The sequence below is a fragment of the Drosophila bipectinata genome, chromosome 3R (genome assembly GCF_030179905.1).
Source record: "Drosophila bipectinata strain 14024-0381.07 chromosome 3R, DbipHiC1v2, whole genome shotgun sequence".
Taxonomy (NCBI): Eukaryota; Metazoa; Arthropoda; class Insecta; order Diptera; family Drosophilidae; genus Drosophila; species Drosophila bipectinata.
In genome coordinates this window covers 20004801-20240235 of record NC_091739.1, presented here as the reverse complement: position 1 = coordinate 20240235, position 235435 = coordinate 20004801, and the positions used below count along the sequence as shown (strand labels likewise).

The following is a 235435-nucleotide window of genomic DNA, read 5'->3' as shown; positions in this document are numbered from 1 at the left end:
TGGCCAAAACAACCAGCCCACCAAAAAAACCACAACAACCAACACGACTCGCAATAAAAGTAACAATAACAAGTACGCGCAATTTCGACGCATTGCGCAACATAATTGAATCGAATTGGAATTAAACTGAACAACAACGGGCAACAATTTGCGAAATCGACATTTAAATGTGCATTAAGCCGCCTTGACGATCTTGGCTCTTTGGCCCGCCCATCAGACGGTTATTACCCACAATACTAAACTAACACTGCGAAAGGAGCCTTCAATTCAGAGGATCAAAGGCTAAATATGGTACAATAAAATGTGGCTTTCAAATATTAGAAGTCCATTTGGCTTCAGACGGACGAATGCGCTCAGCAATCGACCAACTTTTTCTGACTGTGCAGTGGCGGCTCTAAAAGTGAGAGTCATGTAGACGCACTCGAGACCTGGGCCAAGTACTTTCGCAGACTTTGCTAACAACCCGGCCAGAGCCGGGCCAGGACCAGCCCTTTTCATGACTTAATCTTATCAGACAAGCACTGGCATTAAAAATGCACTTCAAGGTTCTGCAGCTCTGGGGTTCTGCCGTGATTATGGCCCTGTCCCAGAGCGCTCTGCTCATTTCGTTAAATGGTTTCTGCCGGACCGGACAGAGCGCATAATTCATGCTTGTGGTCGGCAGGATTACGGGAGGCTGGCCGGTCGAGGGGGGCGGCCATTGTGGAAAATCAGCAACGCTTGTTTGCTGCCAGAAATTAAGTTGTTGGGATCCGACATCAAGGTCGCGTTGAAAGGAAAAGGTCCGACTGGCCGGGGCAGCAGAAGGGGAGAGTCATTCGCCTTGACCCCCCCAAAGTTCCTGCATTGTGGCGGATCGGTTGACATTAACTTTTCATTTCCCAGCTGCCCACATAGTGTCCGATAATGCCCGAGTTTATGGCAGCTGCCACTGCGTTTCGCGCTTCGAAATAGGAAAGCTATTCAGACGGCTACTGTGCCTGATTTAAGCCGCTTTGGTTCTGGGGCCAGCAAATGCGATTTGGGCCATAAACTTTTGAATTACTGGCTGTGGCCGGGTCGGCAGCTCCCCAACGAGTCAATCGGCCTTAGTCGGCACTCGCTATTTGCCGAAATCCCGCACAAATCACATAAATCGCCGCTCAAGTCTGCCACCATATTTGGCTAAAATGCCAAACTCACGGCTAATGCCGCGCGAGAGCTCCAAAGCCTCAAAGCCAGATCCGTCGGATTGACAGGCATGAGAATATTTGCGGTCGACAGCGAATCCATCGGATTGTATCGGATCGCAGCCATTAGCGACATGTGGTTTCTATAATTTTTCGTAATTACACAAATTGCTAAATGGCGATGGGAAGTTCTTTGTAGCGAAATACAATCTGCGGGCTAAAAGTTTTGCAATTGTCTGGCTAAGCACTTGGAGAAATCGCTTATAAATGTAGTCATTAGCTGCGCACCTATTGGTTTTCTTCGCAGAATCATATTCCACAACCACCTCAAGGCTCCTGGCAGTGTAGGTACTTTTAAAAACTGTTAAATATTTATGCCAGTGAATGTGAATGTCTATCGAGTCATAGAATTACTCAGCCATCTGGTCTTTCTCCACAGCGATGACAATCCAAACGGGGACTCGGAGAACTCACAACTTAATGAAAGTGGGAATGCAACAATTTATTAACATATTACCAACAATTGTTGCAGTTTGATTTGCTTTATGGCCGCGACGTGCCCAAGACGCGCCGCCAGATACCACCGCAGAATCCGAATCCGAATCTTAATCTTGAGATGCATCAGCCTAGCATCAAAAGGCAGGGACGGGCGGAGGAGGCATATCTGGAGGGCCCTGCTGCCCACGATCGAAAACAAGAAATTTCGCGTTAACTCGACCAGTGTCTGGTACTGTTTTTGTGGCCCGGGATGCTGGAGAGCACTCCAGCCAGGGCGCAGCGAAAAAGGTTACACAATTCATTTCATTTGGTGCAAGGCATAAATCAAACAACAACAAGCGGCAAACCGGCTGGAGGCATCTGCAACTTATATCTTATATCTTCCTGCTGCCGCTGCCGCTGCCACTGCTGATGCTGCTTGCTGGGAGGTCGCCGCCCTGACCGATCGCCCTGTGATATATGATTTTGTTAATTTAGTCCATTGAGGCGCGCTGTGGCTCTGGCCTGGCTTGGCGAGGCCTTATTGCCGGCAGCAGAAACGAGTTCGTTGCCTAAGTCCTTTGTTTTGCTTTGCATGTCTGCTTGCGTGCAGAACTGTGCTTTTTCCCGATTCCGATCCCCGACCCGATTTCCATGCCAATCGGAGTCTTGCGTAATCGAACTTGAAATGAAATCACTCACACTGACCGGCGTATAAATGCGGTTAATTGAACGATGTCCAGTATGCTGACAGATCTGCGCTGAGCTCTCAAGGTTGCAGTGAAAGTGTTTTTACTTTTGTTTGTCCACTCTGCCTTGTTTTATGACCTTTTTTCGGGGATCTGCAGTTCGCAGGCTTCCAGCTCCAGCCTGGCAGCCTCGTAGCCTCGCAGCCTCGCAGCCTGACGGATTGCAGCTATAAAAAGTGGACAGCGCCAGTTGCCGCAACAGCAAATAAAACGGAAAACAGTCTGGGCCAACTCAATAATGGAAAGCATTAGTTAGCCACAACTTGGGCCACAAGCTCCTACCAGATTGCCCGCTACTGTACTATATGAGTGCATATGTGTGGCCAATTAATGGGCGTGAAAGTTTATTATCATTTGCCCAAGTTTGCCGCAGCCACTACTGGGTCCGTGTTTCGTTTCCTTCCAGGCGAGGGTTATCTCACCTGGGAGGGAGACTCGCGAATCGATATGCGAGTATTTATCACTTTCTGTTTGCTCTCCGTGGCAGCTGCGATAATCGTTGAAATGTGCTGAAAAATTGCCGCCTTTTAATTGTTTAAACTCCGGAGCGACGGGACGACGGGGAGACAACATTGTTGCGCGCTGCCTGCCGCTGCTAGCTGCAACTTTCGACGTTGCACAATTCACTGGTGCAAAACGCATCATCTATGGCCAATTATAAGTTCATTTACCCAACAGCCGCATGCAAACACCCCGAAAGCGGGAAGAAACGTGTGCAGGCGTGCAAAAATATCGCCACCGCATGATTATAAGATTTTTAACACTTTCCATTCGGTCGCGGCAGTTTGTTGTTCGTTTGCCGCTACTATTACATTACAGACAACGGCGTTGCATTTGATTTGATTAAAAACCGCAGCTGCCTGCCCCCCTCGCTATTATTTTCACAACAATGTAAGCTCTGCCGGCCATGCGAGGCTGTGTGATCCGCAATCTGGCCGCATTATGCGACACTTGCATGTGTTTTGGCGGCAAGGTCGGCAGGAATTGTTAATGGCCCGCTCGGGCTTTAATTAGCATCTCAATACCGGCCTCGGACCTATCTCTTAATCCGAACCATTCGGAAAATTACTGTTGCGATTAGCGACATTGGGAGCGCATGGTCCCGGCTGGCAGTTCACAGTTCACAGCGGCTTAAAGCCAAATTGCCCGGCCGAGAGCCGAGAGCCCGGTCGTGAGTCAGGCGGCAATTTATTTTCGCCGAATTAAATGCAAATTGACAGTTCCAATTGCATTCTGTGGGAGAGACACAAAGCAGCAAGATCGAAAATCCAAAATCGACATCCGAATGCAAATCGTGTTTCGTTGTTGTTTTGCAATTAATCAATTATGCGCAGACTCGAGCCTGAGCTCGGGCTTAGAGCCTCAGCTGAAGCTTTCAAGTCCACACTGCAAACAACAAATACCTAGTTACAAGGAAGTCTTAATGGAGTGCAAGTGGGAGAACTCCTGACATTTTTCAAGTGTAGATTCCGCTCCTAGTCAGTGTCAGTGTGTCAGGCATCAATGCCCGCGGAGTCGCCTCTGACGAGTCGCAGTCGAGTCGGATTCAAATTCGTTGTCACCTCGAGGGAAGCGGGCCGAAAGCCACAGAACCCGGGCACTCCCAGAGTCTTGGGCCGGAGAGCGTTGTATGCAAATTCAGGCCCGTTTTTGTGCAATTTTTGAGCAATTGCGGCTGTTCTGGCGATATGACGCCGCATGCATAATGAGCGCGAGTCGGTATTCAAATGAGGGCTTTGCGTTTGCGTTTACGTTTCGTTTTATTGGCCTTAAATTGCATTTAGCGTCAAATGTGGCGCGCAGCGAGCGTAAATAACGCAAAGAAATCCAAACGGCGAATATAAATCTTCAAACGAGCAATCACTCAGCGACCGCGGCTGACGGGAACTTTGCCAAAGGTGTGTGACTCACCTCGCCTGAAGGGAGCTCCCAACCTCCCATCCTACCGTCAGATCTTCATTATGATCGACCGTCTAGAAGCCAAAAATACGTCTGCGGGGCCTTATTTTTGGGTCTCAAAATGACAATTCTGGGGCATGTCTGTTTTGATTCGGCTCGGGGCTCCTAACCTCCCAGCTCCCAACATTGGATGCAATCGCGGAATTGCACAATTTTGCATCCACTCGATAGATCAGCACTTCGCACCCGGCTGCCAGAAGTAAGAGTTCGCACAGTTTGCCTTTCCCATGGCATAATCCCGCGGCGGAACGATTATTATTTATGCAAACAGCCAATAAAATAGAAAATATCCATCTGGCGGCGAAGGAGAGGGAATCACGGTTCATTTGTGTTCAGCGGGCGCGTTAATTGGATTACAAAGTAACGCCTCCTCGGCGGAGCAGAAAGCTGAAAGCTACGTGCACGAGATGCAGATACGCCGGAGATGCCAATGCCGATGCTGATGCCGATGCTGATGCTGATGCAGATACGGGCAATGTAAACAGATACAGATACATTAGCTGCCACTGCCGCCGAGTGTTGAATCATGCAATTCAAATAGACACGAACGAAAAACGAGAAATCATCATTAATATATCAACAAAGTGAGCCCGAGTATCTCGCAGATACAGAGCTACACCACTCGCTACACGAGCGTGCAGCTGAAAGGCTCATGAATGACTTTGATGATTGGGAAAGTGTTTGGCGAGTGCGTCTCGCAGCCGAGTGCCTAGTGCCACCAGCAAATTGCCGTTTTTCGCACATGGCCCGTTTTGCTTCCAATGACTCATGCCGGCTCCATCTTAATCGATATTTTATTAAATTAATGGTTTAATTAATAGCTTAAGCCCATCTGCGGGCGTGCCTGCGTTTTGTATCTCTCGACTGTGATCGCTCAGCTCCATTAACTTTTTTTAATGGTTTTTAAAGGGCTTTAAAAGGTATGTGGTGTACTGCTGAAATATGATATCCGAAAAGTGCATGGCCGAGAGGCGAGGACCAACCCGTTAATCCCTGGGTCTCGACCTGTAGTCCTGCTGTTGTGTAACCCGTGAGAGGGGAATTCCCCCATTTACCCGAGAATGTTGTTGATTAAACGGCTTCGTATTGAGTTACACTGCAAATATGTCAAAGGAATGCCAATTTTGGGTAAGAACTCGCCATGAATCGATAAGGAGGATCAGCTTTCCTCGGCATCTCCAAAAAATTGATTTTAGAACTCGTTGTGGGCATCCCTTTGATTTATGGACTGATTGCTGAGGGCTCTTCCTGCTCCTCCTGGTGAAAAAAACCAATTTATTTCATGCCGGCCCACAGATCGAGACCCTGGCTGACTTTCATCTTAATATATATGTATCTCGGACTGCTGCATGCAGCATCATAATTAAAAACGCTGCCCCAACGACACCCCAAACTCTATCAGCCACATCGGTGCACCAATAAGTGACGTGCCGCCGCAGCATTATTTGCCTTTCTTTTGGCAACAGCAGCCGGGCCATGTCGTTAATATTATTCGGCTGATAAACTTCTGCCACCAGACAATCGAAATTACTCAATCACGTGCAGGCGCCCGGAGCCAGTGCACTCGGAGAAACCGGAGCCCTATTTGCCTCCCAATGCCTACAGTTATGGTCTATGTCTTCCAGTTTGGTGGAGTGCAGCTCGTTGGCGGAATTGGGAGTTGTCTCGACTTGCGTCAAATGCGGCCCAGAAAGCTGTCAAAGCCGCACCTCTTTCTGGGATCGGGGAGCTATATAGCGGAGCCCATGGGCAGCTGCCGTCGCGTCCCAGGGAACGGCTCCGGGAGCAGCCCGGAGCATAATTGATGTCAATAGTGGGCGCCCACCGCTCCGTTCTCCCTTCTCCGCTATCCGCTCCCAGCTCGGCTAAATGCCAAATATAATTTAATAGGAAGTGAAAACAAGCAAGGTTCCCGTCCCAGGCGAGTATAATGATTGATTTGTATCGGCTCCGAACGAGCTGAAAAATGGCAGCCACAACAATATCGCTAAATTTGCCATTAAGCATACTATGTGCTCAGGCCTATCTCCTATCCGAGGGGCCGAGTGAGTGGCCAGATTGGTGGCTGCCAATTTTCTGCGCCGAATTTCGTAAGCGCCTTTTTCTCCCCGCCCCGGCTTTGGTCGCCTGGCTGCAACTCGACGGTTTTTCGGGCATTTCCGCGTAATAACAATAATTTGGCCGACTGTTTGCCCAAATCGAGTTAACATAATAGAGGGGCCCATTTCCAATCTTTATTGTGTGGCGGTGGCAGGACACTGGCCGCCTGGCCGGCTTTCGGCCGCACGATCGCCGTTGCAGTTGGCCGTTTGCAGTGTTTCTGCAACTGCCGTTGCATCATCGCGGGCATCTCGGCCATCATCATTTGGCCCTGGCCAAATTTGCATCATTATGCCGCAGAAAGCAGAAACTCTCTTTGAAAAATCCACATGGGCCTGCTTATTAGCCCAGGACAGCCTCGCTGTTTGCTTTTCCCTTGGTTGGAAAGTCGTTGCAACTTGGCAAGCTGGCTAGTTGCCAGTTGTAAGTTGCAGCTTCGTGGCCGATATGGCTGACTAACCTGCAGTAATGTGGCGATAGCGAAAGGCGGGAAAGGTGCCGATTGGGATTAGTTTTCGACTGTGGGGATATTGGATTCGCAATCGGCATGGATCGGTGGCTGTAGGAAAGTTGTTTGAAGGTTGTTGGGTCATCGGGGAAGTTCGCTGACCTCTTCGGCGTGCCACTCCCCTTCTTGGGCCTCCCATGATTAGCTCAAAGGCCTCTCAAGTTGAAACTGCACGCACTCCGCTCGTTTACTTTAAATTGAGCTCGATTGCCCAAGCACTGAAACAAACTTAAACGAGCTTAGTATGGCGGATGTCATTACTTTGCAACTGCCTTTTGAAACGCTTTAGTGTTTCCCTCTGTGTAGCTGTATCTGCATCTGCTAGTGGCCTGCCCGCGTCTACGATAGCAAAGTGTATCTAAGCTGCAAGACGGGGCCCTCATGGGTTTCTAATTGAAATAAATTGCCTCAAACTCCAGCAGCCAGCATGCCCTTGAAGCAGCGTTTACTAACTCCCATTCGAATTCGTTTCAATTGGCCAGGCTTGGCGGCAGGCCAGAGGCATGGAGAAAAGGTGCGCGTCATGACAGTTGGCGGAGTGGAATTAATGAGCCAGCAGCAGCGCCACTGACCTTGAATCCGAGGGCGGAAGCCTCCTCTCCCGCCCCCAATCAACGGATCCGCCGCAATCCCATCTCGCTCTGCAGCCGCGGCAGTGCCTATTCGAATGTGTGTCAAATGCAACATGCAGCCTGCCACAGACGTGACTAACCGACTTTCATGTCATAACTTTTGGTGGCGAGCGCTTTGAAGTTCAAGTTGCTGCACCACCGCCCCCCCTCCCCCCACAGCCACCCTGTCCGGAGCCCCCTCAATTAAGGCGCATAAATTATGTGCCGCTCGGGCTGCGGCCGCCAAATTGAAACCGTAAATTAACATTTGCCAGACGTTCCAGTTTGGAGTTGCGGTTGCAGTTGCAGTTTCGGTCGCAATAACTTTTACATTTTGACCAAATATTTTTGCCAATTTTCACTAAGCCAGCGGCCCACGCAGCCGACGCCCGATGGGTGAATGTTGGCCGAAACATTCGGCTCAGGCGAAGGAAAATTGTCAACGCCGAAAACGAAATGAAAATGGTAGCAATCGCCGCGGACATTAAACCTGGCCAAAAGTGACAGTTTGCAGTCAGTCAGTTTGCAGCGTACTGCATTCCTGCCCCAACCCCGCCGCCGTCTCGTGTGGAAAGCTAGTTTGATAGTTTTATGTGTGACAGTTGCTTTATGTTACCATTTCCAGCGTTACTTTTTATTTCAAGTGCACAATTTATTGCCGCTCGCCAAGGTGCTAGCGTCAGCAGCAGCTACAGTGACTGCGACAGCAGCAACATGCAACAGGATTCCTGCTACTGGCTAATCAGTGGCAGTGTCTGTCGTTGTTGTAGCAGCCTTGCAGTTGTCTCCTCAGTCTTCTTGGCTTTCACTGGCAAAAAGCCTAAAAGCAGTTTGTGCCTTTGGCTTGGAATAACTATTCAGCCCAGCCTGGAAGGCATTATGAGAAGCTAAAGAAATCCAATAGGAAGTTAGAATTTTTAGACTTCCTTTAAAAAACACACTCAGTAGTTGCCAGCAATATAGTTTCCAAAGACCTGTTGCACTGTGGAACCCCCAGCTAGAGCGCCCATCTATTAATTGCCGGATGGGACGACCGGCTGGCGCTCTGCGATTTCTCCCTCGCCCACAGCGAAGGAGGAAAGCTGAAATTAGCCCAAAAACTACGACATTGCATAATGCATAAATTGCCTAGGCCACGATACTGGTACTCCTCCATCCCTGGGCATTGGCCCAAGCCAGGCTCTGGCCGTAACGAGCCGCCAAACTGCAGTCGGTAATATGAGCTCTGGGGTTTTGCCGTTTTGTCGTTTGGACCGCTAGACTGCCGGCCGTTGTTGCTGGCTGGCGGGGGTAATAATGACAGTATGTGTCACATTGCAACCCACACGCATTCAGCTAACTGCCGCGGAAGAGCCTGGGAGCGCGCCTGGGAGCGCGCCTGGGCCTGGACTGGATCGGACCGGGATTGGGATTCAGCTCTTACTGAGTGCGGCTTTGGCGCAAATTTGATCCAATTGTGCACTCATTTAATCGTGATCTTTATGCGACTGTACAGTTGGATGTGCTTAGCCTTTTGTGTCCATCGCTGGCCGGGCTCCGCTGCGGTTTGTGACCCACATAGTTTGCAGTTTCGGATCCAGCTCGCCTTCATTGTCTCTCTCCCAGGTCGATGAGCGGAGCTCGCAATAATTATGTAAAAACATGTTAAGCATTTAAGGAAGTTAATTAAATGGAAAATATATGTTTATTAAACGAGCCGAGACAGCCTTAATTGCTAGTGCTTGAGCCTCGTACGCCAGGGGGGTCGGCCAAGGAAAACAGGACCAGGACTGCCAGAGCCTTTGTCTGACGTGCTGGCTGGCAGCCTTGCTTTTGCGATAAAGAGCTTTCCGGGTTCGAGACCAGATGCCTGAGGAATGACTCGTGAAAGGAAGGCCCTGAATGGCCAAGAGAATATGTAAATGGTTTCTCTCTAAAGGAGGTTCCTCACTACATACTTATAGCCTTCCTTGCTCAGAGTTCCCATAATTATTTATAAATTAAAGATTATATAGTTTTTTATTTTTGCACATTAGTTTTTTTCATTTTTCTCATTCCCACAATTTGTAAATTATTGTTTGGCCAAGATTGTCTTGCAAATAGGCTTAATTATATACCTCAATTTCGGGTCTGCCCCCCGCATTATAGTTGTGAAATTAAGGTACTAGACTGTACTTAACATCATCCAGAGAGGCTAAGGTTTCGTAATCTGTAATTACCATTTCCGGAGATGCCACCATAAGTGGGAGTTGGAATGGGTCTCCTGAGCAGGGTCAAGGACGTGGATCTGCCGCCTCTATAATCCTTACAATCCTTGCTGCAGGTATACTCAAAAGCCCCTTTTCCAAATTATTTTTTGGGAAAGCAAAACACACTCTGGATGCCTGTGCATTTCGCTTCGGCTGGGCTTTCGCAATGAATAATACATTACGAAGGCGGTGCTTCGGACCGGCAGAAACAATAACTGAAGGCGTTGCTGCTACTTTGAGTACCCGGCTCCCTGGCCGCTCCAGAGCCAAAGCGGTAATACGTCAATAACCGTTTAGCGTACAAATTGAAATTTTTATTAGCCACGGACGCCGTCCAGGCCGGCCCAGGCTGGGGAAATAAAAAACGAAGCCAGCGCGGAAAAAAAGCAAACTAAGCCATGGACCCGCCGGCGGTGCAACGGAAAACTATGGAAAAAATAATAAAAAAGCAGCAGCTACTTAAACAGTCAGCCAGGGGAGGGGGTGGAGCTGGGGTTTTGGCCAGGGAAGCTCCACGAATGCCGCGGCAGAGATATCGCCAGAGATTATGTTTTGTGGCGGCGGTAGCAGCTGCCACCATTGTTTTTGTTTTTGCTTCTGCTGCCGATGCCGATGCCGATGCTGATGCTGTCTGGTTGTTGCTGCTGCTGGCCTTTTGGCTTTGTATCGCGGCGCTGGCATCTGCGCGATGTGCAACGTGCAATGTGCAACACTTGCAGACAACTTGGCGCGCGTTTTATTATTCCCTTCATTTCCCATTTTCCCCATCTTTTTCCAACTGTACATCGAGATGGGGGGCTATGAAATTTGTGTTTAGAAATTAGCCAGGCGGCACTTCGCCACGCCCGAATCATCTGTCCCACCCCCGGCACTCCCCTCCGCTCCTGTCAGTCCGTCTGCCCGCAGGTGATGAAGCCGTTGTCGCTGTTTCTGTTGCATCTGCAACTGCAACTGCATTTGAATAAGCCTGTGCTGGAACTCAGAGGCGGGGGCTTCCTGTGTGGCTACCGACTGTCAAGCCCCCACATCCTGCTATCATGTTGGCTACCGCGTGTGCGAACTATGGGGGCTACAGCTTGATAAAAAAAGACCGTCTCACCTGTGAACTATTTCCAATTGAAGGCTCCCATCCGAACTCGGACACAAATCCACATTAATTAGCGAATTGCGTGAGTGCACCCATAAACGCGCCCTGCACTTGTCACCTGGTTGGCACCCGAGTGCGGGCTTCTGGGGAGGGCAGGCTGTCGGGCTGGCGAAGAGCTCCGCTGCACCTTTGTTTGTCTAGTCAACGGATCTCAAACGGCGCAATCAATGGACCCGCAACATGCAACGCGGCAGTTGTTAAATGGTAAATGCTGGATAGTAGATGGTAAATGGCAGCCCGGTCGGCAGTGGTCGGCTAACTGGGTTAAGTGCAGCCTCCGCCGAAGCTCTCGACTCGCAATTTATGCATTTCGTGTTTACAGTTTTATGATTATGTTTTGCCCAACACCAACAAATAAACAAAACAATCAGCAGAACAAACGTTGCAACAGAGCTTCGGGCCAGATCTTAGGAACTCGGCCAGGTTTCGCTTCGGTCTCTGTCTCGCTCCGGTCCGCTGCCGGCGATCAAGGCCGCATCCAAGTACTATAAATTACATGTTTCTCTCATTGTGTGCTGGCCTTCTTTTGCGATTTTGCAAACGGAAACGGTCATATGCAAAGGCCCCTCAGATAGCGAGCGTTGGCGTCTAATGAGCTGCGACTTCGACTGCTCCCAGATCTCGGGGTGTTTCGGCATTGGGCTTGGATTTGGGCTTGGGCTCGGGTTTAGACCTCCTTTCACAAGCCAGTGTCCGCCGGCAAAATCTAATTAAATGCTATCGTGCTAATAATCAGTGAGCTCGCGAAAGAAATACAAAACTACCTGCACAGAAACTTTCTAAAGCCCGTGAGAGTGACGCCTTTTCCTATACTATAAGAAATCGCTCAGCCTGGCTAATTATGAACGCCTAATTACAAAGACGGATGCCACAAGACGACGCTTCCATTCGAGCCACTCGAGGCGTGCGAAAAGTTCAGCTCCAAACGCCAAACACCAAAAAGCCAAAACACAAAGCCAAGACTCGAAACTGGCTGAGCTGCCAAGCTAGTCAGGGGGCTTGAGTTATGAATCCAGAAAAATAAGTCGCGCGTGGCAAGTGCACTTGAAAAAACTAGAACTCACTAGAAACATTGAATAGTGTTGTTTGAAGTCGGATAAATAAATATATGTTTCCATTACTATTAAAATAATCTAGTTATAGGTTAAAAAATAAATATTGAAGCACTGTGGTTAAGCTTTTTTATTTAAAAAATCAAATAATTGTAAGCTTGTGTAAGTGCAGCAGCAACTGGGTCCGGCTGGCTGACTTTTCCGTCAGTAGTTTGATTTATGTGGCAACTGCGACACGGCGGTCGCGGCGAACGTTCTCTATAATTACGGAGCCAGTTGATCCGACGCCCCAGACTTTGTGGCGGCGGCAGCCCCACAAAAATGGAAAGAAAGAAGAAATCGAGTGGGGATCTATTCTCCCTTTCCTCTTTTGTGGCAAACATTTCGCCACATGCTGTCAGAGTCTTTTTTCGCCATTCAAACCGCGAAAATGTTCAAAACAATCACGAAAAAATTGACAAAAACTTAAATAAAAATATTTTGTCTCAGGATTCTCAGGATGCAGAATGGTGGAGAATCGATCTAGAAATCGTTTGAGGTACTCCGCTTGAGAATTGGATGAGAATTGGGGAAGATATAGCCATCGCAGTGGGTCCCATAGGGAAAAAACGCCATTTTCAATGGATTCGTAAGAAAAAATGGACATAAAATGTGAAAAATATTTTGTCTCAGGATTTTGATGCAGAATGGTGGAGAATCGATGTAGAAATCGTTTGAGATACTCCGCTTGAGAATCGGGTGAGAATTGGGGAAGATAGAGCCATTGCAGTGGGCCCTATAGGGAAAAACCTCATTTTCAGGGGATTCGTAAGGAAAAATGGACAAAAAATCTGAAAAATATTTGGTCTCAGGATTTTGATGCAGAATGGCGGAGAATCGATGTAGAAATCGTTTGAGGTACCCCGCTTGAGAATCGGATGAGAATTGGGGAAGATATAGCCATCACTGTGGGCCATACAGGGGTAAACCCCATTTTCAGGGGATCCCCTCACGAAAAATGGACAAAAAATCTGAAAAATATTTTGTGTCAGGATTTTGATGCAGATTGGTGGAGAATCGATCCAGAAATCATTAAAGGTACTCCGCTTGAGAATTGGATAAGAATATTTAGGGAATAACCCCATTTTTATAATAATCCATCACGAAAAACGGAATAAAAATCTAAAAGATAATTTCAAGAGAAAAGCTGAAAATAGTCTTATACGTATACGTAATAGTCGTATAGTCGTAGTGCAATACGTATCCCTGCTAAGTCTGTTTTATATAACAAATTAAATCAGGTGAATATCCTTACGAGGAACACATGTGTTATAAGCCTTGTAATCCCCAAAGCTCTCCTTCGTAAAGTAAATTAAAAAAAACCCTGGCCGGGGCGGGCGTTAAAAGTTCACAAAGAAGAACACAAAGCACCGCCGGCAGCAGCTGCCTGATGATCGCCGCTGACTGCTGACCCATTTATGCAGATTCGTTGCCGCAACAATGGCTTGTACAACTAAACCAGAAACAGCAGAAACAAAACCAAGCCAAAACCAACAACGCCTGCCACCGGGCACTGCAGCAAGTACAACGTAACAGTCTTGTTGTCCGTGTTGTTTGTGGTGTTACTTTAAAGGCTGCGCGTTGTCGTCGCCAAGAATTTTCGGTCATTTGTCATGTTGATTTATATTTGCTCATTGGCTTTAAATGCTCGACAAGATTTTCACGCCGGCAGTTGGGTCAAAGTCAGAGCAGAAGGTGACCTCCACTACGGGGCAACAGAAACTTGCCCTGTCCAGGCATGTTGGTAAGCTGTTCCTTTGTTTGGCTCTAAAACATTACAGATCTATCAAGGGGAGAGCGTACGGAGATCTAAGGATCTGGACTCTGAGGCACTTATCTTTTTTACCTTTCCCAAGCAGCCTTCAGTGTATTTTCTGACTTCCCGGTCAAAACAAACAGCACTTAAATGAGTTTTCTTGTTTGCCCGCCATGTAACACGTGGCTGGCAGGCGGAAGTGGAATCAGAAATAGTGAAATGCAAAGGACCCTGCAGGCAAACAGCAAACACTCAGGGACGTGACTACCTGTGGCCCATGAATAGAGCCATTAATACGCTTGTTTGTCATAGGATAGAGGCGAAGCTACTCTGGGATTCTGGCCATTAATCATTCATTGTGGCTGCAGCCGAATCCGGCAGCAAAATTCGCGGCGAGGCTCATCAATAAATAATTTGCAGCAATTGAAATGCAGTGCGTGGGGTGGCGCTTAGATTAATGAAGGCGTCGCGATTAGAATCCATTTGAATTAATGAACATTTAAGGCGGCTTTGGGTTGTGTTGGCCTCAAACACGCGCAGCGGGACACTGGGATCAAATTTGCGCAGAAAACCAAATCAAAACAAAAGACTTAGGCAACGAACTTGGCGGCGGCTAGCAACCGGCGGGACTTGGCCCGGTCTGGCCTGGCCGGGCCCGGCAGGCTTATTAATTTCACATGCCTCGGCCATAATGAAAAGCGATTTTATATGGCCCGGCCGCCTGCCGTCGTTTATAATCAAGTTAAATGCGCGCGCGTCCATAAAAACTTGACTTATCAGCCAAGCGGCAAGGCCAACAAATGGCGCAAATGCACTATTTGATGGGAGGGGGATGGGTGCGGATCTAGCGGGAATATGGCTATATAGCCTGCATGGCAATCTGCATATCGCAACGTTTGGAGACAGTGCGACCATTAACAGAACGATGTCGCTGAGTGAGTGCAAGCGCGGCGAGCATTGCCTTTTTTATGGCACTTTTCACTCGGACTGCCTCGATTCGGTTTGGGGTTTGGGGTTTCGGGCCCGGCATTAGGGGTCCGGGGTTACGGTGGAAAATCCCATACAACTTTATTGGCCAGCTTCCCGCTGTGCGCAAATATATAGCTCTGTTTATCGCATTTCATTCGGCATTATTTATGCCAAAGAGAAAAGTACACTCGCAAACGCAAGATACATCCCAAAGATTGATTTTTAATATTTATTTAAGAAAGTTTTAATGGGGCCTAAGAAGGGGTGCGAATAGCTTTCTTTCAGTGCACAATCTAAGCCAATCTTGGCACTGCCATTGGCATTGAAAACTATTTTAAAAATGCCCGAAAATATGTATCTGCGTGGCATCTTTTGTCTTTGTTTTGTTTTTTCGCCTTTGTTTACCTTTCGCTGGAAATCAAGGAGCCCAGACACCATCGATCAGCATGCAGCACGTCACTCGGAATGGGATGGGATTTGGGACTCCGATCTCGGGACTTTGGGGAGCCCTCGCACGCTTGCTTAGATTTCAACACAATGCCCGTGCGCTCTTCTGCCGGGTTTCGATTTCAAAGGCCACGTAGATCGGCCGGAGAATGGATATGGATAAGTTTGTTATGGTATGGGGCAGGGAACCTCTGTGACGTTGATGCGCACCTTCGATAAGGATGAGGAGACCGGCAAACACACCTCAAAACATTATGAAAGGCAGGGACAGAAATGTGGTGGAAGGAGAGTTTCAGAACAGGAAAGAGTTGACAAGGCTAATCCTGACGAATTGTTGTTAGATGGCCTAACAAGCCGGCTTGGGATACTATTTGCTCTAACTTCTAAAATAGTGGTAATGACATTAGATAGAAATGCTAATAATGCTTGGAATAGATGCTAATAAATAGATGAAGAGACAGTCGAATTGAAACATTGAAAGTGTCAACTCGCCTTCCTGGAACTGGAATGGCTTGGGAGTCCATTAAATTCCAGCTGGGCCGTAAATCCGCAGATAAGACAATGCCCTGCCGATAAGGGCCTAGATTTAGGAGACGATAAGAGGCTGCACAGAGATGGGAGCGAGCCATAAAACCAGAGACCAAACACACTAAGTAAGCCATAGGGAAGACTCTAACACGGGTTTTATCGCCGCTTGTTAGCGGCGGAAAGTGTGTAAATTTACACGCACACCCAGACACCAGACACAGCCACACAGATACAGCCACAGAGGCAGACACAGCAGGAGGTGGAGTCTTCCCCCCGGCGGAGGGAGTCTTCCCAAGGTTTTTCACTTTCAATGCTGTATGAGGAAAAGTTCTGGGTGCTCGCGGCCCCAAGATGTTCGAGGTCGCTCCGATCGACGCTGTTAGCTGCTCAAAACGAGCTGTTAACGCACTTTGAGCGCAACCTGTTGGCTTCGAACATTTCAGATTTTTCAAAAATAAAAGAGAGTGAAAAATATGAAGAGAAAAATAAGAGAAGAGAAAAAATATTATAATTAGTATAATTAATAATAATTAAATTATTATGAAAAATTAGTATAATTAGGTAGTATAAAAGTAGTAGTAGTAGTAGAAAAGTACTACAAAAGTAGTATAAAAGTAGTAGGATTCAACAATATATACAAAAAAACTTCGGGTTCCGAACCCGAACTTCGTGACTCGGGGCTGGTTCGAACTGTTTGAACGATCACGTTGCACTCAGTCGGCAAAAACACATACGCGCGTTCGGATGTATCTGGCGGATACGGTGAGTGCGCGCTGCCAGTATCTTTGGGATACACACTCGGACACTCGGTTTTATGAATGAGCTCGGACTCTGAACGGTTGTGAACGAATTTTGGAGAAAAACAGTGACCCGGGAGGAGCCCCGCGATAAACAGAGGCACACCCGCACACACGCACGAAGCGCGGTCTTCGAAAAAAATAAAGAAATCGTCTGTTTTTGGAAAACAAATAGAAAAGCAGCCAGTGCGGAAATTGCAGCTGAAACCCAAACAAACGCAGCGTTTGTCAGCCTTCGCGGACATTTCTTCTTGAATTTCGCACGGTCTCCCCCCCATCCAGCCCCCTTTCCAGACCCCCGAAAAGCCCCCATCACGAAAATCACACACGACTTATATAAAAATACACAGAAAGCTAAATAGTGCATAAAAATCAGTTCCTTTGCGGTTCGCTGCGTGCCAGTGTGAGTGTGAGTGTGTTTCTGTGCCCCGCCGTATCTCCCCCGCCCCTTTCTCCCCATCGACCGCCCCCTCGGGAGGGAGCGAGAACGCGAGTGCCTTTGTTTCGATTACGCTTACTAAATTTTTTTACGCCCCATAGAAGTAAAAAATAAAAAAACATGACGAAACGTTGTTGTTGACAACGAGTGCCCGAAACAACAACAGCGAGAATAAATAAAAGTGAATCAACGCTTCGAGAGCAAAAGATATATTCAAAATACGTATATAGATCGGATCTATCCGAGAAGTGCCCGCCAGCAGAATAGTATTTGGTGTATACGGAATCCGATTCGGTGTTGTGAAACAGAGATCAGATACAGATACAGCTATCAGATACTCGCCTCTCCGGAGCAGCTGCAAACGCATCTAAAAGGTAAATAGAGCTTCGACACTAGCTTATCACTCGCGGTGGGCAAACAGAACTAAAACAAAGCTAAAGCAAAAACTCTGAAATCACTGGCTTATCTCCGGCCATAAAGATCTGCGGATCTGTGTTGTGGGTCTTGGGTCTTGGGGGTTCCTAGAACGAAACGTCAGCGACTAGATACTTTCGGTGATTGCGACTAGATACTTTCACTCCCAAAAAGGTGGCTGCCTGAGTTGAGTTGCTCAGTTTCGGTTTTCGACTTTATCTTGTCGCCTCTCAAGCTGAAAATGATAGTGATAACCTATATAATACATGTTTACAGTTAGTTAGTCTGGCTAGCAGGCATTATCTGGCCAACGAGGCGCTCTTTCATCACTCGACTCGACTTCTGGGGTTATCACATATCGGAGATCGGTTCTCGGTTCTCGATTCTCGGTTACCGCTTCCGTTGGCGACTTCGATTCATAAATCATATTCGCCGTTGCAGTTTGTTTACTTTTCGGTTGGGTGGCCGCTTTTTCCACTGTAATTCATGGGAAAAAGCGCTGTTTTCTTTGATTTGCATTTTTATTGAGAAGCGAGTGGAGAATGTCGAAATTTCCGGTTCTATCGTGCGTCACCGGCGTCGATCGCCTAACCCCAACTCCCCAACAGGGGACCCGTTTTGTCTGCCACAACAGGCACACTCTCGATATGGTTAGCCCTTTTATATAGTAAATGAACAGCATAGACTGTTCGATATGTGCGGCCATATGTAAACTTGTTTTGTTTTAGCCGTTTTGCCGTTGCTGCTTTTGTGTTTGCCCTCCACATACGTATTTAAAAATGTACCTACATTTATGTAAATAAGTTCGAAACGAAACACTTGCGCTGGGTGGTTGGTAAAACAGAGAATTTCGGGTAAATAAAACTGAAACAATACGGCGGTTCCCTTTTTCGGCTCAGAGTGGTGTGGGAGTTGGAAAGACCCGAAAAATGTTAATTACAATGAGAAGACCATCTAGTCAGGAGCTTAGAAGTCTGTCATCTTAATTCATTGACTTTCGCTTGTCTTCCCCCGAAGGCATTTATCAGGCGGGCAGGTTCATCAATTTCCGATGTGATAAATGTCGTACAAGAATCTACACAAATATGCATGTCCCAGTCACAACTATCCAGCTGCCGAGTCGCAGCAGTGATTTGTTGGGGCGCCCCTGATGTTTTCTGTGTTGACGCCGGGGAATCTCCACGATCAGAGATCGCTGAGCGCCACCCAGATCTTGGAGAGCCATAAGAACGATCCTCAACCCGGGCCCCGAAAACACCAACTAATTCCAAACAATGTAAGGCATTATTTATTTTTAACCGAGGTCATCGGCGTAGACACTCTTCCCATTTGAATTTCTTCGACTCTGCGTTCTCCTACTCTCCAGCTCCCCGGCCCGCCGCTCCTAGTTCTCGGGTTCTACGCTGTTGTTCTTATTTCAGAGTTAATGTGCCTGGTTCTTGTTCAGCTGTTGAACTCGAACTCTCACCAAATTATGCCCCAAACACACTCACCCGAACAGTGCACTCCGAGAAACGGTCTATCGCGTTCTGGGCCCTTGTCCGGACAGAGATACATTCCGATTTTGCCCAAGAGCTGGTGCTTAGGAGGTATTTGCTTTTTTCCGTGTCTGCGAGTTCCGAGATCCAATGCCAGCGGGGCCAGCAAACATTATTTGAAATATTTATGCCTGACTTTTGCGCCTCAATGACTTTTGAATTGCCTTGCCTTTGGCTGCCAGTTTCACAAACACACACCCAGGGCCCTCACACGCTCGCACGTGGACCGTCGTCTGTGGGTATCTGTGAGTCGGTTCTGAGAGATACGCCAGTATTTTGTGTATTTTCGTAGCCGGCACACATATGGTGCATCAATGGACGTCCAGCAACGAAAGAGAACTAGGAGAAGGCACATTAAAGACACATTAACCTGCATTTAATTTGTCAATATTGGCTCGGAAAGCTGCTCGGAAAGGGAGAAATGCCTTTCTCGGCCTGTTCTCAGGCGCACTTTTCATTTCTTTCGAGCTATGGGCCCTGGGCCGGGGAAAAGTGAGGCAACAATGGGAGACAAAGGCAATAGCTCGGCGCGGAGCGACCCAGCATGTCTTGGTCGTCTGCATGTTGACCTTTTCACAGCTGGAACCATCTTTCAAACTGGCCGAGAAGCCGTGAGGCTGTGGAGCAGTTCTTTCGGTCTTGGCCTGTCAGTTTCTGTCAGTTGCTTGTCAAAAAATTTGTTTGGCTGTAAAATACAGCGAAAACGTTTAGCGGCCAAAGAAAACAATCCCGACACGATTTTCGATTTTCTTGCAAGCATGTAAGCCGTCCAGAAAATGATTGACGAACTGACTCTGTCGGGAAAAACTCTGTACTCCTCATGGGCCCTGTACTGGCTGCATAATTAACCTTTTGGCTCGACTTTCGAGCAGTGTGTGTCATGCAATTGTTGATAAATAAATCAATCGTGTATGTGAAAATGCAAACAAATCGGCGGAGCTACACCGTGCTACGCAATCCCTTCCTGTCCCTCTCTAGTTGGGCACCTCTTCTAGTGGGCCCTTTTGGGCTTCGGACACGTAGACCTATTGGCCGAATTCGGGTATTCCCTTTGCTGCGTAACGCTCCCAGCTTTTGGCAATTTGTCAGCAAGTGACACGTCTGCTGCGTGGGTGGGGAGAATTTTTTTGTCACCCTCCGAGCGGTTACGTAGGAAGGGCGAGGTGGCTATCTCACCTGGCCGGACACCAGGTTTCACAGCCGACGCGTCGGACGAAGGGCGCCATCAAAGTATGCCAAATTAGCATTTTTTAACGAACCGAGCCAGCGGTTATTAATTTCGCCTTATTATTAGCTGTCGCGTCTGTTTTTGGCGAAAATCGCATTAATTCATTCACGCTCGGCGGCGCGGCAGGTGATCTGAATCGGAATCTGCGACTGTGTCTGTAGCTGTGTCAGATCTGCGATGATCTAACCAGCTCCCCTGAATGGCCGTAATTAGGCCCAATTAATTTGGCATAAAAGCGGAAGTGGAAAAGTGCTGGCCCGGGCGGATGCGGCCAGCAGAAATGCTGAAAAGCGCCAAGAAAAAGCTCCATGGAACAAATTGTCTTAATGATAGACATTCATTTTTTATGGACGCGCGAGGTGTGTGTCTTAATGGAGTGAAATTTCTGGTAATTGAGCGCGACGAGCTGCGACTCTTGGGTGCGCATTTGATGAATTTTGAGAGACTCTATATATATGGAGATTTCTGCAACAATTTAGCTTTAGCTGGCTTTGTTTTTGGCACGGCTCGCTGCCCCGGCTTCTACCCCGGCTTGCTTCTTTGCTTTTGCTTTTGCTTTTGGCTTGACTCTGCCTTTGTTTTTTCCTTTGCTGTCGCGGGGACAGGGGCTGGGGGCTGCATTTGTTATGCAAATCAAGTGCCGCCATATGTATGAGGCACAGAAACGTGTATATATACGAGCCAAGAAACTGAAACGCTGCTCCAGGCACACGGTAGTACACAGAGGAAAAAATTAGTCCCTGACTTTAACATTTTCAGAGAATATTTCACAGGGGGGTGTATACTTCAGCCCCAAACCTGTGCCTACAAGATTATTGAAATCACACAAAAAGACTCTTGATATCAGCCCTTGTGTCTGAGTGCTACTCTGTCGGAGCTGGCTTTTGGGTTTGGGCCAGCTCAGGCCAAGACCGGCACAACAGCCGCGAACTGGTTGTGTAGCCTGCCCACGTACAAGGTCTTCAAATATGGCTCTTTATTCAGCTACTAAGCTAAATACATTTTTCTTCTATTCCTCGTGTGTGTTGGGCATAGACCACAGCGGCTATAATGGCATTAATTTACCATACAATTTCGTATTTATGGCCATTGTACGCTGAAGTGCAATTCGTTTTTATAAATATTTTTCCTTTCGTGCTTTTCTGTTTGCTTCTGCTGGGCTGTTGCTTTTCTCGATTTTCAATTTGTGCAGACTGCACTGTTTGTGACTGGCTCTGAGTGGGCGGTTTGTTTACTCTGCGCCCCTTTTTTGGCTTTCGGATTTAATTAAGTTCCCTGTTCGACTCGTACATCCGCCCTTTCGATTGCCCGCTGCAGTAATTGATTATTTTAGCTAATTTTTATTCGAGAGCTTTTATTCAGTCGCGATTAGTCTCTCCGTGAATCATGCCTACGTGATTGGCTCACGATTGTTAGCCCCAGCAGTGGTGTGTGTGAAGGTTCCGACACAAACACTTCCATTCTGTGCCTTCCCCATGATACCCCTGATACATGTCCCGGGTCGGTCATTATTCTAGCTGTGCTTTTTATTCGCTTTGAAATCTGTGGCGCCATCATAAAAATAATTTTTGCCGACCTTAGTGATCAAGTGCGATGATCTCATAGTTGATAGCGATGTCGGACCTAGCTGGGTGGACCTACTACTACTGGCTGATTTCCGTCCCCGACGACCCGATTCCCTTAGGAATCTGTTTGGGGGACTAATTTGTAAGGCTTGCAACTAGAACACCTATTTCCTACTAATCGCAGGTGAGCAGCTCTCCAATGTCAGAATCGTTAGCTGCCGAGACCCGGTTTCCAAGCTCCCAGTGCCAAGTTCCCAAGCGAAATATTTTCGTAGACGTGCATTTTCGCTGAGACGGCTATCTCCCAGTGCCGTAGCCAATAAATAGCGCCACATGCGATCGACGGACTCCACTGACTGACTCAAAGACACACATATGTATGTAAGCTATACTATATATACATATCGACCGTCTGACGAATGCAATAAGAAAGTGGGTCCAACTTCGAGTTGTACAATTTTGACAAGCTGACAGTTCGAGACGATCGCTTCTTCGCTTCCCCGGTGACGTAATGGCCGGGTAAAAGCTGCAATTGCTTTTTAAATCAGCGGACCAGCAGAGCAGAGCGTGTGCAAATTTGCTCTGCGAAGTTTATCGCCAAACAGAGCGAATTAGTCATACGATCGAACGTATACCTGGGCTTTTCGGTTTTTAACTCATTCTGTGGCTGCTGCACTTCCTTCCCCAGACAGCCCATTAGTTGTGGCTAAAAGTTCTCTCGGCGGCATGGCTGTCTGTTTTGGCCAAGAGCCGCTGCATGAATGAATGAGTTCATCGCTTTCGGCGTCAGCACTTGCGGTCTCCCCAAATAAAAGAACAGCCCAGACGTGCGTGGGCGGGGAACTTAGTCACCACCGTCGTCTTCGTCTCGGTCTTCGACGAGGAAATGCATCCAAGAGTTGACTGCACTTTGTCAGCTTGAGGTCTGAACTGCGAGCTCCGGCTGATAAGGCAGACTATTTAGTTTGCAGCAGAAGATTCCCTCCGCAGACCGCGATAAGGGGCAGGCTGCGAGATCATCAAGGAAAACACATTTCCCATTTGATTTATGGCATGTAAATTTATGGAAATTTACTGCTGCCGGAGCATGATTCTCGGTAAGTCGAACCAGGCTCGATAATGTGTGGAAACCCAGCAGATAGCAGATACTTTTCCAGTGCACAGTGTGCTCTCTGTGTATAGTGTGTGTAGTGTGTGTGTGCGAGGCGCATTCCAATTATATTATATCATGTGCTCGCAGCATTATCGCATATGGTAGTATATGGGGCTGGCTCGCGATTCTAGTCGATATGTAAAGAGCTAAACAAGTTGTCGAACAAGTTTTGGAACGCCTTTGGGCAGCGGCTGCACAGCGAGAAAAAGAGCTATTCTTTCGGGGCATTTTTGTCTCCAGTGCCATACACAGTACTACAAAGTACGCAAGACAAGTCTTAATTACCCAACATTTATTTGTATTTTTCATTAAAAGCTGTACCCGTTCGCTCGATGCCCGCGGCGCTAATGAACTCGCCGTCCTCTTGTTAATAATTATTGAAATTTTCGGTGGTCCCACCAGCCACCAGTCCCCGACCCTGCCAGATACCCTCCTCGGCTTGTTTACTCGCTGCCCCTGTGTGGCTGCTTTTAACGCGTTCAACTGGCTTTTGAATTGATTTCGGCAATTAAGGCCCCAGTGCTGTGCGCGAAAAAGCGTTTTAAAGTTATAGTATTTATTGAGCGGCACTCGAGCTGCCGTGATTGATGGCCGACGGAGCTGAGCGGAAATATTGGGTTCCAATATTTTGTTTTGTTTTGCACACGTGTGGGGTGGCGGAAGGGAGCCCCTTCCTTATCGGTGGCGTTCATTAGCCGCTGATAAGAAGGCAGTTTGGTCGAAGTTTGGCTGGTAATCTCTTCTGGTGGTTTCACTCTATTTTGGTTCCCATTTTCCCCGTGTTCCTAGCGTTTCTCTTTGTACCTTTTATCTCGTCTGATAAACGCTGGCGTTATGTATTTGTGACTTAATAAGTTTGCTGCGCGATACACGCATGTGGGCAGCCAGACCGGACCGTCGAAGACGTCAGAGCGGCCCCCAAACTTCGGGTCGGAGGAGAAAAAATTAATTAGAGACGCCGTCTTGCCGCTGATAAGCAGATACAAACAGAGTAGAAGACGGGTCGACTCCGGGGTCTGGTCTAAGGCAGAACTTTCTTCTCGATCGGTGATTAGTGACCAGTGGGAGGGGCTCTAATTATACGCAAATGTGACAGGTCCGGTCGGCGGAGAGGCCCGTGTTTTGGCCGCAATTTGTCCCACGCCTCGTCCACGTCAGCCTTGAACGCTTGCCAAAAAAGTGCCACAGAATTAGTGGTGTTTTCAATTCGGCTGACGCCACGAGAGATTTATAATTCCGTGCTCTGCCGAGATGCTAGCCCCTCGCCGCTGATCCCGGGCAATAAAAGCCAAATCCCCAGCAATCAGCGCCCCTCCGGCCGACTGTCCGAATTGATTTCGTTTTCGCGTTTTTCATGAGGCCACGGATCGTAAAAAGTGTATATGGCGGTTGGGCGGCAAAGGCTACAAATGTCGCCATTTATAAATACCCCAATAAATTGGTTAAGGTCGAAACGGGCATAAATCTGTGGGCCAGCCTAAGCCGGTTGCTCTCGATTTGAACGACTATCCCGACTTTTATGAATGAAAATCGAGAATGGTTCGGGGGTCGAACCCTCCGTGACGTCACCCTGCCACGCAACGTTGTTTTTCGCATTGACGGCCATAAATTACCTAGAATTATGATTTACCGCCGCCGCGACAAGGCAAGTATGCAGAGAGGAGCCTATTTGCATGCCGACAAGTCAATCACCAGCCCGACGTTGATAAAGTTAATCGCCAGTGGCTGAATGCCCGGCTCTCATTATGGAGTTTATAATTAAACACAATTATTTACAACTATGCGGCCCATGTGGCCGCGGAGGAGCACTAACCAGACCGCAGATCGCCAGCGGAATAAAAATATATAACATGATAATGAAGAGCGCCGTCCACCGCATCTGTAATTATTTTACAAAACGCTCTCGCCGCTGCCCGCCACGCTCTGTTTGAGGCGAACAACGAAAACAAGTGATTAGATGCCGGCCAATTCAGTACAGTTCGTTTTTGTTCTCCATGGCCTGCCACTGCCTCTGCTCCAGTCCCTGCTCCAGCCCGTGCCCCATCGCGCCCAGATGCATCCACATTCCCGTCCAGTTGTATCTGCATCCGCGACTCCGCCGAGCGGACAGTCGAACAAACGCGTTTGCTGATAGACGAGCCACTGCCCGCCTGACTGACCATTACAAATGTTCACTTAGTCGGGCCTCAGATATGGATACCGTCCAGGGAGCGACTTAGAAAGGGGGGGGCCGTTGGTGTTTTTAATTTCGCATTTATTTTGTTGCCTTTTTGTCGTCGTTGATTATTTCTACAAAAGCCACTAATGGATTTTGATATGCACAACACAGCAGCGCCGCCACTCGCCGCACACACGCATATTTCTATTGGAGGACTCCGCGGCCACTCCGCGGCGTGCACTGGCCAAAACGGGGGATCCAGCTCCTCTCGTTTGGCCGCAAGCTCCCTCAAACCCAGCCACACTTTCTCCCAGTGAAGCCACTCCTTCGGGGCCCGCAGAGGCTACTTTATTTTCTCAACTCGCGGCATGCCAGATAAAGTTCTTGCGCATTTCGGGAAAAGTGGACGCAGGGGACGCGATCTTTAATTTTAGGGGCGAGGTCAAGCGGACAACTGTCGTCGAGTGATCTAATGGGCTATTCAGGAAGCACGGAGCCTTGGCAGATGTTTGCCAAAAACACAAACGCGGCAGCCGCATGAGGGCCACAAACCAAACACAAACACACTTAGGGCCAGGGCTCGGAGGCGGTGGCATTAAAATGCCTGCCACAAAGCCAGGAGAGGGGAGGAGGTGTGGGCGGACAAGGGACGTCGTGCCCGGAATCGGTTGCGGGTTCGGGGGAAGCGGAAGAAGTGCAACAGTAGAGTAATGGCTGTGGAAGCCACGCCGGCGTAGCACGGTTCAATGAATTACTTCATTAGTGCAGGCGTGTTCGGTGTGGCATGCGTTGTATCTTGTAGATACTCTAGCTGAGTCTCTGCGGCAGAACTGCAGACAGTCTCGCTGTGCAAACGTCAGCCCGTCAGCTGGGACAGCACTCAGAGAAACAGAATCTACCTGAGCGGGAAGGTCTTCTCGAATCTCCCAACAACTTCAAAGGCGTTTCGTCGAGTGTGGCAGTGGCAGGGTTCTGGGCTGTGGCACGGTGAAGTACCACTCACAACTCCCATTTCGCCAGTCAACTGTGCGTGGAAATTAGCTGCCGCGCCTGCTGAAGGAGTACTGCCAGTGGAAGGAGCGGAGGAGGACTCCTGGCCGCCTTAATTGCGGAAGTTATGAGCATGGAATTTTAATTATTTCACTCGCCAGGAAACCTTCTTGATGGCCAACACTGTTTACAGTTAACTCAGCTTGTTTTTCGGGGTCTGCCAACAAACAGCCAAACGCCAAACATCCGGCAAGCGACAATAAGCCCTCCGCTGTTTGCATTCTTCGGCAGCCGTCGAGAAAGTGTCAGCGGAGAGTGTCCCTCCTCCGGGCCGTGTTTGCCGAGCCAGCCGTGTTCCCGATTTTCCCCGTATTTAGTTCTGAACGTGACACTTTCGAATGCCTTTTATTTTCCGCAAAGCTTTCCCGGGGATCTTTGTCAGTTGATCGTTCTTGTCCGACTCTTAGCTGGCTTATTTGTTGGCCGCCTCTGAATGCCAGCTTGTGCGACAGATGCGTTGGAGTTGGCCCCTGAGTTACTTAAGGCCTGGCCGGTCGGTGCTCTCGTCAATTCGTCATTGGCCCCGTCGTTGCATTCTGCCTGGCTGGACTTCCTTGCTTGTTTTCAAATGCAGGTAAACAAAAGCCAGAAACAACACAGCACCGAGTACAAAGCAGCCAGCACAAAGCAGCAAGCACACACAAGAGCCTCTAAGAGCAGCTGATGCTGGGGCTGCCTTTGGAGATGGATGGAGACGTCGTTTAAGATTAAGACGACTTCTTTTTACAGCTGTGTGTGAGTTGTAGTTGCTGCGGTAAGTGCGTGTTGCTGCTGTTCCTGTGGAGCTGCGATGTTGCTGCTGGCGAGGTGAGTGATGATGATGAATGTGTTACAACGAAGGTTAACGACTTTCAGCTTTATAAACAGATACACAGGCAGCCTTAGCCTCAGCATCAGCATCAGCATCAGCCTCAGCCGAAGAGACTCGAGTTTCAGCTGATAAAGCTGGCAAAGCTCTCTTCTATTGTGGCAAGAACTGGATATTGGCCCACTGGAACGCGCCAGCTAATTAAGCCGCCAACAAGCTAATTATAAGTCGCGTCTGGCACTCTAATTGCAATTTAAATAAATGTGGCAGGCGGTCGGGCCGCCTCGGCCAACCAGTTTGGCATTTGGCCGAAAAGGAGCGTTTTAAGTTTCAATTTGTACAAGTCAGCGCGTTGTCACTGGCCGAGAACTCTCTCTGGCCATCTCTCTGTACCAACAACTAAATTACACTTGTCCGCGTGTTTACAATCCCCACTATATGCGAATGTGGCCAACAAATGTTGTGCCGATATCCGACCAAACCGGCAGCTGAACAGCAACCGAAGTTAGTCACTCCGAGCCAGTCTTTTTGTCTGAGAGAGCCGAGATTGCAATGAGGTTAGCGGCGCAATCTGCTCAAATATAGATAGCTAGTTAGATGCAGGCAAACAAACGGACAAACGGACGGGTGGACAAGCGGACAGGCGGACAGACAGACTGGCGGACTGACGGATAAATCCAAGCAGTCGACCAACTATTCCGCCAGCAACATGTGTAGCCATGTAGCAACATCGCAACATCGCAGCAGCAGCAGCAGCAGCAACAACAACCGTGCGGCAGAAACAACCGGCTTTCGGGTATTCTAATTGCGCACAAGCTTAGCAACTTTTAGTTACTTTGTAGGCTTTTAGTTGCCATCGATGGAGCATTCTCTCCCCAGCCGGCCCAGACTCTTAATTTATGCAGCGGCCCAAGCTCCAAGCTCCAACAAATGGCTGGCAAAGTGTGGCAAATAAATGTTCTATTGATTTCTGCAACACCTTGTCTTCAAAGGCCAATGCTGACTAACTGTTCTGTCAAAATGTTTCGCCTGCCCACGTTGGTCGGCGGCCTGGGTCTGGGCTGCATTGCATGTGGCATGCATTCAGTTGAAGTAATGACACACCCTTTCCGATGCCCGCTCCAGCGAGTGTGTGAGATACAGATACAGATACAGCTGCGGCCCACAGATACACATCTCTCCAGCTCATAGACTTTTTCACTCGAAACTGAAATGAAAATTACCGAACTGTGACCATGTGTGGCTGCGGCTTCATGCTGCTTTATGCCTAGTGCTCTATGTCGAGGTTCTATCCGGGGGCCGCCCATTAAAATTTATTTAATTGGGCCCATAAAACCAGAGACGAGCGATTAATTTGGCGAATAAGTGAACCCAATTGTTTGCGCATTAAAATCGATGGCTCCGCTTTCCAGGGGTTATCATTTTCGCTCTTCTCGGCTCCACAATCGAATATCAATCAGAGGGGTTTCGTCTATTTACATATTCGGTTACGTGAGATCTCCGGCGGAGGACCGCCCACCCAATGTCAGAAAGGTTAATTACAATTTATTGCCAGCGTTATTTCGAAAAGCTATCAAACGCTGTCGTTACGCTCACTTGATCCCAATTCTCCAACTCTTTGTTGCCGAAGCGGAATAGTAATAGTCCGTGTTCTGTGATCGCCCTGTTTGGGGCAAGCAGCAACGGCAGCAACAATTTAATTGCACATTTGCATTAGAGGGGAAAGTCCGGGCTGGCTGACTCCCTGACTCCCCGACTCGTGGCCTGTCATCAGGGATTGCTACTGTTGCTGTTACTGTTGCCACGGTGCTGCTCCTGGTGAGCGGTTTCATTGCAATTGCCCAGCTCAGGCCACGTTTGATTTCTTAATTGTCGCTAAATGCGGGACTCGCCAACATTGTCTTGCTCTGACAACGTTGTCGTTTGTTTCGATTTTCGATTTTTTCGGTTGTTTCGACTGCCATTGTTTTGTCTCTGGCTCTGGCTCTGGCTCTGGCTCTAGCTCTGGCTGCAGCTGGCTGAGCATTATCGTCGATCATTTTGTTGCAATGAGTTTTGTGGTTGCCGAGCACACGAAATGAATGTTTGGCTAGCATGGTGGTAATTTCCTAGCGGCATGCGGCATGCGGCATGCTGGTGGCTCCTCCGACCGAGGGTTTATATTTTAATTGCTGCAGATCCAATTTATTTTTATTTGCTTAGCTTCGAGCAACCCCAGTTGAGAACCGAACCCTTAGAAGAGGATACCTGCATATGTTTAGCACAGACCCTGATAAGTCTGGAATCCGGACCTCGCTCTAGAAGCCAGGTCTTGCGTAAGACCACTCCCACTCCCTTTCCCAGCACTTTCACTCCCTGAAACACTAAAATAACTTATATTTAGTAATTTCAGTCGCGCTTGATTTACATTTAAATATAATTTTCGATTGCCCCTTTTAATATTTCGGCTCGCTGGGTTTCTAATCTCTTTCGCTGACACCGAGGCGCAGTCTGAATGGATCGGCCCCTCCCTCCGCCTTTTAATCGCCAAACTGTCCCATAAACCAGGCATTTTATTTGACAAGCGCGTTTGGCATACGAAAGCGGGCAGACTAGTCCCAGGCCAAACGCATTTCTTTTCGGCCGCGGAGGCCAGTCGCTCGCGTGGCACATTAGTGGAAATTATGACGATTTTCCCCAATACAATAACTCAAAGTTATGCTGACAGCTATGGAGCTGCTTATTATTGATTCAATTTGCTTTCGATTATCGGCATTCAAGTCAACATAATCCCCGGCCCGGGGTTAGCCGATCTGGTCGGTTTGTGATGTTAATGCGCTCCAGCGGTGAGCTAATCTGCCACCGATCGCTCTTCTTTATGGGGGCCATGGGGTTATGGGGGCTTCCACACAAACTTCAAATCGAATTTGCGTAAGCTCCGGTTCAAGGACGGCTTTAATTAAAGTTGGAACAGGAAGTGGACTGGGCTTAGACTCTAGAGCCCATCTCGGGGCAATTTGGCCGCCGGATGCCAGCCCCATAACTCATGTGGCGGCGAATACAGTTTTATATCAAAGACGGCGCTGTCTGGGGATCGAATAAATTATAAACTGCAGCGGGAGAGGTGTTAGAATGCCGCTTCATATTCTTTTCCTGTTGGGATTTATGGCTGTTTAAACAGACAGATAAAGTCGGTGTCATTAGTGATTTATGGTGGGATAGCATTCCCGATCCGATCTCCCTCTCTTTCTCTGTGTCTGCCTGACTCTAAAGTTAACCTTTTGGCTGACATTGAACAAAAAACTAAAAAAGCGTCAAAACAGATCGAAAAAAGCCAAGCGCCGCTGAAAATGGTCTGTCTGGCGGGTCTTCCTCGGCGGCGTGTGAATTCTGACTTCGTTGCAACTTTCAAAGTAAAAAGAGACGCCCCAAATGAAGTCAAGGTATTTGCACTACTGCATTACTCATAGAGTGCTCACCGTATTGAGTTACTTTTCGGCGGTGGGTGAGTAGAGTGGAGGGTAGTGCTCTGTATAGGATTTCCAGTTCGGATCCCAAGGCGAACGGCCATCGGGAGGTCTAGATAAGAGAACTTTCCATGGAACCCGTGTGGAATTCGTTGACTGAATGCGATTATTCGAAATAAGCGGGCACATTCGATAAGATTGTTTTCAGCCCGAACTAACTTTGGGCCATATCATTGAATTCCCATTATAAATATTGAAATTGGAGAGTGAATTGGCAGGAAGCCATACTCTGCTGATAACACCACTCTCATAATACTTTCATGCTGTTTAATGCACATCTTTTCTGCTTCTGATGCAACAAAATATGGCGTAAATTAAAATTTTAATAGGCCCCTTGTTTTAGCTGGATTGTCCATTTGAAGCGGCTTTCTCAAGTCCCCGCCCCACCGCCGACTCTAATACGCTGGAATATTACGGCGGCGGAGTTTTATTTCTGGCGGTGTTCCCCGCCTGGCAACTCGTTAATGTTAACAGCTACAAAAACAGCCAACAGAAAAGGCAGCAACAGGCATCAGGCATCGGACTTGACCAAAAAAAGTAGTCGAAAAAATGAAAATAATTTTCAGTTTTTGCCCATTTCAAGATGCCGCTGTTGCCGTTGCCGTTGCCTTAGCCGCTGTTGGGTAAACAAACTTAGAAGCTTCCAGCTGTGCGCGTTGATTGCCATACGACACGATGCGTTTTCAAATAGAAAAGCAACAAAACCAGGCAGGGGCAGGAGCTCCGTGTGTTGCGCATACGCCGTGTATGCAGTCGCCGGATTGTTGTTTTGAACAAAAATAGCAATAGTGCTGTAAACACATTTTCGAGGTACGCAATCAAGGCGTAGAAACTCGTACATAAAACACACTCACTGCCGCTGCTCTTGTTGTTTTGGTTTTTTACTATTTCATTACGGATTCCGTCCGTTTTTCCACGGTATAAGGTGAATTCCACATTACTGACAGTCGGTGCATTGTTCATTAATTTCTCCATTGCTCGGGCTGGGGCGTCACTCATACGCACTGTGGCGCGCCAGCAGAAATGGCTTCCTCCCGAACTGGATGAATGAAAAGTGAAAAGCGCACTTTGAACCACCAGTGACAGTCTGTAGTGTCTCCAGCTACCCTCTCGGCCGCCTTTTAATTAGCCACTTTTATCGCCCCGTCGATTCGGCTAAAAATAAATGATTACTGCCTCTAGTATACACAATATGATATCATGCCGCTTCGTTTTTGCCAATTAAAAACACAAAACCGCGCGACTGCCATAAGTTATGACTGGCGATAATCGCACGACGTGGCAGCTCATTTTCAGAACACAGTTTGGTCTAGTAATTAGCCAACTTCAGGCTTTCTGGACTCAGTTCTGAGTTCTGTTTGTGTTTCTGTTGGTGTTTGTGTTGTGGTCGTTGCATGCGTAGCTCAAATTTCAAAACTACATGCACTTTGCGCAGATACAAAGCCTGTTTCTGTGGCGATCATCTCCTCCGCCGCGCTGGGTGTGAAAAGATTTATGTGCTAGGCGAGAGAGCCACCGCATCTCCGATGGCCCGTTCGCCCGATCCCAGATGGTGGTTATCAATGCTAGCCAGCACCAGCACCAGCAGCAGCAGCCATTCACCCGGTCTATAGCGATTCCAATTCCAGTTTCCTCGGCTGCATCTTGGGACATTTCATTGTGGACGGCCTCTTGTTTATGGTCTGCCCAGCTTTTTACAACTCTTTGATTTTCGATTTTTATATTGATTTGTAATTCACATAAAACAGCAACAGAAACGACAACGGCCCGGTTGACCTTGTCTGTGGCCAGGATCGCTCCCAGATCGAGCTCGAATTATCATAGTTACAAAATACTGAAGGTCGCTGAGATACGAAAGCTAGGCTGCCAGCTGGCCAGTGACTCCAATTACACCCAGAGCAGTGTAGCAGTGCAGCAAGTGTTGCATGCCGCGAGTTGTCAGGTGACATAACAGATTTCTCCGGCCACCACCTACAAGAGCTCACATCTGGCTCTGGCTCTGGCTCTGGCTCTGGCTCTCGAAGCTGTCCGAAACAAAAACACTTGCACATGCAAATATTTCACGAATTCGCTGGCAGAATTTGTTAGAAAAGTGCAACACACTGCACCGACAGCGGACAGTTGGGCAGATAAAGGCGAAAACATGCTAACAAAAATAATATCCCACAAAAGACCCGCGCACATGACAATGTGAAAATTTATGGCCGTCGTTGTTGCTGCTCGGCGGTGCACTCGAATTGCATAAGTCCGGGCTTTAATGCACACAGCGGGCAAACAACAAAATATTTGTATTTGCTTTATTAATTAAGCCTCGGCTTTGGCTCTGGCACTGGCTCTGGCTCTGGCCAGCAGTATTTGCGTGTGCGCTTTGGATTTCCAATAATATTTGGCAATGCATTTGATGCCCCAGTGGATGTCAACATGAATTAAACAAGCAACCAAGAGGGGGAGATGGATCCAAATCTATCGGGGTTAGGAAAACAATAGCAGCTTGTTAGCTTACAACGGTCTGTTTACAGAAGCACTGCACGTTCAACAATAACATCTATTACTATCTCCGCCACGAAGCATCCACAATCATTCACATTCTGCACCCAATCCGGAGATAAGCGACATAAGTAACCAGATCATCGGATTCGGTTTCTCCGCTGCCATCAACGAAATTCCAATTAAAATACCGCTGGTATCCACCGCTGGATGTGGGGGCGTACTGGGGGATCGGCTGTTTGTCTTATAAATGGGCCACGCCGAGCCTCGGCAGCAGTCGCAGTTAGTTAATAGCATTTGGGGCGGCCTTTGGGCCATGACGGGGCACTTTGCCGCGTTTTCCGTGGAAAATCAAGGCAAATCCCGCGTCGCTGATTAAAGAGGCTTTCACCGCATATGGGTCAGCACCGCCACCTTTCGCCAGCAGCAGGAATTCGGATATAGGGCAGACATACACTTTCCACGGGCTCCATTCGGATCTGCTCTAATGAACCTCGTGCTGGGGCAGAGTTAACTAGTTTTCTTGTGTAGGTGTTTGACCCTCAGCCGAACCCCAACCTCATCCGCTTGTTGTTTGTTTATGTAAATTATTTGGCGGCTTTTCGGAATATTCTTCCACAATTAGGTGGCTTGGTGGGCTTTTTCTCCGATTCTTCGTCGCTATAGTCTCCGATTCGCCTCGCTCAATCAATTCGAATACATTAATCAATTTCCGTGGCGGGCTTTTCGGTTTTGTTCCGAGCATTTCTTCTCCGGCAGGGTGCGCTCAACAGACCAAAAGAGCCACAGAAAAACAACAATTTAATTATAACAACAAACAGCAGAGCGACAAACACATCGGCTATATCTGAAATTGATATCGTGACTCTGTGTAATTTGTAATTTACGATGAGATCACTTCCTCCAACAATGTATCAAGTCAGTCAGGCCATTCCCGAAAGCCATCGCCGCGTCCGTCGAATTGTGCTATTTTCCTTTATTTTTTTGTCCCCTCTAGAGATCTACACTGCCAGAAATAGCTATATTATTAAGATATTCGAAAAATGTTGCATCCACGAGATTTTCAATAGATCATGAAGATTCATAAAACATACATAATACATAGATTTGCAATCAAAACAGAGACTAAATGGAAAGAAATGTCTAGAATGGAAATTAAAATGAAACAGCCACTTAAAAACCAAACAATTTGGGTTGGATGGAAAGCTTTTAATGAGGATTTAGATACTATCTGCTTCCAGCCAAAAACCTTTGTTCAAAGGCCGACCCACTTCCGTTTCTCTGGACGGGAAGTCCACTTCCCAAGTCCTTGACCTTAGCCGCTCATTAAGCCAGCTTTTTGTGTAACCACCATCGCCGGTTGTAAAATGTATCTTTCTTATGATTTCCAGCCAGCAAACTGTGCTTTGAGGTCTTTGTATTTTACGGTGGGTCTTTGAACTCATCAAAACTTGGAGCATTACAAAACGCTTGTCGTTGTCTCGTATTTTTCTCGTTTTCAGTTGTTTTTCTCCAGTATTGTATCTCTGGCCAGGCATTTAGCTTGCACCAAGAGTTTCGCAACTGATTCTTCCTTGAACTACTAATGTTTTACCATTTCCTAATAACTATTAGGATAGGGTATTCAGACGTCGGTCCCACTTGTTATTCTTTCTCTTCGAGAGGACCCATTGCATTCAAGCAGCTTAATTAGCTGGCAGAGCTGCAAAGCCCCAAACCCACAAAGCCCACGCCCCAGTAGAGATTCTCGATCATGTCGCAATATCAGCTGCCAGCCAGTTGGGCAGCGAGAAAGATATGGTTTATTGCTGATTACCGGCGCTGTCTCCTCGGAAGACTTCGAAGTGTCAGCAGCATATTTAATGCCTACACTTGGTGGCACTGCGCTCCTGCTCCTGCTCCTGCTCCCGATCCTGAGATTGTGCCTACGTTCTGGCTATTGATTTGTCACCCAACTGGCAGCAAGGCGGCAGCCACTCTGCCTCCTTAAACCGCTCCGACAGCCGCCAGTGGAGCATGTGGGCAACGCCTGACAGCTCCGGCCTGGACAGTCTGAGTCTCAGTCTCAGCCTCAGCCTCAGCCTCAGAGTTCTGCAGTCTGACAGGCCAGAAATGCCAGAATGCATAATTCAGAAAATGTCGCGCGTAGGTTGCTAATCAGATTCTGCCAAGCGATGTTCTGCGATTGCGGAGCGATTCCGATTTTAATTACCAATCTGGAGTGGCCATGAAAAGAGCTGGGTGGCCACCGGAGCACTGGAAGAAGAGGTCTCAGTTCGGGGTGCCCTGCCCCGCTAGTAAGAATCTATAGACCTTTTGTCTCAGTGTGGAGAATAATGCCGTCATAAAACTTCAATTGAACGAGAACCGAGCGGGAGAGTCTCAGACTCGCTTTTCAAATGTGCCGCCATGACTGTGGCAGTTGCATAATGCCCCACAGACACACACTCACACTGACACAGACCTGCCGCAGACACGCACACTTATGAGAGAGTTAATTTCAGCAAGCCAAGCAAACCCAAGCCCAAAAGCCGGGCCCAAGCCCACAGACTTGGATGTGTGGTCCCAGACCAGACCATACCAGACCAGACCGAAAAACCAAGCCCCTGAGAAGGAAATCTGCGGGGAGACAACACTACTTCAAATTACCGCCGCCAATTTAATAGTCACACTTGTGGCACCAGGCAGCACATTCAGAGCTGAAATTACGTGGGGCTCCCTGCAGCAGCATCTGCATCTGAATCGCTGCATTTGTGTCCGTATCTGCAGCCCAGACTGCTGCATGCAACGCTCGCCGGGGCATGAAATGCTTCTTAGAAACGTAAGGCACAAAGAGTTGTTTCTCTATTCGATTCGGAGGGGGGCCGGAATCAGCTGGCTGGGGGAGGCAGCCCCATCACACACCAGCGGGCGCAACATTAGTCAAAAATTAATAGAGGTTTTAAGCCAAAATTTTCCACCAACTTTGCTACTTTACTGGCTGCCAGTGTCCGGGTTTAGATTGTTTAATTTGTGTAGTTGTAGTCGCCGTAATAGTTCTCGAGAAAATGTGCTGCCTCATCGCAATGATGTTGGTAAATACTCGTAACACAACTTCGAGTGCCTCAGCAGGGCGACCGGGCGAAGGTCCCTCCACAGCGTTTTGGAGCAGGCGTTAATGGGTTTTTGATTGTTTATAGTGCGGTTTCAAGGTTGTTGGTGCAGCGACTGCACGGCCAGAGGTAAAGGTTAAGGGTTAGGGCTGGGTCGGAGGCTATTAGCTGGGCCATTAGGCTCTGCCATCCACCAGCAGTCCCCTTTCCGATTTCCACAATGCAGAGCTGGTAATTGAGACTTTTGCTCGGCTGGCTTGGTTTCCCTAAAAGGCCCGCCGGCCGAATTATGTTTTCAGCAGCGATCGATCAAACGGATTCGAGTGCCAGACAAACAAAAACACAGAAACGCAGATGCAGGCCACCGTAGCTCCGTCCCAGCCCCAGTGCCAGTCCCAGTCCCAGAGTATCGTGTGTCAACTGAGGCATTCGCACAGACAAATCGAATGCACTGGGAGAAAAGTAATCTAGCAAGGGGTAGCAGGGAGAGGGTAGCTGGCACGTCTGGCAAACAGAAAAACAGACAACCAGGCAAACAGACAGACGGCGGTTAGACAAACAAACCAGACGAATCGAATGAGTCGAGTCGAAACAGAAGACCAGCGCCATATGTGCGTGATACATAATGAAAAAGATCCAACTCCCTATCCAGCTGAAACTCAAACGCAGCAGCAGCAGCAGCGGCTGCAACAGCAACACAAAACTACCGTTTGATCGATCGTTTTGATTAAAAATGCAACACATTTCTATATGATCTGTCACACAGGCCGCAAAAGTCTGCTTTGGCATTTGCGGTCTCCGCGGCGGCAGACAAGCGAAATGTTTGTTAAAGTGAAATTAATGTCGCCAGCCGACTGACTGAAGCCACCAATCAACAGTGCGGCTCCACTGCACCACACAAGCCTCGCAACGCGCCTCCACGCCACTACGCACCACCATGCCACAAGGCTCTCCACTCGAAAAAATCTAAGTCACAACAGAACAAGGGTCTTGAAAGTCCAACAGAGAATTTGTCCAACAGAGGATACATAGACCGATGACTTTATCTAATTATTTATTGCAGTTAGAGAGTTGTGATTTATTTTTCTCGGTGTAGACATTATCCCAGCCTGGGATACTGAGTATCTGGCTTTGTATGTGTATCTCTATCTGTGGCATCTGCAGCTTTCCTTGGCATCCAGTTGTCGCCATCGCAGGCGGTGTCACCTTGTCGGATATTTTCCGCGTGGTTTTATTACTGGTTCGTCCCACTAACAAAGAAGGGAAAGCTAATTTCTGGCGATGCCATAGCTTAAATACCCTTTCTACTATGTGATGGCTTGTAGCGTTCTAAACATATCAGGTCGACTTGGTCTTGTACCTTCCTTGAAGTATACTTGGTCAAACATTCTAAAATAAAAGGTCTCTTCTAGATTTTGATGCCAATTGATTGATTGTTTGGAATCAATCCACAACTCATTATAGGTTTCCTCAATAGAATCGGATTTCAGTTGACAAAGATATAGTCTTCGCAGTATCCGATATACAAATTCCTGCCATTTTTATGCAGATTTATGAAGAATCTATCAGCAAGTCTTCCTCCTGAAGGCATTCTTCTATCGGAAGGCATTCCGCTGTAGAATCGGGTTCCAATGGTCCTTTCTATGCATTTCCGGAGGGACATTTATGAGGACATTTACATTTCTCTTTTTTATGTTTTTTGATTCTCAAAAATTTTAAAAAAACGTATTCTTAAAAATTTTATGAATTCCGCTTTAGAATCTGTCAGAATCGAAACTGCAAGCCCACTGGGGCGATGATCACTCCCTTACTTCGCTGTCCCTCCACCTCTCTCTGTCACTCAATCTAGCTCTGCCTCTTTCCTTTGTGCCTCTCGGATTTCGGGCCTTATTTCAATCAACAATTAATGAAATTCAATCGATTTATTAACTGCACACTCTGCATTATTGGTGTCCCCGCGCTGGCTTTGGTTTCCACGATTTCCAGTCAGCTGTCCATTAACCTTTTTGGGTTTTGGGGCTATTGGCACACCCTCCCCCACCCAGGCCTTGGGCAACTGCGCCTCGAGTGCACTGCCGGGTGACAATTTGTATCATCTGTTGCACAATTAAGCTCCATTATTTGTTTTCTTCGCTAATGAACTGTGTGAACCGTCTTTGAGACTCGGTGCCGGGCCAAAACAATTGCCACAAAGTGCAGCACTCACCTACCCGCAACGCAGCCCCAAACTCGCCACGCAACTTGTCTCAATTCGGATTTTGGTCAGTTTTTTGCTTTTTTGGCTCTTTCTGCTCAACTGACCGGACTGCTCGCGCATTTTTGTGCAGCGCAAATTGTTATTGCAACACCGCCATATGGTGGGGTGGTGGGGGGAGTTCAATGCAGCACATGCAGCACAAAAAAGCACAATGCGCCACAAAATGCGCCTAATTGTCACTCTTTCGGGCTCTGCGGCACATAACACTTTGTTTTTGCTAATTTTTCGACACCTGCAGTGTCCACCACTCTTATTCAGAGACAATAGAAGAGGCGGAGCAGTCATAGGGGGCGGGCAGAGTCACGTGCTGCTGTTTTATGAGGAACTGTCTCCGAGTGACTCACCTGACACAGTTGCAGTGCCAGTCGTTGCCCTTTATTTCGGCTACCGGGAGATGGTTCTCCGGAGATTCTCGGAGAGTGACTCTGCTTCCTCCGCCTGCCCCCAAAAGCGGCAACCGTTAAAATTGCATGCCTCGCTCGGCCATTATCAAACTAAGGCATCAATCTGCCACAAACAGAAACAGAACAGAGCCGCCACAATTGCAAATTGCCGGGGCAATTACCACGGGGCGGTGGACAGGAGCGGGGGCAGCCGGGGCTAAAATGGAGCAGCCGACTGGAACACGTTTCAGCCTCGAATAGATAAAGAATAGCCACCTCTGCTAGTCCGCAGAGCAGCTGGGTGATTATGCAATTTGCGAGATACGACTGCGACTGCATCTCCGAGTGAGTCCGAGTCCGGACCAGGAGGGGATCAAGACCCCGCGTCCGAGTCCGGGGAGGGGCTTCAATTGTTATGGCTGCTAAATCATTTTTAAAACCCAACTTAAGGAGAAATAATCATAAATAAGTGGGTTAATTTGTAACGCTTCCACGCGTGGTTAATGAACCGTTCAGCCCGATTAGATTTCGGTTCTTTGGGGCTCTCCGAGGGCCTCTGTTCAAAAATTTTGATGAAAATGAAATCTAATTAGCGCCGTCCTCCCAATGAGAGTCAGACACGACTGACGGAAAACCTTAGCCCACACTCTGAAATATAACAGAATCTAATACTCCGATTATACCCCAGTTCGGAACAGTTTTCAGTCACCGATATAGTCAGGGGCTGTCAAGTTCAAAGTTATAAATGTGCCAGCGATCGTGCGGAGTTTATTTTATTTCCATGATTTCGTTCAGATCGCAGCCAGCATACGAAATCAGTTAGCTTCGATGTTGTCCAATTTCGGTTTCTGTTTCTGTATCTGTATCTGTATCTGAGGGATTTGTGTTTCCTGCGCCGCATTTGAAAGTCGCGGAGAATTATTCTGTCATTGACTGGGGAGCTGGGGCCTGGGCCTGTGGCCTGGGGATCAATTACCTTTCAAATCCAATTTGCATTTGAAATGCATAACGAAGTCGTGTGCACACAGAGCCAATATTTTGGCAGTGGCACGCTGGGCTGGCAGCTCATTGTCCGCGGCTGATTGGCAGGCTTTCAAATTGCGAGTTGCGGATCAAGCCGCATCACAAATAGAGAATGCAGGTGGCTGGTGGATTGTGGCACCCACACAGTGGATGCAGCCGATCCAGCGAGCTCTTGCCACAGTCTTAGGCAGGCTGAAGCTGCCGGTGGGTCGGTAGCTGCTACCTCGACTCGGTCTTCACGCAAGCCCCACTTGAGCGCCCGAAGGGGCTGAGCCCGCAGAGCATTGGGGCGAATATGGGTTAATTCGGACCCGACTCCGTTTGTCTTATTTTCGTTGCTGATGAGCAGTTTCTTCGACTCTTACTTTTGATTAGGCCATGAGTCTGCAGTAATGGCAACGATTGCGGATTAGTTCTTGAAAAGTAAATCTGGCGATGATTTGTCACCGGCCCCTCGAGTGGAGGGCTTTGTGTCTAGCCCCGATCTGTTTGTGGGTTAAAAAAACACAGACTTTCGTTTTCAGATGGCCAGGGGCGGTTTCGTAACCTTCCAGTCCCTCCACTCCCATTTCTTGCGTGCAGCTTGCCACTTGCAACTGGCACTGCTGCAAATTAAGAGCCGTAAATTATGACGGCCTGTCTATAATTAATCAAAGCACTAGGGCCGCCGTCGTCTCGGGCATTTCTGGCCGCTGTGGCTGTTCTGGCTGTCATTTAGTTTCAATTAACACACGCCAAGTGGACAGGCATTTGAAAGTAAAACTGCCCGCACCTACTGGAATTTGTTATACATTCAGAGTACATTTTTCCGCTCTCGAGATGCATTGTTAGCCTCAGTCTTGGCCTTTTGGGGCGCTCGCAACCAGTTTGGAAATTCTACTGTTTCGCGGCCGTGGCGAAACCTGATGTGCCACATCGGGCTATTTGTATTCCGAATGACGTCTGGTTCCGTTTCGATGGACAAGACTCCAGGCTGATTGAATTGCAAAGGAAATACGGGGAAAATGGGAAACTCGCGGGCTGTTCTGCAAGTTATATGAGCCGTTTCGCAACCACTCGTCATCTGTCAACCGACCCGGCCTTGGTCTTCCTGGGCTGTTCTCCCGCCCCAGCTGGGAGCTCATCACCCGCTAATTTATGCCGCATTGCCTTATCGATTGGCGTTTGGTTTACGGCCCGGGCTGCCCCTCGGGCTTGGATCGAGTCTGGCCTAGCCAATACCCGCTTTCGGCGGCCAAATTTATGCATTTGGTCAGAGGCGTTTATCATGCGAAAGACACGGCGCGTAATTAGCATATAAGGCCTGCGTGCCAATATCTTCCCATCTCCCAAGGGGCCGAGACAAAGCCCCGAATCTCGTCTGCCTTGATTAGTTGACAAATAACTAAGCGGTCCCATTTTGCTTTCTCTTTGCAGCTTGGGTTTGGACACATCTCTGGCCACTTTGCATGAAAATCGCAACCGAAAAAGGTATGTAGCAGTTTCTTAATTAACTTTCGAATAAAGTCGCAGTCGCGGACAAATATGCCAATTAAGTCAATAAATATTTGCGGCTTTTATTGGCGTTTTGACACCAACAAGCAGTAGGATTCCCGAAAATGTTGCCCAAGTCTACGAATGGCAGACGAACAGGCTTTCCAGAGCCGCGCAAAATCATTTATGTTAATCAACACATGTTTTTCGGAGTCATTGGCTCGAAGATTCTTTTTTTTTCGGCCTGGCTCTGCTTTTTCCCCACTAACGCGTAAAAAATCCCCAAAATCCAAAACAAAACGTGTTTGCGCCTCGCACAAAAACCAAAATTCAAATTCCAATTGTGCCCCGTTGAAATCTGCGCTAATGTTGCCATTTGTGTTGCTGGAGCTGCTGATGTTGCTGCTGGGCCAGTTTGGAGTCGCCCGAGAGTTGCTGCCGACGATGGTGCCGTACGCGGAGTTATTTTTGGTATGCCCCGACTTATATGGTCGCCCCATGCCGAACAAGATTTCTGCGCCCAAGTCAGATGTTAGACCCCGGCACGGCGCGGCTTTCTTGTTTCTAATTCTCATGCAAATATGCAACGCGCCGTGGCAGGGGCTTCTGTGGCTCTGCTCTCCAACTGTTTGCATTTCAATAAGCGTCGATCGAATACATTATTCTGGGTGTACGAGGTTCTCGCGAAATCCGCCTGTGACTCAGGGCAAAGTCAAACATTTCAAAATCGAATTCGCATTAATTCCTAAGCGGCTGCGCCAAAAACAGGCGAGAAAACAAACTCGCTGGCTTGATAACAACCGAGTTTGGAAGAGCCATAAACGTCGGGGAGATAAGATGATATACATGTCGTGTTTTCACCCAGGTAGTGGGACTGTGTGGAGGTACGGAATGTGGCGGGAGAACTGCAAAGCTCCGTTCAATAACATTACGCATACGTGCCGTGGGTGAGTCACCCAACCAGTCAGTGAGCGGCTCTCGGAACTCGGAGCCCAGTCAGCGCAGAACCAGAATTAAAATCGCATCATTTTGATGTCAGAGACCCCCTTGAGTTAACAACCTGATTATAACTAAATTGCAACTCCGAGGGTCCTTAGCAAGGCAGTATCTTCTCGCCCTTTCCCGGCCATAAACCAATCCAAACAAGCCCTTCTTCTCGCTGGCCTAATCCACAATAATCCACTGATATGCCTTTTGGAACTGCATTACCAATCGCAGCACGACTCCTTGTTCCCAGTTCCGCGTTAATTACGGAGTTGACATGCGGACCAAATCCCACGGCCGCCCTTTTGTCCGCAGCATAAACTCACACTTAGAATCAATAAACGTAAACTGGCCGCCCAAGCAAATTGCATTCGACATGTGCTTGGGCGATAAAACTATAAAATAGCACAAACTTATGCCTGCAATAAACATAAACAATGCACCCCACCCTGCCAGCCGATAGCCCAGGGCCCAAGGATCCAAACGATCTGCCAAAAAACCGCAAAGACCGCAGATAATAACAGAATCTGGGATAGCCCCAGCAGACTACCCTGGTCTGGACTATCCCCTTTTCGAGGTATAGAGTTGTTGGGACATGCGTAAACAAGTATTTTTATGGCCGCGGCCACGGGACATAAAAGGATGCCCCACAGCTCTGGAGCAGGAAGATGGGACACGGCCATAAAGGCACTTAATTGCCATTTTATTACCAGAGCTATTAGGCCCAGTCTAGTCTAGTCACTATGCAGCCAGTCAGCTGGTCTTTCATTTGAAGATGGAAATGGAAATGGAAGCGACTCCCGCAGGAGATTCACTTTCGCAGCTTATTGCACTATTTTTGCATCGATGCACTGGGGATAAAATACTCTAGGTTCTAGGGGCGAGTAAGTGAAATAATAATCCTAGAACCTCGATTTCTTGCAGTGGTACTCCCTTCAGTGAGCGGCGCAATGCCATCCGGCTGTATCTTTAATGAAATCTGCATGTTGTGCGCTTTAACAAGCATTCTTGTTGTCTACTCATGTCGCCCTCCCCCGTATCTTGTGTCCATCTCCGGGCTCCGTGGCAGTGCCATTGTGCGGGAATCCGAGATTCAGATCCCGAGAATCTTCGCTCCAGCGAAGAAAGAGGAGAGCTATGGGAGCTGGGGATTGAGCCTTTGGCCAGATCACCAACTTGGTTGTGGGCCGGCAGAGCTTGTTAGCGTAAATATTAACTTGTAAATATGATGATGCCCCCTGAAACGGCTTGAATGGCTGATAAATATCATTAGGTCTCGTAACTCTTCCCCATTCTATCTGTATTTGTGCCTGTGTATCTGTATCTGTGCCTGTATGTTGGCATTGCATTTCGCCTTGCAATTCTATTAAGATTTCTATCTAGAGTGCTTGCCCAGCCTATTTGTTGTGGGGGTCTGAAGCTACAGAGCCCGATTATTGTTATTGTTCGACTGATTACACAGAAGTAACTGACAATTTGGCGTCGAGCTTAGTGGCTTTTCATATCATAGTTCTGAGCCACGCCCCTACTTACTTACTAACTGGCCACAAACAAACAAAGCCGGGCCTAATACTTTTTGTGAAACGGAATACATTAACGCTCCTATTCGTAACCCGTACTTGCCTCTTGCCACTTTCCTGGCCATCAGAATGCGAGGCAGACACTGCACGCTCTGGGCTCGTAAATAAAGTTTCCTGGGAAGAGCCATACAGGCAGCCCAGAATAGGGCCGGGAGATATGGTCAGAACGAACTTCGGTTTCCTAGAGGAAAGCGACTGTTCAAAGTGGCAAACAAAGACGTGACAAATGCCCCAAACGAGCTACTTTAGAGCGTGGGAGTTGCATTCACTCCCCAGAGCCCAATGGCGCCAGAGAGGTCGGTTCTTCTCTCGAGTTCCTCAAGCTCCGTTCAGTTCTTCAGTTCTGTTATGTTTGAGGCCACCTCTGTGATAGAGTCACCCAGCTACTCATATTTCAACGAAACGTGCACATCAGTTTCCATTCCCCAGCATAATACACCTAAGAAGGTAACAACTAAGAGTATCTGCATAGCCCCTGAGTTATCTATTTGAAAGCGTACCTTGCCACCTAATAGAACTCCCAGTGCCCGGCGAGGGACCCCTTCCAGCTCTCGTAATTCCAAGCTCTCATCGCCGCCAGCGGGGCAGCGAGCGGCGCAGTGGGACGCTGCCTGCTCCAGTTTACCGAAAAATCGGAGCGCGGCACACGCTGCGTATGCGTATTATGTGCGCCCCAGTCCGAAGTCTGAGTTCAATAAACGATTAGACCGCTCGTGGAGTTCTAAAGTTGTCGCCGTCATGGTGCTCTTGTTGCCCCACAGTGCCCGTCTCTGTTGTTGTTGCTTGTGGTGGTTCTTCGTGTTGTTGCCGATTGCGTGTGCGTTTGCGTTTGCGTCTGCCAAAGTTATCTCGGCTTTTTACACTAAGGCGAAGGCTAATATGTCATTTGGTCATTGATACGAGCGCCGACGAGCGACCGCCAAGAGGTGCAATGGGGCGGGCGGGTGGCAGGGGGAGGGGGAGCTGGAGCTGGAGCGGCAAGACAGCGCCTCCGAAGCCAAACGCTTACTGTCAGTGCGAGGCGCGCATAATTAATTGCGCCTATCAATGCGGCTGCTCTTGCCTCCAAGCCTTTATTTTGATACGCTTTCCGAGGAAAGTCTCTTGACTTTGGAAGTTTGGGGAAGACAATCCCCTTAGAAGAAGCCAGAAAGGGTACGTAGGATTCGGCTTCCTCCAAAGATAGCCTCTTCCCCGCATCTTTCTTTCCTGTTTTGTTGCACGCATGTGGCCAAAAGTGGCTCCTCAGTTGGCCTCCATTGGATATTGGCAGCAGCAGCTCGTTGAGATAAGCCTGTCCGCTTATGCGATTTTTGCTTGGACTTAACATAAATCATTTGCGACGAGGTGTTATGTCAGAGTCCTTTGTGCGAAGACAGGCCAGGGGACAGGGCGCGACTCTCCCAGTTCTAATCTAAAGTGTAGCTGGCAGTTGTGAGTCACGGTGGGTAGCTATATCCGCCACTCTTGCAGCGAAAGTGCAGTATCTCAAGAAGTACAATGGACTTCGGGGAAGCACTTTTACTCCCATGAAGTTCGCCAGACCACGAAGATGGCCCTCTCGGTGGCAAGAGATGGCTGCAGTGCAACATTTAAACCTAACACAAAGCCGCTGGCTAATTTATGCCTCACTTTTGCCGTTCCCAGTGCTGTGGCTTTGCTTGGCCGGGCTACTGTCTGGGGCATGCAAATGCGGAATGATTGATACTGCCTCGGCTGGGCTTGTTGTTGCGAAGAATTCTCTTTGTGCCAAACGCTGGCATTTTGAAGTGCGAGTAATTGCAGCTGCAACAGTTTTCCATGTTGCTGCCGTTCGGCCCAGTCGCTCGCTATTTTGGCAATGCAATGTTTCCATTCCCTTCACAAGGCGGCCGCCGAGAAAAATGGGTCTGCCAGTCCGAGTCCGGTGATGGGCACTTGAATGTTTGAAAATTATAGACCGCAGATGTCCAACTACAACTTAAATGCCAAGCCACGAGAATTACTGATGCCTGAGAGCAGCCGTGGCGATAAAGCTGAACTGGGAAGTGTCTCAAAATGTCAAATAGCTTTTGATTTTTTGGGTTTCGGGGGATTTGATCGAACTAATTCTGTTCTGCCCTGAGCTCGACATACCCAAGGTCCGAATCGTGATGGTCGAAAAACCAGATCTCCTAGCCACACATCTCGGCGATTATGCAAAACAAAAATACCTAGGTCCGAGGGGCTTTATTTAAAGAAAAGAAAAAATACGAGAAACGCGGCTAATTACCAGAGCCCGTCTTAGCCACCAACACACAGAGGGCCCGAGAGGTCTGAGCGGTAATTACAGTCGGGCACATGCCACATTATTCTTTTGTGCAACGAGCACGACGACTGCTCTGCCTTCTGAACCGTTCCTGAACCCTTGCCCCCGCCTAGCGGTTGTTGTCGTCCTCCAGCTGTGCCGCTTGGGCCTCCAACTGAAAACTGAAAACACAAAGCCCACTTGTGCGCATGAGCGACCGCGCACACTGCGCGAAATACTCGTCAGAAAGCCACACAGACGTCAGTCAGGATCGCCGAAACCGGTTGGGTTATGAAAAATTATGATTGTCACCGGTCCGGCTTGGCAGGCGGCAGGCAGCTCGGGGCCACAGCGTCAATACCGCAAAACAACAGCAGCAAATGTGTAACGATTTTCAGTTAACCCATTGATGGAGGTTGACAAATGTGTACATGTAATAGCTGCCAGTGCTTTGCATGTCGATCTTGAGTAAGTCACTCTGATTGGCAATGTTTTGATTGGGCCAGCATGGGTTAAGCCCGAGCGGCGGCAGGTAGCGCTCTTGGCTCTCAGCTCTGCATTTGCGCTAAAAGCCAACACCAAATAGACAACAATTATAGTGGCAAGGCGGAGAAGGCAGCTCGCAGGTCGGTGCTCGGGTACTCATGTTCGTATAATTATTTGCCCACGTCTCGCATGTCTTACCAGACTGACTGTCGTCGTCGTCAGCGTAGCTATAGCCCCCGGTCCACCTCTCCTGCTCCAGCATCTGCATACATAGGTGTGTGCCCACAAATTGCTGGCATTTTTGCATTTTCCCAGCAGAGTCATAAGTTGGGCTGCTGCTAGTGCCAGAGTACACAACGTTCTCTTTCTGGGTATTTGTTTGGGTTTTGTCGTTTTGGAAATGTGGCCAGCATGTGGAGGCTGGCACAGCTGCTGGCAGCATGTTGCTGCCGCCCCAGTTGCCAATTTGTATGTGTTGCTGCTGCTGCTAATTTGGGCCTCATTGGCTGGATTGCACTCCATTTGAATGTCGCATCTTTGAAGTGCCTGCAATTGTGCGTGCAACATTTCAATTGAAACTTTGAAAGTGAATGCGACCGAAGGGAGCCTTCCCTAGGGCTTTCGGGGCTGGCAGGCAGCTGCGAGAATTGTCATCCGCCGCCGCCAGTGTCAGTTTTAATTAGTTTGTTTACAACAAAGACAGACAGAGGCGGGACTCCAACCGAGGCTTCCCACTCATTGCCCCCAATCATATCAATTCGGCTTGTCAGTCCCCGGTCCTTCTGAAATAACTTCAATTGTTCTGCGAGCCATTACGCTTGTGAGCACTCACTCAGCGGTCAGAAATGCAGTGGGTTAATTGCCAGTCGCCAGTCTTCATTGCTGGGCGCTGATTAGAGCGGGCAAAGTCTTGCCACTTATCAGCGGAGAGTCACTCAGTGGAGTAGTCACTCCAAACAAAGACTAGAATTCTTTGTCTTCGATCCGCCAGCCCCCTAGTGTTGGCCAAAATATTTACCAATTCTACCGATCCAAGCCGCCCACGGCGGAATCGCTCGCGTTTCCATTTTCGACTGCAAACAATGCGAGACAAAAACCTTCATAAAAGTTTATGGCCAGCAAATTGAATGCTTTTCGTAGCCAGAAGGACCCTCTTTGTGGTCTTCGTGGCCCAGTCCTCCCCCCTCTTGTGTCGGCCAACAATAAATGTTAATTAACAGCATTTATGCGCTCCGGCCTATTGACATTCTCGTCATAAATTGCTATGAATTGCCCCACTTTGGAGAAAAAATAATATGAGCAAACAACAAAGGCAAATATGAGCAAAGTTATGCGGAATTTGAACCTGTTTTGGGGCGAGAAACAAAGTGAATTTGCACTTTTGAAGAGTACTGTTTTTGGGGAGAAGAAATCCCCTTTTCGGGGCTGGGGATCGCTAAACGATGTAATTTATTCACATTTGAGTGGAACCGAGTGCGTCGAATGGTCCTTTGATTAACGCTAAAGAGCCAGTCAGCCATGCCTTCAATTTAAGCAGAATTATGGCAGAAACTCCGCAAGTGGGAGCAGCGATCAGAACAAACAAACAGTCCTCGATCTTACTCCCGATCCCTATCCGATCCCGGCACATTTCTCATTACAAATTGAGTCATTAAACTTATTTATACTCGCTGAAAGGCAGCAGCATCCCAGTCCCAGTCCCAGTCCCAGACCCAGTCCCAGTCCCAGCCTCAGTTCGCCAGCAAAGGCCGTAAAAAAGCACTTCCGCGTTACTGAAGCCGCAACTTGCATTTCTGGGTCAAATTCTTGTGCCGCTGCTCCGCTTCGCTATATGCATATGGTATATTGAAGACAAATATGCCCCGCCGGGGGGAGAGCCCCTTATAAGTATCATTTTTTATGGCTTTTCATTACGGCCGCATATATAATTCTCGATATGAAAGTTGGCCCAAGAATCCTCGGCGAGGAACAAAAGTGGAACGAGTTATAAAGTTGTATATTTTAATAGGCCATTGCAAAATAAATATGCATTTCGGGGTATCAGCAAACACTTTGTGGGTCACCTTCTCTGAACCCTGGCTCACTTTGGCGAGAGCCCCCCTCCGATCTGCGATCGGCGTGAAAACAGCCCCACTTTCGACGTGAAGCGTCAGGAGCTCCGTCCTAAGCCCCACTGCCGGCTCTATCTCTATGATTTAGTGTGCCGGGGCCACTTGACAATAATTTACGCAAATGGCATAATTCGCTTTATGGGCGCAACATGATGATGACCGTAATGGCGATGATGATCGTGCCGATCGGTCCTGCAATGACTGTAACTATGTAGTTTATGCAGTTAAGGAGGAGTGCTCGACGCGCTTTCAACGCCAACGCTGAAATCGAAACGAGTCTTCGCCGCGGACTCCGCCTAATGAGGCCTTTGTCTGGGGGCTGTTCTCGGATCCAGGGGGCTCCAGTCCTCGCCTGGGTCTACAACTGCATGACTCACGGTGATTTTCACTTGCTGGGCGTATGCTGGGTTTCCAGCCGCGGAACAAAGGGTACATTTGTTTCAAGGGGGCGTTTGCGAGGCGAACTTCCGACTATTAAGATGCAGTTGAACCCAAACAGGCACCTATTTCTGACTCAGGAGGACAGCAAATAGCTAGATGAGGGTATTTTCCATTCGTACTTTGTTGGGATTTCCCCTCTTTTTGCGTGCTTCTTGACTTGCCAATCGAGTGCTGCATCTGCAATGACAACAGCACATCCGCTGCATTTCCCAGGCGCCCGGCCTGATAAGGGACGCCTCTGAAAGCGCCGCTACATGCACAAAGCCATGCTCGCAGATTGCATTCGCAGCTGGGCAGGACCTCTTCCGACCCCCTCCCCAGAAATCCCCCCACTTTCTCTTAATTGCAATTGCAAACGCAGATACTCGCAGTTCCACGCACAGCCGCAATCAGCCGATGGATGGGCCCACAGAAGATTGCCAATATAGCCTCACGCCATATCAGCCTCAAAATCTGAACGGAGGTGCCTGCAGAGGTGCAGCAGTGGATCGGTGGTGGTGGTGAAGTGGGGCCGCCAACCACTTGGTATATCATCAGAGCGCACGCCTTAGAATTATTGGCGCTAGACATGCAAATCCGAGTGGCTCGGTCCAGGCCATTCCTTCTAGTGCGGTTTCCTTTTTCGGTTCAGCTGATCGGGCCGATTGGGGGCTCGGGGCTGCAGAATTCTAACGACTTTTGTAATCGCAATCGTCTGGGCGGCATAAATCATAATGGCTTATTTATGCCGCGACAGTTGTTACAATTCTATCAGCGAAGTGCGCTTTTCAAAGAACAGGGAAATGGAAAACAGAACTTGAACGTAACCGATCAATAGAAGTATTCGAAATAAACAAATTGGTCTCCGTCCGTATGCCTTTGTAAATTGTTTCTTTTTTGGGGCAGCGATATCCAAACAATTGGGAGCTTCGATGGGCCGGCAGCTGTGTTTGTTTTCTTCTTTTAGTGGCAGGGACAAGAATGAGTAATGCTTCCAAAGCTCCCAACGCACTGCCCTACCTGGGAGGGTCATTAGGGGCACTTGAGCTTACATGGCGATGGAATCAACCGTGAAAATAGGTAATCGTTCTACACAGACAGAAACTACTTGCTCTCTCAGGTGTCTAGTTCACAAATGAAAGTGACATTTCTCCCAGTGCATCCTCCACTCGAGAGATTGAGATTTCCGAAATCTCATTAAAGAACCCAAACATTTGTCGCTGTCGCCGAAAGGGCTCGAATATGTCTAGGCCGTGAGGAAAAATCTCTGTCCATATTTACGTTTGGCACCTCATTATGACGACCCAACCGCAGCGGACAGGCGGACAGGCGGACAAAGCTGGCGACAAGCCCTCGCAGGGCCGCGCCATAATTTAGAGAACAATTACAGCTCTTCAAAAAGCCATTTATCGGGCCCCTCCGACAATGCAGCTTGCGGTACTTCGGTGGGGCGATCATTAGTAAACACAACAAGTCGGGTGCATTCACCTGCACTTTGGTCTCGGGTCTCTCCGGCCACAGATCTCTGGGGAATAGGCAGGCAGATACTGGGTCAGCGGGCAGATTAGCGCTTCAATCGGCCAATCGACTCACTGACTGATCGATTGCAGCCAATTACGGCGGGGCTGGCGATGATTATATAATAAATTCACTGGCGACTTTGATCAGCCTCTTTGATTCGAGGCAGAGTAAACAAAACTGTGGCAAGTTATGCTCGTGGAACTCAAATTTGAATTTGATTTTAACATATATTGATGGGAGTTGGAGTCGAGAGCGCGCGATATGTTGTTTATTTTGTTGTAAACATCCGGACGTGCAACAAATTGTTGCATATTGTGCAGGAAGCATCGTGCAGCAAGCTGCCCCGCCATAGGGCGTACATATTTTTCAGGCCGACTTTTTCGGGTGGGTTGTAGTTTTTTCGGGGAAATATTTTCCTCGTTCCTCGTTTATTTATCAATGAAGTTGCCGGCAGTGCAGACGTAACCTCCCGAGATTTCGATTTCAGTATCGGTTTGGCTTTTGGTTTTGGTTTCGATTTTGATTCCGCGTTTTGCATTTCGCGAATCCCGTGGCAGTTCATCGCGACTCGCGAGGCACTTAACTCATTTTTAGTGCATTTAATTATTATGTGTGCCCCGGCAAAATGTACACAATTTATTGCAAGAGGTGTGGCCGCGCTTTAAATATTGTTTTTCTCTTTTAAAAGCTCTTGTTTTCGTTTGCCAGCAAAGCTAATTTATGTGTCTGTTTTTTCTTTGCAGGTAAATTATGCAAATATGCCCGTGAACCGCTTTGCCTTTCGCGCTGCCGATCGCGTGCTTAGATACGTGCCCCTCAGTGTGAGTAGAAGACTACGTACGCGAAATAGGAATCAGCCCAAACGTGCCAAAATGCTGACATTTATGGTCCCCAGCATTTGCCATACTGTCTCAAAACTAACTACGCGATAGACATCCAGACGTATACACAGAATACCCAACCAATAACAAACAGATCTCCCGGACTAGATAGCCCTCTCAAATAATATGGCATAGTGACCGATATGAAATCAATATTTGCATGTAAATAGCCTTCTTACCGGCAGGGCTCGGGTTACCGACCTGCTCTTTAAAATTCACCTGACGTCCCGAGTCCTTGACACCTTTCCGCGCACTGTTTTAATTACCAAATGCAAGAGTTTGGCAATCACTCATCCGCCCTGTCGGCAGCTGCCCAGCATTGTGGCTGCCCAGTATTTATGCTATTTGTGCATGTGCGCGCATTCTTAATTACGAATTCGCTAAAACTGTCACAACCACTGAGCCTGCAGCATTTGTCAAATTGACAGCCGAGCTGCCCGTGAAGAGATTGCGCACTTTTATGCTTAATCTCGACACCAGAGACCAGAGACCAGGGGCCGGAGACCGGAGACCGGGGACCGGGAAAGAGGAGGATTGCTCCTCAGAGTTGGTATTTTTTGACGCGCACGCGCAAAGCTCTTACTTTATTTCTGGCCCGACTTGAATACTCGCTGAGCCAGGCTTGAATAATGCCCGCTTAGCACGCACCTCAAAGATACAGATACACACACTCCCTAACAAGAAGCTATCATATTTCATGTGTCAATAAACCACGAGCACTCGGGCCAAGCCTTTTTCGCTTTTGCTCCAGCCAGCCAGCCAGCCAGCCCGGCTGTGTGTGCTTATTGTTGTGCTCTGGGCCAAAACCTAATGATATTTTCATTAACTTGGCCTTTGCCAAAAGGCCCCGACCACGCATGGCCGGCAATTGAAATTTCGATTTGAAGTTCAATCGAAACACAAGCTCAGGTGATGCAGGCGAGGCGGTGGTGAGCTGATAATCGCCGGGCATTGAGTGGCTATCGGAAAGCGTCAATAATGCCGCCAATTATTGCTAGAGCAAACATCGTCGTTGTTCGAGTATTTGCACAAGGCGGGCGTCCTTGTCCTTGTCCCTGAATCCGTGACTCTGAATCGGAGCGCCGCCGGCGTGATTCGGGCTCTGATAATTGCAAATCGGGCCTGACCCTAAGAGGCATTTCGCATTTCAAAGTCGCTTATCACAAGCTCTGCCGGAAATAAACTACATAAATAAACATCCCATGCATTTCTCCAGCTTATTTGTTTAGTTTTTGACAAACTTATTATGCGCTCAGCGGGATATACAAATAGGCACGCAGTTAATTTCAATAAAAAGCCTTCACTTCACTCCGGTCTGGAGTTTTGGCCTTTGGCATCGCCTGTCAGCGGAATCTGTCAGTCAGCCAAGTTAGTGGGGTGGCAGATAGTGGGCCCAGCAGAGCCAACATGCAACAGGCAACGGCATGAAGCAAGAGGCAACGCATGTTACCGTTGCCCATCGGCTGGCTCATGACGCCGACCACGGCCCGCTGTCATTTTAGCCATTTGCGATGTCAGTCGTTAGCCATATACGCCACATACGCCAAATGCGCGAGCTTACAAAAGGATTTGTCCGTCGTGGCCGAAGGCGCTTTGATTAATTGCCGACTTAGAGCGGCAAGAAAGGATGCCCAGTCCCGGGACCCGAGACCCGAGGCCCGAGTCCCGAACCCGGCCATTCTCGTTAGGCCAATAGCCAGAGCCAGAGCTCAAAACTGAAACCGAATCCCAAATCGAATTCGAAGCCAGGCCGAGAAAAGCTGACGTGTGGCGTTGGCGTGAATCACTTGAGCCAAAAGGTCAGGCCAACAAGGTTGAAGAAATGCAAACTTTAAGCGGCCAACTGAAAACTGAAAACTGAAAGCCGAAAACTGCAAAATTAATTGCCGTTTGCTGGGAAATGCGGAAATTAATTGGATGACTACCACCATCCGAAACGAGCAAACGACAAACTTTGTGGCGCAACAAATTGGCAACAAATTCGGCTGGAAGCAGTGCGCGGCCAGCCGGCAATAATAAATGGCCAATGCCGGCAAGCTGGAAGCTGGGAGCCGCAAAAAGGCCAAAAAACGTTTGGCTTCTGCGCATTTTTGCGTGAAGAGAGTGCCAGAGAGGGACCAAGTGGAAGAAGAGAGTCATTACCACGCAATGGGGAAAGAAGCAGGCAAGCTGGCAATCAGGGGTCAAGGGGTTAATAGGCAGCATTAATAGACATCGTACGAGGCGATCGGCTGACCGGTTGGGCCTAAATTCGCTTCAAACTCCACTTAGAGAAAACATTTCAGACAAAGCTCCATAAATAATTGTTCTTTTATATTTTTTTTCTTGTCCCAAGAATAATAGTTATATAAATACAATTTATATAATACAAAATTGTTTTATATCAACGATCGATCTACAAATCGTTTAAGGTAGTCCGCTCAAGAATCGGATGATTTTTGCCAAAGATAGAGCCTTCCCCGGGGCCATATAGTGGCTCCAAGCACTTTTGTGCATTTTTGAAGGGGATCCTCCAGGAAATTTGACAAAAAATCTGAAAAATATTATGTTCTTACATTTTGATGCAGATTTGTGGAGAATCGATCTACAAATCGTTTAAGATAGTCCGCTCAAGAATCGTATGATTTTTTCCAAAGATAGAGCCTTCCCCGTGGGCCATCCAAGCACTTTTGTGGATTTTGAAGGGGATCCTCCAGGAAATTTGACAAAAAATCTGAAAAATATTATGTTCTTAGATTTTGATGCGGATTTGTGGAGAATCGATCTACAAATCGTTTAAGATAGTCCGCTCAAGAACCGGATGATTTTCGCCAAAGATAGAGCCTTCCCCGGGGGCCATATAGTGGCTCCAAGCACTTTTGTTCATTTTTGAAGGGGATCCTCCAGGAAATTTGACAAAAAATCTAAAAAATATTATGTTCTTAGATTTTGATGCAGATTTGTGGAGAATCGATCTACAAATCGTTTACGGTATTCCGCTCAAGAGTCGGATGATTTTTGCCAAAGATAGAGCCTTTCCCGGGGGCCATATATTGGCTCCAAGCACTTTTGTGGATTTTTGAAGGGGATCCTCTAGGAAATTTGACAAAAAATCTGAAAAATATAATTTTCTTAGATTTTGACGCAGATTTGTGGAGAATCAATCTACAAATCGTTTAAGATAGTCCGCTCAAGAACCGGATGATTTTCGCCAAAGATAGAGCCTTCCCCGGGGGCCATATAGTGGCTCCAAGCACTTTTGTTCATTTTTGAAGGGGATCCTCCAGGAAATTTGACAAAAAATCTAAAAAATATTATGTTCTTAGATTTTGATGCAGATTTGTGGAGGATCGATCTACAAAACGTTTAAGATAGTCCGCTCAAGAATCGGACGATTTTTGCCAAAGATAGAGCCTTCCCCATGGGCGATATAGTGGCTCCAAGCACTTTTGTGGATTTTTGAAGGGGATCCTCCAGGAAATTTGACAAAAAATCTAAAAAATATTATGTTCTTAGATTTTGATGCAGATTTGTGGAGGATCGATCTACAAATCGTTTAAGATAGTCCGCTCAAGAATCGGATGATTTTTGCCAAAGATAGAGCCTTCCCCGTAGGCCATATAGTGGCTTCAAGCACTTTTGTTCGTTTTTGAAGGGGATCCTCCAGAAAATTTGACAAAAAATCTAAAAAATATTATGTTCTTAGATTTTGATGCAGATTTGTGGAGAATCGATCTACAAATCGTTTAAGGTATTCCGCTCAAGAGTCGGATGATTTTTGCCAAAGATAGAGCCTTCCCCGGGGGCCATATATTGGCTCCAAGCACTTTTGTGGATTTTTGAAGGGGATCCTCCAGGAAATTTGACAAAAAATCTAAAAAATATTATGATACAAAAACAAAATTCTAACATATAGTTTGGCAAACATTTAAACATCTTTGGGCCATATAAGGTTTTCCCATACCCCTATCTTCTTTGTCAATTTCTGACGAAATATTCGGATATATGTATAACTCTAACAACGTGGCATACTATTGAAACTAACTATTGGGTATTGCCACAAGGTTGCATATATGTATATGTACATATCTTTCAAGAGCCTCAATCTTCGGGAAAGGCTAGAGTCAGATCATCGATGTCGCCTCGATGCCTGGCCCTGGGCGGAAAACTTTCCTCCGATCGGGCCATCAATGTGAATGCGTATTTAAATCCAATCGGCGACGAAAGTTTCCCACTCCCCGAGTGGCGGACAGTCGGACAGCCTGAGCAGCACTCAGGACGGGTAATGCACTTATGAAAAGCCATGGCATAGACAATTACGGCAATTTGTATGCGCTCTGATGATTGGCCGTGCATATGATTGACTTATTGATTGGCCGATCGAGCGGCTGATTGATCGACTGATCGATTGCTAAAGTGACGGACTGGCTGACACTAAGCCGCGGTCAGCCTCAATTAGCCGATTCGACAGTCGACTGCGTTCATAGAACTCTGGGGCTACCGTTAGGCCCCGCTATATATAGCTCCCTGATACCGTCGCATATGCTAATTGTAGGTATGCCAAATCGGGAGTCTAGACTTCATAAATAAGTCCGAGTCGAACGGCTACGTGCCGCGCATGCCTGCGCGTTTGTTTTTATTTATATATGATATTGTAATGCCTGGGCAAATATTTACGATGTCAAATGCACTGAAATGCACTGCATTGGGCTCTGTTTTGCTGTCGGTGCCATAAATCACCGGGCAACATGCCCCGATCTCGCAGCCCCAGAACCTGGAAGCGTTTTCGCAGTGTTGTTTCCAAAATAGTCTGGCGGCCCAGCCTACATACTTACGTTTTAATTTATGCGTAAGCCGGGATTTAGTAGCTTTTCAATATTAATTTCGTACTCTCCGGCATAAGCAGGCCCATAAATCACAATAACACAAAGATCGGACTCATATGTCGGATGGGCTCTTTGGATTTATTGCGCAGATGGGAAAAAGGGGCATCTGGATTTGGAGTCATCGGTGTGGCGTATTTTAATTTATGCTTTCCGATGTCTTTTTGTGTTTTACGATCGTTTTTTACGGGCAAAGGTTATGACAGTATATTAGCGTTGAGATAAGTTTTGACTAATCCTCTGGTCCATCACTAGTTACACCTGACTTCGAGCCCTACATATGAGGCCCATCACAGCCCCCAGCATTGTGACAAATCGTTGGTAGCTGGCAGTTCCAAAATATAATATGATTCCCGGGGAGAAACTTAGCTGGGAGCCAGTGTGGGATTAATTGTACGATATCTGTGGATGTCGGCAGCTCGGATGTCCCAGACATCTCGGACATCGTGGACAGCTCCTACAATCCCCGGCCACAAATCCTATTAGAGCTGCCCCAAAGCGCCGCCGGCCAATGGGGGCTTGGGCAGACAAATTTAGTAAATAAAATAAAACGGAAAATAATCATAAATACAAAGAGTGCGCAGCTGTGCCGCGAAAAAGCCAAAGATCACCGAAAGGCCGAAAAGCCCGAGTTCGGGATAGGTCCAAGCCCCAATAAAGCCCCGGGTCCGGACTCCGGAGCCTGACCGACGCGGGGGCGTGTGTAATCTGACATCTTCATGAAATAATTAAAATTATTTATTAATAATTTATTTTCACTGGCCTCAGCCTCAGTAGATAAAGTGAAAGATAAGCGGCGTGTGTGCTTTAGACAATTGAAATTAATTTGTCAAACGGTAGACGGCGACCACGCCCCCTATAACTCAGACAAAGGCGGAAGGCAGTCAGGCTTTTAGGCTATTCAGAGAGGAGAAAGGAAAGGAATTTGTCGGGCAACTTTCACGGCGAAAAGCTTTTAGATGGGGTCGTGAAAAAGGTCACATCCCGCCGGCCAATAAGGTAGCAGGTTAGTCGAGTTCGCAACCAGGACAGGGCGAATCCTGTTTTCCGATTGTGGGTTGAAGTTGAGATTTTTCTAATATCAAATTTGAAATTTACATTTTATACCTCAGGGCAGCACTTGCTGCCACAACAAATTAATCAGAGAATGGCACTCTGGCATGGGTATCTGGGAAATCTGGGCATCGGTAAGATCTGCCACGATTCGGCCGGCTACCTGATGTCGAGTGCCCTGCGGCCGAAAGTGGCGGCCAGTGCAGTGAATGCAATTAAATGCAGTCTGCAGTTGGCAGTTGGCAGCTCCATGCATCTAGCGGGCAGTTAATCATGCATCGACAGCCGGCTTTTGGCCGCCAACTGGCAGCAAGCAGCCGGGAGCCGGCAGTCGGCAGTCGGCAGCCCAACATTTTGGCGGTCACTTAGAAGTGCGGTGGCCGTGGAAAGTGTTGAGCGAAAAAGCGGCTGGCAATTAAAACACGTTGGGGCCCAGGCTGCAGCTTTTTCCCCAGATGTGGCTTGTGGATGGCATGACGCACATATGCTTGGCCTGTGTTGGCCAAGTAAGTTGGCTGTGATGTGCGCAGCGAATTGGCTTTCAGCGGAGCTGCGATCCGCTCCATTCCACTTCAGCCACGCCATGCCACACCGTGGCAGGAATGAGGAAACGTTTTGGTGAAAAGCTGAGACGCGTTGAGAAATGTGGTTAATTGATTTTTGTTTTTGTACGTAATTAATTTATGGCTTCCCCTGCGAATCGCTGGCAGAATGCACTTTCTGAACCTACTCCCCATACATACATAAATGCTAAAACAATTGTTTCTTCTCCTTGCAGAATCACGCTGCATGGCTATACGACAATGTCCAATGCTCGCGAGCTGGCATTGATCGAGAAATGGGCTGACATTGCCACGCCGGCGACGCCGAACAGGCCGACTCTGTCGCCGACCTCCCCCCCGGCCCTCCACCGGTCCATCGTGAAGCTCTGCTGCTGCCCCCAGCGCAGGCGGTACAATCTGAACCCGAAGCACTCCCCCGGCCAGTCCAGCAAGACGGCGGCCAACACGCTGCATGCCAGAAATATATTCGCCGATAGCAGTGGCAGCATCAGCGGCAGTGGTAGTGGCAGTGGCAGTGGCAGTGGCAGCGATCTGAGCTATATTGATGATGTGCCGCGACGACGCCAGACGCGAGATTGCGATTACAATTGCCACTTTGAGTACACTGTAGATAAATTCGATGGCGATGCTGATGGTGATGATATTGGCAATCGCGACGACGGAAATGCGGCGCTGATAATAATGAATCAACGAAACCTATGCGAACAATGGCGGCAGGACAACAAAGGCAGTAGCTGCAACACTCCAGCAACAGCAACAACAGCAACAAAGAGCCCGCAAAGTGGCAATGAGCAGCAGAAAAAGCAGCAACAGCAGCAGCAGCAACAAGAGCAGCCCAAACCAACCCAAAGACTTAGCAATAGCTTGCAACAGGCACAGCAGCAACAATTGCGACAGCAACAGCAACAGCAACATAGCAATAAGGAAAATACACTAAGCTACGACAACAACAACAAGCCGCGCTGTAATTATTGTAAATTACCCGACACCGCCGAACCCCAAACGAATAGCAATAGCAACTGCAGCAGAAATAGCAACAGCAACAGAAACTGCAACAGCAACTGCGACTCGAAAATTGATTCACCGAAGTCGTCGCCGAATAAAATGACAATTACGACAGCAACAGAAACAGCTAAAGCAACAGCCACATCCAGCGAGTGTGGGCTGCCGACCGAGGCAGCCGCGGCAAGCGAGGAGCTTGTGGGTGCTGCCACAGAAGTGCTGTGCGGCGATAAAGCAACATTGACAGCAGCAACACCAACTAAGCCCCGCATTGCGGCGCGTCCGACCACGCCCAGCCGCCTCAAGACTGTGATCAAAACGACAATGGTGAAGCGGAGTCCTAGCCATGACTCAACTGCAGCACATGTGTTGCAGCCAAACAGCTGCAACAGCAACACCAACAGCACCACCAACAACGGCGGCAACATCGACGAGCCCAGACGATCGGTTAAGGAGCGCATCGCCGCCTTTGCGGCAGGAAATGGTGAGTTTTCTCGATTTATTTTTACTTTTTTGCGGCGATGCTTAATCAGCTTTGGAAACTAAGTCGCATTGTCGCCGCGACGGAAATGTTGATGTTCCTGAGGGTCCCTGCAACACGCATGGTGGGAACCAGACAGCTCTCATTGGTGTCATTGGCTAGCTAATAGAGCCTATTAAAGTCTTTCCTCCATGGTATTAGTCGGGGTGATCTATCTTATCTGTATCTGACCATACTGTTTCAATATTTATGGAAACAAAGGCAAGAGTAGTTACTTCCTGTTGTCGAATTCCTGCAGTACTTACGTGTTTTCAGAACTAAATGCCACGGAAAGTAAATTATATTTCAGAGAATAAATCTCAAGCATCTGAATCATTTTCGCGGGCAATTAAAATTAATTACATTATCGTTTGATAAACCAAAATATATAACTAACCGGTTGAGGGGGAGCAATGGAAGGGCGTAGAAGCCTTTCCCCGATGCACTTTTCGATGAATTATGCATGACGGGGAGCCTTGGGTTTCCGTTAGCATGACACACTCGCTAGAGGCACACCTCAGGCCCAGTCGGCGAGAGCCGAATCTATTACAAATCAATTAAATGCCGCAATGTTTAATAAAAAGCCACTTAAGGCCCCGATCCAAGTGTCCCCCGCCATTGTGCCCGATAATAAAGCTAAAAATTTTATTAATAATGCGTCTCTGCACAGTCTGCGGCAATTGGAAATGGAAAAGTCATAAAAGCCGGAGTCGAAACCCGAAACTGAACGATGGCAGTCGGTGGGTGCAGCCACGCACTCGCAGGGGGCGGAGGCCGACATCGCCAGATCGCCGGATCCCAGAGAAAAGGAGAAACACTCCCCTGGTCGGTCACTTTGTCGCCAGCCAGTGGAGTGCACTCCAATGCTTCGCGCCACGCCCTGGGCCTGCATTTCGCACAAAAACTGAATGCCAGCGACAAAGGCGCAACAGGAAACACGTACACTTGGCGATCGACGTCATGAGTGCGTATTATATCACTTTGATAGGCAAATGAGGCTTGAAAGCCGCCACAGACCGGGCCCTCAGACCTCGAGTCCTGGGCCTGGGTCTGGGCCCCTGCCATGACGAAGAAGACGTTCTCCCAAGCCGACACCCGTCAGCTCGGGGATCGCTGGACTTCTTTTCCTGCTCATCGGCCGCTAATCGCGGACTGGAGTATTAGTGGCTGAGTGTCCGACTCGCTGCATTTTCCGCTGACAGCTTCTGCGCCAGCTCACCGATGTTTGTTTTTCTTTATTTGCTCGCCGATGAGAACGTTGCATTGCGAAAGGCGTTGAGGTAGGTCTGTGTGGGGGGAGCACAATTACATCTGCATCTATTGCCGCAAACCAATATTGACCGTCCGGGCCGGGAATACCTTTTCTCTGGCCTCGAACAGCTCTGCTGGCATTGTTTTCAATTAGGCGCGGTGACACCTCAGCCCCCGGACGGCCCCTCGGGGCGCGATCGGCAATTAATCACGTTGGAGTGACCTCAGCCCGCGAATCAATCAGCGGCGCAAAAACACACTCACGCCCATCAGCGAGCGCACGGACAGTGGCCATTTAGCGGACACACCCAGCAAACAATTTTATTTCAAGTAAACAAGCAAATAAGCTAAATACGACAATGTTTTGTTTCCGAGCTCTTTGTTCGTGTTTGCCCAGCTGGAGAGGGGCTCGAAGACGACTTCCCAATGCCCAAAAAGAATTGGTGGCCAGAACCTATTTTTAGCTCGCTATTTGCCAATTCCGCCAGCCGAACGGAATGCGAGCCAAGTCGTATTGTTAAGGGGTTTTAGCCCTCTGGCTGGTTTAAGGACTTAGTACTTGAAGGTCCATCTTTTGGCACCCACATGTGACTGATTTCAAAAAAAAAGTGCGGGAAGACCTCCCATGAACTTGCCACAAAAGCCCCGACCCTAAGGCCGAGGGTACCGTTAGCGTTGCACAATTGAAAGGCAGCCAACAGGGTGGAGGGGCAGGGAAGACGGAGAAAAGTGCAGCCGAGTGTGGGCCTGACTGCATTTGTATTTATTTTGAAGCCCGGCTTGGCTGGCAGACTGCCAATCGCCCCAAAACGATCAATTGGCAGGAGACCCCCATAAAATGTTGCCAAACGCTGCTGTCTCAGTCTTCGTATCTGTCCCTGTCTCTGTCTCTGTCCGGCTGTCTTTCTGTATCTGTCTCCTTCTCAGTCTGACTGACTCTCGTTTGCACGGCTGATTTACGAGCTCGCCACGGGCCGTTGTGTAACGCATGCGATTCAGAATTTTTAAATGCCAAGCTCTGACCAGCAGAAGCGAGCCCAACCGAACTGGGACTGGGGACTGAAACCCCAAAGAGACTGAGACTGAGACCCCTTGCTGTTGCCTGGGCCTCTGGGATATTTCTGTGGCTGTCGCCAAGTCGCGAGTCGCCACGGTGCCGGCGACATTTTAATCAAAAAACTCAATCGAACGCACGCATGCGCAATAAAACAAAAATAAAATCAAACCTATAAAGCCAGCCACGGACACTCTTAAGCGTTTCACTTACCAGCCCATATATGGCCCAAAAGTCGCACATAAATAGAAATCGGCACATGCCGGCCGGCCGGCCAGGGTTCCCTTCCGTTTGATGGAAGGAAATATGTCTTCATAACCCCTGTGCGAATCTCAATTAGATGGGAGTCATGAGGGCTAAGGCATTTTCCGGGAAATGGTTTTCGGTAGGGGGTACTCTAGTCTAGGATACTTGATGGAGCATATCTGCAGACTCCAGCGACTTTTTTTGGGTTGTACTGTCTAGGCCTTATTGTAGAACCCCACTGAAGATAAATAATGGGAGCTGGGTGAGCCGGGTAGTGTGAGCCATAAATCCGAATATGTAAATAATTGCTGGCCATTTTTTTGCTCCACTGCGAAATTAATTAAAACATTCGCGCAGACACACACATGCCGAACAGAAACCGAGTTAATTCCGCTCACATGTGCGCAGCATATTGCGCAAAATTTATGACACTTTAAATGGCACACATTTGGCGGACAATTTGAGGCGATTAGCAGAAATTTTCCCGCATTCGGCTGAGGTTTTCCCCAGCCAGGCCCCATGATTTGGGTGCGCCGGGGCAGCAGCAACAGCTTTTGGCCACTTGGCGAGATTAATCAACTCCTTACTCAACTCCTCATATCTCTCCCCTTTTTCAGAGCAACTGCAGCCGGCGAGGAACCATGACAAGGCCAAGAAGTTTACCAAAACGCAGTGCAATAGCAATACAAATCAAAACAACATGACAGGCGATGTGAAGAGTGCAATTAGCACTGCAGCAGCAGCAGGAGAAGTTGGTGCATCCACAGCGGCAACACCGGCCACGGCAGCTGCGACAGCGGCAGCAACATCAGGCAACACGTCAGCCATCGCCGCTGACGCCGCGCGCTACAAATCGGGATTAAGTGATGTGGCAGCCGACGGAGACGTTGATAGTCGGCGGCCAGCTTCATCTGTGGCCCCGAGCGTTTTCAGCACCGGTTGTGCAACCATGCCCCGCACCCGCCAACACGGAAGCGCTGCTGCCACCGCGGCAGCCACATCCACATCGGGCCCGGGCGCAGAGACGACTCCATCCTGCAGCGTGACAGCTGATAAGAGCGACTTCAAACTGGCCGCGCTGGACAACCTGGACCTGGCCCACAGCCTGGACCTCCTGGACGTCGAGGGCGAGGACCCGTACGGGGCCCTCCAGGACTATTTGGAGCGTGTCAAGGTAAGTGTCTCCAACAGACTATAGTTTTGCCCCTCTTCCTCTTGTCCGAATCACCTCTTCCTCTTGTCGGTCTCTCCCCATCATTGACACCCATGTTGCATACACTGAGAGAAACACGCACCGTTTCCTGCCCCCAGCCAGTTGTCAACACGGCGTGATTTTGCAAATGATGATTTTGCGTGACAGAAAAATGTGTTGGGGCACACGAAGATGTGTAATATGTAACGCATACGCCACGTTGCACGACTGCCTTTCCTCCGGGCGGGCTGTCGTCGGCGGTCGGCGGTCGGTGGTCGGGGGGGTACATAAAATTTTATGTTTCTGTGCCGGAAAGCGCAATATTACACATCAGCGATGACGGCAACGGCCGCAGCTTAGTTTTCATTATGTTTTTCATCGCCTCCTCGGCTTGTCTTTTTCTATAACTGTTTCGCGGGAATTTTCCCCATAACCCGGCTGTTATTGTTTATGTTTATGTTTGTTTGTCGCTCATGACGGAAGCACCGCAGAAACGCACGCACGCACGCGCGGTTAGCGAGCGGTTCGTCGACGGTTCTTGTGGTCAGGGGACTAGGGAGCCCAGAAGAGACTCTCCCAGCCAAGTTCCATCTCCAGCCATCGATTTCCCGTAGAAAGCGCCAAATCTAGGGCATAACATGACCGCCATAGACCCACAACTTTATGGTTCATTTCTGCCAAGCTCAAGAGCTCACAAATCGCACGCGAATCGCCTGCAAATCGCCCCGAATCAGAGCGAGTCGTTTATAGCCGCTGATCAACTAGGATGGCTTTACGGCTCCATGCCCGGCTGTATGCAGCATTTTGTAATCAGTGTCATCACCTCAACACCCATCGACTGCCCGGCCCGCCCCCTCGCGCCTCTTTTTGGAGCAACTAGCCTGGCCCCTCTGCGTGGGCTGTCGGCTTACGGCCTGTGCGGCTATTAACGCCTTTTGCACGGCCCCTCCCCTGCTGTCCCCCCTTCTCCCCCTTCGAAATGCAACTAATTTTTTGGCCAAATTGAAATTATTAGCCGGCGACTGTGCCTAATGATGACAAAATGTGTCACAGCGCTGCCCACGCAGGTTAGGAGCTTTCTTTTGGCCTAACAAGTGGCGGAAAGGAGGGGCTCTGCTTGCGGGGAGGAAGTGGCAGTGGGGAGGGAGTGTGGCACGTCTCCTTTGTGCACATTTATTATGACAAATAGTGCAGCGTTTGGCTGGAAATTGCCGTTACTCGCTAAGGCGCTTGTTGGCGCAGCCTTAGGCTTAATTTGCTTACACTGCGAGAAAAGTGAGCTGCTTCCATGCTAAGCTCCTCAAGCTCTATATCTCGGCCTATGGCTGGTTATGTCGGCCAGTGTAGTTATGAAATGCGTTAGTGGAGGCGGTAATCACCGCCTGACCCATTTAAGACGCACCGAAACGAATCTACGGCGATGGCTTTGGCTTTGGCTTTGGTTTTGGCCAACTCGGCGGCAGGCAACCCGTTTCGAGTTTTCGCGTCGCACTTCCTGCATCAATTAGCGCTGGCTTTTGCACAGATTTTCCATAATTTTACATGGACTTGGCCAGCTCGACTGGCTGATAGGCTGAGTGGATGACTGCCTAGCCAGGTAGAGGTTTCCCGTTTAAGCGGCCATTAATTGGCGCTCGTCAGCGGGCTAAGTAAGCTTAATGCATCAATCAAGCTTTCAGCGTCAAATCGTGTATAAATATTGCCTTTTGCCATTCGAAAATCTGATAAGTCCGGGCACGGCTCGCTTTTGCGTTTGCGTGTGTTCTCAAACGATTTTAATTATAGATATTGACAAAGTGGCGATGGGAAATTGAGACGTAAGGCTGCTGCGCCCAGGGATTGTTTTGTGGTTCGATGAACCCGACTCCAGAGCTCGAAGACTGAACACTGAGGACTTCAAAATTGAAAAGTATCTTTAGCCGGGGCGGCCAATTATGCGAATGCTGTTAATGAATGTGGGCGACGACTTGCCTCTGCTTTATCTATATGGCTTTATGCAATGGAATTGTGAATGCGACTGGGACTGGGAGTCGGGACTCCCAGCAAAACGGAGCTCAGCTGCCTAGAGAAAGTTGTCTTTGCCCAATTTGCAAATGACGTTTTTTTGTCAACGTCAAACAGGCAACGGCGAACGGGCCAAAATGGCTAAAACAAATGGCAATAAAAGGCAGCGCGCCTGCCTGCACGTTACCAATTTTGTCAACCAGCCCAGCCAGGAGGAGCTCAGCTCCCACAGCAAGCCTCCAAATGGAGTCGGAGAATCACAAAATCTGAACCCAGGCATCTCGCAGTGGGAGCAGCTCCAGCTTCGAGCTTAGAGTTCGAAGAAATGCTTCAGTTCGATGAGGACTCGCAGGCTTCTTCGAGGGGGAGCGCTTCGCCAGAGGCAATCATAATTGCAGACAGCAATTAAGCCGCTGTCACAGACTGCCAGCTACTCATGCTGATCGCGTTACAATTGCAGTTACTGTTGCAATGCTGCATGTTGCAAGTTGTCAACCCCGGAGTCCGATTGCTGACAATGCGTTGATATTTTCCGACAAGCAAATCAGCAGCTACAAAGAGGCCTTGCCACAGAAACTGAGCCGGCTTGCAGGAAGCTCGCATTTGCAGTTCGTGAGACGCCTCACTTCTAGGCTGCTGCTTTCTTTCTGGCTACCAGCTTCAAAAGAGTTCTCCTCGAACAGCGAAAAAATAAGGTTACAATGTAGAGTCGTCGTAAGATTTCAGAATTCCATTCAAATGTTCGATTACGCAAGAATGCTGTTCCCGGGCTTCTGTGACAGCTTCGGAGCACTGATCCCAGACCCATCTCAAGCCATGCCCTCCAAAAAACCGCTTTCGAGAGCTGCACGTGAGGTGGAGACTCCACCGAGCACTTCAGGTGTCATTGCCTCTCTGGACGGATAGTCTGCATTCTTCTAACCCATCTCGGAATCGTACATGCATGTACACACTCTCCCCGGCATGAAGTGCCATTGAAACTATAATGATCTTCATGGGATTTTGGACCGATCGCGGACGTCGGGCTACCAAAATAACAGAGCCAAGTCCAAAAAGAGTGCGGGTATTATTTAAGCAATCTCGTGTTGTCCGACTACGACCTTCAATGGTCATTTCTGATGGAAAACAAAGCGGGCTGGAGCGACCAGTTGCTGGCCAACCAAATATTTTGACGTCAATGTCAATGTCAGAAATGGTCTGAAGTGGAAAACTTTTCTGTTCGGCGGCTTAAATCTGTGTATTTTGTTTCTGTTTTTCGATCTTTAAGGTTCACTGCTTGGCTAATAAGCTAAGCTCGCGTGATTGATGTGCGTTTCGGGGATTACACGGCCCTTGGCTTGACCTTTGCAGTCACACAGCTGCCGGTTACTGGTTTCTTATTGTGTTGCCGTTGCTGTTGTTCTACAATATCTGGGCTGCATATCTGGATGTGGCATCGACTGCCTGCCACGCCCGCCTGTCTGCAGCTGTGAGTCTGGTGGCCTCGCAAAGAGTCTAGACCCTAGACTGCGGATCGGCACAATGCTGATTGCATTCTGCGATAAATTAGCCAATGAATACAATTAAAATAGGAAGTACTTGCAGGGCAGGAAGGCGAGACCTTCGCAGCATTCATACACAGCGAAGTTTGAAACCTGTTTCTCTTCAGATCTACCTCTTGCACTACCACTTTCAGGACAGCTTGTGCACTTCGAGGAGGACTCCCCAAGGGCAATCGCCAGCAAAACGTTCGATTGGATCCGATTCTTCTCAAATCGATTGCAAACTTTAGTTTATTGTGTGCTATAGTTCTGTCTACATGAGTCGAAGAGGTGCCGGGGCGCAGAGGTGCCCCGGGGAAAACCGAATCTTCGCAAGCCCGAAAATCTCTGAAAACCGCCCGCTCGCCGCTGCCATCGCTCCCATTTACATGTCCGAATCGGGGGAATCAGTGTCCGGATTAGCGTGTGGCGATTGCGTTAATCGTATCTCGTGGCCATCGTCTGGGGCCGGAAGGGAGCGCCGGAGGCGGTGCTCCGTGTTCCAGGATGTTTTCACCTGCTGGCGCATGTTCGGGTTGCCAATGAAGCGGACATGCTGCTGGTGCAGTTGCAGTTGCAATTGTTGCTGCTGATCGGCTGACATTGATCTCGGCGAGTGCAATCTATTAGCGGGCAGTCGCCAGGGAGCGAACTCCTCCGGTGACAGTGATGGCCTGACTGATTGATCGTAGCCATTCGTTTTATGCGTTGACATTCTTTGCGGCCAGTTGCTGTCGTTGTCGTTGTCGCTGTCATCCGGCCCCTCCGCCCTGCCCTCCTGCCACCACAGCTTCCCCCCCGTAAGGTGCCGCTTGCCGCGGTTGGGCACGAACGGGTCATCGGCTTTGTAGAGGTCCCGGAGCTGCAGCTTCTTGCCGCGAGTGGCGAAGAAGGGGTCGTCCACCTGGAAGAGGTTGCGGTGCTTCTTTCCGCGGTGCGGGTAGAAGAGGTCGTCGTACTTGAACAGATCCTTGACCTTGTCCCGCTTGCCGCGGTTTGGCACGAACGGCTCGTACCGGTTCATCAAGGCGTCCAGGTCCGGAGAGTTGTGCTTGCGCCCTCGCGGCGGAATAAAAGGGTCGTTCTCCTTGCTCATCTCATCTGCAATAGGATAAAGTCTTGATCAAGAATCCCACAAAGTCTCAATCCCTAGTCCCCACTCACCGCCCCATTGGTAGCCGTCGAAGAGCTTCTCCCGGCGCACCAGGACGTACTGCGGCTCGTCCACGATTAGCGGTGGCTCAAGGTGGCCCGACAGGTTCAGCTTCTTCCAGAGAAACATGCCCGGGTAGTAGTTCTCGGCAGCCCCGTCGCTGAGGTTGCCCGGCGGACGCTGCTGGTAGGGATAGAGGAGCTGCATGGCCCAGTGCAGGAACTTGATCAGGTCCTGCTCGCCCGTCAGGAGCATGAAGACCTCGTTGTTGTCCTCCGCGTCCGCATCCTCGTCATCGTCGTCCTCCTCCACGGAGTCGGAGGCGTCCTCGGAAGAGGGGTCCTGTATGGAGCTCAGCTGCAAGTGCAGGCGGGCAAGGGCTTCTTTGTTCCTAAAAAGAGTCAGAGTGTCCACATAATGATTAATGTTCGGCCATTTATTCGGATTAAGGAGGAGCATAGCGTGGATCGGCGTGGGTAGCCAGGGCCCTGAGCTTCAATTACACGTCTTTGTCGAAGTTTCTCTTTTCCGCCAAACACACCACGACGTGGGATCCCCAGACCAAAGCCCAAGCTTGTGACCCAGATGTGTGTTCCGCCCAAACTCTTCTCTCATCCGGGCTGTCAGGGCTGATCCAGTTCAATCAAAAGTAAATTTGAGTCAATTCCCCGGAAATTGCTGTGTAAAATTACAAATTAAGCGATGAGCCGATCGAGGGCTATGCGGGCTGGGGGCCAATTAATCGGGCATTTAACAAATCAACAATAGAAACAAAACTGTGAGACTCCCAGGGACTACGAAGATGATTAATTCCAATTTAATAGCAGCCCCAATATTCAACTCGAGATAATATTCAAAATTACAAGCTGCGGAACTCGAAAAAGGAAATCTTCGGGCCTGAATGAAACGAGGGAGAGCCAAGAGCACTCTGCACTCGCCCGAATGAAAAGTGAAATTGGTAATGCAGTTTCGTTTCGATTTCGTTGCGGGCCAATGAATTTGCTGACAGTTGTTATTTTATAAAATAAATCAACATACGACTCCGCCGAGCCCCTCCTGGCTGGCTCGAAACAAAGCTGAACTCGGACCCGTCGGAGCTCGTACTGACTTTTTCACGCCCATTAATTGGTTTTGCGTGTTCCCGACCGACAGCCAAATTGTCGACGATTTGTAGCCGCTCTCCTGGGTTAATCTTATTTCATACAGACATGTATATATATTTATAAAGTATACGCATTGTTTTAGCAACTGAATGCTGAAGTCTTCGGGCAGTTACTTTCAGAGTTCAACGAGAAATCTACCGAAATATTTCGATTCAATGAGTTAAAGAGGAACTTTGGCTGATAGACCTCTTCAAACCTGAAGCGGAAACAAGGCCTGACACTTCCTCGACTGGTTCCCAAAAACCTCCAGAATCTAACCCCGATGCCTCACCTTGCTGCCAGACGGGTGCGGTAGTACTCCTGCGGACACAGGTTGTTGGGGCGACCCTGGCACCGACTGCTCCAGTATCTGTGGGTGGGTGTGGCCCGATAGCTCGCCCCCAGTCCCTCCAGTCCACCTCCCAACCCGCTTCCCGAGCCGAGTGCAATTTCCTGCGGCGCTGATTGCGGCGGCCGTGCTCCTAAATCATCTGCATTTCGATTAAAATCCTCAGACGGCTGCGGCTGCTCCACATCGGGGAGACCACTCTTGGCCGAGTCCGCGGCCGGAGGAGAGTGCAGCATATCGCGCAGAGCATCGCTGCCGCCGCCAAACAGGACGCGTGCATCCTTTTTCTGCTGCTGGTGGTGCTGGTGGCTCAAGGCCGCCTTCGTGGCCCTGGCCGTGGCTGCGGCGATAAGCGATTGTGGCAAAGATAGGACCACGTTGCTATGGCCATGCCCGCCGCCGCAATAAATCGCCAGGCAGACGCTGAGCCAGGCCAACGTGAGTCTCATGCTGTCTGCAGCGGTTCGGGTCCAGTCCTCTGTGCTTCTCCGATGCCTCCGATCTGGTGTTCCAATTTCTTCCTCGCTCCTGCCTCGGCGGCCACTTTAAAGCCAGAAAGCCAGCCTGCCAAAGGCGACCGCTGTGCTTGGACTGAAACTGAAAGTTGCTGCTGAGCCGGCCAGCTTTTTATACCCACAAGATTCTGCGGACGTGGAGGTGGAGGCGGAGGAGTAGCCCGCGGAGTTTTGGGAATACGCCTGCTGGTCCTGGTCTCCAAGATCCACATTGTTGAGCACATATGAAGCCACTGAGAAAATCATCTTTCCCACTTTGCAGTTCAATTTTATAGAAACTCTTTTAAGTACATTCGAGTAAGGGTCTATTTTTTAGGGCTAGGATTTCTTCCAGTGCTTACCACAGGAAAAGGCAAAGACGATTGTTTGTCCAAAGCGTTGTGGCGTGAAATTAATAAGCAGAATTGCATTGTAAGAAACCGAACTGGGAATTGGGGACCCAAAGCCCCATAGACCCCGTCGGTCACACGTCATAGTTGCGTCAGGATCGGGCACTGCTGACCTGTGGCTCACGCCCTCGCAACTTAGTCAGCCCGAGAACTCCCACAACATTGGCAGGGAGAAGGCTGAGTCACAGCATCCGCCTAGTTTGCGGCTTCTTCCAAGACCCAGATGCAGGAACTTCCGCCCAGAATTTATTGCCTGCTAATGGCAGATCGCATTTGTCTGGCGAAGAAACTGCAGAAGCCCAAGGAGGGCCAGCACAAGCCCAATCGTTAAGTAATGAGCCCCGCACGTTATTAATGTCACTGGGAAATTGGGCAGGGATCGGATATCGGGGATCGGACATGGCTGAAGGCTGAGGGACCGAAGGGCCTGTTCTTGTTCTGGATTTCTGGTCCACGATTTTTAATTAAGTAATTCGCTGACTTTGTGGGCCCTGTGGCCTCTCTGTCTGATCTTCCCCAGCCCCAGTGTGCTCTTTTTTGTTTAATCTGGCTAACAAATTGCTTCATTTCAATTTATTTGCATTTGTTGTCGGCAGCGAGTCGTGTTCCCTGGTAGTTCGTGGCTGCAGTTTTCTGTTTCAAGTTCCAGGTCCCAAGATCCGAGTGTGGAAAACCTTTCCGTCTGCTGTTTCTGTTTTCTGCCTTTCCGCCGCGGTCGTGTTCTAATTTATTTGTCTTTGATTGTGCCCATGTCTCCCAGGGTTGTCTCGGTCGTGTCCTGGCCTCGTTCCCTTCTTTCCTGCGCGTTCCTCCTCGGCGGGCGAATTAGGCAAGCATTCATCATAGTCGGGGGCCATTAGGATGGGCCTCTGTGGCGCTCCGGGCGCGATTAATAGACCATTGCCTTGATATATGCGCGCAATTAGAGCTCAAATCAAAACCTAATCTGGTCCCCCAAATGAATTTGTATGTCTTCTTCGCATGGCAGAACGGGTTTCCCCGAGAAAATATAACCTATGGACAAATCTCAAGAAAAACCTAACACATTTTTAATTCTCTTTGCAGAGGGAAATCAACGAGGTCTTCGAGCTGCGCAAGGTACAGCGCCTGGAGCAGCAGCTCCGGGAGCAGCTGGAGGAGCGCCTGTCCCACTCCGAGGTCCAGCAGCTGGAGGAATTGTCTCGTTCCACGGAATCAGATAGCGGCTTCGACAGCAGCAGCACCACGGCCACTGCGAAGCAACAGACCGGAGCAGCATTGTCCGCCAAACCAGTGACAACTAAGCTGAGAGCCCTGTCACCCCCGCCCTTCAGCCCCCGCTCTCCGCACACCTCGATGACCCCTCCCGCTCCCGCCCCCAACGGCGAGGACGTCAACATTTGGGCCTGCAAGTTTCTTCGCGACCTGGACAGCCTGATGGCCGACGGCAGTTCCCACCAGGCGGCCTCCGGTGAAGGCTCCCGCTCCGGTTCTGCCTGCGGTTCCGGTTCGGCGAGCAGCTCTCCCGTCTCCCGCACAGCCCCGATCCTGCTCTCCGCGGCTGCTTCCGCGGCCCTCCAAAGCCGCTACGGAAAGGGCTCGTCCGGCACGGAGCAATCAAACGGACTCGTCTTGAAACCGGAGAAGCACGTGAGTACTAAGACCAAACTAAATAGGTTAAAATATTTTTCTATCGGTGAACTATGTGACACACTTAACTATGCCAGAGAACCAGTGTCTTCATAACTGAGGCATCTCTGGCTCGGATTTCCCAAGCTAAATCGCTGGCATTCCCATGTAAGCCCCTGCCTAAATTTCGACATTCAAGCGAGCAAGTGGCAAGCACATTTTGTGAATCTGGGTTAGATAAAAGACATTTAATCTGAATCACAACAATGTTGTGAACACACACGCCCCTCGGAATAGACCTCCACCTCGAAAGCCCCGTCCCCCCTACGAGGAGGAATGTTTCCTCCAGAACGCTGCCATATGTTCCATCCCTCACCCTCCAGCCATCCATCCATCCACCCGTGCGCCGGATGCACAACTGAAGCGCGAGAAATTTATGGGGGAAGAAGCCATTTGGGAGGGGACTTGGGAGGGAGGTGCAGATGAAATCCTAGGAGCAGAGAATAGGGCCGCTGATAGACAGTCGTCACTCGGTGGCTGGCACTTGAAAGAGTTGAACTTTGAACCAATTCAGTAGATTCGAATGGGAGCATTGGCCAAACTTTATTGGAGTTAGATTCTTCGGATGGTCATAAAGTGCGTTATAAAAAGTATAATTAGTGCGGTTCTGGGGTGATGAATTGGAAGACAATTGGGGATTGATTGCCGAGCATAGTGGGTCGTAAACATGCTTCAATTACAACCCGAGCTGAAGGAGGGGGAGTCAAAGTTCGGTGGGTAAACTCCACAGATAGAAATGGCTCACAGATAGTATTTTTCTCTCTAGCCATCTGAAATCTTGGTCCAACTCTGGGCTGACCCACTTCGAGCAAACATAGTCCATAAACCACAGACCCGAAAGCGGGGAACCAACTTGTAAGCTGTCTCCGGCTTATCAGACCGAATATATCTAATTAAAACATTCATAAGCCAAACCTCCTCGTAAACGGCACTGGGCATACGAGCTACGAATGTGCTCACCTCTCGGTCCACGATTATCTGGGAAAACCTCAAAAGGCAGCAGCAGCTAGCTGGTTGCTGCAACAAGACAAATATTAATTTCCAAAACGCGTGCCGTGCCAGTGGAAAAACACGACATCTACACCGTATAGCAAACGAAACCGAAAACTTAAACCAAAATCCGAAAACCCACAAAACCGTCTACGATACGCGGTGGGTGGAGGAGGGTAGATGTATGGAGGAGTTCCAAAGATGTCGTTCTAGTTAGGAAAAAGGAAAGAGGTGGGACCAACCGAAACATGTAGCTAATTAATGCTTAATATGTCAGCGTTGTAGTTGAACTCAAACCAGGACGCACCTCACAGGAACTGCGAGCTTAAGACTTCGAATTTTTGGCACATTTTTCTGACGTTGTCAAGGGAAAAATGCGAGCTGTCATATTTTGCCTTAATCGCCCGGGTAAAAGTGGCAATTAAAAGCGCTTTTGCTGGCCCAGCTGCAGTGCACTAATTAAGGCAAGAATGTGGCCGATACACTCTCTTTCGGTCAATCAGTCAGCCAGACAGTGGGTCTGAGGGCCGCGATTTATGAGCTACCAACGGCAGCATAAATCAGAGACAAGATCGGCCTTTTTCGAGGCCACAAGTGCGTGCCCGGCTTGCCAAGAAGTCGCCGTCCAAACTGTCAATGAAAGTAAATCAGCAAAGCGGCCAAAATCAGCCCGTCGGGGGGACAGTTTTGGGCTTTCGTCTCAGTTAGTTTCGCCGTCAAGGAGTAGGGGTAGGAGTCGGAGTCGGAGACGGAGGGGGAACTGGGTCAATATGCCGCCCTGCAGCCTGATGGCAAGATGGAGGCAAGAACCAGGGTCCGTTGGGATCTTGGATCCCCAACGCACGAGGAGCTGTCAACACGGCAAACCACGCAGAACCCGAAACGCCCCAATTTTGCAGAGACTCGTTTTCAGTTTTTCCCTGCGAAAGTGAATCTTGTGGAGCAGGCAGCTTCGAGTGTGTGTGGTAGAGGCATCATCGTCCGCCACAACAGCCAATGCAACCGCTTAATGATGATGAACCGAGCAGATGCTGCGGAAGATGTTTAAGATACACAGCTGGGAGCACTGAGAACAACAATAAAGCCAGTTTTGTGCTCAAATGCCTCGTATTATTGTTTACCTCTTCGCTGAATCGCAGTTTGGCTCAGTGATGGAGGGGCCAGCCAGAAAGGCCACGACTCACAAAAAGCTCTTCACGCAGCTCAACGAGCTCCGACACTCTGACTTAAGTAGAACTTGCAAATCACTGCAAGGCAAACAAACACGACGGACGACCAAACAGGCCGATGGGTCTGGATGGGGAGCAGGGAATCTGATCGAAAAGGAACAATGTCCGGACTCTGGAGAGGACAACGATGGGCTGGGCAGGCGTTTAAGTGTTTTGATTTGATAATTATTATCAGTGGGCATGCGTGACCGCGGGCAGATCGCTCACTCGCCCATTTGCAGGCCCATTCAGGGCCATGTCCAATCGATTGGGAATAGTCCGGGGTCTGCCTCGCAGGGGCATGCCTCTTCAGCTGACTCTTACGGGGAACTTTCTGGGTCACATATCAATAAAAGTGGAACGGCGAGGCGTTGGGCAGTGCATTTGTCATTAAACTTTTGATACGAGTATCGCTATCCCACATATGCGTATGGAGTATACCATACATATATTTTTTAGATTTCTTGCGCCCTGTTTTTATGATCAATTAGGAGCATTTACAGTTCCCCCAACATTCCTGATAACCCTGCGGCAACCCAGGGCATCCAAATATTTTATGTGCCGCTTTGTGTTTATTTTATTGCATTTTCTATTAACTAACCGAAGAAAACATTTCATTTAATTTCCATTCCAACTCATTCTCCGCTTGTTGTGAGAAATGTTCACTTTTTACGACATTTAAATAAGTCTTTGTCAGCGATTCGGATATCGAATTCTACTGCCGGCCATTAATTTGGTTCGGACTTCCCCCTCCATGCTCCAACTTTAATCGCCACAGAGCCCGAAAAGAGGGAGAATCGTAGGAATTGCTTACATATGTTAACCAGATTGGATGCAGCGCCGAGAATTTTATGGCTGCCCCGATAAGATCGCCAAATTAATCGAGCGAGCTGATCTCCCGACGACAGCCGGCCGTAAAATGGTAAAAGTTTTGATTCGCTCTGCCAAGAGCCAGCCGAAATCGATCTAAATCGGGCTGCAATCTAACTCTAGGGTCATATGAGGTATATATATGGCTGTGGCGCCTCTCGAATCGGGCGCACGATTCGCGGCCATGCCCGTAAACGACAGTGATCCGGATGCCCAATTAATGCGTCGCCGGCGAGAGTTGGCGGCTCATTAACACGCAGTTCGGTCAGATGGCATCGCCATTGGCTTTATTAATAATTCATAGACGCGCAACCGCCATGGAACTGCCGTAACTGGCGGGCGCTCGAGGAGACTGCTCCATAATGCATTACAAATTCGATTTCAAAACAGCACACATCTGTTGCGTCCCACAGGACCTCGCTGCCATCCGCATCCTGTGACCATTTTTGGACAGGCGTCGTCTGGGCGGGTTTCTTCATTACCTGTTACTCGGCCCAACCGAGAAAAAAACAAGGCCCAACCGAGAGCTACCAATATTTTCCAATAATTACATGACTATCTCGATTTGAATTCCCAAATAATTGCTTGTAAGGTCCAGGGATTCATAATTAATTCAAAAGCAGAACCCATTTTGTATTGATTCCTTTCGGGAACCAGAACCGGAGGCATCTCCAATCCAACTGGCGATACACTTTTTGCGCCAGCCACTTCGCAGGCCAGAAATTCGCCCAAGGCCCCGGAGGAACCGAGTCCCCAGACAGAACCCCAGCAGAAGCTGCCGCCACAGAAACCTGCAGCTCTGGGTTTCCCGGTTCCAGGCCTCCTCCCGGGCCCGCAGGTCCCAGCCCCGCCATACACACATTTTTTCGCCGATAAATCATTTAAATCAATTTCCGCCCGTGCTCGCTCCTCGCACTCTTCTGTAATGCACTTTGGCTGCTGCCAAATGAGAAAACCAAATTGTCAAACGCTCGCCAAAGGCTTGTAAATCGAATTGACATAACGCAGTTATCCCTGATGGAGCCTGGCCGGGAATATAGACATGCATCCGCGGCCAGTACGATTCTCGGAATGGAGCGGCTGTGTTATCACAGGCGGCTTATAAATCATATGCAGAAACAATAGGGGAAGCATCTTGGATTTCTTGTATGCTAAATAGCAGGCCTCGGCTTTGGAAAGCCGATTCTTAAACACTCTTCTACGAGTACTAGCTTTTGTTGGTCTAAGCCACATCATTTTGGCTCGAAAGTCCTTTCTCACGATAGGGTATGGAAGCCTGTTCTCCGGCTTGACCAAACGATTTGCATAAAGTACGAAAATTCCTGCGCGGCTCGACGTCCCACTTGACAATGTCTAAAAATTCCGCTGATGCTTCCTTTTTGGCATTGTCTCCCGACAAAGTGGCTTGGATGCCGACGTTCATTATGCATTCAAGGTCCTTTCCCGGCTGGAGGAGGAGGCTGAGGTGGAGAGGCCGCCACCGATGCTGCGACAGCCCTCGCAACTGTCAGCGGAACTCAGTGTCGAGTTTACTTTATTAAACCTGACTGACTATATTTTAATAAGTTACTCGTTCCTCCTTCTCCTGCACTCGAATAAACAATTGCCAAAACATTCTAAATATAAGGTATTAGACATTTTAGTTTTAAGCAGCTAAGGCCCTCTTGTAGATTTCTAAGGAGGTTTTAACTCGCAGAATAATACACAAATTTTTCAAGTGCATCTCTTCTCCCTTTCAGGCCACCATTCCACTGCAGTCGTTTAACCTTGATTGCGGACGCAGCGAGGCAGCCAAATCGAATGTTGCCTACATGCGCACCCTGTCGGCGCCGAACGGCCACCAGGGAGGGGCCTCGCCCCTGCCCCCCCAGCGCAAGAGCCTGGCCGCCTGCCCGCCGTTTAATGGCCAAACACAGACGATAACTGCGACATCGACACCATCGACAACAACTCATAAGCTGACAAATTTGCAAGGCGCACTGAAAATCGAGGAGATGTCTGCAACAGGTGGAGCTCCACCGGCGACCACCGTCGAGGACCCGAAGCCCAGGCGGCAGCGAAAACTGAGCAGTGGCGACGTGGACACAATGCTTCCACTGGCCACCACCTCCCCCTCCGTCTCCCAGCCGATGTCGATGCCAAAACGGGTGGGCATTAATCACATGGCTCTGACGAGCAGAAACGCGATAACCCCGCCCCCTGCGACGGCACCCGCCTCCCCCGCCGCCTCGTCGCAGTCGCAGCAATCTCAGCAGTCGGCAGCCTCCTCGGCCAGCTCAGGGAAGGGTGGGGCTGCGCCCGGCTACCTAGTGGATGTGACCAAAAAAGGATCCACCTCGACCATCTGGACCTCCGAGGAGTCGATTCTGCGCAGCGTTGGCGCCGTCGATGAAGACAACAAGTGAGTATCGCTTTTCCACCTCCAATCACGGGTACCTAATTATGTTCCTCTTCCAGCTCGACTTCGTCCTCCTCGGCCTGCGAAGAGGCCACGGGAGTCCTGAGCTCTGGAAAGTCGGGCATATCGCTGGACTCCTCCGGGCTGGATAACGACAACAACGAGAGCGGCATTGGTACGGCCACGCCACCCAAGGACATGTCCTTCTGGAAGAACCACCACCTGCAGCACCACCATCACCACAGGGCTGGAGGAAGCGCCCAGGATAACGAGTCCGTGAGCAGTCTGGAGGCGCTGCGCAAGATGAAGTTCAAGAAGAGCGGGTCCGTGGCCTCCTCTGACGATCCAGATCTGCTGGAGGTCCTGAGCCAGTGCGGCAGTGGAGGGGAAGCGGCGAACGAGTCGCAGGATGACATGCTGGACGAGGAGAAGGACAGCAAGTCGTCCAAGTCCAGGGACTACGAAGAGTGTCATGGCGAGTTTGGGATCTGCGAGTGCGACTGCACGGATGGAGACGCAAGCAGTGCTAGCGGAGGAGGCGGCGTCACTGCCACGCCCGTGGTGCTTCGCCGCAAATACGTGGCGCCTCCACCCATCCTGGTGCCGAGAACCCAGCGAAGCCACTCCCTGGACCACTACCAGCCGGGTGTGCAGCTGCGTAGGGTGCTGCCCATCCACCACCACCACCACCACGCCATGAAGAACAAGGAGCGGGGGCAGCTGTCGCTGGCCCTGCGACAGGAACCCTTCCAGGCCCTGCTCTCTCCATCGGCGAATCCCGGCCAGCAGCTGCACCAGTTCGTGGAGCTGCCCTCGCCCAGCAGCGCCTCGCTGAACAGCGGCTTGGGGGACTCTGGCGGCATCCAGGAGCTGACCACCAAATCCAATTCGGCGCCTCTTCTGCTGAAGGAGCGGGAGTTGAGTCGTCGATTCGATGACTTTGCCGCCCAGAACTTGGTAAGAGACGACCTCCCTATATCAGAATAAAATTAAGTTATGATATTTAAAAAAAAAGAAAAGACTCATAATTTTAAAGTATAGAGGCACTATAAGCTGTCGAAGAGCAAACCAGTTTTAAGATACAAATTACTGCAGCCTTTAAAGAGAAACGTACTTCATTTATATCGCCTGTTCTTTTTTAACCTTGTAATATTCTTGAAAGCACAATCCGCTTATGGATCCTGTCATTTATCCACCCGCCCTCGCTCAACTTGAATCCCAGACATTAATGGACCTCCTTTACCATTTTTTCTCCCACAGACGCTGCGCTATTCTCGTTCCCAGAGTGATCGCTACTTAGCAGGTGAGTTCTTTTTAGTAAAGAAACCAGAAGAAGCCAGGAGAAGCCGGGCTAAATGAGTTATTTAAATGGCCCGAACCGGACAGACCGGGCAGGGGCATCAAGGCTGAATGTCTGATTTGATTCGCCGGTGGTCCTGCCGACCAATTAGCGGCCTGTTATTAAGCCTGAGTGGTTTATAATAACAGCGTACTGGGGCATGATTCATTATTTCAATAATTAGGAGCTCCGACCTGATCTAGTCGGGCGGATGGGGCGAGTTGGGTTGGGATCCGCGAATCCTAGGGCCCATGAAAAGGCATACACATGCATTGTTTGGTTGCCAAATCAATTTCCAACTTTTGCTTTCATTCCGGATTTCGGGCGAACAATTGAGTCAATCAGAGGGCCGGCCGCCGCTTAAATTACTTTCATGTTCTTCGGCCAGCTACAGGAATATCATCAAGAGCAGCGCCTCTTTTTGCGAGCATCCAGCACTTCCGTCAACACTCCAACACAAATGGCACAGTTCCAGGCCCAAACCCCAACCGAAAATGGCTGTCAATCTGTCAATTGCGACGCCACACATCGAGGGCCAGGCAAACAGTCAGAAAAAAGCAATCCAGAGCTGCTTAGTTTGAATAATTGTGTCTGTTTATGGTCTGTGCCCTTGGGCTTCAGTCAGCACAGTCTTTAGCTTTAAATCGTTTATACAATTGAGATAGAACCTCTGCCAGCTCGAAGGCAACACGACTTTTTCCGCTGTGTACTCCGACCACATATCTGGCCTCACACTGGCAGCCTCTTGTCCTGATGAGGACGGCAATGACACTCGCTGGGCTAAAAACGGCGCACAAATGAACGGGAGAACCAAATTGAATCACAAACTGGCCGCCAAGTGCACTCGACTGGCGGACTGGCGGACTGGCTGTTCTGGAGCCCGTCCGATTTCGTTTTGCAGCATGAGTGCCCCACGAATTATGCACATACAAAGCAGCAGTGACGTCAGCGAGGAGGCGCCTCCCCGATGGTCATTTTCTGGCCATTATTTCGGAGTGTTTGCTAGCCATTTCCTGGCGTTTCGCTCTGACGTCATTACAGTGACGTCTTGGCTGGCCGATGCTTGGAAAGGTCGCTCTTGATTGAGGAACGTGCAACACTTGTTTCGCAGTGTCAGCCCAGTGGGGGCCTCAAATACGGCATGCCTCGTGGTTCATGCCTAATATTTCATAAAACATTCGCATTTATATTTTGTTTGGCCTCCGCAGAGAAAGCTGGAGTAGATTAATGAGAAATAACGAAGCAGCGACAGCTGTGATTCCCGCCCATTATTCTCCTGTTTGCCCAACTAATCGGACCAGCACATCCACTGAACATGTCTATAGGGGCAGCTTGTGTCCGACTCGAAGCTGTGGAGACAAGCCGATTGCAGTTGACCAGAACAATGCGCTTGCACTTGTTCGATTATAGCCGCTCCTCCCCGGGCAAATAAGAGCCGCACTTCGGCATAATGGTAATGTTAAACAAATGCACGGCTGAATCATCAGAGCTCCCTCAAAGACAATGGCGTCGTTTATTCAACTTCTCCATAAATCATAAAACAAAACGCTTAACCTTGGCACACACAGCCGCACGTCGCACGGACATATCTGTGCCACACACACCCACCCACTCCCACTCTCACTCCCACACCCACCGGAGCAACAGGTGCGGTTGGCCGGGGCCTGGAAACTTTCACATGCCAAGGTATAAATTTTAATGAACGGCATGCCCCATAAAGGGAAACTAAACATAAGCTTACACATCCCGACGAGTCCTTTTTGCGAACATGGAAATGGAATAAGCATCATCAACATGACAGTTATTCATTTATTTATTTATTTGTTTGCCTGCCTGGCTGTGTGTGGGCCTCGGGCACTTGCCGTTCGTGGCCACGTTGGCCCTGGCCAACTAACCACAGAAAATAATAAGCGATTGTGGCGCCGATAACTCAGCAACATGGCCAGGATGTTGCCCTTTCCCTACCCTCCCAGGCCCCAATCCTCATGCCCTGCCATTTTAGGGCTGAACAATACCTTTGGCCCTTCAAGAAGCCGGAGGAGGAGCAGCAGCCTCTGACAGCGAGCATCCATGTTGCTCATACGCCCCGTTGTTCGGTGTTCTCTATTCGGCTTTCAGTTTCCTTCGTTCCGGGCCGTCGGCAGTCGGTTGCCATTTTCCGAACGAAGCCAGCGCGCTGGCAAATTCATTAGTGCTCTTACAGGCGCCGTGCACGGTTGTTGTCGATTTCCCGTGGCCGCAGCGAGTGAGGAACTCGGGTGGAGCGCGTCGACGCCACCGACTTGAAACGGAATTCTAAAAAATCATAAATTATTCAAAGAATCAAACCAAAAGAAGAAATCCCTCTCTAGAAGACGCGTGTGACTAGTGCATTGTGTGTCTTGAAAATGGGAAACACTACCAAGTAGAGTGGTCTCGCAAACAAGTTAGAAGTTGATCGTTTCTTTTTGTTGCCACACTCGGAGTTACCGCAGCAAGTGTCCAAAACGGCGCTGCCAAAGCTAGCCAATATGCAGCGTCGCATGTCCGTCACGATCCGCGAATACAAGTTCTTCCGGAGCTTCTCGCAGAAGTTCGAGAACTGGCCGAAACGCAAGGCCGAGGCGCTATGGCGGAAAATGCGGGAACGCAAGATTGCAGGTGAGAGGGACCAGGATACCTGGCAGGAGATACACTGCCAATCAAGGGCTGTAAACTGGTCTACTTTATGGCCAATAGACTTCAAGGGCGAAACTGTTTTGGGCCGCTGGCGAATTATTAAAAAATTTGTATACAATTATGGGAATATGCTCGTCTGGATCGGCTGGGTATTTTGGGCAGGAATGCGCGCGCGCCACTCGCACACCCCACAAATCGCTTGTTTATTGTTTTTCCGCACCCCTGGGGGGGCTACCGCCCACCCACCGATCTCCCACCACAGATCCCGCCGTCTATTTTTGGCCGTGAGTACGGGGGCACCGCTATTTCCAGTGCACAGCTTGGACTTATCAGTCAGCGCCACGCATTTGAATCGAATTATTCATGGCGGGGTGCTGGAATATGTGTATCAGTTTGGGAATGGGGTTGCAACAAGAGGGGTGGACCTGCCACCTGCATATGCACTCAGATCCTCCTGGAATCACCCTTCCTCACAACCTCCATTCCAGGCAAAGACTCTCATTTAAATAAAGAAAATGGCCTGCGTGTGGCAGTAAATGGAGGAGATTATTTAACCATTAATATGTTTACCCGTAAACGGATAAAAACATGCCGAGTGGGCTTGCTTTTTATAGGTGTATCTACCCCCTCGCTTCGTGCCCCAAAATATTCGAGGCGCTTAAATTGTAAACAACATTAAGTGGCCAATTGGAAAAGCGTTTTATGGCCAAGATATGCGAACGGGGAAGCGTGCCTGGCTGCCCTTCTTCTAACCTGCCTGCTCGAATGGGATTAAAACTTTTGAGGAGCTCGGGCCAAGTCAGCAACCACCTGTAAGCTTCTTGGAGAGTGGAATCTTTCCATTCTATTCCTGTTGATTATATTTTTGGCGAAAAAGATGTGCTCTTTGACCAAGTACTGACATTAAAAAGGCATTAAGAGCTCAGCGATCTGCTATATTTGGCAGAGGGACTCCCAGGGGAGTGCTACAGTGTAGAAGTAGTACTTCTGCCCTTAATTACATGTCGGTTGCGAAGCTAACCGTGTTTGCCGAAGGCGCAGGGCGGTCCCCACCCATCGCCGAGTTCACAGCAAATTAAACTGACGTCCCACCACTTGTTGCACCCACTCCAGTTGCCACGGAGCATCTGCCACACTCCCTGGCCCGGCCCCTCTATAAATAGCCTGATCCTTTCGCAGGCTTCCAGCAGGCCTTTGTGCCCACTGAGGAGGAAAGGAGTGTGCACATATCTATTAATACTGGGTCGGGGTGCCCCTCCGTGGAAACTCTGTTTCAAAGACGGGCCAAAAATTACAAGTTCAAGTATGTGAATAGCTTTTCGCTGCTATTTCTGGTTACAGTTTATAATTAATAATCAGCTCTGCCAGCCCCAAGGTAATGTGCCAGAGCCAGAGGCGACTGAAATTTATGTTCCGCCTGACATTTAAAAGCAGTGGCAGACAATAAAGCTTCGGAGGCCAGGCCAGGCTGCAGGAGCAGAGAGCAGAGCAATTAATTAATGCCAAGACACCTACGACAATCGTTGAAATATGCGGCTAATGCTGCTGGCTCAGGGAAGTCCATTCGGTTGGCCCCACATTTGCATTTGCGACAGTCACTGCCGCAAATGCATTGTTTTCCGCGCGGCTCCTGGGGCGCTGCAATTTGGTGTTTATATGGCAGCATAATTGGCATATGAACCGTTTAGCGGCAAAATTATTGGAAACTGCTGAATAATGCCTCGGTTGCCCGGCAGCAATTGAATTAACTATCAATTAGTGTCTCGTAACAGCCAAATTCGATTTTCGCTTCCAATATGTCCGACTAAAATGCGGAGGCAAATATTTTGGGAACTCAATTAGGCTGGATTCCAGTTTTTTGCTCTGCGGAGAGCTCAAGGACTGCCAACAGTTGACGAAACGGATACAAGTCCTTGATAGAACCGAGGCGGTGTGTGTGCCGGATTCCATCATCCGCACACATTGTCATCTCGCTCGCTTGGCTGCATTTTTCTGGAGCACACTCGCAGGATACAAAAGCCAGAAGCGTGTCACTAACACGCACGCACACCACTCTGACTGGCGAAGGACGAGAGTCTAACGGCAACTGTGCCAGGAACTCTGCTTTCATTGGCACTTTACCCGCAGAGCCGGAAAACAGAGAGCTATGTACCACGACGCATTGAGGTGCCTGCGAGTGGGTGGTCTCGGAATCAATGCAAATTTTAATTGAAAACTTAAACAAATTTAGGCGCAAGTACGAGTCAGAGAAACAAAGGAAGGCCCTAATGGCATTATCCTGACCCCTTCCAGCTTTTCAATTAAAGTCTTCCTTTAAAGAAGGTCCTCCTAGGTTCGAATTACTTGATGCTTTAAAAGCCAAACTTCATACGCAGGACTCTGGGGAATGTCTTTATGTTAAACGCCTAATGGAGCGCTTCCATGGCATTTCGGATATTTTTTAATTAGCCTTAAGGTCAGCCAGGAATTCCGATCCGCAGCGCCTCGTGTTCCACACGCCCCGCCCACACCCACTGGCTCCCACACACTGGCAAACACACATTGTCCGGGCCGGGTCCATCAGAATAATTATTATCCTGGGCGCAGGTGAAGTTCATGAATTTACGCGTCGCTTGTTCGGAAATGTTTTACCGGCCTCAGTGGCGAGGGGCAAGGGAGGGAGAGGGGACAAAGGACAATAAGGACAACAACTGGGCGGCACTACGAGGGCGTGTGTGTGAGCTTGGGTGGGCGAACAAGAACAAATATTGAACCTGACGCAATAAGCTGCGAGGAGCCCCACACACAGGGCATTACTCGCTTTAAATGGCTTTTAGATGAGATCCAGTTTAGTCTTCCACGTCAACGCAGTTTAAAGTGGCATTTGCGGGAAAATTAATATTTTTCTGCAGGCCTGACGCAGGTCAGGGCCTACATGCACATTTGTGAACTGTGTCTCTGTACTTGGCAGTGATTGTCCTTATCAGGTCGATGGGTCAGGTACCGTCAAGTATCTCTAACCGGAACACCCTGGCAGCTGGCCTGCTGCCAAGATCCGCTCAAAACTCGAAGCGTGTCAGGCATCCGGACTAGGACTCAGGAGTCCTGAGTGGCTAGCGACGGCTGTCAGGGTGCCAGCAGCATAAATCGATGTCCAAAGGGTTGCTCTCGTTTGTAAATTTATAAATAAATGCCAGGACGGCAGAGCGAAGGAGTGGAGACGAGGCAGGTGCCCCGAGTTCCGCCTCAGTGACGGCCGGCGGCCCCTTACTTTTCCAGAGTCCTGCTCGTGCAAGTTAATCGCTTGCAAAACTCAATAATAATTCACTCAGCCCGGCCACCCCTCGCTCCTCAACCCTGCCGGCAGTAAGCAGCCGGAAACTGTTTCATGTTGTCGCTCAGGTTGATTAAAAATCAATAGCCCCGTCGCCAGATCCCAGATCCAGTTGCTCGAGCTGAGACGCCAGATTAGCATTTAAAATAGCTGAGGCCAAGAGGCAGCTTTCCTTTGCCACAAATTGGTTTGTTGCCAAGCTGAGTCGCTGAGTCGCCGAATCGCTGCCTTTGTTTCAGCTCAGACGAGCTGGAATTCGATTTGGATTCATTCTGGATTTAGAGACTCGTAAAAAATATGACTTGCTCGTACATTTATTATCTGCGGTTCATTGCGTCCTTTGTATCGCGTCCTTTGTGGCGCGTCCTTTGCATCGCAAATTAGCCCAACATAAATAAGCAATTTAATCTGGCTTAGCTTCCCACATTTGTCTTCGCTCCCAATGACCCATTGTCTCTGTCGGCACTTGCATTCCAACGCTCCCGACCATTTCACTTTCAGGAGTGCGATTCCCCGAAAGGGTCTTCCAAACTTTTACTTTCGAGTGGCTTCGCAGCTCCAGCTGGAGTTGGCGAAACCCTTTAGGGTCATGTCATTAAAGAGCTGGACACTTGAGCTTGTCAGTTTACAACGTAATCCATCTCGTTGAGCATGCGAAGTGTGCGAACAAAGGCCTCCAAAACTGAGTCTTCGCTGGCCGCTTAATTGCTTTTGCGGGCCGCGGCGATTGAATTTGGTCCGGCAAAAAGGATTTGCAACTCAACTCAATTACTATTAATTTCATTCGCTGCCAGTGCGGCGTATGCGCAATATTGAAACGCATTCTCACCCCCTTCTCACCCCTCTATCTTTCTTGCAGAAATCGAAGCTGTGGAGGCCTGCAAATGGCTGCGGGCGGCAGGTTTCCCCCAGTACGCCCAGATGTACGAAGGTAAGTGCGACCCCACTCCTAGGTGCATCACCTCGACTCCTAGGAGCACATATTTTAATAAAGACCAGTGCTCGGCCACACACTTCCGCCTCGTGGAAGTGGGGCACTGAAAAAAATGTTCTACAAGGGTAAGCGGTATGGAAGTATTACTCCTCCATCTCAAATGACTTTATAACAAAGTCATAGATATATCACATCATTCTTCCCCAATTAGTAAAACAAAAGCTTGAATGAGGAATGGAGAGTCACCATTCATATGATTTTTTGAAACAAAACCTAGAAAGAACCCCCTGGTTTTCCAGTGCATGTCGTGTCAGCATGCTCCTGCCCTGGGGGCGTGGCAGGCAGCCCGTAATTGTTGGCCTCGTCATCGCAGTGACGCAGCAAGGCACTTGCCCGACTGGCCCGCCATTTAGTCTTGTGTGTTTAAGGCTCGCCAAGTGGCGGTTTATTAATTGTATTACACAAACTTTCACTTTCAACGCGCCGGGCCACTCCGGCAAAAAAACAGAAATGTGTACAGAAGAAAAACAAAGCCATTTGTGACGTGGCAATATTCGAGAACACTTTAAGTGCCGCCTCACGATGCCCACGGATTTCGACACCAGTTCACACAAAGGCCTCGCCGGGACATGATAGGCAACTCGATATCCCAAACACGCGCTCCTGCGCCGCGACAACAATTAGGCTGAATGGATCCGATCTGGGCCCGAATCCTTTCAGGGAATTCGAAATCGAAAGCCAAGCAGCACGCCTTCCCTTCAGATCGGGGCAATCTCAAGAATTTAACCCAAAGCCAAAAAAAAAAAACAGGGGGCAGATAAAGTATAATAAAAGGCTAAAGGACACGCAGGCCGCTGGAATTTATGAGGACCACCTCCGTACAAAAACACCACACAGAACCGAAAATTAAAATGGTTTTCGGTTTTTTCGGCTTCGTTCTTCTCATTTCTTTGCTGGTCAGGAAAGGGCTTTGGCCTTTGAAGAGGGCTACCTAAGTGTTGGGATGAGTTCATTGAACTCCACGCAAGCTGCATATTTATTTGATTCCTTAATCGCGAAGAGCGACGGCCCGACTCCTGTCTCTTCCGCGGAGCATTTGTCGCATCGCATTTAACGGCTGAAGGCCGCGCAGATTGATAATCCCCGAAATCCACAAGCCCAAGCCCCAGTCTCAAAGCCCCGAAGAGCTGAAGAGCATTCTTGGGCTGGGACTGGCTTCATTTGAATTATGGCCAACTGGCAACTGCGAAGGCAAAAAGTGAATCTGAAACGGAGAGCCTGCAATTTGGGCAAGTCCGCAGGCGCCCGTCGCCGACCTTGAAATATGCGAATTGTATTGCATAAATTCACGACCAGAACCGAGCTTGTGTCTTCGGCCTACACTGCACGAGTTTTTAAAGAGCCACTCAGCTTAGACTCAGTTGAAACCTTCATTTTTAGAGGAGTATCATGAACAAACCAATATTTTCTTGAAGTGATGAAAATAATGCCCCGAGTTCTTGGATTGCGGAATAATTTGTGCACACATTTAAACTGGAGCCCAACCCAGTCCCGAATCCCAGCCGAATCCCAATCCCATCTGCATGGCCATCTACCATCCGGCATGCCATCCCCTGACCGGGGACAACATGATAAATGCGTATTTTAATGAGTTTCGTGTAAACAAGGCAGCGGCACATGCGCAGATTGCTGCTCAAATTTCTTCGGCGTTTGGAGCTCTGCTGGGCCGATTCTATATTTCGGGGCCTGGGCTCTGGAAATTAAAACGCCGTAGGTGTGTAAGCTCCGTTGCTCTGTCATTTGGACTCGCTCCGAGCCCTGCAACTGGCTCCGCTGAAAGGAGGTGTTCCGGCTGTAAGCGACTGTTAATTTGCTCAAGGAGAGCCCCCAGCCCACGGCCGAGGGCCCAGAGGAACCCCTTTGTTTGCCTTTTGTTCATTTCTGGGCACATTACTCACCGAAAGTGGCAGACTTAATTCGAGGGTGTGACCTGCGCCAGCCAGGATCACATGGGAGTGCTTAAGAGGGCAATAAGAGCTCATGAGCCCTGCGATCGATTTTTTGTCCGGTTGTCCGTGGGAACCGGTTTCTTCAGGTCCCAACCGAAAGGAGCTTACAATACCCATACCCGCTCTGCAATAAAGTACTGCCGATCAGTATTTGTCAATTCTGATCACCCAAAATTGTTTCACTCCGCCTGGTACTTCATAAAAATTTCAATCAGAGTCCGAGAAATAATTATTCCGCGATCAGTTCCATGGTGTAATTTTCCAATAAAGTTTTTATATTCGTGTGAAATTTGGATCCTAATTTAGATTCCAGGCTAATTGCTTCTATATTTTCCCAAAAACAGCCATAAATTGTGCCTAATTACATTCCCATTTCTCTGCGATCTGCGTCATTGGCCGCGGCCGAGGAAAAAGATTAATCATATAATTGGGCCAATAAATGGGCAGCAGCTCTCCTCTGTAAACTGTGAAGGCCCGCGAAGAAAAGGCCGACCACAAATTACAGCAGCAGGTCCCAAATATTTTAGACTCTGACGTCAAAACTCCTTCGCCGGAATTGGGTCTCCGATTGGCCGAATTGTTTACATTTCCCCCAGTGGCACCAAAGTGCATTCAATTAGAAACCAAACACACAAAACTACAATCACTTTGCCAGTCTTAAGAGGAGCCTCCTTACGGACACGCAGCAGGGCCAAGAGCGCCAAAGAAAAGCGCCGGAGGAGCGTAAACAAAACTATAAAAAGCTCCCAGTTCCCAGCTCCCAGCTCCCAACTCCATCTTGCAGATGTCTGAAAGGAGCCAAGAACAAGAACAAGTTGCGGCTGAGGGGCGTTACTTTCAGCGGAAAGTTCAACAAACCATGAATGGCTTTTCGAGGAGAACAAAATATTGTTGTAATGCTAACAATATTTGTCCAAACAATAACGCGGCAGCGGCTTTTCCAGGCTGTGCATCCTACGGATTCGTATCCGAGGCCTCAGATGCAGCTGTATCTGTGAATGTGAAATGTATCTGCATCGCAGTATCAGCTTCGGCTACGCGTCGCGACATGTGTAAACGTCTGGGTATAATCTTTTTATTTTCTTGATATTGCCGAGGCGGTCGCCTTGCAACTAGATTTCCTACGTGCCACGCAAATATGTGGAAAACGCTGTGAAAATTCGATGCCCGATGGCAGACTACTGCATATGGGTACATACATAGATACATATATTCGAAGCCAGCCGACTCACTAGTACCCGTTTAATGGTCGCTGCTGGCGCCATGGGCGTTCGACTTTTCGCGTTTCTCAATTAGAATTTCACGCGTCGTCGAAGCGTGCGGTCGCAATAAGCCATACTGGAGCTAACCGATATCCTTTTCCCTGCCTTTTTTCACGTTGCAGATCATCAGTTCCCGATCGAACTGAACAATGTAGCCAAAGATCACACCAACCTCGAGAACGATCAGCTGCAGTCCCTCTTCCGCCGGCTCTGCGTCCTCAATCGTTGCGCCACCATGCGGCTGGACCAGTCCCACAAGCCGCAGACACCACAGGTAAGATTGCCTCCCCATGACTATATAACTGTAGTACAACCCCCTGATGAATCCAAACTGACTGTAAGATGTAAATTACGATTTGAAGTTGGAAAAACATAACCGCAATCATAACACCTAATCATAAGTCCTTTGTCCAATCAGTTTGAATCATAATGAGTAACCTTTCCCATATTTAATCATTCACCCATTGAAACATTTGCTCCAATATTCATTAAGTCGTTGGAACAGTAAGATCCCAGTCCCGTAGCTCTGTAAGCTCTATATAAGCAATAGTCTCAATGGTTTCTTCCAATATTTTCGAACTCCAGAAGGAGGAATCCGATGATGAAAACTTCGCACTCAGCGAGAACTGGACATTCCAACCTCACATCCGCCGCTGGTCGAGGATCGGGGAGATGGGCCTAGAGCTGCCGCCACCGGGGCACCTTAGCCTGAACGTGGAGAAGACGGAGAGCTCCTCAAAGGAGTCGAGCCCCGACCGCTTCGAGGACGATGGTGCAGGGATAACGCTCATGATTCCCGGCTGCAGCAAGTCCAGCGGCATGGGAGGGGCGGCCACCGACGGCTCCGGATCGCTGGGAGATGGCTCCGACGGTGGTCACCTAAGGCGGTCTGGTAGTGAGCGGTTCAAGGAAGGAGCCAAGGCACTACTGCGCCGCGTTGAGTCCATCAAGTCCCGGAGGCGCAAGCGTCAGAACCGCGAGAACGTGGTGATCAGCGGGCCGCAGGTCCTGGATCTCGCCCAGCTGGGCCACAGGAGTGGTCTGCGCAAGCCCGATGCCGTCTACTCCACCCCGCCCTCCCCCTCAGCCCTCAGCCCCATGCACACATTCCCCAAGGCGCCCTTCTTCGGCAACGAGCTGAAGGTGCCTAGCCACAGCGACAACTTCCTGAGTCCCAACAGGGCCAGTCCGAAGCGCACGCCCACCACCCCTCGCTCGATGCGCACCAGCCCGCTGCACTTCTTCTCCAGCCCCATGTCCCAGCTGAAGGAGGGCAAGTCGGACGACTCCTCGTCTTACTACAGCGACAGCCAGGAGTCCTCGACAGGAGGCAAGCTCTCGCTGCGGAAGCCCTCCAAGGCGCGCCGCTTCCTACAGCGCTCCGGAAAGGTGGATGACATCGGGGCACACTCCGATTCCGAGTGCCACCAAGGGCGGAAGCTCCTCATCAAGGACGCCAACTCAAACACCACTGAGGTGAAGGTCAAGAAGCTCACCAGGGGCGGATCCCTGAACCTGGGAAAGGACCCAAAGAAGCGCGAGGGCTTCCGCTCTTCGTCCTTCCGCTCCCGCAGCACATCGCGAAAGGAGGCGAAGAACGACGAGGATCAGGCGGGAGCGAGCGCGGCCAATGGCTCAAAAAGGCAGCCCGTGGTGCGCTGGCACAGCTTCCAGATGGAAGAGCGCCCGAACATGATCTTCCGCAAGTGCTTCTCCAAGAAGATCGAGCCACTGCAGGAAGACGCTGGCGGCATTCCTTTTGCTGCCATGTCGGCCGGGCAACTGCAGATCATCCGGAAGCTGGCCCTGGTGACCCTGACCGGCTACATGGAGCGCTACTGCCCGACCCACCGCTCGGGCTGGAACTGGGAGCTGCCCAAGTTTATAAAGAAGATCAAGATGCCCGACTACAAGGACAAGAAGGTGTTTGGGGTGCCGCTCCTGCTGATCCTCCAGCGCAGTGGCCAGACCCTGCCGCTGGCCGTGCGGGCCGCCCTTCGCTGGCTGCAGCTCAACGCCCTGGATCAAGTAGGCATCTTCCGGAAGAGCGGTGGCAAGTCCCGGATCATGAAGCTGCGCGAGCAGATCGAGGTAAGCGACTCCACCGCCGAGTGCATGGACGTCTTCGACCTGCAGCAGGCCTACGACGTGGCGGACATGCTGAAGCAGTACTTCCGCGAGCTGCCCGAGTCCTTGCTGACGACCAAGATGTCCGAGACCTTTGTAGCCATCTTCCAGCGTGAGTATTTATGATACGTCTATATCGGAGGTGGTTTATAATTAATTTTTTGGTTTTTCTCGTAGATCTCCCAGCGGAAGTGCGCCTGGATGCTGTCCAGTGCGCGGTGCTACTTCTGCCCGATGAAAACAGGGAAATCCTGTACGTGCTGCTCGAGTTCCTCACCATAGTGGCCGCCAACGCACAGCAGAACCAGATGACGAGCAACAATCTAGGCGTCTGCCTGGCCCAGTCCATTTTCCACTCCTCCATCTCGACGGGGTCCGCCTCCGTTTCCGCCTCGCCGCGGCGCAAGGGCAAGGGCTCCGGGATGCCGGATATGAAAGAGCTGGCAGAGGCCAAGGCCTCCCACGAGTGCCTCTCCTTCATGATCGAGCACTACAAGGCCATCTACACGGCGGCAAAGGAGAAGCTGAGCAAGTGCAATTTCACCTTCATGGAGGAGTCGAAGCCGGTGCCCCTGGAAGCCCTCGGCGAGGGAATGCAGTTCCACAACTGGCGGGGCTACCTTTACGAGTGCACCACCGCCACCATCAAGGAGGGTCGTGAAAAGTGAGTAGACTGGCTTGGTGGATCACCATACGTTGCTAAAATCCTAAATCCACATCATTGTAGAACACGCGGATGGTTCAGCATCAACTCTCTGACGGACAGCAACGTGGACATCGCCTACAAGAAGGTGGGCGACGGCCATCCGCTCAGGCTCTGGCGCTGCACCACCGAGATCGAAGGTCCTCCGCGGGACGTTCTCGACTACGTGATCAAACAGCGCGCCTCCTGGGACACCAATCTGCTGCAGTGCCAGACGGTCAAGAAGCTGGACGAGCGAACGGAGATCTACCAGTACGCTTTGGACGGCCAGCTAACGACAGACTTTTGTGTGTTGCGGTAAGTGTCCCAAAAGGACTCCTTCCTATCCTCTGGTACTGGTACTAACTGATGCATTTACATCTCCCTTCAGGTCCTGGCAGACAGACTTGCCGCGCGAGGCCTGTGTGATTGTCGAGACCTCCATCGACCACGCCAAGGCCAAGCCCCTGTTTGGGGCGGTCAGGGGCGTGGTGCTCGCCTCCCGCTACCTCATTGAGCCCTGTGGGAGCGGCAGATCCAGAGTCATGCACCTGGCCCGCGTCGACGTGAAGTGAGTGGTTCTACATGTTCTTCAAAGAGGACAAAACTAAACCGCATCCTTTCGTTTTCAGGGGGAAGACACCGGAGTGGTACAACAAGAACTACGGACACATCTGCTCCCACTACTTGTCCCGCATCCGGCAGGCCTTCAAGCACGTGGCCGAAGGTCCTGAGAGCAAGGTGTAAGCGCCTTCCGGCCTCCAGGACGTCCAATGTATTCGTTGTTTGCCGTTAAATGTCCCATTAATGTGTACCTTGCGAAGGAAGCCCGATCCCAACGACAACACCTTCCAGACCACAAACATGAGCTTGCGTTTTCCTCTACGATACCGGAGGAGTATATTGTAAATAATTTTAGTGGGCTGCCCAGCTTAGTTAGCGCGTGTCGGCAGCCCTCCTACACCCTTCGATTAAACACATAGTTTAGTGTATTATATTTATACGTGGCCCTATTTATACGCAGTACCCTGTATGACGAATGAAAGAAATCTAACATCCAAAATACTCAACACACGTAAATATCACAAAGTATATCGTTAATAGCGTACCGCCTAGGCTTACGACGGCACTCCAAATGTCTTAATGTTAATTAGTTTTTAGAGTGGCAATATGTTATTCGGGAATACAGAAAAAAAAGAAACAAAACAAAAGCAAACGCAGACGGAAAGCAAATCAACCTTAAATGTGTATAGCACATTCAACTAGTCAAATTTTATAAATTAAGTTAAAGTACACTAACAAGAACACTCGACATCAAACGTCTTTGCCACCCAATAGTTTTCTCGGGAGCGCCGCCCGACTCCGATCGATTTGGCCTGAAATATTGATTGATTTATTGACAAACAGTGTTATATGACGAGACGTGCCCTAGATCCCCGATCAATATGCATACTTAGGTTTATATGTGTCTATGCTATTACTTAAATCTATATGAGGTACCAGGTGCCTGCCAGGACGCAGGCGGTAAGGAAACAAACTAACCAATGTCAACGTTTATAGTGGCAAAGTAACTCAAATATATAAAACGCAATAAAAGTACATACTATGGATATGCGAAAATGTAAATTAAACTTATTTTTTGTTGGGGAAATGGGGGAAATAGTAAAAATAGGAAATAGAGGGTATTATAATTATCAAAAAAATCGTTTAAGGTACTCCGCTTGAGAATCGGATGAGAATTGGAGAAGATACAGCCATCACAGTGGGCCATATAGGGGAAATCCGCATTTTCAAGGGATCCCATCACGAAAAATGGACAAAAAATCTAAAATATATTTTGTCTCAGGATTTTGATGCAAGATGGTGGGAAATCGATCCACAAATCGTTTAAGGTACTCCGCTTGGGAATCGGTTGAGAATTGCGGAAGTTATAGCCATCACTGTGGGCCATACAGGGGAAAACAGCATTTTTAAGGTATCCCATAATGAAAAATGGACAAAAAATCTAAAAAATATTTTGTCTCAGGATTTTGATGCAGAATGGTGGGAAATCGATCCACCAATCGTTTAAGGTACTCCGCTTTAGAATCCGATGCGAATTGGAGAAGATATAGCCATCACTGTATATAGGCCATATAGGGGAAAATCCCATTATCAAGGGAACTGTATTCGATGTTAGCCATATACATACATATGTATATCCGGTTTTAACGACAAGGGTATGTATAATATTAGCTTTCCTTTTTTGTTAATTTTGAATTGTGGAGCCCTGAAGTGGAGCCCCTTTGGTGTAAAATTAGTTTTTACACGGATATAGGTGGCGGTACTGGAATTAGCTCCGCCAGATGGTGCTTGCTTTAAAGCGACTCGTACAGATGGCGCCACTTATCGAAGAAGAAACGACGACTTGAAGTGGGGGGCGGCACTGGAGTCGCCCCACCGGTTGTCCCGGGCCTTTCAAAAGTCTAGCCAATGTTCTCCCCGTTTTTCTGCGAACCTCTTTACCACGAGGAGTTCCTGGCTCGTCCACTGTGACCGTCTCAGGTCTAGAATTTCTATAGGAAGATTATACGGTCAAAATTATTCCCAACAAGATGCGAACGCCCAGCGCCAGTTTGTGAATTTTTCTTCTAATTGACCAGCCTGGAGTAACTAAATCTCCGCCAGGAGCGAGTGCTCCCAACACCTTCATAAGTGTATTAGCTCCTGCATAAACGGTCGCTAATTGTGCCCAGCCTGCACGAAAACTGGCCCCAAAAAGCTCAACTCTCATGAAGCCCAAGCACCTCAGACCCGGACTGCGATCGCCCTCCGCACATGCGACAAACATTAAAAGTCCATTAAAAAATTATGTTCACCATGGCGAACTGGGCTCCTGTTGGGGCGGTCCAGACTTGGAGGAAGGCAATAAGTGCACCGGAAAAAAGGATTTTAGTTATTAAAAAATGTTATTTTATGAGGTGACACTATTGGTAACTGCAGTCAATTCAAGTATGAGACTACTCTTTCTCAAAACTGGACTCTGGAATTAGGAATTGGATTTTCTCCGCCTGTAAGCACGCCGACCTTAACGGCCCAGTTGGGGCCGTTGTGGCTAAACTTAGAGTGCAAGAAACAGCAGTCGGGCAAGGCATAATCGTAATTGGAAATTGCAATTGCAAATTGCATATTGCATATTGCCGTGTGGCCCACATGCAGTGACATCGATTCGAGGCTGTCCGCCAGGCCGCCTGTACGCCTGTACGCCTGTCCGCCCGCCTGCCAATGCAAATGTCCGACGTATTGATTGCATTAATTAATTAATTTGTGACTTAATTTCATGGGCTTGCGGCAATCAGCGCTCCGTGCACGCACCGCAGCCGAAATGTATTAATATTTCGCCGACGACGACGCGACTGATGCGCCGCACGTGTGTGTGTTTGCCTTGTTATTAATTGAAATTTAATGGCACAAAATATTTTTATTTATTTATTCGCCTGCAATTGCATTTATGCGCACTTCCGTCGCCCCCACACGCGCACGCACAGCCCCTGCAAGTGCCGCTGTTGCAGTGGCAGTCGCGATTGCCACTGCCTTTGCAGGGAGTAGCTGCAACATCGACGGCTCTGCCGCCGGCGGCGGCTGGCATTTAACATCAAAAGCCCTGCCCAGGCCAGACACCCGCCCCGCCCCGCCCCACTCCTGGCCACGGCCAACGAGCTTGTAATTGATTTCACTTAAAAATTAAATAATGCATGCGGTTTTTACTGTAAAATGGATTTTCCAAATGCTGCTGCCACCGTTTCTTTCTATCTTTCCGCACCACGCACCCTGCTGCTGCCGTTGCTGCTACTCGAACTGCTGCTGCTGGGCCCGTGTTAAATTAAATATGAAAATAAATATCAACATAATTGAAATGGCAGCGACGGGAGGACAGGGCAGCCGGGCAGCCGACACAGCGCAGCTGGGCGACGTAATTGATGAAATTATTTAAGAATTATTTCACAAATGCGGCGTGACAATTATGCGGGAGGATAGCCCAGATCATGAACCGAATGCACAGAGAGACAAGTGTTGTGGAAAGTTTGCAAAATAATGTTGAGGAACTTCGAGACCTTCAGATTGCTAGAAGCATGCTCACCAAGGCCCCGAAAGGAATATTAATGTTACGAAATTGCGATTTAATTATTTGAAAGTGTATTGAAATGAGCAAATAATAAAGCAGAAATTGTATTTAAACGCAGTCTGTAATTAATTATCTGCATCGGACCCCAGACCCCAGGCCCCAGCCCTCCTCGACGGCGCCCACAGTGATTCCACAGAGGAGTTCTGTGTTGATCGCATGCCAAACAGTGCCCGCAATAAATTAATGAACCGAAAAACAATTATCATAAATAGCAGCAGCAACAGCAGCGGCATGCTGCGAACTGCAATACTTTTTCCATGAACTGATTTACAATTCCGCGAGCCAGTCGATGCTGCTCTTTGAAATATTAAATATACAGCAATTACAGTCTGCGATAAATAAACGCAAGCGACACTTGCCAATGGCTTTTTAGCAAAAATCCAAAGGCAATTGTGCCGTGCAATAGTTGCGATTCCCTTTAATTTTGCATTTATAAATAAGTGGCGATTTTCGCTGACTCTCCATCGAGCCATCGAGCAGAAATTCATGAGAACTGAGCCAATGCCGCCAACTAAGGCGAATCGCACTGCCGAGGGGTACTCGGGGGCTTCTGGCTTAATTAATTAAAAATATACATATTTGCATTCATTTCGTCGACTCGACGTCGACATGCAATCACCACCACACAGTGGGCACATTCCTGCCGCTTCTCTTCGCTTCCACGAACTCCTCGAATCGGAGAGAAGACGCGAAAAAATCAACAGAGCCGGCCGAGGCGGCAATTAAATCGCGACTCGCGATTGCCGGGCCCTTGGCACTTGGCGTTTGATTCCCAGGCCGGCTCAGCAAATGTTTGTTTCGTTTGCTAATTTCGCCTTAAAAGTGCCTCCAGTCCGGTCCCTGGGCTCGAGTGTCCGCACATGGCGGGGCACTGCGGCTGCTGGGAAGCGCCTCGAACGACTACCAAGTACCGGCTACCGATCAGCGGCACGTCAAACGCCTACGCCGGAATGTGCCCGTGGAAGAGGCGAAAGACTGAGAAAAAGCGAAACTAGATACAGGAGACTGCAGATTGGGGACGGGGGTCTGCCTATCCAGGCCACCAATGGAGGCAATTGACAGTCGCGACCAGAGGGAGCAAAGTTGGCGCTGCGACAAATTTCCATACCCTCTGCCTTCGGGTATGACCGGCAGGTTGCATTCAATGTAATGGAACATGTTGGGGCTCCATCTCACTTCATTCCCTGAGTACTTCATGGTCGACTTCTAGTCCAGCCATTAAGTTACTTGATCTTGCTTATACCCTTGCCAGCCTTGTTTTATTTTGTCGTCTTGCCGTTTTGCGTGCGCACTTTTAATTGCAATTGAATTTTAATTACTGCGTTGTCAGCAAAGAATGTTGCAGCCAGTCGTTTAAGTGCCGGCAGGCAATGCGAAAAGAGACAATGAGGCAGCATCAACAGGAGCAGCAACATTGAGCCCCGCCGGCAACAGTTGCCGTCTAGTTAGCAGCAACTTCTGCTCCAGCTGCTCCTGCCAGTCTGGAATCCAGAATCGAGCCCAGAGTACAGAGTACAGAGTCCTGAGTAGGGCGCCCTCCCTGAGTCTCTCCCCCTGCTCTGGCTTTGACTTATTTACAGCTTTGTCATCGGGAAAGGCAGCAATTAAGTGGAACGACAGTCGACAGACGACAGCCGACGGCTCAGAGCTCCACTGGTTGCACGGGTTTATTTCGCGTTCGCCCTTCATTAATCAGCAGCAATATAAACGCGATGATCCGATAGCGTTTATCGACTGCTGATGACTCTATTTACAGTGGCCCGGCTAAGGGCATGGGTATGCCCCGTAGATAGCCTAATGAAGCCCCGCCCACTGCTCGTCGCAATTAGGAATGTCTGGGCCTTTGATTGGGTCTTGAGTCTTGAGTCTTGACTGATGGGCTTCAGCGGAGCCCAGACAATGGGGCCTACATTCCAGATTCTCTGGCCCGAGTTCATCGAATATTTTATAATTGATTTAAGATTTATCTGCCAGCTAATGGCAGTTAAGACTTGGGCTAATCGCGGAGCTATAAAACATAATGGGCAGCCTAATCGAAAGCTCACTTATCAATCATAAAATATATTCCCTATCTTAAGCTCAGACCCTTTTGAATACTGAACCCTTTGCACTGTACCGGCCGGTATGACTCATATCCCACCATCTCCCAGACAGGTGCCACAACCTAGAACCAAAAACAGAGTGGGTGAAGTCGAACCAGTGCGGGTGACACTCTCCCCGGGCGAACAGCTCCACCAATCAACGGCGAAAATAACAAAATGTCAAACAGAACGCATGCAACAATTTATTTAAATACCTCAACCTCATCAAATTTAAGTTAACACACCCCAAGCATCAGCATAAGCATCAGCATCAGCATCAAGCATTACGACAGACGTCGGGCCCCAGCCGACTGAAAATGAAAACGAAAACGAAAATGAAAATTCAATTTTCCACCTAAACGCAGACACCGCATCAATTTTGAAAATGCTTTTGCCCGGCAATGAAAACGATTTGTTGTGTTTGACGAAGAGCCAGCTGCAAGTGGGTGCCAAGCAGCCAAGGGGACTGGCTACAAAGGGGGCCACAAGGAAGCCAAGTGGAGCCCAGACAGGGAGCAGCCCTCAAACGGCGGCCAAGAAGTCAATACGGAACGATGGCGATGCTAAAGAGATGCAGGCGGTTCGGCTCTGCAACAGAGGAATAAGAAGGGCAAAGGAAACGGGCATGGCACTGTTGGGAAGGGGCAAGGGAGCTTGCCAAGCACTGGGCCAAAATGGGGGAGGCACGAGCAAGTAACCCATTTGGAAATCTAGCAGGCCATTACTACTTTTCTGGTTTTAAGTCAGGACCAAATCTATGAAAAGCTATGTTTATGATGTCCAAATTAATTCTTCCTAATTTTTAATCAGTGTCTATCTTAATAACTACAAGATTTTTAAGTATAAATACCATATATACCACGTACTGTAGGTATTTTCCAAGTGCAGCCAATTTGTTGGCCTTTTGAGCTTCTGCGGCTGTCAACAGGGAGCACTCCGAGGCAATTTAAATATTTCTCAGTGGTGGCGTGCGTCAATTGGCTGGGAGACCGTCCATACAATTATGCTCTGGCAACGGTATCTCGTACCCCTCCGATAATCGCCGGGCGCTGGGCTGCTGATTTATGCAACGATTTCCACTGTTTTGATCGATCAGACCCAGCCCTTCCAACCTCCGAGCACGAGTTTATTAAAACATTTAATTAGTTTTTATTGACCATTAAGATTCCAATCATGACTGGCCGGCAGCGCCGGAACAGTAGCAGCACCATGGAACAGCATGGAATACACCCACCAGCGCCACTTTCTACCCCAGCACTTATTTATACACTTTTAGCTTTATTACTTTTCCACAAAAACATTTTATGGCGGCCAGCATCGAAATATTTATGATATTTCAACAATGGGCCAACAGTGAGCGAACCAAAAATTTTTGACTAAAATCGAAATAAAAACATACAAATTAATTAAAGTCAATAAAGTAAATTAAATGTGGCCGGGGCCGGGGTCGGGGCGCAGGCGGACCCTTTTAATGGGCCATTCGAGCGGTGTATCGGGTGTGTTGGTGGTGCCGTGGAGCACTGGTGTGGTGGTGCTGTGGTGCTCCCTACGCAATGCCACTGCTAATGGCCAAAAAGCCGGCTACTCGGCTGCTCCTCCGAGGCGAGTGATCATGGCGATGAGATGGCACCCTGCACTGGCATGCACTTCGCTGCCAATTTAATGGCGTTTTTACAACTTGAAAGATTCGTGCCTGCCACGCCGTTTTGAGCGATGATGTTTTTGGGCGCCCACACCCTTCCTTTCCCCCAGCCATGGCACTCCACCCCCTCCCAAAACGCACACGAAATGCAGCGCGGCGAATGTCATTAGAACATAAAAATGATATTAATTGCATGCGAGAGTGCATCACTCCGGAATCCGGACGAGGCGGTAGGGATGGGAAATGTCTTCAGAAGTCGGAGGCATGCGATGGAAACGTCTGCGTTATGATGATGGAATACCATGGGACAACTAGTTAAGTACATTGACACTCGTAAGGGGTCTTTTAAAAACACCCTGTTTAAATTTGGAATTGATCCACGAATCTTTTCAGATTCCTTTTAGGAAAACTTTTAGAAAATTTATCAAAAAATCTTTAAAAAATATATTTCTTCTAGATTTTGCTGGAGATTGATCGTTGGAGATTGATCGTCCATGGAGATGGAGATTGAGACATAATCGGTGGCTTATTGGGAATACTGCAGCCATCGGCAGGACCAAAAAAGTCCCTCCCAAAAATTTCTAAAAGGATACCCCAAAATTTTAATAAACAATCTAATAAATATTTGGTTGTTTTTAAAGAAGCTTTTAAAGAAGATTTATGGAAAATCGATCTACAAATCATTCAAGGCAAAGCTACAACTTTCGCAGTGGTTAAGAATGATACAAGAAATCACATAACTTTCGTAGAACTATCCGATAGAGTATATATTTTTTCCTCAGTAAAGTCCAAAGTGCTAAAGACGCAAAGTGCCAGAGGCATCCACTTACTTTGGAATGCCGGAGGGGCGCCTTTTGATGGCGACGGGTGACAGGCGGAGCGATCGCATAGCACTGATAAATAATAAAAATTAAAAATAAATTAACACCTAGTAAAGATGCAGCGGCGGACGGACCCCAACCTGATATGCCTCTTCCCATTTGTCCCGCTCCGCTGTTTACTGGGGACCTGGTTTCGGATGTTGCCGGTCCGCAGACAGCTTAAAAATAGCGAAAAAGTAATTAAAAACGAAAATATAAGGCGGGAGACAAACGCACACAGCACCTCCGTCCCTTCTCTCTCGAAGGGGAAAATATAAAACGAAAATGTATTGGGTTTAACAAGCGCATCGTCGATGCAGTCGGAGATCAAAGGAGGCAGGACCGGGCCGGGGCCGGGTCTGGGACTGGAGTGACGGGGACGGGGCGCCCGAGGAGCCGGAGGAACTCTGGGATGCCAGAAAGTGTTGTCCGGAGCGATAATGATGATGCTAATGCAGTTGACATTTTATGTGGCCATAGAATGCCGGGCATGGCCGATAATTAAATGCAATAATAATTCAATTTAATTAGCCGGCAGCAGCTGGTTGGAGCTGGTGGGGAGCGGCCCCGGGGGAAGTGCTTAAATATTGATGGATTGATTTAGCATAATATTTGGTTTACGATTTCACATTGTTTGGGGATTTGCTTTGGGGGCAGCAGCTAATTAAGGCGCCTCCAAAGGGGTCGACATCTGTCGCAAGTGATGACTATTTCACAGTGACGAGTGACAGTTAAAGTTCCATAGTTTAAACGAATCCACATATCCGATCCACATATCCGATCCACACACAACCGCGAATCAACAGCCCCTTCTGACGCAGTCTGTTGTCTGACAAATCCGATTTGGTGCGAGCTTTTAATAAGCCCACACAGGCTTGTATCCTTGCCCAGGAGCCTGCAAGGACATGGCGACCATGCAAGAGATATTTCATTGAATCAATTAACGCTGGACATGGCATAATAATTACTGTCTGCTGGTTGCCACACAGCCCGGGCTCATACACAGCCACCCACAGGGCACACCGTTGTCTACCACCCACCGCCCACACAGGCAAGGTCGCCGGAAGCGACAGAGCAGCAGGGCGTGCTCGCTCCTTCGGTGACAACTGGATGGGAGCTCATCCTGGCCTCGTTGCTTAACCAACTGAAACAGTCCAGAGAAGCGGCAGGTGGGGGTGGCAGCCGTCCAGTGGGCGAAAACAAGAAAGAGAAATGCACTGTAAGGAAGAAAGGCACGTGGGCAGTAGGGTTTGTTCAGAAATAAGATACTTCCGTCATATTGGACCAAGTATCTTGAAAAAGTGTGAAAAAATAACAAGCATCATACATTTTTAATATTTCACACCAAAGATTTCTCTCAGTGCAGCAGTAAAACAAAAATTTGCCCGTATTAAAGCAAAATAATGAAGTGAAAATGGCAACAATGTGATTACACACAGTCATAGACCCAAAGCCATAATAAATGGTTCTGCGAGCTATAGAAGGGGAGGTCAGGCGGGGGAACAGTGGGAGTGTGGGGGACTGAACCGAGAGTGTCTGCGTCGGCGCTCCTCGGAATGTCGCTGGCAACATGTTGCTGGCTGCTAACTTGTTGGATGCAGGCCCACAGTAATGGATTTCCCGCCCCTCGGGCGTGGAAGAAAAACTTCTGATTTCTGATTTGGCTGGCAAACAATTTCCGAAGTGCGATTGCTTAAACGCAATTCGAAAGGTTATTAATTGAGCGGCCATAATGGGTTCATTTCCAGTTCGTAATGTGCCCCCATTAGCAGCACACATTTACCGATTTTTCGACTTTCGTTCGGACTCGGACTCGGATGCGGATCCCGATGCCAGGGCACTTGACGGCAACATTACGCCGAGTTAAATTGCTTGTAATGACGGCATCGGAACAACAACGGGCAGTGGGCGGGGAAGGGGGCTAAACAGGGCTATATGTGTCCAATTACACGGGCTGTGGCAGGGACGGTGCTAGAGGGTGGGGGAAATCGAACAGGCAAGCAAATGTCAGACAGCGTTTCTCCATTTGCAGCAGGACGTCGGATTGGGGAGCCGATATGGATATGACTACATCTAATGGATACACACGTTGGCCTGCGAGGGCTGTGCCGGCCTGGCCAACAAACTTTCGGCCCAAATGGCACTATTCAAAAAGTTCCAGGTCGAGGAATTCTCCAGACGGTGGTAGGAATATGTAGGATTTATCAATGGAGTTAGTCACTTATATGAACAGGGTTCAAAGGTTAAACTATTACAAGCTTCTACAAAGTATTACAAGTTGGCCTGGATTTCTAATTCGGGCCGATTAACTCAAGACCTCATTCAGTCATACAACACATCGACTCCAAAACACACCGACAGAATAGAACGCATCGTATCGTGAAGCAGGACCAAGAAAACTGCCGTGTTTCTTAATTTTTTGTTAATCTTAAACAATTTACACTAATTACACTTACAACTAAGTCGGATGGAGGCACTGGACCCCGAGGGACTGGACCGAGATCCCCACGACATGCTCCTGATCGATCGAATTGGCGATGCAGTAGCGGTCGACGATGGCAACGATTCCGACTCCCAGGAGCAGGAGCCACTGGAGCTCCACCATCAGGCACATCATGCACTGAGGCGGGACACCCGGCGCGTGGCAATGCTGCTGGACGCGCCACTTGAGCCTCCGCCCGTGGGCCCGTTCCAGGCCGCCCAACCACGCCCTGCGGCAAGAAGCAAGAAACGAAGCTTCCTCACAATTGTGCGGCCGACGGTGCTCCGGAATCGGCGGCCGGAGGTGTGCTCCCTCTTCCTGAACGCCTCCAGAGCGATGCACGACGTCCGGGAGGAGCAGCGGGCCGAGTTCTTTGCGGAGTACCTCTTCGAAAACATGACCAGTGAGAACTATCCCAACGGTGCCGGCCTGCCGCATCACTGGGGCGAGTTCTGATTGAACGTGGGTTCGGGGAACCCGCGCCGGGTTGCCACACGAGCGGGAGGACGTTGCACGAATCCGATCCTCCCAGGGCCCAGATCAGTTCTTCCACATCCTTCCTTTCCACGTCTCTCCTGAACACACTAGGTAGGAGTAGGACTGTTGAAACATTCTGCTTTTTGGCCCAAGGTCGGTTGGCCAGCGATTTTGAGTTCTCGTCGACTGAGTTTCAGAATTAAAGCAGCGAATTCCAACGAAAATTCTTGAAAGTCGTTTTATTTCTAGTCTGAATGAGAATTCAGCATGTTGCAGACAAACTCCGTTTACAGGTACCGGATTAATAAACCATTTACACATCAAACAACGGCAGAGGCAGACATTTTCGCCAAACACGGCATTCAAATCAAAGTTTTTGGATTTGATTTGCCGGCCGGAGGGCTACCGAAAAATTCATGAAATTGACAATTAATAAACTTCAAATTGGGGCTCTCTGGGCCAGGAGCAAAGGGATTTGCCGCCCAACAATGGCCGGCCACTGACAATGGCCACAATGAACAACAGTACAGCATCATACGGGGGGTTCGAAGTTCCAAACTCTGAGCCCTAAGCCCCAAGCCCCCAACCTCGAACTCCGAACAGGGAAGGCCAGTGGCAGAGACAAAGGCCGAAAAACGGACAATTGCCCAAAGTGTAGCAAATAAATACAAAATGCAAAAGATAATTGCAATCAAAGCCACAAAATGTAGCCAAGAGGCTTATAAATTGTGGGCGGCGGGCCAGGCCGCAGGGTGGGGGACGAAATGCGAAAGGGGGAGGTGGGTGGCATGCACCATGCGCCATGCACCATGCACAGAAGGTAAACGCATTTAATTTCCTAAATGTGCTTCACATACCACAGGCGGCACAAAGCTACACACTTGCATTCATGTTCAAATACATTGCAGTCAGTTGCAGTTGCAGTTGCCGTTGCTGTTGCAACATCACCGCCCATGCCCCCCACCGACAATAAGGCAACAACAAGAACAGCAGCAAGAAGCAGCAGTTGAAGCGATGGCAATTTACGACCATTATTGCAACAGACAGCCGGCTTTATTATGTGCCACGCCCGCAACAGAGGCCACTGAGCGAAAATGCGGCTTGTGGCAAGGCCCAATGGCAGTGTCAAGGAGCCAGGTGGCATAGTACTAGCCGTGTCGGCTTCCTCCAGCCGTTACCTGCTATCGAAGTGGATTTAGCAAGATTTCTCCCAGTGCAGGCCCCCCCGCAGCACTGCGTGGGTGAGTTTGTTTCTGCCATAACTTTTTGCGGCTGCTTTTAGGCTGAGCTCTCGCATTTGCTTTCTGGTCACTCTGTGATTGCAGTTGCAAATGGCACTGGCCACATGCAACAATGCAGCTGCCACGCCGCGCGCGCCTTCTAATTGAATTGGATTGAATGCAATTGAATTGATTTTCGGTTAGCTTTGTCTGCCTAATTGTTTCATTTACAGGCCGGGATGCCGCCATTCGAAGGCAGCTCGAATAAAATGAAACTAAGCCAGGGCTCCCGGAATGGGGGCCATTATGGCGGCGAGGGTTGATTAATTCACAGAAGTTCCTGCGCCAATTTGGCAATCCATTTAGCTTGTGATTCTGGGGTTGTTCTCCGCCGACCCTTCCCAAAAATCTGCACACCCATTGTGATTGATGTTGCACGAATTCTTTGATCTCTGACCCGCCCCCACCTGACCTTTGAGTAATTGATTTTGGCTCGCAAAAATGACAGGTTGCATTCGGCTCATCCACATGACAAGGCAAGAAATGCCCCACTCCCTTGTCGCGCTCTTGTAGTTTCTCCTTAATTATATACACACCCCGGTTCGCATTAATTATTGCCCCCGAATTCCGTGGAAAGCCCCCGAAAACAAAAACTGCGGCGTTTTGTCAACCCAGCAAAGTTACGTAGAAACAATTACACCAACGAGACATGGTGGGGCTCGGAAGGCCCACAAAACCTACTCCAGATACTCTTTAGGAGCCAATCTATAAATGAGATTCACATTATGTAGTGTAGTATATCATAGATTCCTTCCGCAACACTACCATAAAGCTCCCCAAATTATTCAGTTTCCAAAGGAGGTCAGAGTATGGGGAGTTCTGCATCGCTCTGCTTAGCATACTATATTTTTTATTCGTGGTGCTTATGGGGAAACGTGTGCAGAAAGTTTTCCACTTACAAACAATTCACAAGTAAATACCTTGACTTTTGCTGCTGGCCCTGGAAGAGGAGAGCTTAGAGGGGCTTGCAGAGGCGACTGCCCTTGCCAGAGCCCTCCCCGAGTCCCAGCCACATGCTGGCAGGCGGGCGGAGTGTAGCAAATTGTTGGAAAATAAAGTAGGTACACTAGCAACATAAACAGCAGCAGGAGCAGCAACAGCTACATCCGCCAGAACGACAAGAGCCATCCCGTGGATGGCAAACTGAGCATCGGCAAGATACGCTTCGATGTGGGGAGCGTGGGTGGGCCTGCTCCGGCTCCTTCCAGACTGTCCCCCAATCCGAACAAATACGAGTACGAGGAGCTGTCTAAACACGATTTGCACTGCTAGTTGGCAGTGGCAACAGCAACAGATACTGGCGCACTGGCAGCCATGGCAACAGCTGGCATCCGACTGGCCCTGTTCCGCCCAAAACAATAACACTCACCCGAGCAGCTCACCTGGAGAGGAGTCAAGAATTAGCGAAATGCAATAACGCAGCTAATGAAATTACTCGTCCGCCCATCGCCTCCCAGCCGATTTGTCTCTCAGTGTAATAACTTAATTCCTCGCTACTATATTATTCATTTCGCTGCACACAACCGACAGGAATTTGATGGAATTTCCTGTAAACAGGCAGCGCCCAGAACACGGCCAGACAGGGCCACTTCCCCTGAATAGGCGCTGAGCTCGGAGTGGGGGACAGACCCACCATTCAGACAGCCCGACGGACACACAAACAGGCTCATGAGCAGCTTGGGGGAACAGTCAATAGCCTGCCACTGGCTTGCCTCATTGTTGCTGCTGCTGTGGCTGTTGCTTTGTTGCCTCGTTTCTGCCGGTTAAGCAAATAGGCCGCGCTTGGCACTTCAGACAATCAGACAAGGCATTCGGCCAAAATATGTGCTGGCCAATAATATTTACCTTGCTTATCCATCTTACAAATACATGCTTAAGATGGAGTTCTCTTTGGAACAACATAACTGCTCATTAGACAATCAAAAGACCAGGGTATTATTAAGAATTGAGGAAGAACACCCCTTTTGGAAGGATCCTCTTCTGAACTAGAGCTCACTGGCTGATTCAGCTGGCATTTGCGATCTTAATTGATGGCAATTTGCGATTCGTCCTCCACAGACTCAAGCTGGGAGAGGAGCTGAGCCTCCCTGGCTCCTGGCCGGGCCATTAACACATTTTAATCTGCTGCTGGGCGAATGGCTTTTGTGTGACGGGGGTAGTCTGTATCTGCATCTGCATCTGCGTCTGAATCTGGCCCGGAATCAGACTCGGAAGCTCCTCCGGCGAGCTCCGAAAGTCGACGCTCAGTCGCTCTTAATCATCAGCATAAGCAATAATGGGAAACAATTGCCATCTGCTGGCAGCCAGACCTGCCACACTCCCCAGCCGACCCCTCTGAAATTGCTGAGCTGAGGCACAAACTTTTATTGCATTGCCATGTCAACAGTCGCAGCCAAAGCAGTGGCAGTCTGTGTGTGCCACTGTGTGTTGCACTTAAAATGCGAGCCCGAATCCGAATCCGAAACCGACTGCGAATGGGAATGCGAATGCAGATTGTGACGCAAAATGAAGCTACTTGTGTGCCAGTCACAGGCACGCACAGATACAGATACAGATGCAGAGACAGACGCAGATACAGGGGCAGATTTGAGCGGCAAACTGCGGCGGTGGTGCTGCAGCATGCCACATTCAATTAGTGCAACAACATATCCTGCCAGCCAGCAGTTGATGTTGCTCTCGTGCACGGCAGCAATACGAGCAACAGACAGCAACAGAAACCCGGCAGCAACACAGACCCAGTAGTCCGTAGTCCGTACTCCTCCGTCCGGAGTCAGTGCTGCACTTAATTTTATTCATTTGACAGTTGCAGCACAAAGTCTCGACACACAGTTATACATACACGGAGAGAAAAGGTTGGGGAATTGCAATTGGTTTGAACTTTGAAGTCAAAGTAAGTGTGGGTGTCTTTGAACGAAATTGTTTTCTATTTATATTTGGAAACGATTTGAAAAATATACAAACCCTAATATCTTGTATGTTGTTTTCGCTGCACAATCGCAAGCTCATGAGGCACGTTCGAATCGCTGCCACACGTTCAGCAGCAATTAAGGTCATTGGAGGCAGCAAGAGTAGCAGCACAATGGAGGAAATACTTTTTAATTATGACATTTTATTGAGTGAACATTTATGCGGAAATGACAGGACTCCGGCGACTTAATGTGCGGGTTAACAGGGTTGCAGGGTTGCAGGGTAGCCCGCCATTGTCTGGTGGGTGGAAAGGACAAAGGAACGTGTATGCGCCTCAATCCTCGAGTCGAGTTGTCCTCGACTCCAATTAAGTCTAATTGAAATTCATGTCCTGCAAATCAAATTTACACCCGTGCCCTGGCTCCTCGTTCTGGTCCTGGCGAGGAATTCAATTTGGCAAATACACTCGGGCAGCAGGCCTGAGCCGCCATGAATATTTGACACGTTTTAAATGTCGCAAAGCGCATAAAAATTCCATAAATACGCTAATGAAACACATGGCCGTGGAAGGACACACACAGTCCCAATAAAAATCCAGATCGAAAAAGGAGAACAAGGAGGAGGGCTTGGCGGGAAAAGCGAGCAAAAAGGCCAGCCTCGGAGGAGGTGGAGGGGCCACCCAGGCAGCCAGTCAGTCGGCACATGCAACAAGGCCACGAGGGGGTTTCCCCATTTCCCCACTTGCCACTCTCTGCTCCCTGCTCCCCTTCGCCCTGCCACCGTTACGCCAAATGCATTTCCATTTTATATCCATTTATTTCAATTTCTCATCCCATTTGTTGTTTTGACTTTTTCGCAGAACGGGGATACATATAGACTCCGAGCAGAGGAGGTATGTAGATACATTTATGGGGCAGCACAAAGAGGGCTGATAATATGGGGCAGGCAGGGCACTTGTGACTCCTGGATGCACCTACGATTGCCAAAATATGGATTCCTAGGTCTGCCTCCGAGCCCGACTGGGATGTCTGCGTTTATGCAACCATTTAACAAACACATCATAAAAATTCAATTCAATTCTGTGTTTACGTCGACTCCAGATGATATTGCTTTTTAATTGCGGACACGAGCGGAAATTGCTTTTACAAACACACTGGCACTGGGCACACACTCACAGACTCCCATGCCACACGGACACACTCGTGCCACACGGACTCACTCGCCTCTAAATGGATACAACGAGGAGTGCCCATTGACATTTTGCTTCTGGGCTGGAGGGAGGACCAGTGGGTAAGGGCAACTAGCTGCGGAAGTGCGTTGATTGCAGGACTCTCTTGCCACAAGGAGCAGCTCCTTTTGCCATTTGCCTGACCTCAAAGCGTTGACCTTTTCGCAGCAGTTCATTCTTGTGTTTTTGTTTCGTTTTTCGCTTTTAATTGCACCACATGCGCCATGCAATTTATAATTGGAATCAACTCCACCACACCAGCCCCTCCCCCACAAGCAAGCTCAATCCCCAGCACTGAGAGAAAAGCTGCAAAGTATCCACCTAAAGGAACTATCACTTTGCTGGCAAGTATCCAGGACGAGTGGAGGTCAAAGGTTAAAGATAGAAAAGCCAACAAGCTCCCAAGACTTTCTCTCAGTGCACTCGAGCGAGCAGGCGCGCTCTCATTTAATATGAAAGTCACAGAATGTGAGCTAATTGAAAACACTTGCAATATTTATGAGTCGGGCAACATGTTGCAAAGCCACTTGACTCTGCTCCACCGACAGAGACCGACAGCCTGTTGGGGCGCGGGGGCAGGGCGAGGAGGAGGCGTGCCCAGCAACATGTTGCCAAGCTAATAAAACAACAAAATGATTTTATTATAATGGATTTATAACGCAAGCCGGAGCAACCGGGCTATTAGACAGAGAACGCGCCATGGATATCCACACAGCTCCCCAGCGACGAGCGAAAGAGAGCGAGTGTCGGGCCAGAAAGAGAGGGGAGAGCCGACCAGAGAGAGACGGAACCAGTGAGAGCCAAATGCACTTTTGAATTGAGACGCGAACGCGGCAGTCCATTAAGCGCAATGTTGTTGTCATCATTTAATGCTTTTGTTGCTTATTTGCCTTATGCGACTTGACAGCACTTCCCCTTCCCCTTCCGCCGTGCCCCAGCCCCCTGCCCCCTGCCCCCTGCCCACCCCTGCCACAGCGGGCTGAATGAGAGCAGTTTCTGCTTTGCGTGTGCGCATTTGCAGCAGCGAGGAGCTGATGTTGCCGCCGTGCCGCCGTGCCGCCGTGGGTTGCCGTCGTATCTGCCGCACAAATGGGCCCCCACAGCGCCGGGGCATCATGGCATCGTGGAATCGCTCGCCTTAAGTGGAGATATTTATAATAAGTTTGTTTGTTCGTGCTTTTGTCTGCCACGCAGCAGCGGGAGCAGCCTTCCTGGACGTGCAACATGTTGCCGGGAACGGGGGAGTATGTTGCCCAGCTTGTTTGCCTCTGCCGCTGTTGGGCATTCACATCCACAATCACATTCGCAGTTGTAAATTGACGTTTTGCGTTAACGACCGGGTCGTTCCTCGGACCAAATCCCATCACCGTTTTCGGGCCATCCGCGTGTTTCGTGTTTCGAACGGAGTCCCAGCCACTGATATTTTGGGTGCCAGTGGAGTGGACTGACTGGCTGACAGACTCATCCGCGCCCCATGCAACGAGTAATTTGTTTGCAACATGATTTAACTAACATTGATGCCACACTGTCGGTTTATATAACAAGTTCATGCAACTTTAAATAAGAATTAAATTGCTATCCTGGATTAAATTGGACTAGAATATTGAAATAAAATTCGTACCATAATTCGGTAGGTAAAGCAAACTATCCTCTTCTGTCTAGCAACCTACTATTCCCACTCGCACTCCCCTTGCTCCCATTCAAGTGTATCTAAATTGCTTCATCTTGTGCCTCATCTTATGCCTCATCTTGTGCAGCAGCAACACAAACACGGGCATCTCGTTGATGTTGCTTCTTGTTTCATATTTTCGCAGTTATTTTTAGTTCTCTGCCAATCCTTTGCGAGTCCTCGATTCAATTCAATTTGCAGCCCGTACAATTTAAATGAGCAATCAGGCCACTCGGAGCAGGGCCATTGTTGTTTGGGCCTGTTGTTGCTGCCCCTTCCCATCCAGCTTCCAGCTAATGATGCTGGAGCTTAAGCTGTTGCTCGCAGAGTTCATTGGGCCCAGCGAGGAGAGTGTTCTTGGGAAGTTGTTTGCGTTAATGGCCGGAATTTCACTGGGCCGCGATCGAAGCAGGTCAGCAATTGAATCCGAATTAATCATTTGGCAATAGCAGTCACCATCGCCAATGAGGCCGCGATAGCCCAAAAATAAATGGCAATCAGGCACTCACTCGGAGCATGAGTAATTGGCCTTATCGAAGGCATAGCATCGGCCCATTAATAATCGCACCCTTATGGCTAATTGAGCTGTCGCCCCTCTTAAAAACTTATTATTATTAAAAATGCCGGGGGAGCACTCACACGAGCGCTGACTAACTGGCGGGCTGGCTGTAGCAACAAATTGAATTACGACATTTCGACAAAGACAATGAATGGCTTTTGTGTGTGCGGTGACCCAAAGCGACGTTCTCAGGAAATGAAATTATACACCAATTATTGCCGACGCTGCCAAACAGCCAAACAGCCAGCCAGCCAAGCTGCCAAAGAGAAGCGAAACCTTTTAAAGAAATTGGAAAGAGCTCGGAAGCCGAACCGAAATGTGAGCGGCACGGCCGCGGCGGCGAATCTCAATAATTAATCAAATAATAAATCTCGGTGAGCAATTAAGGGGAGAAAGACAAAGCCAGCGAACCGAAAACTCAGCCGAGAGCAATAAAAAGCATTGAAAAGCCGTTGGCTCAGCATTAATTAGCGCTAAACGCCGTCGCAACAGCGGCAACGACAGCAGCAACACCAAGCACAACAGCAACATGGACTCCCCAGAGCACCAAAGCCACAAGAAGCAGCAGCAGCAACAGCATCCGCTGCCTTATTAAAGTATGTACATATAACTCAATTATAGAGAATTAAAAACAAACTCACAGCACAGCCAGTCAGCCAGTGAGGCAGCCAACGTCGGCAATTTGCAATGCAAAAGATACAGAGGATATCCGAAGAGTAGGGAGTGGGGCGAGAAGCTGCGCGCAGGCACACAGCAACAATCAAAGCAATAAAACACATTCAGCATTTAATAATCATGCCAACGAGCCAACGAGCCAACGAGGAGGGAGCCATTCCACAGCCACATCCACATCTACACTCTACTTGAACTCAAAGATACAGATACAAATGCGACGGCAACATCCAGCCAACGGCCAGCAACATGTTGCTGGAACGGGCAAAGGCAACGAACAGAGCGATTTATGAGCTTCGCACACTGAGGCAGCGACGAGGCACAATTAAGCCGTAATGCATATGAAAATTCGTGCTTTATTGCCGTGCGTTATGTTCACGTGCGCGGCAACTGTTTGTATCTCAGTACCTGTATCTGTATCTGTATCTGTATCTGTGGCAGAGTATCTGCGTGAGTGTGTGTCTGTGTGGGGGAGAGTGCGCACCATAATTGTAATTACAGTAATATGTTTTATGACGGATCCCTCGTTTAGCCAGCAACCCCCACACAAATACATAAACGGCCTCTGAGTGAGTGAGTGAGTGTCTGCGTTTGGCCAAAATGTATCTAGATACATAATTGCCACATTCAGTCGTCGTTAAATAGTTGCACGGCGCAGTTCACACACAAGCAGCAGCAGCAGCAGCAGCAGCAGAAGCAGAAGCAGTCGCAGCAGCAACATTAGCAGCAACAACACCATCCAACCCAGCAGCAACACCAGCAACAGTCACTGTTGTCGTCGTTTGTCGACGACGTCGTTTTCGTGCTTTATAGTGCTCGCACTCACAAGTCGTTCAGAATCGCTGCCGTCGTGGTCGTGGTCGGTATTTCTCCGTGTCTGCGTCTCCGTGTCTCCGCTACGGCATCGGATGGATTGGTTTGTTGTGGATTTGGATTGTTCCCAGATACAGATGGCGGAGCATTAGTGACAACATAAGCGACTTGCAGCGTCATCTCCGTGGATAGTTCTACCGGTAAATAGGCGCTCCTGACCACCGTGGTCTCGAGTCTAGACTCAGATTCAACTTCGCGCGGCAGCTCCGGCTTGTTGTTGTTAAACACGTAATTATAATTAGGCATGAGGCCGCATAGTGGTGAATAACTGAGCAATCGACCCCCTCAAAGTTGCCCCTAAAGTGTACTATTTTAATTAAGCGTGTGCAGCAACAACAGAAACAACCATAACAAGTCACGCATGTATCTGTATCTGTGCCGTAGTATCTGTGCCGTGGTGTGGTGTATCTGAATGCGAGTGATTGTGCTTGTGTTTGTGCCGCTTTGTGTCCATTAGTCACACATGAAACTAATTAGCATTTCGTCTGTTTGTTATTGTCGCGTTTGCTGGTCAAAAGAATTAGCGCGGCAAGAGAGCAGCGACGTCAAGCGCCATTATGCGATATCTCATACATATACCAGAGTATTTATATCGGGTCTGGGATTCTTTAGTGGCTCGCCGCTTTTGTGCCCTCTTTTTTTCTTCTTTTATGATTTCGCCCGGCATTGCCCATTAATATGTTTGTTTTGTGCGTGGTCTTGGTCTTGTCCGATTCCCACCGACGGCAAACGGGCAAACGGGCAACGGCAATCAGCAATCGGCAATCGAGTTAGTAAGACGGCAACGTGGTCAGCACAATTATCAGGCAGCCACTCCGGCCCAGTGACGCTAATTGCTGGCAATGTATCTGCCAGATACATGGGTCGCTCACACCTCACACCGCACCCTCCAAGCCCCCGACCAGAGCCGGCGCAATTGACAAATTTGTCCAACAAGTTACGCAGCCGCACTGCTGCCAATTTTCAATACGGCCTTTTTGGCACAAACGCACTAATCGGACTCTGCTCATAAATAAGTTATGAAGCCGTGCGGCAAAAAAGGAAATTTTCATTTCACAAAATACCTCAATTACTCAATTAAATTCAGCAAAAGCTGGCAAATGCAAAGGCAAAGGTGTTATAAATAAAACGTTCTCCCCTCTAACGTGTCTGCTTGCTGGTATCGTAATGGAAGTCCACTTTATGGCCGGCTTTGTGCTCGTTTTCCATTAATTACGCCAGACCATAACGCTCGCTCGTATTAATAATAAATAAGTAAAAGCAAATATATTACTCTACAATGGCCATAAAGCGCTAAAGCTGCCATTTCAGTGCCGAAAGTTCAAGTGATTATTGCCGGAGCGGGCGGAGCGCTTTCGAGAGCGATTAAATGAAACAAAACAATTAGGCAGCCCATCAATTACCCCGAAAACCGAGCCACCAGATTCCAGTTCTGATGACTCACGAGCCTGGTGTTTCCGCGAGTGACTCTAATTTCGCAAATTAAATTTGGTATATGATTTTGGTGTAAAAGAGCTTAAATAATGAAATGATTAGGTGCATTTGAGTTTATTAAATATAGCAGAAGAAATATTATGCAAAACAGGGTCGCTATTCGGATTAACCGGGCTTTGTTTCACAATAAATAAATGGATTCAATAAATTTAATTAAATCACAAACGCAATATGCAGTCGTTCGGAGGGCGGCCGCGGTGGAGGAGACAATGGGCGCCAATTATGAACCAGAACACATTTCAAAATAATTAAAAATTAAATAAATGAACGACGTGCGGGCAATAACAAATGGTGCAGCTAATGGTGAAAAAGCCCGAAACCCCAATGAAAACAGCAAGCCAAAATACATTAAAATTAATTCGCAAACGCAAAGGCAAAACAATAATCAATAATTGTCAATTGGCTGGCTAATGAATTAATTACATTTCACTGCCACACCCGGCCCCCGGCCTTTGTCTCTTTCTTTCATTTGTCAATTATTTTGTATGGCGTATTTTGTGTTTATTTTTTAAGCGGCAGTGTCTATGGCTTGTCTTTTTTCCCTGGTACTTAACGCGCTGTCGACGCAAGCCAATTTAATTAGGGAAAGTGGATTAATTTGCAACTCGTTAGACTAATTAAGGATTATAATCAGCAGCGCCAGCCAGCGGGCCATGTAAATCGCTAGCCAGCGAGTGCTAAAAAGTGAGCTCGGAAGGATAACAAAAAGTGAAAACAAAGGAGCCCCGAAAGCCCGAAACTAGACCAAGCTGAGCGAGGCCCACCCAGTCGACCTTTGGAGCCGACCACTATAAATAGATCGGCCTGGAAGGCGTAATAATACCCAACCAGCAGCAATAAAAACCAGCAGCAGCGGAAGCCCAAAACGAAAGTAAAAATCGTTTAATTGGATTTCTGGTCGCCTTGGCTCTATCGGATACGACCCCAGCCCGCCCGAGAGGCCCCCCCACAGGTGAGCAACGTTGTAGCATTCGTAATCGAACTAGGAATACATTTAAATATAACCCTCTGGAATTCGCGGGAATTTCCCATCTTTTGGGGGCAAAGGGATCACGATCAGATAGGCAACATTGCCGATTGAAATCAGACACGTGGACTCCTCCCTACCAGACCCCATCCAGCAGGATGACTTGCGAACGTCAGCTTCTAGGCGACCCTTGCTCCCAATATTAGCCCCAATTAGCCTCGTTTTCCCAATATTGCAGGGGAGGGAACACTTTCCCAAGGGCTTAAAATTATGTCATAAAATGACTTTCTTACATTCTATTTTGGAGCAATCTCAAAGTATAATAAAATATTTAACACTAATAATATATAAATTGACTATTGAACCCGATAAATTACTCAAAACCCGTATCTTATCAGCCCTTTTGGCTGAAAACAAATCGCCGATATCAAATTAGTTAAATTTCGCCGCAATCACGTTGTTGACATATAATTAATTTCAGTTTCATGATGATGTCGCTGGTTTCGCTCTTGTAATGTTGTTGATTTTGTGTTGCTGCACTTTGATGACTACGGTAAAATGAGCTGAAAAACGAAAAACCGTATTTACTTTACCCCGTCCCAGTCTGGTAGTACTCCCATTCCCAAGCCCCAGTTGAATCAGTCGCCGACCGTACGGCTGCCCTCAGCACTCTGCCATTTATTGCCGCTTTTAGTAATCGCAAACAGCGAAAAACATTGCCCGACAATTGCCGCAACTATTCGAAATGTAAACAAACGCTGTCGCGCACACACAGCAGTGCCCAAGAAGCACAATTCTGAATGACTGCTCATTTATATTAGCCCACATATGAGCCCCTTTGTGAAAGTCTCTGAATTTAACTGATATTCAAATTTAATCGGTTCCTAACAACCGGGTGCTATTTTGGAATCAGATAGAGAGTCGATCTAGGAACCATTAATGTATTCTTCTTTAGAATCGGATGGTTATTTCCAAAGATACAGTCCTTTCTGCCCATATAGCGCCCATATAGGGCCTCCATACTTTTCGAAAGGAGACTCCGCAGGAAATCGACTAAAAATCTAAAAGATACTTCGCTCCTAAATTTTGATACAGATTGGTGGAGAATCGATCGATTAAGGTACTCCCCTCTAAAATCGGATGAGAATTGGGAAAGATATAGCCATCACTGTAGGCCATATAGGAAAACCCCATTTTCAAGGGATCCCATCCCGAAAAATGGACAAAAAATCTAAAAAATATTTTGTCTCAGGATTTTGATGCAGAATGGTGGGAAATCGATCCACAAATCGTTTAAGGTACTCCGCTTGAGAATCGGATGCGAATTGGGAAAGATATAGCCATCACTGAGTACCATATAGAAGAAAACCCCATTTTCAAGGGATCCCATCCCGAAAAATGAACAAAAAATCTGAAAAATATTTTGTCTCAGGATTTTGATGCAGTATGGTGGGAAATCGATCTAGAAATCATTTAAGGTACTCCGTTTTAGAATCGAATGAGAATTGGGAAAGATATAGCCATCACTGTGGGCCATATAGGAGAAAAACCCATTTTCAAGGGATCCCATCACAAAAATTGGACAAAAAATATGAAAAATATTTTGTCTCAGGATTTTGATGCAGAATGGTGGGAAATCGATCCACAAATCGTTTAAGGTACTCCGCTTGAGAATCGGTTGAGAATTGCGGAAGATATAGCCATCACTGTGGGCCATATGGGGGAAACCCCATTTTCAAGGGATCCCATCACGAAAAATGGACCAAAAATCTGAAAAATATTTTGTCTCAGGATTTTGATACAGATTGGTGGAGAATCGATCTAGAAATCATTTAAGGTATTCCGCTGTAGAATCAAATGCACATTGAAAATCCCGTATGGACATATTTTATTGGATATATTTTCTGCAAGAAGACTTCTCTTTGGGCAGACTTTGGCCAAATGGACTCTGGGAAGAAAAATGCGAATAATATTGACCAGAGCCCCTGTAGCCAATGCTCTTCACACTATTTGTTTATTTATTGAGCTGATGTGCGATTGTGAACTGCCTGTTAATTACGGAGATAACGAAACCTAATAAAGCCTAAACAAAACGCTTTCCCTTTCGGCACGGTTCTGCATCCGAGCCGTGTCTTTTGGGCCAAGTTGGGCGAATTGGCGCGGTCGGGTCCGAACACGGCCTTTAATTGAGTCATGTCATGCGGGTATTAGGCATAATTAAATGGCAATTCATTCAGAGCCACGGAAGTGGGGATATGTGAATGTGCGTTGCGCTTGTGTGGAGTGTGCGATGATATCTAATATCTGTGGCATAACAGGCTCGCATTACGAACTGAAATTAATTAAATTGTTACTCAAACTGCTTTCTGATTGACTGACAGACGCCTGACACTTGACGCGATGAATGAATGGATTGCCATGGCATGGAATATCGTGGAACTGGTCAGTCTGGATCGGGTGTACTCCATCTGTGTACCTCGATATGCCAGTGTATATATAGAGTGGCACAACTATGCGACTGCACAAACAGAACTCGGACTCGGACTCGGACTCGGCTCAGCTCGCCTGGCCATTTGGCATTTGAATGGGCCCGCTGGCGATTACGCAAAAATGTAAATAGGAAAATTATATGCAAAAACAGAAAAGCATTTGTAGCTCTCATTACAATCACACACACACAGCGGGCTGCCTGCATTTTTTCACGCTAATAGCGCAAGCAAACAAATAATAGAACTAATGCAATTGACCATTCTGGAAATAGAATGCATAAACAATATGCCATTCAACGATTTTTAATTCAACGATACCTGCCAACGCATTCTTAGCCATTTGCTCCCCAAACACTAGTCCAGGTTAGTCACTAAATATTAGTGGATTAGTGCCTGAGCTAGTGGCCAAGTTGCTATGAGTTGGGAGTCCTAGCTTGCTGTTCGAGGTCCTCTATTATCTTCCGGATAGGCCCTCTTCCACCTTCGAGCTCGTCTTCCAAACCAGTCCAGTCAGCCGAAAAACAAGGCCGATGACAGCCCCTGATTGCCGCAAAAAGCTGCCGCAGCTCCTCCTCCTCCTCGGGTGAGTCACGCAATTAAACGGCGCTCATTAAGGCGGAATGCAGAGGGAAGGGGCAGTCCCGGGCCACTTATGGAGCACTTGCAGTCGTTGGTGAACTTTTATACAATTTTATAGCTGTGAATAAAGAACGGGGCGCAACTCGTTTCGTTCAATCCCAGTCCAGTCCCGTCCGTGTGGTGTGTGGCGAGTGATGTGTGCTGGATTCTTGGGTACGACAAAAGTCAAGCCATTAGGCGCAATCCTAATCAGCGATTCCGGGAAATCGAGGCACAAACAGACAACACACACCGTCACTCTGTCAAGGCGGCTTGAGCAAAAGTCGACCCGGGCTGATCGCTCAAGTGACGCAGATCGGAGTGCAGTTGAGCGGCCGGCCAGTTGAAAATAAAACTAATTAGCGACTGCTGCAGACCAGAGCGGTTTGCAATTCAATCAATATCAATTGGCAAATTTGCATTTTGCATTTCGCATTTTGCAAGTCCGGTTAAGTGCTCGCAGAGCGGGCCAATTGGACCGCGAGTCGGTCCCAATCGGTGCTGCCATGTACGTAGTCGTGTTGTCTAATTAATAATTATGACCATTATGAGCCAGTTGCGGCTTGGTTTCTGCATTTTGGCCTTATCTGCTGCAGACTGCGTTAGCAGACAGGCCAGACTAGTCGAGCGGCTTCCGCACTTTGCCAGCACCAGCCTCCAAACACAAAAAACGCCACTTTTAATTGAAACTCTTGCAGAAAAAAGTACACGAGTACCATACACGGGTATGGAGATGTATGTAAATACCGCATACGTGTGCATATGCTCAATTGCTTTCGAAAAGCCCCAACGAGCGATAAAAAACAAAAATGTATTCGCAAAAAATATTCATATTGGTATAACTTTGTTGTCGGGCCGGCCAGTTCGGCCGACATCAAATCAAATTGAATGAACGCGGTCCATTACTCTCCCAGTGATTTTGCCAAATGACTTCATTTCATATCAATTAAGTTTATTGTGCCGGTGCCGGTGCCCATGGCTGTGGCTGTGTCAGTCTGTGTGCCCCCACCGACAGTTTCTGCTCTGGCGGCCCATAAAAAACGCACGCCGCACTCACAGATACACGGCGAATGCACAGATACACGGCGGCGAAGATACACCGATACATCGCCCTGCCCTGAAACCGAACGAACCTGATTCATGCGCTTAATTGCTTTGGAGCGTGTGCCGCCTGCCGTCGCACACACAAAAAGGTATGCCATGGATTCGAATTGTGCACACAAATGGGAGCAACCAAACTTCTGAGTTCGCCAGTGTATCTGTATCTCTGTATCTGACTCTGTATCTGTATCTGTTCTGCGACAGAGACCGCGTTGGCTTTCAATAAAAATGACAACAACGATTTCTGACAGTAGGTTCGGTTCGTGTAGGGCGAGCAAAGAAACGCTCATAAAATATGCCGTCGACCTGGGCCCGCCAATCTTCGGCCTTATAGCCAGAGTATCGAGAGGGAAATTTAATAAAAAAAAAAAGGGAAACATCAACCCATCCAATAAATTGAATTCAAATGGAAAGATCAAAGTCGGATAGGACATATCATCTCGTATCCGTCGTATCCCTCGGGGCTTCTTACATTTCTTAGGTTACCCCACAGGTCTTACAGGTTAACATGGTAACCCCCTTATCGGTTGTTAAATATGCCTTCAAATTGTAAACAAATGTAAGCAAAACGCATTCAAATTCGCGTAATAGGATCATCCCACGAGCTACCTTCGTAAATAATTAATAAAATCATTAGGGCCGACCCCCAGCACCCCAGTAACAGTCACATCAGTTAATTATAACCATATCGGAGCTGCCATTTCGGGCTTATCAGCGACCCCACCCCAAATGCCATTATACCCCTAATTTCAGTGACCCACAAATGCAATTAAGTTTCGATAAAAATAGACACTTTATGTGATTTTCCCGTCAAACACGCTCTTAATCAGGAGTTCGTCAGTCCGTCGTCCGACAGTCACCCCCAACCCCCCGGCCCCACCCCCTAGCCCAAGAGCCCGGCGGCAATCAATCTTAGATATCGTCGTTCTGTTAACTGTTGATGTTGATAAGAAGCGACAACGCAATTAGATAGCCGGCCCGAAAGATAAGCGAACAAGCGAGCGAGGCGGGCCACATTTATGGATCGCCGCCAGAGCCGAACTCATAAAAGGCGGAAAGCCGCAAATTGCTCGCCGAGCTCAGCTGCCCTCGAGTTCCACAGAAATTTCGTTTATGGCCCGGTAATTAGCTTGGCAAACAGAAAGATCCATCGTCGACGAGCGGAGTGCCAATTCGAATTGGCGCGCCAAGTCGGCGCTTCCCAACACTGGCGAGAGCTTTCGCAACACTTGGCGACGCAAACAGCTGATCAGCTGCTCTTGTTTGGAACTTTTCTCGGGTCGCGTTGCCCAGGAATTTGTGTTTGGGCCAAGTAAACAAGTGTTCCCTTGAAACCCGACATTTCCTTGGCCTGTAGTGTGTAGTCATAGTAGCCGGCGCGTTTTTCGTTTTAGTAACGTGTTTCCCCATTCTCGTTTCTCGCATTTTCAGTCAGAAATCTCACAGAACAGCCGAACATCGGAACATCAGCTCTGAAAGCCGGTAGAAATTACTGCCAAAATTAGATTTTAAGTGATTCATCAGTATAAACGGAGAGCAGACTTTCTATAAAAGAATTTCAGAAGCCATTACCGAGAGAACCCTACCTAACCCAAGATAGTCAAGTCGGTTAGACTCCGGAGGATCCGTGACAATCCCTGAACTACAGAGGCCAAGTCAGTGATCAAACTCTCGACAATGCCCTTTGAAGTCGACGTTCCGAAGATCTGCGAGCAGCTGGAGGGCACGGATCGCCGCCAGAAGACCCAAGCGTTAGCCGGTATCCGCGATCTTATCCAGAACTCCCCCAAGAATGTGAGCACCGAGGACATAGCCGACGTCTTCGATCAACTATACCTGCACCTGCTGAAGGCCTATGACGACCGCTTTGAGAGCGTCCGCGACCACGCCGTACAGGCAGTGAATGCTTTCCTGCAGCTTCTGCCCCCCATGGACTTCCACGTGCTAAACGTGGTCTCCACCCTGGCGGAGCGCATGGGAAAGGCGGAGACGGTGGAGCCCAGCGAGGAGATCCGCCTCCTCTACATAGCGCAGCTTCATCTGATGGTGCGCAAGTACACCAAGATGGGCAATGTGGGAGGAATCCGAGAGTGCTACCCTCAGGTAGTGAAAGTTCTGATCAAGTCCATCAAGGATGACTACCCGTTGGTGCAGCGAGAGGGCTGCGCCACGCTGGTAGACCTCGCCAAGGTGGCCACCACCCAGGAGCTGCGTCCTTTTTGCGATTCCCTGGCCGTCGCCCTGTACGGCATGCTGAACCACAAGCACGCACTGTCGCGGATATCGGCGGTGGAGGCCATCGGAAGCATCAGTCTTCACATCGACGCCAGCGGCGATAACATGCGCCGGCTCTTCAACGAGATCTCGCCCGTGCTAATGGATTCGAAGCCGCTAGTGCGCCGCATGGTGGGTCAGGTGGGAGTGATCATGTGCCTGGAGCTACCCGACCGTTACTCCTTCTTCGAGCGCATTCTTCCCATGATCCTGTGTTGCCTCAAGGATGATTGCCCTGATGTAGTGAAGGACATCTCTGGGAAGTGGCTGCTGTGCGGAAAACAATACTTCTTCGAAAACGAGGCCGAGCTGAGCCAGCAGGAGCTCAGTGACCCGCCGGTCGAGAACTACCCGAAGAACGTGCTCCGCCCTACGATCGGGTGTCGTGGACTCGTACAGCGCTCCCTAAGGCTGCTCCAGCTAATCACCCGGGAGACCGGCGACTGGAAAGAAAACGTGCGGCTTCACTCGCTCAGGCTCCTCTACCAGTTCGTCCTGCACGCCGAAGCGGCCATGACTCCAAAGTTCTTCGAGATCTACAGCGACGTTGCCTACGCCTGCATCGACCCCGTGCCGGAGGTCAGTGCCGAAGCGGCCAAGGTAGCGGACCTGATGGGGCGACTGCTGGCCTACGATGCCTGGATCGAGCACGGATTCACTGGGCTGGAGCGCAACGCTCGGGAGTCTTACATGCGCTGCTTCTACTACATGTTCACTGCTTCGCTAGGCGGCGACTACGAGCAGCTCATGCGCCTGGCGAAGATGCTCCGGGAAGTCGAATACTCGCACACCCTGAAGCCGGGCTTCCAGAGGTACATCCTTAAGCTCCTGGACACGGTGCTGCAAAAGTCGCTTAAAATAAACGCCGGCCAGGAGGAGCTTACGGAGCTCTACAAGTGCGTCTACGTGGCCTGCATCAAGGTGATGGCACTTTCGCACTCCCTCACCGGCGGCAGAAACAAGGATGTAGAGTTCGGGCAGACCCTAATCGAGAAGATCATTAGCTTCGAGCAGGTATCGGAGGCCAAGCTTCACGAGCGGTGGTTTCACCTCGCCCTGAAGGACGTGGAGAACCTGGACGCCACTCTGGAGGACAACGCGGAGCCCGTGATGCTGCTGGACGGCCTCATCAACATATGCCTTATCCGAGCCACCTACATCTCGGATCTCATAGACAAGGTGAAGGTGGTGTTTGCTCACTGCTGCGACAGCGCGCAGGTGAGGATCTTTAGCACCCTGTCGATGGCTTCGCTGCGCTGGTCGCAGACCGTCGACATAGAGCGGGAGCAGAGCACCCAGCTGCTGAGCCACTTCATCTCGGAGGTGGTGGAGCCGTACCTAACGTGGCAAGCCGGGTCCAGCGCCGAGGCCATGAGGTCTCTGGCCATGGCCACGCTCTGCGCTCTAGCCCAGGGAGCCGAGGAGGAGGCCCTGGAGGTGCTGCCTCCCCTGGCGAAGCACATGCCCAGTCTGCTCGAGGACCGCAACGTCTCCACCAGGCACTTCGCCATCAAGGCGGTCGTCTACTTCCGTGGCCTGTCCGTGGAGGATATCAAGCCCCTCGGCTATTCCACATTGCAGCGCATGGACGACCCCTCGGCGGAAATCCGCACCCTGGCCACTATAGCTGTGGGCAAGCTCAAGCCGAAGTTTAAGAGCGAGTCCGAGGAGGGCTCTAGCGGTGAGAGGGAGGTGTGGGAGACCTTCGTGAAGCGGGCCATGGACCTCCTGCTGCTCCACTACGAGAGCCCCGAGAAGGACATTCGGGGGGCGGTAGAAGTGACTCTCAAAGAGCTGATTCCGTCCTATCGGGGAGCCTGGGAGGAGCGCTACCAGCGTGCTCGGGCGATGTGCCCGGACAAGGATCATCACGACGAACTCTACAAGAAGGTTTCTGGGGAGGAGGCTCCCAGTCCGCCTGAAGCCACATAGACTACTCTAGGCGTTTAATTTTAAATTTATTTTTGTAATTATTCACTTAGCGCTAAGCCAACGACCCATTCAGCTGCAATTCTAAATAAATCCCTAAACGTAGGCGTCCAGACTGACGAGATGGCAACAAGATTGTGTTCATAATCCGGTTCATGATGAATTGGGAGGTTAAAAGGGCAATTATTGGGGTTACATATGGAATATGCACATTTTATAAACAGCCAAGTACCTAAAGAAAGCCCCGTGTAGGACGGCCTAACCCACACTCGACTGGGTGGAGGGCTATTACGAATTCCTGGGGGCCTGGTCAACGGGCTCGGACGTCAATTAACTGGCCAAACAACGCGCCGTTTATTGTTACTTTTTTCAGGCCGGGGAGAGGCATCCTGGATGAATATCCTAGATGACTAGACGGACGTGCGGCTTGTCGAATGAAATTACAAATTACAAACAGCGCAGGCCTCCCCGGGGATTCGGGCTACAAAGTGTTGCATAACTTTCAGCGCATCTGCAGCAAATGATTGGTTTTCATTTTAGGACGCAAGGCGACCCAGTTCCCGACCCGGCCAGAAAACTAATTTGCGTCGCTATGTGGTTGAAAAGTTGGCCCACTGTATTAAAACAATTTGTCAAATTAGGCAAAATGTACAAGTTTCTAATTAAAATACAGCCGAACGAATGCTGCGACGATTACAAGGATGAGCACACAAGCACAGTGGGTCCTGTGGGGCGATGGATGTCGAGTGAGAAACCAAGTTACAAATGAAATGAGCCTGGTCCACATAGCCAGTGCTCACTGTACTGTCTCCGTCTCTTTCTGCGCACTAATTGCCAGCAAATGAGCGGCAGAAGGTATTTTTTGCACGCGAGCTTACGTGGTGCTCAGTGGGAGGGAGGCGTGTGTTTGGGCCAAAGTGGTCCAAAATAGAGTGTACATCCTTGGCTGATTTGCTGCTCCGCTAATTAATATTACTTGGCATTTTCGCGGGGCTAATTATTAATACATATTTCTGCAATTAGAGCTCCGGCTCTGCCTTATCCGGAACGGTTGGAATGATCTTTATGGGATGCGAGGGAATATATTGAAGTAAAAAATGCGCCAAGGTCCCAGCGGACGAAAGGGTGCCCCAGATCCTCTCCCTCCGCCATTGTTGCGGCAAAGCACATTTAACTAATTATGCGAACTCCGGGTCTCAAAGACTTCGGGCTGGTGGACTGTGCGACTCGAACCCTCGGAGCACTGAGAAGGAGCGCTACGACCGCCCACAGACGTCAGTTGTCAGTTTAATTAATCCCCTTCAGAGGCAGACAGGACGAACTGCATGTGCACTGGAGAAAATCCTCCGAGCTCATTTTGGCTGATCTAATGGCTACTTTCCACATCGGATAGGCTTTCCCTCAGTGCACTGGCACACGGCAAATAAACAGTTATAAATAGCAGGCATGGCCAGGCAGCGGACCTGGTCGAAGGACCAACAAAAACCAGCAACTTTTGCCCACCATCTGCCACCACAACCCCATCGCCGCTTGTGGCGCACAAATTAAATGCTACATTCAATGCCATTTCGGAATCATTTCGAGTGCCATCCGGGCAGTCGCTGGATGGCTGGATGGCTGGATGTCTGAAGGACGCACAAAAGTTGCGGAGCTCCGGCCCGACTTGGCCCGCAATCGAGTTGCGCCGGGGCACAAAAACAAAAATAAGTTAAGCCGCATGCCTGCCTGCCTCCCCCTTTGTGAGAGCTTGCCATTTGAAAATTACTTTCATTACGTTTAAAAGTTCATTAAAATTTCACATCCCTGAACTTCTGGCAGTTCGTTTCGGTCACTCCCCACTCGGCCGTGGGGCTGTCACTCGGATGGGCCGAGAGGCGAGTTAAAAATAAACACCTACTAACTGACCTATTTGGGCCGGATAAATAAATTCAAATGAGCTACGGACGCGAGGGCCGAGTCCTTCGCCGAGTCCTGCCCGGCTCTCACTAATTGAGATACTTTTCGGCTCTGGTTGCAGGCTGCATTATGCAAGCAAATTAAACGAGTTAACGTAACAATTAATGCGCTGGCATGGCAACCGGGCTTGTATAATAGTATCCTGCCCTTGTCCTGAGGGCGTACTGCGGGGCACAGGGTTCGACAAGTTCGACTGTGTCCTTGGCTTGGAGAGGGTCTCTGATTCCAGGATTTTCTTTGCTCGAACTCTTGTTCATTTCGGCCAACTAGACTTTATGACCCAATACTCATATACTCGCAGTGCCAGCCCCAAAGGAAGAACATCCTCGAGAAAATGGCCAGCAATGAGCGATGAACGATAATTAAATACTGCCCATGCTCGGGTTTCCTCTCCTTATCCTGCCGAAACTCTTGGCAATTAGGGTGCTGGCCACCACTAATAAAAAAGCGGGGCGGGGTCGTCCCGTCATCGCTGTTGCCTTGACGGCCCCCCCTCCGCTTCATTGCTCCCGCTCCGCCGTTTCCACTTAAATGCTTAATTATAATTGAGTCTGAGCAGAAAGTAAAATTGTCTCTGGCCAGCAGCAGCAGCCGTGGCTTCCTGGCAGCGTGCTTGAAATTAAATACAAATAATCTTTTGACTCCGTGCCACTCCTCCGTGCCACCGGGCCACCGCCTGCAAAAGGGGTATTTCGCCTCTCATTCGGCGTTGTTTTAATTACGTCTTAATGCGAACGCTTAAACAGGACCTTCGTCCCGGAGGGTTCAATGCCTTGTGCGTATCAATTTGGCGTTAATTGCTCCACTCTCCTGCCTGCCTGCCTTCTGCGGAGGAAATCGGATAAACTGGAATGGTGCGAAAGCCACTTCGGCAAGGGTTCTTATTGATTTTTTCCCCGGCCGGGCAACCCGAAACAGTGGAGCAGATGGTCCCTAAACTGGGCCGATAATTCGTATGAGCCCTTATCGTTATTATCGGTACTGGTTGTCCTGGAATAGCGATTTACAAAACGTAACAAGGACACTGTTGTCATTTTTCCTTAATTACGAGAATCTTGGCAGACAGGCGCAAGGACGAAAGGGAAAGTGTTGAATGACGGATCGGAAGGAAGGAAGCCCCTCGCCCAGGACCTGCCCAGAAGGGGGAGCAGTCTCCGGCTCTGACTCGGCGGTGTATCATTATTGTGTGCCTGCGAGTGTTTATTTTCGGCAGCCAACAGCAGGCCAGGCAGCGCCAGCAGTTTTTGTTAATGCTCGCATTAATGTTGTCACATTGCTCCGGCCCCCGCTTCCCGGCCACTCTGAGAGGGACCTGGGGGTGGCTGGGGGAGGCCCAGCCGACGGGGACGTTGCTGGCATTAATTAAGCATGTTTGACTGTGAATGTCAACAGCAGAAATTGCCGCTCAGAGCTCACTGCCGAGCATGTGTTTGTCGCTGCGGGTGCACACTCAGAAAAAGTTTTCCAACGGCCACCGACAGGGACTAACCCGCGATCCGACCACTTAACTAGCACTTATTTCAGCCATTTGGCCAATATCCTTTTGTAGTATTGTGTTGCCAAAAATTCAAAAGCCACCTAAAGACCGTGATTCACTTTAATTGCGTCTATAATTTTTTCGAGTTCATTCCGCGAGTGCGTTGACAGGCTAAGAACTGACAGGCTTTACGAGGGGCGTGACACCCTCGCCAGCAACCTCACTATCAGCTTTCTCCAGTGTCACTCGGGCTACGTAATTAAGTGACGCAAGTCAATTTATTTTGCAATTAATCATTAATTTATGCGTACGGAAGTATAATTGACTCATATTTCAGCCGGCAGGCCTGCGAGATCGACACGGAGAAATGCCAAATATTGTCTGACAGAAGAGTTATCAAATTTCGCAGTGGCATTCCGCCATCCAGCCCATCCAGGCCTGAGTTTTGCACTATCTTTGTATTGCGCACCGCCGGAAGTACGGAAATGCGCAATCCCTTCGTTTTATAATATTTTTCCCAGGAAATTTCCTTATCGCTGTGACTAATTTGCGCATTTCAGGGTCTGAATAGTGACGTACCTTTATGTCTAGACTCTAGACATTTAAACAATAACCGTACAATTAATGGGAGATCATCTTTGTGGAACTTCATTCCCTGACCCACCAATCTGTAACCCTAATACCGTAAAAGGTTAAACACTTTTGATTTGAACTTGATTCGATTTCATCGGAATCGGCAATTGGAAAATTTTACAAACAGCCATCATGTCGATGGAAAATTAGTTGGTGGAGTGCTGGGAAAACTTTTCGCATTTCATCAAGTTCCTGGCCAAGAGTTTTTGCATATTTTATGTGCCAGTCGGTTGATTGATTGACTGACTGACTGACTGACGGACTGACGGACGGCTGGTTGAGGGCTGAGTGGCCTGACAAAATGGACTGTGCCGGACAGCAATAAATAATCGATGCCACATGGGCAGTAATGCATTAATTTAAACAGTCCGTCCGCATGCATTCATTTGACAATTAGCCATCGAATCCGGGCTGCTCCCAATTGGAGTGTCAATTAGTCAGGCCGCTGACCTTTGACCCACTTCGAGGCACGGCTCGGCAAATGAGGTCCACTCGAGATGGAACCAGAGGGGAATTTTAATAATGGCGATGGTGGCGAAGTGGAGGCCCTGTCGCGCACCCATTTAAAAGATCATCAATCATAGGCGGTTAGTTAATTGCGCCGAGTCTCTTTTCTTGTTTTTTTTTTTTTGTGGACAAAGGAGCGGCCTAATGGCTGGCCGAAAAGGCAGGCCAGAAAGCAGAAACGTTTAGCGAATGAAATGCCGCAGCAAATTAAAAATAAAGCCCGAGCACGCCAACTTTGGCCAACTTTCCTGACCCAAAGTTCAAGTGAAATAAGCCATGACAAGTGCCCCTCCCTCCGACAGCTCAAGGACCCTTGGGGGAAAGCTTTAAAAGCAAATTTTGCCAAAGTTTTGGCTTATTCTTGGCGCACTTAAGGCCAAATCGATGTCGGGCAGGGCTGCCAGGACGAACTGTGAGCGAGGGAGAATTATGACAGGAAACGTTCGAACGGAAATGAGCCTGACGGCGCTTCCGGCTCAGCGACAGATCTATATGTTTGGCCAGAATGCAAACGTAATTAGCTGACATTTTCAGTCACCTCGTCCGACTGCTATTGCTCCCTTCCGTGCTAATGAGCACAGCTCCGAGCCACCCAGCCGTCAACTCAACAGTTGGCCAGTCAGTCGGGCCGTCACTTGGCAGAAGCCTCACTGTGCCGTTTAACCTTTTCAACTACCCCAGAAACGTCAGACCAACCCTCGCCGACGCACCAAGTAAAAATAGCTCGAAAATTGCGCAGCATTTATAATCTGTCTTTGATTTATATAACGATTTCCGGTCGAACTACGAGTGCTTACAGTAAGAGAAATGGGAAGCTCTGAATGCCCTAAGGGTTCTCCAGCTAAGAAGCCTTTCTCCCAGTGCAGGGTGTGTGTATTTGGGAGTCGGCTCACCCTCGGACCACTGCTTTATATGCTGACTTGACAATAATGGCACAAACACACATCTCAGACGCTGAGAACGTGCCACCGGCACTGGCTTCCTCCCGCCCCAGATACTGGCTGTCGTGCCCCAAACAGGACTTGGCCCGAACTGGTCGTGGCAGCACAATGACATGAATTCAATATAATAAATAAAATATAATGCTGTCAATAAAAATAAATAAATATAACATCAGCAGCAGTGGCGCTGGCGCTGGCGCTGGAGCTCTGGGAGCGGAGCTCTGAAAGCAGTGCAGAGTTTAAGACAGCGCCCGGGGAATTGTAGATTGAAGAGCTTAACTGCTCCGCTCAAAATAGCTACGTAATGTTTGTGTGCTTCCAAGATTTGGCTTTGAATGGCTGCCATTTACCTTGAGTGTGTGCTCACGGGTTGCGAGTGGGTGGTGTCTGACAGGGGGCGTGCCAGGAGTAGTAGTGTCAACCGACGAGGGACAATGATTCTGCGCCATTTTGGTGGAAAACTATGTGGACCTGGTTTGCTTTTATTTAATCAAATTAAACGTTGCTTTGGGGAATACTTGCAATAAATCGATATCGAATTCCTTACTAATTCTTCGGTAAATAACAGCAAGTCTGGGTGGGAAAGTGCAGTCCTGCCATCAAGGATATGCCAGCCACAACAAACCGAAAAACACTTAAATAAAACATTCACTAAATTGCAATTCGCAATGGCTCGGATCGGATCGAAGAAAGTTCACAATTGCCACTTTTCACACACGCTGCCGCCCACATCCTGCCGCCGCCACGCGTATCCTGCCCCCGAAAACAATCGTTTTCAACATTTTATGATTTATTTATGCAGCCCTGCTGGCTCTCGTTTGCCGTCCGTGCGGTGCAGTCGGAAAATAGTTATCCGAACGGAGTTGGCTTTTCCCACAACTGTCAGACGCTGCTGCCAAACCTGGGAGCTGAAAAGTCACTGAAAATAACATTAGCTATAAGCTGTGTGTGCTGTATGGGGGAAGACCTTGTTTTTGTCCCAAAAAACGATGAATCTGGCCCGGGCCACGCACATCTGTCTGAGCCCAGTTATCAAGTTGCGGGAACTTTTCGGAATCGGCCCTAACTTTCGGCTGGCTCGACTGTCTTGATTCGTCCCTCTCGGTCACAGTGCCAGCCCAGTTCTGGAAAGTAAAAGTTACTTCATTTTAATTTCTGCTCACTCCCGTTGTAACTCCGAAGTTCGCCCGAAACTAGCAAGGACCGCGCACACGTGTAAGTACACAGCAAGCCCGGATGGAGCCAACAAATTAAACAATTAAAGTGAACGTGGCACGAACTTTCCGCGCGGCAGTCTCTGCGGCAACGGTTAATGTAAATTCATTTAAAATTACTTAGGTGGGGTGCTCCTCCCTGATCCCCTCATCAGGCCCCCCCCAAGGCTGTCGATAGTGAAATGTTTTCCGACGTATCCTCGCCAAGGACCCCTGTGTCTGTGTCACGGCAATTTAATTAGCGAGCACATAACTTTATGAAATATTCAGAGACTTTCCACCATGTCGCTCCACACACACACACACACACACACCGCATACTTTCTCGGCTTGTGTACATTCCGGTCCGGGCAATTATGGGCCGCCCAGGACATTCATTAGAACACCTCATAAAAATCAATTAGCGGCGTGTTCCTACCGCGGCAGACTCCCCTGGGACTGCATTCTGCCGAATCGGCCCAGAGGCTTGTGTTCCACTTCAGATCCTTAAAGCGGCGTGGACTTTGAGGCACTACTGGTCGTCCTTGCAGGCCGGGTTCCGTTTCTAGCCGATGACGCAGTCCCCGACCAGGGGGAGAGGCGGGCAGGGCGAGTATGAATGACGAATTACACACTTTGGCTGCCAGGTTGACAGTCTCTCCCACACAAGCGGGCAGAAGGATCCAGGGGGGAGGCACATTAAATTATGCTGACGGGGCAGAACTGAGTGGCTGGGGGCAGGGCGGGCGAGGCGAAGGGAAGTCAGCCGCAGTTAACGTCAAAACTAACACACGAAGAAAGCCAGCAGGATGCTGGAAAGCAGGGACGGGCCAAAAACGTGAATGAAACCTGAAGTATCAGAAAAAGACCAGATCTTTGTCCTTCGGGATGGCCGAAAGTCTTATACCCTACAAATTATTTTAAACTAAAAACCCAGAAAGTAAATACAGGTAGCCTTAGGAACAAACCAGTAGTAGCATAGCCTCTTCCCCAATACTCCCAGAAAGTGCATAAAGGGAAGCAGAGCTGGCCCTGGAATGAAAGGACTGGGGGAATGACTGGGGACGGAGACTCTGACGAAAGCTGCCGAGGGCCAAATGAAGCAAAGACCCTGATGACGATGATTCGAGAGTGGCTTGTTAAAATTCCAGCAAAACGTCAGACAAGTAGTCTTCTCCAGCCCCAGTCAGTCCACCCCTGGCCACATTCCACCTCCACTCCGACCCCGGACCCTGCGGAATGTGTGTGTGTTGCCATGTTGTTGTCAATGCAATAAAACGAAAATGAAAACGAAATAAAATAGACAAAATGCTGGCTAGCAGGAGACTGGCAGACGGGCCGACAGACAGACAGCAGGGCCAAAAAGCATCTCGTAAGCCTCGAGGCCAAATATGGCTGGCAGAGAGTTGCCAGAGAGAGCAGGAAAGGAGGGAGACAAAGCGCTTATGCGGCGCAAGAAATCCAGGAGCGCATTGTTCCGCCCGAGGGGATAAACAGAAATATTATCAAACCTTTAATGCCATTCTCCACCTCAACTCCTCCAAGGTCGTTTACTGTCACGATGGCGTTTGGTTTGGCTTCCAATCTATTTCCGGCCTCCCATTCGCGCCACCGCTCCTGAGGTGCCACATGCGCCGAGGCGGGATGGCGGCATTAGGGCAAGTCTGGCTAACAAAACTTAAATGCCATTAGCCCTCGTCCTGGCAGTCGACACTTGGGTCCTGCCACAGTGCACAGAAGACAGGATGCTGGTGCGGAGGGAAGAGGAAGAAAAGAAGTCGGGGAGGGGTTGGGGAGGCACTGCCAGAAGCGTGCCAGGTAACTAATACACACACTAGCCGGCATCTAAGCCGCTGTACGTGCCACAGGGCGGGCCACTGTTTTCGGGCGTCCTCTCCCCCTCTACACTGACAGAAATCACACAGCCAGCCTGCGGAAGCCATTAATATTTGTGTCGTTTAAGCCTAATTCTTTCTACAGTGCAGCTCCTTCCCCCTCGCCGCTCAGTTCTCTCTAGCTGTCCCTTTCCGCGCCGCTTGCTGCTGGCAAGGCAATTGAAATAACTTCTTCCGCTTGCCTGCCTCGCTTCCGCTGCTTGAATGTGTCCCCCAAATCAGCCAGCAACACACTCCCCTAGTTTGCCCCACCTGCCGTATCCTTTCCCCTCATCCCCCTTGAATTGCCTTTGCAATTTATTTTATTTGGCTTTCGGGTACTTGGCCAGGCTTGGCGACATGTTGCGGCAACATTCCGCTCTCTCCTGTGGGCTGAGAGCGGATGCGAATGTCGTATCCTCGTATCTTCGTGTCTCTGCCGTTCGTTCGTCCTTGTTGTTCTTTCTGAACGGCAATAAAAAAACAGTTAGGCACGCATCACGTTCCTGGTTGCGAAAGGAGGTGATGGTGGGTGGGATGGCCTTCATAATAATTCTAATTGCTTCCTGGAGTAGGTTTCCAGGATGCTCATTCGAGTGTTAATATTAGGTAACTACGGCTTCTCAGAAACAAGATCCCAACTGTACCCCAAACACTCGTAATTGCCCAACTAAAGTTAGTCACAGCCCCTCTGCTTGAATTTACTGCCGCAATTTAAAAAACAATAATTCTCCTCGTACATTTCACACGCTTTTGACTCGACGAATTAAGTTGAATTGTGTCACCCCCAAATGCTGCCCCATAAATTTTAACCAGCTCTCCCCCTCGCACTCGCAGTCCTTGCGAAAGCGTACAAGGCTGTTGGAGACCCCACTTCCCGCCTTGAAACGTATGTGCCGCCTGGTGGAATCCTTTCTCCACACCCCCGTTCAAGCAAGGATTGTGCAACATTTTGTTATGCAAATCACAACGCAGTGCGCCAGGAAATAGGCTACGAGCAACGCCCGGGCCTCGGAGCTCAGCCCGACTGGCCGGGGGTTACACAAGTCAAAGTGCACTGAGAGAAATACTACTCGTGGCAGGAGCTCAGGAGTTCTATACTAACGGAGGCATATATAGAGCGCCATCTCCCAGTGCAGGAGGCACAGAGGCAGCAAGTGGCAACGACTAACGCTGTATTTTATTGCATTACTTCTTAGCCCGGCTGGGAAGCAGAGGGGGGCCGGGCCAGAGAGGAGTTAATAGGGTCTAAAAAGGGGTCGAGGCCTTCTGGCCTTCCGGTCGAGGCGATGGAGGGAGTGGGGTGCAAATTGCATTACCAGCTCAGACACTTAACAACTGCACGACAAATGGGGAAGCTTTAAAGCCAACTATGTACTCTGTTTCTTAACTGACCTTTCTCTATTTTTGGCTTACTTTGCAGGCAGCGTTGGCCTAAATGATGCCCGAAACTGAACGCGACTCGCAGTTGGCAGCGGAAATGGTAAGCGGAGCCCTTGGGCACGGATACGGCCTCGTGAAGGATCCGCAGCAGCAGCTTCACTTGCTCCAGCCCCACCACCTACCGCCCCAGCAGCCCTACCAGACGCCCCACCCTACGCCCACGCCCACGCCAGACCCCTACAAGATGTCCGCCACCACGTACGTCTACAGCAGCCCGCTGACCATCCCGAACATGGTCAGTCCCAACAGCAAGGAGAAGCTGGTGAGCCTCCTGCGCGTTCGCGACACCCAGGCGACCCTGGCCAGCCCGATCTCTGACAGTCCGCCCGCCACGACCTTCCTTCAGAAGCAGCTGGAGGCCGTCAGCCCGCGGCCGAGCTCGGTGCACCCCCAGGTGCAGAATTCCCCCCACATACACCCCCACCAGCAGCTTCATCAACCGCAGCAGCGACGACACACCAGCTCTACTCCTCCGGGGGCGCCCACTAACTGGCACGCCCATGTCTACGCCCGGCCGCCCAACCGCCCCACCCCACACTCCATCGCCGACATCCTGGGCATAGCCGTGGGCGAGAAGGAGGCGTCAGAGGGCGCCTTCGATCCCTCGCTGCCGGCCAAGTCCCCGAATACGATCGTGAAGCAGTACGAGCAGGATCAGCAGCTCACGATGAGCGACGCCAGCGAGGAGGACGGAGGACCCAGTGCTGCATCTGCGACAGCGGCATCTGCCCCGGCTGTGGCGGCTCCGCTCGACCAGCCCCTGAATCTGTGTGTGGCCAAAAAGTCACGCGACAGCAACAGCTCACCCATGCCGGCCAGCAAGCAGAGCCACGTCCTCGGGAAGACCGCCAGCAAGAAGGGTAAGCGTTCTCCATTGCACAGACAAAAATATTGGTTAGCCTTTCAGGGAATATAAGATATTATTAGGAGGAAGATGATAGCTCCTGTTTTGAGCTTTAAACATGTTTCAGAAATATCCTGAAATCCTGTATCATGGATAATATATCTAAGGATAGTCAAACCCTACTCACTAGTGGAAGAAAGGAGCCTTTTATTTTTTTAAGTGTGCTCGAATGTGATCTATTTCCAATGGCGCCGGGCACGGGAGTAAGTATCTGGCAGGCCGAGTGCCCGCGGCGACGCTTGACGAGCCTGCCAATTGAGCGGAGCGCGGAGCTCTCAACACGCTTCAGCGAAGCGTGCGTCGGGCAACACGGCGTATGCGTGTTCTGCCAACTCAAATGGCGCCCATCGCTCGCGGCCTCTGTTTTTGGCAATACTAATGACTTGGCCATTAGAACGCGGCACACTCCAGTTGGGGCTCTGGTCTGTCAGTCTATCAGTTTCCTAGATTTCGGACGCCATTAGCAGGTTACAGTCTTTGTAGGACAATGCTGTGAGCTCTTCATTTAGAGGGAAGACCAATGATGTGGGCCGTTTTCATCTCTTGTTTAAATAATTAGTAATCCATTGAAGTGGCAATTGGCACACGAAGTGGTCGAAATTTAATTAGATGCACTTTTGGCTAGATGCTTTGTTGTTTTTATTCATTTGCGAAACCGAAATGGCTGCCAAATCGAATTTACGAATTTGCATTCGCTTTTGAGTCCGACTGCGATGCATTAAAATGATTTAATTCGGATGAGGTCGGAACGAAAATATACAAAATGCAATTAGCCATATGCACATGGCCGGCAACAGCAGCAACAACAAGCCATAACAATAAACAATAAAGCGAATAAAGCAGTCGTCAGCAGAGTCAGAATCAGAATCGGGCAAAGTTGGCAACTGAATTGGGATGATTCGGGGCGCGTTAATTGTTCAATGTTGTGTTCGCTTTGCTTTATTGTTATTAAAATCACGTAGCCGACTTGAGACCCTAACGACTGTACAAGCGATTGAATGACGAACTTCCAGACATCCGATTGCCCGACACAGTCATCAGTTAATTTTCGCTTAATTACTTGTTCCAGCTGCCATAAATGGGACTGCCCGTCCCGGCGAATCGTGTACTGGATGGAGTCGGAGCTCTTGTTGTATTTGTTTGTTTGCTTGGCGAAACGACATTTAAATGCCCGCCGACCGGGTCTCCAGTCCCCAAATGACATGCCAATTGCCAATTGCCGATTGGCGTTAAGAACAACAACGACGGCAATAGCAGCCACGGCTAATATAAACAAACATTTGTTCAAAGTTTAATTGTTGTTGCTCTAATTGCACAAGTTGGCGTCACTGGCCGGCTCTGCTGGGCTTTTAGCGCTTGTTGTTTTATTTGTGCCACCGCCTCTGTTTTTCCATTTAGTTTTATTGATTTCGCGCCACTGGGACGCCCTTACACTTCACTGAGTGGCCCCTCGCTTCTCTCGCGGGGTTTCTGGGGGTTCGATAGTGAAAATTGCCAATTGCCAATGGCGACAGCTACAAAAGCAGGGCAGGAACAACAACAGCCATCCAACTGGCCTGCCATCCAACCATCCAACCTCCCGCCTAATTAATCACAGTGTCGTGCATTCGCGATTGGCCGTATGAGGCCGTCGGGCCCACGCGGCGTATTAGCAATGCGACAGCGAGTACGCTCCGGAGTCCGGACAGAACGTTTTGCATTTAACTGTCAATTAGATTTCAATTATGCATTGGCAATCGAAGTTGGCCAGACAACGACCCGACCGTTCCGACTCATGCTAGACACGTTTTGGCCCCGTCAAGACCAAATCCGTGGCACTAATGTCACTAGACCTAGTTTGAACTACTAAAAACATACATAAAAGTGCTAACTCTTTCAACGATTCTTTGCAGAGTCCTCCGGCAAGCCGGCCGCCAAAAAGAAGAAGCTGTCGCCCGCGGCAGCCGCTGCGGTGGCCCAGCCTCCGGACATAAGCCCCACCGGCAGCAGCGACAGCCTCATGCGCGACAAGCTGCTGGCCACCAACAGCTCGCCCGCGGCGGCCAATCACCAGCACCCCAACCCGAGCAGCGCCAACAGTGCTCTGGAGACCACCGAGGACGACTCCGACTCGGGCTCCACCGACGCCCGGCGGAAGAAGAAGGCCCGCACCACCTTCACGGGCCGCCAGATCTTCGAGCTGGAGAAGCAGTTCGAGGTGAAGAAGTATCTCAGCTCCAGCGAGCGCACGGAAATGGCCAAGCTGTTGATGGTGACGGAAACTCAGGTGAGCAGTCCAGCAGTCCAGCAGTCTACCTTCCATGTATATTTTCCCCAATGAATCGAATAATAGGCATATGTTTGTTGATTTTTCCCGTGTGTACTTAGCATTGCAAATTGAACAGCAAACACATTATGTTTTCCGGGGATTATTTGGCTTATTTGTTTGAAAATATTCTGCTGGCCGAGGCTAACTGCACGGCCGTGGTTGTGGCCATTTAATTAATTGAACTGTTTTTTAGTTTCTGCCACACACTCTAATCCCGAATAATGCGCATATTCAATTGCCTGCCCAATTAGCTATTAAGGGGAATAATACTTCGCTATACACATTCGATCTGTGACTCGGTAGGGGCCTGCAACAAAGGGTTAAACGGGAACAATAAAATATTCGGCTCTGTTGTTTGCATTAGAATAATCCGCCAATTATTTGCCCACCGAGGGCCCCCGGCGGCCCGAAATTTATCGTAATTTAATTGTGGCGCCCGACAAGAGGACGCAAGGTGTGATGCTGCCTAATGCCTCGGTAATTGTTAGGCCAAGTGTACACTGTTCCAGTTGCAGCAGCTGGCCGAACACGGGGGCAGTTTCCAGTTTCCAGGGTGGGGTGTGCGATTTGCATACAAGCCAGGGCCCCCGGCATAAGCAAACTCACACTCCGCCGCAAACACACGAGTCTGTTCCGAATCGCCTGATTGTGAAATAAATTGAGATTTATTGACTTCCGAGAGGGGCGAGTGCCGGGATGTGCGCCTTTCGAGAGCGCCCTCAGAGAGGGTATATAATTAGAATAAATTAACTTCCCAGCAAGGACATGCCCAGAGCCCAACTGCTGTCAGCCAATTAGGAGCAACAACACAATTTATGTACACACGACCCACACCCCCGACTGGGGTGTTTGCTCTTTAAGAAATGCCAAACTAATGAAAACTTAAACGTCTGTCTGAAATGTCAGATCCGAAATAAAGCCCTGCGGTTGGTGTCTCGGACAGGAATTTTGGGAAACCACCGAATCGTATCCCATCAGCGTTTGCAGTTGACATTCCAGCTTTCAAATGCTCGAATATACTGTATGCGTCTATATCGTTGAATCTTTATTCCGGTAGTTAAAGTTTTATTAAAGCCAAGATAAGGAACGTGTTAACCTGGTTGCATTAAATCACATAACAATGGAGCTAATCAAATAGAGTTGCCTGCAGTTTCCTCCCCGATTCCCCATCAATCCCCTCAAAGCTGTCAAAATGTGGGGCTGCCAATGCAAACCCGATTTGCATTAATAATCTCACGTTACGCATACGCCGTGTGGGAGCTCAAATGCCATAAGACTAATTGGCTGCCATGGCAAAGACCGAGGCAGACGGGCACCCATACTCCGCTCCAGAGAGGACGAGGCATCCTTGAACATACACAAGAGTGGGACGTAGGAGAAAAGCCGAGCAAATCGGCCATGGCAACAACAAGGATAGCGACGGAGTCACATCGAAATGCTTGCTTAATTAAATTACATTCTCCATCAAGTCAATTAATTACAAGTTGATATGTACACATAAACACTAAGCACTCTGCTCCATATGCGTGTTTACACTACGAGAAATTGGCAGCCAGTTAGGGGACTAGTTCTACACGGTTTTCTCTTAAAAGCCCCTGACATCATCAGCTTTTTCTCCCTGTGCAGCTGCTCGATGACGTCCATCTGGTTGTGTGAGCCAGAATGTTATGCATGTCGACATGTTCAAGTGTTTTGTCTGTGTTATTAATATTATAAGCTCGGCCCGGCCATTTATCATCCTGGCAAAGGACATGCACACATGTGGGTGTGCGTGTGCCTGGGTGCCTGTGTGCGTGAGAAACCCACGTCGATTTAAGTGCAATGCACAGATTTCTGGCCATTTACTAAACCTGCAGCTTGTTGTGAGTTGCTGTTTATACATAAAACATGGTCGTGCCACACAAACATGTATGTGTTAATCACAGCAATAATATCAGCAAATTAACTGCAGGACAAGGCTCTCCTGTGCGGATCCTGCTGTGGCCGGCATTAAGCCTCTTGGTCATTTGCATTGGCACTTGCCAATTTTCCCATCGACAGCCACCGAATGCGGCCCAAAACAAGCATGGCCGTTTGGGAGTGTCTGTATCGGGTTTGCAGATTTGAGTTAATTGGAATGAAATTACTGCTCCTACTACTACTGAAAGCCTATTTAACCATTTTCGGGCCAGATAGATTCCACTACAACCAGTAGTAACTATGGAGACTTATCTTAAAGAAATATAGTTTTTGACAATTCTCCCAAACCGGTTCCTTCTGTACGAGGTGCTTCGAGCCAAAAAGATTCATTCCAAACGGAATAGAGACAAAGTAAAAGTCATAAAAGCTTTAAATAGACGTCCATCGTGCATCATGCCTCATGCAGGGGGTGGCAGGGAGGTGACTCCGCTCCCATCCATTTGGCGGCCCTCATCCAGGGGCCTTGCGTGTCTGCATCGTCTGTCATCAACAAACTGTAAAATAGCCTCAAGCCAGATAAAAATCAATTAATTACGCGTAGATGCGGCTGTCCCGACTGCAGCCGCTGCATCACTGCACTGCCACACCGCCCCACCGCCCTGCCCCCGGCACCCGGCCCACACACTCACACACACACACTCCCCACACCCACTCTCGTGCGGGCTGACAACATTGTAATTGTGTTGCGATTACCAAACGAACGTCACGCGCCAAACGCAGCAAATTACATTTGCATATTAGTGCCCGTGGCGCATCCCTACGAGGGGCAGGCTGGTGCGGGAGGATGGAGCCACGAGGCAGCTGCAAAATAGTGCTGCCCAGATATGGGGGCCTGTTAGCTGCGGTCTGTCCACAAATTTGCATTAGGCATTTCGTTTTAAATGTTCGCCGTGGCAGGCTCCCGAACAGAGCCAACTTCCAAAGTGCTTTGGACGGATGGGAAGTGGTTATGGCCAACTTTGATCGATCTGAGATGGGAATATAATTGCATATTGGAAGTCGAGAGTAGTCTGCCCTGCCTCCTGGACCATCTAAGTAGGCCTATGGCATGTTCTTTTGACCCATTTTTGTGCTGACTGGCTTGTGTTTCTTTTTGGCCAACGTGGAGGACTCTCTGCTAGTTGGCCCAATGACAAATGCGATAATTAAATTAAACTGCTGCCGCAAACAGCACACACGAATCAAACGGCAATTCATCTTTGGGGGCACCACAGCATAATGGTGTCCCGGACAGGGCCTGGTTGCAGATGCCCCGTGTTGCACGGGGCTGCTTGTGTCACCAGAAGAGCCAGAAAATTATGTGGCGCAAAATTGTAGATTATAGCCCTTGTCTTGCATTATTGTCCATGCTGGACATCCATCAGTTGCAGGCTGGGCAGGATCTGCGACCCACAACCAGGGCTGTCATCCACAAGCTCTCCACAATTAAAAATGGCTGCCCAAGGGGGGTAATAAAATAAATGTAGAGCCATTATCGAAAGGCAATCCCAACAATTACATTCTAAAAGTGCTTATTTATGGCCTGACGCTTCAATTTATACGCAAACGGAAAAATATTAATTGCCGTTCGATAGTTAATAATAGTTTAATGGCACTCGCAGTGGCAAATAGACTGAACAGCTTCCGGGCAGCTCGATTCGGTTCTAATCCAATTACAAATGCAATCATTCGTTGCGTATCTACGGAGAGACTCTCGACACTTTCCCGGCCGGAGCAGCGAATGCCTTTGGCCAATTAATTAACTAATTAGAGCTAATTTGCATTTTATTAGCAGGCAATTATTTAATCAATTCATGAATAATTCGGAGCCCAGAGATATGGGAAAATGTCAAAAATACGCCCACTGGGCTTAGAGCCATTCAACTGAAAATATTATCATGGAGCTTTTAGATTAAATTGCAAATAAAAGCTACAACTCGGGCCAATATATTTTCCAAACCACAAAGTGGGCGAATAATTAAAAGCAGCAAGTGCCAGTTAGTGTTGTTGGCAACCGAAAAGGGTCAGGAAATAAATAAAGCGTTTATGGGGAGGGCCGGAAGAGGACCGGACCATCATCATGCGTAGAAACACTTGTCGGATCTGCAACATCTGCCCCCATTGGCGACGAACGCAGTGTATCTAAACAAACGAGGGCGGGGCCAGCCGGGTGATCTCGCGGACAGCCTCGCCCGTCTCTGTCGCACTCGTGCGTCGATCGCTTTCGCCTCGGCAGTCGGTGGGCGTTGCGGAATCGGCCGCGGCACCGACGTGGCCCCTTCCCGAATAGGCCCCTTCTCGCCAATTAGCAAGGCCACGGGGTGACAGCTCTCCTTTTGATGAAATATGAACAATTATGGGCGAGTCGCTTTCGGGACAATTAGCTCTGGGCGGCCAGAATGAAATTAATGGGCCCGTGCTGCAGCCGAGAACAAAGTGTCCCCAATGTGAGTGGGCCGGGCTACAAGCGCGATGGCAGCAACACTTTAAAGATGTCTAAACAAAGCCAACACAATACGCCAATAAAAGCCATCTTCTGGCAAGTGAAAGGTGCCTCTTCCCAAACCTGAAAGTTGAACCTGGCCCCCAGTCTGGCTAATAAGCATAATTTATGCTGCTCTGGACCCGAAACAATGCTCTCCAAGCCGCAGGCACATCACACAATCCTAAAAATACTAATGCAAATAAACGAAAGATTCGGGCTAACAAAGTATTTCTGAATTCAAAGCATCTTAGAATCTAAATTGCTTTCCCGGCATGTGCTTTATTATTTTTCTTTCCGCTGCACTTTGTTGATTAACGCGTACATTTGGCTCTCAGTCTATTTCTGTTCCGAGAAAACATTACGTTCTGATCCCTTGATGAGCCAGACCATTTTCGCAATGCCAATTTTCATCGCTGAATTTTTTAATTTCACACTTGGCTTCGAATGGGTTTTCCTTTGGCGGCCTATCGAGGTGCTCTCCCTTCTCGAGGTGGAATGCATCCTGCAGATATATCTCTGCTGATTTATGGCCTGCTCCTGATTGTATTAGCTTTCAAATGTACCACATTCTGCTTTAGAGAAATCTACTCTCTATCCCTTATCCAGGAACATGTGCCTTTAATTAATAATCAACACTTTAAACGCATGAATAAGCATTACCCAGGAGATCCAGCTCCCAAAAAAGATATGATATACCTCATAAATGCCAAGATACATCCGGAATAATGGACATGCTCCACAATTGAAACGCAATTTGGGATCCTAAATACTATCCCGAATATTTGCCCATCGGTATGCCTTTTTGGGATGCCCTGCACTTGGCTCCCATTTCGGGACTGGGCTGGTGGGGGCGTCCATAATCCGACATGACAGGCAATGCAGTGATTATGTTATTAATTAGTAATGGCATTGCAGTGCGTCTATTTGCACGAAACACAGTGTTTGTTACACAACAGGAATCGCAGGAATACCCGGGGCGGAGTGGGCTAGAGGGAATTTGAGATGGTCTGCAGCATTTGCCAGATATTCGGGCTGTTTATATTTGATTTGGGGGTCGTGGATGCATAATTACGGAGGGTTTAGTGCGGTTCTTGCATTGCTAAGCAGTATCCAGACATTACACATTTCGCAACTTTTTGATTTAAGACCCAAAAAAAGATTCGAAAAAGACAAAGTAGCTAAAAATATTTAAATAAACAGTACTATATACTGTTATCTCTAAGAAAACAAATTAAATGACATTCTGAGACAAGAAGACAAGAACTCTCAGAAGCAATTGATTATGATATCACAAAACCATGTAACTATATCTATTCCACACTCAAAATGACAAAACATACCCGAACGAAGGGTATGTCCTAAGGTTGACCTTCCGGGCCTTGATTGTTTCAGAACTATTTCCTATATAAAAAATATAAAAAAAAAACTCCGAATTTTCGTGAAACTATACTCCTGACACATATGTACATATTCTCCACTGACTTCTGGCCCACATAAGCCTACACGAAGTATCGGAACTTCTTGATCGGTTTCAAAACGCCAGGATCTTGCCCCTTTTTTTGGAAAATTAGGACTATTGCCAGTACTTTAATATACCCAATCACAAAAACGAAAGATAAAAGCTCTAAAAAGATGTGAAACGCTCGGAACTCCCTGCAATCCATCATAGAGATGATCCATCACTGGATCTTACCCGCCATGCGGGAAAATATACTGATCATTTGAAACAATATCAGGATTAAAGTTACAAGGAAGACTAAGGGATAAATATAGTCGTTAGTAAACACGAAGGTCTTAAAAGTGGGAATGCCGTCTTTCACATTATGAGGGTCTACTTTCTCTTCTCACGATTATTTCAAAATATTTTCCGTTTTTCATACATATTGGGGATTGAAATTAAGAAATATTGAGGAGCTGAGGATCGGATATGGGGTCGGATCGGAAACAACGTCTTTTCTGCCTTCTAAAATGTGGGGATAATTAGCCTGCCCTGCAGAGTACAAAGATCAACAAACAAACAGAAATATGCTAAATTACACATTAAAACATTATTTGTAAAGACGCAAAACATAAACGGGGCGCTCGGAGCAATGGATTCGTTGGATTTCTGTTGGCACCCAGCAGAATTATGGGCGGCAGCCGCCATTACTAAGTAGCAGTTTGTCCGAACTCCTGCCCTGCCCCCTGCTCGGGTATCCTAATTTGGCCGCCCATTGTTGGGCCAGACATAATTTCTTGGGTTTATTTTTGAAAAGTGCGCGGAAAATGTGAAAATTAATTATACTAAGCACAGGCATTGTAGAGCCCCATGCTGATGCAAGCCGAAGAATTGCAAACGCGCCTAGACTGACAGACTATTTAGGGATCTTGGGACTCTCTGATCTCGCGGCGTTGATTGAAATACATGGGTAGAGTCGCAAAATAGCTGAAACGCATGTCATAAAAGTTTGTGGGCAAATGCCATCTGCAGTGAAAGGATGGCATTTAGTGCGTTACTAGGTGATAGCCCCAAAATTAAGTCGACTTCAATCGTAATGTTTACCATAAAATCACTTTAATTTTCACATTTTTGTGGGCTTTTCTGATATTAATGCGCTCTGTTTCTGTCATCTTCACCCCACACGCCACCCAGACACTCTTAAACGCCAATAAATCATAACCGGGTCGAAAGCTAGGGGGAGGCTGGGGGCCCTGAGTCGCTTGACAAGTTCTGGGTATTTTTAGAACCATTTCCACATTTCGCCTTAATGAGGAGGGCTCGGATCAAAACACAACAAACAAGGCAGTTTATTTTCGGTGGAGAGATTCATCCGAGAAGCGAGAATAAATTATTAATGAAGATTTATGCAATATTTACCAATCGCAGCGCACCCCAACATTAATAATTCGAAATCCAAGAATCAATTAGATCATCGCACACCAAATTGGCAGCAGCATTTGGATCCGAATGCGAGTACCTGGGTGTCTGAATGGGGCTAGAACACTCAGAAATGCTCGTAATCAACAATTAAATACGACGATGATGAGGCCCGCATCCGAGGAGGGGCCATAAAAATAAAGCCATTAGGTGAAAGGAAGGCATCCACTTGGCCCAGCCGACCACTGGGCCATTAAGAGTGTGCATAAGGTAAACACGGGATGTGCTTTATTGTTTATGAACGTATCTAATGAACATTCCGGGGTGGCCGAGGTGGTGGCGGTGGCGGTAGCGGTGGCAGAGGGATGAGTAATTGGCACCAGGCAATTGCAGCACCAGGGCATAGGCCGGGCCGAAAATATAATCGTGAGGAAACCTCGGCCGTCCCTCATAATCCATCTTCATCCATAAAATAAACAATTTGCGAACGCATCAATCCGTCGGTGAGTATATAACCATTCGGAATGTGCCAGTCCCGGGTACTAGTCCGGTGTATGTGCGAGTAAATCGAAACTATTTGGCAATCAATTAATTGATTCTCAATATGAAAATTTATGGCATTTGTGCCACTACGAGTGCGAGTGTGTTTGTTCAGATGTACTTGAGCATTTCCTCTTTCGAATTTGATTTTTCCATTCCCAGAGGGAGGGAGGCTCTGGGGAGGAGTGTGTGGGCACGCCTCCGTGCCGTTTTCATGTTAATTTCATAATTTTTCCGCCACTCCGGCGAAATGAGCATGTCATACAGCGCATCTATCTTTGGCATTTGTATCTGTATCTGTATCTGTATCCGAGTCCTAGCGTACGCATCTGTGTGTGCCGACAGGCCGCTGAAATACTAATTATGTGCGCGATTTAAATAGATTTTTCATTTATTTAGCTGGCCCATCATTTCTGGATGAAATGGAAATGAAAACGAAAACGAGAGGCAAATGTTTTATGTTGCGCCACCGGCCACTTGAGTGGCGAAGGGGTGCTGGGGGTGGTGCCTCTTGACGTGCGCCTGTCATTTCATCATTCCATCCTCCTGTTTTTACCAGAGCACTGACGGGCGGAAGTACAGCGAGTGTAATGGGCTGCCTATTCATATTCGGGGGTACAAGGCTCTAAAAATATTGTTCGTCTCCCACTAATATGCCCAAATGAGCCATAAACATTATCCATTGTTTGGATCGGTCTCTAAAACGCCCTTTAAATGTATTTCATTGACGAACCCCCTTTTCTCGACTCTTTCCAGGTGAAGATCTGGTTCCAGAACCGCCGCACCAAATGGAAGAAGCAGGACAACGTGACGAACAACGAGGCCGCGGAGCACAAGTCCTCGAACGCCAACAAGTCGGGGGCAGAGGGTGACAAGAGGGCGCCGCCCCAAGGTAGCAACTCCACCGCAGGATCCGCCTCCGCCTCCCCGACTGTCGGCACAGGCGCCGCGCAGGCGGAGACCAAGAAGTCCCCGAAGTCTCCCGGGCGGGGAAACAATAACAACAACAGTGTGAATAATCTGAACAATAATGTCAACAACGGCGAAAACAAGCTCCCGGGCAAGCAGAGCAGCACAAAGGTCAAAAAGCAGTTGAACGCGCTGCTCGAGAAGACCGTCAAGGCTGCAGGACACAACCAGGGCAGCCACAGCCGGACTGAAGCGGACTCCGCCGACCCCAAAGGCGCTGTGGAGAAGCGCAACAGCAACAACAACTGCGATCTGCTGCACCAGCGCCTGCACCAGCACGCCATTCCCCTGACCGTGGAGCCGGCCGCCCCTCTGGAGCAAACCGAAAAACTGGACATCAAGCTGGAGGAGTCCCCGCAGCACCGCGAACTGCAACTGAGCCTGCAACGGGCGGCAGCAGCGGCGGCGGCGGAGGCTCGAAACGGCGGCTGCAATCCCGGACAGCTGACGGAAATGGACTTCGAGAGTAAGTTGGCGGCCAGCAAGATATCCATAGCCCTGGCCATGGCCAACAACCAGCTGCCGCCGGAGGACTCACTGGAGACGGCTGCCAATGAGAAACCCAAGCAGGAAAGCGAGTCCTCGGAGGAAGGGGACGAGGAGGAGCTGGAGGAGGAGGACACTTCCAGCGAGAACGGGGGTTCCACAGAGGCGCCAGACTCGCAAGATCGGTCAAGGGACACAGCTATGCGAGAGGTCTAAGATGTGTCTTTCGAAGGTTTTGGACCTGGAAGAGGAAAGCTGATGAGGGTCACAATCTTGGAAACCCAGACAGTCAAATTAACTTGTGCCAAAAAGTCGAATATTGCTCACCCACAAAAATCGGAAATACGTCTACTAAGAGAAGACACCCTACCCCTAAGGATAGAACCTAGTTGTAATTTATCGCGTAATCCGTTCACCTCTAGGCTTTTATTTAATTTATTTAACATTAAACACTTATGCTAAGTCTAGGCTTCTGTAAATGCCGCATTTAATGGAAAATATAAGAAATATATGCGAATTGAAAATGCTAAACGATAAATGAACCATTGTAATCGAAACTTTTGAGAATTTCATGTGATAATGTATACGAGGCGGTTACACAAAATTGATTTTACAACTTGGACTCTGACTATGTACGTAGATATGTAAGCTGTGCTACCTTGTAACTACCAATGAACTAGACCGTATTTGGGGTTTGTACAAAAATTGAGAAGGGAACGGTCAGAAGATGTTACGATTCCTAATCGCTTTCTCCGAAGAATCATCTAAACAGCATTTTATGTTTTAAAATAGAAATAGAAAATATACTTCAATCCGGCTTAAAGTAAACCCTAAACAGGCGCCGAGGTTACACATTTTGAATTCGACAACAAAATAAACTGATTTAATGAAACCTATTGGCGGATGCATCTAATTTTGGGTGGTGGGCGCGGCGGAGTAGGCTGGGGCACGTCAACTACACCCTCCGAGGTGATCAGAAATTGGCCAAAGTCGTTCGGCGTCTCCGGCGAGTACATGACCTCCAGCCTGCGTACAGTAAACAGCTCATTGCCTACCTTGTGCTGCTTAGGCTCCTTTGTAACCCGCAGCCGGGTGCGTCCCAGATGGGCCCACTGCATGCCCAGGGCGGCCTTCTCCTCGCCAGTTGTGGACGAGGCTGCTTCGTTCACGCAAACCACGGCACAGTTATGCTTTTCGGAATAGCTCAGGAGGGCGTTTGTCAGGCAACGAAGTTCCCGGGCCCGCTGAAGGTAGTCCTTGTTTTCGCGGAAGACGGCGGCCACGGAATCGATGACGATAAGCCCAATCCCATGCTGCTGGAACAGCTGCGGCAACCTGTTATTCACGCAGTTCATAAGACTTTTCTAATGGATGGAATCTTCAATAGTTTCAACTCTTCAGTGCTCATTTTTATTTTACTCACTGCGTCCTTTTGGTGTTCCACAAACACGTTGGCCAGGAAGTTGAGCTTTGTGTTGGGATATCGGCGCTCCCAGATCTTGCTTATCTGAAACAGACGCCTCGCCGGGAAAGGACTCCCCGTGCAAATAAACGCCACGCCCCTGCCAAGTCCCCCGAGTTCCCGTGGCAGCTGGACGCCCAAGGCCAGATGCAGCAGCAATTGGGTCTTTCCCACGCCGAAGGCTCCGAAAATCTCCGTTATCCCGCGCGTCATAACACCACCGCCCGTACAGCGATCCAAGGCGGAGCAACCAAAAGTCACCCTGGACCAGCGGACATTGGCCAGCGGCTTGAACAAGGAGTCCGCTGTCTGGGGAACTTCGGCAAGCCACTTGGCCGCCGCATCCTTCAGTATGCGCACATCTTCGGGAGAACACGGTTTTGCCACAGTGTCCAGACTTTGCAGTCTCGAGTCCAAAAACTTACACTTAGGAGTAGTTAACACGTCCTCCGGCTTGGTTACATTAACTGAAATGAGTCTACGTTAGACGGTGGTTGAATCAACCATTGGAGTTAAGCCATTTACCCGCCTCAGCGATAGCCTGGATCCGTGCTGGAAGCTGATCCAAAAAGCTCGCCATCGCAGCACAGAGAAACTAAAAGTAGTTCGCGTGAGGTGGGCTACTCGAAAGGTGTTTCAACACCTTCCCGGTTCAGCAGGCAGGGGGATTATCGACCAAACAAAGTCGTATGGATTTCGGCGATTTGTGAATTCAATAAAACAATAACAAAAGCGAGCTCCACGATCAGCTGTTGGCGTCTTTCGTGTGAGCCTATCGGTAGCTTCGGGAAGTCTTTTGAGCGTCGATTTCAGCTGTTGAGCTGTCCACATCTTACAAATAAACGACTAGGTTTGGTAGCCAGACTTATGTACATAATATTGTTTGGATTCAATCATTTAATTGCATACATTACAATTCTGCACAAAAATCAGAGCAATAAACACAGAAACGATTGATAGTTTTACTGTTCAGTGGTTGCACCTCTGCCTCCTTCTCATCTCAGACAAATTTAGCGTGGTTTAGTGTAGTTGTTAAGCTAAAGGATCCTAATGCTTGGGGGTAGGCTTGGAGAGCTCGGCCAAGGCACGGGCCTCAGCCTCGGCGCTACGCTTCTTCTCCTCAGCTAACTTGGCATCACGGACAACCTTCTGCTGGGCCTCGATCTCACGCACCTTCTCTTCCTTCTTGGACAGGCGGCTCTGATGAGCGGCACCGTAGGCAATGCCCACCAGGAGCAGAGACCATCTGCCGAACTTGATCAGTGGAGAAACACGAACTGGAGCTTGGGACATCTTTGCGCAGGATAGTTATGTAATGTCGACCGTGAACTGCAAGGAAAACTGGGGCATTAGTGAATTTGATAGTGACATGGCTCCCTCCTTGATTCCTTTAAGTGCTGTTTCTCTTTAATTTATACTTTACCACAATTTGTTATCAAATTAGCAAATTTACCAGAATTCAGAAACGGCAGCGCAGGTATAACCTTAAATCAGCTATCAAGTTGACAAGTTGTGTTATCGATAGTCGCTCAGCCGAGGGCGCTACCAGATGGGCAAAATAATATTCACAGTAAAAAAGTTAAAAGTTGTTATTCAAAAGCTTGATCTTGCTTTGAAATTGTGATTGTGAATTGTGATGATTGTGATATTTAAAAGAACATTCCAAGGAATATTTTTGACTTTAAATAAAAGGATATTGCGATTAAAAATAATAATATCAAAATCGCGCGATGCCACCTTTTAGTAAGTGCCATCTGTGAGAGAGTGTCATCTCTAGGCACTTTTTTTGGTAAAAAACTTGGCAAAAACAATAATTTCATCTAAACAATAATATGGAAAGGGATTTTCTAAATTGGGTGTTGCCATAGAGGACCTGACATTTTAATATCACGGAAAACAGACGAATTGAGAAATCAACGCCTTCCTGAAATTGACGCGTGTTAAATGCAAACAAGAAAATTCCAACACAGACCTTGAGTGCCAACACAGACACAGGCACACCTGCCCCGCACATACATACATACAAAACGTCAAAGGGTCGAAAGTTAGGGGTGCAACGAACCGATCCCTGTTTTCGCACAGGAAGTGAGTTTTAAGTGACTAGCAGCAGGATCTTCAGCTGCCTCCGGTTCCAAGATGGTAAACGTGCCCCCTCTGTTGTGTAGCACGCCCCCACCAATCGACTTTGGTGAGGAGGATGACGATTCCGGTTTGCAGTCCACCATGCCTCTCGAAGACGGTGACGAGTTCCCAGAGTATGGCTTAGTCAGCAACGCAAAAGGTGAGCTCAGAATCTGCTGTGTTTATTGCTCTGGTTCGATGAATTCCCTTTGTTTTTAGAGCCACCTTCGTCACTGGACTCTGTGGTCGAGTTCCCCGAGAAGCCGCCCGATTACCTCCAGGGAATGAAAAAAGATAGCGCTGTGGAGGCGTTCAATTACCAAGTCAAACAGTCGGCTGGCGACTACGATGTTTACAGAGAAGTGGCGCCACCCACGCCTCCACCTTTTAATTCTGAATCTGAGGAAGAAAATCAGAAAAGGGAGTGTGAAGCAGAGCCCGAGCTAGACCTGGAAGAGGAGGTTCCCTCGTTGAAACTGGATAGCCTAAGTCTATACTCAACGGAAAGCGGTTCCGCCGCCTCTACTCTGTCGCCAGTGCAAGTCGATGAGGAACCAGAGATGGAGGCAGTACATCCAGTGATGCCAAAAACCAAAGCAAATGTCCTCAGCCACCAAGTCACGCTGGAGGATGTTACCGATGACAGCGACGAGGAGTGCTCCCCAAAGAAGCCCAAAGAATTATTTATACGCGAGGGAGCCGAGGATTTCTTTGCCATTGAAGTAGTGCCCACATGTGAGCTTTCAAATGGAGAGCCCAAGGAGCACCCCTCCAAAAAGAGTTCCGAGGACGCCGAGAGGAGTGTTTCTGGAGTTGTGGATACTCCAAACGGGACTACGGGGATAAGCGAGTGGGATGATATTAGCAAAGAAGCGCAAAGACAGCCAGAAAAAACCGCCGATTCTACGCTCTTTCACTTCTCGGACTTTCAAGTGGATTCAAAAGAAGTGCCATTGCAGCAGATAAATCCAGGAGCGGATGCGGAAGCAGACAACGACTTCGACGACTTTGTGGATTTCGCAGACTTCTCCAATGGGGAACCTCAAGCTCCTTTCACACTAACAGCCCCAGTTACATCTTTGCCGAGTCAAATTCCTGTGCTGGAGCCTCCAAGCCAAACCATTTTACCACAAGACGCTGCCGATGATGGCTTTGACGACTTTCAGGAGTTTGCCTCGTCGGCGTCGCCTCCACCTCCACCTACTCAAGCCATTCCAGCTACTCAAAACCAAATCGAGGATAACGCGGAAGAGGACGACGACGATTTCGGCGACTTCTCCGAACCCGTTGTGTGTCAAGTTTCAGTCCCTCCGCCCCCGCCGCCAGCAGCAGTGCACCTTAGTATCAATGAGCGGGTGAAGCCCGTGCTGGATTCCATGTTTCCCAGGGACAATGCTGGAGTTCAAGAAAAACCCAGCACAGACCACCAAAGACCCCTAGGACAGTGCCAGCGGTTCAATTTCGGTGCCATTGAGCAGGCCAGGGCGCTTGACTACCAGTGGAGCAGCTCGGAGATGAGACACGCCCTCGTGAGATCCCTGGGCATCGATCCAAGAAATATAGTGAGTTGTACTTGACTGTAGCCCTACATTGTGTTGTATTCCATTGTAATCTTTTTAGCTCTTTGGCGAGAAGTGGAACTCGTCAATGCCGCGCTTTGCAGCCAACCTGAGCTTCGATCCCCTAAAGCCGCTGAAGCCACTGACGCCCTCCAACGCCATCCCGCAGCAGGACGCTGTCTCCAATCCCACCACCAGCTTCCCAGGTAAGGGTCTCCGCTACCCACTCTGATTCCGCAAATTAACAGCCACACAAGTTCCGCCACCTCGAAAATTGCCACCTACGCCTGTCGCCCGCTTTTCGTTCGAAATGCTTTTAGTTCAGTACTTCCCCGAAACTTTGTTACCCCAGTTTGAAAATCGCTTTCCAGATTGGCCTGCGTGTGATTGGCTGCTTCTTTGGTTATCTTTCGTTAGCCTGTCCACACACCTCCCACCCTACTGTACTCCAATATTTCAATATCTATCAAAAAACAGTCGAAAGTTTATCCTTACGATAAATTGTATTTAGAATCACATGTACAGACTTTACAATTGGAACAACTAGACCAACTAACGGTGGTGGCTAATGCTGATAAAATAAATCTTGTTACCTCTAACTCCCACACCAAAAACAACAATTCCTGCGTCGATGACGTCGTTGCTGCCACTCCGTTTGCTCACCGTTTGGATGACAAATCACCGAAACCGAAACCGCCTGTGATGGATTCCACGTCCCAAAACAATCAAACCGAACAAAACCAACTGACAATCGATTTGCACCACTCTGCCACAACCACCCCACATTTTGCAACCACCTGCAAAACCAACAACAACAATAATAACTATATCAATCGTACTAACAATCATTCAATTACTGCAACTATATCAATTGACACTAACCCCACTGCTCACGACGCCTCCTTGCTGGAATTTAGTAAGTTTCGTTGGCTCTGTGCGTGTGTGTAGTGTGTTCCACCTTTTTGGTTTGCTTCCGTTTGCTTTGGGTTCTCCCACTTATTCTTTTCTACACACATACCCCTTTCTGTCCCACCCACCAGACTCCTCACCAGTCCTCTTTCTTTGGCACATTGCATCCGACCCCGGCCACCTCTCAGCCCCAGCACAAGTAGTTGAGTTACGCGTACTAACCTCTAGTTTCCCGCATTTGCATCTTAATTAGCTCGATCGAGTACCCTTAGTACCAATAGCAACACTTCCAAGAGCTCAAGGATACGCAGCTTAGTACTATAGCTGCCTATCAGAGCTGAGAAATGTTTCAAAAAGGGTTCTGAAATTCAATTAAAGCTTACTTTACTTACTTTAAGCATTATTGCACCTAATAACTAAAACAAAAACTTAATATTTACTTTGGAAACTGTCTTTTTTTTCAAAACTATTACTATCTGTACTCCTAATGTCATAAACTGAAAAGATCAGTGAAACTATTCGGACAAAAATAACTCACTATTTAAATAATTTAAAAGAATACGAAGTTTTTCAGAAACTAGGCTGACTTTGGAGTATCAATTCACCTTTCTAACAGCTATGCATTCCTCTCTCCGCACAGGCCTGGAAACAGCAGCAGGCGCATCCCAAGCGGGCCAAGCTGAAACGCGGACTGGCCCGTCTCATGGGGAAGGCTTCCCCGCCGACGCCTTCTCCCTCAACAGCGCGACCTCTGGCTTCGCCGTCTGTGATGAACGCGTCCTGCCGAGTCCTGCCGCAGGATGCGAGCCGAAGCACCCTACTGAGCCCCCAGCAGCAACACCAGCAGCAGTTGTTGCTGCAACAACAGCGGCACTACCGACTGCTCTACCAGCAGACAGCCCTGCCCACCAGCTCAACGGTGGTGAGCAGCTGCATCAGCAGCAGCCGGAGTCGGAGCAGCTTAATTTGAGAGCCACTAGCTCACCCTTGCCGGAGGAGATCATGGGCGGCTCGGTGGCCAGCTACGCCGTGCCGCTGAAGGAGACCCACATCTACACTCCCTCGAAGTCGGACACTGCAGTGGCCAAGACCACCATGGCGCCCATTGACTTTGACTACGAGATGGCCGCCACGGGCATCAAGATCGACGAGACGGTGGTGAAGAAGGAGTACCGCGATGTGGAGTACAAGCCTCCGTTTAGTTTGGATTCGCCCAGCAAAGTCCCTGCCACTTTTGAGTTGCCCCCTCCCGACCAGAAGCCAGAGGACGACGACTTCAGTGACTTTCAATCGATGCCGGCCCCCAAGTCGAAGCTGGAGGCACCCACTTTCGGGGAACAAATGATTCTCAGTCCTGCCATCCTGCTGCCCCAAGCCATTCCGTTGGCCAAGAAAACAGCCGCAGCTACCTCTATCGAGTGGGGCGACAATTCCTTGGCCAGCATAAACGCGGAGGAGATGGCTCGGATAGAGGAGCTATTTTCTAACCAATCCAAGACCCCGACCATCAGCGCCTCGGTGGCGAAGAAGCCTAAGCCCCCGGCCCAAACTCAACAACCTCCAACTGTAAGCCAGGATCCGGTACCGGCACCCAGTAACAGCACCATCGTTTCCCATCAGGAAGAAGACGAGTGGTCGGACTTCGTGTCCGTCCCAGTTCCTGCCCCGGCTGCTCCTGCTCCTCCGAGCAACAACAACAATTTTAGCAGCGTGATCTCATCAACCAAATCAGCCCCCAAGGAGGACGAGTGGTCCGATTTCGTAAGCAGCACCTTGCCTGCTCCTCCCGCACCTCAGTTCAACTCCGGGGCATGGCAGAGCGCCAACTTCTACAACAACCCTCTGAGCCTGTACCAGCAGCAGCAACAGCACCACAGCAACCTGATCCCGGCGAGGAACAACAACAACAACAATTGTACGCCGTCGCTGCCCCAGCAGATCCACATCATGCATGACTTCTCCACGGCACCTGTTTCCGGCAACTTGGCGGCCACTGGGATCACCTACCAGCAGCAGCACCAGCGCCAGCAGTTCCAGATCGGCAACGCGAAGGTGGCCCCTCGGATCTCGCTGATACCCGATCTCAGTTTCGTGGCCCCGGCCCTGCCCACAAATGCCGGCGCGTTCATGGGCGTGCTGCCGAAGCCGAGTTTCGGGGGAGGCGGGAAGAAATGACACAAGAAGAAGCACCAGCTTGCAGGTGGATCACGTCTCCTGGGCGGTGGAGGAGGGGGCGGCGAGGCTCCCGTTCTCACATAGGGCGGGAGTTTAGGGCGTTGGGTCATGGGCGACAGTCAGTATTATGAATCCGTCTGATATTACCGTAAAACCGTCACATATAGAGAACACGCGTAGTTTGCTGCAAGCTGTGTTTCATGTTGTTGTTGTTGAATTTTATGACATCGTTGTTGTTGGTGTGCATGTTGTTGTTTAGATATTGGCTTAAAAACTAGAAGGCAGCCAAGACTTGGTGCAATATTTGAATCGAGCTATATTTTATAATTGTTAAACAAATCCGTCAAAAAGCAAGCTACGAATTAAACATTTTATTTTTTATTAGCTCCCCATGTTATGTTTTTGGATAATCCTTTATTCTAACCGATCCTATGTATATTAGGGCTTTTTCGGGCTATATTGTGTTAAAGGTACTTCAATGATCTGTAATCCCAGGCCTGGGAAGTTACCAACCAAAGCCTATATAAGCCCCAAAATTCGAAACTGATCCACCCCAGATAGCTTTCTTCATCTTAGTACGCTTAGTTTTCTTTTAGAGAGCTTTTATACCGTCTGTGGTCCACAATCCACATAACCAGCATCAAGTAGTTGAGCCAGAAGTGGCATCCCCAGAACTCCCCGAGGAAGTAGTGTCCCCAATCAGAATGAAAATACTCCGAAGCGAAAGCGGGCCACCACTTTGAGGGAGACACTAACCCGCCTGATGCGAACTTTTCTAAAGAGTGTATGTACTTACTAAAGAAACTAACCCAGAATAGTTAACTATGTAAATGTATCTTAGTTCGTCGTAGTCCTAGAGGTAGTCAGGTGCATTCCAGGTGTGCATGTGTGAATGAGTAGTGCAAGCGCGTTCTCCGGAGAATCGCCGCGAATCCGAACCCATCCAGCTCCAGTTCTTAACAGAGTTTCCTTTTCGTGTTAATGTGTCTGATTTATTTATTTATTTTATGTACGCTTTTTAAGTTAAATGTCTCGGCGTGTGGCGTGTCTGTGTGAATACGGAAGTATAAACAATTATCAACTAAAGCTAAGTGTTTTGATGTAATCATATGTTTTAGACTAAATGTAAATTACAAATAGATTTCCATTTGTTTTTTGTTTTTTTTTTCGTTACGGAGAAAAAAGGAAAACAAGACCTTGTTTGTAAACGGGCTTGATTTGGAGTTTTAATAAACGAATTGACTATGTTATAGAAATAAAATATGTGTTTACCATATGTATGTATAACTAAAGATATGCGCGATTAAAATAAACCTACTTGAAAATGATTCTCATTATTGGAGCATTAATTGAAATACATAAATAGCGGGGGTCACAAATGCGTCTCAGCCGTGTGGGATCTGTTATTGAAACCTGCGTGCATCTACGGAGATTACTCTGCATGTCGAAGCACTATCTGCGTGCGTTTGGGGGGTCCTTCCGGGTAGGATTTGAGTCAACGATTCGGTGCCGACTGCTAGGGGGCATGGTGCGAGGGCTAGGGGCTAGGGGCTAGGGCTAGGGGCGTATAGCTCTATGGCAGTAATAGTAATAGTTAGAAATTACACATGTATCTAATATAAATATCTATATAAATAGGGCTCGATCGATCTTTGTCAATGTGAATGCAATGTGAAATGTGTGTCTTCATCAACATCCATATCCATATCTTCCTCTAAGTGGTCAACAGTTTTCTTATACATTCGTTCTTATGCGTAGGCGCGTTGTTTAGTTATAATTATTATCATCCTTAAGTTTAGCCTTGCTCTAAAATAATGAAACGCTAACAAATCCAAAAAATATGCTCATGTGGCAGGGGTGAGTGTCAGGGCGATCTGTCTGGAAGGTCTCGGACGCTTATGTTTCAACGCAACTAATAACATGCACAAAAAATTAGATCCTAAAGATTGATGAATTGATGATGGTCTTTTCAAATGGTCCCGAGATTTTCCAGTTCTGCAGGTCACCCTGGTGTTGTGCGGGTTCTGTGGGGGGCTGTCGCTATCCGTGATATTTTGAACTAACAGTTTTTATACTTTTCTCTCAAGGACGAACCGGGGATGACCAGGAATCAGGTCTCGACTTTCTCGACATGGCTTTCTGTTTTACCGAACAACCTTGGGGAAGAGTGCAGAGTTGAATTATGTTTGAAGAACTATTCTTTTAGAATTTCTAGATGAAAGCTTCCTCCAAGATTGTTCAGTAAAGGCCAGAGATGGCGAAAACTATTTGCATTGGGCATGAACGAAGGATCTATCAATATCTAGGGAGCTATTATGAGTCAAAACCAGTTCGGCCCTCGAAGATCCCATAGACTCTCGATCCTACTCTTCATGTTGCAAAGTCTTCGCCTCGAGACTGTGCCAGATCCCAGCCAGCCTGGTGTCTTCCTCAGAAGGCGAGCCAGGGATGATGCAGCAGCGACTCCTTGGAGCGATCTCCATAGTCGTACGTCAACTCCTCGCCGGGTTCGATGTCGTCCTTCGCCAGGAGCACCAAGTGAGGCCGCTGCTTGATCACCACCACCTTGGTCATAAGGTTGCCGGCACGCGAGTGGTTGATAAGGCGTCCCAGCTTCCCAGTGTCGACGGTGGCATCGATGCAGTACTGCTGGTTCTTGTGCTTAAAGTAGTACATGTAGCAGCCAGCGTTCTCGTCCAGCGCATAGCGCTTCTCCCGCTCCGAGGCCTCTGTGATGGATATGAGATCACCCACATACTCCACCACAAACTCGTTCCGCTTGAAGGGGCGGTCGGCCACAACACCCCGCCCCTTGCCCATGAAGTGCCGCACCTGGAGGCCTTCGCAGCGCTCTTCCAGCACCGCCTGTTCCAGACCGCGCATCCACTCCTCCTTGACGACTGTTTTGGTTTTACGTACGGATCGGCGGACCGGGAAGAAGTCGGTCATCTCACGGTTGCCATTGGTAGCGGCTAAAGGCAGTGGGTGTTGGTTCTTCGACAGACCCTTACTCTTGGCTTTGGGCTTGACAGGGACCGCCGGCTTGAGCATGGCTTTGGCGCCTGGTTTGGCTGTCTCTGGTACTTTGTTCTGGTTCTCCCGCTCCTCGGCGGCTTTCAACAAGGCATTTACGTCGTCTTCGTCCTCGTCGTCGTCGTCTAGGACGACCACAATGTCATCTCCCATGTCCGATTGCTTCTGCAGCTCGTGAGACGGTGGTGTCTGCGACAACTGTGGTTTTGGCTGGTAAGGCGCTTGCGGCTTTGGCTGGTTCAGTCTTCGGCGCGACTTGCAGGCGGCGACTGCCGCCGTAGTAACGGGCAGTTTGCGAGGCGATTTACGGGGGGAGAGCAAATTATCAGCAGTTCCACCCTTGCTTAAACCTCCTGTGATCTTCAATCCTGTTTTTATTGGCGAGGGACACAGTATGCGGTGTGGGGTAGCTGGCTTTCTGCGACGAACTCCACCTGCCGCAGGGGATTCGGTGGCGGCGGTGAGACTGCAGGCCACTCCGCTGTCGCACGAGCTGCTGTCGTGCTGGTCTAGCTCTGGCAACAGCGGCTCCCTTTGTCCATTCAGGCTAACGACCTGATTGAAGCGTCCGTTAAGAACGCACGAGTTTAAAACAGACGGCGGGGAGGAGAACAAAGCAGCTCCTGCCAGCTCGAAGCTCCGGTTGATCTTAATGCTAGAGGCTTTGGTGGGCGTGCGATCGATGTCCAGAGTCAGAACGGGCTCCTGCAGAAATATGTTGTCCGTGCTGCTGCTGTGGGTGGAGCTGTGGCTGTCACGCAGAGCAGAGCGATGTGTCTGGAAATCGCCAATGGCTCCCAGGACCTCCTGCATCTCATGTATTTGAGGGATGTCTTTGATTTCTGGCATTTGATCAGTGTCATCGTGCTGATAGCATGGCGAGTTCGACGAGTTGGAGGAGCCGCCGTCGAAGAGCAGTTCTTCCACAACCTGCTGCAACTCCTCGTCCGCCAATTTCAACTCCTCGTCCGCCTCCACCAACCGATGTTCTTCTTGGAATCCTGTATGTGGTATTGTCTTTTGGTCTTCGCTCAAAGGCGGTGGAGATGACTTCTTCATAGCGTTCTTAGTGGCAGCATTGGCTTTGAAAAAGTTCTCAATGGTGCGCGTCTGGGAGCGAGTAGCCAGCGGCACTCCTGAAACAAAAACCAGAAGAATAAGTAGATATAGAGCTAACCTCAAAAGTGGGCAGGAACCCATGCCGAGCCCCCTCACCTATGGTTTTGCTGTTGTCTGCCTTGCTGTTCTCTTTGTGGTGATGCTGCTGGCCTTTGTCGTCTTCCGGCAGGCCGAGATTTTCACTGGCCTTCATCAGGCGGCAGTCTTTTCGTTTTGGACTGGCAAAATACTGATCTTCTAGCAAGTTTCCGGCCACTGCGGCGGCTGCATTGAGGGGAATAGCGCCCGGCACTGCTGATCCTCCGCCAACGGAGCCGCCAGTAGGAGTCTCCTTGGCGGGACGAGCGCGTCTGCGCACCATTATCATTCCTATGGAGTGGAGGGGGGCGCGTGATCGCGGCGTAGGGTGGTGGTGGTTGTGGTGTTAGTGGTTGGAGGCACTAGGGCTGCGCTGCGTGTTCGTTGGCGCGTTTTTCCTGGACACACGTTTTCCCGCACACACACACACACGCAAAAACAAACTGCAATTATCTGACAAGTACAACGGAAAGAATACATAAAAATTGGCACTGCATATTACATGTGAGTGTTTTTCTGCACTTTTCCTCTTACTGATTTCCCCTCGCGTACAGTTTTCGCCACAGAAAAACGTCGCCGTTCTTCTTGTTGTTGTTGCTGCTGCTGTGCTGCGAAAGAGGAAGACCAGAAAATAAGAGCGTGCGCTCGCTTTACCTCGTAGCTCGTTTCCTGTCGTCGATATCGCCGTCAAAGGTAGCAGCATTGCATTTTCCGACTCCTGCGATCACCTATGCCCACGGGACATAGTGGAGCAATTAGTTCCTGGCTGGCTGCACTGTTCCGCAAACTTTTTGGTTGTTTCTTTCTCTCGCTTTGCGTCGGTAGCAGACGTGCAGTGTGACCGGCCTTGCAACGCACTGTCAATATGACCATACGCGAATCTGGGATCAGCGCAATGGGTCTTGGTGATATTGGTTTTTAAAATTTGTTTTTGAAAAAAGGACACTTAATGTCTATTGCCAGTACCAATATCTATATCAAGAAAACATAAACCCTATAAAAAAAATATATATATCTACTGTAAAGTTTACGAAACCTTGATATTGTTATAACTGGAATCTGGCGAATATTTAATTCTGTGGGTTTCTTTAAAGGAGTCTTGTCTTCTTGGATTTAATTTCAAAATTCAAAGTACAAAGTATTTCAAAATAGTTTGTTATCTTACCCGTTGGTTGAATATTTTCCAGCGTTTATTTGCGGATTTCGACCATACGCTAATGCGGTCACACTGTGTGCATATGCCAAAGCAAAGGAAAGATATTCGCGAGGCGGGCTGTAAAACAAACGAATCGGGATCTTATGTCGTTGAATCGAGCCACAAATTATACGGAAAGTGCTGTGAAACTGTCGTTGTTCAATTGCGTGTATATGTGCGCTGGACCGCAACGCGCTAATCGTCAAGAAAACCGTTTGTCTCGAAAGCCTTGCTAAAAGGCAAAAATATATTGGGCGCCTTTTGCGATTGTCGTGCTTGGCGTCGTGAAAATTGTTGTTGGCTTTCGCGGGAAGCGTGCCAACGACTTCGGAAGGTTTCCCAAAAAACTACAATAGTTTGGTTCTGAAACAGCAGAAAAAAATAGTAAACATGCCGATTTGCAAACGAGAGGGTTTCGACCAAAAGGAGGGCAAAAACGAAACATTCCATGACAACGACCTGGTATTCTGCTGCTACATAACTAAGCGGATTTTCCGGGACTATGAGTAAGTTCATCCCGTTAACGTCCACAGTCCTTCGAATTTCTTTCATTCTTCTCTGGTTTCGGCAATGCCGAAAAGAAAGATTATGCAGCTAAGCCCAGCATGGATTTGATGTACCGATGTACGTCTGGTCACCTGGATGTACGTATGTACCTCGGGAACTAGCGCACGAACGCAACAACAAACAACGCTAGGCAAAGCGCGCGAAGAATTCTCAGCTGCCGCCGGGCCAGCTGCTCGTGCAGCGCCCCCTGGCGGGCCCGTCTAAGAAGCGCGCGAAATTCAAAATTATTATGTTATGCCCTGGGCCGCTTCACACCTATCAATATACTGTGACATGTACCTTTGCAGGGAGTACTTCCGGCATGTGATGGTAATCAACTCCACGGTGTGGCAGTGCGAGGCCACTAGAAAGGACAACCTTACCTATGAAGAGGCCGTGAAGAGCGAGCGGGCAGCTCGCAAAAAGATGGAGCAGTTCAAGCAGAGTCTCAGGGCCCCAGTGCTGCTCGTGGTGGAGCACGCCCGCCAGTCGGCGAAACAGACCCTCAACTTGCTGGTGGCAAAGTTTTTGCGAAAGCGCTACTTCGTCGGCGAGCAGGTGTCTGTCGTGGGCAAGAAGAACACTCAATATACTGTGCTGGGCGTTAAGCCTGGAACGAGTATGCCGGAGCCGAGTAATGGTGTCTATGAGGACACCGATAACCTGGAGTACCGCCTGCGCCCGGTCAAGGGTGGTGCCGACTCCAGTACAGAGATTACAGTCCCATTCGGACAACTGCGCCGCCAGCGCATGGAATTCAATATGGAGAACTTAAATATGTTCATTAAAAGTAACGTGACCCGAGTGGACGGTATCCTGCGGCCAAAACCAGAGGCTTACAAGCAGTACGTTACGGATCCTGGGGTGAGCTTCTCCAGCATTTTCATCGGCAAGATGCCACGGTACTCGCCCTCAAAAATCAAGAAGCCCGACGTCAAGGATGCCAAAAAGCAATCCACCCTCAACAAGTTCATTGTTGCCGATGAGGTTACCGCCGCCAAGTCCAAGGCAAAGGCCAAGGCGGACGCCAAGTCCCTGGCGGAGGAAATGGAGCGCGTGCGGCTAGAGAAACAGGCTAGGTTGGCGGAGTTGGAGCAGAAGAAGGCCGAGAAGAAGGCTCAGTTGATGGAACGCGTAGAGACGGAATGCAACTCCTTCCTCCAAAAGACGGACGACCTCGATAGATCCGATCAAAAGGTGTTGCCGCGGTACAAGCCGGTAGTTACTTTTCTTCCGGAGCGCCTGCTGGGCGATGCCTTCATGATGCGCGAGTTCATGCACACCTACACAGGACTCCTGTCTGGTATAGAGGTGTTCCGCCAGAATCTTAGCTTCTATGAAATGTCCCGGGCGTTGAGTGCTCGCGAAATAGCTGGTCCCCTGTCTGACATCATTTTGGTGCTCCTCGGCACAGTTTTCGATCTACAAAAGGAGGAGGAGGAGGAGTGCGCCGTTAAGTACCTAAAAGGCAGAGTGGCGCCCCAGCAAATGGAGGAGCCCTACCGCAGCATGTCTCTAGGTACACTTTGCCACTACTACTCCGAGAGACACTTTTCCTTCAAGGTAAGAACTGAGTTCCTTATATTTAGTTTGTACTTAAAATTGCCATACTAGTACTATTACTACATACTGCTGTTACATGAAATAGATAAATGAATTTGAGCTGTAGAATCGGGTGAATATCGGCCAAGATACAGCCTTTGGCGTGGCCCATATAGTCCCTTCCATGCATTTTCGGAGGAAGCCCCTCAAAAAATGGCCAAAAAAGCTAAAAAATATTTTGTTGCTAGATTTTGATAGAGATTGGTGGCGAATCGATCTAGGAATGATTTAAGCCATTCCGCTGTAGAATCGGGTGACTTTTGGCCAAGATACAGCCTTCGGCGTGGCCCATATAGCGATTCCCATGCGATTCCGGAGGGGGCACCCCAAAAAATGGACGAAAAATCTAAAAAATATTTTGTTGCTAGATTTTGATGTAGATTGGTGGAGAATCGATCTAGGAATCATTTAAGCTATTCCGCTGTAGAATCGGGTGACTATTGGCCAAGATACAGCTTTCGGCGTGGCCCATATAGTCCCTTCCATGCATTTTCGGAGGAAGCCCCCCAAAAAATGGACAAAAAATCAAAAAAATATTTTGTGTCTGGATTTTAATGGAGATTGGTGGAGAATCGATCTAGGAATCATTTAAGCTATTCCGCTGTAGAATCGGGTGACTTTTGGCCAAGATACAGCCTTCGGCGTGGCCCATATAACGATTCCCATGCGATTCCAGAGGGGGCACCCCAAAAAGTGGACGAAAAATCTAAAAAATATTTGATTACTAGATTTTGATGTAGATTGATGCAGAATCGATCTAGGAATCATTTAAGCTATTCCGCTGTAGAATCGGGTGACTTTTGGCCAAGATAGAGCCTTCGGCGTGGCCCCTATAGTCCCTTTCATGCGATTCCGGAGGGGGCACCCCAAAAAATGGACGAAAAATTTAAAAAAAAATTTGATTGCTAGATTTTGATGTAGATTGATGGAGAATCGATCTAGGAATCATTTAAGCTATTCCGCTGTAGAATCGGGTGATTTTTGGCCAAGATACAGCCTTCGGCGTGCCCCATATAGTCCCTACCATGCATTTTCGGAGGAAGCACCCCAAAAAATGGACAACAAATCTGAAAAATATTAAGTCTCCAATAAAAATGGTTTGGGAGAGGTATTGGTTGGGACAAAGTTGGAAGAGAAGGTTGAGGAAAACGTAAAGGGAGTAACTTGTTAGTATCGGACTAGTACTTGGTGAGTGTTGGTAACTCTTAGTAACTCTTATAATGTTGTATCTTTGAAGATAAACGAACTGCCTCTCGATGCTCTGACCCTGAGCGAAGTGCTGCGACTTCACCTGCTGTCCTCTGGAGCCCTGGTCAACGAGAAGACGGAGCGCTGGAGGGTTATGTACCGGAATGGCTACTCTTCGAAGGAGGATCCGGGACTGGAGTTGCGCTTGAGGCACTCGCGCATTCTTCGCAGCTTAAAGAACCACCCGATATACAAGCTTAAGTTTGGGGATATAATGGAGCTGATCCGGTGCCTCATGAGCCAGATTCTGACGTACTCCGGAACGATAAATTTAATCGAGGAGCGCATGGAGCAGACGGCGAAGGCAAGGCAGGAGCTGCGCAATCTACTTGCCGGGGAAAACAAAAGACTAGCTGCCGTGGAAATCAGCCGGAAGAAGATAACCCAGACGCACCAGCCATTGATTTCTGCCGCAGAGCCGGACAAGAAGCAGGAAGTGGTGGAAAAAATGAACAAGAGCATAGCGGAGCTGCACGCCCAATCCGACCATCTGCACCGGAAGCACCTGCAGCAGGTTAACCAGTTGCACTCGCAGCTCTTCAACTTCTTGGTCTATCTCGGCATGGATAGGTGCTACCGAAAGTACTACGTCCTGGAATCTATGCCCGGCATTTTTGTGGAACACTCCCCGGACAGCATGGACACCTGCTTGGAGCACCCACCCCTGAACAAATCTCCCTCGGAGATCCGGCAGCAAGCTCAGTTGCCTAAGAACCGCAAAGATCTGAGGATGTATCTGTTAAAGTTGTACGGCGAGGACGAAAAGAAATCGAGAAGGAGCGCCAAGCAGTCGATGGAGAACAAGGAAAACCAGGAGCACCGCGTGAACGGAACCACTGAGCCGATGGAAGTTGAATCGGACCCTCCAGAGATTCCGACTCAGTTCGAGCTAATGATGTGCAGCGGAGACAGTAGGAACTGCATCGTCCATGATCCCGCAAATGGGCAAAGGCAGCGCTGGTCCTACATCTACAAGTCGGAGGAGATTGACGAGCTCATTGATTCGCTGAATCCGCAAGGTTTTCGGGAGTCCGAGCTGCTCCAAGAACTCTCCAGCCTGCGCGGTCTGATTGAACAGCACGCCAAGTCCTGCCCCACGGAGGTTCTGACCCTCGATAATGAGATTAGCCGGAGGAAGTTCACCAGCACCATGCACTCTGAAACGCATCGAAAATACGGAGATGCGAACTTTGGACTCGCGGACGGGACCGATCTCAACGAGGTGATGCACTCGCACCTGGTGGACCGAATAATCAAATTCGAAACTGACATCTACACCGGTGACCTGGGGCGGCTCAAGGTCAAGGATATGGAAAAGTGGCGAAACGACCTTTTGAGTGGCAACTACGATCCACAGGGAAAGCTGCAGTGGGGAATAGGAGGCGTGCTGGACGATGAGGTGGCCAACGGCTCAGAGGATCAAGAGTCTCATGGGGACCCTGAAGAGGACGATGATGATGCGGCGCCCGCGTCCAAATATGCCACAAAACCTTATCGCGACCCAGGCCAGTATCTGGTTGCACAGGATGGAGATGGCTCTCCGCACGAAGATAGAAGGATCGGAAAGGAAGACCTGGAAGTGGAAACGGACCCAGCGGAAATCGAAACTGCTCCAAGTCAGGTCCGCAACATGGCGGCGGCTCTTCTGCAAGTGGAACAGGCTATTGGAAGGAGGTTCTTCAAGGAGCCGTACGGGATGAAGAAGTGGGATCCCAAGAACGAGGTACAGAGGCAGGCATGCGAGTCACGGCTGCAACAGTGGGAGGTGTCTCTGATGGAGAGCACTAGCTATGCCCAGGTGTTCCTACACCTGAATCTCCTACATGACTGCATCCAGTGGAGGAGCTCCACCAACAAGTCCCTGTGCAAAGTTTGCCGTCGTGGTAGTGATCCGGAAAAGATGCTTCTCTGCGATGAGTGCAACGGTGGCACGCATATGTTCTGCATGAAACCCAAGATGCGGACGGTCCCGGAAGGCAATTGGTACTGCAAAGACTGTGTGAAGAACCTGGGCCTGAAGAACTCCCACAACGAAAAGGATAAGAAGCAAGCGGCCAAGAAGAAGCGCAAGTTCATTGTTGAGGAGGAGGACACTGCCAACGAAGAGGAGGAAGTGCAGGAGGAAGGGGATACCGAGGAGGAGGACGGAGATCCAGACGATGAGCCCGAGGAACAGGAGGAGGAGGACGAGGACGATGAAGCGGCTGAGACCGAGTCGCGGGGCGACCAAAGCGAGGGCTCCCTCCGATCGGCTCGGTCTGTGGTAAAAGTCAGTGGCCGTGCAACCAGATTGGCCACCCGCCCCAGAGGAAAGCGGCTCTTGACGAAGGAGATTGAAGAAACCGTCGAAGAAGACACTGAAAGCGAGCTCGAGGAGGACACCCTGACGGAGGATGACGCCGGAGAAGAGGAGTAAGTATGAGCTCAATTCTAAGTGGATAGCTTTACTGACATTTAACTTACAGGGACAATGAGAAGGTGTGTCAGAGGTGCTTCTACGACGGCAGTGAGATCCGGTGTGCCCGGTGCAGCCTGTACTACCACCTCGAGTGCGTCCATCTGAAGCGACCGCCGCGCACGGAGTTTGTTTGCAAAGCGTGCAAGAGCTCCGAATCGCAGCGCCCCAGGAGAAGGCATAGTCACAGTAAGTACAGAAATATTCCGGTAATCCTCCGGGCTAAATCCGGACCTGACATAGTACTAGTCCTAATCACAACGATCTTTGTCTAGTGAACGGCGATGGGGACGACGACGACGACCAAGATGAACCTCAAGCCAAACGTTCTCGTTCATCCCGCAACTCGCTGCGCATGTCCGTGGACAAGTCCACGTCCCGCCAGAGCAACGGCGCCAGGAACAACAACAACAACAGTACCAACAATAACAACCATCGTCGGAGCGGACGGAGAACTAACGAGAATCTGCCGCTGAACAGCGCTGCGCTGTACGATCTCCTCGAGCAGGTGATGAAACACAAGGCCGCCTGGCCGTTCCTTCGCCCCGTGCTGACGTCGGAAGTGCCGGACTACCACCAGATCATCAAGGCGCCGATGGACCTGGCCAAAATCAAGTCCAAGTTGAACATGGGAAAGTATCAGCTGAACGAGGAGCTGCTCAACGACATTCAATTGGTGTTCCGGAACTGCGATCTCTACAATGTCGAAGGGAACGAGATATACGAGTGAGTATCTGGGCAGGAGTGGGAGCATTCGACGTGGTTGCTAATCCCTTTCTTTCCACAGTGCTGGCTGTCAATTAGAGCGTTTCGTAATGGACCGCTGTCGGGACATGCACCTGCCGTTCAGGCCCAGCGATATGAACGCAGTCTGCTGATCCCCGACGATCACCGACTGTGCCACTTTATAGCAGTAGCTGTAGCTGATTCTCCATTAATTCCTTAGGGTTAGGCACAAAGTAAACCATTCGCAGTTAAATTGTTTTTTAAGTGTGTAACTTTTTGCATTTATGTTAGTTTCAAAAAATGTTCAAAGTTCCCGCCCCCGTAACGCACAAGTTCGGCTAGTGTTTGAAGGCGATTATTTAATATATTCATAACTTATTGTAGAAATTACGCGTCCAACCAATAAATGAAGAGCAACAAAAAGAATATGTATTTTGTATAACTTAGACTTAAAGGTAAACCTATTCTCTATAATTAATTAAGTAACTTTCTATGGGCCAAGTCCCTGTTTTTTAGACAATTCCCAGTTACAGAAAAGTAGGTTGACGAGAAGACTAATCTTCTTCCAAAATAAATATTAAAATTACGTTCGATTCAGGACCTTCTGAATCAGGAGCTTCCACATCTTTCTGTAAATGCATTTTCCAAATCACACACAATGGTTTCTGTATTTATCAAAAATCTTTACAAAGCATCGCTCTTGAAGGGATTTGACAATTTGAGAGGGATCTGCTATTTCGGTTCGAAATAGCTCCCGATTTAGGACTAATATTTAATTGCTAGTATATGTATGCAGTGCCCGGTGGACAAATGGACCTACATGGACGAAGATGTAGATGCGGTGGACTCCGTGTTGCAGACATCCGGAATCAAGCCATTGACGGTCTTGTGGTTCTGGTTGGAAGTCAGTTGGCTGTTGTTATTGGCCTCTGGCTCCGTTCCGAGCGGGAAGGGATACGAGCTGGAAGTGCTGGGCGCCTGGGATAGTTGCGCCTCCATTGATGTCATGGAAGCGGTGCTGGAGGTGTCATCAGCGTGGATGCTGTTTTCATCCGGCTCCTCCTCCTCGGATTCATCCTGCTCCGTCTGGTCCTCGTTTTCCGAAACGCTGGGGTTTGGTCTGAAAGTGGTGTGCCTCTGTTTTGTGGCCTCGAAACTCCGATTCCTCATCTTTCGCTTGCGTCCATTATGCTCCAAAGGATCTGCTGGAAGATAGAAATACGTAGATATTAAAGCACGGATCTTGGTAGGAAAACTTTAATTTATACTAGCAACTGAAGAGTCTCGGCCTCAAGATATATGCATATCTTCGGAAATAGCTTCTTGTTCACTAAAATGTGCCATTCCCAACAGTTTTTCCGAGGCGACTGAGGATATCTGCTCTGTCAGACCACCAATAGTCACGGAGCCAAGTGGCTAACCGCTATTGTCAACAAACCGCGGACACTTGCCAATAATTGGGGGTAGCAGCCGGCGCACTCGCCCCCAGAGTGTCAAAGGTGCTGACACTAGACAAACAGCAGGAAACAGGATGTCAACTGGCCTACTCCCTCGACTCCCACGTCCCATTGTTGGCCGCACAATCTCGGTCGACTGGGGGTTCAGTAACTCCAGATATGTCGACGACTTTACAGCTAATTATGCTGGCCTTAGTGGGCGGATCCTGGGGTCAAGCCAATAATACGGATTGCAAGCGGGTGCTCGCTGCCGTTCTGGGCAATCTGGAAGGCGGTATCGAGCTTCATCTGCGGAATGCTTGGGACGGAGACAGGGGGATAGTCCAGTTTCTGCTAGAGCAGCAAAGGAGTTCCCTGACGATCAGCCTAAGCCAGGAGCAGAATGCCCCACCGGAGGCCGACACTATTAGGCATCATTTCTACATTTTTGCGGAAGTGGAGCAAGTGAGAATAATCCTCGATGGACTGCGCAACACAGGTGGCTTCTACATTATCGCCTTGGAACGTTTTTCGCCGAAGGACGACGCTTTGTTGCTGGACCTAATGGCCCAGATTTGGCTGAAACATGGTCACAGTCGGATTTACTACGTTATGTTGGATGTGGACAACGTGGTACTCTACAATCCCTTTCGGCAAACTGCCCTGAAGGTAAACGGATCTCGTACCTATGATCGCATTTACCAAGACCTCCAAGGCTACCCCTTGAGAATTTATATCTTCGACTCGGTGTACTCCAGCGTGGTGGGCGATGGCGCCACCCAGAAGGTTCTAAGTGTAGGAGGAGCAGATTCCAAGCTGGCCAAAACCGTGGCCAAGCACTTGAACTTTACCCCTGATTATCTTTGGCCGGACGATGAGTTTTTTGGGTGAGTCTGACAGCTTCCAATTGGTTTTCAGTTCGATTTTCTAGCCTCCAGTCTCCAATCTTGGTTGTATTCCAGTGGCCGCTTGGCGGATGGATCCTACAGTGGCGGAGTTGGCCGCGCCCATCGCGGTGAGGTGGACATAATCTTCGCGGGATTCTTCATCAAAGACTACCTCACCAACCAGATTCAGTTTAGTTCCGCCGTCTACATGGATGATCTCTGCCTGTATGTCCAGAAGGCCCAGAGAATACCCCAGTCCATACTGCCTCTCTTTGCTGTTCACACGGACGTCTGGTTGTGCTTCCTGCTGGTGGGAACACTGGGATCTCTGGTGTGGCTTCTCTTACGGATGATCAATCTGAGGCTTTGCATCGAAGAGATCGAAGACCGCTCCCGAGCTCGGAAGACCGGATTAGTAACCACTGCCCAGGGTATATTCATCGATACATGGGTGGTGTGGGTGCGGGTCAATGTGGGTCGTTTTCCGCCTTTTCACTCGGAGCGCATCTTTGTGGCCTCCTTGTGCTTGGTCAGTGTGATATTCGGGGCGCTTCTAGAGTCCAGTTTGGCCACAGTTTACATCCGCCCCTTGTACTACCGCGATCCCAACACTCTTAAGGAGCTCGACGACTCCGGAATACCTATTTACATCAAGCATCCCGCCTTCAAGGACGACCTATTCTACGGCAGTGACTCGGAGGTTTACCGCCGCCTCGACGCCAAGATGCTACTGGTGGCCGAAGGCGAAGAGCGCCTTATCCAAATGGTCTCCAAGAGAGGTCACTTCGCTGGTGTCACCCGATCCGCCAGCTTGGAACTGAATGACATCCGCTACGTAATGACAAAGAAGGTGCACAAGATTCCAGAGTGCCCGAAGAACTACCACATAGCCTATGTCCTGCCACGTCCCTCGCCGTACCTTGAGAATGTCAATCGCATTATTCTGCGCCTGGTGGCCGCAGGCATCATGAACCTCTGGACTGGCGAGACGAGGGAGCGCGCCAAGTGGAGTATTCAGCGGTTTCCGGAGTACCTAGCCGAGCTGGGAGTGGGCCGTTGGAAGGTGCTCACCCTCTCCGATGTCCAGCTTGCATTCTACGCCTTAGCGATTGGTTGTCTAGTGTCCGGAGCTGTGTGTCTGGCTGAGATCAAACTGACCAGTTGTCTCAAAAAAACAAAGAAGGTCCACCTCAAGATTTGTAAACAGTAGGTTCAAGTTTCTCGAAGAAAACTTATTCTAAACTAATGATTAAGGCTTTTCTTTGGAAGATTCCCGTGGGAGGAAAGCTTAATGAATTACCTGACTTTGGAACGGGACTTCTCCGATCGCCAAGACGTCGCCTCTCCTGCCGGGCGGCCGCCTCTGCCGACGTGGTGGGCAACTCGTCGTCCCCAAAGAGTCGGTGGGTCTCCTCCAGCCAGTCGCTAATCCTCGCCTGCGTGGCCGCCTGCTTGTGCTCGCCGAGCAGTCGCTGGAGCAGCTGATCCATCCGCCGCGGTTGTCCGGTGGTGCTGCTGACCGCCAGTTGGAGCAGGGCTTTCCGCTTCTTGGCGATTAGGTAGAAAATGCGATTTGGATAGGTCTGCCAACTCATTTCGCTGACATTCGGACTGTCCCGCCCATTGCCCTGCCAGTTCTGTTCCGGAAGAAGGTCGGGCTCCTGATCGTCTTGGGGTAACTGCTCCTGGTTGTCCTCAGTAGCTGAGCTGACGGCCTCAGTTTGTTCCGTGGAGGTGTCGTCGGTGGTGGTGCTGCTGCTAGTAGCGGAAGTAGCGGAGCTTTGGTTGTCCATCGTGCTCCAAGACTCTAGCTCGCGTTGCACCAAAGTATCAAAGAAGGCCAGCATCACCTGGTCCTCCTCCGTGTTTCGAGCACTGAAGTCCTGCGAGACGTGGTCTGAAGAGTTCCGGTGCAAGGAACGGGTGCAGTAGGATACGGTGTCGCCTTGGGCCAGGGAGCCCTCCCATCCGCCCTGCGCAAACGGGCTCCAGAGCTGGTTTATTGGTAGAATATTACTAGAGCTCATTACCGAAAGTTATTTGGGTCTCACCTTGATAATCTTCTCCACTCCGGATGAAGCCAGCAAGCACCGCTGCCGATTGTATCGCACCTGGTTCACGATGGATCGGTGTCCGGCCAGAATTATTGGGGGCGTGTCCACCCACTGGTTTCTCTCGTTCACTGTGGAGAAAATACAAATTAGACTTTGAGGTGGCACCCATAGAACCGCTGCCCAATCCCACTTACCCTCCACTCCGTCCAGGCGCCAAACAAACATATTGAAATTATCGGATCCGGAGACCACTAACTCATCCTGGGGCCCGGCAAAGGTGCAGCTCTTCATGGTGCAGGAGTTGAAGTACTCGTCGTGGTAGAAGGTGGCCACCGGCTCTGGGGACCCAGGGCTGTAAATAATGGGGGGTAGTCTTCTGTGCAGGGTCAGGAGCAGGGTTCCATTGCAGTTGAAGCGCACGCTCATGCAGCTAGGCGACTCCGGGATGTAGTTGAACTGGCAGAGGGCTCTACAGCAGGGGAGAACAAGTTAGTATCGGGGACAACCCCTGGACATCGCTCACTCACTGCTGGTGGTGCCTCAGGTCCCATAACATGGCTCCCCTCTTGGCGTTCGCGGTGGCTAGGAAGTTGCCGTTAAGCGGATGGAACTCCACAGCGTTGAAAGGCGATCTGAACTTGGCAACCGTCAGAGGATCGGATTTACCAGCTCTTAGGTCGTACACCAGGATCTCTCCGTGCTCCGTAGCGACGCTGAAGAGGTTCGAGCTAGTCCTGTCCACACTGAGGCCGTAGACAGGACCATCATGAGAGAAAAAGTTCAAAATCTTTCCCCTTTAAATAGACATTGGACTGTGAAACAAATATGAATGGGCCTTAACTGGAACCTACGTGGACAGGTCGTGCTGGATCACCAAGTCGTCGTTCCCTCCAGAGAAGATGTAGGAGTTGTGAGTATCGAATCCCAGGCAGAAAATATTGCTGGCATGCTTTTCGTTCATGGAACGCGGGTTACCCAGCTCGGAAACCACCTCCTGGTCGATGTTCCACAGGAGAACGCGCTTGTCGTCGCCCCCTGGAATGGAGAAAGGGCAAAGACTCAGAAGACCCCACTCCTTGCCCATTCACTGCTTACCCGAAGCCAGAAACTGGCCTCCCTCGCTGAACTCCAGGGCGTTGACGCACCCGTAGTGCCCGGTGAGGTTGCGCTGGTAGAGGTTTTCCGCCGTGCTCAGGCGCTGCCTGAAGATGGCCGAGGGCAGGTGGCCGGCCACCAGCTGGTGCTCGCGCTGGCTCACAGCCAGGTACAGATTCCGGCTTTCCAAGTGGCGAAGATTGCTCCACAGGCTCATAGTGACTTTCGTGTTTTTTTTCAGAGGGCGGAGGCGATCACAAGCTACGGAAGAACTACTAAGGGACTGGGGCTCAGACCAGGGGTTCTCGGAGTTTCACAGTCACACATATTTCTGACAGTTTCTGTCAGTTCTGCGTTCGGAGGAAAACTTTCTACGCAACTGGCACCGCAGCAGGCTGGATATCGTCGCACAAAAACGATTTCAACTTTCGATCCGGCACTTTTCAACCAGGAAGGTCTTTTATTCGCATAAACAAGGTGGCTTTTCGCAAAATTAGCACCGAACTAAGGGCGATTTATTTTTCAGAGACCTGCGGCGATTCGCTGCGACTGCTTTTTAAGCCCAATCGTAAGGAAAACAGACCAGAATCGTATATACAAACCGAGAAACCACCGAACAGCTGTTCGCCAGCCGCATACAGTGGGACATGGGCACCCAAAAAGTGGTCAGATTACTTTTCATTTCCAGTAAACACAGGGTTATTGTGAAGCAAACAAAAGTGAAGTTCCCAGCATGTTAGGAGCTTGTGATTGTTATTATAGGGAACGAGATACCCCGTTTCAGGTTCCCCTTTTGGAATGCTCAGAAAGAATTTAATGCCTTCTAAATGTAATCCTTTCCAGACCCAGTCACCAATGAGTTTTCCATTAAAAACTAACACAAATTCAAAAAAAATCCCTAGTTTCATTCGGTTTTAAAATTAGATCTGCTTGTGGAGGAAAATGTCCAACGATACCGCCCAACCGGACACCCAACAGGAGGCTATACCTGGTAAAAATATGCTCGGGTCTTTCTTGAGACAATATTTTATTAAATATTTTTAAACTAGTATTCCTAGACGATGTCGATGAGAAGGAGCAGATGCATCGGATGAGCGCCTACCTGTACGGCCTTCGGGAGCGCCTGAGGTCCAGCATCCAGCAGCACCAGGAGGTGGCCCAGTCGTCGGTGCAGCTGCTTAAGGACTTGGGAGACGTGGCCAACATGATGCAAGTGGCACGCACAAGCTCTCCGACCCAAGTTACAAAGATCCGGCGTCTGATAATGGGATTCGAGACTGTGAATGCGACCCAGAATCCTGCGGTGGGGTTCATCAGCTTGCCCACGGACGTCTCCGAAATCCGCAGTCTCATAACCGAGTTCGAGAATCTGAACGAGAGCCAGCTGCTCCGCGAGAGCATGATGAGTTTCAAGCATGCCCGAGAGTCTCTGGAGAAAGTGTCGGCCTTTCTGGATAGTGCTGGCCGCGAGTCGCCGCGGTCCTCCCCTCACCCCAGCCAACTGATCGGGTGCCCCAGTGCCAGTCGCAGTCTGCGGGAGAAGATCGAGGCCTTCAACAAGGTCCTGGGGGAGGGTTCTGCCAAGCAGGGCGACACCTGTCGTTATTTCACCGATTGCTTTAGCAGCCGGAGCACCGTGGAGGAGGAAGCCAGTGCTCCAGGGCCGGACAAACCGAAGATCGTAGCTTCAAAAACCAACTCCGGATACGAGGGCGATGTCGACAGCGAAGTGGAGCTAACCGAGGTGTCTTCCGGAACAGGCGCAACACCAGAACCGAAAGAGGTTTCCCACTGAAAAATACTAAAGTCGGCATTGATTGGATATTGAAAAATTTTCAGTTCTAAAGATTACCATATTAAAAGGATCCACACGTCCTGGAGGACTAAAAAATAGTCCGTTTATTGAAAATAATACAATATTTTATAAACCGAACTTTCGACTTTATTTTTGGAAAAATTAAAAGGTATTTGTGGTGGAAAGTGTAGGAACGTTGCCTTTATGGTTTTCAGAATATATTTTCTCTAAATCTATAGTTAGAATTCATTACATCGCGTTTTCCTGTCTTTTATTTCGAAAATAGTTATTTGTCACTGCTCCTAAGTAAGGATTCCTAACGTCCTAAAATCGTGTAGAGGTAAATGCTTCAACTGCTGTCATCTGCGACCGATAATGGACAGTAAAGGCATACAAAATCCAAGAGCTAGTCCCCGTTGAGGTGCCAGCTGACGATAGAGGTGGAATATCACACTAAGCTGAACCCAAACCATGTTCCGAGGTCAACAGCCCGATGGTGCATCCTGGAACAGGTTCGAGTAGTTGATGGCGAAGAAGATGGACACCGACCCGATGGCCGAGCCGAGCTGCGTGATAGCGCCTACCCAGACCAGGGACTGGCCGCCCTGGGCCCGCATCACCGTGGTAATACCCAGCTTCGTGTAGCTGACGATCCCCACGAGGAGGGTCCAGGCGGTAACCACTAGCACGGCCCCGACTGTCTGGTCGTGGAGTGGCGGCAAAGGACTTAGGGCTGCCGTAGTGAAGACATAGCTGGTCAGGAGACCCGCCAGGACAGAGAGCACGGTTATCAGTCGCAGCGATGTGAAGTGCAGGAACATGGCCATGAAACATGCCACCGGGTTGGCGATCACACTGAGCGTGGCTGACAAGTGGTAGGCTTTGGATCCGTAAGGAGCACTGGAGTAGGACTGAATGCTGCCAAACATTCCGTTGCTGAACAGAGAAATGGCGCCCATCAAGAGCAGCATGTACGTGTACTGGCCCTTGGTGAGTTTCTCCACTTGGGCGGGCTGATTGGCATCCCGGTCCGCCTCCCCGTAGACATATTTGTTTCCCTCGCTGACGGTCACCTGGGCGTACTCCCTCCTAGCCAGTGGAAGGGCGTTCAGGAGAGTGTAGCCCACATAGCTGAGCACCATCAGCCCGAAGAGGATCAGGAAGAAGACACGGGTGTCGAAGCGCGGCGGCGACTTCTGCAGCTCGTAGATCTCTTCCCCGGATTCCGTCACATTCACCAAGATGCACTCCCCACTCTCGCCGATGCCCTGGACCAGGGCTGTGACGCTCGGCAGCAGGCCACTCAAGCCCTCGCCAATGAAGTAGGTGACCATGTACTGTTCCTTGAAGCGGCCCATGTAGGGCATAAAGAGCACGGAGCTGGTGCAGGCGTTCAGGGCCGTAAAGCAGGTCAGCACAAAGAGCGCCAGGCTGTGGTCTGTGCCGCCCACCGGGGCAGTGCGGTTGTAGAAGAATGCTGTGAGCAGGCAAGAGAGGGCCCCCACTAAGAGCACTCCATGGATGGTCCAGCCATCATTCAGCTTCTTGGGGGAATACTTCTGGATGGCCGTGTAGAGCAGCGGTCCCAGGTTGCCGATCTGCACCATCAGGCTCAGGTACGAGGGCAGGCTCCAGCCCTCCGGCGCCTCGTTCACCAGGAGCGGCAGTTGGATGAAGGTGCCGTTCACGCCCAGCCAAGTGCCGATCCCGAAGAAGATCGCCAGCAGGTCCACAACCCAGCTGCGGTTGCGCAGTGCTGCGCCCATGATTTGTGTGTGCTTTTGTTGAGGGCTTCCCCAGTTGAGAAACAGGCTTAGTTCGCTCTTTTTCTGGTCGGCGGAGGCACATCTGCGGAGGAAAAGAGGATCGTTTCAGTTCGGAGACAAATAGGAATCCTGTATAGCACCTCCCATTAAATAGTCAATATAATTTAGCAACATTGTAGACTGTCATTTGCCAGTTTTACACTCCGAAGTAAGAAAAGTTTAACAGCCCAATGTTTCAGATAAGCCCAAAAACCCATTATCAGGCCTGTGGAGGCATTTACGGTTCATTATGTCTGTCTTCTGGACAGATAACCGACGAATGCGATTAAGGAGGTTCTGCGGTTCTCCAAAGCATTGGGCTCCTCACAAACTAACGATTTATGATGTGGGAAAGTCATTGCTTACTAACCCCCATATCGTAGATAACCCCAAGTCCATAGACAGCAACCATCGGAAAGTAGTTCAAAATAGTGTAATAAAATAAGAATCAAAACAATTATCCCACGATAATGGCCTAATCTGCCTACGGACGATGGAACCTCCGCAAACTAATTGATTGGATATATCTGTGTGCTAATCTGGCATCCGAGAGATAGGGAAGGTGTGCCGGCGGTCACATACTATCCCCATCTAATCTGGTAATTCAATTAATTTACGCCCATTGGGAGTCAAGTGTCGGCACGTATCTGGCTGAAGGCGATAAGAGTTGCAATCGGAATCCTCCAGGCCCCCTATTTGGGATATCCCTACCTGCCACTTCGTGTGAAAGATAAAATTTAAGATATTTGTGAAATATAAACACGAAAAAGTGTCCGAGAACCAAACTATGAGAAACATTTCGGTTTTATCTTTCTGCGCCCTTTGACAACGAAGCTACAGCTACTACGTCAGGGGTTATATATCGACTTTAAGTAGGTCCATTTCTTTGGGGGTTAGGGGTCCCAAGGGGTCAGAAGCGGAGCTTTAAGCCGAAATAAAAACCGGTTTGGCTCTCACGGCCGGGGGCGATTTAAAACCCGTCAGCGAAATATAAGCCTTACCTGGCAAACTCCGCGGGATTTGGAGCGGCGTCGTCCAACGTCGAGATCACCCCGTAGACTGGCCCCGCCGGAGAGCCACCAGCTCCTCCGCGGCGGGTTTTGTGGTTCCTGCTCATGCTCGCGGGTCGTAGTTGCGTACTCTTCGAATTAATTTATGATCTTTGCCGGCGATTAGATTCGGATGATTCCGACTACTGTGGGGCAGTACGATGGGATTCGTGGGCTAAATTGGGCTACACCTTGCAAGTGGTGCCTTTGGTTGACAAGTCAATTCGCCAGATCACGGCTTAATTGGCAAAAGTCTGCGGGAATTGGAAATCGAAGGCCCCAATCAATTGCGATGCTTTCGTGGGATCCCTGGGAGTGTGGATACAAAGTCGAACTTCCGATTCTCGGTTTCAGTTTCGACTTGTGATGAAAAATTGAAAGCCTCTTATGCAATGTCTTTGCTCTGGACTTCGAAGATGGCACAGCCTGTTGCAGGATGCGAAATGCTAATTTCTCTGGGGGCAGGTGGGGAAAAGCGTGTCCGCCTTTGTCCAATTTCTTTGGCCATTTGAACACGACTCAGAACTATTTCAAACGCGAGCAACAGAAATATAAACTCAAATAACACTGAAAGTCACGGAACAGCTGTTCTGCTAAAAAAAATACCAAGGCAGCGCACGTGCGGAGAGCACGGTGAGGCCGGAGAGCGAGCGCCAGAGAGGAGCACTTGGAGCTGTTTGTTGTGGTCGTAAAAATACCCAGCACCTCGTAACGCCTCGGGGTATATTAGTGAAGGGGGGCATGAAGTAATGGCCTTCATAGAAAACTATTTTTACCATGACTTCTAGTCACGAGGAGCTGATCCTCCTGGACAAAGAAGTTTAAATGGAGTACAAGACGAAATCTTGTGTAATGATGCCTCCATGAAAGAAGCCAGATATTTCCCTTGGAAGCCTTATCATAGTGACTGTGTTTTTTGACGTCATCCAATGATATGAAAATTCTGTCGATTCATTAATCAATATAGGTGGTGTGAATCTTTCTGTATTTTTATTGCCGATGGAAAACCAATAGAAGCTAGTGTGAAAAGCCGTACCCGTTAAAACTAAACGCGGAGCTGGAGCCCATGAATCACCTTTCGTCGATTAGATCGCGGGGAGAGGGGGTCTATTGGGAGCAGAGTTGCTGGTACCACTTCTTACTCTCCCGGCACTTTGGGTTGGTGCACATCGGACACCGCATGAGGAATTTGGGGTTGACAGCCTGTTGAGACTTCAGGTGATCCGACACAATGTCGCTCAGGGCACTGATGAACAGTGGGTGGTCGTTGGGGGCTGCCGCTCGTCGGATTTCCTCCACGCCGACCTCTTTGGCCAGCTCGTCGCAGTACTCGATGTCCAGTTCGTGCAGGGTTTCAATGTGCTCGTTCACAAAGGCAATGGGTACCAGGATGAAGTTCTTCAGGCCCTGCTTCACGTAGCCCTGAGAAATATATATTTTTTTAAAACCATTCTTCGTTTTGGATTGGGAGACATACCTTAATAGCGTCATCCGTAGCTGGAGCTAGCCAAGGCAGAGGTCCGACTTTCGACTGCCAGGCCAGACTGTAGGGATTGGTTTGGCCTAGTTCCTGCATAACCATGTGAACACTAGCTCCAATCTCCGAAGGATACGCATCGCCACGGCTAACGGCCTTTAGAGGCAGGGAGTGGGCCGTGAAGAGAATGACCACATCGTTGCGCTTTGTCTCAACGAACTTGGCCAGCTCGTCTCGGATTCGCTGGGCGAATGTCTTGACCAGAAGCGGGTGGGTGCCCCAGCGGTCGATGACGCTCCATTTGATGTTCGATGGTGGGTTGCTTTGGAAAGGTAGGGAGCCATAAGTATTTTGAAACATGTAAGCCCTTGGATAGTTACTTCTGTTTGTAGTGGGTAAAGATGGAATTGAAGCTTGACCCAGAAGTGGCACAGCTGTACTGTGGGTACTGTGAGAAGAGCACTACGCGCTCTGGCTTGTCTCTGAAAATGACAGGTGGAAATTAGCACATTGTTATGACGATGTCGAAGGAGCGGCGATGAAACCAAAGCATGCTTCGCATTTCAATCGATACTTCAAGTTTACATCACTCACTTTTCGATTTCCGCCAGCGTGTTTTCCGTCAGAGGATTCACGTAGCGAAAGCCCACATAGTGCTTATGCGGCGCCGTTTCCGGGGAGATCTTGTCCAGCCTTTCGCACATAAGTTGTCCCTGCAGCTCTGTCCATTTGAGGATCGGTGACCCGCCACCGATCTCCTTGTACTTCTTCTGCACCTCGGGAGTTCGCCGTTGTGCGATCCACGGTCCTAGGCGGCTCTGCACGGGCAGCTGGATCATATCACGGTCGGTCATAATGCGGAGCAGGTAGTCGTGCACCTGATCCGTGTGCTGAGGGCCTCCCATGTTGAGCATTAGAATTGCAGTCTTCGGTTGCTGGCCGCTCAAGCGGCGCACATTTGCGGCCACGTTAGCTGCAGAGCGGGGGCGGTAGTAACATAAACACAATGAATTCATTTACTTACTGGCCAGCCGGCATAGTTTTGTGTTATGATGAAACATTATTGACTATTTTCTTCGAAAAATATTGCACTTGCAAAACAGTGAGAGCCGGAAAGTTGTCAGTGCTGGACAACGTCTAATATGAGTTCAATGCACTTTGAACGATGATCGGCGCTGGGTCAAATACTTGTACTTATATAAAAACGTAGTGCAATGTACATAAAGCGTTTTTTGGTATTTTTAAAATTATTTTACTGAATAAGTTTAATTTTGAAACAGAAGAACTTTCATTAGTGTTGCATAATACCCGCGCTTTTCAAAAATTTATATTGGTGCTGCCAACTATTTCAAGAAATACTAACTCGTGAAACGTCAAGATTCATGAATTTTACATGATGGTATTTTATTAATTTCAAAAGTGTTATGCGTACGTTAATTAAAACTTTTGATTTAAAATGGGAGCAGTTTTGGAATTTAGTGCCCTCCACCATATATACATATTAAGCAAATTTCCCCTAAATTACCACAAAATATAAAGTTCGACTCTTAGTCCACTTATATAATTTAATTTTAAATCGTTTTGATGTTAAAAGTTGAATATTTATTTATAAATATGTATAAATAAAGCCCTAAGTTCCATCTAAACTTTTGAAACTGCATATTTTCGCATCTAGCAACACTAGCTTTTCTCGCGCATGCGCGTCCTGTCGTACTTTCTTCCTGCATTTTCAAGCTGCATTTTTCTCTCGTCGTTCGCTGGTGACCGTTGTTGCTCTGCAGGAATCCATTTTGTGGGTGAATCAAAGCCAAGAAAACTGGAGTTGCGGCTTGAAAAAAACGAAAAAAAGACGCGCCAGGCCTAAAGTGCAGCTTAAGTAGTGGAAAACACAAGGAAAGTGCGGTGGAAAAGCGAAAAAACGCGGACCAGTAACGCCGCAGAAAAGTGGAAAAAAAAGGCTACCGAGTACCGAGTACACCGAGTGGTGGAGTGAGTGGGAGCTGGGAAGAGCCCGCAAGTGGTGGGTGTTCTGCCCTGGTGTGAGTGAGTTGCTCCAAATTCGCGGCGTCGGCGCAGGAACTCGACTCAGGGGCTCTTTCTCTTCTGGTGAACGGAACAGGATATTTTATTATACTGAAATTCGTACGCAGGAAATTCGCATAGTTGTGAAAGCTTCGTGCTGGCACACGGACGGAGTTCGCATTCCGCTGCTGGCCTCTCCGCACCCGCACCCGCACCCGCACTCACCCGCGCGCACTCTCACTCGTCGTCCCCCATCGGCCCAAAGCGATACTCGGCCAAAAATCAATTTGGGCAAGATAAGCGCCTGGCGCTGTATACAAGTAGTGGCAGCTTTTCCCTCGAAACATGCTGAAATTAACTCATAAATTGCGAAAAAAAAGCCGCAGCAAAAAAGCGACTGCTGCGGTCGGCACCAATTTGTGAAACCCAACGGGCAACGAAACGCAACGAACGCGAGGAGAGAGGAAGCGCAGCAAAGGATGCAAGGATGTACTTTCAAGTCAATGACCACCGAACCAGCTATTTATCTTCACCAGCTTCAAGGACCACAACGTAGCCACCAGCCTCGCATCTCGGCATTTGTGCATTTAGAGTTATCTCACTGCCGCAGCATCGGCGGAAGGAAAACCCAAATCGGAGCTACAACTATTAAGTATACGAGCAGGCCAGCGCCACTGCAAAGAGTGGACTAGCTGCGGCCCAGAGAGCGAGAGAGCGAGTGCATCCTCCACATTACAGCGGCCCACTTACAACTTTTCCTCCTCCGTCTAATCGGCTCCTGCTCCGGGTCCGGCTCCTGCTCCTCCCGCTGCCACCAAGTTGTTGTCATTCGCAATTTGTGATCTCATGTTTTCATAACTCGGGCGGCCGCTGGCACGGATTGAAGGAAGAACGTCGAGCGTCGGGCGCCAGTTCCTGCTCCAAACTGCAGGTGAGACTCCGTTCGCAACATCCAAGTACTGAAGAAGGTTTATTTTACTCTTGAAGGGCCAACCACGGGCCCTCACTATCCCTAGAAGAGTCCTTCGCTACAGGCCCCCCGGAAATGCTGTATATATACGGGTTTTAATTAAAGAGGAAGGCAGTTCCCTAATCCAGGCGCAGCATTTCGTCAAAACAATACGCAGCCGTCGAGAAATCAAATGTCTTGCGGTGACTGCTCCCCAGCATCAAAGGACTTGAAGTCCCCAGCCCCAAGCCACTCTGTTTTTGGAGGAAACCGACTTGCGAAACCTGAAAGGGACAATAAGCACGGAGGGGAAGGACTCAAAACAAAACATTAACCACGGCATTAACAATCAGAAATGTTTCGTGTCCTTTTTCACTGCCGCTCCTCCGCGGCGCCTCCCCTCTTCCCTAGTTCCCCAGAGAGGCCCCAAACTACCCTTGAAGCTAAGAGCTTTGCTCCAATTTTCAAGCAACCCGGTGGAGGCTCAGTGTGGGGCAACAAGCCAGTCGCATCTAAGGTTATTTTTGTGGAAAACCTAAACCGCCATTAATGTGGGACCGGACTTTGTTCCAGACCATGCACCTTTATCCTTTGCAGAACCCGAAGACCTAATTATACTGCTTCATTTGATCCGCTTAAGCCCACTTTGTGGGGTGCAGTGGCCCTGCAACCGCAGTTCCATCCTTTCGGAATCTGCAACTCACTAATTAGATAAAACCTCGCTGGTACTCCCCGTTTTTCCGGTTCCTATGGTCCGAGTGGCGAGTATGGTCCAACTTTTATGAAGGATACCCTGAGAATACATAGCTGATTCCGCGTGGAAAAGGACAAGAGTGTTAGGGTTTCATTTAAAGGTTCTTCAACTTTAAAGGATAACTATTAGAAGGCTCTCTTCGATGTGGAAACCCAAAACCAAGTTTAAACCATGTCCCCCCCTGGGCTGTGGCCCTTAACTTTTTCCCCAAATCCAATTCTGTGGAAGAATCTTCCCTTTTTTATTGTTTGACAAATGGCTTGCAATACTTGCCGCCCAAATGGCTGGGGGCGGGGCTTTGACACTTACGAGTCTTCTAAAAACGACTTGCATGTACATGGGACATGGGAATTCATGGCGGCAGAAGTTATGATGTCATTATAACACATATTATGCGCGCCTAGCCAACGTCCCCGGCAGATGGAGACTAGTGACCTGCAATGGTGTCCCCGCCGTCCCCCCCGTAGTGGTTGTTGCTCCCACCCTGTTGTTGTAGCACAGACCCCCAACTCGACACCCATTTCGTTGTGGATTGCTGTACTCTGTCCTTGCTGCTGTGACAGGAAGTATCTTGTATCTCCATGTTGCAAGTCGTGCATCTGAATCGTGCAGCATCTAACTCACGCATTGCTGGGAAGTGTGTTTTCTGCATACCTTGGAATAAAGTATTATTTTCGAAACTGTATTTTAGTTTAAAATCGGCTGGTTCGGTCTTCCAAACCCTTGAGCTGCCTGAAGCAGCCTCCCCTGAAGAGGAGCTAGTTGCCAGTGACACAGATGTGGGCCATTAAACACTCACATTTGCATAAGGACATTCCTTGCCAGTTGTTCTGTGCAGGACTCTAGTCAGTCCAGACAAAGGTTTTTTATTCCAGAAGCTGCACAAACCTCAGTTGGAGTCGTGGGAAAGTGCCGGAAGTAGCTCCACCCTCGGCCCACCCTCAGATGCCTATTACATTACATGCGATGATGGACAGTGTTCCTCATCACTAGCCAGAGATAAGATACAAAGTAATGACTAATGACTAGTGGCTCTATAAATTAGTAGAGAGTTTATTTAAAATGAATATTCAAACTAGAAATTTCACACCAAAACCAGTCAGTCTTTAAGCTCCCTTTAGGAATGTATTCCTGCTGCTTTAGTTGTGTATCTGGAGCTGTGGGGCTTTATCTAAACACCCCCACACGCTCTTAGCAGTTGCATTTCATGTAAACAATCCTTTCCCCCTCAACCCTTCTCGTCCAAAGCCCTGCAAAATGTTTTTAATTAAAAATTATATCCAGCATTCGCAAGGATACCAGGGCGTCGCTTTGTTCGCTGGCCAGGATCTGCACCGAGGCCTTGGCACGGGATTTAAAAGTGTTGGCTTGTGTTTTGTTAACAATGCTGAGCAGAATCAGGAAAATTAAATTGTTTCTTTTCACTCTTGCACCGCGATTGTCGGTCTTCTAAGGACTTTTGCTTAGATCCTTTATTCAAATGTTGCAAATCTTTCAGCCATTATCTCAGAGCACCAGCCAGTTACCTTATTTTAACTAAAAAGTGGAAATTAACGCTTTAAGGATACTTGCTGTGAGTGTATTTATGGGTGATTTCAAGGGATGGTTAGGGAAAGTTGTCCAAGGGTCTGATATGACACACATGTCAGGCCCGTGGCTTCAGGCTCGGGAACTGTAAGCCTCATTAGGTGACACACCCACCGACCCACAGGGAACTCCTTCAGGATATGAATATATGAAAAGATGGAGAAATAGGACTAGTAACTAAATATTAGTTAGAATGGGATACTTTAAATAAAGACAAGTCTCCATTTAAAGAGAATACCACTCATCATACACCTTGTATTCTTCCAGGAACCCACAACGAGCAACGAATAAATCGAACTTGCATTTTTATACCGTATTTTTGTAAGAATCCAACTAATCGGAACGTGTTCAGCATACAACCACATGCCATCGAATCCAACTCGGTTTGGAAGAGAAGTCAACCGAGCGGGCAATTAACGAGTTGCCTTCAAACGAACCCCCACCACCCCACAGGCGGCGCGCAGAAGGATACTCCCCAACCGGATCCCCACTAATAAATGCAGTGGAAGAAGAAGTTTACTCGATTAAAAGCGGCTACTGGAAATTCGCGTGTGCGAAGAATGCTTTGTTGTGGACGTAGAAAGGTGAGTGGATGTTCTCTTCTCGCAATGCCCTATTATCTTTAGAACATGATTCAACCGGGGGCTCTACGGCCTGCCCACACCTCCTCTGTGGTTGCCACAATAATTGAATATATATACCCCGAACTTCAATGAAGGCCTAATTGCAAAACCTGATTTTCCCCGATGCTGCTTGTGAGTGACACCGCGTATGAGGGGAAGGCAGCTGGAAGGATGGTAGGGCTGGCGGTGGGTGGTGTTTACATGCAAAATACTCATCCTGCTTCCGCAATTTTAATGCAAGCGATACTCGCATGCGGTTCTGAATTCAATTACCAGACACTCGCGCAGCTGGAGAGGAGTCCTCCATGCCGGCTTAATCAAAGTCACCGCACTGTTGATGCAATTTTTTAAATAAACTCCCGATTGAATGGCCAGTAATTGGGGTGGACAAGGGGTTTAATCGGGTGGTGGTCCTCGTAATGTGATTGAGTCCCGTCTCGGAGCCACTGAAACGGATAAGAGTACTTGCTCGACTGCTCCCAACCTGTCTGGCACCTTCATTAGGCACTCAACGGAGCAAGACGTCGATGCTCCTGTTTCTATGCTTGGTCGGGGGTCGGGAGGGTGTTCCTGGGTCCATATCCTTCCATAGGATGGGATGAAATGGGTCCATATTTAAGGATTGCTGTGAAAAATGGCCATAATTAATGCTTCTGGTACTTGTTTTTCTCCGTGCAGTCCTTGGATAAACTTTATGATAAAGTCCCCGCAGAAGAGTCTCGGGACCAGGACCCGGGTGCAAGCCACGCCCGGCGCACTGTTCCTTATAGTTATAGTTGACTATTTTTCTTTTGGCCGCGCCGCAAAACTTTGACTTTGGCTCCCTGACATCGGAAAGTTGAACAAATAAATTAATTTACCCGCCGCTGCGGAAGCTCCCCCGAACAGAAGAAGAGGCTGGCTGCCATCTAGATCGCCCCCCGGGTCCTGGATCAGAACGGGTAAGCCAACTCGAAAGGGGCTTCCCTCTAATTGCATTTCTTCGCCCCGACCGCGTGTTTGCTTTAATCAGTTTTGCGTCAGGCCGGGTAAATTGATTTGTTGAACAATTTTTAATTGAAATAAGGGTGCCGCTGCCGGGGGTCGGGGGGAGAACACCAAACTTTGGATGCCAATACTTGCCAGGCTGTTCCGGCCTGGCTGAGCCGCTCCTGGCTGACTTTCACTTGGCACTCGCACCGGCAATCAGCTGCAAAGTTGGTCAGGTCGCTTTGGCATTTCTATTGGCACTCGCACGAGTGCTGAGTGGCAGCCAAACGGGCGAGTGGAGTGGGGACTCCAATCGAGTTGCATGCCTCAAATCAGCATATTGAATTACGAACTGGAGGGCTGCCACTGCCATCAATGGGCACAGCTTCCAGTGGCAGTATCTAGCATTGTTGGCGGAATTTCAATAAATTCCACATTCAGGCGAGGCAGTAAATTATTTTGATTTATGTGCAACGCGACGCATGAGCGATGTGGAGTGGCAGCCACAAATGCACATTGCCTGCATTTGAAATGCAATTGAAGTTTCCCGATGAAAACGCGAGAAATTAAATGACGAATGCGTTCCCCACAACCTCATACTGATACTGATTTCGATCCATCCGGCGGATCCGTCCCTAATGCTAGATGTACTCTCGCTTCCAGAGGAGATTAGTGTCGTAATAAATTGAGGAAGTACTTGCTTTCAGGCCCTCAAATGCTTTCCTGATTACTTGCGAAACTGAATGAAAGTTTATGAAAATAGTTTGCGGCCTCGGTCGCTTCTTGGAGGCTTTGCGGAAAAGTTTTCCAACTTGTTTGCCATGCAGCGGCACGTTTGGTGCCCTGAAATGGCGCAGGATGATGGCATCCCATCGCCCATTCCCCTCTGGGGAGCTGCCGAGTGCCATTCACAAATAAATGGCGGGCATTTAGGCACCCAAAGTCTGGAGTCTCCAAGCTCCAGCTCGCAGCTGCCAGGGACCAACAATTGGAAGGCGTCTGAGGAAACGGAGCAGGCACAGAACTTTTCCCTCAATGCAGATAAGGATATTGCCCCAGCTGTGGCTGCAGATAGAGATGTATCTTACCGAGGCATGGCGAGAAATCAAGCACTGCTTTTTAGGACAGTACAGATACCTGCGATGAGAATACACAATTTTCTCTCAGTGCCCTCTGTTCCGAAAGATACCAGGCAGGGGGAAGTTTCCGGACAAACACTGGCACAGCATTCTCCTCCGACGACTCCTTGCTTTCCTTGCAGTTTTCTTCCCAGAAAGGGCGCTTCTGCTCCGCTGCATCTCGTGGGGCTTCCCCATCTCTGCGTCTCGCCTTTGTTTGACTTGGCCAATGACTTGAAAAAAGTAGAAAAACGCTGAAAACTATTAATTGGCAGCAGCAGGTGTAGCGGTTTTTAATTGCTGCCAACGCAGCGCAAAGTTTCCTCCTCTTGGCGGCTAATAAGCTCCATTTTGGGAGCATTGACTTGGAAAGCGGTGCGATAGCTCTGATTAAATCATGGCAGGGCTTCCGAGTGCCAAAAAGGCGAGCCGGCCAGCCATGGTTAAGGCTTTAAGAGAGTCTGGAAACTGCTCACTGATCCCAGTAGCACTGGATCACTGGCCTCCTCTGCTGGGGAGTCCCGAGAGGCAGCACTCACTTCTCACAGTACGTGCCCTTCATCTCGGCCCCTAATTGCAAAAGTCTTACTCAACTATAGTACCCAGGACGCACTCGCATTCCACATCCATCGAAGACTGTCGCTGCGCTGCGTGCACGTAGAATATTTGCCTGTCAATGGGGCATTGGGGCGCCTCCCCATCGTGGGGGGAGGGGCTGTCGAACGTGTTTGTATCTTTTCGCAGCCCGAGGGGTCTGTCGCGGTGGCAGGTGTCCTAGAATTCTGACAGCTAGCGGAGCGCAGGAGCAGGACTTTAATTATTTCCGTTAGAAGGGCAGCAGGCCATTAAAGTGATGAGCGGGAATCAGCCCGGCCTTGCGGCGAAGACAATGGGCTGCCGTCCGTTCCAACTGACTTCTGCTGTTGGCCGACTGCGCTCTAAGCCCTGCTCTATGCCCTGCTTTGAGTGGCACTGCTGCGTGTGACACATTTTATTTTTGGACCGTAAAAACATCAACAACTCGCCGAGAGACGCCTGCCTGCTGCCACTCGACCAGTTGCCAAAGGAAGCTCTGTACACTGAGAGTAGAGGCCTAAATGGCTGCGAAAATGGCGACTTTCCCAAATGAATCTGTCTTGGAGCGCCTTGTGGGTCTCGGGCTTGTTGGTTCGAGCCACAAAGTGTTTTCGGCCAAGTGTGAAGGGGCGATGTGGCTTGTATTTTCGCAAACGAAGTTAACCTCACAACCTACTGCAGCGTGCAGCATCCTTGCCGCATGTGACTGTGTGTGTGTGTGTCCTGCGCATGTGTGTGTGTGTGCACTAAAAGCGGTTAGTGCCACTCAAAAGCCAGCCCGCTCCGAGTGCTGGCTGCGTCCAACACCCACACCCGATTGTTGTGTGGATAGGTCGTGGCTTGCGTGTTCCAGGCCTCCCCTTCCCACAGACACCCCCTGCACCACCCACCACCCAACCTTTTCACCTTGGGCTGCTGAAATTTTTGGTTTGCTTTGCAGTGGGTTTTCGTAACGGTTCGCAGGAGCCCTCCTGTGCTCCCTCAGTCCCATGCCTTCTCCGACTTGCCTGCTCCTCCCCCCCCCCCCCTCTTTGAGGGCTTTATCGTATTTTGCATTTTGCGGGGTACGGACCCAGAGGGGGCTTCGGCTGTGGGCGGCGGAGCACTTTCTCCCAGTCGCTCTTCTAACGGGCCTCGCTCTCTCTCTCGTTCTTGGGGAGCTTTCGTAGTCGAGAAGAGAGAGCCGCTTCCAGTGTTTTAAAGTTTGGCTTCGTTTCGCTTCTCCAGTGTGCCCAGAGCCGGAAAGAGTTCATATATTGTTGCCTACTTTTTGGGGGCAGACTTGACTGATGCATGCTGTCCACCCCCCTTCCAAGTACACTTCCACCTAACTCTAAGTTTTATGATTAATCTGGTGGTTCTGGAGTTATCCTTCTCTAGCCACTAGTGGGTCTTGAGAACAGATTACGTCGGTTTGGTAAGAACTTCAGGTAGCTTCTGGTGCATTGCCCCTCAAAAGTAGGCTACTGTGCTAATGAGGATGCAAGGACACGTCTATTGTGCTAGGTATTAGGGCTGCAGTACCAAAGGTGGGCATCAGCACAAAGTCAAAGGCCTTGGGCCACGACACGTTAACAGACGAAGACATGGTCGCAATGGTGCCAAGGCTCCTTCGGTTTTCAGCCAATTCCATTTCATGTTTGATTGATGGGGCGGAGGTGGGTGGCGTGCACTGTACACACGTCGATGATGCGGCATTTCCACGCCAAGTGCGATTAGTTGTTAACGGCGGCTGCAATTAGCCAAGTGCCAGCGAGAATGGCATTAATTGCCGGTGAAGGCAGTTAAAAGGCAATTTAGTGCGGCGTCAGTGGCGGTCTTTCCACTTCCCAAGCCAATCGAAGTGAAACCCGCTAAGGGGCTTACACCTTATGTAATACCCACAACTCTTCCAGAATTCCCTAAGAGTTAGTTAGGACCTCCTAACCTGACCTACAGCTTAGACTCTAAATCGTCTAGCTCCTGGAAAATCTTACTTTCTCCTACAAGTACCTAACTTAAACCTAAAGACTAAGCTAACTCTGTCTAAGAATATTTAATTTAATCATAATCTCTAGTATTATAAGCAAAAGAACATCCGAAAATGCCGGGGCCGTGTGTGACATAGGCCTGGCCTGGTAGCTACCAGTTTTCGGGAGGATTTTCGCATTTTTGAATTCAGTTCCGTCCATGCAGCGCGTAGGAGCTGCGAACGCAATTTGCTCCGCTTGACAAATTCCAGTGACAGGAATTTTTCCTCTCCGGAAGTTTGTTATTAGCCACTCGCATCCGGCAGGCACATAGTTCCCCCTCGTAGTCCACTCGGACGGATAAACTCGGTGCCCTGACCCGGCCAGCAGCGGGGGTGACCCCTAACCTCCTCCACCCCAGTCAGTCGTGGCGCGCACCTTATCCGCGCAGGCGTCTACGCTGCGTATACGTTACGTGGTGTGTTGTCGTACTCCTGTCGGCTCGCGGCCGTCGACGGCCTGTTTGTCTAGCTGAGGCTCACCGCCTGCTCCTTGGAAAACACTTTGCGAAATGCATTCGTTTGGCACGTCACCGGGCCTGACAGTAGTTGCCTGTCAGCAGGCGGTGGATCGCCGGAGCGGCTGCTGAATTGGCGGCTCGGTCAACCAACCTGACCCACATTCGGCCGGCCAGTGGAGTGTGGAGTGTGGTGGGGTGGGGTGCGGATTTTATGAATGATGTGGCCCCCGCACTCACACCCGCCCACGCCAGAGCACACTCCTATCTCTGGCTTTTGGCCTTCCTATCAATTGTAATGCGTTTTTAATGGCCAAGTGTGCCATCTGTGTGTGACATCGGCCCGGTTTCAGGTATTTAAATAATTCAGAGTGCTTTCCAGGCCTTTGTTTCGTTTTTCCTTAAAAAAAAAAACAAACATTGGCCGGTCGTTGTGAACCGTTATCTCTCATAATGTTGGTCCGACACGCCAGCAAAGTTCCCGCCTCCGGTGCTGGGTCTCTGGGCCCGGTCCTCTTTCAAAAAGCGACACTGAGTTGGGTCTCCTGACCTGCGAGTCCCGTGATTGGCATTTTTTCTGGCACTCGGCCCTGGCTTTTGCCGGGTCGAGTGTTGCGGGAGTCTCGCGAAGGCCTAAGTGATCCAATGAAAATGATTTGAGTGGCCCATCGAGTCCTGTCCAAGGATGAATGGGCTAACAGGGACTTGAATGGCAAGTGAGCTTCTTGGGGAAAGCTCTTGCTCGAGTATCGATGACAAATCAAGCTTTCGGGTTCGATTTTTCCCTAAGTGGGTGTTCAAATGGGCCAATTCAACTCGGATATATTAAGTGGGTTACACAAAGGTATGTTTTTGACGTATTTGGTAGAGGAACTTTAGTGGAGGGGTTGGGAACTCCCATGAATAATGGTTAAATCTGTGAGTTTCGAATCAATCAGGGGTCTGGGCCCTTGTCCAAGACAAGTTCAAGACCGCTGGGGCGAGAAATCTCATCTGGCAATGCCGGCGGACCCACAGCAGCGGCGGCCTGCTCCTGCATCCTGGCGCGAGTCAGGCAGAGTCCCCAAATCCCGACTGTCAATTTGCTCGTGTTAAATAATTCAAATACATACACACTGGGCGCAGGAGGGGGCTATTCAGCGTTCAGCACGCAAACGCACACCACGATCCAGGACGACCAAGCCGACGTCCTCGGCTCGGAGCTTTTGCTCCAGAAAGTTCCTCCCCGCCGGGAGAGAGTTTGTGGCCGAGTTTCCCGCTGGCGTGGGCCTGTCTTCCCTGTGTTGTGTATTGTGTGCTTGCTCCAGTTCCGAGAGCGCGTGGGTCTCGGCTCCGGCCTGCCGACTCTCCGGCTGCCGGGCTCGGAGTTTTTCCGCCGGGCTCCACTACGCAAGTTTCAGTTGAGCGCGTCGGACGTCCGTCGCTGTTTCGAGTCGGTCCATCGCTGTAGGTCGTGCGTGGCGCCCCATCCTGTGTCCTCCTTGGTTGTGGTGTGTGGTGTGTGGTGTGCGAGTGTGGGTGTCCTCTTTGCGTTGTAGTATTTGCATCGGCGCTGGCGCTAACGCTGGCGTGTATACTGCCTATACATACATACCTGCAGCGCTCGTGGCGTGTAGTAAAACCCATTAAAAAGCAACTTATTCAATACTATTCCACGCGAGCGGCCAAGGCGCGCGCCTGCCGAGGACCCACGACCGAGACTGAATCATCGGCCGGCTCTGGAAATAGGCGAGGAAGCGCGTGTGGGCCACGGCGCTAAAATTTTAATGCCGCGTAAAATCGCCAAGCTCAATCAATAAAACGGATAATTCAGAAAACGGCCGTCGATTCAGACTCTCTTGGGGAATTCTCCGTCCATAAACTATGTTCTAGATAGGTAGTAGATACCTAGATAGGTCTAGGTACTTTAAATGGCAAGTGCCAGTGTCGAAATCGGAATAAACCACAAAATTCAGCTTTAGAAGCATCTGCCCACGTGGGAGTGGGAGGGAGACGTAACCTATTATGGCCAGACAACACTGCGTATACGCTACACAACTTATTTATTTTTTCCTGCGAGGGGACGGGGGCGACCAGCAGCCCAAGCTGACTGTCCCATATACAGACAAAATTTCTGTTGCCAAATGCGCGCGCTCACGCCCCCTCGCACCCACCCCACCCGAACACAACACCCACACCCACCCCCGCCAAGACAAAAGGGCACGTGGCGGGGGACGGACGCACACACTCAAGGTTCAACAGCCCGACTGCCTTGGAAAGAGTACAGGGCAGGCGGTAGGGGGCGGGGCAGGGCGGCCATTATCTTCGACAAGGATAACCCACGTAACTGGGGCCACATTGCGTATACCACGCGTAGTCCCAGCCAGCTCTGGGGGATTCGAGGCTTCATCTTTGTCTGCCAAAGCTGCGAAATGTAATTTTTGGCAGTTAGTGCTGCGCTGTCACGTCCTGGAACGTTTTCAGGGCGCGGGAAGTGAGTCTATGGCCGGAGGCGATGTTTGTGGCTATACTCGGACAAACGGTGGCGGATTTTGTGGGATTGGGGGCTAGAGTTAATTGCCGAGGACCTGCTAGGGCCACTTTTCGGTTTAAAATGAATCACCCAACTAGAGCCGGCTAGGTGGATAAGGTTGTAGGGCTGCCGCCAGTTTTAATTATGTGTGTTGTCGGGAAATAATGAAATTTTTGCACGGCCAGAAAGAACTACTCTCACCGGCTTGGGGGGCCGTTTCCTGTCTTGGCTTCCTGCTGAAAGTCGGAGAGGGGAAGTGGGGTGGCTCAGACCGCACTTAAAAAGCCGTTTAAATCAATTGTGTAGAAAGTTCAGAGGCGATTTGGCAAACGGCACTCTGGGAAGATAGAGAGCCGCCATTGGCAGTGAAGCGTGAAAGGCAAACATAAATATCTCGGTTGGCAACAAAAGGCAGTCGGCAGGAAAGCCCACCCACACCCACGGACTAGAAGGACATCCCACACTCGCCCCCACACCTAGACACAGTTGTCATAACTCTCGCGCGCTTATAACCCCTAGAAGAAACGAAGCGAAAACCAAATAAAGCGATACAATTGGAACTAAGCCCTGGGACGTGAGCGGGAGCAGCAAAACACGCTCCAAAAACGTTACATAAGACTTCGAAAACAGAAACAAATCAAACAAACCACCGAACGACACACAGCGAATTAAGTTTACAAAAGAACAAAGGAGCCCCCAACATATAAATTAGGAACCCATACATATCGACTCATATCGATAGACAGCTTTTATTCCGGTGCTTAACCTTTCGGCGCGGCAAGAGCAAATACGGCAAGTTGGCTGCCACAAAGTTAATGTGTGATAGCGCCACCACGGGATGTTTCCTGACCAGAAGCAGCCATCGGAAGGTGAGTCCCCCAGCGCGGAGTGCTGGTTTTGGTCCTCCAGATCCTCCAGAGCAATAAAAATACTGCACATAATGGGCTTAGGGGTCTACCGTTCGTTCTCTTACTTTTTTTGGTTAACAGGATCCGCAATTATAAGCCTCTGAAGCTCAGCCACTTTAGGCTCATGGGTGTTTAGCGGAAAATGCCAAAGGACTCTCCTTACAGCGTCAATGAAACCCAAGGACCCAGGCCCTGGGTCCTTACGGAATGTGGGAGTCCCTCAGCCACTGAGCGGGAATTCGCATGACATTTTCGAATATATTTCCGAGGGTTCCGCTTTAATATACTTGTGTACGTATTGGTATGCAAATACTGGTCTCCTTGAGCTCCAGGGCCTACCCCACTGACGCAGCCCAATGAAACAACTTTCTCCATTCTGAGCCTATTGTTAGTGCCCTTTAAGTTTCATTCCGTCATCGTGGGTGGAAAACAAGGAACTGAATAACGAATGAGCTTTATTATTATTTAAAAAATAATGCAATATTTAAAGAGACACGCAAAAGCGTCCAAAACTTTAAAGAACTCCAGAGGCCAAAGGGCGACTTTAATCTGAAAAACTAAAAAAAGACTTAACGGGGTTGTCTGGACAAACCCTGGAGCTACAATGGCTTTTTATTTATTTAGCAAAGTCTGCTCGGATGAGCACCAGCTCGGGCAGGGATTGCAACTTTCAGGCGGAGTGAAGGGCGCTTGAAATATTGGAATGAAATTCCGCCAGGCCTGCCCCTGCCTCGGCGGGGCAGGAAGCAGCTCCCCTCCTCGGGAAGGCGCTGAAATATTTGCATAGATAATAGCGGGCACGAGATTGTTTGCGCAGTTCTTCTTTTGGCTGGTAATTAAATTTTAAGGCGAGCAGGGCCCTCGAATCGGATAATTAATTTTATTTTGACTCTCTTCTGCGACTCTTCGATAATACATAAGGTTTAAGGCATTTATAAGACAACTACTAACCTTCCACCCAAAACTAGACTTAAGCAGTATATTTGTGAATCGAAACCTTATCCTAAAACCCTCTTTCAGAGCCTGTGAGCCCTCGTGCCTGCGGTAGTGATGTGAGTAGCCCGGGTCCTCAGGGCTTCGTCTCTGCCACCCGGTACTTGTGATTGGATGGGGGCTCTTCTGAAGCCCTGGCATTGAAGCATCTTCAAATCTGTACTGACTGCTTGGCGGAGTGTTCCGGGATGCAGCTGCATAGTAGCATGCTTGGAATGCGTTTGACGCCTCCATTATGTGTCGGAAAATTTGAATACAATCGATAAATCACTAATACGCCGGGTGTGCCTGTGGAAGGGGGGGCTCCACTGCCCAGCCCTTTGGGGCTGTCAAGTCACTCACAGTGCGGCTTGTGTCACTCGGGCTGTCGTCGTGGTTGTTATGGGGCTGCTTTGTCCTTGTTGTTTGCCTTAATTTGCGGTTATCTCTCAGCCAACTCCCAACTGACCCAGCAACCCCTTCTGGTTGATCCTCTGGCTACGTTTTCCATTGTCACTGGCATGTGCGGCTCTTCCGGCGCAACTTCTACTCCCAAGTAGCCAAAGGAAGCTCCAAAATCGTTTGCCAGTTCATTCCTATTTTAATTAATTTTGGAAAGTGTTCCTTGCCTGCATTTCTCCTCACAGACTGTAGCTTTTTGCGCCGAAATGAGCCAAGGTAGGTGGCCCACGACCTCGGGTAGTGGTGACAAATATTTTGGCTTCGGAGCAGCTGCTTCAGACAATTGTTATTAACGTGGTTGTGGCCGTGAGCAGGGAATGGCGGCAATTCTCGCATGGCTTTCAGTGAAATGGTTGTCAGTGAACTCGGTGAGTCCTAGCCGGAAAAACAGAGTGACGTGTAACTGGCGTGGAGGAAACCGCACAGGGAATATCACCGACCCCATCCAGGAACCCATTATTGTCAAAATATAATTATACAGGCTATGTGGGGTGGCTACTAGGGGACTCTTCATTTGCGGAGGGTTTTCCAAAAACAATTCCCAGGAATTCCTGCGCCGGCACAATCGATAGTATAAGCTTAAATTTTCAGTGAGGGCCCGATGCGACCATTTAAGTTGACTCCCCCAGAGCGTTGGCCTCGCCGGGGTGAGTAATTTAATCAGTTCGAGCACCATTAGACAAATAACATGACTGGCCACTATGCTTAGCATTATTAATTACACGGCCATGGCCGAGCCAAATCAATTCCCCGAAATCAAATAGCAACAAAGCCAAGCAATTATTCTCGTTTTTGTTTGGCCTATCTGAGTCTGTGGAATCTTTGGAAAACAAAGAAGATCGACTGAGGCCCAGACCCAAACCAACATCCTGCTAAATCACACGCTCCGACAATCAATCAATCCGTCGGACAATCAATCAACCGGCAGGGGAGGACTGGGTACGGGTATTGTCCCACTGACAGACTGGACTAGAGAACTAGCGGGCTAAGAAGGGAAAGCTCGGGCACTGGGGCTAGTCATTACAATTATGGCTAGTCAATTATTAAACGGGCCGAGTCAGGCCAATGACGCACTTTCCACTGCAAAGGTTACTTCAAGTTAGTGCGCCTCGCTTCTGCGTAGATTCACTGAGAAAAAGTGCCCCAAATACCAACTAGGTGAGCTAATCGGAATGGCTAGGACACTATTTTGAGACTAGACCAACTAGGCTGCAGTTCAGTGGGCCTAGTTTAGTACAGTGTATGAGGAAATCAGCCCTCGGGCCTCTAACTGCTGGCAGTAATGGCGCTTGTTCCGACATAATTACAATTTTAGTCAATTTCCGTTACCGGGTGTTTATACTTTATTTGGCTGTAAAGGCACTAAAATGATTTTATTGATTTGTGTTGTCACGCAACTTCCTCCCATGGCTTTTGCCCTCTGCGGCCACTTCCTCCCCTTCCGCAGAGTTGGGAATAATCCAAAAATGTAAAAAGCTTCTTAAAGTCCATCCCCAACGTGTGAGCTGATTCTCAATTAGTAGCCGCCGGCGGGGTGGGGTCTTTATAGACCCCTAACAGTGGGCTGGGGGTGGACTTCTATAGACTCCCTGCTCACTCAGCAGTTAGGCGAGCATAATGAAGTCGAAATGGGCCCCCCGAACCCGGGGACTTAGTCTGCACCCGGCCTGTGAGTCACACTTGGCGTTTACCTTCTTACTTCCTCGGTCTCAGTCTAAGGCTAAGCGCCTTTAGTGGGCGACTTGCCTTGCCATTTTCCCGATTCCTAATCGTCCACTGGAGTTTACTGGACGCCGGTTAACTTAATATACACTTCTTAATTAAGTGGGCGACGCACAGTACCTACATATGGATTCGTGGTGTCTGAAAGAAAGGCGCCTGCGACACTCGCTTATGACAGCTCCTTTCTTCACAATAGTAGTTATGTCTTGAAACTATTTGAGTTGAAGGGGGGAATGTCCTACTGCCTACTGCCCAACTGTTGGCATATAATTTTTAAACTTTCATGTGACAATGTCAGTGTGGCAGGTCCTGGAAAAAATGATTACACAGAGCTTAGACTGAGTGGCGCAAGGCGGGCAGTGGCCGGATAGAACGGCAGGACATGTGGGTGCATAAATTTCACGCTGACAGCTTGGACGGGGAGCTCTCGCCGTGTTGGCTGTTGCTTTGCCACTTCATGTGTCCATTTAGAGCCAGGGCGCACTTCGGCCTAAGCAGGCCTGCACGCGATGCACCCATCTGGATTTATTGTTTGGTTTTACTGGCTTGTTATGCCCTTTCAGAGGGCATTTCAGCTGTGTCCGAAAGTCTGCATCAGCGCCTTGCCCGACGGCTTTCCTTTCTTGGTATAGTATTCCTCTACTCAATGTGAGGGAATACTCGTTAGAATCAACAACGGGGCGAGGGCCAACGACTGCCAAGTCCTCTTTGATATTCAATACAGTTGTTCAGCCCCGCCCACGCCCCGTTCGCCACTCACACACACGCAAGGGGGCGGTTCCCCGAAAACACAACAACAAATGGCCTTCTGTTGTGCCTCGGAGCTCGTGTGCTAATGATGCCTCGCCATAATTCGCATGAAATATTTATTTGGCCATGCACTTTCAGAGGACTGGGCGCCTAGCCGCTGTACCCAAATACCCCAAAAGTTTAGTGCCCTACATCTAGGAACAGTTTCCAGGCAACGGCCCTGGCTCTTGGCTCAGGCTTCGTTCTGGATTCGCTGATTGGGAGGCCCTCCAGATTTCCAAAACATGCAGGCATATAATTATGGCAGTCCTAGAACCCGGAAATGATTGGGTAGCAAATGCTCGAGTCGTAATGACGTGGCTCCTCCATCTTTTAGCGAGTGTGACAAAATTATACAAGAGAGGGAGCCCGAACACACACCATCTGTGTGTTTGTGGAAGTCTTGGAAATTTTGAAAGAATTTTCCACAGCCCCAGCCCCGAGGGCTACTTTGTGATGCCTCCTTGCCGGGATTCTGATGGAGTGGCGTCTGGCCCAACCCCTTTCTCCCGACATTAATCCATTAAAAGCTTCCTGCGGGGCACTGAGCTTGCAACCGATTTCTTGACGCCCCAGCCCTTGCCAAAATCAAAGTAGCACATTGTAGTCCGCTGCTGGAAAGAGCAGGGAAATGCTGACGTTGTGACATCATCGGATCCGCACGTCACGTGCCGGGCACAGTCGCCCAGTATCCGGCCTCTTGTCCTGCCAGCGTCCTGACTCTGGAGGTTCGCATGACGCTGCGCCGGTATGTGGTACTGACAGAAATTACAGCTGGCGTGAGTCTCCAAGAAAAAAATACAAAGTGGAACAAGCCCAGACCCTGACGAAATAATTACTGCCAGCTTTTGGGGCACAGCTTAATTATAATAGCCTCTACCAGGCAGCCATGTGTTGGAAGAACGAATACACTGACAGCTAACTTTGATAACAAAATTCAATTAAATTATATAATTTGAATAATTTTGACATGATTTGCCGTTTCTTATATTGCATCTTGCTTCTATTGTATCTTGGCCAAGATAGAGCCTTCTGCGTGGCCCCTATAGTCCCTTTCATGCGATTCCGGAGAGGGCACCCCAAAAAATGGACAAAAAAGCTAAAAAATATTTTGTTGCTAGATTTTGATGCAGGTTAATGGAGAATCGATCCAAAAACCTTTTAAGCTATTCCGCTGTGGAATCGGGTGAATATTGGCCAAGATCGAGCTTTCGGGGTGGCCCCTATAGTCCCTTTCATGCGATTCCAGAGAAGACATTCCAAAAATGGAAAAAATATCTAAAAAATATTTTGTTGCTGGATTTTGATGCAGATTGATGGAGAATCGATCTAGGAATCATTAAAGCTATTCCGCTGTAGAATCGGGTGAATATCGGCCAAGATAGAGCCTTCCGCGTGGCCCCTATAGTCCCTTTCATGCGATTCCGGAGGGGGCACCCCAAAAAATGGACAAAAAATCTAAAAAATATTTTGTTGCTAGATTTTGATGCAGGTTAATGGAGAATCGATCCACAAACCTTTTAAGATATTCCAATGTAGAATCGGGTGAATATCGGCCAAGATAGAGCCTTCGGCGTGGCCCCTGTAGTCCATTTCATGCGATTCCGGAGGGAGCACCCCAAAAAATGGACAAAAAATCTAAAAAATATTTTGTTGCTAGATTTTGATGCAGATTGATGGAGAATCGATCTAGGAATCATTTAAGCTATTCCGCTGTAGAATCGGGTGACTTTTGGCCAAGATAGAGCCTTCGGGGTGGCCCCTATAGTCCCTTTCATGCGATTCCGGAGGGGGCACCCCAAAAAATGGACAAAAAATCTAAAAAATATTTTGTTGCTAGATTTTGATGCAGATTGATGAAGAATCGAACCACAAACCTTTTAAGCTATTCCGCTGTAGGATCGGGTGAATATTGGCCAAGATAGAGCCTTCGGTGTGGCCCGTATAGTTCTCCCATGCAACTCCGGAGAGGGGAATTGATGCAAATTGAAGTAGAATCGTAAAATGGAAGATTATTCACGAATTCTTTATTATTCTTTCAGGAGAATGGAAGATCAGTTCCTGATGTCACTGCCAGTCCGGGTAGAGCACCGCCCGGCCCGCTGCCAGCCAATCAGCTATCCTCGCTGGGCAACCAACAGCCGCACCATGGGAACCAGCAGCATCAGCAGCACCATGGAAACCATGCCAACCAGCAGCACCACGGCAACCACCGCGGCCATAGCGGCAGTCTATCAAACGCAGTGGGCGCCAAGGATCCAGTGCTGTTGCAGGGCGACTTCCGCAAGGTCAGCGGCATCAGCTCGGAGATCTTTCGCCAGATAGAGGCCGTCGAGAATGACCACGACCCGAACACGGCGGCGGCCCTGGAAGCGGTGGAGCGGCGCGGAGAGATGATAGTGCGCATCCTGGAGCCCCGGTGCATGGGCAGCAAGCCGGCGGTGGACGCAGCCCACAAACTGATGAACAAGGCCGATGGGCGGCACACGGTTCAACTGGTGGAAATCGTGAAGCGCCCCGGCCAGACCCTGGGTCTGTACATCCGTGAAGGCAACGGAGCCGATCGCACCGATGGCGTGTTCATCTCCAGGATAGCGTTAGAGTCTGCCGTTTACAACAGCGGCTGCTTGAGGGTAAGACTTCCTTTATTTTCTGTTTAAGTAATGCCCCGCTAATGATTACTCTCCTGCGGGTACTCTAGGTGGGTGATGAAATCTTGGCGGTCAACCTGGTGGACGTCACCCACATGTCGTTAGACGATGTCGTTATCATCATGTCAATTCCACGCCGGCTGGTGTTGGCCATTCGGCAGAGGCGCGGCAACCGAGGCACCGGCTCTCCGGGACCTCCAACGCTTTCCAGGCCGGAGCAGAAGCCCCCACCGGTGGTGGTAATCAAACGGGATCTGCGCGACGAGGACCTGGACGAGACGGATCGGATGCCGAGGCCGCGATCATCACGTGATAGACGTACAGGTAGTTTGAAATTGACGCCATGTTCGTCATGCTAACCGGATGCCTCTCTCTGCGTTTGTTTCAGGTGACGGTCGCGAGATGACGGAGTCCCGGTCCCGCCTGGGTCTGGGTCTGAACAACTACAGTCCGCAGTCGGAGCAGCTGGACATGTACTACAATACGCGAGGTGGCGGCGGAGGAGGGCCAATGGGAGAGCCTCCGAACTGGGGCTACAAGCCACCACCCCCTCCATCATCCGTGATTACGGAGCAGCCCACAAAAGGACACGCCTTTGCGCCATCGCATGCCTACTACCAAAATGCTGGAACTCTGGAGAGTTTAGCGGAGAAGGTGCACGCCTTTTACCCGGGAGCACCCGGTGGTCCACCAGTTGGGCCCTCCCGCCGGATGTCCACCGGCACCGGCAACGTGGGTCTGGCCCAACAGCACGCCAGGTTTCCTCGATCGGGCTCGGATCAGCACCTCCCCCGCGTCGAATATGCAGACTACTCGAACTCCCTGGGCCGCCACTCATTGCTCCGTTCCAGCTTAAAGCCAGGAACGGCAGGAGGAGCTCCATTACCAGTGGGCGTAGGTGGTACATTGGGCCGATATGGCCGCTACGATCAGCAGCGAAGTGCCGGTGTCTCCAAGTACGGTCCCCCGGCTGCAGGAGCCCAGTCTCTGACTCGCCGCTCTAGGCCGAATCTGGACTACTCCAGTGACACAGAGGCTACGATTGGTCCGCGACCGAGCTACTACTACTACAACCGCCCCGCCATCGCAAGCATGCCAAGAGGATCGGGGGGTGCCGGAGGAGGAGCAGCCGCCGCCGCAGCCATGCTGGCAGCGGATCACCTTAACAAATTCAACTCGCTGCCCCGCGAGCGACCCGGTGTCCGGCTGCAGGGAATGCGATCGCGAATCGGCGATCGTCTTGTGGACGAAAACGATGGCAACACTTCGGCACCGGAGTTCGACGCGCGGCGGGGAAGGGATCTGCGCCAAAGAATCACTGCCAGCCCGTCAATATTCACGGCGGACGAGTACCGCGCCTGGCTGAGGAGGGCGCCGAGCAGCTCAGCCATTGCGGAGCAGATGCGGATGACGCGAGACATGTTTGCCCAGCCAAGAGCCCAGAGGTTCTCGTGCAGTGCCGAAAACATCCACGATGTGCTGAGAAATGTAAGTAGGATTGCGGTGCAATGGTCTTAATTACCTTAGCAGTGCAGCAGTAATCGAACATACTCACTCTTTCAGACGGAAAGCATCTACTCGAGCAGGAACCACATCCTCGGCACCGGCACTTTGGACCGCAACATGGGCCTTACCCGCCCAATCTCGGCGCTGCCAGTAAGATCTATGTCCTCGCAGCATATCGGCGGCGCAGGTTCAATCCGCTCGCCCAGCATCCGCCGCATGCGGCAGCTGCTGGAGCTCTCCGCTGGACCGGCCAGTCCTAGTGGCAGCATAATGAGCACTGGAGGCCACCAAAGTCCTGCGCCAACGCCAAGTGCTACACTGCCGCGTCCCCATCGCCAGATCGACATCAACCCGGCGGAGTTTGCAAAGTACAAGCTGGACAAGCCCATCGTAGACATGGGAGGTGTCTCCGGCATGCTATGGATTCACCTTCTGGCTGGTCGCGGCTTGAGAACCGCTCCAGAAGGAGTAGGTCCGGCCGGAGCCGCCCCGCCGGGACAAACCCGAGATCTCTACTGCGTAATCGAGTGCGATCGCGTGCACAAAGCTCGCACAGTAGTGCGCTCTGGTGACCTCCAGTTCGACTGGGACGAGTCCTTCGAGCTGGACTTGGTGGGCAACAAGCAGCTGGACGTGCTGGTTTACTCGTGGGACCCGCAGCACAGGCACAAACTGTGCTACCGCGGCGCCATCTCGCTGTCCGCCATCCTGAGGCAGTCTCCCTTGCATCAACTGGCCCTCAAGGTGGAGCCCAGGGGCACCATCTACATCCGAATGCGCCACACGGATCCCCTTGCCCTCTACAAGCGTCGCGGACTGCCCAGCTTACGAGCCGGTTACCCGACTCTCTTCGGAGCCGACCTGGAGTCGGTTGTCAATCGAGAGTCTAAGGGTGCGCCCGGCTGTGCACCAGTGCCCATTGTTCTGCGGCGCTGCGTCGAGGAGGTGGAACGTCGGGGCCTAGACATAATCGGGCTGTATAGATTGTGCGGATCCGCCACTAAGAAGCGACTGCTGCGCGAGGCCTTCGAGCGCAACAGCCGCGCAGTGGAATTGAGCCCGGAGCATGTTCCTGACATCAATGTCATCACCGGGGTGCTCAAGGACTACCTCAGGGAGCTTCCAGAGCCACTGTTCACACGATGTCTTTTCCAAATGACGGTGGATGCTTTGGGTGACTACTATTTTCTTAAATAGCGTTTTACTCTTAAAACTAATTTATTTTCGAATCTCAGCTGTGTGCCTGCCAGATGACCCAGAGGGCAATGCGAAACTTATGCTCAGCATCCTCGACTGTCTGCCGCGGGCGAACCGGGTACGTTTGAAAGGATTATTCTGGTTACTCTATAAGGTTTTCTGATTCGTGACTTCTCTCAATAGGCAACGCTGGTGTTCCTGCTTGACCACTTGTCGCTGGTGGTGTCGAACTCGGAGCGGAACAAGATGTCCGCCCAGGCGCTCGCCACAGTGATGGGCCCCCCGCTGATGCTGCATTCGGCGAGTGCGCAACCGGGCGCTGACATTGATCACGCCCAGCCGATCGCGGTGCTGAAGTATCTTCTCCAGATCTGGCCGCAGCCGCAGGCGCAGCATCAGCAGCTGGCGCAGCACATGGCCGGCGCTACAGGGGCGATGCTGTCCGGCATGGCCACCGCCGGCAGCATGAGCAATATGGCTGGCGTTGCTTCAGGTAACGTACTCCCAGTGTCCAGAACCCAAATCGAACCGACCTAATACACCCTGGAAGACCAGACACACACTCAGACACTAGCCAGACACAGAGTACCGACACCCACAACCGAAGTGTAGTTCTTTACACACTTGCAAGAGTTCTTTACTCCATCATTTCGTTTCTGCTTTGGATGCATCGCAGCATCAGCAGCTGTTCCAAGTCAATAATTCTCTCCACCCGTTCGACCTCCTTTAAAGCCTGAAGCGCGGCACAATGCCTGGTTCGTCTCACCATTAAAAGTTAAGCGAGCACAGACGCAGCAGCGCATAGAAACACAATCCCACAGACACAATGCGGTTGCCCAACTTATTTCATAACTTTGACTTTTTATTTTTATCTTTGACGTTGCTATGTTCCTTGAAGAGTAAAATTTTCCATGGAAAATGCATAATTTTTAACCCAGTGATTCATTACTTTCGATCTCGTCCATTTAATGAAACGCGGCATTAAATGGATCATAAGTGTGTAGGGTTTCACTCTTGCTTGGGAGTGAGTTTTAGTTTTTTTTTGGGCGATAACACATACCCCATAACTCACCACTCATAACTCCACTACGATACATCCTCCATCCAACTCGCATCCACATTAATATTGATTAATACAGAGTCCTATGTAGACAGGTCGGCGCGGCGAGTCAACAGGGCAGCGTGGAAGCAAAGTCAGTGCGTTGCCAGCGGACAGACAGGCACTCCTTCTGCAGCAGCAGGCGCAGCTCATGGCGGCGGGCAACCTACTGCGCTCGTCCACTTCGGTAACCAACATACTCTCCCAAGGCCATCCTCAGCTCTCAGCCACAGCCAACAGTCATCTGTATCAATCAGTAGTGGGTCAGTTAGCTCAATCGCATCGAGCCTTGCAACAAGCGGTGCAACAGGTAAACAAACACAGTGGGACACCACCAAGCACACGATACAACATAACCAACATACCCCATCAGAACAGAGGCAGAGCTCAGTAAAAGATAACATTTTATGAAACGAAGTCCTTTGCAACAAGAAACCTATCTAAAGAAGCACATAAGAAGTTCTATAGTAACACAAGGCACGCGTACTTATATTCCAAATTGTCTGAACTGCGGAAAGAGATTATTCTTTAGTTGAGTTCTTTTCAAGAAGTTACCCTTTTTCGGATATACCCATATATTTCTAGGGCATTTATTGTCAGAGTACGATGAGTGGTTTCTTATTGGTTCTTCTCCCGGGGAACGAATTAGTGATCCAAGTTTCTAATACTTAACACGAAGGCAATATCAAAGTTATTACCTTTAGTTAATTTTTAAGATATAGCTTATCCAAGTTTTAATATGTAGGGAAAGAGGGATACACATGCCAAACAACACGAACAAACACCTAAACATATTTGTCTTTAAACTTTTCCTGTTGACCGTTTTGCAAAAGAGAAGATGACGAAATATGTATAGAAACATACATTCACAAAACGAAACTATTAATGGAATCTTCCAAACATTATTTGTTGTCGATTTGATTTGCGCTTTTTCAAGAAAAACTGTATGAAATATGACCAATTTTGCAGTAAAGTAATCCTAATTTGCTGATTCTTTGTAATTGTGTGAACTATGTATACACCTATAAAACTATAAAACGTACTATATAGTATACTTTAACGTATCGGTGTGATATATGATGATGGTAATGATGATAATTGAAGCGATGTGATTTATGTTGAAAGGCGTGTAAAGCATGATTGGCCCACTACTGGTAACAAATAAATATACATTCTCGTATCGACTCCTTGTTCCACATGTACTCCTCGTATCCAAATCCAATAGTTATTCATACATGCCAAGAGAGAACACACGAACATGTACATGCTTTATTTCACTCGCGTACTGCCATTGTAAAAATCATCACTACATTAGCCCCCAGAGCTTGAAACCCCCTAAAATTAGCTTTTTACTGGTCCCACAGTGGCTAGTTTTTGAAAAGAGCCCACAACCACAGATCCATTCAAACCGCTAGGAGCTATCGCCCCTTGGCATTTAGTTAAAACTCATTGATACCCCAAAGGTTGCCGTTTGTACGTTCATGAAAGGGCTATACCTTCAGTTTATGTTGCACATATGTATATCCCTGTTTAAGACCCCCGCACTCTCCTTAAGTAATTTCAATGGGTGCCACTGAAGGCTTTACTGTTGTACATCCGTAGATACATGTATAAAGGTTCATTCACTATTGAGAGTCTTTTATCATTCCTGACAAAAGCCAGTAAACTATAAAAATAGCCTGTAACAATTGTATTTGAACTCGGACAACCTAAAGAATTCGGTGGTAGCTCCATTGTAGTTTATTGTCTTCACTTTGCATGCCTTGATCGTCACTGTTCACCATCGCCTTCACAATTCCAGAGTCCATATCCCCAACCCCAAATCCGACACAACATCTGATTGGTTTACGAATTGGCCGTTCCCCAGTACGAGAAATGCACCCGCACGCAGTGATTTTGTCCTTTGTCTATGATAACTAAATGTGTTCGTCGTACTTACATGTTATCTCACTTCCCCGCCGACACACCCGAAACACCCACTAACACAGCAAACTAGCCCGATTCAAAATTTTAAATTCTTTGCACCCACGAACTAACACTTAGCACGTATTGCGCCCCAACCCTAATCCAGCTAAGAACCTCAAATCCATAGAAGATTAAAATTTGACCGTCTGGTGCGGGGTTTACCTGCCCTTTCTTTTCTTCTCTTGTCTTTCGACTAATCACTTGCAGCCCTATCAATTGGGGGCCTCAGTGGGCTCAGCAATTCCCGACCCATCGCCACTGCCACTTCCCGGCACACCCTCCCCCGGCAGTAGTTCGGCCTCGACAGGATCGGGCTCCGGATCGGGATCGGGAAAAAGTAAGTACGCACCGCAGCTCATTTGAAAGCAATGCTCATGTGATCCCTTGCAGGCACGGATACCATCAAACGCGGCGCCTCGCCCGTCTCCGTCAAGCAAGTCAAGATCATCGACCAGCCGGCCAGCCCTTACTCCATCGTGCAGAAGAAGCCTCCGCTGCAGAAGGACGCGCCTGTGGACATCATAACGCCCACCACCAAATCGGATACCACCTCAGGTTTGGGCAGTAAGGAAAACGGAGGGCCAATGTCCTCCCATAAGTCGAACCTAGAATTTTATGAAACGCACAAGACGCAGGCCCCAGAACTAGGCGCATACAGCTCCAAGTACTCCAGTCTGGACGCCAAAAAGAGCAACTACGGGAGCAACAGCTACACACCAAGCAAGTCTGGCGGCAGTGGCCTCTCCGCTGCCGAGGACTACAAGGCTATGAGGAACAAGTCAAGTGCCACTTCGAGCTCCAGCTCCTCCCAGGCAACTGTGCTTAGTGCGGGGTCCACGGCCACATCGGCTCCGACAACCTCCTCTGATGACTCGGATGACTTAGTGTCCTACAAGTCCTCAGCCTCCACGAACGCCCTGCTGGCCCAATCGCAGGCTATGACCACCAGTCAGCTGATGTCCAAGTATCTGAAGCGGGAACCGCGGGTGCAATTTACTCCGATCAAGTCTCCAGACTCGCCGTCTCCGCCAGGAGGTGGCGATGGACTGCCAAAGGGCACCTACCAGCTGGTTACACCCACTTCCAGTGGTCCATCTAGCAAGCCGGGAGTCACCACCGGAGCGATCAGCAAGTACACTACAAACTCCAGCACGACGGACTCGAGCCAAAAGATGTCCTCCCCCTCACGACTGTCCAGTGCAAAGGATAGCAAGAACACCACAAACTCCACCAGCACCTCTTCATCCTTGGTATCCACGGGAAGGAGACTATTCGACAGCCTTGCCTCATCCTCTTCATCGGAGACGGAGACCAAGACCTACATTGGAGGCGCCGCAAACGACATTAGGAGCGGAGTAAGCAGTAGTAGTAAGTCGGGAATAGGGACGTCCTCTGGGACTGGCTCCGAGCCTAAAAGTTACGGAAGCACGCTCTTCGGGAGCAGCGGCTTAGGGAACGGAAACCACTCCAGCTCCACCACCAAAGGCAACGGGAACCACAATGCCATGCATCTATATGGAACTCTTCCCAAGAATGGAGTTTCCACGGGGGCAGCTCTGTTCGGGAGCTCGGCCAGTAGCTCCTCGTACCACTCAGGGGGAGGAAGTGCGGGTTCTAGTGGAGCAGGCACAGCTAGCAGCAGTGGCGTAAGCTCCATGACGGGTTCCACCAACAGCTACGACTTTTATACTAGCAGTTCCAACAGCAGTAGCACCCGTCCCTTTGCCAACGGGGGTAATAACTACCACACGCTGGGAACCTACCGGGCGCAGTATGCGGCGACTAATCCGTTTCTGGACGCCTTTGACGAGAAGCCGGGCTCCGGCAGCAGCAACGGCAAGGAGAAGATAGCGGGGGACAAGATAGGCGTAGCTAGTGCCCACCAGAGAGCTCCTGGATTGTCGTCCCTCGGCTCTTCGTCTGGGGATTCGAAGAACGGAAGTGACGAGTACGACGACATAAAGTGAGCCAAAGCGAGTCAGAAGGCTCTGGGTGGTTGGGGGCATCAGAAGGAAAGGCAACTGCACCTATGTGCGTCGTTAAAAACCAATCTTATTGATTATCGATAAAATAAAAGAACTCCAAACATCTGCTCCCCTTTGAGGTGCAAGTGTTCGGCTAGCAGAGGAGACAGAATGCAGGTTAATTTCACCAATAGCATTTGTAAATAAAGAACATAAATTTCGATGAGGTAGGGTAGGTGTGTGAGGGAAAGTAATCGGAGTAAAATGTCATTCAATGCTGAACGCGGTCTTTTCGAGTATTTACAGTTTACAAATTTACAATACGCGAAAGTAAAGCGAATAATCGAATATATGTTTATCACAGCCGTTCTTAATAATCGACAAGCTACTAGATACTACGAAAGGAATGATATCCTAGTTCCCTTTATAGAGGAAACCACCCCCATGGCAGAACATATGCGAAATACTGAAAGAATACTTTCCAAACCCCATTGAAGCTTTGCGGCCAGCTTATTTTAATCCGAATTCAACAATATTTACGAACAGTATTTTTCAATGAACTAAGCATACATAATAAATGATACTTGAATCGAACACAATCGAAAAACAAATTGCATAAAGTAAATAAAAAATAAAATTACGAAAGTATGAATAACCTAAAAACTATACCAGAAGGTTGAACGCGCATTTATTTTTTTCAAAGAACACAACCTACAATTTCTATACATTTACTTAAATGCCCTAAAAGTAATGCTATGCTGATGACATATTTTGCAACTCTCCATCCTCAAGTGGAATGATGTACATAGAAAGAACCACTGTTCCACAAAACAGACCCTTCTAGCCTGTGCTACGTCTGTGTTTCATCCTGACCAAATCTCAAATCTATAACGCTATGTACGTGTATGCTAACTAGATATTGGACGTCCTTTTGAGCAATGTATTGGCCTAAAGTGTTTCTCTACGCCTCCTAGACACATCCATGCCTATATACACCCTACAACAATATATGATCAGTCTCGCTATACGCTCTGACTGAAGTCGGAGGCAACGCAGATGCATACACGCTACATACAAAAACATGAATTTAATGACGAATCGATGTGCTTAGTTTTTGTATGAAACAAAGTCTGATATACACACTAATATACAAACAGTACAGTATAATATTTATAGGCATTTAAACATAATTATACAAACAACAAAGACAAAAACCGATTAAAAATTTATAACATATATAAAGTACTAGAAATATTTAAAACTATATACATAAACGACGCTTTGCGACTAAGATACATTTAAGCAATTTGTTTGCAAAGCTTCTTGACATAAATCACTAGTGTTCGTGCAACTGTTCTTAATCCCAATCGTATGACGTACACAACATATATGTATATCTCTAATCATCATATTGGATAACCCTGTTAACAAATGCTATGGTACTGTAAATACCCGACACGAATTCGTACCGACACAGTTAGCTAGAGAGCATCCAGCAGTCGGGTCAATCTAGTTTCTAAAGATAGGCAAGCTTGGCATGTAACGACCTGAAAGCTACATTTTATTTAAAGTTTGCCGGTGAGCATTGTAATAAATAAAATAAAAGCGCTGAACGAGTAACTCCACTTAGCCCCAGATACAGGTCATACACGCTATTGGAGATGCAGATACCGCAGCTATTCGTATCCACTAAGCATAATCATTCGTCTTCAAACACGTACTTCCTTGACAAGAACCACACTAGACGATAATTAAGGTTCCAAGTGAAAGTTAAAGCTCAGATTAAAACTCGGCATCAATTATGACATACACACATAGAAACATAGCCAAGATCGCGCCTTATTTGATTTTAATATAGATTGAGATTTCCAGAAGCGTTGAGATTTTAAATAGCAAATTTATCGGTTAACTATTGTCGTATTCGTTTGATAGGAATCAAGAGCGTTGAGCATGAATCTCGAAACCAAAGATTTATGAAACACAACAGAGTGTTGGGGCAATTGATTTTTATATAGTGAATTGTTAATTATTGCATATAGAGAGAGTAGAGTTTTTAATATTTAGAGTGTCAGCATCAACATGTGGGAGATAGCGAGCAACAGAGTGTTCATTTGTAGAGGTCTAGGAACCGCCTTAGCTGCCCAACCTGGTTATTGATTTTAGGATTTAAATGTCGTACTTACACCAATGAAACGTCAATGTTACTACAGCTATCGCCTTCTTTTAAAAGTACATAAATATATATAAATAATCTGTAACACTTCCCAAACCAATTACTTGATTTGTTCTCCCCCAAAAGCTTTAATCGTTCAACGACCCGAAGGTAACAAATTCGATACATATTCTATACTAGTAATGGAGTACGTCGTGGACTTCGACTCATTTGCGAATTGTTGTGGCTTCTTAGTCGTAGTTAGCTTAGGCCTAAGACGTTGATGCAGCAGGTGCATGTGGTGACTGGGAATCAGAGTGGATGGTGGTCAGTTGGTGGTGGGGGAGTGAAGGAAGGAAGGTGAAGGAGAGACAGTGCAGAGACGAGGCTCTAGCCGCTTGTAACTGCTTCTACCGGGCGTGGTTCGAGGCCCGACCGATCCTGTTCGATATGTATTTGTCCTTGTACTTAGAAATTGTAAGCATACACTATGGAATATATATCACTGTGTCATATCGTACATTTAAACCGCAGCAGAAGGTAAATTGTTATACAAAAGTATTCACATATAGGAAACGTATGTAAACAGCCCAAGTAATAGCGGCAAGCAGCAACTAACCAATAATATCATACATAGTTAATTAAACTAAACTAACTCGATTGGCATGCAACCACGTACTAAAAATTGTATATGCATTTAATTTAGAGAAAACCTATGAAATACGATTATTGTCACAAAAAAATAAGAAACGAAACGAAACGAAATCCAAACGGTGGGTTACGACGCTAATGCTATGCTAGTTAGTTAGCAGTAGGGCGGCGAAGGCGAATGGAACTATTTTACCGAAATGTATTGCACAATATCGAAACACTTATTAATATTAGCGAACGTAACTTAAAACCAACAGAAAATGATATGCATTCGAAACAAACTGACTCATATAGCAGGAACGAGAGGCTCGAACTAGCCGCGAAAATCTCTGACAAATCCTTTGGAATGCGTTTCCTTTTAAGAATTTAGGGCGATCCGTTACTGGAATATGTATGAGTCAATGATAGTTTCGGAAAATGCTTCTTTTCCTTATCAGTTTCTAGGAGTTTCGAAATCGCGAGGGGTTCTGTGGACCGCAATTTTGTTTTTTATGCTTGGTTTAGTTGGAGAGTGTCTAAGTCTATACATATATGTATTGAATGTGCCTAAACTATATTTTTGTTCTTGATAAACCCAGCACTCTGCTACCCTGTAAATTCCTACTTTGAGAACCCTTGACGCTTGGGGATTTTGTTATAAACGGTCTTTTCGATCCAATATTTCTTTTGTTACACTTAACAAGTAAATGGAGACCAAATGCTCAGGGCTTTAGCGAGTTATAGTAGTCTTAACAATATACAAAACCAAATCACAAGGGGAAACCCACTTAAGAATTAAGGGAAAAAACATCATGAGCATGCTCCATCAAACGTTAGGCAATCGCGTTTTAGTTAATACTTTAGCTCTTGTCACAACAATAACAAGAACAATCCAGAGAACAAACTTACAAAATCCAAGCAATCAATTTGTTGAAAAAGACTGAAAACGTAATAAAACAAGAAGATACGAGAACAAAAAGATACTGTAGAGAGGATCACATTTGCAGACAGAGTTGACATTTATTTCCATACAGTGGCGTCAGAACATACTATGTATATTTCGAGAATCCCCAGTCATGAACAGTCTCAGAGTTTCCCTTTCTTTACTTTGCAATCAGTTCGAATTTTTCAGTTGTCAACCTTTTAGCGCGTCATTGAACTCTACCAAGAACTATATAAAATCTTAAAGTAATAGTGAAATATTAGCGGAAATAATACAACATATTACCACCAGCAATTTGCTACTTAATTAATATGCAAGTTTAATATTCAATGCTATGAGCAAAAGTCTAACAAATAGTTCAAATCGTGTCAATGCGAGATACGAGTTTTCATGTAGAGAAAACCAACAAATACCCAAAACTATCACAAAATTACTCCCGATTGTATTTTACAAATTTGAAGTCACTTTCTAAGCCCACCATTAAAGGAAGAAACCGAATAATAATTAAACTAAAGTGAATCTATAAATTTGCTTTACTAAAATGCAATATTTGTTTAGTCTACACTCTCACAATATAAATTTGAACAAAGCCCATAAAATAACATAATATAGGATCGTATATGTACATACATATATATATATATACTGATATATACGCAGCGGCGAGCCGAACGAGTATAACAACAAACTCAACCAACTGACACGGTCTAATATTTCGGGAAGATTAGAAGGGATAATACTCTGATTTACCACTGCCACAACAAGAAACAAGCAAGTGTAACGTTTATAGAGACATAATGCAGCCAGAAATAGGGCTAATGGATAAAATATAATATATAAAATGCAATTATACAAAATGTGTGATTGTGTAATTGAGGAACAGTAACATTTAATTACTATTATTTGATGAATGAAATTACAATAATAATTATCTCATAATTATTAAAAACCAAAGAAAACAAATACAAACTAAACCCGAATCGTTCTTTGCGTGAAAATAAAGCGATGTTAAATTATTTAATGAAAATATATATACAAATAAATAACAAAATTGTCATGGGTTTTATTAAAGTAAGAGATAGTTCCTCACTAACATTTTGCATGCATATTTTATATGTTATTACATATTATTTACTTTATAACTTTATTTGTTATTAAATAGTTTTGTTTGGAGATCGGAGATAAGTTTGGAGATTATAAGGTGAGTACAAAACTTCCCTGCTAAAAGCAATAATATGGACATTAGCATAACACCTTTTTCCGCATCACCGCAATCGGTTAGAAAATTTCGAGATATTTAGAATCGCGCGTTAGAAAATTTTAAAATTTTTTTTTTGTCTCACGATTTTGATGCAGTTTGGTGATGAATCGATCTAGAAATCGTTTAAGGTACCCCGTTTGAGAATCGGATGAGAATTGGGAAAGATATAGCGATCGCTGTGGGCCATATAGGGAAAAACCCCATTTTCAAGGGATCCCATCACGAAAAATGGGCAAAAAATCTGAAAAATATTTTGTCTCAGGATTTTGATGCACACGATTCTGAAGTGATGTAAGTAAATTTAAAAAAAATTAATTTAAAACATAAACTAAATTATAATTCTATTGTTTAGAAATCGAAAAACTTTGTGAAGGCTTTATAGGCCCCTGCGGAAGTTGAGATGACCGAGATATATTGAACTGATTCGACGAAATTGATCCCAAATAAATGATTTTATGCGGTTCAAACTTGTAATTTACCAACCAGTGAAAATTACGATTATTAATCAATATGGTATGCAAATATCTTTGGGATTTAATACTGCGGCCGTTGTACATATAGGTGAGGCTTAAATTTATTACCATAGCTGGAAACTTTTCCTAATCGAAAATGTTCTATAGTTTTATGTAGTTATGGTCTTGGCCGTCACTGATCCATTTTCCTGCATTCGCTGGCGCATCTGGAAGGCAAAAAAACTCCGATCCGAGGTCCGCCAATTCCGGCCGACGGAGTACACCATTTGAATCTGTATGAATCTATTGGCCATTATAGTGAGATGTCGCAACACAGCTCATCAGAAGATTCTGGAGTTTCAATACACCCTTTTACCGTACCCTTTTCGACAATATTGTATCGTTTTTGCTTAATTTTGCTTTTTTAGAATGTATGAATATTGTTAAAATGAATATTGGTAAAACTGAATACAATATCTAAATATATACAATATCTTTTTGTTAAAAAGCGAATCCGCATTGAAATCGTATGAGAAATGGCCGATAAAGAAAAACCGAAAATTCAAATTTCGTGCGTTGTGGTGAACCCGCCTTCCCTTGCTTTTACAATTCGCAACCGGTTCTGGCGTGGGAAAAGTATAAATAGAGGGTCGCTGCAGCGAAAAGGTTTTTTGAAAAATCTTAGTATCTTGGCCATTTTCCATCCGATTTACACGGGAGTGGTCTTAAACGTTTTAGGAGGGCCAAATTAAGCGATCAATGCAAAAAAAATTTCGAAAAATGTTTACATTTTTTTTTTTAACATTTCAACAATTTTTTTGCATCGTTCGCTTAATTTGGTCCTCCTGAATCTTTTAAGACCACTCCCGTCAAAATCGGATGCAAAATGGCCAAGATATTATGTATTTTAAAAAAATGTTTTCAGCGCAGCAACGCTCTATTTATACTTTTTCCACGTCAGAACCGGTTGGGAATTGTAAATTTTGGGGCACTTTGAGGAGCGAAAGTGGTGAATTATGTTGTTCACCTTTCTCGTCCCATTCTTGTCTGTTTCTCATGCGGAATGTCTTAAATGAATAAAAATAAGACAAATGAGCGTCTAAGACGCGAAGTTGTCAATTTAGGTGTTAGCCATTTTCAATGTGATATTGGTCAAATTCAACGTTTTACACATTTCGCATGAATTAAACCAAAAACTTGAAAGCTGGCAATTGTTCCAGGATCTGTCAGTATCGTTAGTTTCTGTTAATAAAAAATATAATTTACTATAAATGAAAACAATTTGTTTATTTATTTGCTGGGTCTTCCGACTTTCTTTTCTTACCATTTAGGGATTAGCGGGGTTAGCACGGTTACTACAACAGCCATTATGAAACTATAAGGGTCCATTATGATAAGGTCACTTACCGTGTGTCAAAGTTGTGCATATCAGACTGTGTGCTACACAGTCGCACTCACTCATTCATTAATTTTCGTCTCAGCATTCTATCTCACTCAATTCATTTTCGAGGCTGTGCATTTGAATGTCGTTTTTTAGCTATTCATGCAGACCTCTAATATCAGTTGACCCCCATCTTTTAATTAATTCAGCAGCCACAGCGACGTTAGTCGCTATCAAATACCCTTATTAAAAGATTAGTTGTGATTTGAATCATTTGTATTTTATTTTTATTTCTCAAATATTTTCAATAATTAATTTTATAATAATTATTTAATTAATGCTTGTAACATAACAAATATTCTTCTCATATCATTACAATCTCATTGCTGCTTTCCATTTAAATTTCGATGCCAACGCCGCAGCCTGCAGCCTTCCACCTCCACTTAGGAGCCATATTATGTCTTTGTTACCCTTTAGTTCTAGGTTTCTTCAGCTCAGCAAGATAATTCTTGAATTTTTCATAAATTTACTTTAATCCCCGCATTTGCATTCATGCCATCGATTTTTAATTTCATAATGAAAATGTATCATTAAGTTTTTAAAAATTAAGAGCGCGTAGCTGCATCTAAATTTTAATTCATGCGATGAATTGTTTTTCTTTTGCAGCCGCAATACAATATATATATATATTCACATATATATTTATATATATGTATATATATATATATATATATATATAAATATATAAACTAATACAATTTGCTTCATTTGATTTCAATTTTCTGCTTATATACAATACACTTAAGAGATTTGTAGTAAAATTTGGTGAGAAAAAATTTCCATTACATAAACGTCGCCTGTAGTTCATGTTTAGTTTTTTGTTAAGAGCGTAAAATGATTAATTGGTTGTATTATCTTTAAATTGTACAATTAGAGAGCACAAAAGTTTTCTTTGCTTGGTGTATACTAAAAATTTTATTTAAGAAATGTTTGATTGTTTCGCGTGTGCCTATTCGCAGTTGGATTAGTTAAGCAGTTAAGAGTCAAGATTCAGGGGAGGATTCTACGATTTTTCTCAGTTGCTGACACTCGAAAGTTGCAACGATTCAGAAAAATTAATACCTGCGTGAAGTGAGAGTTGTGTAGTGACTGACATTATTCTCTTTGAGAATATATCTCCTGAAGACCGGGTTCCAATAAAACAAATAATCGCGTGCAAGTGGCCGATCGCCGATCGCCGTCGCCTAATTTGTTTAAGTACCTTCGATACCCTCACTAGGTTTGTTTTATTTGTTTAATAGTTAAAAGTTGGACCCTTTTTAAATTTCGCAATAATGCCTGACCTATGAAAAACCGCACCACAAGTGTTTTTAGAAAGACCATGAAAATAAAACTTTGGTAAAGCAAGCGTAAGAAGGAAATGGGACGATCGAATCGACAAATTTTCAAGTTAAAATTACTTTATATTTATCCGTTTCCCGTATTAAATTTACTTCCGCAAGTTTTACTAAAGTTAAGTTTCTTTAACCATTAACCGTTTTTACTAAAAAGTAGGAACTTCTGCCTGTTGTCCTGTTTTCAACGTACGTTCTGTAATAATTTGTGATAAAACGCAATTCCCGTGCACTGAAAAACAATTGACTACATATACATATATAAAGCAGCATTTGGATCGTTCTTTCTGTACCAAAAAAAAACAAACAAAACACTATGGTAACAACTTTTTAATTTGCGCTTCATTAGGACATTGCTAAAACCGCACACGACACTTTTCCTATCAATAATACCTAACTGATTTCAAAACCTTTAACACAAAATGCACAAATAAGTATATGTAATTGGCTTAGTACTCGGTTCCTTTTATACTCCCAACACAAACTATGAATTTTTCTATGCTCCGTTAATGACATTTTCGGTCAGTTTTTCCTAAAATACATACATTATTTACTTTAGACTTTTTCCCAAACTAACAATTTGTAACGTGAGCTGCACACTACTCGTATTTGACCTGTAATACCCCCTTAAGTTTGTTACTCAACTTGTGTAAAATGACGTTAACTGAAATGAGTGGGAGGGGTGGGCTTTTTGCGGATTTAAAATGTACTTGCCGTATGCCAAATAATGTTGATATGTCTTCTGTAAGTGCTGTGGCATGTATATATATGTCTGCGCATGTGGTTTCTTGAAGTAAAATATGATCCTGGTTTCTTTCACTGCTCTCTCAAGGCTGCTTTCGAGTCTTTTCTCACTTGATGCACCCCATTCATCAATTTATATATATATATATATAGTTATAGCTACAATTACATATATATCTCTGAATTCGTCTAATGGTAAAAGTAGCACATATGTATGCATTCGTGGGTACTGAACTGAGGGTACTCTTTATTCGTTTTATTACCGTATCGCCTTCGCATGTAAGTATATGTATGTATAGTTCAGATTAGTCTTTATTTAATATGCTTCACTTTTTGACTTTACTGCATTTTGGTAAAATTTCTATCGCTTTGCAAATGGTAGTTATCTTTCAACGTAAAACTGATTTACCAACTTGGTGGCTTTTGGGCTTCTATTCAAGAGTGCAGAGATCCTTTTCGACGGTCTCCGCCTTTCTTGGCCAACATAGCAACGCTCTATCATCAACGGATGTTCTCGTTGGATTCTCTCCACTCGGGGTTTGTCAATTTAATTGTAAATTAATTATTAGTTGTGTAAATCTACTTGGTAAAGTAATACTTTTAGTGTACTGTTTTGTCAAATAGCTGCATTGTCTACTCGTCTCACCTCCTCATCTCCTCGCCGCTAATTCGTCACTTGTATCTGTAGTGTATCGGTATCTGTTATCAGAATTTAATGTATATTTGTATCAATTGCAATTCTTTTAGTTATGTATATTAATTCGAATGCTGTTTGATCGGTGTCTTGTTCACTATCAACATCTGCACGCTGTAGCGCCATTGTATCTATGTATATTATCGTTGGGCTAAATGTTTGATTATGCTTTTAACGCTGCATACCAAAGGACAGCTCCTGTCCAGCTGTCCTATCTCTTCAATAGTCTTTCCTGACTTTAAGGTTTCGTGGTCTATATAGTGCAGGGGAAGGGTTAGAGGTGCACGTATTCCCTACGGTTGATGCACTTTCGTAGAGCTGAGTTTGCTAAATATTTATGAAATTTTGATTTGTCAACAGTTCTCGTTTGAAATTCTAGCAGTCGTGGATCCGATACAGACGTATGTATGTATATAGTGTCCATATCAGTATCGCTTTACCTTGCATCGATGCGCTAACACAACTCGTGTGTATACAGTGTATAGGGTATATGTATATAAGTAGTAGACATAGATATAGAGCACATATGTATGTGAGTATGATAAATAGGTATAAGGGTAAGGTTATGATAGATAGCTACTTGCATTATGTATATATGAAACGCTAGAGTTTGTTCAAGAGTTTTGTAAGACTTTCTCTAAGCCGGGAGAGTCACAGTGTAACAGGGAGTGTAATTGTCGGGCCCCTTAAACTATTATCTGATTCTGATTCGGCTGCTCCTGGTCTCAACCATCTTACGGCTACTGTTTGTGTATATGCTTCGGTTTCTGCACTGCCTGCGACTGGTTTTGATAAATGTATGTAATGTAGTACTTCAATAAATGTTCAATATTTTACTGTTGCTTTTCGTACACGTTTTAGCTTTAATATATTCATTCATTTAATTCTTATCGACTCGACTCGACTCGAATCGATGCTCACTTCTTGTTTTCTCTGTGTTTTGTGTGTTTCTCCGTTTTAATTTTAAATTACGATCACTGCTACTTATGCTTACCAGCTAAGTTCATATAATTTTAATTATAATTAGTTGCTTTCTCTGTTCTGATCAATTTTTGTCTGTGGTTCGTTTGTTCTTTTGCGCCAACGTATAAATAATTTCACTTTCTAAATATACTTATATAAACCTTCTGTCTGTATCTAGTTATCTGTTTTTTTTTTTTTTCATTTTTTTGTTTGTTTTTTTGTTTTTGTTTTGTGTAACCATGTGTAAATGTTTTTTTGCATGTTTAAATATGTGTTTATGGTGTCTGTTGTAAAATTATCAAAAAATCATTCAGTTTTGTTTTCTAAAACACGTGTCTTTCATTATCGTTACGCCTATGATTAAATATAATTATCCTTTACTTTAAACTTTTCTTGAGATTACACGTTTGTATCTAAAAATTTGTTTAATTTCCTGTTTCATGGTTTGTTGTAGTTCAATACATATGTACTTGCATATGCACATATGTATATTCGATTGTGTATAATTTGCGCTAGCTTAACAACACTTACATATACATACACACACAAAGGGTTACGTACACGTTGATTTAACTGCCATTTAAAATTATTATTTCGCTTTATACGATGCTAATCAAAGGGACGTGCCGGGCGACCGACCGATGCCGGTACTCCCCGCAGACGCCCACGCTTGCGATTTCCATAGGTTTCTTTAAAACGTAATAAAATAATTCTTAAGTTTCATTTACGTTAATTCATTGCGCTTACGGCTTAGGACTCTGTGTGCAATTCTGGGCCTCCTGCCTGCCTCCCCATCCGGCCCCAATATTTTAATTCTACAAAATGAAAAACATTTACGAGCAATTCTTTCGCATACTTGTAAAAAATTAACGTTAAGTTGCTTCTTCCTTTAAAATATAATAACAGCATGTACATAATAAAACGTTTCCTAATTCATTTTTAACGTAATTTCTCCTTCTTTTTTTTTTTTTGTTCTGTCTCTGACTACCTGTCGTTTTTTAAAACCAAAACACAGTACAGTGCACTAAAAATATATCTAAGTTGCGAACCTCGCTTCCTTCACGTTAAACATACATCTCGACAACATCTCTATAAATGTTTAGTTTTCATTTGTTTTAATCTTTATATGCGATGCAAGTACTTAGAAACTATAGTTTTAAAGTTATGCTTAACTTACGGTGTTGCTGATTGTTTAGTGGGTTGTTTGTTTGTGGTTTGCATATGCGATTTGTTTTGATTTTCCCCTCTCTGTATGTACTATATACTCCCCTAATTCAATTGTGTATATTTATTTAACTTTTGCGCTTGTCTCTTTAAGAAATTTTGATAAGCTGCCAGGAAGGACTCGAAAACAGTCGCGTTCCTGGGCTGGTTAGATTCTCTGAATAAAATTGGTATAGCTCATGCATCGATTGTTGCCGCTGGTTGATCGGTTGGGTTGAGTGTGGGTTTTGATTTCATTTCTATCTGATTTGATTCGGGATTTTGATCTGGCTTCCTGTCCTCCTCCGGTTCTGACCGGAAGCTTCAATTAAAGTGGGCATGCATCCTTCTTGTACTACGGATTATAGATTGAATCTGTTGTTGCCAGTAAATCTGAAGCTGATGGTGGTGCATGTAGCTGCCGTTTGCACCCAGTCAGGTTCAGTGAACCTGACCACGGATCGGATTCTAGATGTTCGACTTGGAGAAGCTCACGCGCAGATGGTTCGACTCGGACAGCTGGTGGTTGTGCATCTTGATCAGCGCCAGGACAGCCTCCTCCACAGATGACAGTTGTAGCAGCGCCATTTTGCGGTCCTTGCTGCAATTTTAAATATAAATCAGATACACTCCATATATATATAAACCCAAAAGCTTACGGGAAAAATTTGAATGCTTTGACTTCGAAGCTGTTCGAGGTGAAGGCTTCCTTGATGTCGTCCTCGGAGCAGGAAGAGCTGTGGAGGAAGAGCAGAACATTAGAACGGTTTCAAATTAACAGTCATCGATTTAAGGGTGCTTTTGTGTGGGTGGAGGTGGCTGCCTGCTGTGCGGCAGGTTCATTGATTCCGCCTGGCAGGTGGCGCACCAAGGACCCGTCTCATAAATTCACGCAGAGGGCAGACACCATTCCGCAGCCCGTGTCCTCTCTATCGCCGCCCCCCATTTCCAAAGTGAATTCTGGCCTGGCGGGGCGCTTTGTCATATTCGGCAGACGCGGTCCACGCGGGGTGTCTGCCGGCTCATAGCGGTAATTGTAATTGCCTTGTCGTCCTGTCCAAAGGCCCCTCAGCCTCAGACGCGGGTCCTTGCGCTCGCACACCTTGCCGCTTTAACCTTCTCATCAGGTGGAATACTTACGGAATGTTGCTTAAATGCAGTGTCGCCGATGGCGGATAAATGTTTTGGTAGTTTTTGCTGCCGGGCTTCTTGAAGCGGTGCAGCGGGTTCTGGGAGTAGTCACGAGTGAGTCCGGCGTCCGGCTGTCCCTCCTTGGGCAGCTGCACGGCCTGGTGTTTGCTGGCCATCACACGTATCGGCTTGCCCCATAAACGTAATTTATCAAGGTGAGACATAGCTGTGAAGCAGAAACAAACGAAACAAAACATTAAAATGGGTAAAAAGCTGTTGTATCTTAGGATATGGGGGGCTATAAATGGAGCTGTGCCAATGTAATTTATACGCTTCTTCAGAGGCTATAAAATTGTTTGCGTGATGATACTGAGGGGCAGGCACGGAAAACTTTATCCGCAATGTAGACCCAGTCCAAGTTCGTCCGGATATCCTGTAATAATTGTGTCTAGGACCCAGTCTCAGCGCTTGAGAGACGCGAGTTTGAAAGACACTTTTCTCAGTGCCGCCAAAGATGCCGCCTTGCCGCCAACGAACAAAGTCAGCAATAAGTAAGGGCAAATATTTACATACTGAAATGTAACTGCAACTTTATCAATGTCGTCTGCCTTTGGTGATTTATTCGAGCTTGAAATGCTTGTTTGGCCATAAAAGTATTACCAAACAAAAGTCCCTCTCCCCCTGAACGGGGGCCTCCGCTGCAGTGCAAGTTTGCGACGGACTGTTGCCTTTTTCCCCCAGCTCTGGGTAGTCATAACACCTGAGGCTCACTCGAAATGGAATCGGAATGGAATGCATGTGCAACAAGGATATGTACTTAAATACAATTCAATTTCCATTCCAATTTCTATTTGAGCTTCGATTACGTTTTATTTAATTCCAGCTTTGCGCCAAGTCATCCGACTTCCAGGGCCCTGTCCAGTCCAGGGGCACTGTCCGTCCAAGTCCCCTTTCGGAGTTTCTCAATTCTCATGGTGTGCATTATATTAATAAATTACATCACATTTTATCACTGGCCCAGTGTTTCATTGTGAGGCAACATGCTTACTCAGCCATTTATTGTTTGCCTAATGGATTAAATGATTTTACAAAAAAAGCAAAGCGCACGAATATAATAAATTGTAAAATAAAGGAGCGCGCGCCAGCAGTGACAAAGATTGGGCTGCTCATATGGCCCGAACACCATTTTTTTTTTTATTCCCGGCTGTATGACAGACACTTGTAATAAAGATTAATGTGAAGGCGAGACACTTTTTGGAGAGTCAGCCGCGGAAGGGGCCACAACTTTGCCCGCAAATGCCAAACACTGAGCACGAATGTTACATCTGCTGCTTCTGCTGTTCGGCCCGTCTCAAAAAGTATCCTAAACTTTTAATTACGAGGCTGGAGCTGGGGCTGGGGCTGGGGATGGGGCTGGGACTGGGGCCGTTGCTGAGGCCGAGTTTGCTGACCAAAATTATAGCTGGCCTCAAAATTATTATAAACTTACGAAAACAAAAGGGCGCAGGTCGAAGGGCTACGAGGGAAGGGGTAAAGCAGACCCGAAAAGTAAGTGAAATGACTCGTAAATGAGCCTTCGAGGGGTTCACGTGTAACGTCTCTAGCTTAAGACTTTTAAGCACCATACACTTGGGACTAACCCCACTCAGGGCCAGATGGTCCAGGTGAGCCGCAATCCAAGTGAAGGTGGTTACAAGGCACCTGCTGCATGTATCTTCCCTGATTTGAACGATTAATGTCGAGCCATTCCTGACTATGATCTACGGCAACACTAGCCAGACACTTTATTATCTCTGGCTCGTAAACTATGCGAAACATCCTCCGATTCGGATGCGGATGCGGATTCGGTTCTAGTTTTGCTGGCTCGGTAATTAATTGTGGTCTGCTGAGGGCTGGGCACCAAGTCCTTCAAACAGTCACTTAGCATTGTCAACCCACCGAGAACGGAGAGCAGGAAAACTTTCACCGAACCGAACTCCCTGCCCTCACCGGCTCACATGGCGTATGCGTAATCGACCGTATAATATATGGCAATAGGGATGTGGGCCTGTGCGCTGCCTCTGTTGGCAGTTTGTTTGTTTTCATTGAAAATGCCCTTATGCGTACGCTTATGCAGAATATTTTGTAGTAATTTGTTCGGCAAACAGGAAATATATTTGCCGAGGAGCGAGGGCTGGGGTGTGTGGGACTGCTGTGAGTGGGGTGGTGGGAGTGAGCCTATAAATTCGGCCACTGCGAGAGTGGGTGTCTGTCCATAGTTGGCCATAAGTTGTGCAAAAACTTAATCCCCCAAAGCTCGTCACCCCCCCGACTGTCTCAGGGTCTCTGGGCTTCCACCCAGAAAATGCGTCATTACAGTGTCCCCCGTCACACACCTCGAACTGCCCACCAAGTGGCCGGGACGAGGCTCTCCGGGTCTGGGCTGGGAGCTCTGCTTATTGTTTTTTCATTGAGTGTTTTTGTCTATTTCCCAGCGATCCCCGCCCCCAACTCCAGTGCCCTCTGATTGCTGTCGCAGTGTGTTCGGCCCTGGTCGGGGTCCGCTCCATCAGAAGATTCCCATCGTCCACTGCCCCCATCCCTCTGAGTTCACTTGCGAAAGTTGTTTCGCCTTTACGCTGTAATTCGTATGCTGAGTGTGCAATTGTAGCCGTATTTTGTTTGGGGCCCTGCCATAACGCACACCACCTTACGAGACACTTTCGTATGCATGGGACGGGGAGGGTGGCTTGGACAGCTGCTGCCCCTGCCTCCCTAGCTCCGGCTCGACCCGGGCGCTCGACTCCTGGCTGCCCACCCTTCCTCCATCTCACACCCTTGTGCGGTAATCGTCTTTGTTTGTCGGAGTTGGCGAGAGTTTTGGGCAAAGTAACGAATGAATTTGTTAATATTTTATGAGTGCATAAGTGCGCACTCCCGCCCCGAACTGGGCTTCCGCTCCAGACCGGTTACCTGTGTCCGGGTTGGTGGGTCCACTCAGAAAAAGGACCGACTCATCTCGTGAGCTTCGCCGGTGGGTTTAGAAAGAAGACTTGCCATAACGTTCGAGTTCGTTCTCAGTGTAAATGGGTTGAATCCTAGCGAAAGGCAGCAGCGGAAGCGTGTGCCATTTGGCAGTCCTTGCGGCACATTAGTAGTCTATATGCTGCTGTACGTCCATTAATATTTTCGCATTCCCAGAGACCGTTGGCTGGCCCCTCCCCCCCATCACACAAGCACAGTTTTGGGTGTGGGCCGTTGGCGAAAACAAACGGCTGGGTGTGCGCTGGGGCACGAACTGGGGAGCGGGTGTTGCCTTCCTAGTTTCACACAATAATTTGCTTGTTTGGGCAAACAGTTGACTGGCTTTGGTTTTGTCGGTTCACTAGCGTAGAATCCGGACAATAGTTTTATCAACTACAGCCTGTGGCGGTATTTGTGGTCCACTTGCCAGTTCTGTCAATTTTGGACGAATTCAATTAACCCAACATTACGCGTACGAGTCTACACCGGATTCCATCTGTGCCTCTGATATATCCCCCGGGGAGGAGCAAAAAAATGCATGCGGGGTTTCTGTTGATTAGCTTTTCTTCCCCTATCCATCTCCATCTCCACCCACATCCACATGCTCATCCCCATCCCTCCAGACATTGTTCAGCTGGGTTAACGCAATTAATTAAACCAGAAAAACACAAAGCGAGAATGCCTTTGAACAGGGAGCGAAGAACGCGAGCACACCGCAGGATGCAGCCGCACTCCGAACTTGGGAAATATGCATATTTGCATATTGATGTTTTAAAAATTAATTGACTGCAGCACAAAGCATATTTGTAGCGAACAGGCGGCTCTGCATCTCGGGACAGGCCGGTGGATGTAGTCCGCAGATGCGGATGTGGCAGCGGATAGTTGGCCAGCGGATTTACAGGAGCGCCCTAAGGACATTACGCATGTATGGATGCGGGCATCATCGCCGCCGGGCAGTCATTGCGGCGCACTTTATTTCTTTTTATTTAAATCAATAAACAGTTGATGGCATTCATTATGCAGTACCTTACGCTTGCCAGGCGCGCAATTTGCAGGCAATTTCCGCTGCGATGGCACATTGCATTTATTGAGCAGATTAAATTTATTTAAACTTTATTAACAGCAGCAGTTGCAGCCCATGAACTGAATGGAATCGTGACGTTAAATATAATTAAAAAATTACGTATTCGAACGATTAACGCCTGATGGCAATGGCGTGGCTGTGGCGATGCACCTGCCCCTCGAATGGGCATAGATGGCTAACAAGCTCGGGATTGCATATGAAAGCCTCCTTCAGTGCAGCCCGCATTCCTTTTACTAATAATCTCCTGCAGCTCCTTCAGATCAAGGATACTGACAACAGCCGGACGATTGTGTGCCGCTGCCGGTTTCAATTAAGAGCCGTCCTGCAGGGCGAGCGCTGTGACAGCTTCTGAGTTATTTTTCGATGAATAAATAACACAAATGAAAGACACGCACCGCTGGGTGGGAACAATGAGTCCCGAGCTTCGATCTCCCCGGCGGGAAGTGCACGGACCTGGACGTGGTAGTGGTCGTAGGAGTGGGCGTGGGAGAAGCTCCACTGGATAGTTGGCGTGTTAAATGGAATAAAACCAAATCGAAATTGAAAAAGGTGTCGCTGTCGCCTGTCAGCGCTTCAATCGCAATCGTCCCGCCGCCTCTGCCACTTTGCGAAGCCGCTGCTCCTGTTTTTGTAATAAAGTGGAATTTGGCACGTCGGTTGGTTGCTCTTAACGCCTCGCAATGCGCGACAATTTTCATTTCGTTTAATTCGCATGGGGCGGCAGGGCGATGGGGGTACGATGGGGATTGGGACTCGGAGCGGAGCAGAGCTCCCGGGCAGTCCTGGCTGGAGTCCTTCACGCCCAGCGGCAGCCAGCGCCGGACAATGGCAAAGTGCACACAAATAAATGCAATAAAATGATTGGCATGTCCCGTCGAGCAGGAGGTGCCTTTGTCGCCTTGCGGCCATCATGGGAAACGCCAGGAAATTGGAACTGGAACTGGAACTGGACCACCAGGTGTTGTCGGTTGGTAATAAAGCGCTTATAAAATTTCATTTATGCGCACTGCCAGTTATAGTTTCCTCCCGGCCCACTCTCTCCAGCGCCAGGGCCATTTTTATTATTAATACATTTTGTTTGCAGCATTTGCAGCTGAAACAACAGCAACCACAACAAAAACAGGAGCAGTCGGGAGCAGCATCATCCGGAGCAATGGTTACGGTTGCCAAAGGAATGCGCCGTTTGGAATTTCATGATGCTGGAATTTTCATTTAAAACAAGCTGCAAAATGCAGTGCTCCTCTGCCCTCTGCCCACTGCCTGCCTTCAGACGCCTCTCGGACCCCCCAGATTCAGACTCGGATTTTTCATTACTTTCATTTCGTTCAACTCGACTGGGGGTGTCTATATATATATATATATATGGGTATTCATGCAGATATAGTCGGCGGGTTAGCGCCGCGATGGTGCGATGGTAGTGCGTTTGTTTGACTTACCCAAATAAGCTTGCTGGGGCTCCGCCAACTGGATGAGTGCCGAGTCCTTCTTGTTGTACAGGATCTTTACACGTTGCACATCGCCGTATACACCTGCGGATTCAAAGTGAAAATGGGAAAGCCAGAGTGAGAAATATGAGACGGTGTGGCAGTAAACGGGTGTGTTGTGCGCTACACCGATGCGGGCCAACTGGAATTAAGCTACATCGTCTTGTAAACTACTAGCTTATGCCCTAAAAAACATGTCTGTGTCATGTCACTTAAGGGGTTATATACCTTTTTTATTTTCAAAAAATCGAAAATTTTTTTATTGCTTTATCTTAAAGAACAATTCCTTGAGAACATTTTCCCAAATTTTCATAGAGATTGGAGCAGTAGAAAAAAAGTTACAGCGCTCCTAACCGCGCGCCTCATTGCGGTCTTGAACTGAACTTGAAACATTAAACGCGAATATCTCGAAATGGTGTTTCTTGAAAAATGACTTTGCGGTGACAATGATTGACGGAAAACTACTGAACCGATTTACTTCAAATTTTTTTTAAAATGTTCGTAATGAAATTCTCTTGTGCTTGAACGATCGACTTTTCACGCGCAAAATTTTTTTTCGGCGAAATAAATTTTTTAGTGAAATTTCTAGAGACCAAAACGTTCATTTTTAGCATAAAACGCTGCCATATCGAAACAAAAACAAAAAATTTTAAAATCGATCGTTCAAGCACAAGAGAGAACTCTAAACTAATGAAATTTTTTTACTTTTATGATTTAAGTTGACCTGTTTGACCTGGGGAACTGTCACCGCAAGGCTCTAAAAAAAAAAAGGCCTCTAAGGAAAACAGCCACCCCTTAAAAACTATTCAATATTTTTTCACCAAATTTTTGTAAAAACATTCTTAATAAAGTGTACTATTAAAATATTAAAACATCCGTGTAATTAAATAATTGCTACATACCTAAAAAAAATTCAAACTTTCCTCTTTTTCTTCGAAAAAGAAGGTATATAACCCCTTAACTGTCAGTCCATTCGACTTCCGATTGGGAGATGTCCTTAGCTCCCAACGAGCACCTGTGCCCCAAAAAGTATGCTATGGTTTTTGCTTTAATTTTCGGGCAGTTTTAAGCGTTTGTAAGGTCGTGCCAACACCCCACCAAAAAGCTATAACATGTGCTCGGAATATCCCCCGCCATTATACGGCTCCGGCAGCTCCACCTTCCGCCACACCTCGTGGCATCAGTGAAAAGCACTCGCATTATTGCCGCGGGCAAGCCCCTAGTATCATGTACGGAACTCATAACTGGCTCAATAAGTTTGCTCCGCTATTTTTACGAGCATCAATTCGAGCTGCGGCTGCAGCCTGCAACTTTTTGGCTGGCTTCCCGGCCATATTCCGTTTTAAGGCCACGGATTTTACAGTCGTCGAACACGGTGCGCTGTAGCAGCCACAGCAGCAACTTTTCGGCAGCGCCCGTCGCACCAGGAGCGTGGCTGCCACGGCGGACGCGTTATTGAATTGTATTTTATGGTTTTACTTAAGCCGCAAAACTATGGAATATGGAGCTCCTGGCTGGCACTGACCTGGGACAGGCAGCAGCAGTGCATTAAGTTCGGCAAGGGGCTTTAAGAATTTAAGTGGGTGCTCGCCCGGCCAGACTTTGCTTTGACAGCTGCCCGGTGCGAGAGTCCTCCAGTGGCTGGACTCCTTGGGTGACTTATTTCCGATCTGCTCCTGGGCCACAGCATCCCATGTGCGCAGCCAATCAGCGGCCAATTCGGAGCCGGGCGCAAATTGCTATCAAGCATAAAAAATAGTTGCCGGTCGAGTTGGTGGCTGAGGGGCGGATGCAGGCTACTAGTGCCAGTGCCAGTAGCAGTGCCAGAAGCAATGCTAGTGCGAGTGGAAAAATAGCCCCAACGCAAACAATGTAAAGTGCAGTCCTGCCCAAGACAACAAATCGAATAATGCGCAAAGTAAATTTTCAACTACTTCCAGGCAAACTCGAGAAGGGAACTTACACCTCGAGAAACTGAGCAGTGCGTCCTCCCCACCTGGATGTATCTGGATTTCGCTCGCACCTTCCAGCTATTTCAGAGTTGACCAAGTTTTTTGAGTGCAGAACTCAGAAAGCAGCGCAGAGCGATAAAGGCGAGGAGGCGAGGTCCTGCTCCTGCCAACCAGCCTCTCGAAGCGTAGCGAAGCGAGCGGAGCGCTAACAAGTTACAAAAGTAGCAATGGAAATGCAGGTAGTAAGTAGTCCTGGCAGGAAGGTCCGTCTGACCGACCGACCGAGCACACAGTTCAACAGTTGGCAGTAAATCCATTTTATACAGACGACTGGCTACTTGACTGACTGACTATCCGTTTGGCGAGCTTGACTTGTGCCAAGCCTTGTGCCCGGTACCCGGTGCCCGGTGCCCGGTGCCGTGTGCCAAGGAGTCGAACAATTTCGGGAGTCGGGAGCAGCAATTGCAACAGCAGTGGAGCGGCTGACATTGGCAGTGGAGCATATTGAATGCCATTGGCCTCAGCTTGCCTCTGTGCCTCGGCACGGAGTCAACTGGTAACTGGCAAACCTGCAACCGGCATAGCTGGCCGTGCAACGGGGCGTATGAGAGGCAGCAGCTGCTGGTTGCTAGTTGTCGGTTGTCGGTTGCCGGTAGCCATGCAAAGGGCTTCGGTTTGAATCCGACTCCGCCCCTATTCTATTCCCAGCCAGAGCCAACTCCCTGCGAGCGTCAGACTTGATAATGATTTATTATCGCCTATACTTGCGAGAATGTTTTCCCGCAGTTTTTATCTGCGTTTTTTTTTTCGGTTTGCCTTTGGATCCGCGACACTAACATATGCAGACAGCGACGCCTCGGCTTGCTATTCCCCGCTGGCCCATTAGAGTGCCGGGGCCTGCTCTAGATGAAGAGTTATGTGGCTGGCGGAGGCACATTAGCCGGCCCTCCTATTCAAAGTTCCGCCAGCAGCCTCCACGGCCGCTTCTCTAAATTTTCATTTTTCGCGACACTAAAATTCGAATTTATACCATTGATAATGGCCTTCGCTCAAACGCTTTATATTTCATCAGCACTCGCAATCGCACTCGTTTGTAAAGCGATTTGTTGCGATTATGAAAAATTCATTGGAATTATTTGCACATTGGATTTAATTTTTGCTGTTACGGGCACTTTGTCAAATTGCATTTGTGCCACAACATGTAGCATATAAAATTTTATGAAATTATTTGGCGCATAACAGGCATAACATGCGAGTGGGCTTCGCACGCCGGATGCGGATATCTAAACGCATAAAAATTCAATTAAACACGTTTCGACAATATTTTCGGCAGTGACATCAATTTTTATCACGCCATTACAATTACATAAGCGGATTACAAAGCAATCGAATGGAGCGATGTGGCATGTGTGGGGCTTGTGCTTCCCAGACGATTTGCAGACTTATTAAGTTTCTTTTATTGTTATGCAAACGCAAAGGCGGTACCCAGCCACCCGGCCCAATCCCAGCACCCCCCCTCCCGAGCCCGCAAATAAGGGCAATCGAACCTTGAGATGGGTAGACTGGAAGGGCTAGCCAGTGAGTGGGGCAAGGCCTTTATTGAATGCCTGACAGGATAAGCGGCATGTGTCAAGTGTCTAAAGAGCATGCCCCAGAGGGCCCTAGGCCTTTCAATTGAGTCTTCGTCGCAGCAAAGCGCTGTCAAAACTAATAAAATGTCCGACTCTGCCATCCAAAGGGTTCTCGCAGGCTTTTCGAGGCTTTTGCCCTTTTTGTTGCCTTTTCCGATTGTTGATGCTTTTCGGCTAGATCAAGCCCCATTCTCGCCCCATCCTCTCCCCAGCCCGGCACTCCCGGTTGGAGTGCGTTGTTTGTCCCGACGCTGAGCTTGCCACTTTTACTATTTGGTATGCAAACAATTTTCAGGTGAGCGCGCCGCCCTTCCCGGCCCGGCCCTTTGAAGTGCTAAACTCCCCTCCCAAAGTGCCTCTAGCCCATCTCATGTGGCAAAATTGTTGTTACGTGTCCCTCCTGCGTGTCGCCATTAACATAACAAAAGCCGCCACCATCCACCGTTTGCCAATCGCCATTGCCACCCATGACTTGTCCTACACTGGCCAAAGTTGTGGCGCCCAACCATGGCCATTTTTTTTGGCGTTGGTTGGGAGTTAATTAGGATTGCTCAACGCCGAGCTCTGCAATGGCTGCACAGCCATTGATAATCGCTGGCAAACATTCGCAAGCTTCGATCGGACTAGACTCTCGACTCATTCCAGAAGTGTACGTGGTTGTCGTGCAGCTAAGCTTTCCTTTAAGTGTCATTGGCGGTGCTTCTGTCTGTCCGCTGTCTGCTTAGAGCTACTTGGAAATTCAAAGGTTATTACATAAAATTTTAGCCTCCCATTTGGCTGATTGCCCGTCGGGAGTCCTGGCCGTCAATTACACGCTGGCTGGATGACTGGATGGCTGCATGGCTGGCTGGTTTGCTGGCTGGTTTGCTGGCTGGTTGGCTGGCTGGGTGCTTGAATAGCTCTTGACGCTACGAGAAAACGGGACAGAGTTTATCTAAATCTATTGGCACCCCAATAATAATACGCTTAGCGTTCGACTTATCGACATCTCCTCATCGCTGCCGGCAGCGGGGCATGTGCGGGGCACGCCACTTCGCATCCAGCCGGGACGGGACGAACTGAGCCCTTTGGAGCGTTTAATCAGCAATCTAAGCTTTATGAGCAGTTCAGGCAGCTGCCAGTTCGAGTAACTTTAGCTGTTGCACCGTCGGCTGAGCGTCTGCTGATCGGCTTTGGCCGGCTCAGTGGCTCACTGGCTCACTGGCTCACTGGCTGCCTGGCTCAGTGGCTCAAAGTTGTGGCAACAAAAGTGGTTCCCCCCGAGCCGGGCCGGGGGAAACATAAAAACCATTTTTAAGCAATTAATACGTTTGCCAACAGTTTGTTTACCTTGAGCGATAAGCCCCGAACTGATGACAGAATGCAATTTGCAAATATAAAACAAAGGAGCAACCGCACACAGGGTTAAGTTCAGGACCAGAAGCGGCTTAACTCCCAATTGCATTCTGTATTCTGTGTTCGGGACTCTGTGTCCTGCATGCGGTTGCGTTTGTTTGCCAGAAGTTTATATTTGAGTATTTAAACTTAAATTAAATGCATTTGCATTTGCATTTTCGGGCAAACAAAGGAAGGTCGGCTCTGTGGGGCCACAAACAAACCGTTTTGTGTCAGAAACGGCAACCGACACACGGGAAGGGACTAATCCACACGTGTGCGCTGCAAAAAATCGACCAGAAACCGAGTCTCCCAGGACGACTTCCCAGGAGAAGGGCAAACACACACACAGCCCAACAGTTGTGGCATCGAAATCCATTATGTTGCAATTAGGCGCCACACTTGGAAACATGGTCGAAAGTTGTGTAATCGATGTATTCTGGTAATTAAATGAAGTACATAATGGAGAAAGCCAAATGGAGAAATGCAGTGCGAGTGAAAAGTCAACTGGGAATCCCATAAAATAATACAATACCGCACACACACACGGAGGATGCTGGCACTGCAATTCAAACAGCAAACCCCATTAACTTTACAAAGTTAGTTAAATTCATTTGGCAAACAGACGACAGACGGCAGACGCCAGACGAAAAACTAGCAAGGAGACAGTCGCCTTTTCCATTGTGGGAGAAAACCACCCACCGCCCTCCAGCCAACCGAGCGGCTAACCAACCCAACGAGCTACGAAAAGTCACAAGTAAATTTTATTTCAATTGTAAGAGCCAGCAAAAACTACACAATGATCATGGAAGTGTGTGCGGTGGAAAAGGTGTGTATATGTGGGTGTATATATAAAAATCAAGGATGAAACTGATGGGGAAGCCGCACAGTCACACCAAGAGAAAAGTCTCTTACCGGCTTTGCAGGCTGTTCTTAACGTTTCAGATTTCCAGGATATGGGTTCTAGAAATATCAAGTACTGTGGTACGAGAAGTACCATCACTTGTACAAGTATCCTTGTTTAATTATTTCTCGTTTATCCCCATTTCGGTTTCAGTGTACTCAACACAGTCGAGAAGGCAAGGCCGCAAAGCAACAATGGGCGACAGCAACAAGCGCAATGATAACTAAATAAATGGACATTTTTATAGCTATGCACTTCCGCCCTCAATCTTTTGTGTGCGGGCTTGGGTCTGGGTGTTGGGGTGTGGGTGCTGGGTGCTGGGTGCTGCGGAGCTTTGTGTGCGTACCCTTGTGTGCGCGACAGGATGAGCACATGGCAGAGCATGTGTTTTGTGCATGCATTTTAGCTCCCATCCTGAGACACTCGGGCCAGATCCTGGGCCAACAATGGCACACCAGCCACGAGCACACTTAATTCATGTAATTTCACACACACACACACAGGGATGGCACTCTCGAAGACAGCCGAGAAGCAACAGGATGCCCGGGCATGATTCAGGGAATCCAGTGCACCTCCCTGAGTGCGGTTTCACTTGTTGCCGGGACTGGTATGACTGCCAGGACCGGACTGGGTTTTTAATATACGTGCCGTGCACGGACGGTAGCTGGCAGTCGAGTGTATTCTCATTTTCATTGTTTTACAATTTGTAAGCAGAACTTATGACAGGATAAGCGGCAGAAGGACAAGCTGGGTGGCCGAGACCGAGAACTATTTCCATTTGTATCTCCCACTAAAGGATTTGGCTCTGCTGCTGGTAAACCCCATTAGAAACGCATTTCCACTAGCTTTGCTTTCCAAACGATAAATACTCGCAGGAAACCGCATCCGAGTGGGATTATTGCCCGATCGGGTGCCGGGGCTCTAAACTACCACAGTATATGCTTCGCCCCAGGGCATTATTGGATTCGCGGAGGCTGACAGGGAAATATGATCGTATGCAGCCGGGCCGCAGCAAGACAAGTTCTTGAGCCACCCGGCCAAGTTTACGGCCTCCGGTTGATGGCCCCATTCCGTATTTCCCACATGGCGGATGCACTTTATGTGGCAACTGCCAAACGCCAGTTGCATACCAGCCGAAATGCCAGCTGGGTCCTCGGTGTTTAAGACTATCTCAATAATTTAAGCCTGGCGTGCTCTGGCACTCCTAGCTGCTAGCTGCGACTTTGTTTGGCCCGCCCCGAAATCAACAATTCATAGCACTTTTGCTGATTGCACGTAAACGGTGTAAAGGCCAGGAGCTTCCGCTGCTAAGAGCTGGGAGCTGGCGGCTCATAGTTCGGAGCTGGCCCGCTCGGTGTAGGGTCAGGTCAGTGAAGAGTCAACTAAACTACTATAAGTTGGCTAGCGGAGATGCAAATGTACGTGGGCCAAGCTGGACTACAGGCGGGTGCTATTCGCTATTGTCTTTCTGGGACGGTGGAGAGGTCCAGCTTGGCCCGAACACAAAAAATAAAATTGAAAGTAGCAGCTATTAAGGAGTAATCGTTTTGTGCAGACGTACCAAAGAGGGTAAAGAGAGCATCAGGCGTGACCATCTACAGAGAAAAAGAGAAAATAGAGTTGTCGTCAGTTAGCGATAGATTGTTTCAGATGTACTAAAAATAATAAATCAACAAATAAGGATAAATAATTAGGTGTTTTCAGACAGACTGTGGCGGAGAAGTGGAAAACGGGCGGAGAGTAGAGGGAGAGGTCCTCCGCCCGCGTCTAAAAGCTTGTACGTAGGAGGGAAATGTTTAATTTAAATTATAGTTTCTATCAGGCTCCTCGTCACTTGATGCGCGTGTCAAAGAAGTCAGGCAAACATCAAATGCAAACTAATTAGCCTCTAAAAAGGTCGATTTTGTGTTGGAATTTTTCAATTATGCGAGGCTATAATAATTAATTTCATGTTCATAAGGGAAGCTGAAACGCTGAAGCAATATATCCTCCGGCACTTAAAGCTTTACTAACTACAGGATAATATGGACGGCTTGCACTCACCTCCTCGTTCAGGTTGGAGACCAGCAGGACATTCGAGTAGCCCCGCATGGCCGGAGCGGCTGTCTGCAGGGCTCCACTGTTCGCCAGCGAGAACGCCAAGTTGGGCAGGGCGCTGCTGTATCCGCCGGTCAGCGGAGTGCCCAGGCCGAGGGCGAACGGCGGCAGTACTCCGGGGGCTCCCAGGCCGTTGACTGAAACAGTGGTAACAAAATGTGGTTAGTCGGGGGCTCAACGGCTGTCGTCGGGTAAGTTGCATGCCACTTAAGCTCTAAGCGAATCGATAGAAGGTGTAAAGTCAAAACAGTTTGGAATCGAAGTGTGTGTGCCTTGGTGTGTGGTTTGCAACTTGGAGCGTGGAAAACAAATGAAAAATCGGGAAAATGTTCCGTCGGTGTTACCTATTTTATCACCTGTTAGGGAGGGCCGCTGCCGGGCGGCGATCAGCAGCAGATCGTTGGTGTTCATCAGGCCGCCGGCAGTGGGCATCAGGTCCACGCCCGGCTCGCCGGGGGGCAGCGCGGGGTTCGTGAAGTCGCGCGACTTGTCGTTGTTGTACTTCACGTTCAGGGCCGTCAGCTTGCTGTTGTCGATGCGCAAGGTGCAGCACCCATTGTAGATGTTCTGCCCGTCCAGCAGCGACTTGGCGTGCTGGGCGGAGTTGGCGTCCGGATACTGGATCAGGGCCTGCGGGCAGAGAGACAAAGGTTAATGTTTTGTCGCTTAATAGCTACCTGGCCTAGCTAACTCACCTGGAATGAATTGTTCTTTGTGAACGTGACGATCTTGAGCACCTTGCCGTAGCGCTGGAAGATCTGGTGGAGGATGTCGAGAGACACGGGGTACATCAGCGACTCGACGATCACGCGCAGCACTGTGTTGGGGCCTCCGGCGGAGTTGGAGTTGTTTCCGGCACTCGTGTTGTTCTGCAAGATGGCCACGGCGGTGCTGTTGCCGTCGCCGGAGCTGTTCGCGCTATTGCTGGCATTGGTGGCGGCGCAGAGGGGCAGGGGCGAGCCGCCCGCCGGGGACTGGATGCGGTAGTCGCTCTGGACAACCGAGTTCTGCAAGAGAGTAAGGGGAAACCGGAACTTGAGTCAATTTGCTGGCGGAAACTTTTATTAGCGAAGGGGCGCCAACTTTCGCGCATTAATCATAGCGGGCAGTGCACAAAATTTATGCAGCTGCCCAGTTGGGCGGACATCGGAGGAAAAGGAAGCCACCAAGAGTGTACAGTCACCTATCCTTGTGCCCACCCTATTGGTTTACATTTCAAGACAAACATTTTGGTCGAAGAAGATGCAGACACTCGCTCAGCAGACACAACAAAATAAATCTCAATCAAAATCAATACAATCAGGCATCGCAATAATATACTGGGCTTCTGTAATAAAATTTTTCGAGGAATCCTGCCGAAATGGGGATGCCTGCCCGCATGCCGCTCTTAGTGAGCAACAAAAGTTCCTGCGTGAAATATACACGTTCTATCGGAAAACAATTTAATGACATTCCCAAGTAAATTTATTCCTATTCGTGCTGAATTTTGATTTCGAAAATCATAACCGTAACACATTCAGCCGCCCACCGAGATGGGTCTGCCCGGGACACCCGCCAGCCATCCCGCCCGTTTACGTCGCGTTTTGTGCGTTTGTCAGCAGCAGGAGGAGCTGGATGGACGGCGGGGGGAAAACTTGCCAGCAATCCCCCCAGGCGTGCCATTTGTTCTTCCTTCGCCTAGATAAGTTCCTCAGCCTTCGGAAACAAAGATCAGGTCGACGTGAGTTTTGTTTTCCACATCAGCTCCCCCTCCGCTGGCTGCCAAAGTTTGTAAAAATAATAAAAATTGATTAGAATTGCCAGGGCGCCGGGCTCCGCGTCCTCCGCTTGGCTATCTGCGAGCACATCCTAGACTCGTCGGGACGCCATGGGTTCATGTGCGAGGCTGTGTACCTTGGCCCACAGCCATTCGCCATTCGCCCGGTATGATGATGCGGAGCTTCGTGTTCGATTGCTGTTCTTCTCCGAGATGGGATGCCTGTGGGATGCCAATGCTTGGCTTTCCTTCCGCTCCTTTGCGCTGAGCGTAATGTGATACTTCACTTTGCCTGATTATTATGGCGACGATGACGTTGATTGTGTAAAAATTGTAATGTAATTGTGGGGGAGTGTGTGCCCCTCAATCCCACTGGCCGAGCTTAAACAGTCAGCCCGGCCATTATTAAATGGCTGTCAAGTGGGAAATCGTCACGCGTTTACACACTTTGATAATTGTGCATAGCTCTGCATTGACAGCTGGAGAGCTGGCCACTTTGGGGCCACTCTGCACTGGGAGAAAACGCCTGCCCAGACGTTGGTCTCAAGCACAAGGCTCCTACTGGCCCTGCCACTACTTCTGCTTGGTGTATTTATGGCCCGGCAATAATTGGTATTCGGGATTGGCGATCCCATGGTCATAAGACTAAGCTGTT

At 48.5% G+C, this 235435-nt stretch overlaps 17 protein-coding genes across 58 annotated transcripts in view; 9 read left to right on the top strand and 8 right to left on the bottom strand.

Moving 5' to 3' along the window:
* The first annotated feature begins 16459 nt into the window (after positions 1 to 16459).
* Positions 16460 to 93263, top strand: cv-c (crossveinless c). Of its 6 annotated transcripts, none has more exons than XM_070280756.1 (16): positions 16460 to 16501; positions 17077 to 17349; positions 41054 to 41107; positions 58053 to 59323; positions 62528 to 63084; positions 71240 to 71803; positions 76650 to 77311; positions 77368 to 78265; positions 78569 to 78611; positions 85478 to 85549; positions 88946 to 89097; positions 89409 to 91062; positions 91128 to 91614; positions 91678 to 91950; positions 92024 to 92203; positions 92265 to 93263. In XM_070280756.1, the coding sequence occupies exons 4-16, from the start codon at positions 58078 to 58080 to the stop codon at positions 92377 to 92379; spliced, it is 6903 nt and encodes a 2300-aa protein (XP_070136857.1). In that variant the 5' UTR covers positions 16460 to 16501; positions 17077 to 17349; positions 41054 to 41107; positions 58053 to 58077; the 3' UTR covers positions 92380 to 93263. The 6 variants fall into 6 exon arrangements, with proteins under 6 accessions (XP_070136857.1, XP_070136859.1, XP_070136858.1 ...); XM_070280757.1 differs by having other exon boundaries at positions 16467 to 16577; XM_070280758.1 differs by lacking the exon at positions 41054 to 41107.
* Positions 66843 to 69784, bottom strand: natalisin. Its single transcript, XM_017244668.3, has 3 exons — positions 69214 to 69784; positions 67791 to 68170; positions 66843 to 67727 (listed from the first exon to the last, which is right to left on the bottom strand). The coding sequence occupies exons 1-3, from the start codon at positions 69717 to 69719 to the stop codon at positions 67012 to 67014; spliced, it is 1602 nt and encodes a 533-aa protein (XP_017100157.2). The 5' UTR covers positions 69720 to 69784; the 3' UTR covers positions 66843 to 67011.
* A 9424-nt stretch (positions 93264 to 102687) lies between the features above and the next one.
* Positions 102688 to 103563, top strand: soti (scotti). The gene has a single exon (XM_017244231.3). It carries the CDS (start codon positions 102848 to 102850, stop codon positions 103316 to 103318), a length of 471 nt encoding a protein of 156 aa, XP_017099720.2. The 5' UTR covers positions 102688 to 102847; the 3' UTR covers positions 103319 to 103563.
* A 6755-nt stretch (positions 103564 to 110318) lies between these two features.
* On the top strand, positions 110319 to 146806 carry NK7.1. Of its 3 annotated transcripts, none has more exons than XM_017244312.3 (4): positions 110319 to 110384; positions 133404 to 134283; positions 136220 to 136593; positions 145212 to 146806. In XM_017244312.3, exons 2-4 carry the CDS (start codon positions 133419 to 133421, stop codon positions 146124 to 146126), a joined length of 2154 nt encoding a protein of 717 aa, XP_017099801.2. In that variant the 5' UTR covers positions 110319 to 110384; positions 133404 to 133418; the 3' UTR covers positions 146127 to 146806. The 3 variants fall into 3 exon arrangements, with proteins under 3 accessions (XP_017099801.2, XP_017099793.2, XP_017099812.2); XM_017244304.3 differs by lacking the exon at positions 110319 to 110384 and adding an exon at positions 114553 to 114973; XM_017244323.3 differs by lacking the exon at positions 110319 to 110384 and adding an exon at positions 129795 to 130128.
* On the top strand, positions 120545 to 123532 carry Dnaaf5 (Dynein axonemal assembly factor 5). The gene has a single exon (XM_017244283.3). The coding sequence runs from the start codon at positions 120874 to 120876 to the stop codon at positions 123400 to 123402; it is 2529 nt and encodes an 842-aa protein (XP_017099772.2). The 5' UTR covers positions 120545 to 120873; the 3' UTR covers positions 123403 to 123532.
* On the bottom strand, positions 146324 to 148111 carry spn-B (spindle B). Its single transcript, XM_017244406.3, has 3 exons — positions 147898 to 148111; positions 147334 to 147839; positions 146324 to 147274 (listed from the first exon to the last, which is right to left on the bottom strand). Exons 1-3 carry the CDS (start codon positions 147950 to 147952, stop codon positions 146804 to 146806), a joined length of 1032 nt encoding a protein of 343 aa, XP_017099895.2. The 5' UTR covers positions 147953 to 148111; the 3' UTR covers positions 146324 to 146803.
* Positions 148112 to 148251: 140 nt separating this feature from the next.
* ATPsynE (ATP synthase, subunit E) lies at positions 148252 to 149012 on the bottom strand. 2 transcript variants are annotated; one of them, XM_017244447.3, is made up of 2 exons: positions 148796 to 149012; positions 148252 to 148701 (listed from the first exon to the last, which is right to left on the bottom strand). In XM_017244447.3, exon 2 carries the CDS (start codon positions 148663 to 148665, stop codon positions 148420 to 148422), a length of 246 nt encoding a protein of 81 aa, XP_017099936.1. In that variant the 5' UTR covers positions 148666 to 148701; positions 148796 to 149012; the 3' UTR covers positions 148252 to 148419. The 2 variants fall into 2 exon arrangements, with proteins under 2 accessions (XP_017099936.1, XP_017099928.1); XM_017244439.3 differs by having other exon boundaries at positions 148826 to 149009.
* Positions 149013 to 149116: 104 nt separating this feature from the next.
* Afti (aftiphilin) lies at positions 149117 to 154528 on the top strand. 2 transcript variants are annotated; one of them, XM_017244258.3, is made up of 5 exons: positions 149117 to 149653; positions 149713 to 151055; positions 151114 to 151258; positions 151564 to 151968; positions 152602 to 154528. In XM_017244258.3, exons 1-5 carry the CDS (start codon positions 149509 to 149511, stop codon positions 154134 to 154136), a joined length of 3573 nt encoding a protein of 1190 aa, XP_017099747.2. In that variant the 5' UTR covers positions 149117 to 149508; the 3' UTR covers positions 154137 to 154528. The 2 variants fall into 2 exon arrangements, with proteins under 2 accessions (XP_017099747.2, XP_017099758.2); XM_017244269.3 differs by lacking the exon at positions 151564 to 151968 and having other exon boundaries at positions 149120 to 149653.
* An 890-nt stretch (positions 154529 to 155418) lies between these two features.
* Set8 (SET domain containing 8) lies at positions 155419 to 159233 on the bottom strand. Its single transcript, XM_017244357.3, has 3 exons — positions 159021 to 159233; positions 158385 to 158819; positions 155419 to 158305 (listed from the first exon to the last, which is right to left on the bottom strand). Exons 2-3 carry the CDS (start codon positions 158653 to 158655, stop codon positions 156567 to 156569), a joined length of 2010 nt encoding a protein of 669 aa, XP_017099846.2. The 5' UTR covers positions 158656 to 158819; positions 159021 to 159233; the 3' UTR covers positions 155419 to 156566.
* A 270-nt stretch (positions 159234 to 159503) lies between these two features.
* Positions 159504 to 166564, top strand: Acf (ATP-dependent chromatin assembly factor large subunit). Its single transcript, XM_017244243.3, has 6 exons — positions 159504 to 160067; positions 160416 to 161670; positions 162947 to 165369; positions 165423 to 165601; positions 165688 to 166138; positions 166200 to 166564. Exons 1-6 carry the CDS (start codon positions 159952 to 159954, stop codon positions 166288 to 166290), a joined length of 4515 nt encoding a protein of 1504 aa, XP_017099732.2. The 5' UTR covers positions 159504 to 159951; the 3' UTR covers positions 166291 to 166564.
* Positions 166565 to 166666: 102 nt separating this feature from the next.
* Positions 166667 to 172226, bottom strand: LOC108127322 (DDB1- and CUL4-associated factor 5). Of its 2 annotated transcripts, none has more exons than XM_017244346.3 (7): positions 171611 to 172226; positions 171367 to 171550; positions 171043 to 171309; positions 170710 to 170984; positions 170513 to 170643; positions 169762 to 170455; positions 166667 to 167340 (listed from the first exon to the last, which is right to left on the bottom strand). In XM_017244346.3, the coding sequence occupies exons 1-7, from the start codon at positions 171825 to 171827 to the stop codon at positions 166955 to 166957; spliced, it is 2154 nt and encodes a 717-aa protein (XP_017099835.2). In that variant the 5' UTR covers positions 171828 to 172226; the 3' UTR covers positions 166667 to 166954. The 2 variants fall into 2 exon arrangements, with proteins under 2 accessions (XP_017099835.2, XP_017099827.2); XM_017244338.3 differs by having other exon boundaries at positions 166669 to 167343; positions 171611 to 172223.
* Positions 167755 to 169671, top strand: Ir100a (Ionotropic receptor 100a). Its single transcript, XM_017243961.2, has 2 exons — positions 167755 to 168461; positions 168537 to 169671. The coding sequence occupies exons 1-2, from the start codon at positions 167755 to 167757 to the stop codon at positions 169669 to 169671; spliced, it is 1842 nt and encodes a 613-aa protein (XP_017099450.2).
* Positions 172227 to 172404: 178 nt separating the features above from the next.
* On the top strand, positions 172405 to 173543 carry LOC108127366 (uncharacterized). The gene is made up of 2 exons (XM_017244419.3): positions 172405 to 172601; positions 172660 to 173543. The coding sequence occupies exons 1-2, from the start codon at positions 172553 to 172555 to the stop codon at positions 173403 to 173405; spliced, it is 795 nt and encodes a 264-aa protein (XP_017099908.2). The 5' UTR covers positions 172405 to 172552; the 3' UTR covers positions 173406 to 173543.
* Positions 173544 to 173659: 116 nt separating this feature from the next.
* Rift (Riboflavin transporter) lies at positions 173660 to 176840 on the bottom strand. 3 transcript variants are annotated; one of them, XM_017244370.3, is made up of 2 exons: positions 176212 to 176840; positions 173660 to 175253 (listed from the first exon to the last, which is right to left on the bottom strand). In XM_017244370.3, the coding sequence occupies exons 1-2, from the start codon at positions 176325 to 176327 to the stop codon at positions 173888 to 173890; spliced, it is 1482 nt and encodes a 493-aa protein (XP_017099859.2). In that variant the 5' UTR covers positions 176328 to 176840; the 3' UTR covers positions 173660 to 173887. The 3 variants fall into 3 exon arrangements, with proteins under 3 accessions (XP_017099859.2, XP_070137352.1, XP_070137351.1); XM_070281251.1 differs by lacking the exon at positions 176212 to 176840 and adding an exon at positions 175922 to 176026; XM_070281250.1 differs by lacking the exon at positions 176212 to 176840 and adding an exon at positions 175581 to 175862.
* A 369-nt stretch (positions 176841 to 177209) lies between these two features.
* FeCH (ferrochelatase, mitochondrial) lies at positions 177210 to 178919 on the bottom strand. Its single transcript, XM_017244392.3, has 5 exons — positions 178761 to 178919; positions 178331 to 178709; positions 178117 to 178218; positions 177737 to 178058; positions 177210 to 177681 (listed from the first exon to the last, which is right to left on the bottom strand). Exons 1-5 carry the CDS (start codon positions 178795 to 178797, stop codon positions 177367 to 177369), a joined length of 1155 nt encoding a protein of 384 aa, XP_017099881.2. The 5' UTR covers positions 178798 to 178919; the 3' UTR covers positions 177210 to 177366.
* A 500-nt stretch (positions 178920 to 179419) lies between these two features.
* On the top strand, positions 179420 to 210308 carry RhoGAP100F (Rho GTPase activating protein at 100F). Of its 11 annotated transcripts, none has more exons than XM_017245070.3 (11): positions 179421 to 180689; positions 183316 to 183632; positions 198208 to 198798; positions 198867 to 199143; positions 199205 to 200304; positions 200380 to 201496; positions 201558 to 201637; positions 201703 to 202012; positions 202659 to 202928; positions 204791 to 204920; positions 204974 to 205093. In XM_017245070.3, the coding sequence occupies exons 2-10, from the start codon at positions 183546 to 183548 to the stop codon at positions 204874 to 204876; spliced, it is 3918 nt and encodes a 1305-aa protein (XP_017100559.1). In that variant the 5' UTR covers positions 179421 to 180689; positions 183316 to 183545; the 3' UTR covers positions 204877 to 204920; positions 204974 to 205093. The 11 variants fall into 11 exon arrangements, with proteins under 11 accessions (XP_017100583.1, XP_017100559.1, XP_017100567.1 ...); XM_017245078.3 differs by having other exon boundaries at positions 179422 to 180689; positions 202671 to 202928; XM_043211611.2 differs by having other exon boundaries at positions 179424 to 180689; positions 198867 to 199140; positions 202671 to 202928.
* An 8126-nt stretch (positions 210309 to 218434) lies between these two features.
* The window catches only part of heph (polypyrimidine tract-binding protein 1 heph), a 119639-nt gene continuing 102638 nt past the window's right edge, over positions 218435 to 235435 (bottom strand). For 17 of the 20 annotated variants that reach the window (XM_070281997.1, XM_070281998.1, XM_070281995.1 and 14 more), the window contains 8 exons: positions 233720 to 234031; positions 233369 to 233654; positions 232971 to 233161; positions 232489 to 232522; positions 225019 to 225111; positions 219505 to 219721; positions 219024 to 219101; positions 218435 to 218965 (listed from right to left, as the gene is read on the bottom strand). In XM_070281997.1, the coding sequence (XP_070138098.1) occupies positions 218833 to 218965; positions 219024 to 219101; positions 219505 to 219721; positions 225019 to 225111; positions 232489 to 232522; positions 232971 to 233161; positions 233369 to 233654; positions 233720 to 234031 (1344 nt within the window). In that variant the 3' untranslated portion in view covers positions 218435 to 218832. The remainder of the gene's footprint in view (positions 218966 to 219023; positions 219102 to 219504; positions 219722 to 225018; positions 225112 to 232488; positions 232523 to 232970; positions 233162 to 233368; positions 233655 to 233719; positions 234032 to 235435) is intronic. The other 3 variants (XM_017244524.3, XM_017244488.3, XM_017244505.3) reach the window with 1 other exon arrangement.

What these genes read in the sequence shown, in the direction of transcription:
- cv-c (XM_070280758.1), top strand. Translation starts at nt 58,078, where the DNA reads ATGTCCAATGCTCGCGAGCTGGCATTGATCGAGAAATGGGCTGACATT. An exon ending in GTACGCCCAGATGTACGAAG is followed by an intron (nt 85,550 to 88,945) that starts GTAAGTGCGACC and finishes TTCACGTTGCAG; the next exon opens with ATCATCAGTTCCCGATCGAA. An exon ending in ACAGACTTTTGTGTGTTGCG is followed by an intron (nt 91,951 to 92,023) that starts GTAAGTGTCCCA and finishes ATCTCCCTTCAG; the next exon opens with GTCCTGGCAGACAGACTTGC.
- natalisin (XM_017244668.3), bottom strand. Translation starts at nt 69,719, where the DNA reads ATGAGACTCACGTTGGCCTGGCTCAGCGTCTGCCTGGCGATTTATTGC. An exon ending in CGCACCCGTCTGGCAGCAAG is followed by an intron (nt 68,171 to 69,213) that starts GTGAGGCATCGG and finishes GACTCTTTTTAG; the next exon opens with GAACAAAGAAGCCCTTGCCC. An exon ending in CGACGGCTACCAATGGGGCG is followed by an intron (nt 67,728 to 67,790) that starts GTGAGTGGGGAC and finishes ATCCTATTGCAG; the next exon opens with ATGAGATGAGCAAGGAGAAC.
- soti (XM_017244231.3), top strand. Translation starts at nt 102,848, where the DNA reads ATGGAGGCACTGGACCCCGAGGGACTGGACCGAGATCCCCACGACATG.
- Dnaaf5 (XM_017244283.3), top strand. Translation starts at nt 120,874, where the DNA reads ATGCCCTTTGAAGTCGACGTTCCGAAGATCTGCGAGCAGCTGGAGGGC.
- NK7.1 (XM_017244312.3), top strand. Translation starts at nt 133,419, where the DNA reads ATGATGCCCGAAACTGAACGCGACTCGCAGTTGGCAGCGGAAATGGTA. An exon ending in GAAGACCGCCAGCAAGAAGG is followed by an intron (nt 134,284 to 136,219) that starts GTAAGCGTTCTC and finishes GATTCTTTGCAG; the next exon opens with AGTCCTCCGGCAAGCCGGCC. An exon ending in TGATGGTGACGGAAACTCAG is followed by an intron (nt 136,594 to 145,211) that starts GTGAGCAGTCCA and finishes GACTCTTTCCAG; the next exon opens with GTGAAGATCTGGTTCCAGAA.
- spn-B (XM_017244406.3), bottom strand. Translation starts at nt 147,952, where the DNA reads ATGGCGAGCTTTTTGGATCAGCTTCCAGCACGGATCCAGGCTATCGCT. An exon ending in CCAGGCTATCGCTGAGGCGG is followed by an intron (nt 147,840 to 147,897) that starts GTAAATGGCTTA and finishes GACTCATTTCAG; the next exon opens with TTAATGTAACCAAGCCGGAG. An exon ending in TGGAACACCAAAAGGACGCA is followed by an intron (nt 147,275 to 147,333) that starts GTGAGTAAAATA and finishes TCCATCCATTAG; the next exon opens with AAAAGTCTTATGAACTGCGT.
- ATPsynE (XM_017244447.3), bottom strand. Translation starts at nt 148,665, where the DNA reads ATGTCCCAAGCTCCAGTTCGTGTTTCTCCACTGATCAAGTTCGGCAGA.
- Afti (XM_017244258.3), top strand. Translation starts at nt 149,509, where the DNA reads ATGGTAAACGTGCCCCCTCTGTTGTGTAGCACGCCCCCACCAATCGAC. An exon ending in GCATCGATCCAAGAAATATA is followed by an intron (nt 151,056 to 151,113) that starts GTGAGTTGTACT and finishes TAATCTTTTTAG; the next exon opens with CTCTTTGGCGAGAAGTGGAA. An exon ending in CGCCTCCTTGCTGGAATTTA is followed by an intron (nt 151,969 to 152,601) that starts GTAAGTTTCGTT and finishes CTCTCCGCACAG; the next exon opens with GCCTGGAAACAGCAGCAGGC.
- Set8 (XM_017244357.3), bottom strand. Translation starts at nt 158,655, where the DNA reads ATGATAATGGTGCGCAGACGCGCTCGTCCCGCCAAGGAGACTCCTACT. An exon ending in AGACAACAGCAAAACCATAG is followed by an intron (nt 158,306 to 158,384) that starts GTGAGGGGGCTC and finishes TTTTTGTTTCAG; the next exon opens with GAGTGCCGCTGGCTACTCGC.
- Acf (XM_017244243.3), top strand. Translation starts at nt 159,952, where the DNA reads ATGCCGATTTGCAAACGAGAGGGTTTCGACCAAAAGGAGGGCAAAAAC. An exon ending in CGGATTTTCCGGGACTATGA is followed by an intron (nt 160,068 to 160,415) that starts GTAAGTTCATCC and finishes GTACCTTTGCAG; the next exon opens with GGAGTACTTCCGGCATGTGA. An exon ending in GAAGGGAACGAGATATACGA is followed by an intron (nt 166,139 to 166,199) that starts GTGAGTATCTGG and finishes TTCTTTCCACAG; the next exon opens with TGCTGGCTGTCAATTAGAGC.
- Ir100a (XM_017243961.2), top strand. Translation starts at nt 167,755, where the DNA reads ATGTCGACGACTTTACAGCTAATTATGCTGGCCTTAGTGGGCGGATCC. An exon ending in CCGGACGATGAGTTTTTTGG is followed by an intron (nt 168,462 to 168,536) that starts GTGAGTCTGACA and finishes GTTGTATTCCAG; the next exon opens with TGGCCGCTTGGCGGATGGAT.
- LOC108127322 (XM_017244338.3), bottom strand. Translation starts at nt 171,827, where the DNA reads ATGAGCCTGTGGAGCAATCTTCGCCACTTGGAAAGCCGGAATCTGTAC. An exon ending in ATCCAGCACGACCTGTCCAC is followed by an intron (nt 171,310 to 171,366) that starts GTAGGTTCCAGT and finishes GTCTATTTAAAG; the next exon opens with GGGAAAGATTTTGAACTTTT. An exon ending in GAGTGGAGAAGATTATCAAG is followed by an intron (nt 170,456 to 170,512) that starts GTGAGACCCAAA and finishes CCAATAAACCAG; the next exon opens with CTCTGGAGCCCGTTTGCGCA.
- LOC108127366 (XM_017244419.3), top strand. Translation starts at nt 172,553, where the DNA reads ATGTCCAACGATACCGCCCAACCGGACACCCAACAGGAGGCTATACCT. An exon ending in CCAACAGGAGGCTATACCTG is followed by an intron (nt 172,602 to 172,659) that starts GTAAAAATATGC and finishes TTTTTAAACTAG; the next exon opens with TATTCCTAGACGATGTCGAT.
- Rift (XM_017244370.3), bottom strand. Translation starts at nt 176,327, where the DNA reads ATGAGCAGGAACCACAAAACCCGCCGCGGAGGAGCTGGTGGCTCTCCG. An exon ending in AATCCCGCGGAGTTTGCCAG is followed by an intron (nt 175,254 to 176,211) that starts GTAAGGCTTATA and finishes TTTCCTCCGCAG; the next exon opens with ATGTGCCTCCGCCGACCAGA.
- FeCH (XM_017244392.3), bottom strand. Translation starts at nt 178,797, where the DNA reads ATGTTTCATCATAACACAAAACTATGCCGGCTGGCCA. An exon ending in AAAACTATGCCGGCTGGCCA is followed by an intron (nt 178,710 to 178,760) that starts GTAAGTAAATGA and finishes CCCGCTCTGCAG; the next exon opens with CTAACGTGGCCGCAAATGTG. An exon ending in CTACGGATGACGCTATTAAG is followed by an intron (nt 177,682 to 177,736) that starts GTATGTCTCCCA and finishes TATATTTCTCAG; the next exon opens with GGCTACGTGAAGCAGGGCCT.
- RhoGAP100F (XM_017245010.3), top strand. Translation starts at nt 183,546, where the DNA reads ATGCAGTGGAAGAAGAAGTTTACTCGATTAAAAGCGGCTACTGGAAAT. An exon ending in ACGTGATAGACGTACAGGTA is followed by an intron (nt 199,144 to 199,204) that starts GTTTGAAATTGA and finishes CGTTTGTTTCAG; the next exon opens with GTGACGGTCGCGAGATGACG. An exon ending in TCCACGATGTGCTGAGAAAT is followed by an intron (nt 200,305 to 200,379) that starts GTAAGTAGGATT and finishes TCACTCTTTCAG; the next exon opens with ACGGAAAGCATCTACTCGAG.